The sequence below is a fragment of the Dermacentor andersoni genome, chromosome 11 (assembly GCF_023375885.2).
Source record: "Dermacentor andersoni chromosome 11, qqDerAnde1_hic_scaffold, whole genome shotgun sequence".
NCBI classification, from domain to species: domain Eukaryota; kingdom Metazoa; phylum Arthropoda; class Arachnida; order Ixodida; family Ixodidae; genus Dermacentor; species Dermacentor andersoni.
This window is the reverse complement of record NC_092824.1, coordinates 6,660,658-6,949,015: the sequence shown is the minus strand read 5'-3', so window position 1 is coordinate 6,949,015 and position 288,358 is coordinate 6,660,658. Positions and strand designations below refer to the sequence as shown.

The 288,358-nt window shown below is 47.1% G+C and overlaps 2 protein-coding genes, 1 long non-coding RNA gene and 2 pseudogenes across 6 annotated transcripts; 3 read left to right on the top strand and 2 right to left on the bottom strand.

The window, feature by feature from the left end:
* Positions 1-49,190: 49,190 nt before the first annotated feature.
* LOC129381734 (uncharacterized) lies at positions 49,191-179,202 on the bottom strand. Of its 3 annotated transcripts, none has more exons than XR_008609856.2 (3): positions 178,883-179,202; positions 178,688-178,776; positions 49,191-49,273 (listed from the first exon to the last, which is right to left on the bottom strand). It is a non-coding gene; the product is annotated as an uncharacterized lncRNA (long non-coding RNA). The 3 variants fall into 3 exon arrangements; XR_008609855.2 differs by lacking the exon at positions 49,191-49,273 and adding an exon at positions 163,555-164,241; XR_008609854.2 differs by lacking the exon at positions 49,191-49,273 and adding an exon at positions 165,725-165,875.
* Positions 70,894-114,981, top strand: LOC140214095 (neprilysin-11-like). Its single transcript, XM_072285386.1, has 3 exons — positions 70,894-71,186; positions 89,075-89,187; positions 113,690-114,981. Exons 1-3 carry the CDS (start codon positions 71,019-71,021, stop codon positions 114,006-114,008), a joined length of 600 nt encoding a protein of 199 aa, XP_072141487.1. The 5' UTR covers positions 70,894-71,018; the 3' UTR covers positions 114,009-114,981.
* Positions 165,288-165,498, top strand: LOC126518444 (U2 spliceosomal RNA; annotated as a pseudogene).
* Positions 179,203-203,925: 24,723 nt separating the features above from the next.
* LOC126517427 (uncharacterized) lies at positions 203,926-215,363 on the top strand (annotated as a pseudogene).
* On the bottom strand, positions 208,558-212,166 carry LOC140214223 (putative nuclease HARBI1). 2 transcript variants are annotated; one of them, XM_072285577.1, is made up of 4 exons: positions 211,323-212,166; positions 210,350-210,488; positions 209,768-209,839; positions 208,558-209,346 (listed from the first exon to the last, which is right to left on the bottom strand). In XM_072285577.1, exons 1-4 carry the CDS (start codon positions 211,668-211,670, stop codon positions 208,829-208,831), a joined length of 1,077 nt encoding a protein of 358 aa, XP_072141678.1. In that variant the 5' UTR covers positions 211,671-212,166; the 3' UTR covers positions 208,558-208,828. The 2 variants fall into 2 exon arrangements, with proteins under 2 accessions (XP_072141678.1, XP_072141679.1); XM_072285578.1 differs by lacking the exon at positions 209,768-209,839.
* Positions 215,364-288,358: the final 72,995 nt, after the last annotated feature.

The window sequence follows — 288,358 nt, the reverse complement described above, 5'->3', positions numbered from 1 at the left end:
GCATTTGTTAATGAAACATTATTGTCCAAGTGGATTCAGTAGCACCCCATGCACATACCACATTTGTCTTGTATCAGCATGAGAATAATAAGAGCTGGTCTCTTCAGTCGTGCATATGGTAGCAGGTCGCTTCACACGAGTTCATTTTGAAAGTTTGGCCTGATACAAACATCACAGCCATCCCAGCCAAGGCGGCCACATTTCATTGAAGGGAAAATGCAAAAATGCTTATGCACCATACATTGGGTGAACGTTTAACAAGCCCAGGTGGTCAAAATTAATCTGCCCCTGCCACCGCAGGCCCCATAATCATACTGTTTCAGCATGTGAAATTTCTTAGGTTAATTGAATTAAGCATCACTGCTGAATTTGTAAGGCAAGCATTCTCCTTTCAGCAAGCTGCTGGAAGAAACATAATTATGCACATCCTTCTGTGCATCACCGCCACTACCCACCACCCCTCCCGGCCAAGGAGAAAGTGTATTCTCCATGCAGCATTACAATTTTTTTTCTATATTCTTTTTGTGTGAAGTGGTTGTGTTGTCAAAAGTACAAGTTAAAGGCCAATTACAATAAAAAATTATACTTTGCCCAAACAGGCTGCAATAGTACTATACAGGGTTTTTCTCTTTGGTACACGCAAACTTTATAAATATGCAAATGCCACTTAGCTGGACAGAACCAAGGTAATGTTTGCCGTCGCCTGGAAATATTCAGAATATTTCTTGCATTCTGCCTAATTAGATGACTAGTCTTAATGTAATTCTTAATTAATATAAGTAGATGAAAAGTGTCAGTGAGAAAATTGTAGAGCAACATAAAAAAACAGATACAGCTTTCTGTTGCTCAGCACATTCTACATAAGTGTTTTTCCAAGAGTGAAAAAAGCGAGCGAATGCATGCGCAATTGCAGCGAGGCTGGCCGCTTGAGGCACTCTGCGTATACTGCTCAGCACTGTTCTCCGAGGTCATGTCGAGGAGCAACACGGGCTGTGTCCCATGTCGCTTTCAACAAGTGGTAATAGTGGCATTTTTTTCCTATAGAGGTCTTTAGCATTCGAAATGTCAGAATTTGCTTGCATGCAGGCTCTATATGTACGCTATATAAAACTAGGTTTCTTACTCGGTCCCAAATTTGTTGCGGTTGGCCTTTAATGCCCTATATGGGTGTGTCTGGCGAGGTACATTTCGCGAATGGTTTTGCACATGAGGGCATGCACCCAGATATGGAAATTTCTATGAAGAGCGCCTCCTGTGTTTGGTTAGTACTATACAAAATGCGCGTATTGCTCGACAGGCGCCTTGTATTTTGCAGAAGAAAAATCTTTCCATATTTATACCTACACGTTGACAGATTTCAAGTGCACATGCTGCATGTAAGCATAATGGAGAGTTTTAGATTAGGGGACGCAAGCGGCTTGCGTACGCAAGAGCTAGGGGTGACGGCAGTGCGCATGTGCAGACCTAGACGTAGGGGTCTGTGCATGCGCAGTACCGTCGCTCTTAGTTCTTGCTTACGCAAGCCACTTGCGTCCCCTAAACTAAAACTCTCTAATGTTGCAATGGGAGTGTGAAGTAATGAAATTATGAAATTCTGAGAAAATTCAGTACCAACTTTGTTTTCAGTTAACATCTTTCATGACTAGATTATAAATAAATAAATATTTCAGCAGCAAAACAGTTATTAAAATCATGGACTGCTTTACCTCAACTTTCCATAATACTGATGCCACGCACGTCCTTGAGTACTGTATTACTTTATCTTGACTTCATATTTGCCGTTAGGATCCCTTTAAGCATACTGGCTGCATATTCAAAGAACTGAGACTCCCCTTCCCCGCACATTTACTCTGTAAATAACTAACGAATAAAAAATAAAAGCCTATATTTGGCTGCAGTACAACGAAGCTGGTTTAGTGACGGCTATTTGTTACTCCTCCTTTTTCTTCACATTGTTTTTTCCCCTAATTTAACAATTCACTTTGTAATGCATTTGCCCTTTTCTTCTACATTGAAATAAACAAACGCATCAATGAAAAATTAAGTTAATCGTCTGCAAATTCTTTCACTAGTTCTAGCATCTTTATTTTAAGTTCTAACTGCCTCTCTTCAGGCACACGCTCCATGTACTTGGCCAGACACAGCCCAAAATGTTCATGCTCATTGTGTGGCTCTGTTTTCTTCAGAGCTTCGCAAAGGTCGCCGAAAGGTGCGTCTGTTTCGCTAGTGTTGTGCTTTCTTTGGCTGCCTTTGCGCTGGGGGGTAAAAGCATTTTTTTTTTTGAAAATCCCTAAGCGCAGTAGTTGGCACTGCATGCGTTTGCAGCTGGCAAAGTGGTGGCCGGGAGGGTGGTTGCAAGACTATGTCCGAGTGCACAGAGCCTTCTAGGAGAACATCTATATCTATGTCTTCAAATTGCACGATGTTGTTAAGAAGCTCCTGTGCACTCGACTGACAGCTAGCAGTTGGGCTTGCTGGCCTCACTGGCTGGCTTGCAGGGCTCGGCAGATGGCTTGCAGGCCTTGGCGCCTAGCTTGCTGGGCTCACTGCCTGGCTTCCAGTGCTCGCCGACTGGCTTCCAGGACTTACGCACTGGCTTGTCTGATATGACGTGTAATTGCCCGACGTCCTACACAAACAAAAAGGCCAAACGTATCTATCAATATGTACAAATATTTGTCTTGCAAACTCTTTCCACACAATGACATGAAATAAAGATTTTAACGGGTATTCCAGATTTATCTTGTATACTATTACTGCTGTTAGCATATTGTTATGCTGTGATAGATAATGCCACCACCAACTTGTTTGCAGCACTGCTGTAATCATGAAACAGAAACCTCGAAGTCATAACCAAGTTTACAGATATGCGATTGGCCGAGGCAGTTTTAGAGCAAGTCTATAGAGCAGTCGAAAGTGCGTATCGGAGCATCTAAAGGCTTATATCAGCAGAAAGATTTGATTTTAGGGAAACAAGACAGCTTACAAAAAGAGAAAGCCCTACTTGAGGCAAAACATAGGTGTGCACCAAAATGCATCTTATGGTACCAGCCCCTAGAACTTTAGCGCGAAAATGCAGTAGCCAGACCAGGCCTTTTCAACATGTGTAATACGACCATAATTTCCATCCACTGCCACAACTCTTCTGTGGCTGCTCATAGGTCATATTCTCTGCATTAGCACTATTGCAATGGCGTATTTCTTCAAGCAGACAAAGATGTATATCATTTTCATAACATGTTTACCGGAGCGTCTTGCATTATTCTTTTCACTGGGCACGAGCTGTGCCCTTTCTCATTTTCTTCCTCTTGATGTGGTTATGTAAGCAAGGGACTATACAAAAGTACACATGTTGCCTTTCAGCATGTTGACATTGTCAATGCATCACACGGGTCCCAAAGCATGAAACTTTACAGTGGCAATTGTGTAGCCACAAGAGATTGCCTCACATAACAAACTTAAAAACTTTTGCACTTTGTCATTTGGCACGTCACTGAGGGTAAAGAAGCACTGCGCTCTAGCTTCGAAAATCCTATATGGTACCACTTCTGTATTGCAGAATAATGAAGTAAGTGCGGAACTTAATTTCGAAATGACTGGATATGCAAATAATGAAAAAGACTGTAAAACCAGAAACACTAGTTACAATTTGCAGTGTAAACATGCATGTAAAAATGTTACACATGAAATGAGGAGACAAATTAATGGCTTGGTGGCGCGTCATGAATCAGACAAATTTGCCCTCTGCCCTTTCTGTGTGCGGCAGTGCTCGTGCTTTTTTTTTTCAATTATGAATACTGACTTGTTCAAGCTAATCACATTTTATCTAGACTAACAGATGCCTTGTCTTTGTTTCAGCAAGCCTAGCCTGCCCACTTTGCACCGATATGTTTGGTCTTTTCACATCATTCACCTAAATCGCAATCACAGTTTATACTTCCTGCTGGAGGAAGTACATGATGGACTGTGTTATCGCTTGTGGTAGTTAAGGCACCTCGACCTGAAGAGATTAGTTTCGTTTTCAAAAGTAGCATACAGCTACTTCCATACAGCAAGTGAGTGCATAGAGTTCATTGTAGTAAGTGGGGTGTGTCAAAGCACCATAAAGTTACCTGCAGCTTTGCATGACCGGACTGCTGATTAGAAGCAAAGTGGTCATGTTACTGCAACTGAAATACTATTGCACTCAAGGTAAGCTACGTGAGAATGCATGGCAAAGCGCTCGCACATTGCAGGTTGCACTAAATGTGAGAGTACATCACAAGATATGCCCACAACTAACTTCTCGTTGTGTGCCGTTCTGTTTTCACCGCCAGATAACCACTTCAGAAGTCCGAATTTGCAGAAGTAGGACACTTGTATTCGATAATGACGTACTCAAGGAAGGTAACTGTGACGCAAAAGTAGCTGTCCAATGGGACAGAGAAAAATCGTCCATGCATATTACACTAAAAGCGAGCAAAGGAACAGTACATTAACATGTATCTGCAAAGGATAGCATTGCTCAAATCTTTGCACACCTGTGTGCATATTCAACAACATCAGCTATGTCAGTTATCAATGCTTGTACTTCGAAAAATGCACACGCTGCACTATACGTGGTAGTTAAAAAGAAACCACACTTTGTAAATAAATAGCCCGCCAACATGCACAGAGAATGTGCTGCAGCTACTGAGCACACATAGTGGCAGGCTTAGACAACAAACTGCCATTTACCGCGTTTCACTCTGCCTGTTACTTGACGCGCTGTAGCTGGTGAACTGAGCACGTGCCTAAGCTGTTTGTCGGATTAGTGCCCGAGTGACAATGAAAGAGCTTGAAGAACAGTGTGTATGTGACTGAAATTTTACTACAAACTTGGCAAAACGTTCACACAGACATTACATTGCATAGTCAAGCAAAAGGGGGGAACTGGATGAGTAGCATTCAGTGCTACGAGTTGTTTAAGCGCCTTGAACACAGCAGAATGTCAGTCGGCGATCTTTCCAAGTCTGGACAACCTTCCGCATCAACAAACGATGACCATGTCGAGAGAGTTAGTGCTGTGATTTGTGCAAATCGTCGCTTAACTGCTGTAGAAGTAGCTGACAAGTGGGCATCAGTGCTGGGTCATGCCCTCAAATTTTGAGTGACAAACTTGAGAAGCGTCGTGTCATTGCAAAATTCGTGCCGCATTTGTTGACTGATTACCAGAAACAGACTTGTGTTGAAATTGGCCAGGAACTGCTTGCCACTCCCTATGAAAGCTTCCTTAAGAATGTAATAAAAGGTGTACATTAAAACGAAGGTGCAGTCGCAGTGAGTGAGCAAAGGTTCTCCTTATCAAAAAAAAAAACGCATGAGTCAGCCAAACAGCAAGGTGATGTTGGTTGTGTTTTTAACTGCAGAGGAATCATACATCAGGAAATTGTACCATGGGGTCACATGGTAAACAAGGAAGCCTGGCACATTTGAGGGTTGCTGTGCACAGTCTTGAATTGTGGGAAAACCAGACTTGCATGTAGCATCGTGATAATGAACTGGCTCACATGTCGCTCCTTGTCCGCAGCTATCCAGCAAAACGTCACACTCCTGCTGTGCCCCATGCACCGTATTCTACAGACCTAGCCCCAGCTGACTTTTTCCTGTCTCCCAAACTGCAAACTATGTTTAAAAGGCATTGTTTCCAAACCACATAGGACATTCTACACAATGTGACAACAGACCTGCACTCCATCCTAGAAGTCGTTCCAGGAGGCTTTCCAAAAAAAATGGAAGAAGCGATGGAAACAGTGTATTGCCAGTAGAGGGGCTACTTTGAGGGGGACAGTGCTTAATATGTTGTGAAATAAGCAGTAAAGCCGCTATAGCAAAGTTTCGGTTTTAGAACACATCTCATACAATAAAGGTATCCAAACACAGAGCTACAGCTGTGTGTGCAAAAGACTTCAGAAAATTTTGGCAAAATTAACACTTGCACCCTTGTCTGCATTGTGTCCTTCAAGAACAGCAGCGCGTCAAAAAAGGGCCATGAACTCTCCGACGATTCGGCATCCTCTTGGCTGGCGCCACTCCTGAGCTGATCCTTGTGGGTAAAGAAGAGGCGCCGAAACTCGTCCCGTAGTGACTTCCATCGTTTCTGGACAAGTTCAACGCCTTCTGCGCAAATGACAATCAGAAGAATGTATAGTAATAGTTCTGACATAAGCAAAGCATCAAAATCCGCCAGTCAACTCACCTTCAATGCCCACACCAACGGGCATGACGCTGGCCGCTACTTCACGCCACAGAGCCGCTTTCACAAACTTGTTCTTGTGCTCTCGGTGCCGGGTCATCCATAAAGCTGGCCGCTGCTCAACAGCAGCGATCAGCAATTCAGTGTCGGCGATCATTGCGGCCATGCTTCTCGGACACGCACGACGAACTACACGCGAACAGCAAGCACGGAAACAGCACGGCAACAGCAGACAGCATGACCCGTAGCAGTCGATCAGGTAGTGTCGTCCTGTACGATGGAGGCTTGCGGTGAGGTTGCGCCTTCCGTGCAGTTTCGCAAGGCCGAAACCGTCGATTTGTTTGCCGGCCACTGTTTGCCGGTTATCGCCGGCCGCTGGTTTCTATACGTGCTACCCCGCCGTTAGCGGATTTATTCTTCGTGTACTGTTTTTCACGGATATCTCTGGTTCAGTTCTCTCGCACATGCAACTGATGCCTGTAAGCTGAGCAAAGTTCACACGCCGCTGTATCGAAGGGCAACTTGTCGAGCGCGTGGCATCACACGCGAATCATTTTTCCTCAAATTTAACGACGGTTTACCGTCGTAAAATGCACAAATCGGAAAAAAATACACAACGCATGTGGTTATATATTCCCGAGATGAGCCGGAGAGGGCGACGGCTGCCTTCGTCAACGGTGACGATGGATTCCGGTCTTGACAGCAAGCACGCCAAGGTTCACCGCGCAAACTACATTTCAAATGGCTGTAATGCAACCTTGCTACTAAACTCACTTCCTTCAACAGAGTTTCTTAGCTGGCCTCGTTCACTCGCCAGTTACGAACTCGATTGACCCGCTAGGCATACGCGTAACGTAAACAACATCGGCGATAGGCGAGTGCTGATTATCCAGACTTCGGAAATCGTAAACATGTTTCTATTCGTTTTGAGCGCAACAAAATACACATACGACAAGCACAGACGTTGCGGTAATCGTGATTCGGTTGGCTGTTTTAGCAGGCGATCGCACTGAGCCCGGCGGAACCCAGTGGGCAGGTTGGATTAGTCGGCGTCGTTCGAAGTCGCTTCGGATCCACGTCGCACTGCCACAACCCACGGTCGTCAGTCGTGTCGTCGTCGGCATACTATTACAACACTGTCTTTCAGGAACACTGTCGCGATCGTCGTACGCCCAAGGAACTCGGACGATCGTTGGTGCCGGCGCCGTCGTACGGGCACCCATCGTAGGCCTAGCAGCCGGAGGCTCCGCAGCCTCCGATTGGTTGACGCCTGCAACGCGTCGCGACCTCTCATTTGTGCACGCCAGCGCAGCTTCGCCGCGCGTCGGCAAACTTCTAGCATCGGCAGTAGAAATAATCGCTGCGCGACGTTCCGCTTCGCCGTGTTCCCGACCAACGCTTTTGACGCATTTGACTCTTCGGCGCGCGCCGAAGCTTTCCGGCGCGCGCCAGTGGTTGGGGCATTAGGGCTTCTTCCTTTCTCTCTTCATCCCTCTTTAAAGGAACACAATTTAGCTTCAGCTGTATTTTTGTTGAACTTTCCAGAGCAGCCGAAAGTGACCGCTTTAAAGAATGGGAGGGCAAATGACCTACTTTGCCCCCCCCCCCCCTTGCCGCCCCCGGTAGATACACGTCTGACGATGCTATTTCTGACCTTAAAAGATCATCCGACGTATGGCGCACTGGAGTGTGACGTCGTGCAAGACGGAATTTCGCAATCACAGCAGCGCCGCGCACGACCTGAAGTCCTCCACGTGGTGCGCCTTAAGCCTTTCTACGCCCGCTGACGAACTTAAGAGACCTGGTTCCTTTGTTGCTTTGTTGTAGCTGTTTCTTTAATATGCGTGGTTTTCTTTTCACTTCCATATCTATTTGTAGCATCGGCACAATGCTTTTATGATGGGGACATTGGCACGTGTGTTTATGATCCATTTCTCGGGGATTGCATTTCACCCACTAAAAAGTTATCGCTCAGCGCAACACGCGCCCGCATGTTTAGAACTTACTGGAACCTTTTCGATGGTTCTATGCGTTGTCTGTTGCCACCTAAGCTTGTGTAATCGGACTATATGTGCGACGTGAATGGTGTAGTGCTTTCTGGAAGACACGCGGCCACGAGCGTATAGTCTGGAACTTTCGATGACTCATGCATAAAAGCCGACGCACATGACCGGCCGACGAGATTCCGAAGATCGCCGACTGGGTTCGCCGCTATCGCTGTGCATTGAGTGTTTTTGCGGTGACAGGTTGGCCATTCAAAGTTCTGCTGCTGGTGTTCTTCCCGCTCATTACTAGGTGACATTATTATGCAAAGTTCTATTTTGTTTATTGTGACCCATATAAATATTGATTTTCAAACTGAACATATGTCCCGAGCTCTCGAGACTTCACATACCGCGCACAGATTTCCTGGACTGCACTAAGATGTTCTTGAGAGCGCTCAGTGGACCGTATAATGATTAGAGCCTTTTGCAAATCTCGCTGTAAAACGCTAATAAAGCGAAGCTTTTATTTTCTGAATTCCCAGGAGTTTTCTGTGGCTGCTAGGCAATCGGCTTCTCTGCGACTAAATTGTGTCAGAGGCAGTGTAATAGAAAAGTGAATTGTTTCCGCTATTTTTGTAGCTGGTGCGTGGGAGCATCGTAAAAAAATATTTATACATGTACATCGCTGCCATCCAAGTAAAGTTGTTCAGAGGGCCGGTGACGTGTGACTGTGTGCCTCCTTTTGTGGTCGCACTCTTGTCATTACCACTGAATAAGAAGGCACAATGCGCATTCTTGCAGGACTGGACAGAAGGATGAAAGAGTCGCATATGCAAACAACTTGCCATATTGCATTTTATGCAAGCAAATACCCTGGTTTTATCTTACCGCGAAATGTCGCGCTGTTTTAGCGTGCATAGTCGGCGAACGTGCTTGATTAGAAATGACCCCAGTGCCGCATTCAACTCTGGCAGGGATTGAGCGTGTTCGACGAGATCGCCTTCCATCTGCGCGAGTCCATCGGTCACGATGCGCTGGCTGCCGCCGCGAACCGTTTGAAGGCTGCGGCGACCCAAGCGGCGCCCGCTGCGAGGGCGGCCGCCAGCGACAAGGCGGCGCTGTTCTACCACAGCTGCGTGCTGGCTCCGGCGAACCCCGCGAGCGAGCTGGCACGGCTGAAAGATGTGCGCAGAGAGATGGGCATCTCGTGGCCCTACCTGTACCCGCTGCGCCGCCAGACCGACGACGCGGCCGCCGCCGACGGCGCCCGGCTCGTCCTCGAGGCGCTCGTCAACGCGTCCGTGCGCTGGGGCTTTCCCGTGTGGTTTGACGTAGCCGTGAACCACTCCAGGCCAAGGTGCGTGTGTTATGTTTCCTGCTCGTGAGCAGGAGAGCTTACTTACGTACTCGTATTCAAATCTCATATTGCTATAATTGATGGCATACTTTCTTGTGTATATTTTCATTTGACAATTTGACAACATGATGGCATTGTTTACTGCGCGCTGATACTATGCATTTATATGGTACTTCAAAGCAGCCCTTTTTTTTAATTCAAAGATCCATTCATCGGAAATCGGATTTACATTCCGGGCAATCCACTTCCTTATCAGTGGCTCTTCCAACAGAAGAAAGCGCGTGCGTCACATTGTTACGTGCAGTAAATGATGCGACAACGTCGATAGAAAACTGCCTACTAAATAAATACGGAGGCTGTAGGATTACGTGGGAGTATAGTGCTATCTCGCATTTCACAACTGCAGAAAACAGCTCCTGCCGCTGTGGAAGGAATCTTATAAATGCACAAAATATGGCCGGACAGGATCACAGACTTCCTTTTGTGGGCTCTTGCTCTTCAGTGAACCGAATGTGTGTAGAATGCACATTCCAGAAACGTATTAATCATAGTCTCACATTTTGTTCTTCGTTGTGCAGGACGGTGGTGATAGAGACACTTACCGGCTTCCCACTTCAGCCCGACATTGAAGTGTGGTCAACGATTCGCGTTTACCGCTCCCAGTTTGAGCGGCTAGTGCTGGCCATGTACAAGCTCTTCACCAAAAGCGACGTCGTGTACGACAACATTGAACCATTCTTGAGTTCGCACTGGTAAGGCACGTACGACTACGAAAAGTGAAAAAGAAAAATAGATCTTCCTTTCTGGGGCCACAGCAACGTCAGATTTCTGAATGGCTGTCAGTAGAGTTATTACAAATCTCGGTGCCGATAATATGAACGGCAACGGCATGGGCGCGCGTGTATTGACCCTTTTCGCGAAGCAGTTTGCTCTACAGAAACAAGATGGCGCTTTCGGCGGCGCGCGGAACGAATACGAAACCATGCCCTGCTCCTGTGTGATCAGCTGTGGAAAACGCAACTGCGTCTTTATTAACAGACTGTGCTCCATTCATGGTGCAAGATATGTGCGTGTGCAGTAGTTGACTGCAGAATTGTGATTGGCAAATTAAGGAATGGAATGAATTTGTTTGTCCATGTTCATGGACCACTGCTACATTAGGCCTGCCTGTGCTGCCAGCTGTTTGCGATCCACGGATTATCTCGAGGATAAAACATTCTCTACAACTCCCTTTCTAGCACTGACCTCCAAGGAAAGGACTTCTGATAAGTTCTCATCCCATAATTCGTTGAAACGAAAATTAAGTAACTGCGGAGAAAGGCGTTCCTACAGGAGTCTAATAACGGGTTTAAGGCCTATGAAAATTACATGAATAACGGTTTTGAAATAATACCGAAATGCCCATTTTTATGTAAAAGGTGAATTTCAAAAGTAAAGTATGGGAAGGGTTACTCCTAGTGTACCAAAGTGCGGTCAGCGAGGGTAGAAGGTCCACGTGTAGATCGTTTGATGAATATGATTTCCAAATGTGTGCGATGTGAGCAATAATACGCCAGGTTCTAGATGCCCGCGTTCAGAAGAATGATAATGATAGAAACCATGATCCTGAGACAGTTCACCGGCACATGATGTTGTAGCCACAGATGGATAGCTGAAATAATCTGCACATACATGGTTAGGAGGGACCGGATAATGACTTGTCCCTCCTAACTCGAAAATGAAAACTAAGAAAAAAAGAGATCATGGGATGGGATTGGAAACGGGGACCTTCAACCCTGGAACGTCCCCACGAGTGACCGCGCGTTATACGGTGAGAAAGGGAGTAGCGCCGCATCTTGGCATATAGTAACCTTCTCGCGCGTTATCTACAAACATCAACCCCAACTCACAGGCAACTTACGGGCACACTGTCGCCAATGCATCAAGAATAAGTGAATGGGCACATACTTGAATCAATGCGCCGACACATGGGTGACGGCGACCACACCGGCAGCACACTAACGTTCGAAGCTGAACGTTTCGTAACGGTCCACACACTAAGCGATTGACTAGCGAAAATAAGTATTTGCTACAAGCTATTAGAACTTACAGAACATCTATGTCACAAGCCTTGTGCCCAACCTATCTATCAAGTCTATCGCAACAAGTCTGTCACAACAAGTATATCGCAACAAGTCTAACAAGTCTATCGCAACTGAGCACACCCACGAGCGATCAGGATGAAAGTACACAATCAGATAGTGACCGCCGTGGTAACTTTACTGAAGCAGAAACGTGAGAAGTCGCTGCTTCAAATGATTTGCTGAATAAAGAAGGAAGAGCTAATCCCACCTATCCTGATTAAATTCATAGTGGAAAGTTACGATAGCTTGTAATAAATTTTTAGCCCCGCTTTTATTTCAAGCACCGTAAATTCTGTTCGCACAGTTTGAACAAAGCGTAATGAGCTCCGAAAGTGCATGCATGTCCTTTGAAGCTGTGGCCAAAGCTTCGGGTGTCGTCCACCCAGTCGCTGTCTACGATATCCGCCGAAACTGAAGTTCGGAGAGCCGCACCGCCGTCATGTACATCCACTGTAAACACAGAGGCAATGGAGCCATCTGTGCCAGCAATGGACGCGTCACTACGTGATCAAGCATGGCAACGACGACCTCGGCATCACCGTGAAAAGAGTCAAAAATTTATATACACGCACTTTCTCCTGTGTCAGTGGCCGCTTTCTATTAATGCGCTTCGCCACAAAACATGCTCTACAAATGCTCTAAATTTTAATTGCTGCGTAGCTAATATATGAAAAAGAGGTCATCATGCAACGCATATTAAACCTTTGCCTCATGCGCTCCTCGTGCGTGCGTGTGTGGCGTGCGCACGTGCGAAATTCGGCAATCTCCTGGACAAATCAGGACAGTTCACAGGTATGCGGCCAATGAGGGACAATTTTTTCTGCGTGTGTCACAGCTCAGAGACCATGTGCGTACTTCTCGGTGACGTCGCTACATGGTGCATCGTATATCAATAGGTAAGCGCGAGAGAGGAACATGAGTGTAGTACGCGGCTGATAGGCACGGGTGCGCCACTGGCTGGTGCAATCCTCGGCGGCGCCACTAGATTGGGCAGCGTGACCATGGGAAAGTGCGACCGAGCAGTCCCAATGTACAAGCGTGCCCAGAGAGAAACGCGAGTGCGGAATTCCGCGGCGGCACCCGCCTCGTGCACGACACGTTTCGCCGGTGGCACGGCGCTGTGTTGCTTCCAAGCTAATCGCACTACCATCGATGGTCATCGTGAAACATTCTGCCGGTATTTCTTTTTTTCTACCGGTTATCTGACTGCACTCGTGGGACAATCCGGAGAGCAATGCACTTAGGCATATCACACAGCGACCTAGCGCTGAATTTGAAACGCATAGCTTTTATCATACACTTAGATAGCGCTAAATGTGACCTTCAGATCCAATAGAGAGCAGAGGAAATAGTATGCACTCACTTATCGCTTGACACATTCGTTCTCAAACTCTAGGCATAGTGCACTTAGGTTCTTCCACGAGTGCGTACTGACGTCGGCAATGGCGGGCATTGGGCTTGCTCTGCCCCTACCGGCGAATCCACGAGTGATGTCACCAGCAGAGACACGATCGAAATCACATTTAGTCAACCAATGTAGGTTGAGTAATTATGTTAAGTGATGCACATATGTATCCATGGATATAGGTGCATATTTGCACTACTATGTTGCTGCGGGGTAAGTGCCAGTGGGGATGAGGTTGAAGATTTTTAGGTTAAGCGTGGAGCCGAAGAAGGCGTTGCTGGCTTTCTCTGACAACTGATAACGTGTATTTGTTAGTACTGCTCCGCGGCCTCGTCGATCCCACGTCGTTACACTGGTAGAGGCCGATAAGGGATGTTCTTCATGCTTGGTGCTCCTTTGCGGAGCCGACGATGGAGCGCGGAATCGCCATTGCCCATCGGAACACCGGTCCACCAGTTCAGCCCTCGCCTGCTAGGCTGGGCCCGACTCCATTCCCCTGCAAGAAACCTCGACAAATTGTTTGCCTCCTACAACTACCATGGCCACCGCAGCTTCATCGCAAGTAACACTGCAGACTCCTATGGTTCCGTGGAGCTTGCATAGTGATGCCTTTGAAGACGTCCAAGATTGGCTAGACCAGTTCGAACGCGTCGCCAAGTACAACCATAAGACCAGCTGGGAGGACAAACTCTCGAGTATCTATTTCTATCTGAATGACAATGCACGCACATGGTACGTCAACCCGGAGAGGAGTTCTGCCACGTGAAGCGACTTTCCTACATAGCTGCTGGATACCTTTAAAAAAATCGACAGGAGGGAAAATGCGCAGCGTTTCCTTCAAATTCTCATTCAAAAGCCCTATGACAGCGTTACAATGTTCTCAAAAGAATTAACACCGCTAGCTGGGCGAGTTATTGATTGAACATGTTCCTAGGGGTGGGCAGCGCAACCCGGACGAGAGATAAAAAGAAGTGTACAATCGTGTACTTCCTTCTTTCTTTCCGGGTTGCGCTGCCCACCTGTAGGAACATGTTCTCAAAAGACATCGCCCGTCTTTTCCGTAGGGCAGACCCCGACATGCCAGAGCAAAGAAAGCTGTGGTATCTCTTGCGGGGAGTGAAAGAGCAACTGTTTCCCGGCCTTGTGAGCAATCCACCGACAACTGTGGCGGAGTTAACAAAAAAGGCTACAGCCATTGAACGAGCCCTAAAGCAACGATACAACCAGCATGACATGACTAACTCGGCGTCGAACACTTCCGTACTGAGTGCAAGTAAAGACAGGCCTCTGCGTGAAGTTATCCGAGAGGTTGTCCGAGAAGAGCTTCGCCAGCTCGGATTTGTTAGTGCGCCTACGGAACCGGCGCCAGCGTTATCTTATGTAGCTGATGTGGTCCGGGAAGAAGTACCGCAAGCATTGTGATCGCCAGACTGTGGTAACGTTCCGAGTCGCCTTACTTATGCGGATGCTGTTCGCCGTCAAATCAATGTAACTTCGACGCTGTTAACACCCACAACGAGCAAATTCCCTACGCTACAAACAGAGTCGCTGTCATGACCCTCGTCGACTCTACCGACTACGCCGATCATGCCAGCACAACCAATGCCGTATCTTCGATATGCTCACTCTATTCCTTAGCTCCATGGAGAGTTGCCGCCGAACTATCAGCGTCGGGAAACCGATTTGTGGCGCAGCGTCTAACGCCCACCAGTGTGTTGGTCCATCGAGTTTGCCACAAATGGAACAACTATCCTGTCGCTGAATACCCACGCTTTCCTGCCAACCACGCCTGTTCTCCGCATGACGGTTGACGCGCCTACAACGACGCTCTTGTGAACAGTCAGCCGCAAAACACGAAGACATCCCGATCACGTTCTTCTTCTCCATCTGCTGCACGCTAGAATTCACCGACTCGTCGCACTTTTTCCAAGGTTACTAGAGGCAGGTCCACTAGCCAGCGACGGGGAAACTAGCCAAACCGACATCCGGGCGTGAGGTGGCCAGTTGCCAACTTCTCCACATCCTCCATTATCGACGAATGACGACGTGAAGACTCCGATTATCATTAAGACGCCGAATTCGACGACGGATACGACTGATAAAACTACGAAAGACGTAACTGACGTCGTCAACGCCCGTATCATCGTTCAACAAGGCTCTTGCTGACACTGACTCCCATTTTTCAAACATAAGCTTACAGCACGCCGACAAACTAAGGAAGGTGAAGGCGCCATGGCATGGGTCCAACATAAGAACTGTCGGAGGTCAGTTGCTAGCACCTGTCGGGAAATGCACGGCCGACGACTCTTAATCACCGGTTCAACCTTCGTCGCCATCCTTGTCGTTCTCGCTGAATGTTGTAACGGACTTATACTTCGGATGGATTTCCTACGTGAGCATGGCGCCGTGATTAACATCCTTGGCAGAAGCGTCGCTATGCCACGAACTGGGACAATGTCCCCCATGAGGAGCAACACCAACTTCCCTTGCGTATTGCTGCGAACGACGTGATGCTATTGCCATGCTCTCTGGTTGCTGTACACTGTGACAGCCTGCAGAATGGGACTGGAGTCGCTGAACGCATCAATGCGCTAGCACAGAATTGTAGCGTGTCCATTGACAAAGCACTTATCAATGTAATCGACGGAAAGCGCCGAACTCTCGCTGACAAAGTTCAGTAAGGAGCGTCGACCCATCGTTAGAGGCACGGCTGTCTCTTATTTCGACGAAGTAACACAAATACAAGACTGCCACTTAGCGCAGGAGGCGGCCTCTACAATCCACGCAGCTGCGCCTATTTTAAACGTTAGTCCGGCGTTAACGGCCATTGAGCGAAACCATCTTCTTGAAATCATCTATCATTGCCAGGTCTGTTTCGCATCTGCATCACGAGTTGGTCAAACGCCACTTACCAAACACGACATCATAACTGATGTCGACGCGAGACCCATTCGACAAAACCCTTATCGTGTAGCCCCAAAGGAACGCGAGGCAATACAAAAACAAGTGAAGACGATGCTGAAAGATGGCGTTATTCGACCATCTGACAGTCCTTGGGCATCACCTGTACTTTCGTGAAAAAGGCGGACGGTAGCCTACGCTTCTGGATCGACTATCAGAAGCTCAATCAGGTCACAAAGACGTACGTTTATCCACTGCCACGTATTGGTGATTCTTTGGATAGGTTGCGAAACGCGTGCTGCTTTTCGTCAATGGACTTGAAAAGCGGTTATTGGCAGATTGAAGTGGATGAGAAAAACCATGAAGAAACCGCCTCTGTGACGCCTGACGCACTTTATGAATTTCGAGTACTTCCCTTTTGTTTTTGTTCGGCGCCAGCAACATTTCAGCGTATAATGGACACTGTCCTCTCTAGATTTAAATGGCAAACGTGCCTCGTATACCTAGATGACGGGATTGTCTTTTGCACAGCGTCTGGGGAACACTTACGCAGGCTGAAAACCGTTTTTGAAGCAGTACGCTCTGCCCGCCTCACATTGAAGCCTGAGAAGTGCCATTTTGCCTTTCAAGAGCTCCAGTTCCTCGGTCATGCAGCCAGTAGTCAAGCAGTCCGACCTGATCGGTATAAAATTGCTGCCGTCGCCAGTTTCCCGACCCCATCAGACAAAAAGGCGGCGCGACGTTTTCTGAGACTCTGTGCATAATCCCGGCGATATATTACGAATTTCTCGCGCATCGCATGGCCCTTAACACAACACACCAGAGAAGATATTCCTTTTACTTGGGGCGAGGACCAGCAGCGGTCATTTCACGAGCTCCGGAAACGCATGCAAATGCCTCCCGTGCTAGCACACTTCGATCGAGACGCCTCGACGATATTGCATAAAGACGCTAGTAATGTCAGTCTAGGCGTGGTTCTCGTAGAATGGCCGGACGACAGTTAAAAGGTGATCGCTTACACCAGTAGGACACCATCCCGAGCAGAAGCTAACTACTCGACCACTGAAAAAGAATGTCTCGCAATGGTATGGGCAGTTCTCAAATTTCGTCCGTATTTGTGTGGTCGGTCTTTCACCGTCGTTAGCGACCACCATTTGCTGTGCTGGCTCAATTTGAAAGATCCTTCCGGCCGGCTCGCACGCTGGAGTTTTCGACTCTCAAGTGTTCGACACTATTGTCGCATACAAGTAGGGAAAACAGCACGCCAGCGGCGACTGCCTTTCTCGGTCTGTTGTTAAGCTGGCAGCACAAGACGATGACGACACGGTCTTTCCCGGACTCGGGGACACTGCCAATCTTTCACGCCAGCAACGGGACGACATTAAATTGCTGCTGCTTATTGACTACCCTGAAGGACGAACCAACAGCGTGCTGAAGCTATTAGCAACAGGGCTGACGTAGTTCTGCTTGCGCCATAGCGTCCTCTACAAGAAGAACTTCTCACATAGCGGCAGCAACTACCTGATTCGTTGTTCCCTCATCACTTAGACGTGAAATATTACACGCCTGCCACAACAAGCCGACCCCTCGGCACTTGGGCTACACTCGCACATTGGCATGGATTCGGCAGAATTACTATTTTCCGAGACTTACTGCGGTCGTTAAACCTTACATTCATATATGTCTTGATTGCCCACCTCGCGAGCCGCCATCCGTCAAGCGAGCTGGCCGTTGTTCAAGTACCCGCCAAACCATTTGCAGAAGTAGGCGTGGATTTTCTGGCCGTTTTCCAACGTCTGCTACCGGCAATAGGTGGATGATCGTCAACGCGGAACATCTCACTTGATAGGCCGAGACAGGCGCCCTGCAACGGGCAACAGCAGATGAAGTGGCACGGTTTTTTTCTCGAATACATCGTTTTATGGCATGGCGCTTCCACAGTAATCGTTACGGACAGAGGTCCTGCATTCTTCGCCAAGCTTTCGTACGTCTAAGGGCGACCGCCCACCGGAAGACAGCGGCCTATCACCGCCAAACAAACGTACTGACAGAACTACTCAATAGGAGACTGGCTGATATGATAAACATGTACGTAAATGTAGAGCAGAAGAACTCGGACGAGGTTCAACTTATGTCACTTCTGCGTGCCATGCGGCTGGTCAAGATACCACTCGTAAGACACCCTTCAGTCTCGCGTACGACCGCAAGGTTACGACAACATTATACACAATGCTGCCTCACGAATTCAATGACAACGAGACGGGTGCTGAAGAGATCACACAAAGAGCAGAAGCAGCTAGGCAGCTTGTGCATCTGCGAATCCACGTACTACAACAGGACTGCGACGCCAGATGCTACAATCTTCGACACAGACCCGTCACATAAAAGATCGGCGACTAAGTGTGGGTCTGGACACTTATTCGTCAGAGTCGGCTCTCTGAACAGCTCCTGCGCAGATACTTCGGGCCCTACGTATTTCTCCGACGCATCAGTGACGTCAACTACTAAATCGACCCAGATGGCTCTCACTGTTCAGACCGCCGACGACATTTACCCGAGCTTGTTCACGTGCTTCGTATAAAGCCTTATTTTGAAGACTGACAAGAGGGCGCAGTTGTTTATCGCTGTTTTGCAAGGCTCTATCATCGGGACGATGTTTTCTAAAGGGGGCGCAAATGGCACAACTATATTGCCACGGGTATGTGCCAGTGGGGACTAGGTTCAGGTAGCGCGGGTTTTGAGGTTACGCGTGGAGACGAAGAATATTTTTTTTTTGACGACTGATAAGGTGTCTTTGCTAGTACTGCTCCACGTCCTCGTCGATCCTACGTCGTTACAATATCTACCTTTACATAATCTAGCAGTCTAAAATTGTAAATTTGTACATGATAATCATCTCTAGCAATGTTATCTCATGTAAACGTTAAATCTTCACAAGCTGCAGTGAAGTTTGACAAAATTACAATGCTTTGTGAGTGCTGTTCTGCAGACAAGAAAATATAATAATGCTTCGCATTACGTAACATTAAGCTGGAGTTGTGGCTGCCAAAGCTAAGCTTTCTCAAACGCTGCAGGCTCATTGAAATAAAATCGAGGATAGTTGCGAAGATGAACAAGTCATGCGCCATGACTAAGCACATTGCGCTAAGAGCTAAGGTTGTCGCTCTGCATGACGTACCAATGCACTATTACTCCGCGAAGAAGGTAGGTAAGAGAAAATAAGGGTTGTGCGCACTGCTGGAATGACGAAACTTTCTCTTGTTATGTCTCGATAGCGCCACACGTTATTTTCACCAATTCAATAGGGAGGTTGCTCCGTTCACGGCTTCGGGATTGCAGCTCATACTGAAAGCGATAGTATACATGGGCACAAATGCACAGGCTCACAGGAGTGGTTAGTGAGGTAGCATAAAACTGATGAAGGAAATTTGGGCAACGAAAGACACGGGCAGTAGAGAGGGAGGCTTAGACAAGCAAAGGCCTCGTGGTCCAGTGTTTGCCGCTGCTGCAGGAGGTCCTGGTTTCCAAACCGTGCTGGTGCCCGTTACGTGCCAGTTATCGAAATGAGTACCAGCCTCCTACCCCCCGGCCCGACACTTGACTTCCTTTAGATTTTAATTGCCTGTGAAAGGACGCCACGCCACACAAATTCCATCAAACACTGTGGGCGCAGCAATACCTTGAAAAAGCCAATCTTGCCCTCTCCCATGGTGGCTATTTCACATGTGGCATCTCAATCAACTATTAGGTTGGGATGCCCTCGTAGTGAGGAGGAACAGGCTTCTCAAGCACTCAGGTCCAATAATGGCCGAGCACCGGGCGTTTCCGCGCTTCTACTTATTTTACCGATATGTACCCTGCGGAAACCCTCGTCTGTCACCCGCACAACCATGGGAGATAGTCTACAACAAGGCCGTCTGTGCACGGCCAATTCCCCTCACCAGCTAACCAATGCCAACTAACCCGACAGTTAGTCGTTACTAGAACGCACTCATCCTGGCTTAGCCACCCCTCTCACCTCAAAATAAAGGTCCCAAAACACAACCATGATCCGCTCCCAGCCGAGTATAAATAATCGGCAAAATGGTTTCCCTGGCCGTGCGTCCAGATTACGACGGGAAGGATGTATGAACGGAAGACCAATTACTCGAGTTGAATCGCAGAGCCGCTAGGAAGCCACCCTTCTCACTTATGGATGGAGATGTTCCACCATCCCTTATAAAATTTTACATTGGGTGGGTGTCCTCTTCTTGGAGTTACCGCATTCATCGAGCACCGGGCCAGGAGCGCGTTAGTACTGACCTTACCGGTAGTTACCCGGTGGCAGTGCATATCTGTCACACTTAGCAGCTAGAATGCTCGACTATTTCACCATTGTGGAAAGTGTACAAGGGACGCCCACAGAGCGTTCGAGCCTTTATAGGACTCCTTTCTGAGAAATCCTATAAACAACCGGGGGACATCTCTACCCATCAGAAAAAGAAACGGTAGTTTCCAGGGGATTTTGCTCCACATTCCAAGCTTTAACTGGCCAAATTTTGTCTATTCGGCAAGAAAGCAGGACTCAGCACCTCCAAAGATAAGGAAACTGACACACGCATTCCAGCTATGAAATTTATTGCGCCATCGTTGTCACCTGTAGTCTTACTCTCGTCATCGCTTCGGAAACGCCATGCCATTGTCGCCATGCTGCCGTCATGCTGCCGTCGTCATTACACCGGCGCCATTTCTTCACCATTCTATCGTAATAAAGCTACCTTTTAATCGTGATTATGCTGCCGTTATTATATCGTTGTGACTAAAGCCTCGCCAGACAGTCGTCATCACGCGGTCGTAGTCATTCCACCGTAATCATTCCAGCTTCATCATCTACCTGTCATGAGCCGTCATCATCACATCATCGTCGTCATGCAGTTTCCGCAGTGCAATCTAAGCCACGCCATCATCGTCATATATTTTAATAACAGCAAATAGAGCGCAGAAGAAGCAACAGTAAAAACCCAGGCACAAACGAACAGAATTGGGCAGCGGGCGAATGCAACCATATCGTTCTGCGCCCGAAGAAATTTGCGAAATTATGCTAGACATGAAAGGCTGACAACAAGAAAGTGCTAGGATGGATGGTCAAACATCAGAAACCATACGTCACTTGCGATGAAGCTGTCCAGTACCAGATTCGCTTGTCATGAGGCAACGCAACCACTATATCGGACAGACCGGTAGCTGTTTAAACGAGCGCCTTATGGAACATGCCCGCAATATCAGACACGGGCGAGGAGGAACACTTGCTGATCACGTCCTTTCCTGCGAGTCAAAAACGTCCAAGCCGTTCCTTGATAAATCTGTTCTCGTAGGAAGCAAAGACAGGGTAACTGTCGAAGATCATCGAAGCTGTAAAGATAAGCAGAGCAGGGCGCACATGTTTGAGCCCACCTATTTTCCTCTGCGATAAGAGCTAGCGTTTGTTCTTCATGATATGTTCTTCGGACGCATAAAAGTGTTGTATGTGAAAAACAAATTTTGTTGCATATGAGGCGCTCGTGCTGTTCGTGTGTGTCTTGTTTTTGATGTCTCGTCCTCTGCGCGCTATTTGTTATTTAAATCATGCACCAACAAGCCCAAGAAGGCACGCTGCTCGATCGTCATACACTCGTCATCAGTCCATTCTCTTCATGCCGCCGTCCATCACGCATTCGTCCTTAACCATTTTCATCCTTTCAAAAAGGTCATCTCATTGCCGTCATGCCATCGTCATCATATCACTTTAGTAATCCGATCGACATGATTCCTTCTGCGTCATTCCATTGTCACTGCGTCATCGTAATACACTCGTGGTCATGCTGACATGGTCATTTCGAACATTCGTTTGCAGACCATCGTTGTGGTGCCATCAATACTTCGTCATCTGATGCTCATCATGCCGTTGTCGCCATGCCATAGTCGTTGTACAGTCATCGTCATCCCAATGTCCTCATGCCGTCGCCATGACACTGGTGTCGTTTGATGATGATCATTTGATGTTGATCATCATCATTTGATGTTGATATTTGATGATGATCATTTCAATCTCATCATGCCACTGTCGTCATACCGCATTCATTTCCTGACCTCATTGCTTCGTCACTGCGTCGTTACCGTCATGCAGTCGCTGTCACGCCGTCATGCTCATGACCAACCTTAGCATGCGGGTGTCACAGCGATTCGGGCTGATACCGGAAAGAATATATGTCGCATATATCCATAGTAATGCAAGCCTCAAAATAGCCATCACCAAGAGATTCTAAATAAGGGTGTCTAGCAAAATGGTGTGGTGCTAAATTCTCATCCCGCGATGACTTTCGACAGTGGTGTGATTAGCATTAGAATAATGTAGCGACACACTATCCATGGTCGCATGCATACCTGCATCGCAGTTTGGAATAAATGGTGACAGCCACTTCGTATAAAATTCCTTCCACATCCTCGACAGTTTCAGACACATCGCTTTACGCAAGCTGCAACTAACTTCCCTACCCATCATGTGGATCACCTCACGTAGATCATTGTCACAGAGTTGAAATTATAGAATGCAAAACTAACGCTTCCTTTCAATAATTCCTACGAAGCACATCTAAACAGGGGATTCATCTTACAGCGCACATTGCCAACATGTTTCACAAAAAAACCTTGAAAAATTTTGTATGTGTCACTGTACAAAGAAGCCATTTTACTGTAGGCTATTCTTTCTTTGCTTATGTCTTTCATTGCATTTATTTATTTAATATATTTATTCAGTTACCTCCAAAGCCTTTCGGGCATTACACAGGAAACTAATGGGTACAGTTTTAATGAATGCAATACAACAGCAGCAATAACTGAAATAATAAATTCTTATTTACAACCACAACTGTAATAATGTATGTAGTTTTTTTTACAAACCACTGTCGCATCAATATTTCTAAATGTATTATAATCCCTAAACGCGCCAACAGAGTGTGGAAAGCCATTGGAAAGCAAACTTACACTGTGTGGTGGTGGTGGTAAACTTGAAAGGGGGAAGGGTAAAGGGGGACGGTGCTGTGGGATCGAGCTCAAGTAAGGCCCTGGGCCTGCTTGGCCTTCCCCGCCCAGTCCACCAGTTCAAGCTGTCGGTCGACGTCTCCGGAACTGAGCCAGGCTGAGCAGTCAGTCTCGCTGCTGACCGGGGGATGAGAAAACCAGAGTGAGGTGCATTCCCACGTTATGTGTGCGGGTGTCCCTGTTTGCGAACAGAGCCTACATTGGTCGCTTTCCTTGCCTTCTGTAATTTTGTTAGTGTACTTTGGGTGTGGGTATGGGTCTGTCTGGGGTCGCCTCCCGGCAGGGGCGTCTGCGTCAGGAGGCGTTTGGTGCGTTGCGACACCACGTATTCGAGCACACGAGGGTTGGACCCTCCGGCGTCTAACCGTGCGTGGCTTAGCCGTGTCCGGGGGAAGGGGGATCCTGGGGGTTGAGCCGATGCTGGGTGTTCGGGCCTTTAAAGCCCCCCGGCGGAGGCAACACACCTCTTTTGCCTCTGCTTCACGTAGACGGCACCCCCGGACTGACACACCCAGGGGAAATCGGTAGTTGCCTTTTCCTGTCTCTTTCTCCCTGCAACCTTCGTCTTTTTCTCACTTTCCATCTTTCCTGTCTCCTTCTAATTTCTTCATTACTTCCGAGCTTCCTGGCAGCAAGGGTTAACCTTGTGTTAGTAGCCAACCTTGGTTATGTCATATTTGGTTATAGTGGCAACGTACAGCCGGCGTTTGCAGGCCCTGCAGCGTCCCCTTGTTGGACTTCATGGTGGGTGGCTAGCGTTGCTGCCGAAAACTACGCGACTACACATGGCTACTTCCTTCCCTTCACTACCTGATCGCCCTTAGAAAACAGGGCGCACCGAAGATGTTTTCCAAATTTTCGGACGCCAAGTCCACACTTTTCCCCGTTTTCATGTAGTACACTATGAAAAACCAGGCAAACTAGTGCGAACCGTCTCATCATTTCTTGTTTCAACGTCGTTAACTGAAATTTTTGGCCCAGGATATAAGGCCTTAAGGATGGCAAGCGGTGATCTCCTCTTGGAGCTCCGCGATCAGAATCAGTATGAGAAACTGCCAAAACTAGTGTCATTTGCGGAAACCCAAGTAATCGTAAGCCCGCACCGTACTATGAATACCACCCGTGGCGTAGTTTCAGATGATGATCTTTTGGAGTTAACTTAAGCGGAATATTGGAGGGCTTCAGTAAACAGAATGTGATCAATGTTAAAAGAAATAAGATGACGCGAGATGGCGAAGAACTCCAAACCAAGCACTCTATAATTACCTTCGGTTCAAGTATCCTGCCCGAGTCAATCGAGGCAGTTTATATTAAGCTCCGTGTTAGGCCATACGTGCCAAACCCCCTGAGATGTTTCAAATGCCACCGTTTCGGCCACAGCTCGCAGAGCTGCCGAGGCCGCCAATATTGTGCGAAGTGCAGTGCCCAAGAACACACCTCTGAAGCTTGTGAGACCACTCTCCACGGCGTGAACTGTGATGGGGAACACGCCGCGTACTCGCGGTTCTGTCTATCATGCAAAAAAAGAAAAAGGAATAGTCACAATCAAAATTAAGGAAAACATATCGTTCAAAGAGGCAAGCAGGCGGGTAGCATACCTGCCAAAGACCAGCTTTGCCGAAGTGGCGCGTCAGGGAGCAGCGTCATAACGGCCTCCGGCGGCTGTCCGACCCACAAGCAGTGAGTCGGCAGTTACGCCGTCTGCCCCCACGGTGGTTCCAGCTAGCGCTGCTCCTCCAACCGAGCAGAAGGGACCATCGACCCCGAAGGTGGGCGCAGCCGAGGCTGCCCCAACCTCCCCGGCCCCTTACAGCGCTGGCAACAGCCGGCACAACCAAATCTCTCAGGGAGCCCCATCGACTTCCGGGCTGGTGGGCGCAGGGGTCTTGCCCTCCAAGGCGGGACTCTCTCTGGTAACTTCTCGCTGGCAAGAGCACGTGTCCGGAGCCTCACTAGAGGCAATGGACACTACACCTATCCTCAAGGCGCACCAAACGCTTAAGGAGCGGCGAGGCTCCCTCGAACGCTTCAGAAAGGGCAAAACCCCGGTTACAGGGCCTCGAAAGAGGTCTGTAATCTAAGCCATCACTTCCGTTTCCGTACACACAGCACCTATTTACTTCCAATATTCATACACAAATTATTCAACGGAACGTCAGAGGTCTCCTTAAAAACCTTGATGATGTGCAAGAACTCATCCACAAACACAATCCAAAAGTGCTGTGTTTACAGAAAACACTTAAAACCAAAATACACAAACTTTCTTCGACAGTGTGTTACTTGTCGCAAATATCGCGATGATGCAACCACATCGTCGGGCGGTGTTGCAATTGTAATTCAAAAAAGCATAGCGTGTCAACGTTTACAGCTACGAACGGCCCTTGAAGCAGTGGCGGTTCGAGTTGTTCTGCTAAACAAACTTATCACTATTTGCTCGCTTTATATACCCCCCCCCCCCCGTTACAATCTAAGCAAACATGAATTTCAGTCCTTTATAGATGAATTGCCAGAACCCTATGTTGTACTTGGCGATTTCAATGCACACAACTACGTGTGGGGCGACCCTCGTATAGATGCGCGAGGACTTCTTGTTGAACAGTTCCTTTTTTCTTCTGGTGCGTGCCTATTGAATAAGAAGAAACCCACATATTACTCTCTTGCAAACAGAACCTGCTCTTCAATAGATCTTAGCATAGTTTCCCCCTCTATACTGCCTGAACTTGAATGGGAAGTTACCAACAACGCTTACGGCAGCGACCACTTCCCTATACTGCTAAAAACATGTAAAGAAAACGAATATCCTCCACAGGCTCCTAGGTGGAAGATCGATACAGCCGAGTGGGAGAAATTCCGAACTCTTACTAGTATCTCATGGGCTGACATGTCTTTGTTAGGAATTGAGGCTGATGTGGAGTATTTTAGTCTTCATAATAGATGCCGCATCTAAATGCATAACTGAAGTGCCTTGGCATGCAAACGGCGCGTCCCGTGGTGGAACGATGAATGTAGGATCGCTCGTAAGAAACAAAACAAAGCGGGGGGGAGGGGGGGGTTGCTACGCGCCTCCCCCACATTGGAGAATCTTATTAACTTTAAAAAAGTAAAATCCGAAGGCAGGAGAACGCGCCGACAGGCCAGAAGAGAGAGTTGGCAGAAGTTTTTATCGGGTATCAACTTGTATACAGATGAGGCCAAAGTCTGGAACAGGTTTAATAGGATAAGAGGACGACAAACATACTCCCTCCCTTTGGTAAACACACAAGGTGTTTGCAAGACCAGGCAGATTCACTTGGGGAGCATTTTGAGAGCTTGTCAAGGTCAACGAATTATTCACAATCTTTTCTCAAACATAAACAAATAGAAGAACGTAAGCCATTCGCAAGAAAAAGTCGGGAGAATGAGCCTTACAACTGTCCTTTTAGTATTGCCGAGTTGAGAGCTGCCTTGAGCGCATGCAAGACCTCTGCACCGGGATCTGACAGAATCATGTATGAAATGATCAAAAACTTACACAATGACACCCAAGTCACACTACTCGCACTTTTCAACGCCATTTGGGCCTTAGGATACCTTCCAAGTGCATGCCCTTATGACAATGACTGTTGAAATGTTGTTGGCATATTGTTGACGAATTGTTGACTCAATATCCTTTGAACAATACGTAAACAATTATTGAAACCACAGAGCCATAATTCAACAGTAAAGTTGTTGGGCAGTTCACAACAAAAAAGCCGTTGACTAAATTCTGTTGATATATTGTTGAATAGTATTGAGTATTACTGAGCCATTGTTGAGTAGTTTCCAACAATAAAGTCATTGACTAAATGCTGTTAACTTATTGTTGAATAACATTGAGTCACGAGCAATATTCAGTTTCGAAGTACATGTGAAAAACACACGCACATATGTATGTGTGCGTCTTTTGTACATATATGTTGCTTTACTGGTCACTTGATCACCATTGCATATATACAGGGTGTTGTTTCACGTCACTTGAACCATAGACGTATATACACATGTTTCAGCTAACTTTACTCAGAGTTTAAAAATATGCCGATGCACCATAAGACAATGGGACCAAATGCATGTTTCTCACTCTTGTACGTGTCACGCTATTCTTGTATTTTTCCTAAGTAGTTAATTAGTCAAGAAAATTAGCCATCCTGAAGGAACAAAGTTAGGCGAAAAATTCCAATTAGAAAGTTCTAGAGCACTTTGCAAAACGTCCGATTAGGCAATTTCTAACTTTCTATCTATTAAGTGTTAGTGTTTTTCAGCTTACTGCGGATGCCGGCGAAATACAAAAAATATCACCTGACATACCCCCTTGCGCACCGTGCTTGCAGCGCTCCCAAACGAGCATACCATCGCGCAGTGTGTGTTGCCGCTTAAAAGGCGACAGGGCAGTGACGAAGGCGTTGGCTGTGGTATTGACGCCAGCGACGTGCTTCCCTCGCTGCAGTTCATCATGGCGATAAGCAGACGGGTGTTGACACCGGTTAAATGGTATGTTTTCGTTTGTGCGCAGAAGACTTAGGAGCAGTGCAATCATGACTCGCAGGCGGGCATGTCACGTGGTGCTTTTTGTATTTCTCGAACATCCGCAGTAAGCAGAAAAACACTAATAATTAACAGACAGAAAGACAAACTGTTTATTCGGACGTGTTGCCAACTGCTCTGCAACTTTCTAATTGGAATTTCTTTCCTAACTTCCTTGCTTCAGAAGTTGGTTAATTATCCTTGACTAATTAGCTAATTAAGCAAAATAGAGAAATAGCGCGACACGCTGCATACCAAAGGGAGCAACATGCATTTAGTCGCTTCGTCATAGAGGGCGTAGAGTTTACACTCGGCCTAAGGTTAGCAGAAATACCCTGCATATATATATATATATATATATATATTCAGTTTGAGAAGACAAACGTCCCTACAAGCAGTGATAAACAACCGATGATTGGACGCATCCTGCATTTCCATCGGCGTCCATTATAAGGGGCCAGTGCCCTGGCTGTGTGTTGGGAAACGGCATTGCATGCCTCCATGTTAAATATGGTCAAGGTGGCGGAGAACGTTAACAAAATTCAAGTCTGGGGTTTGACGTGCCAAAACCACGCTTTGATTATGAGCCGCGCCGTAGTAAGAAACTCCATATTTAGTTTGACCATCTGGGGTCCTTTAACCTGCACAAAGCGCACAGTACACGGGCGTTTTGCATTTCAGCCCCATCGAAATGCAGCCACCGCGGCCGGCATTAGATCACAAGCACTCGGGTTAGTAGCGCAACAGCTCAGCCACTATGCCACCACGGCGGGCGCGGCGGAGAAAGGAGTGAACATCGTTTTTACAGAGTGCGTTTCGCTTAGATGTTGCCCGTTAGCGCGCTACAGAACGAAACTAAAAGCTTGGCGGATATGTACGACATGGTGCTCATATTTCACATGGAGGCCAAATTCTTTTCTGTGATCTAGACGGGGTGCTGGCGAATGTGTTGGGAATCTTCTCGGCCACCAAGCACAATCTCCGCTGCTATACGCTCTCGGTGACAACTCGCACAGCGCAGAAGCACACGCACAAATGTTTAAAGAATGGAACTACAGACCGCCTGCAGCTTGCCATGACGTCGAAATAAGAAGTACAAACAGAAACGTTTCTGTACTTTTCTGGTCAATAGTTCAGTTCGCATGGTTGCGGCACGCATTACTTTTTTTTTTTTAAATCCAAACGAAGAAAACTGTGCGCGCACAAATTAGCACGACGTTTGCGATGTTTGAATTTGGCGCCTTCTCCCGCGCATCCCATTAGCTCCGGCCGGCGCACTGCGTTACTGCCCTAAAGAAAGTAGTTCATCAAAGAAGCGAAGCAAAAAATTTTATACACTTGCAAATCGCAACAATTGTTCAGTAATAACATGAAATTACAAAATTTGTTATCAAATCGTACAACTTATGATAATATAAGCGTGTATTTGTATGAGTGTACATGTATAATTCCGCGTTTGCGCTGTTGATGCTTGGCACATTCCGGCGAGTTCGTGCACGCCGTTTGCTTGAGAGTTTCCTGCGTTTTCTGCGTTCTTTGTGTGCTTCGCTGTGACATCTTTGGAATATTCCTGCGTGTTGCTCGCTTCTTATGGGCTTGTTGCCTCGAAGATCGCCATGATCGCCTCTGACTCAGCGACATTAAGGGTGAGTGAGTGTTTCGAATTCCCCTTGTTCGTCCATTGCGACGCGGTGAACGGAAGTGCTGAAATGATTTCCGCGCGCCTCTTTTCTAGTTTTCATTCCTAGTACTATCCTTCCGCTGGTTGTACAGCACTAGATTTGTGGTATATAACATGGAGCTTTGTCCTGGTTTAACTTTACACTCCGCTTGTGGTGACGTAAGGCAGCTATGTGGTGCCAGCTAAAACAGGGCATGTTGTACGCCATGATTTCTGATACGGTGTTCGAGCACCGATTGAGTTAGCCTTATTAATGAGCGCAAAACAATGCGACGTGAAACCATCCGATGTGTGCTGTAATCGGAAGATATTTCGTTTGCGCCACGCTAGTACAAGGCGTGGGAGCGAGCTTGTAGCAACGGAGAGGGGGGGGGGGGGCGGTGGGATCAGCGAAAGTATATTATGTTGCGCTGTTTCCTTCAGGAGCGAGTGACTCCGCGGAGCATCAAGCCCGCTATCCGACACGCCGTGCGGCCGATGTTCGCGCGATCGGAAAACACAGAGGAGGCTGTCGCACAATAATAATAAAGAATTTCAAGGGTGTACATGTGATTCTGTGCGATACGTGAGATACAATAGGGGGGATGCCACAGAGTGCTGCGAAATCGAGTTATACGACTTGCCAACCGCGTGTGTTTGTTTTCCACCAGTTCGCGCGCATTCAACTTTCTTTTTTCATCTTCTTCGTTCGACGCCATCGAGTGCTTCGCCCAAACGGCTTTGCGTAGGCGCTCATAGCATTCACGGAAAGGCAGATTTCATGGCACTCCAGGTCCTACAACATTCAAAATAATGTAATTTCGTGAAATTGCAGCTTTTCGCACTTCAGGAACTGATTGATTTAACAAAGTTTTAGAATCAGTGAAGGAATGCCTGTCATATCTGCCTTGCCGTCCCACTGTGTTTCGAGGCGGCATGTATACGTTATCGGCAACATAAACATCAATAATGAGCATTGTTTCTTGTGACCATAGAAGTAGCTAGTTATGTCGAAAAGCAATTTTTGCTTTGAATCCGAGCACTATAGAGTGAACAGATTGAAAGGGGAGTGCATCGTTGTGAACTAAATGACAACGCTTTGCCACAAGCTTGGAATAATGCATTGTCGAAAGAGCAGTTCTGTGAAATTCTTTCTTTGAGAGTAAGCAAAACTTCAGTAGCATCAGGTAGACCGGGAGTAAAAGAATGTGGTTTTATATGAAGGAGCTGCCTTTAATATGTGGCCATAACAGTTCAGTAGATGCGTGGAAATAATTTTTAAAATAAGTAGAGGAATGCGAAATAAATTATTTGACAAGCTCACACTGCCATTGGCAAGAGCGGCCACACTTTAGTGTATTCAATGACTAGTCATTTGTATCCGTCCATTTATGTCAGCCTAATGGTCCATGTACCCGCCGTGGTTGCTCAGTGGCTATGGTGTTGGGCTGCTGAGCACGAGGTCGCGGGATCGAATCCCGGCCACGGCGGCCGCATTTCGATGGGGGCGAAATGCGAAAACACCCGTGTACTTAGATTTAGGTGCACGTTAAAGAACCCCAGGTGGTCGAAATTTCCGGAGTCCTCCACTACGGCGTGCCTCATAATCAGAAAGTGGTTTTGGCACGTAAAACCCCATAATTTAATTTTTTTTAATGGTCCATGTAGCTCTCTTCATTGTCGCTTTTGCTGCATCGTGGTTTCACGTTTTAATGCTGGCATTTTTTTTTCAGATTCAAAAGGAGCTGAGAGACACCCAAGCTGGAATGCTAAAGGTGAATTCTTTGGCCATCCATTCTGTAGCGTCACCATGATCAAATACAGTGATGCCGTGAAAATGTATTGCAGGAAGCAGAAAAAAAAAACATTGCTGATGCAACTGCAAGGCATTTGCTCCAGTGATCAATTGGTGCAGAGTGCCTTCATTAGGAGACTGGTGCCTTTCAGCACTCAGATGAAAGACTGCAACTGCACTGGGACTGGGAGTGAATTTCAGTGTCACTTGGGAACATATTAAATATAGAATGTGCCTTGTTCAGGGTATATGCCTGATATGAGAGGGGCGTTCAGAAACTTAGTGTGGACATTAGTGGTCTACATAAGTGCACATCTTTCTAGTTTTACCAGAGCGAAGGTATTATGACCTATGTCATGCAGCAGTGCACTGCTAGAGGTATCAAACCAGAACAGCTGCACCCTTTGAGAAAGTTGGCTGAAGAACGAACAGTGATCAGGGCTTTCTGCATTTCAAGGGCCAAATTCCAAAAAGATTGATGCCGAGCTGGACGGTGTGAAGTGCCGGTCACCACATACTGTAGCCAGCATGGCATGAATCACCTTGGCATTATGCCTCGTTAGGATACAGAAATTGCATCACTGCTCATAAAGAAATTGGAAATTGGGAGGTTGAGGGGAAGTGGCAGGGCTCCCCTCTGGAGCAGCCAGTGCATGCCCATTGCTACACTGATAATCTTACCTTAATGAGAACCAGTGATGCATGTTAACCTATTACGCAGCCAAGTGCATTCCTTGTTTTGTATTTGTAGGCAAGCCGGTGATCCGGTAACGAAAGGCGTTTATTCATGGGAGGGAGCGATATAAGTACACTTGGAAAGGGGTGACGTAGGCGTCACATGTTAACAGTCTGGGCGCTATCAGAATGACAGTGTGATATGGCCACATCTCCCCTTTAATGATGATAAGGTCTAGAAGTTTCATCTGGCAACGGGTATCGACAGGGTTCCCGACGTAATCTTGTGCTCCTGCGTAACTGCTGTTGTCCAGGCTGGAGGTCGTCTTCTGAAGGCCCCTGCGAGGTTGATTCTGGCTCCGGTTGAGGTGCTGCCTCCCGCAGGTGTTCTCTTGTGCGACGGATTTCATGGCCGTCTTCGGTCTTCACAATCGTAGATCTTGGCGTTGCGGCTGGCCTTAGAACAATAGCTGGAGCCCAGGTTCTCTGGAGAGTGTCGTACGTCGTTACGCGTTGTCCCGGCGTCAGCGGGGAAAGGTTCCTGGCGCTGCGGTCGTAGTGGATCTTTTGCCGGCGCCGGATCGTCTGGAGACGGTCGTGGACCTCCTTGCTGGGTATGGCCTCTGGCTCCAGGTGAATTGTTGGTACCGGCAGGAGGGTCCGGGTCTGCCGCCCCATGAGCCTCTGCACAGGAGACTTCAGAACTGGGTCCCTGGGGGTATTACGCCACTCAAGCAGAGCAATTTCAAAATCTGGTGTGCGAAAAGAGCACTTTTTGAGCAGCTTTTTGGCCTCCTGAACAGCTCTTTCCGCCATGCCATTAGAACGCGGGTGATATGGACTTGACGTGACATGCACAACGTCTAGTTTTCTCAAAAAATCTTTGAAATCTGAGCTACTGAAGGGGGGCCCATTGTCACTATACAGCTTCTGTGGCAGCCCATGCACCGAAAAAACTTGTGCACACCAAGTCTTGAGCGCATTAGACGTGGTGTGGCGAAGTTCTCGGACTTCGAAGAAAAAGGAATAGAAGTCAACCATGACGGCGAACTCCCGACCGCCATAGTGAAACAGATCCACGCCTACGGACTCCCATGGCAGGGTCGGAACATCATGGCTCAAAAGGGGCATTTTCTGGTTTCGTGGCTGGTGCATTTGGCATACCTTGCAGGTCTTGCAAAACTGTTTAATATCTGCGGACATATTTGGCCAAAACATTACACTGCTGGCCCTCGCTTTCATCTTATCTGCTCCAGCATGCGCTGCGTGGAGGAGCTGCATGATCTCTGCCCGTTTCGATTTCGGTATAATGACCTTGTTGCTTCGGAAGACTAGCCCATCTTGGGCGTGAACTTCTTCCCTGTAGGTCCAGTATGGCCTTCCCGGCTCTGGGACACCATGCTTGTGCTCCGGCCACGCCGTCTCTGCGTATTCACGGATGATGATCAGTGCCGGATCCTCGTTTGTCGCATCCCGCAAGGTTTTCAAGCGGTGTTCCGACGCTGAAACATAGTCAAGCACATTCACTTGAAACTGCTCGGTTTCTTCGTGCAGTGCCATCTTATTAGGAAACCGCGATAACGCGTCCGCTAGGAATAGCTCTTTACCCGGTTTGTATTGCAAAGTTATTGCGTAACGCTGCAAGCTGAGGCGCATTCGCTGCAAACGAAGCGGGCACTGATGCAGGGGCTTGGTGAAGATCGGTATCAAAGGCCGGTGATCCGTTTCGACGATGACGTCTGCTTGGCCGAAAATATAATCATGGAACTTCGTGCACCCATGTACTATCGCAAGCGTTTCTTTTTCAATCTGCGCATAACGCTGTTGTGCCTCTGTTAGAGATCTGGACGAGAAGGCTACGGGATGGCCGTCTTGCATCAAAACAGCCCCTACGCCCGACTGGCTAGCATCGACAGAAAGCGTGACTGCCTTCTTCGGGTCGAAGTAGGAAAGAATCGGCGCTGTTATCAGTGCCTGGCGCAGTGCTTCAAAACTGGCCTGTTGTTTTTCTGTCCAGACCCATGCGTTATCTTTTCTCAGTAGTTCTCTTAGCGGTTCCGTCAAGACAGACATGTTGGGAATGAAACGCTGTACATAGTTCATTGTGCCGAGAAAAATTTGCAGTTGCTTACTGGTCTTAGGCTCGGGTATTTCCAGAATGTCCTGAACACGCTCCGGGTCGATGCGCAGGCCTTGCGTAGTGAGGATGTGTCCCAAGTAGCGAACCTCTGCCTGCAGGAAGGTGCATTTTTTGAGGTTGAGTCGCAGATTGTGCTCACGGCAGCGCGTCAGTACGAGTGTCAGGTTGCAGTCATGCTCATCCTTTGTCTTGCCCCAGACTAGTATATCATCCATTACAACTGCGACACCGGGTAGACCGTCTAACAAGCGATGCATTGCAGCTTGAAAAATTTCTGGGGCTGACGATATTCCAAAGGGCATTCGCAGGAAGCGATAGCGCCCGTATGGCGTACTCATAGTGCAGATTTTTGAACTTTCTTCCGTTAGCTTAATCTGCCAAAATCCCGATGCTGCATCAAGCGTAGAAAAAAATCTTGCCCCGGACAGCCGCGGAACTATGTCTTCTAAAGTGGGCATGGGGTAATTTTCTCGAAGCAACTGTTTGTTCAGGGCGGTTGGATCGAGGCAAATACGCACTTTTTCTTTTTTCACCACGGTCACCATGTGGCTAGACCATTCGGTTGGTTCATTTACCTTTGTAATGACGCCCTGCTGCTCCATGCGCTGCAGTTCTGCCAGAACTTTGTCTTGCAGGGCGATGGGGACCCTCCTAGCAGGCACGACGGTTCCCGCGCTGCCGGGTTTCAGCTTCATCGAGTACTCCACGCCTTTCAGTTGTCCTAGCCCGCTAAAGACATCTGCGAAAGGTTGGGCTGGGCGATATAGTTCTTCACTGGAGACTTTCTGTATGCGGTATATGAACCCCAGGCGTTCTGCGACTGCCCCGCTGAGCGTGACTGGAACATCGTGTTCGACGACGAAAAATTGTTCTTCGCATTTTTTGTTGTTAGCGTAAAGCAGAAGCTTGATTTTTGCTTGTGCCGTAGTCCTGTGACCAAAGAACGCTGTTAGAGTCACCTTGCAGGCTTCCTTTGGCTTAGCAGGTAACCTTTCCAGCTTGTTTTTGGAGATAACGCAACAGTTCGCTCCTGTGTCCAGTTTGCACGTGACAGGTTGGCCTTCGATGTAAACTGTTGCTGTCCATTTATCAACTTCAAGCGAGTTTATCGCTAGCCCCGCAAGAAAAAAATCGTCTGTCTCGGCCCGTACCTCCCGTAGCTCTTTTCCTGGACGGCTGGCGTTATGCGTGGCGCCGACTGATTTGCAAACCTGGGCAAAATGGTTCTGTGCACCGCACTTCCTGCAATTCTTTCCTCTCGCTGGACAATTTCGACCAAGATGCATCTGGTAGCCACACCTACTGCACAGCTTCTTTTCCGTCGCAACCGAGTTCACTATCGTAGTTTGCGCTCCGCCTGTTGCTGCGCTTATCTCTTGGAAGTGCTGCTTCCCTTGCTCTTCAATGCGGCAAATGTCTACCGTTTTTTGGTAAGAAGGGTTTTCCGCTAATAGCTTATGCTGCAAACGCTTGTCTCGGACGCCTAGAACGATACGGCTGCGTAGCATACGGTCTTCTAGAAGTCCGAATTCACAGTTCTTGGCTAAAATTTTCAGTTCGATCAACCAGTCATTAAATGGTTCGCCTTCTTTCTGGTCCCTTGAACCAAAGCGGAATTCGTGGAGGGTTAAGTTGTTTGCTGGCTTGTAGTAGTCCTCGAATTTCTTGATCAAAACTTTGACGTCATTTCTGTCCTCGTCCGCGTCGAACTTGAAAGTGCTGAATGCTTTCCTGCCTTCTTCGCCTATGCTCACGAGAAATGTTGCTGCCTGCACATCGGTTGGCTGCTTAGTCAATTGAGTAGCAGTGGCAAACAGTTCGAACTCACTCTTCCATGTTCTCCAACCAAGCCAGGCGTCGTCTGACGTATCCAAGGGTTTCGGCGCCGGTAGTAGAGTCGATGGAACTGGCAGCGTCGTAGGCGGGGGTGGTGTCGTCGCCATCTCAACTGGGCTCCGCTGCCACCATGTAGGCAAGCCGGTGATCCGGTAACGAAAGGCGTTTATTCATGGGAGGGAGCGATATAAGTACACTTGGAAAGGGGTGATGTAGGCGTCACATGTTAACAGTCTGGGCGCTATCAGAATGAAAGTGTGATATGGCCACAGTATTAAGGGGACACTAATGACACCCTAAATGAATTTAAAATAAAGCATCGTTTTAAATATCTACTTTTGTAAATTTCTTGGTAGTTGCTTGATTAATAGAGAAAATAAAGCTCAAAGTTCAATTTTCTGAGTATCGCCCCAAAATGTTCGGGCTGACATCTCATTTTACATCGTGGATTTCAAGTATTTTTACAAACTTGGGTTGTATTGGTTCAGTAAAAGTTCCTGACGGTTTTTATTTTGAGTTCTTTGAATACGATGAAGAACATCTTTATCTGCAAAAAAATTGCTGCACCTGAACAGAGATCATCAAAATCCATGACGTCACAGCAAGCGGGTGTGGTAACTTCAAGGTAGCACTGCCACCAATCTTTCCTCTTGCTGCTTTTACAGTTTACTCAGCCTCATGTCATGGTACGAGTGAATGTCTTGAATTGTAGGAATGTCATTTACAGATACATCTAAAATAATTTTTCTCTGTAGTGCTTTCATGCCATAGTTGCTTAGGGGTGTTGGCACAGCGCCGCTAAGCACGAGGTCACAAGATCAAACAACCGCATTTTGATGGAGGTGAAATACAAAACTGCCCATGTACCTTGCCACCTGATTTGGTAAAAATTAATCCAGAGTTCCCCACTATGGCGTGTCTAAAGCCTGTTTCACATGCAAGCGAAAATGCTTGCGAATCCTGCCGCCGCGCCGCAGAAACCAGTTTCGAGCGGCGGCGGCGGCACTAGCGGCGGGAGCGGCAAGGTTCGGGCAAGTTGGAATTTCATCGCAGCGGCAGAGCGGCAGCACCGCTTCCGAACGGCCCACCTCGACACGTGACCAGCGGAGGATTAGTGCTGGAAAGCCTGCGCATAGGACGATGTTTATTTACTTGCTACGTGTTGTACAGGCAACATGCCAAGAGAGCTTTTCAACGAATTGTTCATTGCTAAGCGCAGGATATGTATTTATAAAATAAAAACTTGAGAGGCAGGGACAAAGCAATGCTGATGTTGATAGTCGCAAACTACCGAAACTGGCTGAAAGTCCTGTGTTTTTTGCCAGCAACATTGCTATTCGCAGCGGCGGAAAACGCGCGGCGACAATGCATGTGAAACGAAACCTCGCGAAAAGCTTCGCAGCGCCGCGCCGCTGTTCGCTCCATTCGCTCAATCGCTTGCATGTGAAACAGGCTTAAACATCAGATTGTCGTTTTGGCACTTAAAACGCCAGAATTTAATTTATTTAATTTTACTGTAGTGCCCCTTTAAGCTGTAGAATTCATGATCTCTGCAAAAACTCAAGCTCAAAGTATTCTCCATAAAGACTAAATAAACAGTAGATATAAGTGCCTATTTATATATTGAATTGTGTGATACATGATGACTATTAGAATGGTAGTACAACGAGACAGACAGAATCGTAATACAATGTGTGACGGCACGATTATGCACATCGAGGAAATGACCGAGTCTCGCTAGAGGTCCCTGACATGGACATCAACTGACTGTCCAAAACTTCTGAGTTCACTCCGTGATCTTGTGCAGTCTGTGCTCTGTGAGTCGATTAATTGAAGTGGTGGTTGGCACATACTGTCCTTGCGGCTTATGTACATTTCATACAGTGGAGTGGAATCTCATATTACTTCCGGAGCACAGCAAGCGAACGTGATGTGTAGTGGTAATCTTAGTAATGATCGACAATCATGTCCCTCTTCGAGCTCCTAATGCTACTTGCCAACACAAGCAGCAACAGTAGCCCAAGATAGCGTGAAAGAGATTCATTGAAAAGTGGCATATGCCCAGGGTCGCATGCCCAGTCACCCAAGCTGTTCCGACGGTTGATTTTGAACTCTTCCCTCAACATAGCAGCCCAATCTCCCCATTAGACCATAGGCTACCTATTGACACAAATGGATGGGACAATCGAGACAAATACCTGAAAATATGAAGTATCCTCAGAATGGTAATCACAATAAATAGTACTAGATGTGCATTAGCGCAAGCTCTTGGGCCAGTTGGTGCATGATGAACTTGAAAAGGGGGGGGGGGGTACCAGCAAAACAAAGGACGCGCACACACGGAAAAAGCGTTAGACAGGGACGGACGCTGGTCCGTCCCAACGTCCGTCCGTGTCTAATGCCGTTTCCTTGTGTGCGTTTCATTTGTGCTTCGCTGGTACTCCCCTTTTTCAAGTACTATGTGTTTGGATACTTTGGTTTATTATTCTTGCTTGTGCTGGATTGTTTTTCTGAAACATGTGGCATCCAGACAGCATAAGAAGCTTGTAAGAAGTCAAGATTAGCATTCTAGATTTGCAGCAGGTACTTTTGTAATTTATTTGCAGTAGGGCTGTTGTGTGAACGTGCTTGACAGGCTTAAAACTGTTTCGCTAACATTTACGTTTAAACATGCAGGTTCACATTGGTTGTAAGAGTGCACATTGAGAAGGTTATCCTGGCACAGCTTACCATGGCCTGCCATGGTGGACCAGGAAAGTTTGCAAGGGCCTTGGTTCACCATGTGTTCACAGAGGAGGAGCTCATGGACCATTTGGGCTTTGAAAATAACACCAAGGGGCAAAAGAGGCTCTTGACCCCACCAGGGTCAGTGCTGTTATAGGCAAGTACCATATATATCCTTCACGGTTGCATTTTTACATTCACATTTTTTTCTAAAGTTATAAACTTGCCATTGGCATAACATACGGCTTTCAAATAGCCCGTGTGTGCAGTTGTGTGCTACAATATCCTACCACTTGGAATGACTGTTCATATAATCTTAAGTGCCTAATGCCGCCATACTCAAATGCTTCTAAAATTTAAAAGCTGCCTTCACTGCCGAAAGTCTTTAGCGGCTCCACCACATAAAATGAGCTGCATTTGCGCATTAGCAGTGCTACTTGGCTGTCATTGCAAGCAATAGTTGTCTGTGAAGCACGCTCTAAATCTATTGGCATGGAGGACATGTTTAAGTAGCCTGAAAGTGTTATGCTAATACACGAATTGCGGAGAAGCTATGCTCAAGTGTGGTTACTGCTCAGCTCGAGCAGGAGCACGTTCACCAAATTGCAGAAATCAAAACAGCTCTCCAGGTTCTGAGATGTGAAACAGTAGTTTCACCAATTTTAACAGACCACATCAAATCAAAGTTGCTCCTATCTTGAAGGCGGTCCATGTTATCCGAGACAGCAGCCTTTCAGCAGAGGGAACCTGAGTGGTGTGGCAATTTTCTTTTGGCTCTTTCAATCAAAGAAACAACAGGGACAGAGTTGCCAGCTTCACTGTCAACAGTACTATGTTTAGTGGATGCTTACTCATTCTAAGCACCTATGACTCGTATTTATTAACATGCACTTGATCACTTTGTGTTCTAAGATATGAAAAAAATATATATGTGGCTTTTCCCCATATACTTCAAGAAATGGAGAATAGGCTCTTGGGGCCTAATGTATAAAGCTTCTTACAGACCATCGGACATGTCCACTACTCCCATTCTGAAATTGTTAGAATTGTTTCCTGCTTCCTTACTTCATCTACCTGTTAACAGGGTTATGAACCCTGTAGTAGATTATGGGCTTAAATTTATCAAAAAGATGAATGGGCTTTTCTGTCGCTCTTGTTTAGCCCGTTGAGGATCACATTTTGGGGAAAAATATGCCTCTCTAATTTAGGAGTTATATATCTTTTGTGGTGTGCAAATACTCAAAACTTTCGAATTGAATAGTGTCCTATTCAATTTAGTCTTTGAATGGTCACTATTTGTAAATGCGAGTATTATTCTAATATTTCGAAACACCAATAAAACATGAAATTTGAGCCAAAGTACGGTAAATTTTCACCTCCAATAACATAGTATAGACATAAAACGTAAGAACTTGTAAGAATAGCAGACCAGGCTACGTTACTTAAGTAGCTGTACTTTAGAGGCTGTACAGCAATCATTTATGCTTACTGAAGAGTCCTGTGCATGTGAAGAAACTTTTTGCTGCTCCATTTGTGCTTTTAATAAACAGCTCTTCATAACATAACAATGACAGAAACTGGCTAACTTTAAGAATACTAGTATGTGAACCTCATCTTACATTAATTGTGATATCAGCTGTTCATTATTCAGAAGCAAATAAACTGGTAAATAGATTTTTTTTTTAATAATAAAGTGGCAATACCATTTCAGTATTTGAAGTTTTACATGTTTTATTTTTTTTATGCAGGATAAAGCAGCATAATTTTTTGTGTAATGAAACTTACAGAAACTTGTGGCAACACTCCCAAATTACTGCAATGACAGACACCAAGGAGCTAAGTGAAAAATCAGTTTTGGTAAAACCCAAGAAGCGACAGCACTATAACAATATTTTCTAGAAGTCTCAGAAGGTTGCAGCACCTCCAGTGGGATGCTTGGCAACACTTTGTTCTGAAAAGGCAAATTTTTTCAGAACGTTCTGTCACAGCCACATATGTACGGCAGTGAACACTAAAAGGGTTAAAGAAGTCAGTCCTATGGCATGTGGCTCTTAAAAGACAGCATTTCTTCGTATCTGTCACATTCTGAATGTGTCATGCTAAGCAGCTTGGTGCACAACTACACGGAATCCTCATTATAACAGTAATTCAGACGTTGAGGCAGAAAACATACTTCGCTGTAAGCAGTGTCTTCTTTAATGTAGAAAGTCCTAAGTCATTGTGAGGCGAGAAGTACATTCTGATTGCATGTGAACTCAGGAAACCTAACATCAAATGAAGCTACACTCAATTGTAGTGACATGACAGTATTGTATTTGGAGCATGGACAATCACAGTGAAGTGCAGCGCATTTTAATTATGAAAGTTACAAGAAATTATTTTAGTTGTCAGTTCAGGTTTATTTATGAACGACATGAATTTTTTTCACCATTTTGTTTCTCAGCAAGCAAAGTTCACATCTTTGACATTGAGGATATTCATAAAGTTATTTTGCTACAATGTTTTCTTCCTCTTTGCCCTTTCCTGCATTTGACACTTTGTGGAGTCCTGTGCCACACTAAATAAATTTAAATGGTCATGCTGTAAAGCTGTACCCATGGAAAGTTGGAATAAAGCAACACAAATACATAAATCAATTTCATTATAACGAGGGCATATTGCATGCCATTCTTTTGCATGTGGAAGTTGCTTTTTAAAACTTGTTCTGGCTTGTTTTTGCAGGCTTCACGTGTCGCAAATTTCCTGGTACCAACATGCTCTATGTAACGAACTCTGGCCTCGCTTCTCGCATGGGACCAATAGCCTTTGAAGAGCCCAAGTTGGACAGCTCAAACCAAAACACAAGTGTTGTGCTTTTGTAACTCTCGACATTTTTATGTTTTATGTTAGTCTCCTGAAGGGCCCAATTTGGATTTCTCAAATGAGCATGCAAATGTTGTGCCTTTCTATGCCTTGACATTTTTATGTTAATTTTATTTATGTTAATTATGCTAGTTTCCTGAGAAGCCCACATTGGATTGCTCAATCCAGAATACAAGTGCTGTGCTTTGGTATAGTTCACTACATCTTTATGTTAGTTTTTGATATGGTTCCAGTAAGGATAGTGTTTCCTTGTTAATATATTTTTTAAGTATCTTAAGTCATTTCATGCCAAACCACCCAATTTTGTCAAGAACTGTTCCATTATGGCAAACCATTTCAAGTTTGCTTGATTTTGAGTAGGTACAATGAGAAAATTTTTGAGAAAATTTGCTTTCATACATACACTTGAGTCATTCCAGGGCAACCAACCAGCGTTTTTTTGACCATCACAGATATTTGAAGCTCCGAACTCTTGCTCCTCATTTATTTCCCTTCGCAAAAATTTTTTTGAATTTTGGCAAGAATTTATTGTTCTTGCCCAGCTAAGCTAGAAGGCACTGATACACGCTTCTTCTGAAAGGGAAATTGTATGATCCAGATATTCAGATGGTGTTCATGTCAAGAGACCGAAGTGGTGTGACTGCCAAAATTTGCAAAGTTTGAATTTTCTTCTAACGTAGGCAAATACAGAAGGCACAAAATAAATATAAAATCAGACTGGTTGACCTGGGACAGCTGCAAAATATTTCAAGCCTTGGAGGTTCAGTTGATCAGCTAAAAAAACTGTAAAGTTGAAATTTTTTGCAAGAAGCTTCGTGTTTAAGGTAAAAAATTAGCTTTGGTGGTTGGCACAAAACTATATGTCACCCATCATTACACAGCCCTACATGTCTGCTATGCATGTGACAAGTAACAAAAAGGTATTATTCTTTAGGTGCGATAAATTATTTTTGATAATGTTTATTTGTGGATTGCACATACAGCATAAATATAGCATAAATATCTGAATCCATGTCATCTAGCAAGGAAAGATTGTTAATATAATTAGCCACAAGAACTACTCAACAAACTGTCTTTTTTATCATTACGAAGGCAGGTGACGTCAAGCGCTGCAGCTGCAGTCTCAACTCGTATTTTTTTAACATGAACGCAAAAAAGTGGTCGCCAATGCTGTCTGACCACATCAGGCTGAACATGGCACATATGACTTTTATAGATGAGCATGTTCCGGCTCTAAAACAGTGGTTGCAAACACCACAAGAATTTGTTCATACTCATGTAGGTTTTCAGTCTTAATTATGAAGATTTTTTCTACTTGCATTATCATTGGGCTTCAGGGAGCAGGCCACAAAGTGTCCTGCTCCCTCTATGTTGCATTGCAATGCGACATGCCCTTTAAAATGCTTTGTATGAACAATATCAGCACTCTTTCTGGATTTACTGTCTACATAATAGCTGATATTTCTTTTTGTAAACTGCATGAAACATATCTTTTAGCACTGCAGGATTCCCTCACGTATTTATATGTACGAGTTCTGTTAGAAAAGTATTTGACCTTTTTTTGCGAACACCTGATGAATATGAAACAAGCGCGTTTTCATCAGCCGCCTTTGAACCTTTGTTCACATGCACGAATTTTCCCGCCTGCCAATAGCGTGAATTGCTGGTACGCAGCGTTTGAATGAGGTAGTACAGTGCTCTCGTCGGTCTTTTATTTCAAGGAAAATGGCGGAGCGACTGGAGCAGCGCTACTGCATCAAATTATGCCAGAAACTGGGCGACAGCCAAGTGGAAATCATTCGGAAGATTCAGACTGCTTTTGGTGACTATGCTATGAGCAGCACACAGATTAAGGAGTGGTACAACCAGCTTAAAGACGGCCACACATCGGTGGAGAGCGAGCCACGCTCCAGTCGGCCATCAACATGCCGAAATGACCAGGTCATTGCCAAAGTGAACCCCGTGGTGATGCGGGACCGTTGTGTGACTATCCAAGAAATTGCGGAAGAGGTGGGCATCAGCACATTTTATCCACATTCCATTATCACCGAAGATTTGGCCATGAAGAGATGCGCCGAAATTTGTTCCCAAGCTGCTCATGGTGGAGCAAAAGCAACTTCGTGTTGAAGCCTCACAGACATGCTGGATTCCACAAACAGTGACCCCAACTTCATGAACACCATAATCACTGGTGACAAGTCTTGGGTGTATGTTTATGACCCGGAAAGCAAATCCCAGTCGTTGCAGTGGAAGCATTCCACGTCACCAACCAAAGACCGCTAAGTGTGCAGCAACGTCAAAGTGTTGCTGACTGCTTTCTTTGACTCCTGCAGTGTGGTACACCACGGATACGCGCCACAGGGTCAAACAATCACTAAAGACTACTACAGGGATGTCCTTCATAGCCTATGTGATGCTGTATGGCGCAAGATACCGAAGTTGTCAACAGGAAATTGGTGCATCCATCACGACAATGCTTTTCTCGCACTTGATTCAGACTTCTTTGGCGAAAAACCAGACTCCTGTAGTTCGACAGGTTCCTTGCTCCTGATATGGCCGCCTGCGACTTCTGGCTGTTTCCCAAAATCAAGAGGCCACTGATACAAGCGTGATTCCAGACAAGAGAAGACTATGGCTACAACTACAGCTGAGCTAAACTCCATTCGGAAAGAGGCCTTCTCGGAATGCTTCTAACAATGGCAGCACCGCTGGGAGAAGTGGCTGGATTCCCAAGGAGACTACTTTGAGGGTGATTAGGTTTCCAACGCTCCAGTTATACTAGTTTTTTTTTCTTCAGCCAAAGGTCGGATACTTTTCTAACAGACCTCGTATTGATATTTTATGTGCAATGGCTGTATGGTTTGCCTGGCCCACACCAAACACAAGCCTCGTTGATTTAGAGCATGTGTCCCTTGGCAATTATATGCAGACCCTAGCACCGCTTCACTGTCACCTGTGTTGCATACGCAGCCAGCTTTGTCGTCTGCATTGTCGGCCGGCAAGCTGTGCGCACATCCGAGAAAAGTCGGTGCTGACAAAATTTCAAAAAAGAATTTCTCGCATTTAAAAATAATGCCTTTTTTAACGTCACACATGCATAGCAGACATGTAGAGCTATCCAATAATGTATGACATATTTTTTGGCCAACTACGAAAGCTGTTTTTTACTTGAACATGAAGCTTCTTGCAAAAGATTAGAATTAGTTTCTTTTTACAGGCGATCAGCTGAACCTTCAGAGCTTCATATATTTTTCTGCTATACTATGTCACCTGGGCTACCACTCTGTATTTAATTTTTGTCCTGTGAATTTTTTCTTACGAAAGAAAACTAACGGATTGCAATATGACTCATTTTTGCCGGTGCCAAAAGCAATTGAAGTATTCAAATATTTGAAAAATTGGCTATTTTAGCAGTTGCATCACTTCACCGTATTTCCACGCACACCATTTGAAGGCCTCGATCAATACAATGTGCAATTGAAAAAGAATGTTGATTGATGTCCTCTAGCTCAGCTGAGCAGGAAAACTAAACTGTCACCAAAATGCTACAAAATATCTGGCAAAAATAAATAAAAGTGGGTAACGAGCTTTGAACTCTAGTAAACATATGGCAATGTTTCAGCTATATATATGTGTGGTGTCAAAAAAAACGCTTGTCGATTCGGCATAGAATCGCATACCTGCAAGTGCATCTGTGCCATTTTCAGAGTTCAGTAAAAATGGCATTTTATAAAACATAACTTCGTAAAAATGGTTTATTGCTATCTAAAATACATGAGTAAAAATTAATAGGTATAAGTCGGCTTAAATTTAAAATGCAACAAAAAATCTCCAGTAATGGCAATGTGCCTTTCATGTTTGCATAAAACCATATCTTCTGAGTTCTTTCGTTATTTTTTGTGGCAGTGAATAAAATTGAAATGGAACTCACACAAGGAGTAACTTTGCTGTATTTCAGCACATCACTAATAGCTGTCTTTTATTTATATAAAAATCTGAAGCACTTAATATGAATAAGTCGCTTGATATGGAATGACCTGCGCAGGAACGTTATATGGCAGAAAACACAACTGTATCATGCAACAGCAATGCAGCATAATAAACTGTTCCCATAAGCATCACTTATTATCATTGCCATGTTTCAAAAGCATGTATGGTTTACTGAAATTCTCACACACCATTCAACCAACAAAAAAGGATTGTACAGTGATCCTTTTTCAGTTTTACAGATTTTTTTTAAGTTGTCTGCCAGGTAGCATAATTCTTGTTCTTGAGCTGGATTATTCAGAGGTGGACATTACTAGCACAAGAAATGGAAACATTAAACTGATTGGCATAAATTTATTAATTCACTTATAACATCACGGCACATATATGAGTTTGCAAATTGTAGCCAGTGAGTTTGAAAGACATTCACTTGAAATTAATTTCCAGGATGACACCAGTTTCGAGATATTTACATAAATGTGAGAAATACATGGGCATTCCGGTTACTTTTGTGCTTCAATGCATAACAGTGCGTTTTGTTAAAAAAAAGTAAGTGCTACAGCAGTGCATTTCTACAGCCAGTTTAATGGCATGTGTCTCGTTACTAGTGTCATTCTGGAAATTCATTCTAAGTGCATACACCTTTGTAAACTTACCGGCTACAATTCGTAAAAACTTTATTAGGAACTGAGTTTTTGTTAATCAGCTGACTATGGTGTCTTGATTTCTTATGCAAGTAATGTTTGGCATTCTGTATCTAGAATTATGTTAGCTGCAACAATCAGTCTTCAATAAGTTCCATGAAACTTAAAGATAACCAGCCTGCATATCAGGTCTCAGTTGTGCTGTGGGCTCAAGCAAATCGTGCCATGGTTATAGTACCACTGGCTACCTAATAGAGAAAGCAAGTACCTTTATTGAGTGTTCTTATTTACAGTCATGTCAGTCTGCTTGTACATTTATTTATTTAGGTATTTATTTTTTAAAATTTATTTCTTTTTGGGAAATGTGTTTTACTTGAGGGCCACACAGACTACATCTTCAGTATTCAATTTTGTTATGGTGTCAAGCTGCAGGAAGTTTGTACTGTGCGATAGTTTTTAAGAAGTTTCTGATCTCAAACTACAAATGGTTGTACATTTACACAGATGTTTGGTTACAATTAAACAGTTCACCTAGAAAAATAGTTTTTGTCTGCATCAGTTCAGCACTCTTGATTTTTTGGAGGACCATTCACTCTGACAATTGAAAAAAGTGGCATAACAGTACTGCTAGCAGTTTTACGATATGGATTATTACAGGCAATCTAGGAGCATGCTTTTGAGCCCAGGGTGACAGAGGCCTGCGATACAAAACGCCTGTATTTAAATTTTATCCCTATCCTCTCACAGCAAACATACCACCGTGACATCAAAGGCAATTATATGCAACATAGCTCAGCAGTATTTTAAGGAAAGTGCAGGCTTAAACTGCTAAATACCCAGTGGCGCATAAAGGGCTTTCAGCATAATTTGTGTTGATGTTCAACAGATCTGCAACAATTCTTCCATGGGCTTCCAACAACACATTTCAACAATACATCAATGGGCTTTAAATTTTGAGACTCACCAATGCTTCAATGGGCTTTCAACATTTACAAACAACATATTTCAACAATACCTCAATGGGCTTTCAATATTGACAAACAATACATCTTCAACAATGCTTCAATGGGCTTTCAACAGTGAAATACACCATAGTTTCAACGATATGCCAATGATCTTTCAAATTCAGAGGCCACAATGATGTTTCGACAAAATGTCGCGGGCCAATTATTAACACTTGTCAACAATTTCCTCAATGATGTTTCAGCAATTCCCCAATGATCTTTCAAGGTTATTTGTTGACGTTGAACAATGATATTTCAATAACCTTTCAAAAATTTTTTTGTAAGGGTGGAAAGAAGACATTGTGGTCCCTGTTTTGAAACAAGGCAAATGTCCTTCCTCAGTGGCAAGCTACCGCCCGATAGCCCTCACAAGTTGCCTTTGTAAGGTATTTGAAGAAATGATTAATCGGTGACTCATTCACTTCCTTGAACTGAGCAAAATGCTTGATCTCTATCAGTGTAGCTTCAGAGAAGGACGCTCCACTACTGATCATCTTGTACGTATTGAAGGAAATATCCGGGACGCATTTGTACACAAACAGTTTTTCTTATCCATATTCCTCGATATGGAGAAAGCGTATGACACAACGTGGCGTTACGGAATCTTAAGAGACTTGTCAGAAATGGGCATCCATGGTAATATGCTAAACCTATTAGAAAGCTATCTGTCCAATCGTACCTTCCGGCTAAAAGTCGGCAATATACTTTCACGTCTTTTTACGCAAGAAACGGGTGTACCCCAAGGAGGCGTGCTCAGCTGCACGTTCTTTATCGTGAAGATGAACACGCTTCGTGCTTCATTATCACCGGCCATCTTTTATTGTGTCTACGTGGACGACATTCAAATAGCTTTCAAATCCTTTAACCTTGTAGTGCGTGAGAGACAGGTACAGCATGGCCTGAACAAAGTGTCAAAGTGGGCAGACAACAATGGATTTAAGATCAATCCTAACAAAAGTTCTTGTGTCCTTTTTACAAGAAAGAGAGGCCTGATCCCAGATCCTTGCTTAGAACTGTGTGGACAGCAGATACTTGCAAACAAAGAGCACAAATTTCTACGTGTTATACTTGACTACAGACTCACTTTCGTCCCACACATTAAACTTCTTAAAGAAGAATGTCTAAAAACAATGAACATAATGAAACTTCTATCCCAGACTAATGGGGTAGTGAGAGGAAGTGTTTAATGAATTTCTACGACAGCCTCATTCAATCACGATTGGACTATGGTGCCGTGATTTATCACTCTGCCGCCCCAAGCGCGCTAAAGATGCTAGACCCAGTCCACCATCTAGGAATCCGACAGGCCACCTGCGCTTTCAGAACAATTCCCGTACAAGGTTTATATGTAGAATCAAATGAGTGGTCACTTCATCTGCAGAGAACATACATCAGCCAAACATATCTTCTGGAAGTCCACTCTAATCCTCAACATCCGTGTTTTAATACTGTTAACGATATGACATATGCTACACTCTTTCGTAATCGTCCCTCCGTAAGACAGCCTTTCTCGCTACGTGTGAGGAAGCTTAGTCATGAAATGCATGTCCCACTCCTCGAGCTTCGCCCAATGCATCCAGCCAAGTGCTACTTCCTTGGGAGTGGCAGCTGATAAAATGCGATATATCTTTCATGCAAGTTACAAAAGACGCTCCAGAGATTGAAATCCAAATGCATTTCCGGGAACTCCAGTACGAACACTCCTGCATGGAGTTCTACAATGACGCATCGAAGTCACACGACGGGGTGTCCTATGCAGCCGTCGGTCCATTATTCTCGGAATCTGATGTACTGCATCCGGAAACTAGTATCGTTACGGCTGAGCCTTACGCACTATTGCCGGCTGTAAAGCATATAAAGAAATAAGTTATACGGACTCCCTTAGTGTTGTGAAGGCCTTGATGTCATTCTGTAACCACAACAATCCGGCAATTATTGAACTCTACTCCGTCCTATGTGTCATGTGATTATATGCTGGGTGCCTGGACATAGGGGCATCGAGGGTAACGCTCTAGCGGACCAGATGGCCACATCAATTTCATTGCATGCTGCTGCTTATCCTACTGCTTCGGTACCTGCCACAGACCTGAAGCCTTTCTTAAGAAGGAAACTGCGAAACCACTGGCAACGTATTTGGGACGCAGAAGCAAATAACAAACTGCACGTGATAAAGCCACAGTTAGGTTCTTGGGCCTCCGTAACAAAATCACGGCGAACAGATGTCCTATTCTGCCGCCTCAGAATAGGACACACATTTGGCACGCATAACGATTTACTCACTGAAAATGATCCTCCAACCTGCGGTAGATGCGGGGAGAGGTTGACCGTCCTCCACGTCCTGCTGGAGTGTCGGGCAGCCGAATCTGAGAAAGAAACAAACATTTTCCCCTAGCACACCGGCAGCACATCCCCCTTCATCCACAAATGTTACTCGGCCCAGAACCACTCTTTGACACCAACGCAGTCCTACGTTTTCTGAAAGATGTGTTGCATGCTGTTAGCCCCACATGTTAGTAACGTCTCCTCTCTTCAGAGGATGCCGCTGTGATAGCTCTTTCTTATAGCACATGCCTCTAGGCCCTTTTGTTTCATGGGCTCTGGCGAGGCAGCAGTGCTCCACGTAATTTTACCATCTCATATAATTTCTATTTTGCATCATTCTTTTACGATGGATTTTAATGCTCATAGAACACGTCTTTTGTCATCGACATAATTTTATTACAGATAGATTTTACGCACTCTAGAGCAACTATTTTTAAGGCCCCTTTACAGCCACGCCACACCAACTTCATAGAACTCATACCTACATTGCAAACTCATCACCGCGGACCTGGCGCTCTTTGGCCATATCTGGCCCTTGCGCCAATAAAAACCATACATTCATTCATTCTTTGGAGTCGCCTAAACGCGACCGCTCGCGTTTTATCGAGTTCACGGGGAATAAATCAGTCATCTACATCTTGTTGTGCTTCAAGTGATTAGAAAACTGTAAACTTTAACCTTTTTTTCTTTTTTCTTACGCGAATTGTGTACTCAAGTGTTGGAAAATGTGTACTACTTTAATTTCATCTGTGACCTCCTTAAAGCCTGCGACGGCCATTTTGCTGCCAATGTACGGGTGGCACGGCCTAGTAAGCAAATGTTTGCCTTTAGCCGTGTCCCCTAAGACAATCTGTTCATTGTCTTAAATAAATCAATAAAGAAAGAAAGAAAGAAATGTTTTGAAACAAAATACCTTATTCATGGTGGCAATCAATTCTAATGACTCTGCTCTGCTCTGCTGTTTGGGTTATAAGGTATTATAAATAAATAAGTACATAAAAAAGACGCAGTTTCTTCTTAAAGGCGAAGCATCGATTGCGATAGCACAATATTAGATATTTAGAAGTAACTATAGTAGTTTTATCGGCCGTGAAAAGTCGTAAACATTCACTTATGAACTTCAGCGCAGGACCACCTGTTTCCTTTTGTCAAATTTTGCTCGTCACGCAAGCGTGTCATTAATGAAACTGACGCTCGGTGTGCAATGTCTTGCAATACGTCGTATGTCTATGCGCTTATGCCTGCTTCATAAGATTTACTACATTATTCTCGTTCTTAAAGATGATGTGTTCCTCCACCCATCCTACATTTCACCTCGCATCGATCACCAAATGAAGGTGGGGTAGCACCATGCAAGTCGACCTCTTATGTTCAACCATTTATACCACGCACTGCCGATGACTCGAACCACCTTCCCGCCTCCATCGGAACCATCTGTGACACCATTAATTTCAAGAAGATTCCATACCAGTTCGTATGTACTCACCACTCCTGCGCAATACCCACTGGCCTTGAGAGTATGTAAATAAATAAACAGATTGTATCAACAAGCATGGTGTCACGCTCGCACAGGCTAACGTAAAATCACCTCACTCGATGACCGCAGACACTCACTGTTCGATCAAGGTCGAGCCACCATCATCGGCTTTTCCTTACGCGCTTTTACTGGCACACAGCGTACCGTGAGCTGCAGTGACGGACTAAAGTTGGACGGAACATCACGGCGACGCCGGCGACGGCAGCGGCAGAAATGCGCCTGGAGTGTTGATATAATTGAACTAATAAATAATAAGTAAACTGCACCTACTACTACTCTCCCACTTCTTTTTACCAACAACGAGGGCAGTGATTAGCGTAACTGCGTGCCCGGCCTAACGCAGTTAAAACGTGTACACGCGCTGTGGTGCAGGCATGTCCAGAGCTTTGTCAACAATGCAAACAAAGCCCGCGACATCGTTCGCTTCGACAATCTGGCCACGTTTGCGGCGAACCTTACCGCCAACATATCGGCGCAAGCTTGGGCCGACGTGCTGTCAGCGGCTCTGGATGTTCGCCTGACCGTGGACGACACGCCAGTAATTGTCATCGGGGCGCCCTTTCTGGCCACCTTTAACCGTATGCTTCTGGAGCTGAACGCTGACTCCTTGCTGCTTTACTTGGGATGGGCTTTTCAGCTGTCCATGGCCCGTGTATTGTCCCGCGAAGGTAAGTCATCGCTGTTCCTGTTTTTATGTGTTTTTTTTTTGTGGCGTGGTCTTGTTTGAGGTGAAGGGTGAAGGGTGTTTGAGGTGAGGCGATGAATCAACCAGCCGCTATGAAGACTCTTCTGAACGCCTTCCCTATTCGCCCTCGTTGATCGAAATAAGAATTGAAGTCGTGTGCAAGATAACTGCGCTTTTAAAGCAGATGAGTGCTCACAAGAAAGCAGTTGTGGCATGTTGAACTTAGAGCAGAGAGTTGTGTAGTACGCTAAATGAAACCTACGCTTCAACTTCAGACAATGATGTATGCAAGTTAAGGCATTTAAAGCGAAGTTGCCTCTATTACTATCTGTCATGTGTATTGTTAACGCTTCTACAGCATATACTTCTTCAGCATGTTTGTCTGCACAAATAAGAAATATAGAAGGATTGAAGAGCGGGCGAGCTTTAACCTGTCCATTATTGGCCAGCGCACATAAACACGAAACACGCGAAAGAATACAGGACAAGCGCTTTTCTAGCAACTGAAAGTTTTTTTTTATTGGAAGAAAAAGGTAATCTAGAGAGTGGTGATGAAATTCATTTGGATGACGTGTAGAAGTCATCTCATATACACGAGCAATCAATGAATGCAGTCTCTTCGCGTGATAGGGAAAGTGAAATCTGGTTTATACAGACGTTCTTGTTCTTGACTATGCTATGTGCATCAGCGATATCACGTGTGTGCTGATCATGGTGTTCAATGGTGATTGAAGCATCCTGAAAAGAAGGCGCGCAGCCGTAATAAGGGCAATTGCTGGCAAGATGCAAAGATGCCCCTCCCTTTAAAGAATTGGCATGTTCGCATAGCCTGATGCTAACACACCGGCCAGTCTGCGCAATGTACACGTCACCACACGCGCAAGGAATCCTATACACCATTCCAGAGCAACAATCAGTGTACTCAATAACATACTTAACAAAGCAGGCGTTATCACTCACTCCTCCGCCAATCTTTACACGCCGATCAATTGCAGAGCAAAGACCACCAAATTTCTTGCCAACGTAGAAAGCAATGTAATGCCATAACGGCCGGCCACTTTCTCTTACTCGTGCGAAATCTAGTGCACATAATGAATTACAACAACTCTTCCGCTCTATGTGACGCAACAGGCTGATTATCTGACGTCGCTATACTTTTAAGCTTCCTTAACAAACTCAAAAGCAGCTACAAGAAAGGAAGCGGGAAAACCGTCTTCCTTAGGTGACCAATCTACTTGCAAAAACTTCCTTCTTCGGCATGAAAACAGGATTTCTAAATCGCCGAGTGCAAACATGATGTTGCAATGCCATTTTTTACTAGTTTCGAACGCGCACATTTGCAGTTTAACAGGGGCTTGCCCAATATTAGGGCGTGCATCCAACTGGCGTGTGCAGACTGAAATCGCAAAGTCGTAGAACTGAAATTATTTTCGGTTAGGAACCTGACACCCATACTGAAGTCCATGGCCCCTTTGCATAAATGATTTGAGAACATATACAATGCTGTGAGTATTGTTATCGCTGTATAGAAAAAGTATGTAATCCTCAGCAAAACACAAAATTCGAGTCGCCAAACCCTCGACATCGCATTCAAGGTCACTGCTTACCTTGCTTACACAGGTACCGCTTAAAAGAGGCGCAAATCTTCCCGTGTTTCGCTTTCGTGTGCGCCGCCCAAGAATGGAAGAAATATAGCAGACCTCTCTCGATGCTGATTTGTTGTTTTAGCCAACGCACATAGCGGCGCCGCTATTTCCTCCGTAGCCATTAAAGCGCTGCTAATAATTATGGTAACGACAATTGGTACGCCCTTTAAAATGAGATGGAGACAAATAGTTCCCTAGCCTGCTTAAAGTAATTAGGATTTCCTACATTTATCGCTATATGGACGTTTACCTATCTGATATCGATCTTTCGCATTTAGAACCGACACTCTATCACTATACCACTATATCACTCTACGTATGTCAATATATATATATATATATATATATATATATATATATATATATATATATATATATATATATATATATATATATATATATATATATATATATGTATGTATCACTATATTGTATGATTGGTGCACATAGGAAGCGCCAACGCGTGGTAAGGTGTGTCTAGACGCCTCTGTAGCTATGGTGCCCTCCCCCTTCCTGCTTTGAATGAACCCGACGATCGTCCGGGCACTGATGACGCCATCAAGGCCGTCAAGAACAATATAGAGGCGAAGTTTGACTAAGGCAGCGGTGGTTAAAAGCTTTCACATTAATCAAGAATTTTGACGAGGCAGGCAATAGCGGCATTTCATGCTCGGCCCCGAGAGCTTGCGGCACTTCCATTCCAGATTTCGCTGCTGAGCTTACGGCGAATCTAGCTGCGATAGCTTCAGCTTCAGTCGCACATTCCATGAGTCAAAGCGTGAAGAAGGATAATAGCAACGTAATTCATGCAAGATAAAAATACTTCAACTAGGCTGTCTTTATTGCTTTATTTCTTCTTCAAATTGCTCAAATACTTATCAAACAAAATATTAAAGGGTTTATCTAAAAACTAAACGTCATACAATAGGTAAAAAATATTGTTGACCAGCTGGTGAAAGTTAACTCCATGGTCGAAAACTGGTGTTCGTTACTTGCCTTGACAACGTAAATGTGTATTCTTGAGATGAACCTCTATGCAGGTAGAAAGCAAAGCCCTGACATAGCATTTAGCGGAGTGCGTTGACGCTGCGTCTGCTTGTCGCTATCATTAAAACCGCCGGGATGGAAGCACACCACTAGCATAAATCGCACATCCATCGCTTGCGTCGCTGCCGTGTCGCCTTTTAAGCTGCGGCACACCCAGCTAGATGCTATGCTCCTTTGTACGCGGAACTTTTGAGAGCGCTGCAATCACGGCACGGGAACGGGCATGTCACGTGGTATTTTTTTTTATTTCGCGAGCATCTGCAGTAAGTGGGAGAATGCTAATACCTTATAGATAGAGAGTTAGAAACTGTTTAATTCGACGTTTTGAAGACCGTTTTATAACTTCTTATTTCGAATTTCGGCCTAACTTCGTTGCTTAAGAAGCATAGTTAATTCATCTTGTCCAATTATGCAATTAGGCAGAACAAAATACATATTGTGACTTACTCCATACAATAATGAAGCGGTATGATCCTTCGAATAGAAGATGAAGAAGTGCAGGAACCTGGGTTCAGCAGAAGAGAAGGACGTTAGAATAAAAGATAGACAAGATGGACGCCAGTTCCACAGCAATAATTTCCGTCTATTGTGTCCTTTAACTAAGAACGCTACGTTATTTTGGCGCAGCTGACAACTGACTCCAACATGTGGTTGACATTTTTCCTTGAGGAGACCTCCGCACAGAAGATCATCTTTTCGAGATACCAAGCTCAAGATGAACCAGCGGTGGAACTACCTCGCGAACTCAATTCGCCAGAACTCGTGAACCTGGTTTTAGAGAAGGCTTCATGGACACTGCTGAACTACGTCGGACGGGTGCTGTGAAAGTGAACTTGCGTCTGGCGATCTTCGACGAATTAGTTCAACCGATGCGTCCAAAGCACTCTGGATCACAGTCGTCGACGGAAGAGTTGAGCCTCGTTTTGAAAGCTCTTCGGCTACAAGAACAGATTTCGCAACAAAACCAACTGGTGGCATCGGTTATAAGCACTCTAAACGCTGAGAAGCCGGTGACTAAATTTGTAGAACCCGATGCGTTCGACGGCATGTCTTCAAGTCCATAAAGTTGGCTTGAATTATATCAATATGCCGCTGGAAAAACAAGTGGCACTCTAATGAGGACAAGATTACTAATATGCGTAGTTACTTAAGAGGTATTGCACGGATGTGGTACGATTTGCACATTATTGAAGAGGCTGGCAACTCTTAGAACCAGTGGAAGGAAAAATTCTTGACGACATTCCGAAGCAACCGAGTGCAAAGATAGGACGCCGCGTTTAATTTCAAATTCAAGCAGCGCTCCTTCGTCGAGTATTTCTTTCAAAAACGCCGCCTTTTAAATCTGACCGAGCCTATGCTTCCTCCTTCTGCCGTAGTAGCAGTAATAATGCACGGACTGCACGCGGAAGTCCTGAAGCAAGTGCAAATACGATCACCTAAAACTATGGATTGGCTCCTGGATTGGCCTTCACGACATACCATCTACTTCAGAAGAAAATATAAGCGATAGCTCAAGCAGTCACTTCAGACGGTCCGGCGCGTATTGGTCAAGCCGTAATCAGTGAGAACCGAGCCGCCTTGCAGGCGGCACAGAGAACTTGGGTTGGCGCGCTCCCAGAGGTCGGGTGAATAACGTCGACAGCGACCCTGTCCCCCTACTTTCGGACGCCCAAGAGTCTCCGACGACAAAAAACTAATAAACAAGGGTGATCAGTCCTTCCCGATGACCAGAACTGAGATTGTTTATTTAACTTGCTCCAGCCTACTTCACATTCCTGTCAAAGTGGCAAACAGACATATGATGGCTTTGGTTGACAGCGGTGCTTCTGTGTCTATAATGAATACCAAGCTGGTAGATGCAAGTCACCTGCATAGTGGAAGAGTACTACAGGTGCAAGGTTACGATGGAAAAGTGACAATGCATAATCAGTGGGCCTCAGTAAACATCGAGTTCCAAGGTAATGAAATAGAGAGTGAAGTAGTGGTGATAGAGGGGGTGACGTACGACTTTCTGCCATCCAGACCAGATATGAAGAAACTAAATATCAACGTATACTGGGACGATGCGGTTTTAGTAGAAGGACTCTCAAAGGAAGAGACACAGCAGGATAGAAAAGATAAACTGCGAGCTGTCAAGTGCGCGGAGGATATTGCAACGACCTATCCTAAACTGGTATGCATAGGAAGCTATCCACAGGCGATGACGTCACACAAGGTGCCTTTCGAACTAACTGACAAGGCCGTCATCCGAAACTCACCTTATACCATGTCAAGAGAGCGCAAGATATGGTTGAAGAAATAATTGCAGGAGATGCTAGACGCCGATATAATCCGGCCTTCGGTGTCCCTCTTCGCCTCTCCCATAACTATTGCCCCGAAGGAAGATGGAACTTTCAGACTGTGCACAGATTACAGGGTTCTCAATCGCCAGACATAACTTATACCATTTCCCATGCCGATGATAGACACAATTATAGATGAGACAGGTGGTTGCCGAAGTTTTTTATGTATTGACTTGTGCAAAGGTTTCTGGCAGATCCTGCTAACCGAAGAAACAAAAATGTACACTGCGTTTATCACGCTCTTCGACCTGTGCGAGTACAACCGGCTTCCTTTCGGCTGGAAAAACTCGCCAGCATGGTTCTAGAAGATTATGAACGAAGTCCTGAAGCCTTTCCTAGGTGTCTTTTGTAACGTGTACATAGACGATATTATCGTCTTCTCCAAAACAGAGGCTGAGCATCAGGAACACCTGACCAAGGCATTTTATGCCTTGAGCTTGGCACACCGCAAGGTTAATTTTAAAAGTCCGTTTTTCAAACAAAAGTTGTGTTTCTTGGAAGAGTCTTTGATGGGACTACCAAAAGCACGACAAAGAGTCCGTCGAGAGGATATCCCAACTGGTATACGACGTCCACTGACGTCCATATGACAATGAGTGGACGTCCATATGACGTCCACTCATTGCGTGTGTTTTTGGGATTAGCAGGACATTTCAGACCCTTCATAAAAGACTTTGCCATAAAAACAAGATGCCTCACGCGCTTAACGCAGAAAGATGTTTCATTTGAGTGGGATGAGGAACGTGAGAGAGTCTACCGTGATCTGGTGCACAGAGTCTCTGCTGACGCTATTGTACGCATACCAGATTTCACTTTACACTTTGAACTGAATACCGACGCCTCACACTATAGGACAGGTGCAGTCTTGTACCACAAATGCCCAGAAGCATTCGGCCGAGAAAAGCGACACAGCTACACCCTCGAGTGACCTGAAGTCAACTACACCACTACTGAAAAGGAAGCTCTTGCAGTACTTAAAGCAATTCATTACTTCCATACGTACCTAAAAGGTGCGAAGTTTACTTTGTTCACCGATCACCAGGCCTTCACTCATCTCTTGAATGTGACCCAACCTAAGGGACGTCTCGCCTGATGGGTGAACTACTTGCAGCACTTCGATTTCCCTATCTCCCACAGACCTGGACCCTTTTTGACGGATGTGGATGCATTGTCTAGACTGATGACACAGGCTGTGACGACTTTGAGGTGGTCCTGTAGCGCTCGTCACCCGTTTTGTGACAGAGCGTTGGTAGCGAAGACTCCGAGTCAGGCGTCGGTGAGAATAACGAAAGGGATTTTATACACTATATACAGGTCATTATACAGGACAAGATCGGATCGGCACGGGGGCCGAGAGCTAACAGCAAACGCGACTGTTCCCGCTCGGTGACGTCCGGTGAGACTCCAACGCGTGACACATCTCACTCCACTCGAGAGCGGCACTCGGCTCCCGGCGGGTCGGTGGATCCGGTTCTCCCTGTGGCGGCGTCGGGACTTATAAAGCCCCGAGAAACGATTGTCACTCAAACGGCCCAATACAAAGCGAGCACTCGACGGTCGTCCGAGAGGTCCAACCAGCGACAGCGCTGGCCACCCGCTTTAAATTTGCCGCGCGCGGTGACTTCCAGGGGGAAGGAAATACGGCGGCGGGCTGTCTAGCACTTTGTTGCACGTTTGAACATGTCGCTCGCCGATGCATCTCCTCAGGACGCCGCTGTCTGACGGCTCAGCATCTTGACTTGTCAAGGGAGAGTTAGGGCGCTGTGCCTTTCGGCGCAGCCCCGGGTTTGTCCAAAGGGCGTTCGCAGGATAAATTCTGCATCTTGTAGATTCGGATTCCGGGCTGGTGTTAATGGCACAACAAGGCCAACAAAGAACAATCGGAAGAAATCAATGTAGGTAAATTGTGGGAAGGCACTGAACAATTTATATTTATGGAAGGTCGCTATCAACTCCCGCCAACGCTGGTTTCCAGGGTGCTTTATTTGTACCACGATAGTCCAGAATCTGGAGGACACGACGGATTTTGGCGCACCTACCTCGTCAAGAGATTTACGTGGCCTCACATGAAAGAAGACGTCAATCAATACGTGCGTTCATGCCACATTTGTCAAGTCAACAAAGTGAAATATAAACAGCCTGGGAACGCCATGATAATACCTTCCCACTCGAACGTGCCTTTTGAAGCTATACACCTGGATTTCGCCGAGCTAAATAAGGAACGAGAAGGAGTCCGAAAAACGCAAGCTTTTCTTCTGGCCATAGATGAATGCACCAGGATGGTCGCGGCACGGGCAGGAAAAGAATATGCGAATATTGTCATCGCCCTTCTCGAACGGGATATCTTTAGGACAACCAGGACGATTGTATGTGACAAAGGTCCAGCGTTCAAGAGTGAAAAACTAGCAAGATGGGCTCCAAACCACAATATATCAATCAAATTCTGTGCGCCATACCATCCTGCGGCGAATAGGCTCGCAGGGCGTGCTATACGAGATGTGAAACAATACATCGGATGTACGATAGTTTCCCTGGTGGATGGAAATTCTCTTTAGAAGCAGCTGTAAGACATCACAATCGCTCCTACACCAGTCGCTTGGAATGCAGCGCGCAGTTCACTTCTGCAGGAGAGACCCCTATTCTTCAGATGCACCGTGAACTGGGGCTGTTAGAAAATCTCAAGATCGTCGAGGAGAGGAAATAGAAATCGCAGGAGGCGAGGTACCGTAAACGAATGAATAAAAAATTTGACAAGAGATATTGCTCAGATATCCCAGACATTCAAGTCACCGACCTCATTCTAGTTAGGAAAGAAGTGAAAGAATCCAGTGCCAAATTTTATGGTCCTAACTCTGTGACAAAGACAGCCACTCAGAAAAAAATATTGAAGACTGTGTGGTACATTGGTGAACGTGGCTCAGTTGAATGTGCTTACATTGGAAACGTTTACACGTATTACCCCAGGAGGGGTTAGCAAAAGAAACCTGGAAGGGTGAGGTGGTATGAGCCTTCGAATAGAAGATGAACAAGCGCAGGAACCTGGGCTCAGGAGAAGAGAAGAAGGAAGTTAGAATAAAAGGTAGACAAGATGGACGCCGGTTCCACAGCAATACTTTCCTTCTATTGTGTCCTTTAACTAGGAACGGTACAAATAATACTCAGCAAGATGCATTTTGTCGCGTCGTCTTCGAGTGCATCAGCACATTCCTAAACTCTGGCTAAAGATAGCTGGAGTATAAACCACCCAAACAGTTGCGACTTCCCGGTAACTGGAGCTCATGCAACCGTAATGTTTACCCGAAAACGCTTGCGACGAACGCTGTGCGCGAAGGCGAGCTTTCTGGTTCTTTGTTTTCTTTCCCCCGGGCGGCCAGCCCCGCCGCTGCCGCGGATATGTAAGGTCCCTGAATAAAACTAAAAGGTAGCGACATTCCTCCTCCACCAGCCTCTCCTTCTCCTGGCCTTCTCGCAGCTCGCTCTGTCTCTCGTAGCTCCCCCTCGCAGTTTGGTCACTCGCTCGGAAGCCGCCCGTACAGTCACAAGAGGGGAGACATCACAAATTGTTGTTGGGTGTTTGCAAAAAAAATTTCACCGTATTTAAGGCTTGATTATTGTGTGCTTTGATAATACCGATGATGGAACGCTATGAAACTCGCAGAAGTAGATGGTTCTTGTGCTTTTCCAGAGCGTAACTGCGCGCTTGTTTTGTGGCTTCGGGTTGGCTGCCTGCTTTCACTTAGAAGGTTTTTAGGCTTGTTTGGTAGACAAATTCCTTTTGGTGTCGAGTACTAGGACAAAAAGCAGAAATCGTTGTCTCGCCAATAATGTATCCATAATCTACACAATGTTTATATACATGCCAGAGCTTTGTTCGAGTGTTAAGTTGTCTACGGTCATGCATTGTACTCGTAGGCAAAAACACTGTCGCGGCTTGCACAGATCAACCCGCTTCATGAGTTGGTTCTATTGCATTGATCAGATTCTTTATTTGGCTTTATTTGGCTTTCGATGCGTGTGTGCAGCACTATGTAGCTGCCGATTAAAAAACTCGGATGCGTTTGCGCTGCTCGAAGTGCGTACTTGCGTGTACCCAATCGACTGCCGTGTGTCCAGCTTATGCAGCTTCATAATTTAATCAGTTTATTACCATGGTGATCAAACGCAAGGGGCGTGACATGTTCGCCTGAATAACACGAGCCTCATGTAGAAACGTGCGCGATCGACGCGGAGCATCTCAGCTATTCTCGTCGTTTCGTCATGACGCTGGCATCTCTTTATGCAGTGAAACTGGTCCTGCGCTTTTATGACAAACTGGTGCCGTTTGCTCTCAAGCGCACACATCCCAGTGGAACCTGTACTTCATTTGTCAGCAAAGAGTATGCAAGGTCGAAAGTTACACACAGAAATGGTTTCCATCAATGAGCACTTTCCCACTTTGCAGAGTTCCAAGTTCCAAAGTGGTGCGCGAGTTCCAACAAACTCGCGCACCACTTTATGCTGCCCCGACGGTGAAGCGGAGACAGCCAACTCACAGTCACTAACAAAAGCAAGGACTGACAAAGCTACGCACTCTCAGTACTATAAAAATTACTCGTGTTACCTTTCTAGCACGATATATGACAGAACACAGCCTACGCACTGCATAGCTTCATGCAGGTGATGAGGATAGCGCCATCAGGAAAACAAATTTGAACGAGCACCGCGAATAGCACCCATGCATAAGCTGACCCATGCCTGAGCTCTGTACTCTGTCAACAAAGAAAAAAAGCTCCGTTGCTACACGTTTGCACCTGCACTACTCTTAAAATCAATCCGTAACATAAAACAAAACAATAACTGACTTCTTTAATGGCGCGGTTCGCCATGAAACTAAGCCAAAACATCCGAAATCCCTTGCGAAAGCCTCGCCGCGAGAAGTCGACGTCCAACTGTCATGGTGGTGAGCACACCGAGATTCGGAAAAGGAGAAAAAATAGACAAAAGGATGAATTTTTCTTCAACTGCGAGGCTTATCTTTCGAGGAACCCGTATGGGTTTGCGTTGTAGCAATTGCTATGAACGGGTGGATGTCTGATTTTCCCTTTATTAATTACTTCTTTCCACTTTGCTGGTTTCCGCAGAACTATTACATCAAACTTTTGCCTTTGTTTCGAGTTGACAAATTCGACATCGCCTTGCCTTCTGCTAGCCGCCTGGTGAGCTCCGATGGTAGAGCGGCTGCCTCCGGTGGTCCCGGATTCGAGTCCCGGACCAGGACGACTTTTTCTTCAACTGCGAGGCTTATCTTTCCAGGAACGCGTATGGGTTTTCTTTGTAGCAATTGCTACGAACGGGTGGATGTCTGATTTTCCCATTATTAATTACTTATCTCCACCTTTCGTGTTTCCGCAGAACTATTACGTCAAATTCCTGGCCCTGTATTGCCACTGTCTGTTCACCATTTTCACTGAATACCATAACACTACATTTCCTAACGTAAAATTTCAAACCTAAATTCTCGCCTCCTTCTCAACATATATTAGCCAGACGTTTCAAATCATTTTGGCTGTTACCTAGCAACACCATGTCGTCCACAAAAAATAAACCTGGAAGCTACTGCTCTGCTGCTGTGCCTGCCTGCTTGTATGAGAGATTAAACCCGATATCACTTCCTTCTAGCACCCTCTCCGTCCTCACCATGTGCATCATAAGGAGATGTGGGGATAACGGGCACTCCTGCCTCAGTTCCTCGTTGATATCAACTTTCTCCTCTCTCCTCAGCCCTTCCCATTCAACGCAAACGGTATTTTCTAGATAAATGTCTCTCAAAAGCTGTAGACAATCGTCACCTAAGCCTTCCCCTTCCAGAATACCCCCAAAAATGTTGCGGTTACGTTCTGATACGCTCTTGTAATGTATCAAAGGACCAGATATAACGGTCTGCTTTTTCCTCTTGATATTTCAATACACTGAGTATGAACAAATAACTTATTATCCAAACGCTTACCTATTCGTAAGCCATTCTGAAATTCTTCCAGAATGAAATTATTCGCTGCCCATGCTTGCAGCTTTAAGTTGATTGCCTGCATTGGTAACCTGTACATTACCGATGTAATGATCAATGGTCGGTACGAGTGAATTCTATCTTTCCCCCTTACCTTTATATATTAAATTATTTCTACTTAATCGCCAACTGCCTGGTATTCGTCTATCTTTAGAACTTGTGCATGTGCGCTTAAGAATTTTCGCTTCGGCTTTCTGCCAGTTGAAGTTTCTCAGCACCTGCTCCTTTTCCATATGGTTCTCTTTCATTTTCTTTTTTACTGCAATACAGCCTCGTCATTGCCTTGGAAAGATTCGGCTGGTATTTTCCGTATGTAATTTAATGCCGCTTCCCCTTTGAGGTAATTCCATCTTCGCCTGAGATATGTTGTTGTACTGTTGCTGACCTCCTGCCTAACTTTATGTGGTTCCAAAATATTCTAGGTGCGGCCTTCTTAATTCTCTCGTATTTCTGACAACCAACGTTCGATTCCACCTTTTATCTTTCCTTGCACCAGTATATGAACCATAGATTTTTCCCCCTGTATATTTCCAATTTCCCGGGCACTTCATGCTGCGGCAATTGCACCTTCTCTACCTGCTTGTGCTCTCAGGATGTTTTCTGTCATTCAGCGATCAATTCTCGTATCTTTCTGTTCCACAAGCTTTTCGGTTTCTTTTCCTTTCCAGCGAACACATTGTTTCTCTTTCCGTATTTCAGTCGTTATTACACTCAGAAGCTCACGATATTTCCAATCTTTACTTGACCATTTGCAAAGTTCTTCGTCGACTCTTGTGACTATATTTATTATTTGTTCAACTTCCCATTTAAACTGGACATTTTGCACTCCTTGCTCTTTTTCCCAACTATATATCCCATTTTCAAAATGATGCGTTGTTACTGCTTATGCTGATATACCCTTCCTCGTCAATGACCATTTCACCCAACTTATCATGAATTCCTCCTCTTGTCAGACGGTAATCAATGGTCCATTCCCGGTTTCCCACTTTCCATGTGATCTGCCCTTCACATTTAGGCCCTGCATTCACGATAACGAGTTTATGCTGCTCACAAAGATCTAGCATTGACTTCCCGTTGTTGGTATAGCCATCTAGATCCTGAATGAGGGCACTCATGTCACCTAATAGGATAATTTTGGCATCATTCCCGAAACCCTTAATATCCGCACTTATGCATTTCACTAACTCTTTTTTCGTCTCTGTGCAAACATTTCCGGTCCAAGAATACGTTACGCCCAACCAAGTTTTTTTCAACTAATTGTACCTGATAATCCAAGATCGTCTTGACACTTTGAATTTGCTATTTTCCATTGGGCTCCCTGATGCATCAGCATTCCGGCTCCCCCTCTGTTTCTTTCCGACTTAGTTCTGTTGCACCCTTCCCAAACAAATTCTTAACCCCTAGCGGCTCTTCCGAGCCTCTAAGGTGTGTTTTTGTAACCGCATACACCCCTATTTGTTCTCTACTTAACTACTCCTCAATCTCTGTCCACTTTTCCTTTGTTCTGCTGCCTTGCATGTTGGTGTACCGTATGGCATAGCGAGCTTTCTTTCTTGTTCTCCTCCTTTTCTGTTATCGACGGCGATGCTCTTCTGGGGTTCCCCTAGAGGAACTTGTTCATTGCTACCTACTCTGACCTCCTGAGCGCCCGTGGGCCTCCTAAAAAAGCATGGGAATTTTCCGTGAGCTTTGCTTTTGCTCGCTCCATGACAGAACCCAGTGTCTTCACTAGAAATGTCCCAACTGCCACTCTTTCATCGCCTTTCACCCTCTAAGAATTGCTTCTAACCATCTAGCCAGGTTTGAGTCGCCGGTGGAAATCACCATTTCACTCTTTACTTCCTCTCCCTGCTTCCCTTTGTCCTTTTCCGCATGATTCGAACTTGACAAGGGGCATTGACCCCTGCGCTCCTGCTTTCTTTTGCGTTGTGGCCTCAAGGTAGGTGCAGCTCTTTCCAGCTAACCCCTCACCACGCTGCACGCATTCCAAGCACTTTGCTGACACTCCCTCTCCTGTAACGTCGGGGGATTGCGTTTCATTCTCACGACCATTCTCGTTCACTATGGCGGCGGTGTTCAGCTTTACCTCGGCTGCTTGAAGTCTTTTTTCCACAACCTTCTGTGCATCTCACTCCATATTGAGCTCATTTTCGAGCTCTTCGACATGTTTGACAAGCTAATCCTGGAAAGCGTCCATTTTCTTCAGCCTAGCATCAACATCACAGTGTGTGCCGATGGACTCGATTCCTTCTCCATTCTCATCCGTCTCCTCGTCTGCCTTGATGGACACCCCGCACACTGTAGGCTTTCACGGTCTTGCCATGTATTGCGCGGTTTTTTCTAATGCAAATACAATAATACTATAATAATGCAGAGCACGTGCTTTCTAGCGAAAACCAATACGCACGGTGTCTAATTCCTTAAAATGCCGCAAAGTAATTGTCACCAATGTTTCGAAAGCAATCAATGCCGCACAAACTTAAGGTATGCCACGTTTTCGCACGTGTTCAGCCACGCGGCCACGCTCTGCCTGTCCTACCCAAGCAATATTCCAGATACCAGTGCACACACACTCCAATGACTAATAGCTAATCCTTGACTGAGCGGTACGAGCACGCTCAGTCAAGGAACCAGCAGGTTGAAAGACGCAGGTTTGCAGTGCTACCGTATGTACATGATGTCTCCCATAGGCTAAAAAAGATTGGGCAACGTGCACGAATCACAGTTATTTTCTAAGCCCCGGAATAGCTGGCCAGGCTCAGTAAACGTAAACGCGCCTAAATCACGTCAGAGTTGCTGCTCAGTCTGGCACAGAAAGCGTTTTGTGACATGCGCAACTAATGTGGTTTACCAGATTCCCCTGTTTTGCGGCAGTAAGTATGTTTCACAAACAGGCAGGTGCTCAAACGATCGTTTAAGAGAGCACTATAACAACGTCCATAACACTGTTCAAGGCCACTTGCGCATCCATTGCCGGGACTAACCTAACCTAACCAAGCTAACCTAAGGATATATCTCGTTTTCTTTAGATATAAGCTCGAGACTTAAGAAAGATCTAACGTTACATTAGAAATAAAATCATAGCAAATTTCCAAATAAGTCCATTTACGACCGTTTTAATTGTTTTGCTTTTGTAAGAATACATTCTAACCACAAAGCAAGCATATATTACGTCAAAACCTTGATTGGCACTTCTGGCGCAGTTCATCGGACTCTGAAATAGACATTACCCTGAAATACTTGCGTATTTGTTTCATAATTACACGACTGTTTAGCATATCAATGTGTTTATCTTCATATTCCAATGCCAACAGAAATGTGAAGGCTAAGACGTCACAATTCAAGGCAAATAACTGAATGATGCAGCAAAGTCTTGCTGCACGTAATATACAACATACCGACTCCACTCCACTGCACTTCAATTTTCTTTGTGTAACCTAATCTGAATAACGGTACGCGAAATCCATTCCTGTAAGGCTAAGTGACTCTTCACGCCGTTTCCCCTCGCGTGCGTTTGCAGTTGCAGCGTCGATCAACGGCAGAGGCCTCCCTAACGCAGACATGGCCGACTACTGCTTCCTGTTGACTGAGCACCTCCTCGGGTTCGCGCTCACGGCGCCTGCGCTGCACTCGAATGTGGACACCGACCGAAAACAAGCTGCGGAAGCCGTGTACAATTTCAGCACAAGCCACTTCCGTAAAGCCCTGCAAGCGTCTCCCTGGATGGACGACGATGCCACCAAATTGCGAACCATTGCTAGTCTCACGGCCTTGCAAGTGAGTTCCGCAGTATGGGCTTTCTCAAACCGCGTAGTGCCTACCGGTGTGGTTCAGTCTGTAGAGGATTTTGCCATCACGCATGAGTGAACGGTTGAGAATTTCACAGGCTACGGTGGCTGAGTTCCGATACGGTGCAATGCAAGCCGCTGTAGTACTTTCGTGGACAAGTGAGACACAGTGTGGATCAGTTCTTACAATTAAGGCCTAATTCACACAACCGTCATCGTCCTGATGCTGGTAAGTCAGGAGAGAGCAATTTCTTGCCGGTTTTTCGCAAAAAACATGGAGGACGTTAAGCTTCGCCTTTAAGAGTGGAACGCAATTCAAAGTTCGCTGAGTGCTTCTCACGCTTCCCGGCAACTGCACCATATGTAACCGTAATGTTTACCGAGAAACACTGCCGGCAAACGCTATGCACGAAGGCGAGCTTTTGGTAGGAACGCGGCCTCTTGGTCGGCCGAGTCCCGAACTTTTAGACATCTGCGCCAAACATCACATTTCATTCAACATCATTTTGAGGTTTCTGTTATCGTTTCGAATTTTTAATCTTTAAAGCGCAGAAGATTACACGTACAAGACATGCGCTGCCGAGGTTTCGTTTCTTGAAATTACTTTGTAGGCTGTTACTCTCAAAATTTAGAGGAATAAATTTCTCCAGAATGTAGGACAAAGTATGAGCAACTTTAGGGATAGAATGATGTGACAATATAACCCGCATATACCTCATGTCATATCGCAAGGCGCGGCGCATACATATACCATAATACATACGGAAATTTTCGCTCATGGACAACCCAGCTAACAAAGGCACAGGATTAAGAACCCCGATACAGGGGGCCCTTAACACTTCTGCGTTTAGAGCGATACGCCGGTGACGATGAGACCATCGGGCAACGCCTCGGCGTCCCGTTTTTGAGGACAGATCAGTGACGAAACTCTCTCTCATAATGGTCTCTTGTGGCTTGACGGGGTCGGATGCCGTGTTTCAGGTGATGTAAGGAACGGTTTAAATACGTATACAAAGAAAACTTAAAGGGCCTGCTCTTTCGCTCCACATAGAAGTCGCTCATACATTGCTTCACCCATTTGTGAGGTCTACTGATCGTGGCAGTAAGAATAAGGGCTTAATGTGAGCATATTACGCACCTTGTAATGTAACCAGGTTGATATGTAATAAACGAGAAGAAAGGCGGTTAACCTAGGCGCCCGATTTTCATTAGTCATATCATAAGAAGCCAACAAACACTGACCGCAAGGACAACATAGGGGAAAACACTTGTGCTTAATAAATGAAATAAACAAACGCTAAATTAATGGAATGAAAGTGGATGGAAAAAACAACTTGCCGCAGGCGGGGAACGATCCCACAGCCTTCGCATTTCGCGAGCGAAGCTCTACAAATTGAGCTACCGCGGCGCCGTTTCCCCCTTCCACTTTCTTCTGTATTTATGTTTATTTCTAATAATTTATTGTTTTTTTTTTTATTTTCTTCGCCTCGTTCAGGAACGATGAAGTCATTTTTTCCCAAAATAAAATTAATATTCATTACAAGGAAGAAAGCAAGATAATGTCAAAGAACACACAGAGATAGCACCGAAAAAGAGAAGTGCAGCTAACCCTGTTAGTTCATGCGAGAAGTTCAAACCACTGTCGGTAGAAAACTTCAGCAATAAAATGGCTCTCCCGTAATCGAGAGTAGATGTGCGCATGAAATGGCTGCCGGTTTGGAGTAATTACGACAACTGCTCACACCACCTCACAACCATCCCCCGCACACTGGACGCTACCGTCCTGGTCACGCAGCGCGGCGACATCTCTGGAAGAAGGCTGCGCAGAAACCGCGCCGCGGAACTCGCGAACCGCTGGCGTAGAAAAGAGCAACCCTGCCGCAGCGTCAAAAGACGACAATCAAGTGTATGGCGCACTGTATCTGCCTTTTAGTTCAGCGTACTAGAAGTTACAGTTTGAGTGTTATTGTGAAAGAAAAAAAGTTAGGTTGAACTCGCAAGCAATATTTTTGTAACTTGTTTGTGCCGTAACTAGCATATGTACTGCGGTCTTGTACAAAGGGTTGGGGGCGAGAGACCGCATTTTCTTAAGTTTTGAACACTTGCCCGGATGATCTCGTTTTGTTCTCGAAACGCTCTCGTTTTGAGTGACCGGATAACGGCTCTCGCTTTTGATCATGGTCACTTGAAGGTTGCCAACAACGAGAGGCAAAGCATATCACGTTGAAAGTTCGCCTATGTTTGCCTTACTCTCTAATGCGAAATTTGAGTGCAGCTCTATGCTTTAGTTCATTTCGAGGTATATTGAAGCATCGCACCGATCACAGCACCGACTGACAGAGCCGCGACGCGCGGTGCCCTATATCGTACGGCCAGACAGCTGCCGCTTCCCGGCAACTGTAGCTTATCCAACCAGCATCTTTACCGGGAAACGCTTGCGGTAAACGCTGAGCGCGAAGGCAAGCTTTCTGATTCTTCTTTTTTTCCTCTCTGCCGCATTGCCGAGTGGCCACCGCCACGAATACACTGACGTGAGTGCCATATGATGGTGCTTCAAGGTGACTTCTTCCGTTTTCCTCCTCGGGCACTCTTCACTATCGCAGTCTTCTGCTTTTCTCCTCTACTTTTCGCCATACTCTTCTACTCCGCTTTCCGCCTCATGCTTTCACTGTAGTCTCCTCGTCCTCTTTCCTCCTCGCGCTCTCTTCGCTATCACTTTGTTTCATTCCTAGCTGCATTCTGAATTCACTCGCTTACGCCGATTAGGCACGCCAACGCTCAGCGCCGGAACGGTAGCCTAAAAGCGGCGCTCTAAAAACTCAGCCATCACAAGTCTTAGGTACTCGGGTGATGGTGCGTTGACAGCGACGGTGCCTCCGTTGACGGTGGTTGCGGGGATAGCAGGCAGTGGCAGATGAGGGATGCGTTCTCACGGTAGGGACAACCACGGACGTCGGCGTCCAAGACCGATGTCTAAACACAAGGTCATCGGGGTCCAATAACGTCGGAGTCCAAAGGTGTACAACTGCACGAAGACTTAGGAGGAGGATGAGGAGCACAAACTCCTACAACAGCAGGTTAAGCTGGAATAGCCGAGTCCTACGCTCGGCTGATCTATCCAAGGACAGCCGGGACCGTCCTGGTTCTGTCGATGCTTTAGAGTTCGGGTTTCGAACACCGACCACACCGACCTCTTCACCAGCAATCTTCGAGGCCCTCTTCTCCGAGTGATGCCTCCTCTCGCCGTTCCTCGTAACCATCGTTTTGTGCGAAATCGACCTTCTTTCTCTTACTTCTTATTTATATGCCCCCGGCCCTTCCCCATGGAGCGGAGTCATGCATCCTAAAGGGTTGCAGAAAAGAGCGCTCCTCCTCTGCTTATTCACTCTCTCTCAGCCCCTCATTGGGTAACGTTCTTTCTCCCTCTTTCTTCAACTCGTGCCTATCATTGTCTTTATCGGCCCCTCGAGGCTGTTTGGGGCTGCCGCTGTTCCCCATTTGTTTTGTCGTCGCATTTTTCAACGCACCCGACATTACGCGCCCGCCAAGTCGCCCTCCACTTTCTCAATACAGCGACATGAACCACAACCATGTGAAGAGGGAAATTAGGCAGACAAAGTAGCGGAGGGGGGAGGGAGCGTATTCTGTAACTGTACACATAGGCGACTGCCCATTTCGGCTGACGCTGATTCGCTGGAGCTCAACCAACGAGAAGTAAACTGGCTAGATGTGCCTGTTTCTTTCTTTCTGGTGTCCCAGTCCAGAGAATCAGCACTTCAGCAGCAGCCTCAGGGGACATATCCACTAGGTGGACACTTAAAAATACCTACTCTGGAGGTACACGTATTGCTGGTAAACCTTGCGACTACGGGACACGACACAGCAGCGAAATAACCACGCCAAATGCAACAGTTGAGGCAGAGTAACACGGAGTGTCGCCATCTGTACAATTGGCGAAGCTGCCCCTCGCCGCATCAAGGGAACCCTGTTATCAGATTAGTCGCCCCTCCCGCATATTTTACTGCGTCGATGAGATTTCTGCGTGTGGATTTTTACCGGAGGCACTGGCTACTCGTGACACGTCTGAAGATTGGGGTTACTGCCCCCCCTGCACGACTAAGTAGTAATATAAATGATGTGTTGCCGGGGCTTTGCGACGCTGAAGAGAGGAAACGTCTTTCCAACGAGAGTATGCGCTTACAGTGGTGAGTAAGGGAGCAATATTTTCCTAGTGCATTCAGGAATCATGATGTTTACGTTGCATATTCAACAAGTAGCTTGAATTAGCTTCGAAAAAGGTTGCAGCGTTTCTTTAGGCTGCGGAGAAACTGCTCTGCAACGACACGTATATGCGCTATTTTTATAAGTAGATTAAACGCTCGAACGTAAAACATTGACACCAAAGAAGAGACCAATATCAGGCTGTGTTGGTCCCTTCTCTTCTCTAGCGTCCAAGTGTCACGCTTGCCCCGTTGGTCTCGTGCAGAAAAGTCGCGCGAACATGCGCCCTTATTTTATTGGGTTTTTGTCAATCGTTTATCAACGCGCTCATGTGCCTTTAATATTTAGCTCGATTGGACGGTCGACGAGCATCTGCCTTGGGAAAAGCTCTATGCGTCGGTCCCACCGGTGACACACGATTCGTTCGTGCCCAATTGGAGGCTCCTGGTTCAAGCCAGGAGCGCCGTTCGCTCAAGTATGCTGGCCATGAACGCTCGTTACCACTCGATCGACGAGGATGGCCGGTTGGACGAGATGACCCATCGTTTGACCGTTCCTGTAGCCCGGCTTCAGCCACCCTTGTTCTACGGCGTGCAAGAACCCAGCGTCGCTGTGGCTCTGCTGGGATCTTGGTTCACGAGAAAGGTTGGTACCGCCTCATGATTCTACACGGGGAGCAATGCCACTGCTAACAGCAATGAGTGATACAAAAATGCTTCTGTTGTTTATGGGAACTGACCCTGTCAACCTCTTATTTATTTATTTATTTAGGATACTTTCAAGGCCCGAAGGCATTACAGAAAGGAGTGGGTGAACATAAAAAACATTGTGCAAGATAGAAAGACATGAACTTCAGTGTTTGACGGAAGCCCGTCTGGTTGGGATGAAACGTGGCTAAAAGGTAAACAAGAACCCGGGGCACTTCGCCGACCAAATAAAGATTTAAAAGAAAAGAAGACGTTTCGGCTGCCACACGGGAGCCTTGTCCACAGGTAAAACCAGTAAACCACATTTAAAACGTCTTCTTTTCTTTTAAATCTTTGTTTGGTCGGCGAAGTGCCCCGGGTTGTTGTTTACCGTTCAACCATACAAAGACATATTCAATGTGGCGTTTCATGAATGCTGCTTTTGAAGGTGTCGGTATACAGGATGGCTGCAACGGTGGCGGGAAGGTGCTTCCAATCTTTGCTTGTACTAGCGATGAATGCATTGCTACAAAGTTTAGTACGTGAAGACGGCACACCAACTTTTAAACTGGGGTCAGAGCGAGATGATATGTATGACGTTTGGGTGATAAGCTGTTCTTTCAACAAAGGGTTGTGGTGGTAGATTTTATGGAAGAGCGAAAGGCGAAAGCATCTACGAAGAAAGTTCTGGCAAGTTAGGTGTTGTTTTCATTGAGGTAACGCTAGCATATCGGGAGTAGTTTGATCAGATGAAACGCGCTGCACGATTTTGAATGTCTTCTATGCTGTTTATGAGTGTAATGTTAGCCGGGTCCCAAATGGCGCATGCGTATTCTAGTTTGGAGCGAACTAATGTTTTTTACAGAGTTAGTTTCAGTGACGATGGTGCAAATGAGAAGTTTCGGCGCAAATAACCCAACATGCGATTGGCATTGCTACATATAGGGTTGACATGCATGTGCCAGGAAAGGTTGCTGGTGATGTTTAGTCCAAGGTATTTGTACGATGAGACAACTGAGAGAGGACTATTATTGAGGAAATATGTATGCAGATTAGTAGTATTTGTACGCTGTGATACGCGCATGCATTTACATTTGCTTAAGTTAAGCTTCATAGACCACTTGTTACACTATAACAGAACGTTATTAATGTCGTCTTGAAGGTTACGAGAATCATTGAGGTCAGTAATTTTATGATTTAGAACGCAGTCATCAGCAAAAACCCTAATAGTTGAAAATTTCACACAGGAAGCAAGATCATTAATATGGATTACAAAATTTAGAGCACCCAGCACCTACGCTTGCGGCACGCCTGACGTTACCGCGAGGGGCGCAGACGACGAATTGTTCGTGATAACGTATTGTGTTCTATTAACAAGAAAGTTTTTAATCCAGTCCAGTACTAGCGGGTCAAAGTTAAGAATACTAAGTTTATGGATTAGTAGGTTATGGGATACGGTATCGAAGGCTTTAGCAAAATCGATAAATATGCAATCGGTGTCAAGTCTAAAGTCGGTGTTAGAAAAGAGGTCGTTAGTAAAGCAAGCTAGTTGCGTTTCGCAGAAGAACGATTTCCTAAAGCCATACTGACTGTTGTTAAAAAAAGAGTTCGTCTCAAGAAAATCAACTATGAGGGAATATAGTATATGCTCCAGAATCTTACAGGGAATGCTGCTTGTAAATAACCGCGCTGCTTTTGCTGCATGTAAATAACTTATTATTTATAGATGTGAATTTCAAGGCTGTATTATTTGTATCATTTTATGCTATTCGCTTTCTGTAATGTAATTTCTAGCAGTATTCTATTGTTGATTTTTTTTACCCGTATGTATTTTTGTTATACAATGTTCAATATAGTTCACTTTTTTTCTCGTTTATCCATTACTGTATGTTTGTGTTCTCTTTATTGTGCACAGTGCCATTTCCGTAGAGGGCACAGACCCCGTCAAGCCGAATTCATTTGGCATTTTGTCTGTACTCCTGTCATCTGTACATGTATAGATGCAAATAAACTTGAATTGAATGCTTGTTAGTGATATGGGACGGTAGTTTTCAGGACAATGTGTGTTACTTGATTTGGAACAGGAACCACCCAACCTTCCAGTCGCTTGGCAGTGATGAGCAGTGTAATGTTTGTTGGAATATCCTAGAAAGAATAATTGTTGAATACAGTTCCGTACACATGAGTATTTTTGAATTAATTTCATCTGAACCCGCAGACGAAGATATGTTCAAATTACCGATTAGTTTTCTAGTGCCCACCCAGTCTATAAGAATTGGGTCCGTTGGGGTATCATAAACTTTAGTTGAAGGCGGAAAAAGCATCGGTGCAGCATCATGAAAAAAGGAAGCAAATACATTATTAAAAATTGTGCAACACTGATCACTTTGAACAGGGGTGTTCGATTGGGACATTTGTATTGTGGCTGGTGTATTACCACGAACAACGTTCCAGAATTTACGTGGGTTGACATGTAAGTATTATGGTAATGTAATGTTGAAAAAAGTTTGCTTAGCTTGGGAAATGGGGCTACAATATTCATCGTTGATGCGCTGGTATTCGGACCAACGAAACGGGTTGTCTAATTTTTTTTTTTTCTTGTTCTGAAGACGGCGAAAGGTGGCCGTAAACCAAGGCGACTGGGGATTACACTGTACTTTTCGTTGGGGAACGTATTTTTGAATAAGGAATAACAGTTTGCACTTATAAACGGACCAGTTTGGTTCAAGTACTCATTGATCGAAATCGGGCTTCATTGCATCCATAAAATGATCCATCTTGCGCGATTGCGGGAATATCAGCCTTGGAATAATCGCGAATTGTCTTAACCTTTTTTGTGTAAGAAAAGCGTGTTCTTAGATCAAACTGCAGCAATGAATGGTCACTTATCTCAGGAAGATAAGTTAAGGAGAAAACTAGGTCGCAGGTAGTAGACAGCACTAGGTCAAGGGTGTTAGAAGACGTTGGAGTGACTCGGGCTGGTTTGTGGACCAGCTGTGTTAAGTTGAAGTCAATGCAGAAATTTTATAATTCAATAGGTTCGGCTGAAGTACGTTTAAAATTAACACAGTCAGTCCCCCATATTATATCTGGAAAATTAAAGTCCCCCAGAACAAATACCGGAGAGTTAGGAAACCTAATAATCAATTTGTTAAGGGCACCATGGAAATTTGCACAAAATGTAGAGGACGAATTTGCTGGCCTATAACATGCACAGAATATAAAGGGACGGTCTGAAATGCTCACGACCAGGCAAACTAATTCTGTATATGATGCAATGTCAATAACAGATGAATTTAGGTTATCTGTGAAGGCAATCAAAACGCCCCCTTCTGACCGGATATCGCGGTCGCACCTGTAGATGTTATAAGCACTTTCACAGTCGAATATTTCACTGTTCTTTATTTTCGCGGAAAGCCAAGTTTCTGTAAGGACAATGACGTCAGCGGAGCAAGAATCGATAGTTCAAGATAAAGGTGTTCGCTTGCTGGAAACGCTGCGTACATTAGTGAAAAGAACAGACCCACTATTGTGACAAGGTTGATTTGAAGATATGTATGCAGAATGAGAGAAAATATTATTAAGACCTGTGGCATCATTATGTTCTTCAGCGGCGAAATCGGAAGAATGAAGTTCGCACATAGTATTGGTGACTCAAGATTACATATAGGTTTTGTTGTTCCTGACTAGTTTATTTGCCCGCAAAGAAAATGATTGCCTGACGGCTTTTCCGAATTCAATTAGTTTCTTTCTAGATTGGCGTGTAGCCCTGCAAAAGTTTTCTCCCAGCGATACTTTTGTGGCCTTTAGCAGGCCTTTCTGTGACAGTATCTTTTATTTTGTTTTGAGTGATGAAAACTTTATAATAATGGGGCGAGTCTTGCCGACCACAAAAGAGCCAAGAAGATGTGCCCTAGCAATCGCTTCATCAAATATTTCTAATTTTAGATGGTTTTTAATAAAATCGCGCACAAGGATTTCAGTTTGTGCCCATGTTTCCGAAGCGTTATCAACAACCCCGTAGAGCGAAAGGCTGTCCCTCCATGATCGATCTTCCAAGTCGTCAAGCGCTGATTTTAATTCAGAGTTTTTGGCACTAACCACAGTAGTAACTATTTTGGATATGTCTGTGGGAGGCGGGGTAGATTGAAGTGTTTCTACAACTATTTCAAGGATTAGCGATCTGGTTGACAGGTCCGACACTTTGTGAGTGAGGGCTTCTTGGGTTGCTTTAAGTTCCGAGAAGGAACGCATTACGCTTTCATGACGGCACTCAGCTAAGGCGGATAAAGCAGCAATGGCAGCAAGGACTGGGCTAGTTACATCATCAGGCCCAGGATTCATCTCTACATCCCCGCAGAGAAGGAGCAGTTTGGAAACGTGCGCAAAATCACAAAACATGGTATATAACACACTCGGGCACGGCAGGAGCAGCAAAAAGACTTTATTTGAACGCTTTCAAAGCAGTGACGGACTGCCACTAACCTGCACATAGAAGGAGACATTCAGCGGCGAGCTCATTTTGGCTGCTCCTCCGTGCCCATTGAAGGCGGCCAGGCCGTGTCAGTCCTTTAAGTAGTGGCGCCGTTGTGACGTTGCGTGTGACGTGTTGAAGTGGGAGGTGTCGCCGGTTTCATGGCGGTGACGGCAGCAGAAACCACACTGCTCGGGTGATGTCCAAGATGAAAGCACTCGTGCTGACAATATCTGGTAATCAGCTTGTGGTACCGAACCTAACGATCCACCAAGGAAGAATATCTGCACATAGATGAAGGAGACTTGAGCGGCGAGCGCATTTTGGCTGCTCTTCCGTGCGCTCCGTGCCTTTCATTACCGAACTCTGTCGAGTGAGGCTAGCTTAGCAGTACTCTTTGAGGAACTATCAGACATTGTTTGGGATATCATCGGCTTTTGTGAGGTTAGAAGAACTGCCATGGTGACGCCTATATGTTGCTGAATAATAGCCACGTCCTCTCCTATAGAGGTCTCCCTGATAAAAATCAATACGGAGTAGGATTCTTAATCTATAATGACATAGCGGGCAACATTGACGAATTCTACAGCATTAATGAAAGGGTAGCAGTAGTCGTAATCAAACCTAATGAGAGGTATAGATTAAAGGTAGTATCAGCCTACGCTCCAACATCCAGTCACTATGATGAGGAAGTAGATAAGTTTTATGAAGATGTTGAATTAGCGATGAGAAAAGTGCAAACTCGGTATACAGAAGTAACGGGTGACTTCAATGAAAAAGTGGGGGAAAAGCAGGCGGGTGAACAGGCAATTGGCCACTACGGCGTCGATTCTAGAAACGTAGAGGAGAGGTTCTGGTAGAGTTCGCAGAAAGGAATAAGCTGAGCATGATGAATACCTTTTTCAGGAAGCTTAGCAACAAAAAGTGGACATGTGAAAGCCCTAATGGTGAAACATGGAAAGAAATTGATTTCATTTCTGCCGATTCCAGTATAGTGCAGGGTATAGAACTGTTAGGTAGAGTGAAGTGCAGTTATGGGTTTGCGAGGGCTAGGATTCGCCTAAATTTGAAGAGAGAAAAAGTGAAATTGGTCAAGAAGAAACAGGTCAACTTAGAATCAAAAAGTGTAAACGCAGAAAAATTTAGGCTGGCACTTGCAAACAAATTTGCAGCCTTAGAGCATAGAGATTATGATGATGACATGGGGGTAAGGAATGAAACAATAATGAGGCTGGCTTCAGAGGCAGCAATTGAAGTGGGAGGCAAGGCACCAAGGCAACCAGTAGGCAAGCTCTCCCAAATAACAAAGGACCTAATAAAGAAATGGCAAATAATGAAACTGTCCAACTCAAGAAATAAGATAGGATTCGCGAAACTGTCAAAACTGATCCACAAGGCGAAAATAGGTGATATTCAAAATTGTAACGTGAGAAAGACTGAGGAAGACATAAAAAATGAATGCAGCCTGAAATAACTTAGAAGGAAGCTTCGCATAAGACAACCCAAGATGTATGCACTGAAAGATAAGCCGCGTAACATCATCAGCAATCTCGAAGGTATAATAAATGCAGCGGTCAAATTCCATACTGACCTGTACAGCACCGAGAGGATTCAGTAGAACTCCATTTGTAACTAGCAAGGACGACAGAACAGCATGATGTCCAGAAAAAGAAGAACGATTGGGCGTGTTAAGTTAAGGCGGTCGAGCGCGTTCTAGCCATCAGAGTGCGCTCTTTTAAACTTAACGGCTAAAAGGCGACTTCCTGTGCGTGATTACGGAGTGCGCTCTACGCGCCCCACCCTGAATATGGTGAGCGAGAGCGCGCGCCTGCTGCGGCTTCAAGAAAAATGACGTGTTTCCTACTCTTTTCACTGGTGCAAGTCCGTTCTCCTTGCCTACTCGTTGCTCTCGCCGTCGCGCAGCCGGGCGTCTGAAGCTGCTCTCAGGCGAGATCGGGAACGTGTTGGCGCGCTTTGAGCTTGCGTCGCATCGTAAGCCGCTGCTGCTGCCTCCGTTGCCGCGCGTCAAGTTCTTCTACCTCTTCATCGTCTAACAAGAACTGCAGGAGTACGGTCGGCGGGGCCATTTTCGAAAAGCGCTCGAAGTGCAATAGTGGATGCGGAAGCAACATAACATTCGCCTGACGGCGCACCCGTGCACCCGAAAACAGTCGGCGAAAATGGCCGTTAAGCTCCGAAGGCGTCGCACTCTAGCGCACTCGAGGGTGCTCTTTTGGAGTTCGGAGCGCGCTAACTTAACGCGCCCATTGCTTTATCCAAGGATTTGATTATATAGGCACGGGACCGTGCGCCGAGAGTATCTGCGCATTTAGGGTGCGTAGTCATGCTACAGTTGCCTTATCGGATACATCCCTTTCCGGTAACAAATGAATTGCACTCCTTCCTAAAACGTTGTTCAAATTTTATCTCACCATAAGTAAGGATTATACAGACAATTTATTAAAACGTTCGTCATAATGAAGACGTTGCGGTGGTTTCATGGTTGGGGTCGACCTTCGCAAAGCTGGCGGTGGTACAACCAGGCTAGAAGGTTTGCCTTTTGCCGGTGCTGGACGCGTTACTGGTTGAGAGGTTGGAACTGTCGCTGTTGAATGGTAACCAACGTCGTTGTCCGCTGGGGTGGTATCGATGAAATCATCGCTTGCCTCCAAGAGCCGTTCGCCAGTTTGCAGTAGGGGACGCCGGTTGCGCCTAAGGAGCTTCTTGTCCTCCGTTTTTACCAGGTAAGTTCTTGGGTAGGGAATGCCCATCACTTGAACTTTTCTGGAACATGCAATATCTCCGAGCCTCACGATGGTACCCTGTTGGAGAGGAGGCAAAGGCCTTCCAGCTTGTTTTTCAGTGTGCTTATTGACGTCGGTCGCAGTTTAAGTACTGAAGTCCGGGAGGTTGGCGCGAAGGCGCCTCCCTTGCAGGAGTTCACTAGGGGATCACCCGTCCTCTAGCGGGGTAGTGCGGTAAGCCAGCAGGCCCAACCAGAAATCATCCCCCTGAATCCGCAGTTTTCTTCGAGATGCGCTTCACAATCTGCGCACTTTTTTCCGCAAGCCCGTTAGACTGCTGATAATGAGGGCTGGATGTGACGTGTGTGAAGTCAAATTTCTTTGAAAATACAGCAAATTCATAGCTAGAAAATTGCGGACCATTATCAGTACATACTTCAACTGGCACGTCAAATCTTGCAAAAATAGCACTGAGGGCTGCAATGGTTGATCGTGCCGATGTGCCTGGCAGTTTCTGGACTTCTGTAAAGTTTGAGAAGGCATCAATAACAACTGTGTACAAGTCACCTGCAAACGAAAAAATGTCAGCCCCAATTCTATACCATGCACAACCTGGCACGGGTGGCATTCGAAGCGGTTCCCGCGGCTGTTTGTAAGCGTACTTGCGGCATGTAGGACACATTTGCGCCATAGAAGTGATCGCAGCATTGAGCCCTTGCCAAAATACGAGACGTCTGGCTCTTTCCTTGCATTTTTGCATGCGGCGAATGCCTGCATGAATTCTTTGCAGCATTGTTTGACGCATGCTTTTCGGAATAACCACTTTCGATGCCTTTAAAAGATTCTGTTGACAAATGATAGTTCTTGCTCAAAAGGCTTGAGGTCACCTTGTACCGGTAGCCCCAACGACAAACTAGTGATTATAGAGTACAGGTAGCAGTCACGAGCAGTCGCCTCCTGCAGTTCTTTCTGCGTTGCCGCCGTGACTCTGTTGCCTAGAAGCTGGACTGCGTAAACTTCGACGTCGTCCGTGGCTGGTGTCACGGACGACGTCGCAGTCAACAGTCGACTGAGACAGCATGTCAGCAAGCACAAGGTGTTTCCCAGGAATATACTGCAAGGCATAATCATACTTGAACAATCTAAAAAAAATCCTTGAAGACGAGGCGGTATGTCACCGACTGCCTTTTGAGCAACTGACAAAAGTGGCTTCTGGTCCGTTCCAATCGTCACTTTCCGCCTATAGACGAAGTGATGAAATTTTTAGCACCCAAAGCAAATTGCTGGGGCCTCCTTTTCTATCTCTGCATAACGATTTTCTGCTTCAGTCAGAACTCGCGATGCGTAAGCTACGGGTCGCTACTCATTATTGTGGCACTGCAAAAGGGCGGCGCAGACGCCACCATGGAATACCAACTAGCCTGTACCCAAACCTTGGTTCTGCGATTCGTCGCAAGATAACTTTGTTTCCCGTCGCGGGTCAAGTATTGCTAACACGGGCGCGGTGGTCAAAATTTTCGTGACGCTTTTCGACTCTTTGGTGTCGTTTTCCGTCCACTCAAACACCGTGCCAGCTTTGATAAGAGTTCGTAATAGCACTTGCCTAAGCAGTTCAACACACCAAGCATGCGGTGAACATCGGCCTTGCAAGTTGGCGCTGGCATTGGAACCAAACTTTCAATGAGCCCTGGGTTTGGAGGTATGCCTTTCTGGCCTTTCTCGCCTGAGCGTAGCTCTGTTACGCCGAACTTGCACTTCTGAGGATTAAACGTTAACCCAGCTGTTTGAGCGGCTTCAAGACAGTTACCAGGCGCTTATCGTGCTCTTCCTTCGTTGAGACTCAGACCAGGATATCGTTGTCACCATCCACCCGGGTTCGTGAACAAGGGAGGGCTCGAGGCACCCTCCGTTAGACGGACGCTCCGCATTGTGGTAGCGCTGAACAATGACTGACCGCCGAGCAGCTGTGCTCGTCGGTGTTTATTGCGATGCGGTGACCAATGATGTCTGCTGAGCTTAGCAGGCCATCGAGCCTGCCGGGCGAACCAAGATTATGCTCGAGGGGGCGTCACATGCTTGCTACACCCCCTTACCCCCAGGTTGTTTGTTAAATAAACGAAACAAACGTCCATGTTCAAAATACGAGGCTCTGCATCCACCCTAGCTGGGTCGACGGTGCCTGCTATCCAGGCGAGTAACGGTCCGGTGGCCTCCGTCGTCGAGTACTCCGCCTGGGCACCTGTGTTGATGAGTCGGGTAGGGCAACTCCGGGTGCTGCTTGGGCCAGCCTCGCTCCATCCGGAGGGTCCGTAGTGGTCGGCCTTGCGAGTGGTGCCGGGCTCGACACCGGTCCAACGGGTGCCGCACCGCTGGCTATGGTTGTCGCATCCGAGGTGGGCGGTGCTCTGCTGGGAGCGACTGGTGCTGCCGCTAGTCCTCCTGCGGGCTGGAACTCAGAAGTGGCAGTCGAGGGTGCTGGCAACGTCCCGAGGCGAGGCCTGACATGGTCGGCGTGTCTGTGCCACATGGCCCCGTCTGGCATGCGGACGAGCAGCGATGAGGCGCTAACAGGAGACACTACCTGTCCGGCAGACCAGTGTGGGCCAGGACGGAAATTCCTGGCGATATCTTGAGCTCCCGATTCTGGCAAAGGACCGGGACGGCACCCATGGTCAGCAGCCAGCTTCTGCTTCAGCTGCTTCAAGAACACCGTGGATCGAAGGTCCGGGTGCAAGACGTCCAAGGGTGCCTTCACCATCCGACCCAGCAGGAGCTCACAGGGGGCACGGCCAGTGACAGCGTGGGGCGTGGTCCGGTACTGAAACAGTATCCGGGCAATCTGCGTCCGGAAATCCCCAGCTTGGCTCTTCTTGAGCTTGTCTTTGATGGTTTGCACCACCCGCTCGGCTGCACAATTTGAAGCAGGGTGGTACGGCAGAACCATCATCCGGCGGATTCCGTTCTTCGTCAGCCAGGCCAGGTACTCTGTGCTGGCGAAAGCATGACCATTGTCGGACACAATGACATCCGGCAACCCCTGGGCGGCGAAGACCTGTCGTAGCGCTGCAATGGTCGCGCCTGCTGATGGAGCGGTGACAGGTATAACCTCCACCCACTTCGAGAAGGCGTCCACCACCACCAGGAAGTAATGGCCGTTGCAGGGTCCCCCAAAATCCACATGTAGGTGGGACCAGGGTCTCTGTGGGAACGGCTAGGGGGTGATCTCCACTTGACGCGAGGCTCGCTGATGCTCCTGGCAGATTTGGCAGCTCTGCACCAAGTGAGCGATGTTGTGGTCCAGGCCAGGCCACCAAACATGGTACCGGGCCACCATCTTGGTCTTTTCTATGCCAGGATGACCCGCGTGCATCAACTGTAGGACCCTCGACCGTAGACTTTGTGGGATCACCACCCTAGAACCCCACAGTAGGCATCCCTGCTGCAAGCTCAGCTCAGCCGCCTTGTGGCTATGTGCCTGCTGCACCAATTCCTCTCCGCGGGACACCGCCTTGACCACCTGAGACAGGACTGGGTACCGGTTGGTCGCTTGAGATACCGCATGTCTGGAGAGCGCCTCCGGGTATGCGTGTTCCAGCATGAACACTTCAGGAGGTTCTGGAACAGCATCAGACACCTCTGGCAGGGGCAGGCGGCTCAGGGCATCAGCAGGTACCAGGTCCTTTTCCGGATGGTAAACCAGCTGGTAACTGTAAGCTGCCAGCCTCAAGGCCCAGCGTACCACTCGAGGTGATGCCTGCACAGGAACTGCCTTGTCAGGCCCCAGCAGCCCCAACAGCAGCTTGTGGTCCGTGACTGCCTCGAACTTCCGGCCCCACAGATACTGGCGGAAGCGTTCGACGCCGAACATGAGGGCCAAACCTTCCTTGTCCAGCTGGCTGTAACGTTGCACTGCAGCATGAAGCCGTCGAGAAGCACACGACACAGGGCGTTCCTGGCCATCTTTGTCCCGGTGTGCCAGGACGGCTCCCACACAGTACGGCGACGCATCTACGGTAAGGACGACAGGCTTAGCAGGATCGAAGTGCACCAGCACTGGAGCCTTGGTGATTAGCTCCTTGCTGCGCTTGAAGGCCCGGTACTGCTCCTTTTTTCAGACCCATTGCTGGTTAATTTCGAAGCAGATGATGGATGGCTGTAGATGCACCGACAGGTTCGGCAGCAAACTCCTGTAGAAGCTGATGAGGCCGAGATAGCTATGAAGCTCCGTCTTGTTCTGGGGCTTAGGTGCCCTGAGCACAGCATCAACTTTGCGGGGAGCCGGGGCTAGACCTGCCTGGGAAATGCCATGTCCCAAGTACTCAGCCCTGGGAGCTAGGAAACCGCACTTTTCCAGCTTGAGCTTGAGGCCGGCGTCCTGCAGTCGTGCCAGCACGTTGTGCAGGTTCGCAGGTGGTCCCCGTCGTCGCTGCCAGTAGCCAGGATGTCGTCCAAGTACACCGCCACGTGCCTCATGCTCCTGAAGAGGTTGTCCATCTCCCTCTGGAATATGGCTGGGGCCGAGGCCACGCCAAACGTTAAGCGCGTTTACTGAAAGAGCCACAAAGTTGTCGATATTGTGACATACTTCTGGGAGGCAGTCGCACGGGAAATCTCGCCGGCGTGCTTGGCGACAGCTTCCATTGCCAGTGCTGTCTTCACGGCGTCGTCCAGCTAGGGGTGGGGAAGCTCCAGAAGTCGCGTCTGCATGGCGGGGTTGTTGATGCCGCAGACGAAACGGTCCCGGAGGAGCAAGTCCAGCTGCTCCCCGAAAACCCAGGCACTCGCCAACCCTCGCAGCGCAGCAATGAACTGCCCGAGGGTCTCTCTTTCCCGGCGGCTCCGGTTGTTGAAGCGGAAACGCTCCATTAGTGTAGACGGTGCTGGGTAGAAATGCGAGCGCAGTATGGCGAGCAGCTCACCCAGCGTCTTAACGTGCGCCGTGGCTGGCTTAAGAAGGTCGAGCAGGAGGCTGAAGACGCGGTTCCCGCAGCTGGCCAGGAAAATGTCCCGCTGTTTGGCCTCGGGTGTGTTGTTTTCCCGGAAGAACACGTGGACTTGCTCCTCGTAAATCTGCCAGGCAGACCCATCTCCCTCGAACGGCTCGAGCCTTCCGTCCAGCGGCATGGCGGCAGCAACGGGGAGCGGTGTTTCGCCGCTCGCGGCGGCGTGGGACGATCCGTGGGTACTCGTCGCCAGTGTCACGATCCACCCGGGTTCGTGAACAAGGGAGGGCTCGAGGCACCCTCCGTTAGACGGACGCTCCGCAGCGTGGCGGTGCTGAACTACGACTGACCGCCGAGCAGCTGTGCTCGTCGGTGTTTATTGCGATGCGGTGGCCAATGTTGCCTGCTGAGCTTAGCAGGCCACCGAGCCTGGCGGGCGAACCAAGATTATCCCCGAGGGGGCGCCACATGCTTGCTACAATCGTCTATATAGATAAGCACGCCAGATAGAGCGTCAAATATCTGGCAAAGCGCCTGCTAAAACACCTCAGGTGTGGACGAGGTACCAAAGGGTAGCCTTAAGAAGCGGTATCTGCTGCAAAATGACGCGCACGTACAAAACGGGGACGGTTTCTCGTCCAGGGGCACCTCATGGAATCCGGCGTTTGCATCCAGACAGCTAAAATAGGTAGCTCCTGTTAGTCGTGCTTCCAAGTCCTCGCGCCTCGGTAACGGAAAGTGTTGCCTCTTGACGTACATGTTTACTCTTCTGGGGTCCATGCAAACCCTTAGAGCACCGTCTTTTTTCTTTACTAAGACCAGAGGGCTTACCCAGTCTGTGGGCTCCCTCTCTCTGACGATGATTCCCGCACGTGTCATTCGCTGGAGTTCTTTCTCCAGTTCCTGTAGTGCAAGTGGAACCCTACAGGCCGGCTGAACGGCTGGAACCGCACCTGGTTCCAGGACCGTGCTTAACGGAATCTTCAAGCAGCCCAACCCTTGGAAGACGTGCCTAAAATCTTTCAAAAGTTCATACTCAGGGGAGGCATTCACACTGTCCGCCGAGCGTTGAACCAACCAGAGCGCCTCACTGGCATCGAGTCCTAGGATGGCTTGACGCCCATTGTTTACGACGAAAAATTTGGTGCTAATCTGGGTGGCTCCAACGGACACTGTCTGTAACGTTGTTCCGAAGCATGAACTTACATTCCCGTTATATGCTCGCAGCACTGAGCAGGTAGGTTGCAATTATTCATTGATCAAAGCTTACGGTATATTGAAAACGGTAGCAAGCTTGCCTGTGAACCTGTGTCCACTTTGTACGTGACTTCACGGTCACTTACACGTGCTTTAACTGTCCAGCCCTTCCTGTGACTAATTCCAGAGCTTATCTTAAGAATCTCAGTCATTCTCGTCAACTTTACCGACTTCCCCGACGGCGGTCGACTTCTGGCAACAACTTGCAAAGTGGTTGAACTTGTGGCAAGAATGAAATATCTTACCGAACGCTGGACACTGTTTAGGCCTATGTTTACGGTTGCATTTCCTGCAGCAGTACTCTTGATTATCGCCACACTGCTTTTTATCGCGTTGCTGCCGTTTTTTCGTTGACACTTGCGACTTAAAATACTGTCAACGCAGTATTCCGACTTAGACCAAATTTGGTTCCTTAGTGCCGCCGATTCTGCAGCCTTGCACAATTCTTCAGCTTTTAGTAGTGTTAGGTCTTTCTCGTCGATCATTCTTTCATGAAGCATTGGGTTGTCCGTACCAAACACAATTTGGTCTCTAATCAGTGAATCGTGCTGATCCCCAAAATTGCACTGGGTTGCCTGTTTCTTTAAGTTGCGCACAAATTTGTCAAAAGGTTCGTTCTCCATCTGGCTCCTTGTACGAAATACATATCTTTCATGAATTTCGTTGCTAACATCGGAGAAATAAGCGCCGAACTTCTGTACCACAGTTCCGTAGCTTTCCTTGCTTTTACCGGGGCCATGCTGGAAATTGTTGAATATGTCGAGCGCTTCTTCTGCGAAGTTCAGCAAGAGTGCAGCTTTTGAAGCACCATATTCCGGGGTCTTCTCTACTGCCGTTGCTTGCAGATACAGCTCGAACCTTTGCTTGAAGCGCTGCCAATTTGCTGATAGGTTGCGCGATAGACGCAAGGGCTCCGGCATCTTCAGCAGGTCCATTCCGCGCCGTTACTACTACGCTTCGGTCCGCGGCGGCCACTTCTGACACCATGTAACTACCGAGGACGACGCAACAGCATGGTGGCCAGAGCAACAAGAACGATTGCTTTATTCAAGCATTTGATTATATAGGCGTGGGACCGTGCGCCGAGAGTATCTGCGCATTTAGGGTGCGCAGTCATGCTACAGTTGACTTATCGGATACACGATTCGAGACGATAATGAACAGGATATAGAAACTCCTCCTTTAACTAGAGATGAGGTCAGTAGGGCCTTACAAGACATGAAACGGGGTGAAGCGGCAGTAGAAGATGGAATAACAGTCGATTTAATCAAAGAGGGAGGAGACATATTGCTTAAAAAGCTGGCGGCTCTCTATACGAAATGTCTATCGACTGCAAGAGTCCCAGAAAACTAGAAGAATGAAAACATTATACTAATCCACAGAAAGGGAGACGTTAAAGAACTGAAAAATTACAGGCCTCTTGGCTTACTCCCAGTATTATATAAAATATTTACCAAAATAATATCCGATAGGATAAAGGTAATACTGGACTTAGTAAACCACGGAAACAGGCGGGCTTCAGGAAGGGATTCTCTCCAATGGATCACATTCATGTCATTAATCAGGTTATCGAGAAATCCGCAGAGTACAGTAAGCCTCTCTGTATGGCTTTCATAGATTACCAAAAAGGATTTAATTCAGTAGAGATACCAGCAATCATAGAGGCATTATGTAATCAAGGACTACAGACCGCTTACGTAAATACCTTGGAAAATATCTACAGAGATTCCACAGCCACCTTAATTCTACACAAGAAAAGTAGGAAGATACCAATAAAGAAAGGAGTCAGACCAGGAGACACAAAATGAGCAGTATATGCAAGCGCTTTTAGAGCTCATTGCGCATCGCCCAAAGGATGCGAGTAGTGTATATGGTGCTTGCACTAGATGTGGCAGAGAAATTTATTCCAAGCTCTAAAAGCTTCCCATTCTGATGAAATCAGGATCAGCGCTTCGTTCTTTCTTTGCCAATGAATTTGAATAAGCGGCTTGTCATGTATCTAAAGAAACGTTTTTCGGTGCGGTCACTGCCTGATTGATTATTTATGCAAAAGCATGAACGGGCTATATATGGTTGGGGTGCGTTTGGCAGGCATTCTCAAATCATGAACAGTAGGTTGCCACTATCCCTCAAAAGGAAAGTGTACAACAGCTGTGTGTTACCAGTACTCACATATGGGGCAGAAACCTGGAGGCTTACGAAAAGGGTTCTGCTGAAATTGAGAACGACGCAACGAGCTATGGAAAGAAGAATGATGGGTGTAACGTTAAGGGATAAGAAAAGAGCAGATTGGGTGAGGCAACAAACGCGGGTAAACGACATCTTAGTTGAAATCAAGAAAAAGAAATGGGCATGGGCCGGACATGTAATGAGGAGGGAAGATAACCGATGGTCACTAAGAGCTACGGACTGGATTCCAAGAGAAGGGAAGCGTAGCAGGGGGCGGCAGAAAGTTAGGTGGGCAGATGACATTAAGACGTTTGCAGGGACAACATGGCCACAATTAGTACATGACCGGGGTAGTTGGAGAAGTATGGGAGAGGCCTTTGCCCTGCAGTGGGCGTAACTAGGCTGATGATGATGATGATGAACGGGCTCATCGAGTGAAAAAGGCAAGGTCCATAGAAGTGAAACGGCACCTCATTTCCCATTGCTTGCGACGGCACGTCACGTGCGCGCCTCGACGGAGCAGAGCGAGCGAACAGGAACGAGACAGACGGACGGACGGACGGAGAGACGGACAGACAGACAGACAGACACAGACAGACAGACGGACGGACGGACGGACGGACAGACGGACGGACGGACGGAGAGACAGACAGACAGACAGAAGGACGGACAGACGGACGGACAGACAGACAGACAGACAGACAGACAGACAGACAGACAGACAGACAGACGGACGGACGGACGGAGAGACAGACAGACGGACGGACGGACGGACGGACGGAGAGACAGACAGACGGACGGACGGACGGACGGACGGAGAGACAGACAGACAGACAGACAGACAGACAGACAGACAGACGGACGGACGGACGGACGGACGGACGGGCAGACAGACAGACAGACAGACAGACAGACAGACAGACAGACAGACAGACAGACAGACAGACAGACAGACAGACAGACAGACAGACAGACAGACAGACGGACGGACGGACGGACGGACGGACGGACGGACGGACGGACGGACGGACGGACGGACGGACGGACGGACGGACGGACGGACGGACGGACGGACGGACGGACGGACGGACGGACGGACGGACGGACGGACGGACGGACGGACGGACGGACGGACGGACGGACGGACGGACGGACGGACGGACGGACGGACGGACGGACGGACGGACGGACGGACGGACGGACGGACGGACGGACGGACGGACGGACGGACAGACAGACAGACAGACAGACAGACAGACAGACAGACAGACAGACAGACAGACAGACAGACAGACAGACAGACAGACAGACAGACAGACAGACAGACAGACAGACAGACAGACAGACAGACAGACAGACAGACAGACAGACAGACAGACAGACAGACAGACAGACAGACAGACAGACAGACAGACAGACAGACAGACAGACAGACAGACAGACAGACAGACAGACAGACAGACAGACAGACAGACAGACAGACAGACAGACAGACAGACAGACAGACAGACAGACAGACAGACAGACAGACAGACAGACAGACAGACAGACAGACAGACAGACAGACAGACAGACAGACAGACAGACAGACAGACAGACAGACTTTCATTGCCCGAAGTTGACAAAGAGTCCTTCGCATTGAACAGGTTTGCCAAATGTGAATGCTCAAGAAGGCAAGGTCAACGTACTTTCACGTGAATTACGACACGACTAAGATACCGAATGAGTGAATAATTAACATGAAAAAGAGACAGAAAGATACAGAGTAGAGGAATATAATCGACATTTAATCATCGACTCATTTTAACTACCATGTACGTCGCCTTTGTCTGCTTTAGCGTCGATACTTGGTAGACCCTTGCATTTTTGTTTGGTAGCGCTGCATCTGCCTGGGGTATCTGCGCCGATCAACAAGGGTAGGCTCCAGGCCACTGGAACCACGCTGCTTGTTGGGAGTCGTGAACCATGTAAAAAATTGTATTGTCGATGTGTGCTAGCGTGTCTGGTTTTCGTGACGGCTGCTTTTATTGTATGGCTGTAGCGCCCGTGGTATACGGGTGATGGTATAATAGCGGGGCTGTCACCCGCGCAATAGGGTCTGCCTGTTGATTATTTAGAGCTCTTCATCCAAGTGGGCTGTTTTCACAAATGAGAAAGTGATGCGCATTTGTTCACCATGATACCTGATTACTATATATGATTTACAAATCAGCACCCTATATTGCGGGTTCAGACGTTTGCGATTACGTTTGTTGTACAGGTGGCCCAGCACGTATTCCACGCTGATTGGCTTATTTCCGACAAAGCCAAGGAGAGGTACGACAGCGCCACGGCTTGCTTCGAGCCAGACTTCGGGGGAAACTCGTTGTCACGGTGAGTGATAGAACAGTGACGTCGTTTCGCTGCCTGTTACGGCACTAACAAATTCGATAGAACGTTCGTCAATCACCGAGTTCCGTGCCATTTCCTGAGTGGCTACACTGTAAACGGAAATAACTCCCAGTTGGGAGTATAATGCTTCTCCTCTAGAGACCCCCCGGTTCGGAGTTTATTATACTCCGTATGACCGGAGCATAATTTTTACTCCGTGTGAGCGAAATTTTTGCGTGCAATTATGGGAGTTTTTTTTCTGTCTTTTCTTTATTTTTTGCTTTGCAATGGACTGAGTTTTTTCGAGGTGCAACGGGAGTATAAAAAGAGCGATCGCGTGAGTTTGCACGAACATCTTTGCATGCAGAGGCTGCTGGTCAAATTTCGAAATATGCACACGAGACCGCGTCAAATTCGACAAAACAACAAGCAGATATATCATGACATACATAAACATTTCAGAAACGCCCAATGCAGAAATTTGAAAGACATCCCACGTACGCGCGATAATCAAGAAGCAACGCTGCCGGTACATATAACCACGATACTGTGTGCCTGGAAACCGCCTACGGAGCAGCTGTGCTGTTTTCAGAATTACAACTCAGATGCTCGTTCGTACGAGATCTGCCTCTCTGAAATTAACAGAATACCTTAATCAAAACAAAACTTTTAATTCAGAATAGTGAGAGAAAAAAGTTAATGGCGTAATTTCTCAAATTGGCATACCATTCTGTGAGTTCTGAAGCGACTTCGCACACTGCCGGCGTTCGCGGCCAAAAACTAGTGCTTTAGTTACAGTAAGCAAGAAAAATGGAAGTGCGTGTGCTTCATAGCAAAATTAAATTTTTGCGATATAGGGGTACCGTAGCAAGAAATTATTACGTGTGAGCATGAGCCGCAGCAGCCGACGTATCACCGAAAAATGCGCAGTCATACATTTTATACACCGCACTACTTGCTCTGCGCCCAAGCGATCTCTCTCGGTTGTGAAAAGGGGCTACATCGCTGATCTGTCTAGTGAATTGGATTCACAATTGGATTCACATCGCTCAATAAGAAGCTTTATTTACAGTGCGCATACTTATGTCCTACCGTTTTTCTTCGGGCGAGGATATCCGTTCACAGATACATAAAAACAGTTGCTTGCACTCCAGTCTTTCTCACTGGCAACACAGCACCGCAACGAACTTGGGGTACGCCATTCATGTGCGAGTAGCACGGACGTCGTCGCTCGAACAGTGGCTGCTGTTGCCATTGCCACGCGGTCCTTTCAGACATTACACCGGGCGTTGTCAGCATGTACCCAAAAGAACATAAAAGTCGCATTTCACGTACTGAAGAGCACAAGCCAGGGTCACGCAGCACGAAAACAGTCAGAACCTGAGCCGAAATCACGAACCAGTGAGCAGCTTCGAGGTATAGCTAAGCCTTTTTCCGCACTTGAAAACGTTGCTCTTGCATTCAGCGTTGTCAGCAAAGTGATCAGAGCTAACGCACTTGAAGCTGAGATACAGTGAGCTTCGGCATACCTATAACGCTTTCTGGAAGGAAATACGGAAAACAAATTCACGAAACGCTGTCACGGAACGACTCTACACAGATGTAAACAAACCGTAAGCCATGATCACTGCCGGCCCCGCCGCCAAATGGCGAGGCGCACAGCCTCATGGGAAGCGCCACGTGACCAACCTCTTTCCGCGGAGGGGAGTTTTTTAAAACTCCCTGTCGGAGTTTCACAGGAGAACAAGAATTTCAAGCGGAGTAAAATCGCGTCATGTCGCTTTAATATTCCCGCAGCTCGCCAGCGGAGTGAAACGAGGGAATGGCGCTGTTTTGCTCCTATGCATCGGAGTAAATATTTGAGGAGGGGAGGTTTTAGGGCACATCACCTGGTAAAAATTCCCAGGTGGGTTTATTTTTGTTTACAGTGCATAGTATTTGTTGTAGGGGCATAGCTAGCAGGCTCATTTCCTATATACTACATTCATCGCTGTGTTCTTGTGGTCGAGTGCCGCGTACGAAATAACCCATGGTGCATGCAATGAAAACTTTGTATCGATGACAAGTTTTGATGCTGTGGTCGGTGGTTCCATTTGGAGAGGAATATTGGGGGAACTTAGTTATCCCTACGTCGATGAATGCGAAAGCACTGCGACCTCCGCGCGATGCCTGTGCTCTTTCACTCAATTTACCTTGGCCTCAATTAACCCCAAAGTTTGTGGCCTCGACTCTCAACAAAGGTAGAACGTTCGATCCCCAACAAAGGTACATTGGTTTGCCTGATCTTCGTACGTGTAGCTTGAGACTTTCTCGTAGCTTCGTTTATTACGCCCTGCCTGTGCCGATATTTCAGCGGAATCCATAATTTTGTAAATGCATAAGGTATCAAAACTATAAAACATGCATAACGGCTGCAAGTTGCAGTGGTTCCGCTTCTGAATGCGTTCATGGCGTAATAGTTTCAATATCGGGCTTCAATGCTAGAGGTCCCGTGCTTGAATCCTGGAGTTGGAGGACATTAATAATGTCCGTTTAATTATTTATGACGAAGCGCTTTCTTAAAAATGATCAATCTGAAAAATCATGATTACGTTTTAAGGCAGAAGGATGAAGTTTAAATAGATCCACGTACTGCCCATCATTCCCAGGCTTGTTAAACCGCCATGCTTGCTGCTCGTCTAGACACTAGCGCCGCAGTTCCCTCTAGTATTTGTATGAAACTCTATAGGAGAAAGCGTGCGCATCTTGCGAGTGTGTGCACGCGAGTTTTAATGCGCGTGCCTCCCGATATAAATTTGCGTTCGCGCGAGAGCGTGTGTGTGTGAGCTTGCGCGCGTGTGTTTGCGTGTGTGTGTGTGCATGTGAGTGGGCACATTCTTGTGCATGCGCCAGCTGTGTGGGCGTTTCAGTGCGTGCATGTATCGATGCATGTGAATGTGCGTGTTTGAGATTGCATGCGTGTGAACATGTGTCTGTGCGCGTATGTGTATCTATGCGTGCGGTGTGTGTGCGTGTATGTAGGTCTGTGAGCGTTTCTTCGTTTACGCCTACTCTCGGACATATACGGGGGGGGGGGGGTACAGTTTAGTTACACCCGTATGTAAATCCACGAGACACGAACGAATGACACTGCCTTCATAGCTCTATCTTTCTGAAAGCGAAAGCTACGCGAAAAAAAGGAGTGCCTGTAACCCTGCATTTTGTGACGATGACACCACCTGTGAGGACCACCCTATAGCGTTTCACCTTGGTGGTCTTCCTTCGGTTGCGGCGCAGGTAACAGGTAGGATGCAGGTAACACGATAAACATGCATCATTGAGTCGTGCATCAGTTTTGCTGTGCAGTAGGCTTTCGATGGCACGCGTTCGCTGCTATATCGGCACTGAAACGTTCAGCTGCTTGTCTTCGAAATAACAATGGGATTGGAACCTGCTCTTGGGGCCATGTCTTCAGTGATAGTGGCAACATCACAAAAAGGTAGGAGTAATAAGCTCGACGTTATAGACGTTCTTTTTCCGCGTCAGTTAGCGCTTTCAGAGAGCCTTTACATGCCCAACATTTGTTCGCGCAAGTCTTGCAGTAGCTTGTTGAACAAAACTTTCTTCGCTGGGCTAGATTATGTTTAGGACGGGCTCCACACTAATTTGCTTTAGCCACCTAAGTGCAATTACTATGCAGTTAATAAAGCGGGCTTTGTACCCCAGCAGCACAGTTAGAGGGGGGCGAAATGCAAAACACCCGCGTACCGCGCATTAGGTGTGTGGCAAAGAGCCCCTGGTTTTCGAAATTAAGATGCAGTCTCCTACTACAGCGTTCATCATAATCATATCGTGGTTTTACCGCGTAAAACCCCAGACTTAAAAAAAGAAGCTAGCCTGGAAATTACGCACAAGGCTGCTCAACTGAACTCCTGCCGAGAGCTGACCAATCGGAAACTGGAATAATAACAATAATGTCACCAAGATTTACATTATTCCTTTTTGGTGGAGTTTTAAAAAAATACCGCAGTATAATTGGCTCAGTACGCTTCTGATAAAGCAGGTGCGAGGGCATGGGCATGTTTTCGTGACGCAAATCAAGTTTGTGCACTGAAACGCATGTGCCCAACCGTACACTGCTGACTTTACAATAGGGAGTTGTAGATTATACAAAAGCACCTCAGCGCTACGGTACGGTAAGTGCAACAGAGGAACGCAAATGAACCACGTTGAAGTGCATTGGTTTTTAAATATCCTAAGCGTATCCTTGCCAAATTTTTTTTTCTGCCATTATGTGAAATCTGATTATTAAGCATTTGACTTTTAGACCTTTTGTTGTGTCCAAGTTGCTATCTTTTACAATCTCTTTGAGAAATAATGTTAGTTGTGAACTGGTGAATAATAACTTATTTCGTTAAAAGGGTAAATGCAAACACAGCAAATGTCCTAGACCATTCCATATTATTCAATCAATGAAAATTTCACCCGCGGTTCTATCAAGTTGTAGTGATTGTGCATCGCCGACAACAGCCTGCAAATTATAGATACATGTAGGTGCGTCTTGTGCCAAGCGATAGTTTCGTAACAGTGTCTAGACGCTCAAGAAGGGTTAGCGGGAAAAGATTAAAGAAAATGTAATACAGTCACCATAAACATTAGCCAAAACGTGGTGTGCGCGGCAAATCAGAGACAAATTAGAGAGCTAAACAATGTTCTGATTACTGGTATATAGTAAACCAGCATTTTCTTTCCCAGTGTAGCCGTGCTGCCTCAGGGCCGCTCATACGACGGTAACCGTACCAGCGCTCATATTTAACGTGACTGTACGTGCGTCGGTATTGCCACATTTCGCTGTATATTCTTTAGAACTCAGATGGCAAACTATATGCCGCAACGCCCTCTTCCTAAAATATCAGTATTTTTCATTCTAACGCGCATGTTTGTGCTGTCCCGTCTGTTAGAAATTGCAGAAAAAGGTATCCAATACATTTCACAAGAAATAATTTCCAAGGAGCGGTTATTCCCGATGACGCCAGGCAACCGAGCTAGAAGATAACAATGCTCGCAATTGTAATCGGGCACACACATTGTTCTCTTGCACCTTATTGTATGCGCTGCACCGCTGAGGTGCTTCTTGTGCAATTAGGACCCTCCATTTGTTGCGGAGGAGTGACGTGACTGGCACACCGGCTGCGTGTTGAATACATGTCAACTTTAATGGACATTTCACCAATATATACAAGCACAGGGACCCGGTGTTGCCCACCTAAACACTGAAACCGAAACCAGGTAAACAATGGACAGGATAGTACATATTTTCCCTCCTTTTTTAGTGAATGTGTTATTATGTTTGTAGGTTAATCACGCTTCGTTCATAGATGATAAAAAAACATCAAGAAATACAGACCTAAATTCATATACACAAAGAAATACAATATTAGAGAGCGCAAAAAGTATACGGCATCAGTATACATCAGTATATGCATCAGTATACAGCGTCAGAGTACGCGAAAAAAAAAGATCCGTACACATTCCCTGCTCGTCTCTATATCTGACCGGTGGCCTTCTGGCTCGGTGCAGCTGAATACGATAGCTAGGGGGCCACAACACCAGTGGTTCTCCTTCTGTAGTGCTCACGGGATAGCATGGCACAGTTTCTGATGCCGGAAGCCGTTCTGCGGTTGGCTTCGTTGGGTAAGCGGGACCGCATCCTCACCTATGCACAGGTTACACTTTCGGAATACTTCCCTCTGTGGGTGCTGGCTGCCACGTCGAAGCGAGACGTGTTGCATTGAAAGGATCATCATGATTTGGTGGATCACGCCATGGGGCACCTTGCCGAAGGCCCTTCTGTCCCGTGCGGTTAGCAGGCATCTTTTATAGCTTTTCCGCGTTCCGTGTTTTGCCGTCATCGAGGACGAAGCACGCTGGACCACGTTGCCAGATGACTTGCCTTGACCTCAAGAAGGAAATGTTACCCTTGAGTGACATCGTTGGTTGTTTCACCTGCAACGCATCTCCTACTGCCATCGTTGTGGGCTTTGCAGCTCGCATGCTCTCGGTGTAGGCTCTGCTTTTCTGTTGTCTGCGCTTGACATGCTGCCATAACCTGGCCAGTTCCTGGTTGGGTGTCTGCGAATGACTCAGGCGATAAGCCGAGGATTTAAAGTTTAGTTCTCGGCAGCTTGCCGTGAATCAATACCGCCGGGGCTACCTCTGTGTGGCGTGGGCTTGTGGTATGCACCGGTAGGCGGCAATATAGTGCCGTACAGCAGTCCACAGGGAACGCTGTTCCAGATGTACCAGCTGGATGTACGTCTTGAACGTGCTCTATAACAGTTCAATCGGCCCATGCGCCTGCGGGTAATAAACAAATGAATGCGACAGATAGATGGCTCGTTCTTGTAGGAAATTGACAAATTCTTTTAAATTGAACTGGGCTCCACTATCGCAGACTATCTCCTCCGGATATCGTTCCCTTAGAAATATATTGATCAAGAACTCGTTCACAGTTCTTGTAGAAACTTGCATACAGAACTGCGCTTCTGGCCATATTGAGAAGTAGCCCAGGAGTGTCAGAACAAACCTGCAATGATTTTATGTGCTGCTGATGGTGATACCATCGTGGTCGTTGCATAGTCGTCGTTCCAGATACGGCAATCGCCTTTCGTGCTGCCGTCGTCGCCCATCTTCTTCAGGTCATCGTGATCATACAGGCTTCATGATACAATGTTGTTGCGCAACTGTCGTCATACACACGCTCTCATCCGGTTGTCCTCATACCTTTATCAAGCCGTCGTCGTCATTGTGCCGACTTCATAAAGTGGCCGTCATGCCTTCCTTATCATACCCTGCTCATGATGCTGTCGCGGTCGTTCCATCGTCACTATCTGGCCTTGACGTCCGAATCTCGTCGTGTGATCGTCTTCCAGCCATCGTTGTCGTACACTCGTCGTCGTCCGATTGTCCTGATGTCGTCGTCACGCTATCGTCATAGTGCCACGTAGCCGCTTCAGTGAGAAGCACAGTGGTAAACCAGTAATTTGTGAAACTACCTGTTTATTTGGGCAACGTGTGCCCACAAAAACAGGTGGCACTCAAAGTGCAACGTTAGCTGCGAGCAGTGTCGGCGATCATCGAAACCTCAACCGAGGGTCAAGCGCGTCCCCTTTGATTCATGAGCCACTGAAGGTTCCAGAAAATTCCCTGGTGTCCGCGTGTCTTCCAGAAAGTTCTGCACAGTTCGCGTCGTGCACGCAATGTTATTACACAAGGTTTAGTGACAACATACACAACACCTAAAATCAAAGCGATCATTCGGGCAAGTTCCAACCACGAAGGCGCGCCCTGCACCAGGCGACGGCTTTACGTTGCTGGAGGGTGAAATTTAGTCCAGATAAGGATCAATAGGTGCAGGTGTAAAAGCACTGACTGATGCTGCAAACACGCGAGCAAGAAACTAAAGCACACGCACCAAAAAATAAACAAAGAAATCAACAAAGACCCAGAGTTAGCGTGGTACAAGAGCTTAGGGTGCACGACGTGGACCATTTCTGGCCGTGAGTGCCACCGCGGTGATTATGAAATGTCGGCTGTTACGCCCTCATAGTCTAGTGCGCGAATACATGGGACGATCGTGTAAGCCCGACATAACGTCGCAAAATATTTCGCTAAGTCTCGTCCGCCTATTGGGGTCCAAACCCAAAAACGGTGGCTGCAATAGTACTCGACGTAGCGTCCTTGAAAATATTGGTACTGGCTGCTAGCCCTCTGCTGGTTCTTGATGCGCAGTAGGGCGAGCTGTCAGACTTCTTCGGCGCGCTGGAGATAAGCGGCGACGTCAAGATTCTCTTCGTCAATGACATGCGGCAGCATGGCATTGAGAGTCGTCGTCAGGTTCGTTCCGTAGACCAGCTCGAACGACGTGATCGGCGTTGTTTCTTGCGTCACCGTGTCTTAAGCGAAGGTTATTTGTGCAAGCATGGCATCTCATCTCTTGTGCTCGACGTCGACGTACATTGCGAACATATCGGCGAGCATCTTGTTAAGCCTCTCCGTCAGATCATTCGTCCGTCAGATCATTCGTCTGCGGGTGGTAGGCAATTGCCCTCATATAGGTTGTTCTGCTGTAGTGCAGAATGGCTTGGGTATGATCCGCTGTAAAAGCCTTTCCTCGGTCGGTGATGAGCACTTCTGGGGCACCATGTCCTACAACATCATTCTCAACAAAGAATTTCGCCACTTAGGCCGCACTACCTGTAGGCAGGGATATTGTTTCGCCGTAGTGAGTATGGTAGTCGGTAGCCACGACGATCCACTTATTCGCGGATGTTGACGTTAGAAATGAGCCCATCAATCCATTCCGATCAGCTGGAATGGTCGGCAAGGTGGATCGATTAGTTGCTGCAATCCCGCTGGCCTTGTATGCGGTGACTTGCATCGCTGGCAGCCTCGTCATGTCCTGACGTAGTGGGCAGTCGGCGGTCAGCAGTGGCCAGTAATTCTTCTCTTGTATCCTTGCCAGCGTACAGGAGAATCCGAGGTACCCAGTGGTCGGATCATCATGTAGGCCATGCAGAACCTGGCACTGACTGGTGAGAAGTTCTTTGCGAGATCATCGTTTTGCAGTGAAAACGAAGGCAATCCTCGCTTGAATGCCCTAGGGACAACGTTGGTGTCGTCATGGAAGTACTCGTCGAGGTTTCTTAGCTATGGGTCGGCTCGTTGCTGTTCGGCGAAGTCTTCAACGTTTATTGTTCCCAGGAAGGCGTCGTCATCCTCGTCGTCTTGCGGTGGGGGGGGTCAAAGGGGTCGCTCCACGGGCTGTCAGAATCAGAATGCTTCCGTCTGGACTTATAGACCACAATGACGTCGGATTCCTGGAATCTGAGACTCCATCGTGCTAGGCAACCTGAAGGATCATTTAGGTATGCCAGCCAACCCAAAGCTTGGTGGTCGCTTACGATTTTGAAGAGCCTGCCGTGAGCAGGTAAGGTCAAAATTTCATTGGGGCCCAAATGATGGCAAGGCTTTGTTTCCGTCATAGAATAATTGGCTTCTGCTTTCGATGGCGACCGGCTAGCGTAAGCAGTGACCCTTTCAAATCCACCTTCTCCTTTGACTAGGATGGCGCGGAGGCCTACGCTACTTGCGTTGGCGTGAATTTAGTTGTCGGCATCGTTATTGAATTGGGCGAGCGCTGATTGTGACTGCAGGCGCTGTTTAAGTTCTTCAAATGCATCGATTTGGGGCGTTTGCCACTTGAACTAGACGTCAAATTTGTGAGATATGTCAATACCTCGGCAATGCGTTAAAAATTTGTGACAAAGCCCCTATAACAAACAAACAGGTCAAGAAATCTGCGCTCCCCCTTCTTGTCGGCGTGGAAAGTCAGCGATAACAGATGTCTTCAGCGGATGAGGGCGGATTCCAGATTGGTTAATGGCTAAGCCCCGGAACAGAAGATTATCGTAGGCAAAGTGACACTTCTCCGACTTCAGAGTCAGCCCTGATGACTTTATCGCCTCCAGTGCTGTCACAAGCAGCCTAACATTGTCGAAATTCGACGTCATCCTAGTACATGAGACAGGTCTGCAACTCCGCCTCCCCCACCCCGCCGTGGTTGCTTAGGGGCTATGCTGTTGGGCTGCTAAGCACGAAGTCGCGGCATCGAATCTCGGCAACGGCGACTTCATTTCGATGGGGGCGAAATGCGAACACAACCTTGTACTTAGATTTAGGTGCACTTTAAAGAACCCCAGGTGGTCTAAATTTCCTGAGTCCCTCACTGCGGCATGCCTCATAATCTTATCGTGGTTTTGGCACGTAAAACCCAGTAGTTTAATTAATTATCTAAATAATCCTACCCCCGCTAATACCGTGTCCTTCACGCGCTGGCACGTTGCAGGTGCCGAGCGCACTCCAAATGGCATGACATTAAACTCATAGATGCCGTACGGCGTTATGAATGCGGTCTTCTCGCGCTCGGTCTCGTCCACTTTTATTTGCTAGTAGCCTGTTTGAGATACATCGTTGAGAAATACTTCGCAATGCTGAGCTCGTCCAATGTGTCGTCTATCCATGGGAGCGAATATACGTCCTTCTTCATCTTGTTGGGCCGACGATAATCCAGGCATAAACGCAAGGTTGCGCACCTTTTCTTCGCCAAGAATACAGGAGGTGCCCCACGGGCTCTTCGAAAGCTGGATGATGTCGTCGCGTAGCATTTCGCCGACTTGTTATTTTATGGCTTCTCGTTCCCACGTGGTAATCTGATGGAGTGGCCAACCGCATTATGTGGTTATTAGGCGAAGCTTAGGAACTGGTGTTTGTCTGCCCTCGATTACATCGAAAAGCAGTCTTTGCATCCTCGGAGACTTTTGAGCTGTTGCTGCTTACTCATGGGGAGACTCGCATTGATGTCGAAGGCTCGTTCGAGAACTATGGCCATCGAGGCAGATGCGGGAGGATCCGAGGAGACAAGATCCTCCCTGGTTTCCACAATTTACTCGATGGGTGCGATCCTGGTGCCCTTCCTGAGGTGTTTCTACTTCTGGCTCAAGTTTTCCAGCATTAATTTCGCTTTTCTTCCATGCAGTAAAGGGATTCCTCTTGCGACGCAAGTTTGGTGGTCCAGCAGTAGCTGTTGGTCGCCCTCGCTCACACCTACGTCTGATGGTGTTTTAGTGCAGACTCAAATGATGATACTAGAGTGAGGTGGGATGCTGACTTGATCGTCAAGCACCCTCAAGGCATGGCGCCTCCGAGAGCTCTCAGATAGTGTTATCGACTTGGACTTCAGGTCGATGATCACGCTGATGGTTCAGGAAGTACATGCCGAGAATTACGTGTCGCGTGCACTGTGGAAACATAACGATCGTCGCAGGGTAGGTCTGGTCAAAACTGTAATTCCTGTCGTGCAGATTCCAGTCGACGCTATGAGTTATTTACCAACTATCCGAATATAAGGGCCATTCCATGCAGTCTTGACTTTCTTCAATTGAGCGGCGAACGATCCCCTTATGACAGATTAGTCGCCGCCTGTGTCCATTAGAGCGGTGACTTCCTGGCCGTCGAGAAGGACGTCCAGGTCGATGGTTCAATGAATTATGTTGCGGTTAGGCCGTGCCGTTGGATGATGGTTATGTCGTGCTGTCCCTGCGCTGCGACGTTGCCTCGCCCGGCTTTCTTGAGGCGGCGTCTGCTTGGCTTCTAGGCGTCGTCTGAATGGCGGCGTTTCGTCGCGTCATTGGCGAGGTGTTTCTTGCAACGTCGTCGGCGGCGGCGCACCATCTTCGGCATTTCGGTGAACAGCAACCGAAGCTCCGTCGGTTGCTGCCTTTAGTTTTCCGTATATGGGCTAACAGACCGGCCCCGTGTTGGGTAGTGTACTATCGACGCTGGGGCGAGAGGCAGCGGCCAGGCTGCGGCGAACGGGAAGGCCGTCGGGGAGTTCACTGCGCTGCGGCGAGGTATTTGGTGATATCACTAAGCCGTTCATCTTGCTGGGAGTGCGGCGCGTTGACGGCGAACCCCCGTAGTTCCGTGTCGCGGTGCGGGCATCGGCCATAGACGGGGCCCGCTCCTCCTCAGTGATAGCAGAGCGAGCAGTGGTCAGTAGCGCGCGAAACGTCTGTTTTCTTGGGGCGTTGTGCGGGCTGACAGTCGGATGGACTGACGGTGGCGGGGATGCCTAGCGACGGAACGGCGGCATTACCGGGCCCTGGCCCAAGTGCGGAGGGGAGACTTGACGGCGAGTGACGGCTGCCTAGCTCATTGCTTTAGGCTGACGCTGCGGCGAGTTTTGGGCTCCTTGCAATTGCGTCATTTTTTTTCCCGGACGACATCAGCTTTAGATGCAACTTGGGGCTGCGACACTGGAAACAGTCTTCGTAGTGCTTCACTCACAAGTGCTAATATTTAAAAAAATAAAACTATGGGGTTTTACGTGCCAAAACCACTTTCTGATTATGAGGCACGCCGTAGTGGAGGACTCCGGAAATTTCGACCACCTGGGGTGCTTTAACGTGCACCTAAATCTAAGTACACGGGTGTTTTCGCATTTCGCCCCCATCCAAGTGCTATTATAGGCGCCCGCAGGTACTTGAAGTAGAGTGCGTGAACTGACATTTCCTGTGTCTTCTCAGCGGTTGTGGCCGCTGCAAGAAATGTTATGTTGTTCGGCCGGTTGCGCATCAGTCCGGCAAAGAGCTCTTGTTTTTCAACACGCATAAGGAAGCAAACTTTCTTCTCTTCGGGCATCTCGGGGTCGGCGTTCCCCAACGCGCGAGTCATCTCCTCGGTATAGATCGCTATATTCTCATTGCGTAGCTGCATGGGGGTGTTGTAGCAGAGATCGGGCTCGCTCTTTGCGCTAAACGGCTGTCAACGGCGTTCGAATTAAAATGTCAGGCCTTTCCGCGGTGGGTACTGATCTGATTCTTTGCAAACACGATCGTCGGCGCCCATTGTATTGTCACGTGTTAGTGACAGTTAAGAAGGCAACAAAACTGTGATTAACGGAACGAGCGTTTTATTGGGCTAACTTATGCCCTCAAGAACAGACTACACTCAAGCAACAACGGTAGCGGCGAACACGATCGGCGGTCGTCCAAATCTGATCAGCACGGCTTTTAAAGATCAGTCGTCGAACGTTCCAGAGTAATCTCTGGGGCCAGCATGCCTTCCACAAAGTTCTACGCCATTCGCGTCGCGCATACATGCAATCAGATTACACAGTGCGGCGACAGCAGACAGTGGATGGAACCATCGCGAACATTCCAGAAACTTCTGACGTCCTGCGTTGTGCGATAACATTTGTTAGGCGGTGAAACGTGTCGCCCGATAAAGACAAGTACACGTGTCAATACCCCCCTCTTAAAAAGCATCGACCCGATGCTGCAAACTAACGAAAGTAATAAAGAAAAGCACTTGTAGTCAAAAAACAACAAAATAAGGAAGTTCGTTTAAGCTTTAAAGTTCGTTTAAGTTTTAAGTTTTAAGTTCGTTTAAGTTTTAAAGGGTTTAAGCCGCACCAAGTGGACCACTTCAGATCGTGCGCGGCGCCGCTGTGAATGCGAAATGCCGTCTGGCACGACCACGTATTCCAGCGCGCCAATAGGTCGGATGACCTTGTAGGGTGTTGCGCCATTACCACCAGCCCGGATTCTGAATCTGCAAGATGCAGAATTTATCCTGCGAGCGCCCTTTGGACAAACCCGGGGCTGCGCCGAAAGGCACAGCGCCCTAATTCTCCCTTGACAAGTCAAGATGCTGAGCCGTCAGGCAGTGGTGTCCTGCGGAGAAGCATCGGCGGGCAACATGTTCAAACGTGTCGTCAAGTGCCAGACAGCCCGGCGCCGTACCTCCCCTTGCCTGGAGGTCACCGCGCCCGCCAACTTTGAACGGGGTGGCCAGCGCGGTCGCTGGTTGGACCTCTCGGACGACCGTCGAGTGCTCACTTTGTAGTGGGCCGTTTGAGTGACAATGGTTTCTGGGGGCTTATAAGCCGCGGCGCGCCGCCTGGAAAACCGGATCCGCCGACCCACCGGGAGCGAGTGCCGCTCTCGACTGGAGTGAGATGTGTCACGCGTTTTCGCCGGAGGTCGCCGTGCGGGAACAGTCGCGTTTGCTGTGAGCTCTCGGCCCCAGTGCCGATCCCTTCATGTCCTGTATAATGACCTGTACATAGTGTATAAAGTCCCTTTTGTTATTCTCACCGACGCCTGACTCGGAGTCTTCGCTACCAACGCTCTGTCACGAAACGGGTGACGAGCGCTACGGGACCACCTCAAAGTCGTAACAGTGGTGGCACCGGTGCAAAATCGTAACAGTGGATGGCAGCTACGGGATTGACCGGCATCGGCTACCTCGGCGCGGTGAGTGCCTGAAGTTTACGTCAAACACCAGACTTTCTCTGACACAGGTTATAGTAGCTCAGGGAAGGATTTGGTGTTGCATTGTGTTAACCTTGTGTGTTTCAAGCCTAGTTAGAGTGTTTTGAAAACCAGGGGATGCTGAGGGGGTAAACAGGGCAGTGTGTGAAATACTTGCGGATGTCTTACTAGTAGCGTTATAGTAGCGTACGGCAGGTATATTCAAAAAGGGTAAACAGCAGGAGGACAGTGTGAACGATGGAGAAGTACAAGGTCAAGGAACTTCTCCAAATTTGTGAGGAGTTGGGCATTGAGTTGGGCTCAACCAAAAGAAAGAATGCGATCCTTGAGGTCATTAGGACTGGGGACGTAACGGCTGAGGAAGCCGAAGAGGCCTGGGCGGATATCAATGAACTTCGGGAAAGGGAGGAAAGGAAAGAAAAGGAACGTCGGGAGTGGCAGGCAGAAAAGGAACGTCGCGAGGAGGAAAAGGAGGAAAAGAGAGAGAGGGAACGTCGCGAGCACGAGCTTAAAATGAAAGAGTTGGAGACCCGAAATAGCTCGCCGGTGCCTAGTCTCACTTCTAACGGTCCAAGAATACGCGATCAACTTCCACCCTTTGTCGTCGGAGAGGATATGGCCAAATACCTCGTGAAATTTGAGCACGTGTGCGAACGGAATAGCATTGAGCGATCCCTCTGGGCACAGAATCTGTTAGCCTTGCTTCCTGGGGAGGCATCAGACGTAATAACTTACTTATCGAAAGAGGCGTTTGAGAGCTACAGTGATGTGAAGGAAGCGCTACTGCGGAAGTACAAATTGTCGCCCGAAGCTTTCCGGCAGAGGTTCCGGTATGCAAAAAAGGGCAAGGAGTAGAATGTTGACTTCGCGTTTCGTCTAAAAGCCGACCTGGTGGAATGGCTGAAGGGCGAAGAGGTTTACGACGACCGCGGCAACATCGTCGAATGCATCGCGTTGGAGCAGTTCTACCGTTGCATTGATGAGGATGTCCGGCTCTGGCTGCAAGATAGGCTAAAGGCGGTTAAGCTAAACAAGGCAGCAGAGTTAGCGGAAGAGTATTACACCCGCCGCAGCTTGCACAACAAGGCAGTGCGCGTAGAAAAAGCAGATAGGAGAGATGGGTTTTCCGGGAATCCCGACGAACGGAAGCAAATCACGCGTCGCGAGTTTCGGAAAGACGAGTCCCTTACCAAAGAAACTGTAAGGGAAGGACAGAATACATCTCAGAATGCTAACGATGGTCCCAAGCAGCGAAACGATACGACGCGTTCTTTTGAAAAACGGAAGCCGTTAACTTGCTACAATTGCAAAAAGCAAGGGCACATCGCTGCGAGCTGCCCAGAGAAAATTGCTTTTGCAACAATACGGGAAACTAACAAAAACATACGACTATTGGAGCCATATATGCGGGAAATTAAGGTAAATGGCAAGAAGTGCCGAGCACTTCGGGACTCTGCAGCAACTATGGACGTTGTCCACTCGTCTTTCGTCTGCTCGAGTGATTTTACGGGAGAGTGCGCTAGGATACGGCAAGTGGCCGAGGAGGAGAGTGTCTGTTTACCGATCGCAACGGTTATCATTGAAGGAGAGTTTGGGAAACTTAACACAGAAGCCGCTGTGTCTGCCGCCCTCCCGGAGCACTTTCCCTACCTCTTCTCAAATAGCTCGGAGCAGCTGCTGAAGGATCAGGGCAAATCGTTCGTTGCCGACGTGGCGTATATGGCCCTCACGCGATCCAAAGCGCACCCGCTGTCGAGGGAACTTGACTTTGCGTCGGTGAGCGAACACCGGTGCGGCACGCGGACCGATCAAGGTAACTTAAGTGGCGAGCAGGCACGAGAGAGGCAGAGCTCGGAGGCTGGCCTGCGTGAGCGTGTTCTGGAAGTGAGTGGGAGTGACGCGTGCAGTGCTAGCCGCGATATGGACGCGACGCCGCAGTTAGGCGACGCGGGCTCCACACTCGCTCCGGTTTGCGCCAGCTGGCAGGAGCAGGCTGCAGTTGAAAGGGAAACTCTGATTCCCGAGCAACAGGAAGACTGTTCACTAGCCGATCTGAGGAAGAGCGTCAAACGGGGAGTGAAAAAAAAAGAGGGTTTCAGTTTACGAGGAATCTGGCTTATTGTGCCGCCGCTACACGGATAAGCAGGGTCGCAAATATAAGCAGCTTCCGATTCCGCGAAAATATCCCCGGGAAAAACGAATGACCTCATTTCCTTCCTCAATACTATGTTTTCGGTCCAAGTGATTCAAGGGGACCATTCTATTTGTCATTATTATTGCTGATTAATAATTGTTCCTGATATTTTGGTGTGTTGTTCATTTGAAAAATGGTTGTTTGAGCCTTGTGTACTAGATCGTACACCTGCCTCTTGTTGCAGCGGGAGCAAAAAGGGGGATAGCAATTCAGTTAGGTTGATTTGGATTATGGCCTTGTCTGGTGTTTGATGGGGGACAGAGGGCACTTGTTCGTGTTGGGTGTTGCCTTTTGCCGGTCGGTTTTGCAAGCTGCAGAACGACCAACCGGGATCAGTGGCGAGAAGCAAGGGCTTAGGAACGACCCGAGCGGAGCTCGTTGAGGTGCCTTGGCGACAACACGGTGAGCAGAGCTCCTGTCCTGGCGAGTCGGACCTGGGCACGTGAAGTTACCTGGCGTCCAGACACTGGACGTGAACTTGGACGAGCCTGACGAACGTGCGCGCCTGGCATCCGAGCCACGTGGAGGCAGCTCGTCTTCCCGGCGCCTTATCTGAGGGCGAGGATGCTGTTGTGCCATTACCACCAGCCCGGATTCCGAATCTGCAAGATGCAGAATTTATCCTGTGAGCGCCCTTTGGACAAACCCGGGGCTGCGCCGAAAGGCACAGCGCCCTAATTCTCCCTTGACAAGTCAAGATGCTGAGCCGTCAGGCAGTGGTGTCCTGCGGAGAAGCATCGGCGGGCAACATGTTCAAACGTGTCGCCAAGTGCCAGACAGCCCGGCGCCGTACCTCCCCTTGCCTGGAGGTCACCGCGCCCGCCAACTTTGAACGGGGTGGCCAGCGCGGTCGCTGGTTGGACCTCTCGGACGACCGTCGAGTGCTCACTTTGTATTGGACCGTTTGAGTGACAATGGTTTCTGGGGGCTTATAAGCCGCGGCGCGCCGCCTGGAAAACCGGATCCGCCGACCCACCGGGAGCGAGTGCCGCTCTCGGCTAGAGTGAGATGTGTCACGCGTTTTCGCCGGACGTCGCCGTGCGGGAACAGTCGCGTTTGCTGTGAGCTCTCGGCCCCAGTGCCGATCCCTTCATGTCCTGTATAATGACCTGTATATAGTGTATAAAGTTCCTTTTGTTATTCTCACCGACGCCTGACTCGGAGTCTTCGCTACCAACGCTCTGTCACGAAACGGGTGACGAACGCTACGGGACCACCTCAAAGTCGTAACAGTGGTGGCACCGGTGCAAAGTCGTAACAAGGGTCTGAAATAGCGTCGCAATAGTTTCTTACTCAGTCCAAGTCGGCGTATCGGGGTCTATACCCAAACACGGTCGCCGGGCTGGTACTCGACGAAACGACATCGGAGGTTGCAGCGTCGGCTGTCCGTACGCTGCTGGTTCTTGATCAGTAGGCGGGTGAGCTGTCGAGCTTCTTCGGCGTGCTGGAGATAGGTAGCGACGTCAAGATTCTCCTCGTCAATGACGTGCGGCAGCATGGCGTCGAGCGTCGTCGTCGGGTTCCTGCCGTAAACCAGCTTGCGTTGTTTCTTGCACCGCCGTGTTCTAAGCGAATGTTAGTACGGCTGGACGGCATCCCAAATCTTATGTTCGACATCGAGGTACATTGCTAGCATGTCGGCGAGGGTCTTATTCAGGCGCTCCGTAAGACCATTCGTCTGTGGTTGGCAGGCCGTGGTTCTCCTATGCCTTGCCTGACTGTATTGCAGACTGGCTTGGGTGAGCTCCGCTGTAAAGGCCGTTCCTCTGTCGGGGATGAGGACTTCTGGGGCGCCATATCGCAGCAGGATGTTTTCGACAAAGAACTTCGCCACTTCGGTTGCGCTACCTTCCGGCAGTGCTTTAGTTTCAGCGAAGCAGGTGAGGTAATCCGTCACCACGACGACCCATTTATTTCCGGTTGTTGACGTCGGAAAGGATCCAAACAAGTCCATCCCGATCTGCTGCAATGGTCGGCAAGGAGGCTCGATTGGCTGTAGTAATCCCGCTGACCTTGTTCGTGGTGTCTTGCGTCGCTGACAGTCTCGGCATGTTCTGACATAACGGGCGACGTCGGCGGTCAGGCGCGGCCAATAATACCTTTCCTGTATCCTCGACAGTGTTCCGGATCGCCATGTAGGGCGTGCAGTACTTCTGGACGCATTCCTGACGGGACAATAAGAAAGTAGTTCGTGCGCACTGGTGAGAAGTTCTTCTTTACAAGTAGGTTGTTTTGAAGCGAGAACGAAGACAATCCTCGCTTAAATGCCCTAGGGTCAACGTCGGTGTGCCCTTCCAAATACTCGACGAGGTTTTTCAACTGCGGGTCTGCTCGCTGCTGTTCAGCGAAGTCTTCCACGCTTAAAATGCCAAGGAAGGCGTCGTCATCTTCCGGCGGCGAGTCAACGGGGGCGCGTGATAGGCAATCGGCATCAGAGTGTTTTCGTCCGCACTTATAGGTTACAGTGATATCATATTCTTGCAGTCTTAAGCTCCAACGCGCCAGCCGTCCTGAAGAATCCTTTAAGTTCGCTAGCCAACACAAGGCGGGATGGTCGCTGATGACTTTGAATTCCATGTAGGTAAGGGCGAAATTTCGCTGTAGCCCAAACGATGGCGAGGCATTCCTTTTCGGTTGTAGAATAATTGCCTTCCGCTTTTGACAACGACCGGCTAGCGTAAGCTATCACGTGTTAGTAATGTTTCGTTCGTTCTCTGTCCTCACTTCACCGTTGGAACTTGAAGCTTCTCGGACGATCATCGGCAGTTGTTGATCAAACGCAGGCAGGAAGCGATGAGATCAGATGTACAAGAAATATTTATAGGCAAACTTTTCTATATACATGGCAGGTAAAACAAATACATTACAAACTTGAACAATTGAGAAACAAAGTCTCACTCTTCGACTGTCTCAATGACTGTTAGAGCCCAGACTCGTTTTAACGTACATAGTACGGAGGCTCACTGATCTATCAGCAATCCTGATTGCAGCCAAGTCTGAGGGACAGCATGTCGTCCCGATTTTTATAGCTCAAATATACAAAGAAAAAAAGGCGGTAGGGCCGTTGGCCCGTCCCACAGGTTCAGTTGCCAATCAGAGTCAACCGTTTGTTAAGCCACAACCCACAGGGATGGGCTTACTCTTAAAAATAAACATATTGAAAAACAAAGCTCTTTTCCTTCTTCCCCAAAACTCCCTTGCCCTCTCGTTTCTACGTAGTTAGTGACGGGCTCAGCAAAACACGCCAGGCCCGAACAAGTTATCGCTAGACCGCCTCAAATCCCAACGGCGTCTAGGCCGCAAATGTCTCGGAAGCAGGGGCATCGACACCACGTAGTGCCGCTGTACTCAAAGTTTGGCCGTGTGGGAGACGGATGGCCCTCCTTGTCCTTCAAACTTATTGTCTACAAGACAAAGTTCTCCGAGTGCACGTTTACAAGACGCCGCCGTCCGAATGCACTCTTCACGTGTGCACCGCATCCCTACAGCGTGCACTGTAAGCTGGCCTTCGACACCACACAGGCAGTCTCACCCAACAACAAGGCTGGCGATTGCGTTCTGGACGCGTAGAAGAATAGATTCCTTCTCCGTATATGCGGCACGGGGTCAAGTTTGCTAAGCCCTTCTTAACCTCGGCGGCGCCTCCAGTTAGTCAGGCACTCGGGCGCCAGGCCCACGATACCGTGTAAAGCGGTCCCTTTCAAGGCCGGTCAGTGTGGACTTGTGTGACCGTCGGCGGACTGCCAACACCCTGCGCACAACACCGACCTCCCGGAATCGGCACTCGCCCTCCAAGCGCCCGCCGCGACGCGTCACCCAACACCGCGCGGTCCGTGACCCCACATAATACAGAAACGGTTGCCCCGCCGACATGGGGGGGGAGTGAACCCCCTCTCTATACACACAGCACGTGGCCGATTCGTGACACTTAAGAACACGAACAATCAGAGCGACCTTACAGTGTTCATGTCCATTTTTCTGTGGACTAGGACGGCACCGAGGCCTAGGTTACCGGCGTCAGTGTGGATTTCGGTATCGGCGTCCTCGTCGAAGTTCGCAAGTACGGGCGGCGACTACATGCGTCGTTTGAGTTTTTGAAATGCGTCGGCCTGCGCTGTTTCCCACTTCAACTAGACGTCACATTTAGCTAGCTATGTCAGCGGCTCAGCGATGCGTGAAAAGTCCTTGACAAAGCGCCTGTAGTAGGCACACATGCCAAGGAATATAGGCACTGCCTTCTTGTCGGTAGGCAGCGGGAACTTTGCGATGGCAGCTGTCTTCTGCAGGTCGGGGCAAACTACAGACTTGCTGATGACGTTGCCTACGAACAGAAGCTCATCGTAAGCGAAGCGGCACTTTTCTGGCTTCAGAGTGAGCCCTGATGACTTGATGGCCTCTAGTACTGTAGCAAGCCGCATAAGGTGGTCGTCGAAAATTCCGGTGATGACGACGACGTCATTTAAGTAAACAAGACAGGTCTGCCACTTCAATCCCGCTAACACCGTGTCCATGACGCGCTCGAACGTTGCAGGCGCCGAGCGCAGTCCAAATGACATGACCGTGAACTCGTAGAGGCCGTGTGGCGTCATGAAGGCGGTCTTTTCGTGATTTCTCTCGTCAATTTCTATTTGCCAGTGGTCAGACTTGAGATCAATTGACGAGAAGTATATTACGTTGCAGAGCCGATCTGATGCGTCGTCTATCCGTGGTAAGGGCTATACATCCTTCTTTGTGATCTTGTTCAGTCGACGATAATCGACGCCGAAGCGTAAGCTTCCGTCCTTTTTCTTCACCCAGACAACAGGGGATGGCCACGGGCTTTTTGACGGCTGGATGATCTCGTCGCGCAGCATTTCATCGACTTGTTCTCTTATAGCTTCACGTTCTCGCGGCGAAACTCGGTAAGGGCTCTGGCGGAGTGGTCGAGCGCACTCCTCGGTGATTATGCGATGCTTTGCGACTGGTGTTTGTCGAATCCTTGATGACGTCGAAAAGCAGCCTTTGTATCGTCGGAGCAGACGTCTGAGCTGTTGTTGCCTAATCACGGGGAGACTTGGATTAATGTCGTAGTCTGGTTGGGTAACCATCGTCGTCGGGGTAGATGCGGCGGAATCCGAGAGGACAAACGCATTACTGGTTTCCAGAATTTCCTCGATGTACGCGATCATCGTGCCCTTGTTGATGTGCTTGAACTCCTGGCTGAAGTTTGTCAGCAACACTTCAGTTTTCCCTCCATACAGTCGAGCAATCCCTCTTGCGGCGCAAATTTACGGTCTAGCAGTAGACGTTGGTCGCCTTCGATGACGCCTTCTACGTCAGCGGGTGTTTCGGTGCCGACCGAAATAACAATGCTGTAGCGAGGGGGGATGCTCACTTGATCTTCGAACACACTCAAGGCGTGGTGACTACGAGGGCTCTCCGGAAGTATCGCTTTATCTTCCGACAGCGTTATTGACTTCGATTTCAGGTCGATGATTGCGCCGTTTTGGTTCAGGAAGTCCATGCCGAGAATGACGTCTCGTGAACACTGTTAGAGGGTAACGAAGGTTGCAGGGTAAGTCCGGTCATGAACGGTAATTGTTGCTGTGCAGATTCCAGTCGGCGTGATGAGGTGTCCTCCAGCGGTCAGAATGTGAGGACCTTCCCATGCAGTCTTAACTTTCTTCAACTGGGCAGTGATGGGTCCACTCATGACGGAATAATCGGCTCCTGTGTCTACTAAGGCAGTGACTTCGTGGCCGTCGAGAAGCACGTCGAGGTCGGTGGTTCTTTGTCTTGCGTAACAGTTCGTCGGATCACGGCTGCGTCTCATTGGCCGGTGGCTGATACGTGGGGTCGTCAGGCCGCCTTTCGTCGGCGTATTCTTTGCTTCCAGACTTCGTCGCGATGACGGCGTATTTTTATGTCATAGAGGTATTTTCTTTGGCGTCTTTGTCGGTGGTGGAGGATCTTCGTCAGTTCGACAAACAGCAACCGCACTTCCATCCGTTGCTGCTTTTAGTTTTCCGGATATGGGCTCGCAGACCGGCCATGGGCTGGGCCACTGTATGGTCGGCTCTGCGGCAACAGGTTGCGGCCTGGTGACGGCGAACGGGACGGCCGTCGAGGGCTCCAGTGAGTGGTGGCGAGGTAGTCGGCGATACCGCGAGGTCATTCTCCAAGCTGTGGTCGCGGCGCGTTCACGGCGAACCCTCGCAGTCCCATCTCCCGGTATGGGCATCGGCGGTAGACCTGACCCGCTTCTCCGCAGTGGTAACAGAGTGGGCGGTGGTGTGGAGCGCGCCAAATGTCCGTCTTCCTCGCGTAGCAGCGCTGGGCGACGGGCGGGCGGACTGGCGGTGGACGACCAAAATACGGCGTTATAGGACTCTGGCGTGGGCGTGGAGGGGGGCCTTGACGGCGGGCGACGGTGGCGTAGGTCATCGCTTCCGGCTGGGGCTGCGGTGATTCTGGTTGCAGCTCAGGAACTCCAAGCGATCGCTCAAGCTCATCTTTGACAATTTCGGCGATTGAGGCTACTTGAGGCTGTGACCTGGGGTACAACCTCTGCAGCTCTTCCCGTACGACTGCTCTGATAGTCTCGCGCAGATCGTCGGTAGCCAGTGATTGAATTCCTGCGCAATTGGTAGAGGTCGTGTGGCGGTTGAATGGCCGGTTCCGCCTTTCGAGTGTCTTCTCGATGCTGGTGGCCTCGCGAAGGAACTCTTCTACGGTCTTCGGTGGGTTCGTATCATTGCGCCGAAAAGTTTTTCCTTCACACCCCGCATGAGAAGGCGGACTTTCTTCTTCTCGGGCATATCCGGGTCGGCCTGGCGGAACAGACGGTTCATTTCTTCCGTGAATATGGCAACGTTCTCGTTAAGTAGCTGCACTCGGGCGTCCAGCATGGCTTCGGCCCTTTCCTTGCGCACGATGCCCGTAAAAGTGCGCAGGAAGCCGCTCCGGAACAGGTCCCATGTTGTCAAGTCGACTCCGGGTTCTCAAACCACGTTCTGGCGGCGTCTTCTAAGGCAAAGTAGACATACATGCCGCAGCTTGTCGTTGGAGTCCCAGTTGTTGAAAGTCGCGATTTGTTCATAGATGTCCAGCCAGGATTCCGGGTCTTCAGTCGCTGCTCCATGGAAGATTGGTGGGTCCCGAGGTTGTTATAGGATAACGTAGGACGCTGTGGTAGCCATTGGGGTTTTGACCACGATCTTCTTTGTCATGTCAGGTTGAAGTCCGTGCTCTGGGGGCAGTCCTTGCAGTTTGCGGCTAGCACGCTGGTCTTGGGCGATGTTGGTTCTGTCCTCGGGCTTCGGGCTTGGATCGCTGCTTTGCCGGGGTGTGCATATGAACGCACTAGCACCTCCACCAGATATCACGTGGTCGTGATGGTTAAGAAGGCAGCAAAACTTTGATTAACGAAACGAGCATTTTATTGGGCCGAACTTGTGCCCTCGAAAACAGGACACACTCAAACAAGAACGGTAGCGGCGAACATGATCGGCGGTCATCGAAATCTGATCAGCGGGTCAAGCGCGTCGGCTTTTATAGATCAGTCGTCGAATGTTCCAGAGTAATCGCTGGGACCAGCATGCCTTCCACAAAGTTCTACGCCATTCGCGTCGCGCATACGTGCAATCAAATTACACAATTCGGCGACAACAGACAGCGGATGGAACCATCGATAACGTTCCAGAAACTTCCGACACATGCAAGCGCGTCCTGCGCTGTGCGATATCAGTTCTTAGGCGTTGAAACGTGTCGCCCGATAAAATTAAGTACACGTGCCAGTATGCTCTACGCTTGTCAGCATAAAACGGCCAGACCTGGTAAGGGGCCCTTTAAGCAATCAAGCCGAACACTTGTTAGACGGAAAGGATTTGCCCCAGCGTGACACATGCCCTGTTCGACCACTGTTCATAATGACAGCAATGAATGTTGGAGTAACTAGGCCCCCCCGCGCATCCCCCCACAATCAATCCTCTTTGAACACCGAACTCCATGAAGAGATTAACCTAACTTTGACAATTACCTTGAACAGAAATAATTTAAGTCGAAACAAAACACGTGTCTGCGAATTCTCGGTCTTTTTGCAAATTCTTCAGCATCTTCGAAATAAGTGATATCGAAAAGATGCCACCATATTTGAAGAAACAGCACCGAGAATACGGACAGGAATTTCAAGACTACGAATACAATGCTTGTTTGTCAGTTTTTATTCCTTTTCTGCGTTTTCGACACTGTATCTTGATATATTGGAATCCCGCTAACTAGCCTAGCTCTGTCATTACGTCAGCCATAACGCGTCTCGGGCTCCGCGTTCCATTCTGGCTCATGCAACCCGCAAAAGCCTTCGAGGTTTTTCTGTCACTCAGCGGAAATCGGCGCTGAGACGTAGATTTGGACACCGCCTATTGTGACGTCTTTCTCCCCTACTGCGCCACGTTTTCAGTGAGGAGATGGCCGCGATCTGGCACCTGGAGCCGACGCGACGCGCCTTCCTCGCGTCCAACACTTCGATGCCAGGGGTGACGAGCGCCGAGCTGCGTCTTCCCGGTCTCGAGATGCTCCAGGGCGAGCAGATATTCTTCGCCTTGCTGTGCTTCACTCTGTGTGGTGGCATGGTGGCCAAAGCGGATGCAACCGGATGGGCGGTCAGCGGAGAGAAGCTCTGCAACGTCCCGCTGATGCACAGCACGCACTTTGCAGACGCCTTCCAATGCCCTCCGGGATCTCCCATGAATCCCGAGTTCAAATGCACTTTCTGGTAATATAACTAGGCCGCAATGTAATAGTAATACCAGTAATAATCATAGTCACTCAATCAATCGAGCCTTTATTATGGTGTCCAAGAGCAGCTAAGCCTTTGTGCTGGCGCACACGTGGAGTAATGCACAAGACACAATGTGCGGTAAAGACAAATGTGGTATACAAAGCGAGGAGCCGTGCCTGAAAAGGGGCTAATCATAAAACGCGATCATTTTAACTTGTACCAAACACAGGGAAGGAACTCTTAAATATATTAACAGAAACAAAATGTAGAGTGCCATAGGACAGTCCATATTGCAACCACTTCACGCTGACAACACGGAATGCTGCCTGGTGAACTTTTTGTGGGATGGGAAATCGTACGAGATCCGAAGTACCTTGATCAATGTTCCCCGCCATGTTGTGAAGGTACAATAAAGGTCTGATTTAATATGTTTTGATTTTATACGTGCGAGGTGAGGTACATAAATAAATAAATAAATAAAACAACTGTTTAACACAGTGCCCACGAACAGCTGCGGAGTCTTTGTACCGGTGCAGTTAAAAAGTAATATGCGAGGCAAAATGCACAAAGAAGACAAATGGGACAGACAAAACAATGTGAAATAAAGAAGCAGAAACAAATAGGGAAACCGAAGACAAGGAGGTGGGCGTAAAAACAAATATAATCATAGAACCCGATTATGTACATGTATACAGAACCTACGAAAATAGCTATGAAATAAGTCCATACAGGCACAATGCTTGAATAATGCTTGAAGACAGAAAGTAGTGCTTGCATATTGCTAATAGTGGCGCTTGAAGTAATGCTTGGATTTCAATTTATTCAGGACGCATTCAATGAGGTCAAAATTAGATTTACGCGTTCTGCTCCAAACTAGAGGCATACTCTGGTAGTGTAAGGCACATAGTCACATATAATTTCAGAAAGGCAGCAGGGGAGTGGACGTCATGGGATGTACGACAAGCAATACTAACAGCGCGAACGGCACGTCGTTCTGCATATGTAGCAATTGAAGGCGCTTACGTTTTGTCAAAGTACGCTCCAAGCAGTAATAATAATAATAATAACAATAATAATAATTTATTTACACACATCCAAAAGCAAAACAAAGAAACGGGCCGGTCTAAGTCCACGAGGACTTGTGCGACTAGGCCCGGCAGAGTCGGTACAGCGATGTGCTACATACTCAAATAATAGGTGAAAAGGTAGACATTTACATAATAATGGTACTAATATAAAATAATAACAAAAATAATAATATTTATTACCACCAAAAATCCAAAACAACACGATCAGGCCGGTCTAAACCAAAGGTAATTTGTAGAACCGTGCCTATGAACATAACATACATGGCGGCAAAAATACAATTATTGATGAGACACGTAGGACAAAGAAAAAAAAACAAATTACAAGAAATAAAAAACAAGCTAGCATTTTGTTATTCTACTTAAAACAATGGAAATCGAAGAAGCAAATATTACAATACCAAAATGTGCTCGAAATTAATTTCACCATACCTTCTTCAATAATTGTTTCCGCGTGCGTTTCGAAGTCGCATTAAAGGCTTCATCCGGTTGTCGTGTTTCGGCGACGAACGACACCGTCTTGAACACGAACGTAAATAAAACCCCCACCTTTATTTCTCCGTAGTATATATACGTATGTGTGCTTGTCACGCATGCGCAGGGCAGCACATCAAGGGCCGTGGCATGACAAGACTAAACACGATAAAACAAAACCGATTAGGCCACATCTCCCCTTTTCCAACAAGATAACAACCAACTAAATAAGGATAAACACAGTCAAAAGAAACGTACTGCATTACATTAAGAAATTCCGTAACGGTTTGGTTTTCTTACAGTTCTGCCGAATTGTGTAACGTATTCGCCTGGTATCACGGCGAAACATTACCCTGATCCTGTATGGGGTCACTTTGGAGGGCTGGGATGTTAGCCTGATCGCTAACCTCTGCATTCTCCAGGCTAGGGGAAACTCGTATGTCTCGTTGTACGAGTCTGGAATTCTGCTTGGCGCTTGCTTGACTAGGAATTTCCTGTTGCGTTCGATCTGGATGCCGCTCTCCAACGCGACGACATACGACTGCGGCCGTTTTACCCGCTGACAGATGATGCCTTCCCGCCTGCAGTCCTTGACCCAGACAGAATCACCGGGTGCCAATTGGACAAGGTGGCGGGCCGCATCACGGCGGTCATAATTTTGCCGCTGCTATTCCCGGACAACTGCATCCTTCTTCCGTACCTCTTTCAGGTTGGGTGCCTTTGGTACTAGCCCGTTCGGGTGGAGAGGCAGGGTTGTACGAAGCCGCCGCCCCATGAGCAGCTCCGCTGGCGTCTTGCCTAGTGGTCCCACGGTGTCCCTGTAGGCTAACAGAGCCAAATATGGATCATGAGACTTTAGCAGTAGCCCTTTTACCGTTTTCACCATTCGTTCTACCTCTCAGTTTCACTTCGGGCACCTAGGGCAACACATCACACCTTTGAATCCATAGGCCTTCGCGAACTGCTTAAATTCTTCACTGACAAATCCAGTACCGTTATTTGTGACAAGCACTTCGGTTATACCATGCCTAGCGAAGACGTCTTTGACGTGATCAACAACACCAGTGCTGGTGAGCGATTCCAGTAAACACAGTTCTAGAAATCAAGATAGACAGTCCACTAAGAGCAAATAGTTACGGTCATTGAGACGGAAGATATCTACTGCGACCCTTTGCCAAGGTCGAATAGGTGTCTCGGTTGGGATCATTGGTTCACTCGGCTGTTCTCGGAACTGTGAACCCACGCGGCAATTGACAACCAAAGAGGCAAGTTGAGAACTCAAGCCCGGCCACCAAACAGACTCCCGTGCTCTCGCCCTGCATCTCACAATACGTTGATGACCTTCGTGAAGCAGACTTAACATTCTATTCTGGAGCCAGAGTGGCACAACGAGGCGAGTGCCATGCATGAGAACCCCTTTACACACGCTCAATGTTGCGCGATACTGCCAATATGGCCTCATAACGCTTGATAGCGGCCAGCCTTCACGAAGGTAACGCCACAACGTACGGCAGGTCTCGTCCTTTGCCTGCTCTTCGGCGACCAGTCTAAAGTGATCCGATTCACCCAACTCGGATAGCACACCAGTAACAAACGAGTTCACTTCATCAACAGAAAGGAAGTTCTTGGTTCTTCAGGCGCTCTAGAAAGTGCATCAGCAATTTCCAAATTTTTCCGGGGAACATATTCAACATCAAAACTGAATCGCATCAGACGCATTCGGAATTTCTGAATGCGCGGTGGTACCAAATCTAGGGGAGTATTTCCTAGTAAAGTCGCTAGCGGTTTGTGATCTGTCGCCAGCGTTATGTGTAGTCCACGCACATAACTTTCGAGACGCTCAGTCGCCCATGTTAGAGCTAGGGTCTCCTTTTCAATTTGCGCATAGCGCATTCCTGTTGGATTCAGTGATCTTGAAACAAATATAACTGGCCGTCTCTCATTGTTTGGTTGTACTTGAAGTAAAACTGCATCTAAACCGTACGACGACGCGTCTGCAGAAAAAAAATGGTTTGATTCCGTGGATCAAACTTTGCCATACACCCATAGAGTAACATAGTAAACGTTAAGAGCGGACACTCCCGTGGACGCCTGCGGCCGACTTTGGCTCTCAGTGAACCTAGCGGAATCGGCGAAACGCACCAGCCTCCAAGATGGTCGCGCACACTGCCAAATCTCGGAGGCTCCAATTTCAGTTTAGTTTCTTGTAGTTTTTTTTACTCATCCCTGTGCTTAAATCGCGTGATTTCATGCAGGCGCTTGTGCCGTCGTTTATATGTTGTGACAACGAGCGCGCAAAGGTGTTTCCCATCATGTTTCATTTAAATTCATATTTGCTGTTTCAAGCTTTAACTTAGCGCAATAATCATGCGTACTATTGAGGAAGTGGAACTTTATCGCTTACGATATTGTACGTCTAGTAACTCACGCCAAAAGCTGTACTGTAAATAAATGCGCTGTGTTCCTTAAATTTAAATGAACTTGCTCCACAGTCAAGAACATGAAAATAGCAGACAACAATTTATTGCAGCAAAATTATAAGAGGCAGATACATGAAAACGGGAAGAAACGGCGAAATGCAAGTAACGTGGGTGACACGCGGCGCACTTTTAAACGCGATCAAGCCCAATCTGATTTTGATTTCTCAGTCACGATTGGCTCTTTTGCGCAAGCTGCGCGATGGCGCCAATATCAGTCGCGAATTTCAATCCGGATCGGACTTGTTCGCGATCGAATGTGGTCGTGTGACAACGGTTTAATGGAGAGTAGTCGGAAACGAATGGCGTGATGGCAATAACTTTGCACAAGAAAAGCACATAGAAGACGTGTGGCAACTATATCCACATAGTGAAAAAGAAAACTGCAAATACACGACTGCAAATAATTTGCTTCAAATGGGATTGTTCTAGAAGGAAAAAAATAGGACGTTTTCTCTTATACTTCTGCAAAGCAGGGTGAATTAGGGCAGCAAAATTATGTGAATGGTAGCGTGACAAAATGGCTGCAAAAATAAGTGAGCACGCACCAACATCTTCATTTCGAATGTGTAAGCCAGTGTGTCCGTCATTAAAGAGCTGCAATTAAGCACTTTAAAAAACTTATGGGGTTTCACGTGCCAAAACCACTTTCTGATTATGAGGCACGCCGTAGTGGAGGACTCCGGAAATTTCGACCACCTGGGGTTCTTTAACGTGCACCTAAATCTAAGTACACGGGTGTTTTCGCATTTCGCCCCCATCGAAATGCGGCCGCCATGGCCGGGATTCGATCCCGCGACCTCGTGCTCAGCAGCCTAACACCATAGCCACTGAGCAACCACGGCAGGTATTAAGCACTTTGTGTTGCGGGTTTTCACCTGCTGTTTTCGAAGCCTTGCATTCCTCTTCTGATACTTGAAATTTTGCCCTTGAGTATGGGTGATGTCCTTTGGCTGTGCTGTGTATTTTGAGGAAATAGTGGAGATTCCTGCAATACGTAAAATGACAGACAGAAGGTAAGCAATACTGGAGGCTTCAAAGCTATGGAATGTAGACGCTACGTTCCTTCGTATAAGCAATATTGGAGCCTGCAGAGCTTTATAATGGAGATGCTGCGTTCGTTCATGCAATGCGTATTTTATTTTTTTGGTTAAGCAAGCACTGTTATAAAGGCTAAGAAACAAGGAACTTTCTACGGTAACCACTCTATACACAATTAAAACATGAAAACACGTGTGTTTAGCCAATGCAGAACAGCTAACAACGCTCGAGCGCACATAGCCTGCTACAGAGGTTGAGAGAGAGCGCATTATTGCCATACTACAAATATTGCACGTGTACCACTTTAGAAATAACTGCATTTCTTTTGCAGAAGTAGAGCACCATACTTTTTCAGCAGTCGCCACGCGTATCAAAGCTTTCTGCCCCGAACGGCACGTGTTCATAAGCCTCATTTCTTAACGAACCATTTTATTTCCTAACTTCGTCATTGTATCGAACGTGAATCGCAGCTCGGGCGCTGCCGCATCGCTGTTTTCGCTAGCTTCACCGCTCATTGGTGCGCATAAAAAAAGAATACGAAATGAAAGTCAGCGTAGCGAATGGGCAGCAACTGTTCATGGCTGCAAGGCCTCCGTCACTCGTTCATGCGGCTAACAGTGACATAACGAAATGCGAAGAAAATAAGTCGTCAACAACGCGCAAAAGAATTTGCTGTGGCCTTACCATGAAACGGTGACGAAGCAGACGCTGGCAGAAGATCCCAACAACGATGCTCAGGCGCATTTTACAGAAAGAGCCCGGCAGAGCGGTCTGACGAGGCTTCGCACATGTTGGGTCGTGCCCAGTGGTCGTGCCGCCTGTCAAGCTGCTAGCCGCAGCTGCAGCCACATTTTTCTTGATATGCTCTGCCACCTAGCGGATTAGGCGAAGCTCCATAGCTCGGCCGTGAAACGGCTCAAGTGTCCGCTTTTGTCGTTTACTATGTTACTCTACGATACACCTATCAGAACAGATAGTACGTTTTATGCTGTCAAACGCCATCTGCTGAGGCTTAGCCCAAATCCACTCACTGTGCTTGTGCAGCAACGGACGTAACGGCGCAGTCTTCTCAGATGTCTGGAATAAACCGCGAGCAAACGATTTTAGGGCCGCTATCTTGTACACGTTCGAAAGCCGACGTTCGATTTCGCCTTACGCGATTGGAATAGATTGCTCTAGGCGGCGATATCGGCTCAGCGTGGACAATCGCACGAGGCGAAATTGAACGTCGGCTTTTCGAACGTGTACAAGATAGCGGCCCAGGGAATCTCCGCATATCGGCAACATTTTCAGGCGGCTTCGTATCAGTGATCGCTACAACTTTTGCAGGATCCTGCAGTATGCCATCTTTGCTCACTCGGCATCCCAAAAACACAGCTTCTTTACACAGAACTGGCATTTCTCACGATTCAAAGTTACGCCGGCTTCTGTCAAGCGTTCTAAAGTCTGAAACAATTGCTCATCAGGCTCTTTCTGTGAAGAACCAAAGACTAACAAATCGTCCATTAAGTTTACGACCCCGGCATCTTATCAAGAATTTTACACATTTGCCTTTGAAAATATTCAGGAGCAAAGGTTGTGCCAAACGGCAGGCGTTCAAAGCAATAACGTCCAAAGGGAGTAATAAACGTGGTAAATAGCTGACAATCCTTGCTTAGCCTTACTTGACGGATTCCCGACATCGCGTCAAGTTTAGAAAACAAAGCTGCTCCGCTTAGTAACCCGAGTGTCTCAACAGTGGGGAGCACATATGGCTCACGTTTCACCCATTCATTGAATTGAGTTAGGTCAACACATATTCGCACTTGCCCAGACGGCGTCAAGACGGGCACTATGCCAGCACCCTACTCGGTTGGCCCTTCGACTTTCCGAATAACCCTGTTCTTTTCCATTTCTTCTAGCTCGTGTTTCACGCCGTCCCTCAGCGCGATTGGTATACGACGAGCGGTGTAAATGGCATAGGGCACCGTGTCTGCTTTGAGCTTAATACAGTATTCTCCTTTCATGGTACCCAAACCGCAGAACAAAGAGGGGAAGCACGTTTGCACAGCTTGGTGGATAGAAACTTCCTCTACAAATTTCACTATTCCGAAAGCTTCTATTGCTGGCAAGCCCAAAATGACATTACTCGCCGACTTAATGACGAAAACATCCTGCCTAACCAAACACCGTTTCCACAGAATGTCTGCAGTGAACTGTCCTTGCAGATCTAACACTTCATTGCCTGGCCCCTTCAAAATTACGTTAGAACACTCTGGAGTCTTGGGTACACCAGGAAATGATGCTGGAACAACGTTTACCTCTGCTCCTGTGTCAATCTTAGCAGACACTGTGACCCCGTTAATAGCGACCTGAACAAAACGAGCTCTTGGAATTGTACCAGCTAAAGCCCCAACAAAATAGATGGCACACACTGCTTGCTCACTCAGTGTAGCCGTCCAGGGAACACTGCATAAGTCTACCTCGTATGCGTTTGCTTCGGCAATCGTAAAGTTCTGCTTTTGCGGGCAGACCGCGGCGAGATGTCCCCGTCCTTCGCACCTGTAGCAGATTGCCCCTCTTGCTGGGCACGATGAGGTCAAATGATGGGCCCCGCCGCAAGCCGCACACTTTCGGACGTCTTCTTTGGCCCATTATTCCTCTGGACGTCCCCGCCTTGCTCGTCGATGAATTCCGTCGACCTCTACACTGGCTGGTTGTTGGTATGGACTGCTGCGAAGTTCCTGTTGTTGCTGTTCCGCTTCCTTCATCCTTTCCTTTGTCAGTGCCGTGTTCAGAGTCAGTGCAGCGCCCATTTGTAGGGTCTCGGACAACTTTGTGTCACGTATTCCAACCACGAAACGGTCGAGGATCATTCGCTCTTTTATCACGCCATAGTCACATTTCTCTGCGAAAGTATGTAGGGTCGTTACATACTGGCCCACCGATTCGCCTGAAACTTGGTGGCGACGATGAAAACACACCCTCTCGTAGACCAAATTGCGCGTGGCAATGAAGTAGGCGTCGAAACGTTTTTTCACCAGTTCATAGTCGTTTGACTGTGTGATGCCCAAATATGGGGACAACGGTTCGTGTACTCAAAGGTTTTAACGGTTTTAATTGAGGACAAAGCCGTTGGTTTCGAACACACACACAAACGTTTAACGGAACTAAAAAAGGCTTAAAATAAATGATAGAAAGAATAAAATAAACACTCAAATAGACATTCACGGCGGTAAGACACATTTGGGGCTAGTGTGAAGCTAACTAGTGTGCGAGTCCGGGCTTGCCACGACGGCAGGGACGCATAACAGTCTCGATGCGGAGACGCGGCGACAAGTTGGCGAAAGGAGTTGCTACGGTCTCACCAAAGGTCGTGGTGTAAGTTGACTGACCGGGCGACCGGAGCGCGCCAGCTCTGGCTTGGAGAGGTAAAGCAGGCGGCTTGGTGGCACGAGCAGACGGCGGTGGCGTTCTGGCCGGGCAGCTGGGTGTAGAGCTCGGGCCCGTAGCCCGACTGCTCTTGTCCTGCCCACGGGCACAGAAGCTCGAACGCCGGCCTCGGGTAGCAGGCGGCACGACAGACGGGGGCGGCGTTCTGGCCGGGCAGCTGGCGTAGAACTCGGGCCCGTAGCCCGACTGTTCTCGTCGTGCCCACGGGCGCAGAAGCTCACCGGCCTTGAGCAGCTGGCGGCACGCTCGGGTAGACGCGCGACGCAGAGGAACGGGCTGGCAGGAGGCCCCGGTCGGGTGAAGTCCTGGTGGCTCGGGTCCGGAACCCAACGGCCCGTCTTCAACTCCCGGTCCAGTGGTTGACCTCCTCCTGGTGTCGCTTCCTGGAACTCTCCCGGCGTCTCCCCTTTCTGCCAGCGCACCACGCTTTTTCTTCTCTCTGGCCGATTAGGCATTCTCCGATTGGCTGCCTGACGCCCCGTGGTCTTTCCTAATTGGTTTGCTTTTCTTCTTTTAGTTGTTTTTCTTGCGCCGCGCGTTCACTTACCGGACGCTCTTCGGCGTTGTCGTTTTTGTCCTTCCAGAACGGAATTCGCCTCGGCGCGCGCACTCCTTGTCATCCGCTCCCGACCGTCCCGATCATCGCATCATGTCGCGCACCACACATCACAGACTGTTCTTCCGACAGCTCAAAGGTCTTGAATACGTTGCGTGCGTGCCTGCCGCCCCATGGTATACAGAAGCGTGCGCACCTGAGCCCCTTGAGTTCGCTCATTAAGGCCGGAAGCAAATCGATAATCACCGAAGTCTTGCACCGACGCCGGCCACTCTGATGCCTTGTGAAAGTTGAAGCTCGTTGGTGGCTGTACCGGAAAGAGCTGGCACGCAATATCACTTTCCTCACGCGCCATGGCTCGAAGCTCTTGTTCCCTTATCGTGTCCGAGCCGAGGACGCCAACGACGGCGGTCGACCGTAGCTGTATCTTCTCAAGTCGCCCGTGGTTTCACCCAATTTGCGAAGACAACTTCCGACGCCATGCCGTGTTTCCGCGACGAACGACACCGTCTTGGACACGAACGGGAACGAACCCCCCACCTTTATTGCTCCGTAGTATATATACATATGTGTGCATGTCACGCATGCGCAGGGCATCGCATCAAGGGCCTTGGCATGACAAGAACTAAACACGATAACACAGCAATGATTATGCCACACCGGCAACTTGTTGAAAATGTTCGGCACATATGCATAGTGTCTGGCCGCACCATTCCTTGTGGCTGACCTAGGAACTACATGACGGGCGTATTTTCGAAGTTCCATTATGGCTTCGTTTTTTAATGCTGAATTCCAATCATATTTGACGACAACTGCTTCAATAAGCAATGATTGAAAATTCGATAGACCACGTTCACAGAAGATATTTGTAACTGTTAGTATTGCAGAATTCTAGGCAACAGTTTTTACATATTTATTTTATATTCCTGCCTACACTGCATCTCCAACAATCCGAACAGAAGCCGATGACTGTAATGCCGTATCTCAGCACATTGTAACCCAATGCATGTACAATAACTTTTTTACTGACAGGGTTCGAAACTGTTTTATATTAAAGAGCGAATAATATAATAATAATAATAGTAATTATTATTAATATTGTAAGGCAGATAACGAACGTGCGCACTGGGTCAGCAGCATCGGCAGCATCAAGCGCGCAGCAGAAGCTCGAGCTCGGGAACTGCTCGGTGCATCGTAGAACCGGCGGTCGCTACGAACCCCAATAAATCTCCTTTACAAGTGGTGGAGCCGTGCTGGGTAACGTTCCACTCTACCATCCTAGAACTCCGTTCTCGGACGCTACCCTCTGCCAAGCCGGACGCCGACCAGCAGACTCTTCCACCGCCACCCGTCCCTTGCCCTGGTACCGTACGCCAACGGGAGCCTCCCAGCTTCAGCGGAACCGACGACAACGACGTTGAAGAGTGGCTATCGTCCTACGAGCGGGTGAGCGTTCATAACAAATGGAATGACTCATAAACTGGCTTACGTATCATTCTATCTCGCGGGCGTGGCCAGTCTCTGGTTCAGAAATCAAGAGAGGGATATCCGAACGTGGTCGGTTTTCAAGACTTCGATTACCGAAGTATTTGACCGACCCGCCGTCAGGAAACTCCGAGCCGAGCAGCGTTTGCGTACAGGCGCACAGGACACGGATGAGACATTCACCAGCTATATAGAAGACGTTCCAGATTTGTGCAGGCGCGTGAACGCTGCCATGACGGAAGCGGAAAAGATCAAGCACGTCATGAAGGGAATCGATGATGACGCGTTCCAAATGCTTTTGGCCAAGGACCCACGCACTGTTGGCGACGTCATCAGCTTGTGCCAGAGCTATGATGAGTTGCGTAAACAGCGAGCTCTGACAAGGCGACATCCCACACCAAATGCGACGTCACTCTGCAGCCTGACCACCGGCCCAGAACAAGCCTCCCAGATAACGCGAATCAAGGATTTCGTCCGCGAAGAAGTTGCACGACAGCTATCTCTGGTGTCCGTGACTCAGGAGTCTGCCAGCACTTTGCCGTCTCATCTCCGTAACGTGATCCATGAAGAGGTCGAAGAAGCGCTGCCGGCTGTTCACCAGCAAGATGTCGTGACTACACCACTCACTTATGCTACGGTTGCTGCAATGGCCCCTAGCACTGGGCCCGTGCGTCGCTTCCAGCAGCCTGTGCACCGCCCTCCCCCTCCCGTCCCCTGGACCACCACTGCCGTCACTAACCCGTGGCGTACGCCGGACAATCGCCCTATATGCTTCGCCTGTAGGTATTTCGGTCATGTCGCAAGGTTCTGCCGCTGCCGATCGCAGGCGTTCGATGGCGATCGCCGCGCGCCCTATGTACCGCCTGATCCACCTGCGCCTTACGGATCCTTCGACCCATCACCAGCTCGCTCCCAGACTGATCGCCGTCCTCGCTTCGAACGCCTCCGGTCACCCTCCCCACGTCGCCGATCGCTTTCCCCTATGCGTCGACGGCCCGTCTCTAACGAAGAGGGAAACTAGACGACGCAGTTCCTGAGGCAAGAACTGCGCAAGTGTCGACATGCCGAAGTCCTCCTCCTTTACCTGCTAATGTCATTGATGTGTTTATCGAAGATGTCGCTACAGTCGCCCTCGTCGATACCGGTGCCGCTATTTTAGTTATGGATGCAAGGTTTTGCCGTTCGCTTCTTAAAGTGACGACGTCTCTGTCTGGATTGTCGCTCTGAACGGCGAGTGTTCAACCCATTCGCCCTACCGCTGCTTGTACTGCCCGTGTGACCATACAGGACGTTTTGTACACGATTGAATTCATATTTCTTTCATCGTGCTCCCACGCCGTTATTCTAGGATGGGATTTTCTCTCACGCCACAACGCCATCATCAATTGCGCTCGGGCTGAGATTGAACTTTTCCACCTTGGTGACCTGGCCTCCGTCGATGCTCATCCTGCCGCTAAAATTGTCGTGAAAGAAGACACCTGTATTCCTCCGCGCTCTTCAGCATTCGTACCAGTCTTCTGTAGTATCATATCCGACGGGACAGTCTTCTTCATGCCCTCTCATCACTTTGTTACCCGAAAAGCGCTTCCTTTGCCCTTTGCAGCTCTTGACCTTGCCGCCAGTGTCAGCACGATGCCCATTTACAATCATCTTTCACCGCCGCTATCACTGCTCCGCCGCGAATGCCTTGGTTACGTCGAGTTGGTCGATTCAACACGAATTGTCTCCGTTCTCGACGAAGCGCCTGCTACTGCCGTCCATGAACTGAGTGCCCTCTCCGTACCCGACTCAACATGCACTGGTGTGTTCAGCCCATTCATCGCCGAAGATCTGCCGCATTCGCAGCGATCTCAACTTCTCGCACTCCTTCAGCACTTCCGCCGTTCTTTCGACGTTGCGCAACCATCTCTTGGCCGCGCATGGACGGTCGAGCATTACATCGACACTGGCTCTCACTCACCGCTGCGACAAAGACCATATCGCGTGTCCGCTATGGAACGTCGCGTCATTGCAGACCAGGTCGATGACATGCTCCGTCGAGGCGTCATTCAGCCTTCCCAAAGCCCATGGGCCTCTCCCGTGGTCCTCGTTCCAAAAAAAGACGGTTCCATCCGCTTCTGTTTTGATTTTCGACGCTTGAACAAGATCACGCTGAAGGACGTCTACCCATTACCACGCATCGATGATGCTCTGGACTGTTTACAGGGGGCCGAGTTCTTTTCTTCGCTGGATTTGCGGTGAGGCTACTGGCAGGTTCCGATGGCAGAGGCCGATCGCCCGAAAACTGCCTTTGTTACACCAGACGGCTTGTATGAATTCACCGTCATGCCTTTCGGACTTTGCAACGCTCCTGCTACGTTCGAAAGGATGATGGATAATGTTCTACGTGGCCTCAAATGGAAAATCTGTCTTTGCTATCTTGACGATATTGTGGTGTTCGCCCCTGGTTTCGCAACGCATCTGCTCCGTCTCCAGCACGTACTCACTTGCTTGACCAACGCCGGGTTGCAACTTAACCTGAATAAGTGTAGATTCGCTGTTCGTCAGCTCAATTTTAGGCCATGTCGTGTCAAAGGAGGGCATTCGCCCGGATCCCGAGAAGCTACGTGCTGTTACTGCGTTCCCAAAACCTACCACTATGAAAGAGCTACGCAGTTTTATCGGCCTCTGCTCTTCCGACGATTCGTTCGAAGCTTTGCGTCAATTATATCGCCTCTCACGCAGATCCTTGGTGGCGCTAGAGATCTCTCATCATGGTCTCCAGAGTGTGACGACGCCTTCGCAACCTTGCGCCGTCTTCTCACGACGCCACCCATTCTTCGCCAGTTTGACCCTCAAGCGCCAACCGAAATCCATACCGATGCAAGCGGTGTAGGCCTTGGCGCTGTGTTGGCACAGCGTCAACCTGGCCACACAGAATACGTCGTCGCGTACGCGAGTCGCACGTTAACTAAGGCGGAAACCAATTACAGCGCTACAGAAAAGGAGTGTTTGGCCATTGTGTGGGCGCTTGGCAAGTTTCGCCCATATTTATACGGCCGATCGTTTGACGTAGTGACCGACCACCACGCACTATGTTGGCTGTCGACGCTCAAAGATCCAGCCGCCCGCCTTGCCCGCTGGGCATTGCGAATCCAAGAATATGACATCCGCGTGGTTTACCGTTCCGGGCAAAAGCACTCCGATGCTGACGCGCTATCCCGATCGCCGCTTCCCCCGAAGGCCCGTGACGACTCCGCCTGCGAGTGTTCATTATCCTCTCTCGACGTTGACACTATCGCTGCTGCACAGCGTAATGATCCCTGGACTGCATCTCTGCTCGACCTTCTCTCGGATACGTCGAAAGTTCCAGCGTCACGTACGCTTCGGTGCCAAGTTCCTCATTTTGCGATTCAAGACCAGCTACTATATCGACGCAACTATGCCCCAGAGGGACGCACCTGGTTACTCGTCATTCCGAGAACCTTGCGATCAGAGCTCTGCTCCTCGTTCCACGTCGACCCTCAGTGTGGCCACGCGGGATTCTTCAAAACCGCTATTACTGACGTGGAACACCGCTATTACTGGCGTGGAATGTACAATTTCGTTCGAACGTTCGTCCGCTCGTGTCGTGATGCCAACGCCGTAAAGCGCCACCACACAACTCCGCCGGTGAACTCCAGCCTCTGCAATGCCCATTCCGACCCTTTGATCGCGTGGGCATAGATCTCTACGGGCCACTTCCGTTGACTCCTACCGGCAACAGGTGGATAATCGTTGCGGTAGACCACTTAACCCGTTATGCGGAGACCGCTGCTCTACCAAATGCTACAGCGCAAGAGGTCGCCAATTTCATACTTCACCGTTTTCTCCTTCGTCATGGAGGTCCACGTGAACTTTTAAGCGACAGAGGCCGCGCCTTCTTATCTGAAGTCATCGAACGACTGCTTGCTGACTGCGCTATTGTTCATCGTAAATGCACTGCTTATCACCCACAGACTAACGGTACCACGGAACGCTTTAATCGAACTCTTGGTGACATGCTCGCCATGTATGTTTCACCTGATCACTCTATTGGGACCTCGTTCTTCCGTTTGTCACCTATGCCTACAACCGCGACTCAGGCCACTACCGGATTCTCACCCTTTTACCTTCTTTACGGCCTTCATCCTTCGCACACAATCGACACCATTCTGCCCTACCGGCCAGACCCATCCGAATGCCTGCCGATCTCGGAAGCCGCCATACACGCCGAGGAATGTCGCCAGCTGGCCCGCCGATTCACCTCGGACGACCAGAACCGTAAAAAGCCGTTCACGATGCCCAGAACTCGACTCCCACTTTTCTCCCGGGCGCTCTCGTCTGGTTGTTAGTGCCACACCGCACGCCTGGGCTCGCTTCAAAACTCCTTCCGAAGTACGACGGTCCATACCGCGTTCTCGACAGAACATCACCCGTGAATTACCTGAATGAGCCGCTAACGCCGCCGTCCGACATGCGACGTCGTAACCGCGAAGTCGTTCACGTTCAGCGTCTCAAGCCGTATCACGATTCTACCGTCCTTCCAGAAACCTAAGTCGCCAGGATGGCTCCTTTATTTCCGCGGGTCCATTGTAAGGAAGATAACGAACGTGCGCACTGGGTCAGCAGCATCGGCAGCATCAAGCGCGCAGCAGAAGCTGGAGCTCGGGAACTGCTCGGTGCATCGTAGAACCGGCGGTCGCTACGAACCCCAATAAATCTGCTTTTCAATATTATTATTATTATTATTATTATTATTATTATTATTATTATTGTTGTTGTTGTTGTTGTTGTTGTTGTTGTTGTTGATGTTGTTGTTGTTGTTGTTTATGCACCACAAGAACAAATACATAGTAAGCGGGCCTGTCGAAGCCTAAATGGCTTGTGTGACTAGACCCGGCAGCGCCGGCAACAGCGATGAGGTCAGTGTATGTGCAGTCGCGGACAGAATATTATGGACCATGAAATCTAAGAAAAAGCTGAATATCTCCGCAACCTCACAATGCAATCTGGTATTTCCATTTTGGACCTCGACTAGAATTTGCAAACAACGTTGTCGTGGGCAGTTTTACTGGTTACTGCTGCAGGCTGCTCGGGAATTGAACGTTTTCGGAGATTCCGTGGTCCATTTTATTCTGTCCGCGACTGTACATACAGGCGTTTTCCTTCTGCCGACAAAACATTGTGCAAACAAAAGGGAAATTAAATACTTGTTATTACAATGACGTGAACATATTTTCACGCTTATATAGACTAAAAACAATTTCATACATGTTATTCCAACCTAGGGAAACAAACTAAAAAGTTAAGGCAACGTAATGAACATTTTTGTATGCTCATATAGATATACAGGTTAAGACAACCAAATTACTTCAAATAAACCCATAACAATAACCATACATAAAAAAAAACTAAATTGGAAGATGACATTTTGTTTAAAACATATTTTGACTGAACCGAGAAAAATTGGTCAGGTAGATCGTTCAAGATTTGTGGCACATAGACACATCGTCGTGCCTTGCCATACCTTGTTAATGAACGAGGAACATTGAAACGAATGTTGTCCCTCAAAAGTCGAGGGGATACATATTTCTTTCTAATTGTTCGTTCCAAAAATGACGAAGGAGAACAATTTGCTTAAACAACGACTGAAATGAAGGAAAACCTCACGCTGAAAATGAATTGTCACCTGACACCTGGCCACAGCCATAGGCAACACTTTTCAATATATTTTTTAGTAAATTGTCAATTCTCGTTTGGCATCGTAATGCGCAGAAAGCGTAAATGGTGATTGCGTATCGCAATATGATGTATGCAAGTGCATGAACTATGGTTTTCTTTACCGATAATGGCGTAAAACCTTTTATATTAAAAAGTAACCAAGCGACACTCGTAAGTTTGCCACACAGATAGGCCAGATGATGCTGCCATGACATGCTGCTATCCATAAATAAACCGAGATATTTCGCACAGTCTAGATACTCAACAGGGGTACGTGTACATGAAACGCAGTGCTGGTCATGCAAGACTACTGGAATGTTTATTGCTGTGGTCTTCAAGCGATTTCTAAAACATACTAACCGTGTCTTCCTGATGTTTACATTAACACAATTTTTCGCAAACCAGTGCATTGCGCTGTGTATTCTATTTTGCAGGGTGCCCACAGCTTTTTAATAATTAATATGCTTTGTTAATATTACCGTATCGTTAGCATACTGATAGTGCCTTTAGAAAGTACTAGAGGAAGATCGTTTACGAATATGTTGAATAAAAGAGGTGATAAAATTCAACCCTCGGGAACACCGGCTGTAAGCCATTGCCTACTACTGACGGTTTCCTTGTTGGCCATAACTATCTGTGACCTACCACACATGAAGTTTCGCTGTACGTTGTGGAATGGTCCTCTGAATCCAATTAAAGTTAGTTTCTCTTGTAGAATGCTATGATTCACAGTATCAAAAGCTTTTGCTATGTCTACAAATAGCGCACAGGTGAATAAGTTGTTTTCAAATGCGGCATATACTTCATCTTAGAATTCTCCTAATAGAACTGTGGTACCTCGATTCGCAAGGAAACCAAACTGCCTGAGCGATAAATTAATAAATTATTATTAATATTATTATTATTATTATCACTCTAGCTCTATTTTGCCTATTAAAGCTGGAGTCCCTCAAGGGTCCATCATAGCCCCGCTACTGTTTAATATTTTCATGAATGACCTTGCGCCCACTGTTTCAAAATGCGCAATTTTTCAATATGCCGATGACACCGTTCTACTAGCAAAGCATTTATGCTACAAATCAACAATCAATATGCTACAAAAGATGTCTATAACGTAATTGATTGGTTTTCTAAAAATTTTCCTGTAATCCATAATTCAAAAACAAAGCTGATTTGCTTCAGAAATCCCTTGACGATGACGTCAATAGATGAACATATCTTTTTGCACAATAAGTCATGTTCGCAATGTAGTTGTACTCCAGTGGAATATGTGCAGTCTATAAAATACATGGGTGTCGTGGGAATCGCATTTAGCGTATTTATGTAGTAAACTCTGAAGCGTTGCCTGGGTACTCTATCACTGTAAAAGTATAGTTCCTTTTTCAGTCAAAAAAACAGTTGTGCACGCTCTTACGTACGGAATATTAAGGTATGGCATCACAATTTTCGCCTTCTGTTCTGAGTGTTGGGGGAGCCGGGTGGACGCTCTTTTAAAGAAACATGCTCTAAATTGTAGCGTATAACTCGCCTCTGCTTTCTTCTGGAAACATATTTACCGCCGTAGGCTTTCCTTCGTTCCGCTCATTGTTTGTCGAAACAGTGGTGTTACGTCATTTTTGGGACTCGGATTTTAAAGTGAGCATAAACCTGTGCGCATGCACCGCTCGGGCTTGCGTTTCACCGTGCCTCGTTCCGCAGCGAGATACGGTGAGGCCCGGTGATGTGTGTACGTTCCTAATCTGTTTAACAATCTACCAGAGGGCATTTTCACAGCAACTTCGAAAATATCACTGAAAAAGATTGTACGTGCTCTGTAGGCTAAACACGTTCCATATTCACATTGCTTTGCCTTCTTATCTGAGGTAACATTTTTGTGTAAATTCTGCAGGGCCATGTCCCACAAGCCCTTGTAGGCTTAGACAGGCCTGATTATAATGCTATTTATGTGTTATGGCAATACAGATAATATTATTATTATTATTATTATTATTATTATTATTATTATTATTATTATTATTAGTCGGTGGCGAAGCTGTCACCGAATGCTCATCGCCATCTTTGTCTTGGCAGGTGCTGCTTTGGTCGCTGTGAACTAACGTGGAACAAGCTTCTGCGGCTGCGCCATTCTTCGTCCCAGGAATGACCCGAGCATTCAGCTGGAAAGTTTGGGCGACGTTTCTGATAGCCCGCTAAGCTGCTGTCCAAAGTGGCCGCTGCCAGCTTCAACATCGCACCGAACCGTGGCGCCTGGATCTTTCATCGGACCAGAAAAGACGCTCCCGAATGAACAGTGCTCCGCAGTCGGTGGCGAAGCTGTCGCCGAATACTCATCGCCACGTTTGTCTTAGCAGGTGCTGCTTTGGTCGCTGTTAACCAACCTGGAACAAGCTTCTGCGGCTGCGCCATTCTACGTCCCAGGAATGACCCCAGCATTCAGCTGGAAAGTTTGGGCGATGTTTCTGATAGCCCGCTAAGCTGCTGTCCAAAGTGGCCGCTGCCAGCTTCCACATCGCACCGAACCGTGGCGCGTGGATCTTTCATCGGACCATAAAAGACGCTCCCGAATCAACAGTGCTCCGCAGTCGGTGGCGAAGCTGTCGCCGAATACTCATCGTAACGTTTGTCTTGGCAGGTGGGCCATTAATTTTAAGAGCATAGTTGTTTGCCAGTGCTGCCGACTGCTGTCTAGTTATGTTGAACCTTGTGCTTATGCTATAAGTATGTTGTGCTTTATTGTGTTGAACATTGTGCTGATGTGATAGGCATTTAGCGAACAGTATATTCAGCCTTGTCAATTTTTTTTTTATGTGTGTGTGCGACTATGCCTGACCAAACCAAATGTGAATCGTCCTCGGAGAAGCTGCCAGGTGATGGCAGATTCCTAACATGTTTCGATTGCAAACTAGGCTACCACCTTGGCAAAAACTGTTCGGGTGTGGCTGAAAATATGTTTGCGTCAGTGGGCGTGGCAAAAAGAGAAGCCTGGAAATGTAAGCAGTGCAGAACACCTGCAAGCGGTAAGTGCAGTGGCTGATGATCCTGGCTATTTCGCAAAGGAATTAAATGCTTTCAGAGAAGAACAAAGGGGTATTAAGGGCATGATGGTTGTTCTTTTGCCTCTTCGAGAACAGCTCGACGAGCTCCTAGCTCTCAAACCAAAAATAGATGAAGTGCTATCAGTGAAATAGACTGTAGTTGAGCTGCAAAATTCTGTACAGTTTGTCTTCAGCCTATGACACTGTTGCGATACAGACAAAAAAGTCTGATTCGGCCTTGAAAAGCCTAGAAACCAAAGTTGTGTCGCTGACGGAAACGGTGAATACCCAATCCACTGATTGTTCAGTTGCGGGCTGATATTAATGGCTGTGAGCAGTATAACAGACTATCGAACCTTGAGCTACACGGCCTTCCGTTTTCATCTGGAGAAAACTTGCGAACTGCTATCGCGGATCTCGCACAGAAGCTACAAATAATAGATTTTGAACCCCGCGACAAAGTTGCGATCCACCGTTTGCCTGCCAGAAAAGATAAAACGCCTATCGCGCTCATTAGATTTTCGGCCCCATTTTGGCGGGACACTTGGCTGGCGGCTCATGGCAAACTTCGTGCCTTGGCACAGACAAAAAAATGTACCTGCTATGTATCTCAATGAAAACCTCACCCAAGCTACTAAGGAACCTCTTTGGAAAACTCGGTCTAAAGGCAAAGAAAACAGCTATAAGTTTGTCTGGGTAAGGAATGCAAACATTTTTGCACGAAAGGAAGACGGAGGCCCTGTCATCGGGATTGCCTCGGTCACTGACATCGATAACATGCTTTAAACTCATGGCGATAAACTATGTTTCTCTCCCGGACTGCGGTTCATTGGGATATATTTTCGAAAACTGTGGCAAGCCTTCTTTTTCAGTCGTTCACATAAACGTAAGAAGCACTGGGATCAGTTTCTTGTCGATGTTGCTGACGTCATGGCCTTAGTGGATGCATTTGTACTCTCGGAGATAAATGTTCAAGATGATATGTTGTCGCAGTTTCTTCTACCGAATTACCAAGAATACGTTTTTACGAGAACGGCCAGGAGACGTAGTGGAATAGCAATATTCATCAAGTCTAAATGGGTAACTACAACTACGACGTTTACTTTTACGAGGGCGGAAAGCCTCGCCTTCCATTTGGAAAATTCTAATGTGGCTTTGTTGTTAGCTGCGATTTATCTCCCCCCTCCGAACATGTGCAAACATTTTTGAATGAACTAAAACAAAATCTCTGTTGTCTACCTGCTAATTCGAACGTTTGTCTCGTTGGAGACATTAACATACACATATTAAACTAGGAGAAAGCCATGGTTACCAATTACTTGAACATCTTAGCTGACTATGGTATTGAGTCGGTTATTAACGAGGCTACACGAGAGGAGCTTCTTTTGTCTCGTGTTGTGACTTCCTGTGTTGACCACGTGATGGTCCGTTCAATACATTTTTCAAATATCAGTTCCGTCCGAGTGACGAAAAAGCTGGCAGACCACTATATTGTAGGATGCCAGCTTTCATTCTCAAGTTCCCAGCAATCCCAAAGTAAACAATCCCAGTATATTGAAATATTCGATTGCTTTAATTTCGACCGACTAGGTTCCCACTATGACTGGAACGCAATGCTAACAAATAGCTGTCCGAACAGTGTATATAATAATTCTATAGCGGTGATTTCAGATTTAAAGAAGGCATGTAGAAAAACAGTCTTGGTTCGAAAACTAAGACCACACCTATACTGGCTGAGCAATCGGATAATAAAAGCTACTGAAGAAAAGGAAAACTTGTTGAAGCGGTGTCGACAGCACCCTGATGACGAAACACTAAAATGTCTCTATCGAGAAGCCCGGAACAAAGTTACAGCACTGATGCGCTGTTCTAAGAGGAACTACTATCGTAATATATTTTTTTCCTCGCGTTATAAACCCGCTAAAATGTGGTCCGTGGTAAATGAGCTTAGAGGCTCTTATCCAGGTACGTATTTGGACCCGATAAAAAAAAATTTCGGATCTATCAAAATCTGGCGGATGGCTTCAATGACTTCTTTTCTTCGGTTTGCGCTGATAATGATGGACCCAATGATCCTGTTTGTTTCAATTGTGGTCTTAATTCAATACTAGATTCGGCATTTCTTCCACCAATAAATAAAGAAGACTTGTATCGGTTGTTGCATCGATCTAAAAAAAAGCCATGCTGTCGCACTTGATGGCATAACACCAGAAGACATATGTCGCAACGTCAGAGTTCTGGCCGATTCGCTTCTTTTTATCTTTAATAGAATCCTTGATACTTGCATAATACAAGATGCACTAGAGAGAGCACGCGTGATACCGATATTTAAAGCGAAGGTGCTTCAAGCCAGAGAACTATCGCCCCATCTCTGTTCCTTTCTTAGCGCAACTGTTGGAAAGACACGTGCTTGAAACGATTGAGGGGTTCGTTTTAAAACATACCATCTTATCACCTTCCCAGTATGGCTTCGTGTCTGGTAGAAGCACGCATGCGCTTTTTGAAGAACTGTCGGATCTTGTATATCAAACATTTGAACTTAACCAGGTAGCTTGTGGGTTTTTTTAGATATATCAAAGGCTTTCGATTCGGTAAGCCACAGTATTCTATGTGCTAAACTACATAATTACGGTTTTCGGGGGCATTTCCATGCATTTATACAAAAATACCTGTTAAATTGGTCCCATACCGTATGTATTGGCGACCAAATGAGTTCTTTGCGGTTTCTTAACGCGGGGCTTCCAGAGGGGTTCCGTTTTGTCTCCGCTTCTTTTTAATTTGTACGTTTGCGACTTGGCACAGGTAACAACTTCATCTATGATTTTCCAGTATGCAGATGGTACGTTGCTTGTATCTAAACACTTGCAGTACGAAGCAGCTGTCGCATTACTTGAAAGCGACATAAAAAGTGTGCTGAACTGGTTTAAAAAAACCGTATAAAAGTCAGTGCTAGGAAAACTCGATTAGTATATTTTAGAAATCCGTTAAAGGCTCTTGTAACAAGTCAAGGTGTTTTCCTTCACGGTTCTGATTGCTTAGACTGTGTTTGTGCCCCAGTACAATATGCGGATAGTGTCAAGTACCTTGGAGTATACTGTGAGATTGACTTATCATGGAATATTCAAATGGCTCGAATTTGTGCGCGATTACGTAATGTTGCATGTGTCCTTTATCATATAAGGAGTTATGCACCTACCAAGAATAAAAAAAGTGATAGTGCATGCTTTAGGCTACTCGCATATAGCTGCGGCATTCCCTGTTTCTTTAATTGCAGCGGATTTTGGAAACATAAAATTGACAGCCTAATAAAAAGCATACTAAAAAGTGTTGCGGTCAACCAAACCACGGATAACTTATTTCGAGATTTAGAAATGCCCGATTTCGAGTCTTTGTTTCGTTCGACAATTGGGGTGCGTTAATTCTGGCGCAATGCTTTCCGAGACCCTGTCCATAGAAGTGTTGCTTTGGGTAGACATCCCAGATATGCAGTTCCTCGGTCAAGAACTCGTTATGGAAAAGGACAAAGGAAGTACTATTTCCCCCGTCTATTTCATAACCATCCCAGTGCTCTACTGGATCGGACAAATTTGTCGAGGATTAAGAAAGGCTCTCAAGGCAATAATAGAATAGTTTTTATATGTATAAAGTCTCTTTTGTTGTAGTGTGATCTTTACCAAAATGAATGTCAGACTGTTTCCGCTGTTATCACGATTTTTTTTTCTTTTTTTCTTTTTTCGTTCTCGATAGGTCGTAACTTTGTTTACATATTTTGCCTTGTTTACTCAATTTTAATGGTTGTTGAGTGCTACGTGTTTTCATTTGAACGGTAAGTGTTGTTTACTGGGCATGTTTGCCTGAAAAACCTGTGATACGTTTTTTTCTTTCTTTTTGTTTTTTAGTTTGACATTTAGTTTGTAATAAGGTACATAATGCATTGCCCTGACTGCCAGGTTTCTGCCATACAAGCCCACAGAAGGCTTCGGCAGACCTAGCAAAATTATATGTACAAATTGATTATTTGTAATAAAGATTATTATTATTATTATTATTATTATTATTATTATTATTATTTATTTATTAACAACACTGCCCGTGTCTACTGATACCATACCCGCCGTGGTTGCTCAGTGGCTATGGTGTTGGGCTGCTGAGCACGAGGTCACGGGATCGAATCCCGGCCACGGCGGCCGCATTTCGATGGGGGCGAAAGGCGAAAACTCCCCTGTACTTAGATTTAGGTGCACGTTAAAGAACCCCAGGTGGTCAAAATGTCCGGAGTCTTCCACTGCGGCGTGCCTCATAATCAGAAAATGGTTTTGGCACGTAAAACCCCATATTTTTTTTTACTGATACCCTAGCCGGTAGGCACTATGTATATGTACAGTCGCGGACAGAATAATATGGACCACGGAATCTCCGAAAACGTTAATTCCCGAGCAGCCTGTAGCAGTAACCAGTAAAACTGCCCACGACAACGTTGTTAGCATATTCTAGTCGAGGTCCAAAATGCAAATACCAGATTGCGTTGTGAGGTTGCGGTGATATTCAGCTTTTTCTTAGATTTCATGGTCCGTAATATTCTGTCCGCGACTGTACATATACAAAGAACGCTCACCGTATTAAAAATCAAGCAATTTAGGCATTATACGCTACATACAGAGGGTACAAGTACATGCTCGTTTGGATGATCTAATAATAGCAGTAGCAATTTCAACCTGCTAATAAAATGTGTAAATTTTTAATTCAGATACAGTGACTTGGCGTTAGTGGTGCGAGGCGGTAACATATTCCATTCACGGATGGCAACCGGAAACAAGGAACATTTAAACACATCATTATTACATTTATACTCTACTAAGGTATGTGTATGTTTGTTAATAAGAAATGCAATTTGAGGTGTCAGTTTTGAAATAATTATGCAGGAGTTGATAAAGAAATTTTAAACGTGCCTGTTTCGCTCGTGCTTCGAGCGTAAGGAGCCCACAAATAGCTAGAAGGTTCGGGGGATAGTCTTCCCGTCTAAATTTGTTATAGATAAATCGAATGGCGTTCCTTTGTGCTGTTTCGATTTCCTTTGTTAGTCTGGGTATGAGGGAACCATACAGTGTTTCCGTATCCGATGAATTTTGTAATAATAATAATCCTAATCATTTATTATTATTACTATTGTTACTACTGGAATATTCACCATAGAAAGTGAGAGCCTGCCAAAGGCAAGGGTTTGCCTTGAGTGGCAGTGCCCGGCAGCTGACTCAATCCAAAGCAGGCACGTCATAGTCGCATATTATTTTACAATCCACAATCTACAATAATTTTAACTGTTTTAACGCGTAGGCAATTTTAGTACTTCTTAGAAAATGGTGTACAAGTTAACGCATATGCAGACGATGCGAACGCGCGTGTTTTTAATTTTATTTGTTTATGATTGCTGGGATGTTCTGGCCAAAATTTGTGTAGGATGGATTTTGTAGTTGTATGTACAACATACATTTTACAGACAAACAAAAGCATACACAACTAATAATATTTAAAAAATACGCTTATGAAATAGTTGACAACGTGAAGTGTAAAAAAGGAGACATGAACAAAATTAATTAATTCATACTTTTGTGTGTATGTGCCTTCATTAGTGCTTGTATTCTGATAGCGACTTTTCATGTAGCTTTCGTGTAGATTTCAAGTAGCTCAACAAGTACTACTCCAAGTGATTCACGTACGTACACTGGTGTCTGCTTTTTCTTGTCTTGTTTTCGTTATGACTACCGTCGTGGCTATCTGACGAGCAAGTCATGATCCACGACATCTAATGCAATACAAGACCCGAAGTGTCTGCAACTGCTACAGGTCCACGTATTCGTCTTAGTGTGCAGAAAGATTTTTTTGCCCTCCCTTCGTTCAAGCTTGTCGTATGGACATGTTTTACTTCTGACTTGATCATGCTTACCATCTTTTTTAGCTGAAAGTATTCTCTGATTGTTTCATTTGCCAGCTGACTTAGCTAAAACAATTTCATACCATAAAGCCTGTGTTTATTTAGCGCAAAACGGGGAGGCGAGAAGGTGAGCGCTAAGAAAAGCACTCACGTTGTCACCTCCTCTTCTTACCTGCATTTCGCGCACGGATATTGTAGCTTTGCTTCAGTTGTCTAAGAGTGCTCAAGAACATCAGATCTGGCCTTGCTCACCCAATCTGGCCTTGAGAAATTTTTTCCCAAGGATCATACTGAGACTAACACCCTCAGATAAAGAGGGCATTCTGTTGTGCTACTAGATAGCCTCTTCAAAAGAAAAGTGAAATCAGCGATAGATAAGTACTTCGAAGAAGTACCAGAAAAGGCGACCAACGTCAAGCAAAAGGTACAATTATTGAAGAACTTGGGACTAGACAAGTGAGCGACAAGCGTCAAAAAAGCAAGTGCAATGCAGCTCAGCTTGTTCTTCGTTGCGAAGACACTCAAGATAGACGCGTTGTTTTTTGTTCTTTTTTTTTTTTTTTTTTGCTGTAGTGTCAGAGAAAAGAAGTCGGTTTGAGGTGGTGTCCAGGTTTATTCAGCGCCAGCTTTCTAGCCTAAAAAAACATAGACCTGTACCGAATACCGAACTCCAAAGCGATGGTTGAATACCTAAGGAGCGACAACACGGGTCACCTTGCTGAGATGAGCATCGATACTGAAGACCTTGGCTTTTGCTACGATACGATATTGTCGTCGACATTCTATGCTATGAATGAATGACCAATCGCTATCAGTAACTAATACACGCTCCTTTATATTCATATTCTTATCCATTCAAATTCAATAAAGCAACCAAACACTCACATAACACTTGCATTTAACTTACTAATTTTGATACACAAAGATACCAGATACCCGAACCACAGCCTTCTCATCGATACATCAAACATATACATGCATACAGCCATTTAAGTTCAGTGAAGTACCACACGCCTTTACTTCTATATAATTACCTCATTACTAATTAGCACATTCACCGTTACCATGTACGCGTCAGTACCTTTGTCTAAGACACTTTACCATGTCAGAATACAACCTGCTTATCGATACGTCACACATACACATACATTGATTTGTTTCAGTACAATAAGCCACGTACCCCAGCAGTCACATTCACTTCAGTCTAATTAGCACATTCTGATATTACCGTACTGAAAATTACCATGCACGCAGTAGCGTATTTCTTCAAGACACCTTACTAAAATACCACAAAGCGTTCACTACAATCACCGTTAATACGCTTAAACCAACGAGCCTTCGCGGCTGTTTCGCATTCTAAAAGCCCTGTGCTTGATTTCCACCTGCTCGCCGTGGTTGCGTCCATGGTAATACCAATTTTAAAGCCCGGGCGTCCTGCAAGGCACCTCAAGTCCTACCTACCAATATCCCTAACTTCAAATGTCATCAAGTTAATGGAGCGAATGTGTCTTGTTTCGCTTAGATGTCAGGCTAGAGGAGCTCAATTTTTTCCGTGATGCCATGAGTGGCTCTCGTCGCCCCCGTTCAGCTCTGGACAGCATATCAGACCTTGTCTCAGCGCTCGAATTTGCTAAACGAAACAAGCATTCCGCCTACATGCTCTTCCTAGACATACAGCAGGCTTTCGATTCAGTTCCGCATAAGGCGATTATTTTCGCTCTTGCAACCGCGGGAATTTCGGGTCATCTGCTCCAATTTGTGCATAATTTTGTATCGGAGCGCCGGGTGAAAGTGCGTGTCGGAGGTGTAATTAGTGAATACCGAAATGTGAAGTGTGGTGTTCCACAGGGCAGCGTATTATCGCCGCTTTTGTTTAACACCGTACTCTCCGCGCTTCCAAGTCGTTTGCCTCGGGACACTGACTTCCCTGTTAACATAGCTGTCTACGCAGATGACATTGCTCTGTGGATAAGCGGCCCTTCGCACCTTGGCCCGTGGCTTCGTGCAAGCTTGCAAAGAGCTCTCAACGCTACTTCGGAGTACTTGTGGGAAGTTGGCCGGCTCATATCACCTGCTAAGTCGGCTGCAATAGCATATCACCCTAAACAACGCGCTCGTCGAACAATGAGCCGACTGTATCTTGACGAAACGCCTATAATCTGGGTGCGACAACACCGTTATTTGGGGTTAATTGTGGATTACCGAATCTCTTGGCGTCCTGCCGATAAATCTGTACGACGCAAATCGCACTCCCTCCTTAAGTATGTGGCCGCCATGACTGCTCGAGGTGCTGGCTGCTACCAAACAACGGCTCTTCAGGTGTACCAGTCATCTGTACTCTCAGGCATGCTGTACGCATTACCAATTTTGAACATACCACCTAGTTTGATGGCCCAACTGGAGCGAGATCATCGCGTTGCCCTTCGACTAATGCTTGGATTACCTCGTGAGGCGCAATCTATTGCATTACTCACTGAAGCGCATCACTTACCCCTGAGGCTGCAAGCAGATCAGGGAGCTCTATATCATATTGAGCGTCTGCACCGCGCATCGAATGGTAAATCGCTCCTTGATCGTCTTATTCACCGCCCGTTATCTCGCATGGGGAAAATGGCGGCATTATTTATGGATATCACTACTATTTCTGAACACGCTGCTTCAGATACGTCTCCGCCTCCAAAAGGTATCACGAAGCACGTATTTCACATTTACCTCACAATCCCTGACATGCACAAAAAGTCTGATATGGCTGTTTCGGCAATATTCCAATCGGCTCAGTCTCACATGTTCTAAAAGTTTCCAGATTATCTTCAAGTTTTCAGAGATGCATCTGTACACAACGACGGTCAAGGCGCCTCTGCAGCTTTTTTCTGACGATCAACTCAAGTACGACGCATCTTTCAAATACCTCATCCAACTTCGCAGAACTAGCAGCAGCGATTAATGTTGCACTGAAATACATGCAAGAGTAGTTAACTACATCGAAGGTTGTCATCTTTACGGACTCCCATGCTGCCCTTAGCAGGTTACAACGCAGTGAGCTTGATTGTCCACTTGTGCGTAGCATTACTGACTCTGCGAGCAAAATTAAATCACGTGGGGTATCTCTCGTTGCTCAATGGATACCTTCACACGTAGGAATCGCCGGAAATGAAGAGGCTGATCGGCTCGCTTCAAGTTGCGCTCATAACTGTGACTGCCCAGAAATGTTGTGCAAGCTTGATGACGCTCGTCTGCTGATTCGTCGCCGCCTACTCAAGCAGCATCCAGATCAGCGCGTCGCAAATGAAACGTTCCCGCCCCGTGTTCGCGGTCTAGGCTTGCCTCGTCACGCTAGAGCACAACTGCTCAAGCTGAGGATGGGTTGCGTGAACGTGCACGAACGTTTATACATACAAGGGCGTGTGGCAAGTCCATTATGTACGTCTTGTGGCTGCTACGAGACACTTCAGCACCTTATATTTGAGTGTCCCGCTTTTAGTACGCAGCGCACATCGCTAGTGAGAAACTACTATCTCCTTGGCCTGCGGTGTGCGACACTCGAGGAATGTTTATACTCCAGTGGTTGTGCATCTAAACGTGATCAGGCCCATCGCACCCTGCTAACCTTTCTAGAGTTAACTAACTTAGGTTCACGTTTGTAGTGTGAACATTCAACATTCTGTAGTAGCGTGACCTTCAGTGACCGGCCCAACTGTGTGGGATCTGTACTGTATTCTAACGCTTCTTCCTTCGAAGATGGGAGGCGGCGGGTTCAAACACCTTGCAGTGTATATTGTGAACCGACTACCGGTGAAACCGTGATTGCGTGCAGCTGTACTTGGCGTCTCATCGTGGAGCGCACGATTAGCCGCATAGCCAACTAGCCATGGATGTGGTTCATAATTGTGGAGGCTGTTCGACGCGGTGCCACTTTAATTCCGGCTGCAGAGTCGAAACTCGGCAGAACAACGTGCGTAGTGTACTGTGTTCTACTTGAGTCTTTAGATTTGTCCTGTTGCTCTTCCTTTCCTCTCTCCTCGCTTCCTTCCTATCTTCCATTTCTTTGTTGCTGTCATTTCCCTTCAGAAGAGTAGGCAGGCGTTGTGCCCTTTCCGGTGGCAGTTGCCAGCCTGCTCGTCGCTTTCCCTTTCCTATTAACTGTGTATATGTGTTCAAAACAAATAATAATAATAATAATAATAATTGCTCAGTGGCTACGGTGTCGAGCTGCTAAGCACGGGGTCGCAGGATCGAATCCCGGCCATGGGAGCCGCATTTCGATGGGGGTGACATGCGAAAACACCTGTGTACTTAGATTTACGTGCACGTTAAAGAACACCCACTACGGCGTGCCTCATAATGAGATCGTGTCTTTTTGCCACGTAAAACCGTATGATTTTTCGATTTCCACCTAAGTCCCATTTTCTTTTCAGCTGAATTACTTTGCTTTGCTCGCAGGAAACTCCCCAAAACATTTGTCACGAATGCGAGCATTCTGTCACCTGTTAACAACTTTATTATTTCTTTACTTCCATCGGGAATTTTCACTCACGTCCAAGGCGCGGTCAACGCAAGAACAACGCTGACGACGCCCATTTTCTCCGTAGCGGGACTCCTAAAGCTATCGTTTTGATATAGCGACACAAGGTACTGCCGTTATGTACGATGCGCCTATTGCGGTGGCGACCTCTTCCACACTTCCTTCAGAACACTTGGCGTCATCGCAAAGCGCGCGCGTGTCCTCCGAAATGCATGGCACTCCGGTGTCAGACAACGCTTAGAATTGCCCCATTCGCTTGTCAGGGGCATATACTCAATGACCAAAGTTAGCGAGAAATTAATTTAAGACAGGCACATACGCAGTGCATTCAGGCGCAGCTCGCAAAAGCGTTAGCGTGAAAGACATTCATCGGAAACGGCGCTTAGCCGGTTCATTCGTGGCGCCGCCTGCTAACGCGTCGGATTGCTGTTCTTCAGGGGCCCCGTTGAGGTGGGCTGCCCTGCTCTAAGCACTGCGCCCGGTGGCACATACCTAGTTACCGAAGTTGGCGCAAACGTTTCCAACGACGAAGTGGATATTCAAAATGGTCAATGCGAAGAAAAGTGGACAGAAAAATTGAGCAGATCCCATCCAATGTGGGAAGCGATGTTATGCGAAGCATTTTGCGGGTATCTGTCTAGTATCGCTTGTGGTTCCGTGAAGGTGTACCAATGTGTTTTTGTAAGTTTATTAGTTGTGTGTGGGTCGCGAGCGTACGTGTCCGTGGTGATATCAGTATGACGACGACCACATTGAAGATGATCACACGGCGGTGACTACGTGATTTCAACGCCGACCGTTTGACGCGAACTTACGACATGGCAGTTGTTTGCATATGGGTAACTAGCGGACGAGCTTAAAAGACAGAAACGCAAATTGTGATGTCATCAGTGACGACATGTTATGCAAGCCTACGCATATTGTTACGCCTCAACACGACCAAGGGCCTTAATTAGAAGTTGCAGTAAAACCTAAGAGCGCTGAAACACAAAAGACGTAGAAGAGGAAACACGGCACATGGGCGTGTGGTGTGTGTTTCATGTTGCACATCCTTTGTGCTTATAGCGCTCTAAGTTTTTATTTTGATGCACTACCAACTAGCCCACCTATCCATTTCCTAATAAGACGTTTACCACAAGGCAAGCTCCCTCTCCCTCATTACTCAGCAGCTATCCAGAAGTCAACGCAGCGTTGACCGCAACGGTTGACGGTTCAACAGAAGGCCACTCTTCCAGCAGCTGACAACCTGAACTAATCATTAAAAGGGCCAACGTCAAATGCTACCGTGGGAACGCCTTCGATCTTGGATTCCCAGATTGCTACGCGCTTTCTAAATATGCAGTGGCACTCGGAGTTTGTCAAAGCACTCAAATATCGCACTCAGAGTCCGTCGGAAAGGTGGGATATCATGGGCGGGTTATTGTGACTGATTCGATGATTGTGATAGGCCACGATACAGACATCAGATTCTCTAGTCGCCTAAGCAATACGATCGTGTTAAAAGCGGATACGTTTTGTGCAGTGGGAAGTGCTGACGGGTCCCAATGTGAACTCCGATTTTTAATATGCTCCTGCATTGAAGCCAGTGTAACTAATGTAAGATAAACCATTTTTTCCTTGATTCCTACTACCGGACGTACTCGTCGATGGGCTTGGTGCATCCCTGGCCTAAACACCACCTCGAGCCGCAGCAATGCATGGCGGCGTAATGTGGTGTATGTAAAATCGCGCTGGCATTTGTACTCCGTTCAAGACATACTAATGCGTGACTACCTTGGGCGATCATGAAGCCGATACAATGGCGCACAGTTTCTACGTAGTGTGCTGCGAGGAGAGCACCGAGGAAAGCAGGGCGGCCCCGAAGACAGCAGTCTGACGCGACGCCTCAGAGCACGAGCTGTCAACAAGGAAAGAAGAGGAGAAAGTGGGACGGTGTGCACGCGCCAAGGGTTTCAAATTTGGAACGAAACAAGTACGCGTGCGCGTGTGGCCCGAGCACGGGGCTGCTATGCTCGACGGCAGAGGTTTGACTCTGCAGTCGTTCACGCACAATTCTCTTTTTATTAAAGCGAGGTGCCGCAGGAACCTAGCTACCTGGTTTCATATCTACATGCCGCAAAGTGCCAAGAATAAGGCAGAGAAGTGCGCCTGTCCGTGTCTTTTATTCTGTTGTCCGCGTCTTATTTTTTGCGCCTACAACAATTTCTAAAAGCTGTGGCTGTCCGTTCCCGTATTCCTCGCACCATTTACAAACAGACAAAGAATTACTATTTGTCAGCAATGTATCATTGTTGTACGGCTTCTCTTTAGCGAACCTAAGAAAATCCTATTTTGCATGTAAGGAAACTTCCGTTTGCCCCTCTTTATGACTGAATTGATTTTCTTTTGACACAACTGAATTCGAAGGGAATCGCTTTACTATTTGTTGGAAGGCTTGGCGTTCCACAGAGGTGCTGCGCGTTAAGATGGAAAATTTCCGAAGGCGTTCAGTATGGCACGGTCGCCTTTAGGCAGGCTTGCATACAAGAGCAACGTAATAAGTGAATTACCCATAACAGCGAGGATGCTTCATTTAAGTTGAATGACATTGCACGGCACTTAGGTATGCGCAGTTTCCTGCTTAACGGTCGCGCAGGTTGCACTGACGTCTCTCCATTATTGCTCTTTGCACGTCGCCATAGTCGCGTTCTCAGCCTCTAGGCTGAGCTGCGCAACCGCCTATTTTTCGCCTCGCACCTCGCAAATTTCAGGCTCCGCTGTCGCGTAATGTAACTCGCGCTTACGAGCGAAATCCCAGTTTCCGCTGTGACGCCGCGCTCACGGTGCCCTGCATTTGACGTGAAGCCTGCGCTGTAGGCGGCGAGGAGCAGAAAGATGGCCGCGCGCGCTTCGCTAAGCAGGCTTTTTAACGGGGCACCGGAATTTGCATGTCAGAAAACGTGACGCCCGTAATACCGCCAGCTAAGTTCCCGCTTTGAGCTGAACAAAGCCGCGAAAGATTAGGCAAGTTGGTCCCTTAGCTTTCGCGTCACTATTTCATTTTTCTTCTCCCTCTCCAGCGCGCGCGTGCGTTCTCGACGCCGTTCTGGCCGCAAGACGTCGACGCCATGAGGAAACGGGGACGTAATAGGCGGCCCGCTTATGAGAGATTATATAAAGTGCGTGCTGCCGTGCGCGGCGTACAATTTTTCAGCTCGTCGCCGAACCTCTGATCCGGTGATCCGAGCGCCCCGACTTTATGACGTGACGCAGCATCTGTGGGAGGCATCGCCCCACGCTACGCACGCCCGCCTCTTGGAGGTTTCCGGCCGTGGCGAGGTTTCCTCCTCCACCCTAATTTGTGTTTCTTTTGCAAACATGCATGCTTTTTGTTTTTCAGCAGCTCGGGAAACGTAATTTCTTTTTTTTAGCGTGTATAATGTAGCTGGCAAAAAGGGAAACTTAAATGAGACAATTTGCAAGTAAATGTTTAAATGTTAGTGTGCAGCAAACGAGTCTACGAATGTATGCGGCGCTCATAGCGTTAGTTGCATGTTCGAGCTTCCCTAAAACTTTGTGTTAAAACAAACTGTTATCTTTTTCTTCCTTGGCGAATTACCCCAATTCACCGTGTTGGATATGCATGCGTCTAACTTATAATTGCAGCCTATAGCATTGCCTATCATTGTTCTTTTCTTTTTTTCCTTTTTTACTACATTGACGTCTTACAGAGTGACACGCTGAGCGTTGTGCAATATCGTGGTCTGGGCGGGGACTGGCGCATTGTCAGGCATTCAGTTGCCTTTTCGCCACCCCTTCCCGCTGTACCACCGGGTACGTATGCTTGAACTGATGATGAAATAAACCATTCATTCATTCATATTTACCTGGGAGATGCCATTGAGCTGGTGGAGTGTAAAGATAAAGATGTAGCTCACGATTATGGCGACCACAAAAATGATTAGGACGATGATGACGATGATGATGCAGATGACTGATGACAGGAGAGAGAGAGAGAAATTTAATGATACGAAATGCTGAGAGGTCGGCCTGAGGTATATTCTTCTAGCCAGCTACTCGGCATTGGGGGAAGGGGAAGAGGGAAAGAAAGAGGGAAGAGGTGCATGATGGGTGACGATGACGATAGAAGGAAGATGTAGAACATATCGCAAGCAATTTGGCATGCTCAAAGTCTGCAATCCAGGCCCGTAGTTTTTAAAAAGTTCAGTAATGCCTGAATGGCCTTGAAACTCGATTGAGCATCTGGCCAAGGGCCTAAAATAACGTCCTCCGACAACGGTGCGCTGTCGAGACGCGTAAGGTCGTTGTCCAACCTTTCACGCTCTTCCACGTACTTAGGGCAGTCACAAAGCACATGACCTATAGTCTCAGTCACATTGCACACCTCACAGTGTGGAGAATCGGTGCGTCGCATGAGGTGCACGTATCCGCGCGTAAACGCTACCCCCAGCCTTAGTCTGTGCAGAAGACTGGCACAGCTTCGTTGAATTTTCGGTGGTAGCCTAAAATTCATGGCAGGGTCCAATCTCTGGAGTCGTCTGTGGCGATTATCCGGATTGTCCCAGTGCTTTGCTGTCAATTTTCGGATGACACTGGAGAGGAGACAGTTGGCGTCCGCTCTTGAAAAAGGAATTGAAAGCACTGACTCTCGTTCGTCGAGTGCTTTCTTCGCTTCGGCGTCGGCCAGTTCGTTGCCCTGTATACCACAGTGACTGGGAATCCACTGAAATGTGATGTGGTGGCCATTTTCTTGCGCTAAAGTGTAGAGCTCGGCAGTTTGAAGAGCCAACACTCTGTAAGCGCTTTCTTTCAACACCACTCTAAGTAGTTGAAGAGCCGATTTTGCGTCGCTGAAGACTGTCCATATTTGAGGAGGCTGTCGCGAAAAAGTTGCAGGGATATTTCAACCTGTATGTAGTTGACGCCGATCACAATTTCCTGCTCCGACCTGTCGCGGTGGAACATTAGCGGCTATGCTGTTGAGTTGCTAAGCATGAGGTCGCGGGATCAAATCCCGGCCGCGACGGCCGCATTTCGGCGGGGGCAAAATGCAAGAACACCCATGTCCCGTGCATAGGGTACACGTTAAAGATCCCCTGGTAGTCAAAAATAATCCGGCGTCCCCCACTACGGCGTGCCTCATGATCAAATTGTGGTTTCGGTACGTACAACCCAAGAATTCAATTCCATTCTAACATTGCCACTCCAGCGTGACCCTCACAATAATTAAATGGATCATATATCCCATTCTCTCTGCCAAGTCGCCAAGAAAGACATTGTCTTTCATCGACTTCAACTACAGGTTGAATCGCCTTCGAACTTTTTCTGCACACTTTCTTCTCTTTGTTGCTGCATGGGTTGCTGCTAAAGTGGATGCCCAGAGACGCTGTTGAAAACCTCCACTACAACTGCTGCAATGCAATGCTCTATGGCTTTAGAGTAATGTTAGGAATGTGAGTAATGGTAATTTTGCCAGCGCACCGCCGTCTATAGCGCTGCTTGCAACAATATTGAGATAAGTTGCTATGCTAGTAATTTTATATACGAAAGGCTAGGGTTGCCGCACCACATGTCGCAAGCTGGCGTCACCGCGGAAGCTTACGCAACAGGTATCTTTACCAGGAAACGTATGCGGAGAGCGCTACCTGTCGCATTGCTATTCCGAGTGCATTATCATCAATTACGTTGCTCGTATGCTTGTTTTGAGCTTGTTCTTTATTGAAATGTATGCTTTTCTGTGTGTTTCATGAGATATTTAAATGACACTTAATACAACTAAATGTAAAAGTATGCAGGTTTCTTGCCACAGCACTAATCATTGTCCGCGTACTTACCGCCTCAATAATATTCCATTACCATCTGTTGACAGCTATAAATACCTTGGTGTTCACATTTCTTCTAATCTATCGTGGAATACGCATGTAGAATATGTAACTAACAACGCCAATCGCATGCTTGGTTATCTGCGTCGAAACGTTTTTGATTCCCCATCGTCCCTGAAGTTAACACTTTACAAAACCTTGGTACGTTCTAAATTAGAGTACGCATGCGCCATATGGGATCCTACTCAGACTACACTCATTCAAACTCATGAAGCCATTCAGAATCGCGGCGCACGTTTCATCTTGTCGAATTATTCACGTCATTCCAGTGTCACATCTATGAAGAAAACCCTAAACTTGCCTGACCTTTCGTTGCGTCGAAAGTCATCTCGCCTTAGCCTTTTTCATAAAATCTATTATTATAACGAGATGAAGGACGTTTTGTTTCATCCACCTCATTACATATCTTCAAGGACCGATCATCGCTTCAAGGTGGGGCTACCTTCTTGTCGCACAAAATTGTGTAATGACTCTTTTGTTCCTAGAACAAGTGTCGCATGGAACCACCTTGCCTCCACAATCGCCAGCATTGCTGATGACCACCAGTTCAAGATCGCTTTACAAGACACCTTGTAATACTTCTGTTTGTTTGTTTGCTGCACGCCTTGCCATTTCTTCCCCACTCCTTTCTGTAGTGCCTTTGGGCCCTGAAAGTATATTAAATAAATAAATAAATAAATAAATGTATGCACTGTTCGCTTCCCTTTTCTGAGTGCTTGTAGCCTCTGCCTTAAAAGGGTATGAGCCATTGATTTTTTTTTTTTTTTTTGCAGCGATACGGTTTATGGTTAGCGTTCCGTGCATTTTTCGTGTCCGTTAACAAACCTGGGTCAGCAAAAACTATCATCATCAGCAATGGCTCTTGCCACTGCTCGCACGTTCGTCGTCGTCTTCTACCACAATGCAATATCTTCGACGGTTGGCTGGACGCGGGACCCACGGCATGAGGCCTAACGGCCTGGCACAAAGCGCCGCAAAAGAAGAGCCGGACTGCTCGAGTCTCGGGCCAGACAAAAAAAAAATGCGTTTATTCCGGTGAGGGGAAACGCAGCAGGTATACTTACAGCGTTTGGCGCTGAGTGGCACCCTGACGTAACGATTCGAAACTGAAACAGGATATTACATCACCTCTTCCTTGTGGGAAAAATGCGCCACTCGCTCTCCTCGCAACAAAAGTAAGGGTCATGATTTACTGAAGAACACAGAATTGTAAGCATTGCACAATGAAGATTTTCTAACGTAAGTTTTGGACATGTTACTATTTATCGTTACAAAATGAATAGGATTTTCTACTAGTATCAGTTATGGACATGTATCATCCACACATTTTAGTTGGCGTTGACCAAATGGAAGAATAAGCACAGTGGAAATGCTGCTCACTACATGCCATGCTATTCAATTTGACATGAGTTGACTAGAGATCACATGTGAGCATTGTAATACAAGTGCTGGTGATGACATTTTTATACAGTAGAAAATTCTGCCGCATGTGCCTATCACAGACTTGTTTTTCCTAAGCAGACTTTCTTGGCTTTCCAATTTTAAAGAAAGAAGCATACACACAAAGAGCGAAAATGAACACAAGTTCATGAACACAACTGCACTACAGTTCTGATGAGTAGGGGAGGAAGAAGAAGTGTCGAAGCGAGCGGACGCACGTCGCATGGGCTCAGCAAATTTTCGAAGTTTTCGACAGGACAATTTTATTAGGCCACCAAATTTTTTGGCAACATCAACGCAGCTGATCGTCAGGACCACTAGGATACCACCTTCGAGCCGGTAGGCCCATTTTTGGACTTTTTATCGGACTTCGAAAATCTCCGGCGTGGCCGGGGAGCTAAGTCTCGCGTTAGGCTTAGCCACACCCGACACCCGGGTGGGCACCAAGTAGGTCGCAACGACAAGGCATCGACCGAAATGGATCCCCGGGGCGCTACCAACCCTGTGACAACCAATTTTATGGCCGGGCCAGCCCAAAACCCGACAGAATTCCAAGGTATGGACGAGGCCCCCGTCACCACGCACTCGAGCATGGAGCAAGCGGGCACCGGGGCCGCAGAAGAGCACCTCATGTAGCAGGACGCCATGGGCGAGGCGAGCCGGCAGCAAGACGAAGAAAAAACTGGCAAATATACCATTCCAGGCACCGGAAAAAGAATCTCAAGCGCGCTACAGAGAGCGACGTCATTTTGAAGACGAGAGGATTCCAAGCCACGGAGAACAATAACAAGATGACACCGGCAGCCACGGCTGGCAGCGGCATCACGCAAGACGGCGCGACGGGAGCGCCGCCGCAACAACAACAACAAAAGGTGGGAGCGCCGCGGCAGCCGAGGCAGAGGCTGCCACCGCTACCGAAGGACGACGCGAAGATCATCATCCGGCCCAGACGGGGGCTGAAAATCAAGGACATGAAACCATATCAAGCAACGCAAGCCATCATAGAGGCCTGCGGGATGAAATTCAAGGAAGAAGATTTCTGGTCAGGCTCCGACCAGTGGCCAACATCGTCATCGCAAGTTCTTCCAAGGAAGAAGTTGCGGACGTCATCAGGAAGATCAAGTACCTCCCATACAGCGGCATCAATTACGAAGTAAACGCTTAGGTGGCCATTCCTGGGGACGTAAAGCGGGCGGTAATCCATGGGCTACCGATAGGACTACAATCTGAAATACTGGAATCCAAGCTGCGACTACGTACTCAATGGGTGGAGATCCTGGCGGCAAGGATGCTGGGCAAGTCGGAGACGGCGCTAATCGCCTTGGACGGCCCCATCATTCCCAAGTGGGTCATCTTCAGCGCAGTAAATTACAAGACATACCCCTACAGACCAACCAGACAGTTTTGCTACGTATGCGGCACGCAAGGACACCGCTTGGACGTCTGCCAAACGCCGGGGGCGAGAACCTGCAAGCAGTGCGGAGCAAACAACCCAGCTGAAGGACATCAGTGCCAGCCAAAGGGCCTGGTATGTGGAGGCGAACACGCCGCCGGTACCAGGGACTGCCGGATGCGCCTCAAGAACATCAACGAGCTGCGAGGATGAGCCCCGTAGAAATGCCGAGGGCGAAGCCGCAGCCGTAGGCGCCGTCCCAGGGGGCTGAGCTCAGAAGCAGAGCAGAGCTGCTCGCGGAACCGGGGCCGCAGCCGAACGCGGAGCTGAGACCGGAGCCAGTCCAGGGACAGCTCCTTCCCACCACTGGGGCCACCACCCGCAGCCACAGAGCAGTGGAAACAGCAGCCGAAACCACAACAACAACAACAAAAAAGGGCGGAGTTAAGATAAGCTGGGGTGCAGGCCCTCCCAAATCACTGTTTCCGCACTCGGATAATAAAAATAACGACAACGAACTTAAACAATTAAGGGAAGGAAACAAGGCTCTAAGGCGAGAACTAGAGCAGAGTAGGAAGAAAACAGAACAACTAGAGGAGAGAATCAAAGAACTAATCAGGGAACTGCGAGAGCAAAGGGTGGGTAGCCTGCCGCGACAGCAGACCCCACCTCCAGCTATGGAGCAACAGCCACAGCAGCCGGAAAAGGGAACCGTAGAAATACAAATGCAATCATTTATGCAAAGCAATTCATAAATTCACAGTTAAGTCCTCCTGACATAATGGCGCTGCAGGAGACAAACACCGTGCCGAAACTCAAGGGATACACGTGCCAAGAAAAAGATCGCACGGCCACCTTAATTAGTAAAAAACTAGTCGCCATAGCACACGATGAAATTCCGGACACGCGGATAGAACACATCGTGACAGAGATAATTCCAAAGAAAAAGGGAAAACAAAAAAGCACTTTTATCATAAACTTATACAGTCCACCGCGACAAAATGACGGGGATATTCAGGAACTTTTCATAGGAGCCAGCAAGCTAGCGAAATCCAACACCCTGCTTACAATGGGCGATTTAATGCCAGGGGGCAGAGCTGGGGATATGAAAAAGAGACTACGAAGGGAACGCAAGTTAGTGACGCAGCAGAAATCACAAGCTGCACCCTCTTAACGGACGCAAACCAACCAACACGCCTAGGCAACAGCGTTAGTCCCGACACATGCCCAGACCTGACATACGTCAGGGGAGCTAGGCAAGCCACGTAGGAGAACCTGCTGGAGAACCTGGGTAGCGACCATTACGTTATAAGAACGCAAGTGTCAGCAGAGAACATCAAGCGCAAGATAGGAACAGCCAAAATAACGGACTGGAACGCTTTTCGCAAAGAATGCAAGCACATGGAGGGGGCGATAACCTACATAGAGGAACGGTGCAAACAACTTAAGGAAATACAACAATACGCCCAGGAGGTCGAAAGGTCAGAGCAAACACCGGAGGTGGACTCGCGACTCCTCAGGCTATGGGAGGCAATGCGTGGACTAACAAAAAGGTGGAAGAAACAACGACTAAATAAGAAGCTAAAGAAGAAGATAGCAGAGGTTACCAAGGAGGTAACCAAGACCAAGTCAGAAAGTAACGAAGCCATCCAAAGACTAGTACACCAATTTGAAGGGACAGAAGAAGAGCTACTGGAAAAAGTCCGTGTAAAGTGCTACGGGCAAAATAAACTCGAAGCGTACACGGAGAGATACCGAGGCGAAGAAAACCCCGGCCTAGACAGACCCATCACCAGGAAGGAAGTTTTCGCAGCAGTTAAGGCATCGACCAGGAACACAGCAGCAGGTGCGGAAAAGATTAGGAACGCACTAATCCGCAACCTAAGTGATGAGGCAGTCACACTGCTGACGAACTTCCTCAACACACATTGGGGAGCGGGGACACTGCCAGAGGAATGGAAACATGCGGACGTAGTTATGATCCCCAAGCCAGGGAAAAAGCTACTAGTAGAAAACCTACGACCGATATCACTCACTTCGTGCCTTGGCAAGTTGTACGAGCGAATCGTGGCAAGGAGGCTACAACAATACATGGAAGATGAAGATCTGTATCTCCACAGTATGTTCGGCTTTCGCACCAAATTATCAACAGACGTCCTACTACAAATTAAAGAGGGGGTTCTAAGCAACATCCCCTACAACGGAGAAAACATAATAATGGCACTCGATGTCAAAGAAGCATTCGACAACGTCAGCCACGCGGCCATCCTCAAGGGCCTGGACGATCTCAAAAGCGGACGAAGAATCCACGGCTACGTGACAGCGTTCCTATCAAACAGAACAGCCACGGTGGGGTTAGGAGACCTGCGGACAGACAAGTTCCACACGCCTAACAAAGGAACACCGCAGGGATCCGTGATCTCACCGATCCTTTTCAACATTGCAATGATTGGGATAGCCCGGAAGCTGGAAGAGATCGACGGCATACATCACACTATTTATGCCAACGATATCACCGTCTGGACTAACCAAGGCTCGCTCAGCCAAAAAGAAGAACGACTACAAGCCGCAGCAACATGCGTGGAAGAATGTGTTAGGGAAAGAGGCCTCGCCTGCTCGACGGAGATGTCAGAGCTCCTGCGAGTCAGAAGAGGAAAACACTCGGAAGAATAAATCAGCGCCACCCTAGGAGGACAAAAGATACCAGAAAAAGAAGCCGTCAGGATTCGGGGAAGGTGGGTACAGAGCAATCAACGCTGCACACACATCATAAACCTACTCAAGCAAGCGACGGCACAGGTGGCACGTATGATCACCCGCGTCTCGCAATAAAGAAGCGGCACGAAGGAGGAAGATGCGGTACGGTTACGTACGCCCTCCCATATTACAACACAAACGAAGGCGAACGGGACCAGGCCGACGCCACCATAAGGAAAACATTCAAAACAGCGCTTCACCTGCTGGCCAACACCTCGACAGAGAAGCTGCTGGCCCTCGGACTCCACAACACGTTCGAGGAGCTCGAAGAAGCACAATTAGGGTCGCAGCTACTCACACTCCAGCAGACTACCACGGGCAGAAAGCTCCTAAAAAAACTGGGGCACAAAGAAATTGAAAGGGAAGAACAAATAACGGCAAACCTACCCGATGAGTATCGCAGTAGCATCAAGGTAGGGTCCCTGCCAAGAAACATGGACCCGAATTCACACACAGCCAGGCGGAACGCTAGGGCAAAATATGTAGAAGATACCTAGCAACCAAGGCGAACACGGTATACACGGACGCCGCGGTATATCCTCGAGAACGAAGGGAAACAGAACAAAGAGTCGTCGCGGCAATAATAGACTCGGACTATAGGGAAATCGCTTGCGCGTCGGCACGGGATTGTACGGCAACCGAGGGAGAGAAAATAGCTGTTGCTCTAGCAGCTGTGGAGGGCTACCGCACAAATAGATCCCTTATAATTCTAACAGACTCCAAGGAAGCATGCCAAAACTACATTAACGGCAGAATTGGTCAAAAAGCGCTCCAAATCTTCCTCCGCGCTGGCCAACAGAATAAACACATTAGACACACCATCTTTTGGGTACCGGGGCACACTGAGATTGAGGGCGCCCAAAGGGTCGATAAGATCGCTCGCGAGCATACAAACCGAGCGGACCTAAACAGAGATCCTGAGGACCTCATGACAGTGATCCCAACGTACTCTGACGTACTAAATTACCATAGAGGGACGAGGATCAGATATCCCCCGCCTCACAATACGCTCACTCAACAACAGGCAGTTTACTGGCGAAAGCCGCAGATAGGAACTTTCCCAAATTTACATATAACATGCAAAATGTTCCCAATTCAATACAGGGTCACATGCCCGTGGTGTGGCGCAATATCCACACTTTATCACATCACATGGGTGTGCAATACGAATAAGGCATTCCACAAAATAGAACATCCGAGTGCGGAGCAGTGGGGGAGCGTGCTCTCCAGCGGCGACCATAGCCTCGAACGGAGGCTGGTGGATCATGCCCGACGAGCAGCCACGCTCAGTGGTGCCCTGGAATAGGGGCGCCAACCATGCAGGCCGGAGATCGTCATCAACCAATAGAAAATGAAGACATCCGACCCTACCGCTGAATTACTCTTTCTAGAGCAATGAAATTTACTTCCTCCTCCTCCTCTGTGATAAGGAAGATGTGGGCCCAGGCCTCAAACACACAGGGATGGCACAATGAACAAAGAGAGGCTTTAATAACACGGGGACGGGACTAGGATAACGTACACGATAACACACACACAGTTTTCTTCATGAGTGTCTGTCGCTTAGGTATAGTCACGCTCAGCGTCAATGTAGGAAGGCATCCGATAGCGCGTCGGTATCACACACTCACGGCACGAAGAGGCGCAAAGATGAATCCGGAGCAGCGAGTGGCGCAGGCGCTGGAGGCCGGGGCGGATGCCCGGCACACGACGAGCCACTCGCGCGACAGCTGGGTCGGGACGTCTGCCGGCCACAGGATAGACCGTTCGGAAGGCTTAGCTGCACCGGAACATACCGGCGTCGGATGCTCGCCCAGCAGTGGAGCAGGCCGGTGGAAGCCCAAGGACAGCCCGGCCTGTTCTGCCAGCACACCCAGGAACAGCGGCCTTGGGTAGATGACTGCTCGGCTCGCTCGGAAGGCCAGCTCAGGCAGTTCGCATGGCTGCCGTCTCCGCCCAGACACCGGCTCTTCTCTTCATCTTCGTCCGTCGCCGCCGCACAGCAGTCACGCGCATTCGGCCGCGACATTCAAATAGTCCAAACTCCTATCACACCTCTGATGAGTACCCGTCGTGGAAGGACAACGATGAGATGCATACTTGCACATGCAGATCATGCATGATAAGAGTTCACTGAGTACAAGAAACAGAGAATGCACACATCCGTGTGCCCCTTGAAGAACACTGAAGGGTGGCTCATTAGCTCTGAGCTTGACTCAAGACAGCTCTGCGGCTGCAGTGGATTGATGATTGTGCGTATAAGGCACGTTTACACTGCAAGATAGTGCAGGACCTAAGTAATATGCAAGAGCCTTTTTCGCATAAAAAGACGAATTCGCATGGTGGTCAGTACCGTAATGATGATGTGCGTATTGCATGCTTACGCTAAAGGAGATATAAGTTATCCCCATACCAGTAGGAAATAGAAGAAAAGGTGAGAAACCATCATGAAGGGATGGATAGTAACTGGAATGGCTCCTTTCAACTAATTTTTCAAGAAAATCATGTCTCACAGGGCATTTCACAAATTTGGACGCATTTCGAGGTTTGCCATTTTCAAGCTTGAAAGTATTGCGACTTGTCCTACAGTAAATCTTGAATGGACCTGAGTATTCGGGACCAGACTTTTTGAATTTACGTAGTCGGACAAGGTCTGGACAAAATTGCGGGCATTTTGTTGCGCCACGACGGTCCACGTACGTTTAACATTTTGGCGTAGGGCCTAATTCCATTCAACCATTTCCTTTATAGGTTGGAAGTTGTATTAAGTATCCTGATCCCAGACAAAAGATTGTCCTTGCTTTAGATCTTTTCTAAGAGGCTCTGCCAATTCAGCGCACTGTGGGATCAGTTTAGCGTAGTATCGCGTGAGACCGGGAAATGAATGCAGCGACTTTTTGTCAGTTGGCTGTGGTGCATCAACTATTGACTTGACTTTGTTTTCCAGAGGCGAAATGCCGTTTGCACTGAACCTATGTCCAAGAAAGGTGAGCTCTGGGACACTATATACAGACTTCGCATTTAGCTCTATGCGAGCAGCTGAGGTTCTAGAAAGCACAGTTTGCACATTTTTATGATGCTCAGCTTCTGTGCGGCTCCAAATAAAAACATTACTTAGGCAGCACAACGTACCTGGACAGTCTTTTAAAACAGATATCTGCTGAAAAGCGGAAGACGCCGATGCCAATCCGAAACACACACTCTTAAAGCGAAAGTGACCGTCATGATTGATGAATGCAGTAAGCTCGCGGCTTTTCTCTGACAATAAAACCTGATGATAAGCGCACTGTAAGTCCAACTTACTGAAGCTAGTAGCATCAGCGAGTCGATGCAACCGTTTGTCAGCCCTAGGTAGAGGAAAGGCATCGATGACCACAGCCTTCTTGGGTTCTGTAAGCTCGACGCAAAGTCAAATGAAATTGTCTTTCTTCCGAACCACGACGAGCGAAGAAATCCACTCGGACGCTGAGCCTCGTTCGATGATATCAGCTCATTCCAGCCATTGCAGTTCGGTGGAGACTTGCTCACGGGGAACCGGAGGTAGAGGAGGCACTTTCGCTGAGACTGGTTGCACTGAAGCTCGAAGGCGAACGTTGTGGATGAAGCGCTTTACAAGTCCCAATTGTCCTGAGAACAGATGGGCGAACTCTGTTGGAGCGTTGCGCGAAAGAGACGAAAGCTGAACGCTTGGGTCAGCTGGAGCTCCTGACCCTTGTTGACATGTGACCGGAGACACTTGAATGCCAATGCCCAAAGCTCGAATTGCGTCTCAGCGCAGAAGAGAAGTGCCTTGGTTCGTGACGAGAAATGTCACTACTGCAGCCTTTCTGCGTTACTTGACGAGACCGGCGAAATGTCCTGGACGCAAAATTTCTGGCTGGAATGAATTCTTCAGCCGAAGACTCGAAGGAGATAAGGGAAAACCTTGAAATGTTCTTCGTACAGTGAGCTGTTCATCAGCGACACCGTAGCTCCTGTATCCCCGAGCAACTTGAGTGTAGTAGTCACAATGAGGACTTCGGCGTAAATTATTGCTGGACGGAAATTCGGTGCTTGAATTCTAAGCGCAGACGGGACTGTAGTGGCCGATTTAGTATCGGTAGTAAAAGAAACAAGCTGCGTTCGGGCAGGGGCCTCTCAATGCGTTCAGTTCCTCGCTCGGCAAACTGACGCGTAATGTCCCGATTTTCCGGGCACATGGCAGGTAGCGTGCTTGGCCGACAGCCTGGGTCGGATGCGATGTGCTGGGGTGAACCACATCAGCAGCAACGGACTGCGATGTCTCGACTGGCTTCGCGGAGTTCGGGCCGGGTGTCATGTTGGCCGGCCTCCTCAGGTCGCGAGTTTCCGCCATAGTGTTCCTGTATATGCTCCAGCAGGGAGCAGAGTTGCGCATAGGTCCGCCGCCGTGATCCAGCTCTGCAGCAAAGCCACTCCTCGCGCGCGCAGGAGCCAAATGCCGCGCGGTGTTCCGCCTTTTTCTCTAGTTGTCGCGAGCTACAAGCGCCGATTGTTCGCAGGCGCTTAGCAAAGGGCACTTCTTAATACAGGCTACGCTCGAACGAGTCATTCGTGCAGCCGGAGTGGGTGGGCTTCCAACTAACCGAAACTTTCTATGTATCTATGTAAACACGCATATACAAACACACACACGAACGTAAAAATAAGGGGTAGGACCGCCTTCGATACCCCAAAATAAAGTATTCCCGTGGCTCGAACAGCTCCAAAGTTCGCTCGCAAACGCGCAGTACGTTGCCACAAAAATCGGTGCAATGATTTTCAGCATGCATATGAAGTTGTCTTATCATGGTCAGAAAGCAAGAAATGTTTTAAAGAGTGTTTAAAACTTCACACACGTAAGGTGGACACTTAGCGCATTTTGGCTGCCGAAACCAGCCGATTAATGACCGTCGTCAAGAGAGCTATCGTGCCTGCAGTTATGTCAGTGAGCGTTAACAGAGCGCCATTTATCACTAACCATCGTTCACAACAGCTGCACGTTTTCGATACATGCGGTGCAGACACAGATTTAAGCGCATTTCAAATGTTGACATGCGCACATTTTAAGCAAAGCTTACTTTTATTTACTATTACTATTTAGTAGCAGCAAATCTGCAAGTAGAAAAAGATTCAAGATGCAAGAGCTTCTAGCTGCTCCTCCGAACGCACGATCGACGGTCCACTGATTGCAATGGCGATGGTACTGACGGAAACGACGAGTTCGCATGAGTCGGCGATGCGCCCGTAAAGTTGGCTTCGCATCAGCGCGGATCATTTGACGTCATTTTTCGCGCTCGGCCAATAGCGGTGCGAGCGGCGCCGGAAAAGTTATGCGCAACTCTGCTCCCTGCGGGAGCATATACAGGAACGCTATTCCGCCATGCCGTTGAGCGCCATCTTGAACCCGCAGGGCCAATTGAGAAGGGTGGTGGGGACCGCCATCTTGCGCACCCGCGTGAGGAAGGTGATGACTGGCGACGCCATCTTGGCGTTGCATCGAGACGCGATGGACAGACGAGTTGTTGAAAACTTCAAGTTCCTTGTGAACTTGTTCTACGCTCGATCCGATTTCGTCGGCTTTCATGAGCGTGCGCGACGATCCTTCGTAGAGTAACCTTTCTCGTATTCTTGGTGCTGCGACACCTTGCTAGATTTGGTCGCGAAGGGAGTCGTGCCATACGCCGAACGCAGATGCAGGCGCTAGCCTTTACTGTAAGGCGATGATAAAATCCAGAAAGTTTCCCCGTATTGTTGCTTTCTGTCCCTGAAGACAATAGGATGCATCAGGAGATTGGTGCTTTCTTCGTAATGCTAGTCGAAGATGCGAAGAATGTCTTAGAACGTTGTAGATGTGAGGTCCGTTTGCGACTCGAGGCCGTAGTAGAGACGCTGCCCCTCAAAGCCTAAGTTACTGATTAAAATGGCTTTCTTCCTCTCATTTTCTGGTGCCTCGCAACCGGTCACCCGGAGCAACGTGCAAAATGAACGTTTCCACATGAGCCACGGTACCGAAAGAGTACCGGGGACCGCAAGGAAAGGCGGCACGGGGGGTACGAACGCCATTCTGGGCACCGAGAACAAAGGTGAGGGAGTTGATGTTGACGGAGAAGCAGGCGTAGTTGCGGCGTCTTGCATGTCAGAAGCAAGAATAGAACGGCAGAGGCAAGTAGTAAGCCGAAGAACGGTTTAACTCTTCGCCAGTTTGTAGTATCTTCAACGGGGCGGCCGGACGCGGGGCCTACGGCGTGAGGCCTAACGGCCTGGCGCGAACCGCGGCAAAGGAAGAGCCGGACGGCTCGACTCGGGGACCAGACAAAGAATGATATTATTCTAGCGAGGCGAAACGAAACAGGTATATTTACAGCGTTTAGCGCTGAGAGCGCCCTGACGTAACGATTCAAAACCGAAACAGGCTTTTACACACAGCTGGCTCGTTCGTGCCTCTCGGCGTAACGTCGCAAACGCGCTCGTGCCACTGCTCGCGCGTTCGTGGTCAACGTCGTCATCTTCCAGAGTGGCTCCGTTAGCGCTCATCATGCCGGCTGTCCAATAATGCCCTCCCTCGACAAAGGCACTGACGGCAATGGCCAGTAGTTGCGGTGATTTCGGTCTCAAATTATTTGCGTCAATATATCGGGAACGGAAAACACGAATGTATATCCCGAATGTATAACACAAATCAACGCGGAGCCTTTGCATTGTTTGCTTGCTTACGGAGGTAAGAGTGCATAGTGCTTACGGTTGTATGAGCCATTGATGATGATAGTTTTTTGTCGATGGACGCGAAAGAATCCCGGGATTCTAGCCATATACAGCTTTTGTAAAATCTCCGTAAGGGTAAAGTGCCACTGAAAGGTTGCTGCGCTGGTAAGTACAGTGATTTTTGTAATACAGCAAAAGTGGTTATGCAATTTTAACCTCGCCAAACTAGTGGTAGCAGCGCAATGTTTCCATGGGGCGTGATTATTCTCTTTCATCCAACTGCCGCAAGCGGAGATTCTTAAAAGCCAAAATCCTTCCTAGCGTGTTACTTGTTGCGGCTCGGGTGGCGTTCAGGGCCTCGAATCCCCCAAGCCCATCGACTCTGACGTCAAGTTGTAGAAAATCTAGGAAAATGGTTTATTTGTATTACTTACACGGCTCCAATGCGGAAGCCCACTCAATTCAGGAGCAAGTTAACGTTTCGGTTCTTATCAGGACCCTCTGTCGTCACGCTCGAAAAGTCTACTTTTAATCCCCTCGTTTCGCTAGGTGATTCGAAAATCGAATACGAAGACTGTCCAGCATCAGATCACCATCGTCGACTCTGCTGCGATACCACGCCCATGCTATCCATAACCCGCAGTAACTTCGATTCGAAGAAACTGATTTGTACGATGTCTTTCTTCTTAGGTCAGCCTGCAAGGTGAGGCGCGGGCTGAGGTCCTTTCGTGGAATCCTGGAACAGCCAGTTTGTATGCACACCGTCTTTCTTCTTCGCTCAGCATGCAAAGTGAGGCGTGCGCTGAGGTCCTTTCGTGGAATCCTGGAACAGCCAGTTTGTATGCACACCGTCTTTCTTCTTCGCTCAGCATGCAAAGTGAGGCGCGCGCTGAGGTCCTTTCGTGGAATCCTGGAACAGCCAGTTTGTATGCACACCGTCTTTCTTCTTCGCTCAGCCTGCAAAGTGAGGCGCGCGCTGAGGTCCTTTCGTGGAATCCAGGAACAGCTGGTTTTCACGCTGTCTTTCTTCTTCGTTTAGCCTGCAAGATGAGGCGCGCGCTGAGGTCCTCTCGTGGAATCCTATACAGCCAATTTGCATGCACACATCTTTCTTCTTCGCTTAGCCTGCAAAATGAGGCGCGCGCTGAGGTCCTTTCGTGAAATCCTGGAACAGCCAGTTTGCATGCACACTTTCTTTCTTCTTCGCTTAGCCTGCAAGATTAGGCGCGCGCTGAGGTCCTTTCGTCCAATCCTGGAACAGCCAGTTTGCACGCTGTCTTTCTTCTTCGCTCAGCCTGCAAAGTGAGGCGCGCGCTGAGGTTCTTTCATGGAATCCTGGAACAGCCGATTGGCATGGTGTCTTTCTTCTTCGCTCAGATTTCAATGTTAGGCGCGGTCTGAGGTCCTTTCGGGGAACCCTGGAACAGCCGCTTGGCGCGCTGTATTTCTTATTCGCTCAGCCACAGCAACGTCAGGCGCGGGCTGACGTCCTTTCGTGGAGTCCTGGAACAGCCGGTTTGCACGCTGTCTTTCTTCTTCGCTTAGCCTGCAAGATGAGGCGCGCGCTGAGGTCCTTTCGTGCAATCCTGGAACAGCCGGTTCACACGCTGTCTTCGTTCTTCGCTCAGCCCGCAAAGTGAGGCGCGGACGGAGCTCCTTACGTGCAATCCTCGAAAAGCCGCTTTGCACGCTGTCTTTCTTATTCGCTCAGCCACAGCAAGGTGAGGCGCGGGCTGAGGTCCTTTCGTGGAATCCTGGAACAGCCAGTTTGCATGCACACTGTCTTTCTTCTTCGCTTAGCCTGCAAGATTAGGCGCGCGCTGAGGTCTTTTCGTGCAATCCTGGAGCAGCCGGTTTCCACGCTGTCTTTCTTCTTCGCTCAGATTTCAATATCAGGAGCGGGCTGAGGTCCTTTCGGGGAACCCTGGAACAGCCTATTGGCACGCTGTAGTACTACATTGTTGCAAAACGCGGCACGACACCTTTTACTAACGAATCTCGGCACGCAGAACCGACACGCACCTCACCGTACTGCGAGGGCACACATTCCTTAACCGTAGCCAAGGCGATCGTGCGTTGGTCCACGTCCTGCAGTGCAGTAATGGATCCGAGGTCACTCGAAAACCACAAGCGCTCACACAACACAGGGCACACACGATGTGTTCCTTACAAGCTCCCTCTGAAACCTGGCCGTTGCTCCGGTGGAACGTTCCAAGTTTGTGGGATCGGGGCCACATGAACCGTTCAGATTTTCTTCCGCTTCGCGGTCCTGGCGGGCAGCAGGCTTAAGGGACAACCTTTGCGGGAGAGCGGAAAGGAAGGAAATGAGATACGCAAGCGCTTGGAACGCCGACAAAGAGGGGGCGGTGCGAACATAGGGCGCTATCACGTAAAACAATTCCAAACTTTTCTATTCCAATTCTGCAACCAGCCCACCGCGATTGGTCAAAAACTTTTTTGGACCACCCCCACTTCCCTTGTCTGTCACGCGACGCCACGAAAATGCAATAGCTCCCCATCAGATATGACGTGTACACACTGATTATGCATAATTTGACCGAACAAAGCAATAATAGTTACTTATGATTCGACACCTTTTGTCATTAGCTCTCGGCTATTGGTCAAAAGTTTTCGGACTGTACCCACTTCACCTGCCATCACGCGACATCACAAAACCGCAAAAACTTACGCGTCAAAGTGACGCATACGCTTTAAAGATGGATTAATATGCCGAACAAAACTGAATTTTTTACTAAATAGGCGCAGGCTGCCCCGTTCCGAATAGAATAAAAGCTGGACTCCGCCGATCGCTCGGGCACTGGCTACTCGGCCCTGCCGGAGAGCATGGGTTTATTTGCGTGTAATAAAACTTTTTTTGTGTGGCCGTGCAACGTTTTCCGGAACTTTCGGTGCGTTTACGACTTCGTTCTGCCAATTCTTCTTGGCTTCATTCTTAAGCTTCCGTTGCATGCCGCCGCAATTGTCGACGAGCCACTGCAAGCTAAGTAAGAGAAAGCGGACCAATCGCAGACGCCGGCACCACCCTCTTCATCTGGTTATCGATATTCAATGCAGAGGCTCGGCCCCAACGAATCCCTGTCCACTTGAGCATGCTCCTCGCCACTTGTGAGCCAATTAGATAAGACAAGCCGCTCAGTGCCGGCAATCTTATTCGTTTTTCTAGCAAAAAAAAAAAAAAATTGTCCTCCTATGAACAAGGGGAGCATTTGATTGGTTTGTTCAGACAACCCTGCGGGTGACAGCCCGATGCTTGCCCCGACGGTTACGCAAATTTAACGCCAGGAGATTTGAATAAAAACATACTCGAATAGTTTTACGTTATATGGCTCATAGACAAGGCCGACGCAGGTCAATGTGTAGTATCTGTTCTTGTCAGCTTAACGTCTGATACGGGCTCTACTTCGGCATAAGATATTGAACTTATGCACTTAATTAAACTTAATGCAAGTTGGCGATGTGCTTAAAGCCCGCCGCTCCACATCCGCCATAGGTCGACCTAGTATTGAACTGTCTTCGGGATCGGCCCACGTATGAGGAGAAATTCTCGGTCTACACAGCTCGATAGACGCACGCAATTTTTCCCAGAACCTAACTATATCCAGCTTCACTGCAAAAAATTGCGGTAATGCTGCACGTTCGTTCTCTCTCACACAGATTTAAAAAAAGTGAGGACCAAGTACGATATCAATGTTCTGTTTTGAGCTCCTAATGAAGTGGGTAATGTAGGAGCAGCTGTCCCAAAGAACGAGAGAAGGAATTGGAAAGAAGACAGGCCGTATATAATACATGAAAATAGGTTCGTCCCCCTGTAAGATTGCTGTTGTCTACCAGATCCCGTTGTCTTGCGGCCGTACGTACATAGGCTAGACATGCCGATGCATTGATGTCAGGCCATAGGAGCACCAGAATTCTTTTGAAAAAAAAAATCTAATAATCTATTAAACGCAAGTGTTTCGTACGTCGGCAAAGAGAGGATGGTGACAACGTAGACATGACCTACGCGGACCAATGTGTAGTATATATTTTATTTACTTTATTTACAAATACGGTCAGCCCTTACACAGGGCTATTACAGGAGGCGAATAGAAATGTGTAATAGTTAGCATTCTGGAAAACAATGACATCAGATATTTTGCATTCAAATCTAACAAGTGAAGGGACAAATTAATGGCACAAATAACAAATAAGCAAATTGTTAGCAAAGAAATGCATCAAGGCACATATAGGTACAAAAACTATTAGCAGTGACAAATCAGTATAATAGCTATGTGTTTTATAAATGAATCAGCTGATAAAGACGAGACGGCTTCTTCAGACAGAGAATTCCATTCGCTGATGGCTCTTGGGAAGAAGCTACACTTAATATAGTCAGTACGAACGGCATGAGTACAAATAAACATTGAATGGCGGTACCTAGAGGTCTCGTTGCGTAGAATTTTAAAATAGTCTGCATATTTTATATGAATAGGATGATGGAATAATAAGATATAGATATTTCAACCTTTCGTATTTAGTCCTATCCTGTAATTTAAGTAGTGCTGCAAGTACGCACAGCTGAGAAGGGAAGTCGGACTGCCGGTCTGTATTGAATACAAATCTGACTGCTAGAAGCTAGATTTGCAGATTTGCATAACCTTTGCATATTCAGTTATTTGCCTAATTCGTGTTTTTGCGCTAAACATTTTGTTTCTTGTGTCCCAAATGGCAAATTACGCCCGAGACACCAGAGCGATTAGCTGACCTTAGAACACACATATGCTATGTGATCGTTCTAGCGAAGATAGTTCCAGAAAATCAAGCCTAGGCATTTAAGCTCCTGAACTCTTCTAAGTTCATAATTATCAATACAGTAAGAGCAGTTTAAAGGAGTTTTCCTTCGAGAGATTGTCATAACTGCGGTTTTTAGTGGATTTAGCTCCATTTGCCATTCATTATACCATTTCCTTATCTTCTGCAAGTTTCCATTTAACTTTTTCTGGTCAGCTACTGTTTCTACTTTATTGTATATAACGCAGTCATCTGCAAATAGCCTGATGAAACGGCTACACTATTCGGGAGGTCCTTTATAAATCAAAGAAACTAAAAGGGGCCAAGAACACTACCTTGGGGTACGCCTGATAGGACAGATAAAACCCGCGATTTCCTCTCACTAATGTCAACATATTGCTCGCGAGAATGTAAGTAAGATGAGAGCCAATTTGTAATGATAGCACTGTTAAAGATTAACTCAATTTTTGTAGCAATTTTCGGTGAGACACCTTATCGAATGCCTTTCAGAAATTCATGAAAATCATATCTGTCTGTCGGCGAAAGTTAGTGGTTTCCGAAAGATGGTGCACTAATTCGATAAGCTGAGGTGTAGTAGACAAGCCTTGCCGAAAGGTATCTTCGCGATCGGATAATTAATTGTGCCCATGATATAACTTATAGCATGTTTCAAGATAATATGTTCAAGCAGCTTTGAGCAAGTATTAGTAATCGAGACAGGGCGATAATTTGGTAATTGTCTGGATTGCCGCTTTTCAGGATAGGAATCACTTTAGCTTGCCTCCAAACCATGGCGAAAGAACGACTATGAAGCAAGATATTTTGAATTCCATTCGGCATACCGGCTCCGAAACTAATTCGGGATGCCATCGGGTCCGGGGCTTTTCTTTAGGTTCAAACTTAGCAAGAGGTTTAGCACACTTTGTTCGGAAATTTAGACGTCAGTAAGAGGTAGCCTCACAGATCGAGACTCAACGCTTGGCATAATACCATTATCTTCTGTGAACACAGAAGCAAAGTATGCGTTGAAACTCTCACCAGCAGGACTGTGCCGTTGACTTGCCGTTGAGCGAGTATTCGACGATGGGTTTATATATCTGTGAAATTTGTCAGCTGCTCCGGTTAGAAATCTCCGGATTGTGATGCCAAAGAACATTTGTTTCGATGCTTTCACTAGTTGCTTGAGTTCATTCCCGAGATGTGTAATGTTGGATCGAAGCTGAGTGTTAGGATTATCCTTACAGTTCCTATATTTCCGTTTTAGTTGCCTTTTTATGTGTATCATTTCTGTAATTGTCCAGAGACTTCTATTACTAGTTTTCTTAATGCGCTTAGGTATATATTGTTACGCGAACGAAGCAATAAGAACTGGAGAATATTTACAAAGTGTATTTACAAAGGATAATGCAACGCTAGCCAGTTCAGCCGACAGTACGAGAGTGAGAGAGCGTTCGTCGTCTTCGTCGAGGTGCCCGCGTGCATCGGCTACAAGAAACACGCAATATGCATGTATCATTATCCCCGGTGGTGGAAGCACCCTCCCGGTGCTTCTAAATATGGATGATAACAGAAGAGTAATATGGCTTGAGGCGTGCGACATGCACCTCGTCAGTGGAATTCGGGCCAGATGAGGCACTGGTGCTGACTGGGGCGATTTCGCACGTAACTGGAGTCACGACACACAGCACTCGATATGGGCCTGTGTACCGAGACAGGAGTTTTTCTGACAGGCCAACGGAATGAGTCGGGGACCACAGGAGTTCCAGGGATCCAGGCGAAAAGTGGATGTCTCTGTTGGCGATCGTACAAACGCCGCGGCTTCTCTTGCTAGGTCAGCAGGCTAGCGCGGGCAATTTCGCGTGCTTGGGCTGGCCTGGTGATGGCGTCAAGTGCATACTCGCTGGTCTCTGCTGCGGCGGAAGGGAGGGATGCGTGCAGTGGCAATGTAGATTCTCGGTCGAACAACAGAAAGAACGGTGAATAACTGGCAGTGTCGTGACTCGAAGAACTATACGCAAAAGTGACGTAGCGTAGGGCGAGGTCCCAATCAGTATGGTCGGACGACACATACTTTGCAAGCATGTCTGTTAGGGTACGATTCAGACGCTCCGTGAGACCATTAGTCCGTGGATGGTAAGACGTGGTCAGCTTGTGCTTGGTTGAGCACGACTGCAGGATGTCGGCGATGACTTTAGAAAGAAATGTCCGACCACGGTCAGTGATGGATGGATGGATGGATGGATGGATGGATGGATGGATGGATGGATGGATCGTCCCTTTTGAAAAGGGGTGATGGCAGTTGCCACCATGCTCAGCTTTTTATTTTTGTTTCGCTGTGTTGTAAGTTATTAAATTCGCCATTTTCTTTAAAAACTTCTTTCTACACTTTTAACCTGATGTCACCTCTGGTTTGAGCCACCAATCTTCCAGTCGCTTTTTGCTCATTTCCGCCGCGTATTTATTTACATCACTATTGTTATGTCTAAACCCAAGGCCTCAACAAGCGTGACTGCCCGGACCTACATCGGGATGGATACCATCACATTTTAGTATGTGGTGTTATACTGTTTCTACAGATTTACCACACACAGTACAGGTGTCTTCTCCGTTAAATTTGATCAAAAAGTGAGAAATTGGTGCGGAGCGCCATGCTACAGAATCACGCCGCGTTACACAAGATTGGCGACATCTGTGGCGCAGCTTGTCGGAAGTGCTTGGTGATGGCGTAGAGCGTGCCGTAATCTGTCGCCACAGCGACCCACTTGTTGCCAGATGTGGATAGAGGGAAATGGCCAAGTAGGTCCAAGCCAACGCGAAAGCATGGCTCCGAAGGAATGTCGAGCGCTTGAAGGCACCCGGTAGGGAGCGTCGATGGTGTTTTTCGGCGCTGGCAGTTCTCAAACGCCGCAACGTATTTGAGGATGGAGCGGGCAATGTCTGGCCAAAAGAAGCTTCGGCAAATCCGGTCGTAGGTGCGGGAGGCGCCAAGGTCACCTGCCGTTGGTAAATCATTAAGTTCTTTTGGAACAGCTGACCGGAGGTACTTAGGAATGATGGGGAGCAGGGCAGGACCGTAGGGGCGTACACTTTGGCGATATTATACATCATCCTGGTCAGCAAACAGGTGAAGGGACGAATCACAAGACGAAGATTCCAACTAATCAATGATGGTGCACAAGGCGGCATCACGGCGTTGCTCGTCGGCAACATGTAGCAGCTGAGAAACTGAGAAAACACAATCGTTGGCATCGGGGTCAGGGTCGGCGGCTGGTTCGTCCACTGTATAGCGGGATAAACTGTCTGCGTCTTGATGTTATCGGCCCGACTTGAAAACTACTGCATAGGAATATTATTTCAGCCACAGAGCCCAGCGACCAAGCCGACCGGTAGGATCCTTGAGTGAAGAAAGCCAACAGAGCGCGTGGTGGTCCGTGATTACAGAGAAGTGCGTGCCATACAAGTACAGGCGGAGTTTGAAAAACGCCCAGAGGAGAGCCAGCTATTGACGATCTGCAATCGAATAGTTGTGTTCTGCTGCTGTGAGGAGGAGGCTAGCTTAGGTGATAACACGATCTTGACCATGTTGGCGCTGGGCTCAGACGGCTCCGATATCGTGACCACTTGGCATCGGTACGTACCTCTGTAGTAGAGGACGGGTCAAAGTGGGCCAGTATAGGTAGCGTGGTGAGAATGTTGGTGAGCTGGGCAAACGTGGCAGTTTAAACGGGACCTCACGTGAACGGCACGTCCTTCTTCAGAAGACCAGTAAGCGGTCGGGCAATCGCTGCGATGTTTTTAACGAAGCGTCGGAAGTAGCAGCAGAGTCCCACAAAACTTCGGACGTCTTTGACAGACTGAGGTACAGGAAAAGACTTGACAGCACGAATTTTCCCCTGGTCTGGTTGAATACCGGAAGCGTCGATGCGGTGACCCAGAACTGTAATCTGCCGATGACCGAAGTGACACTTCGATGAATTTAGTTGCAGCCCAGCCTCGCGGAAGACTTGAAGAACAGCTGATAAGCGCTCAAGGTGTGTCTCAAAAGTAGGTGAAAATACAAGAACGTCGTCTAGGTAGTGAGGCACGTTGACCATTTGAGCCCTTGAAGTCCATCATACGTTCGAACGTTGCTGGGTTGTTGCATATACCGAATGGCATATCTTTGAATTGATATAGACCATTAGGAGTGACGAACGCGGTCTTCTCTTGGTCCTTTTCATCGACAGAAATTCGCCAATAACCAGACTGAAGGTCTATTGATGACAAGTACTTTGCACCGTGGAAAGAATCGAAGGCGTCGTCAATGCGAGACAAGGCGTAGACGTCTTTCTTGATAATGCGGTTTAGATGATGATAATCTACGCAGAAACGCCATGTGCCATCTTTCTCTTTAACAAGTACGACGGGCGACGCCCAAGCGCTCGACGAAGGTTTAATGATACCTTTGGCAAGCATCTTGTTCACTTCATTTTGAATAACCTTACACTCTGAAGCAGAAACTCGATATGGCCAACGATGAGTAGGAGGACTGGCATTACCAGTATTTATGTGATGCGTAACAATTGAAGTCTGGCCCAATTGACGATTGTTGAGGTCGAAGATGCCGTGGTAGGAAACCAAAATGTGCCACAGAGTTACTGCTTGTTCAGGCAATAGGTCCGCAGCAATCATGGGATGAAGTGGTGCGTCAGGGCAAAAAAAAAATTAAATTATGGGGTTTTACGTGCCAAAACCACTTTCTGATTATGAGGCACGCCGTAGTGGAGGACTCCGGAAATTTCGACCGCCTGGGGTTCTTTAACGTGCACCTAAATCTAAGTACACGGGTGTTTTCGCATTTCGCCCCCATCGAAATGCGGCCGCCTTGGCCGGGATTCGATCCCGCGACCTCGTACTCAGCAGCCCAACACCATAGCCACTGAGCAACCACGGCGGGTGGTGCGTCAGGGCAAAATAGCATCCTGTGAACATGGTGAAAAACCTAACCAGACGTCAACTGAAAACGTCGTGACGTGGTCATCTCCTATGTCACGCAGCGTTGCAACCGATATGCCTTGGGGTAGAACTTCCTTTGTCAGGACAAAATTGACGCCGGGGAGGCATGTCCGGTTATCGGCGACGCTGACGGCGGAATGGGGCACAATGATATTGTGCTTTAAAAGAACATCAGGAACAGGCGTGGCGACGTAATCACCATCGGACTCATGAAAAGGTGATAGAAAGTCGACGAAAGCCAAGGCTTTAGGCAGCAGGCGCACGAAGGCGGTCGTACTAAAGTTGTTCGGCAGTTCGGCATGAATATGCGCGAGTAGAGGAAGTTCGAGACAAACGATGTCGGCAGAACAGTCGATCAAAGCGGAATGCACCGTAAGAAAGTCGAGTCCGAGGATTAGGTCATGGGGCCAATTCGTCAGCGCTGTACAAAGAACAGGAACGCGGCAGCCGGCGATTCTATTACGGGAAGTACACATTCCCGTGACGTCCACAGTGACGTACACATTCCGGTGACGTCAATCGGCCATGCGTACGGATCGAGAAGTTGGAGGCGTAAGAACCTTCCTCAGTCTACGACGGAGGTTACAACTCATTATGGACACCTGGGCTCCAGTATCTATTAATGCCGTCAAAGGGACACCGTCGACGTGAACATCAAGTTCTGGTTCTTTGGGAGCGTCAATGGAGGATTTCGACACTACGAAGATAATGCAGCACTACCCCTGATAGCTGCATGGCCTAGTTTTCCGTCCGGGATGGTCCATAATTGGTCGGCGACGAATAGCGGCGTGGCTGCGGCGACGGGGACCGACGGCGCTGAGATGACGGCGAGCGAGCAGTATGACTGTTATCGTCGGATCCGCCTGAGGTAGGAATCATACGGTGAGGCGAGTAACGGCGCGGGTCCGCATATGGGCGAGGCGACTGGGAAAAGAAGTTCGAATACGGCGACTTCCGGGAGGTGCGGCCGTGGCGACGCGACGTGCCCAATGCGGAGGCAACGGAAGCAAATGGGCTTGTCGTCCAGAGTTCTCCAATCGGTAGGGTTGCGGTATCTGGGTGGGGAATAGGCAATACCGATCGCTGTGAGGCGTAGCTGTCGGCACCGGTGAGGCGTCAGGTCGGGAGACGGAGCCGGCAGCTGGAAAACCGAGGTTGGCAAATTCTTGCCTCAGAGCTGCCTGAATGAGAGAGATCACTGGGGTTGGTTGGTCAAGGATGGGGTCAAGTGGGCGTAGATGTAACGGCGCAGGACTTGTGGCCTCGAGCTCACGGCGAACAATACGGGTGACGGGCTCATTTAAGGGGGATGAAGCGGTAAGGTCGACGCAAGACGACGTCGCCGGCGTGTTAGGGAGCAGGGAGAACTGTGGAATGACGCGGCGGCTTTTTGCGAGCTCAAAGCGGCGGCATTCCTTGACAATGACGTCAATGGTGGACAGATTGTTGAAGACCAACAAGTTTAACGCTTTGTCCGCGATCCCTTTGAGTACGTGGCCTACTTTGTCAACCTCGGCCACTTTGTCGTCGACTTTTCGGCAAAGAGCGAGCACGTCTTGTATGTACGAGACATATGATTCAGCAGAAGGTTGAACTCGGCTAGCAAGCTCTTTTCTAGCAGCCAACTGCCGGATTTCCAATAAGGTCGCTGAGCTTCTCCTTGAAAGCATCCAAGCTAGAGATCTCGACCTCGCGTGTCCGGAACCAGACATGAGGAGTTCAATCCAAGTAGAATAGGCCGATCGCTAGCATAATGGTACGGTCCCAGTGGTTGTTTTGGCTAACACGCTCATACATGTTGAGCCAGTCCTGAACGTGGTCATTATCTTGGCCGTAGAATAGGCCAGGATCGTGGAGGTTGGTAACCGTAACGTACGTGGTTCGTGGGGTCGCAGGAGTAGAAGCAGACGAGGTGTCGTCACCGGGAGCCATGGCGGGAAGCAGGATGGTGCGGCCGCTGCGGAGCTCCGTGGCGAGAACGGGGAACGTCACGCTCCACCAAAATCTTACGCGAACGAAAGAATAAGCACTGGAGACTATTTACAAAGGGTATTTACAAAGGATAATGCAGCGCTAGCCAGTTCAGCCCACAGCTCGAGAGCCAGAGAGCGTTCGTCGTCTTCATCGGGGCGCCCACGTGCATCGGCCACAAGAAACACACAATATGCATGTATCAATATCGTTGTATCCAAGACATGACCAGATTAAAATAGTACTCCCAGAGATAATCTGGGTTCTGGTTAGGCGAATAAAGTTCACGGAGTCTTCGATAAAAGTAATCTAACAATTCTAGTATCCCGACATCATCAGCGCCACCATGGTTCAAAACGACCTTCTTGAGGGGAAGGCGCACGGTGCTCGGGGAAAGACGCAGACCGCACTACTAGCTTATGGCATGATATGCCATCACTCGTTTCACAGTCAAGTAGAAAAGACATCATGTGATTAGACACAAAGACAAGGTCGAGCATACACGAAGTATGTGCACTGATTCTTGTTTAGTCGCTCACCACCTGGATTAAAAGAAAGCAAAAAGCAAGTTCTAGTAGTTGTTTACAACTTGGAATTTCTCTTTCTCTGGGAGAGTAATCATTGCAGTTTATTCCAGGTAGGTTGAAGTCCCTTAAAAGTACAATATTATCACCATCTTGCATATTGCAGTTCATAAAGCGTCAGATTTAAAAGTACTTGGACTAGTGAATTTGGTAGCCTATATATACCACCAATACGGACATCGTGGTTAATTAAAATTGCTTTAACCCTCACAGCCTCAATGCGAACTGGAAGATGGAGTATAGTAAAATCGATGTTATCCCGAATCAATAACGCAGCACCACCACCTGCCTCTCTTTACCATTACAGAAGAATTATGTGTTACTTCGCCCTATAATATATTGACACGTGTACTTGTCTTTATCGGGCGACACGTTTCACCACCTAACAAATGTTATCGCACAGCGCAGGACGCGCCTACATGTATCGAAAGTTTCTGGAATGTTATCGATGGTTCCATCCGCTGTCTGTGACAGAACCTTGTGAAAAATGATTGCATTTGTGCGTGACGCGGATAATGTAGAATTTTGTGGAAGACACCCGGGTCCCAGTGATTACTCTGGAACATTCGACGAGTGAGGTATAAAAGCCGACGCGTTTGACCCACTCATCATATTTTCGACGATCGCCGACCGTGTTCGCCGCTATTGTTGTGCTATAAGTGTAGCCTGTTTTTGTGGGGAGAGGTTCGCCCAATAAAAGTTAGTTTTGTCTTTCACAGTATTGCTACTGTGTTCTTCAACGTCATCATCACGTGACAATATCCTTATGAAGCCATGCCTCAGTAATCATTATAATGTCCGGTTCATGTTCCAGAATCATTGCCTTGATATCCTCGACCTTATTTGGCATGCTTCCTGCATCCAGATTTCATATCTTAAAGCTTTCGCTTTCTAAAATTCATGTAGAGTCATTCTGTGGGAGCTCATGACACTGCTATCGCTCCTTCATGTGGTCATTCCATGCATACAAAACATCGCTGATGTTGATTTTGTCATCATCATCATCAGCCTGGTTACGCCCACTGCAGGGCAAAGGCCTCTCCCATACGTCTCCAACAACCCCGGTCATGTACTAATTGTGGCCATGTCGTCCCTGCAAACTTCTTAATCTCATCCGCCCACCTAACTTTCTGCCGCCCCCTGCTACGCTTCCCTTCCCTTGGAATCCAGTCCCTAACCCTTAATGACCATCGGTTATCTTCCCTCCTCATTGCGTGTCCTGCCCATGCCCATTTCTTTTTCTTGATTGCAAATAAGATGTCATTAACTCGTGTTTGTTCCCTCACCCAATCTGCTCTTTTCTTATCCCTTAACGTTACACCCATCATTCTTCTTTCCATAGCTCGTTGCGTCGTGCTCAATTTAAGTAGAACGCTTTTCATAAGCCTCCAGGTTTCTGCCCCGTAGGTGAGTACTGGTAAGACGCAGCTATTATACACTTTTCTTTTGAGGGATAATGGCAACCTGCTGTTCATGATCTGAGAATGCCTGCCAAACGCACCCCAACCCATTCTTATTCTTCTGTTTATTTCCGTCTCATGATCAGGATCCGCCGTCACTAACTGCCCTAATTAGATGTATTCCCTTGCCACTTCCAGTGCCTCGCTACATATCGTGAACTGATGTTCTCTTCCGAGACTGTTAAACATTACTTTATTTTTGCGCAGATTAATTTTTAGACCCACCCTTCTGCTTTGCCTCTCCAGGTCAGTGAGCATGCATTGCAGTTGGTCCCCTGAGTTGCTAAGCAAGACAATATCATCAGCGAACCGCAAGTTACTAATGTATTCTCCATTAACTCTTACCCCAATTCTTCCCAATCCAAGTCTCTGAATACCTCCCCTAAACACGCTGTGAATAGCATTGGAGAGATCATATCTCCCTGCTTGACGCCTTTGTTTAATGGCATTTTGTTGCTTTCTTTATGGAGGACTACGGTGCCTGTGGAGCCGCTACAGATATCTTTCAGTATGTTTACATACGGCTCGTCTACACCCTGATTCCGTAATGCCACCATGACTACTGAGGTTTCGACAGAATCAAACGCTTTCTCGTAATCAATGAAAACTATATATAAGGGTTGGTTATATTCCGCACATTTCTCTATCACCTGATATATAGTGTGAATATCGTCTATTGTTGAGTAGCCTTTGCGGAATCCTGCCTGGTCCTTTGGTTGACAGAAATTTAAGGTATTCCTGATTCTCTTTACGATTACCTTAGTAATTACTTTGTAGGCAACTGACAGTAAGCTGATCGGTCTATAATTTTTCAAGTCTCTGGCGTCCCCTTTCTTATGGATTAGGATTATTTTATCGTTCTTCCAAGATTCCGGTACGCTCGAGGTCATGAGGCATTGCGTATAGAGGATATCCAGTTTCTCTAGAACAGTCTGCCCACCATCTTTTAACAAATCTGCTGTTACCTGATCTTCCCCAGCTGCCTTCCCCCTTTGCATAGCTCCCAAGGCTTTCTTTACTCCTTCCGGCGTTACCTGCGGGATTTCAAAGTCCTCTAGACAATTCTCTCTTCCACTATCGTCGTGGGTGCCATTGGTACTGTATAAATCTCTATAGAACTCCTCAGCCACTTGAACTATCTCATCCATATTAGTGATGATATTGGCGGCTTTGTCTCTTAACGCATACATCTGATTCTTGCCAATTCCTAGTTTCTTCTTCACTGCTTTTAGGCTTCCTCCGTTCCTGAGAGCATGTTCAATTCTATCCATATTATACTTCCTTATGGCAGCTGTCTTACGCTTGTTGATTAACTTCGAAAGCTCTGCCAGTTCTATTCTAGCTTTAGGGTTAGAGGCTTTCATACATTGACGTTTCTTGATCAGATCTTTCGTCTCCTGCGATAGCTTACTGGTATCCTGTCTAACGGAGTTACCACCGACTTCTGTTGCACACTCCTTAATGATGCCCACAAGATTGCCGTTCATTGCTTCAACACTAAGATTTTCTTCCTGAGTTAAAGCCGAATACCTGTTCTGTAGCTTGATCTGGAATTCCTCTATTTTCCCCCTTACCGCTGACTCATTGATCGGCTTCTTATGCACAAGTTTCTTCCGTTCCCTCCTCAGGTCTAGGTTAACTCGAGTTCTTACCATCCTATGGTCACTGCAGCGCACCTTGCTGAGCACGTCCACATCTGGTATGATGCCAGGGTTAGCGCAGAGTATGAAGTCTATTTCATTTCTAGTCTCGCCGTTCGTGCTCCTCCACGTCCACTTTCGGCTATCCCGCTTGCGGAAGAAGGTATTCATTATCCGCATATTATTCTGTTCCGCAAACTCTACTAATAACTCTCCCCTGCTATTCCTAGTGCCTATGCCATATTCCCCCACTGCCTTGTCCCCAGCCGGCTTCTTGCCTACCTTGGAATTGAAGTCGCCCATCAGTATAGGGTATTTTGTTTTCACTCTACCCATCGCCGATTCCAAGTCTTCATAGAAGCTTTCGACTTCCTGGTCATCATGACTGGATGTAGTGGCGTAGACCTGTACAACCTTCATTTTGTACCTCTTATTAAGTTTCACAACAAGACCTGCCCCTTCTCGTTAATGCTGTAGAATTCCTGTATGTTACCAGCTATATTCTTATTAATCAGGAATCCGACTCCAAGTTCTCGTCTCTCCGCTAAACCCCGGTAGCACAGGACGTGCCCGCCTTTTAGCATTGTATATGCTTCTTTTGGCCTCCTAACTTCACTGAGCCCTATTATATCCCATGTACTGCCCTCTAATTCCTCCAATAGCATTGCTAGACTCGCCTCACTGGATAACGTTCTAGCGTTAAACGTTGCCAGGTTCATATTCCAATGGCGGCCTGTGATGTACAAGCTTAACCTTGGCTCCCTTTGAACTTTCCTCCTGTGAACAAGCCCATAGACATTTCCGTATTTCGACAATTCTTTTGGAATAGTCCTCACTGACGCTTGCATTCGTTGCCTTAAGCACATAACAATGACGTAAAATTTTTTATTCATCTCTAAATTCAGCCACCCTTAATAATATGGGTTGGTCTCTATATTCAGTATTTTTACCTAGGCGATGTATTCTTTCCATTGTTGTTATTTTAATTTTCGAAATGCGAATAAACACAGCATTCACCTTTTCCATCAATATATCTTCAGTTTCTGTCCCGTTTTCTTTCATTCTTCTTATTATCAAGTTATTTCGCCTTGACCGATTTCCTAGTTCATCAACCTTCCAGCTGAGGTCATTTATTTCCCTGTATCTTTCATCAAGATAGGCCTCAACATTGGCAAGCCTGCTATCAACAGCATCTAGGACCCTCAGTCTTTCTAGCATGGTAGAGAACCTGGTATTCATTTGAAATAAGGTTGCCTCAGAAGAGGCCTCCTTTTCCTAAATTTCATAAAGTTTACATAAGCTTACCTTCTGCGTTTCAAGAGGCTCCTAAATCATTTCCGCGTTAGTAGGCCCAAGACTTTCTTCTGTGTCATCCGATAGCAACAACAACCTCCCTGCCAAAGAAAAGGATTAGCCAATGCAATTCACTATAATGCGTGGACACGGCAGCACGACTAGACAAAGGTACTCACTACGAAAACCGATTTTTTTTTTACTAACCTCCATGAACAATGGTACGTGAAGCGACAGTGTCATGGCCCTGCCGCCGCGTCCACTGAAGGCCGTTGCTGGCGCTGCCTCTTTTAAGCCCAAGAGCCTGGTTCGTCGCTGTCGTCCTGGTGACGTGAAGGTGTTCTCAGGTGGTGCTCAGCAGATGCTGTCCGCGTGCGGATTCAACCACGGCTCTCCCAAAACAGAGCTTGCGCCGGGAAGACTGCTAGGTTCGATGTAGGAAGCTGAGACCAGCGGTGCATGCACGGAGCAGTGCCCGTGATCGGCCCGTCCCACGGATCTGTGACGGATGAAGCGGCTCCCAAGCAGAATCTACACAAACAATGGTACGTGAGGCGACATTGTCATGGCTGTGCCACCATGTGCACTGTATATGTTGTTGTCAGCTTAACATCTGATACGGGTTCTATTTGTGCCTAAGATTGAATTTATTGTAAAGTGCTTAAACCCCGTTTCACCACCGCCGCGGGTCAGTCTAGTATTCAACTATCTTCGGTATCGGTGAAATTGCGGAAGAAATTATCGACCTACACGTCTTGATAGCCGCACGCAATTTTTTCCAGAACCTAGCTATACACAACTTTGCTATAAGAAATAGTGGTAATGTTGGACATTCGTTCTCTGTCACACAAATATAAAAGAAGTAAGGGCCATGTACGATATCGATGCTCTGGTTTCAGCTCCTAATAAAGTGGGTAATGTGGGAACAGTTGTCCCAAAGAAAGAGAGAAGGAATAGAAAGGAAGACAGGCCGTGAAGTAAAACATGACAGTGTGTTCGTCCCCTATAAGATTGCTATTGCCTACCAGATCCCGTTATCCCCCGTGGTTGCCTAGTAGCTATGGTGTTGGGCTGCTAAGCACGAAGTCGATGGATCGAATCGCAGCCACGGTGGCCACATTTCGATGGGGACGAAATGCGAAAACACCCGTGTACGTAGAATAATGTGCATGTTAAACAACCCCATGTAGTTCAAATTTTCAGAGTCCCGCATTACGGTGTGCCTCATAAGGAGATGGTGGTTTTCACACATAAACCCCCATAATTTTATTTTCACTAGATCCCGCTGTCCTGCGGCCGTACATACATAAGCTAGACATGCCGATGCATCATTGTTAGTCCATAAGAGCACCAGAATTCTTTCGAAACAAAATTCACTAATATGGCAAAGCACTGTTTCGAATGTGAATGTGTCTTTCTCTTTTCACGCTGAAATCCTATTTGTTCTGAATGACAGCAGTGCAAGACAATTGGCAAGGGCATTTCATAAATCTGCCCAGAGAAAAGGTAGTGGCTAAGTTAGTCAGCTTTTAGTAGCCTTCTAATCAAATGGGCTTGTTAAGTATGGGTGAACAACGGAAGTAATCATATGTTCGACCACGAGGCAATGTTTTGAAATGACGAGTACTATTTATTGACAATGCGCATGAGTACATGCTTGATGAAGGTATTTAAGAGCAACCACGTTTTTTTTTTTTTCAATTAACGCAGTTGTGAGTCAGTGCCATGTTCGTCCGCGCTCTGTTTCTTTGTGCTATTTTTGTAGCGCTGTTTTTTAGGTAATATGGAAAACCACCGACTCTCCGAATCTGCCGTTCTTTGTCGTCGTTGCTGCGACTAGTAAAATAGTGCCCCACCTACGCCCCCCTCCGAGAAAGGACAAAAACTTTATGCGTAATATTTATTTATCCCCGCAGCTGTCTTAAAATTGCGTTCTAGGAAAACGCTATCTTCGGTACATATATTGTTTTTAAATGTTTGTTTAGCATACGACATTGACATCGTGTGTGTGTGTGTGTTATTTTTTCAAGAACAAGTAAAAGAGAAAAAATTACCAGAAGACAGCATGATGTTCACGAAAATTAATAAAAATAAAATGAGACATCCACTCAATCGTAACACCTGCTACAAAGGAAAGCCAAACTGGTTCCTTCGTAAAATTGTATTTCAATTTGTAATACAAAAACAACCGCTTTGACTGCTTAGTAAAACCAGACTGGTACAGGTTTTATAATTGCCATATATTTGCTGACAGCTTGGAACAACTCAGCAAAATTGAAGAAGCACGTTTTTCCGAAACAGAGAAAATGGATGGGACACTGTTGACTACGTGGGTCTCCATTGCTGCTGCACATATTCGCAGCGGCGCACCAAGAGTATAGAGGTAGACAAAGGCCACGCTCTCTGTCCCTAATCTCTTATTACATTACGCCGCAGCATGCCGTTAAATCGTGCGTTAGTTTGTTTTCCGCACGTTCCTTTGGCTTGAAGTCGCCTTGCGTTTCATCGTTTCAGGCCTGCGTATTGACACGCCGCGCTAGTGCGTGTAGCCGCGGGTTTGCAAGATTGCGCGTTATTACGCCGTTCTTGCTGCCGGAGCGTCTCTAAGCACCGAAGTCTTAACTTACAAGTGGAAGACCACTGGGACTAGTAAGCAGTCAACAGAGTGCGAGACAACACGCTCAGTGCTTTACCGTGCGCAACGTTGCAGCGTGCTGCGACAAACGGAAGAAAGCAGCGCACGGAACTATGTCCCCACTTTCAACATTGCAATCACATTTGTCGTCCGTCTTCCCAATAATATTCTTGTTCGACCTGACTCACCCAATTTCAGCTCACACATTTGACGCGAGAATACAGTACGAACAGAGCAACCGCAGTTATCATTAGTTGCGTGCAAAAAGCTTTACTAATCTGCTTCGGCGAACAGCGCATAGTGGCGGAGCTTGAATCTTTCACATGAGACGCTCTTTCTTCAGGGAGAAAAAGAACAGGGACATTCTATTGCAATACAAGGTGATTTTAGAGGCCTGACACAAAAATTCGAGAGCTAATGGGTAATTTTTCAGGGCACTTAGCTCAGCACGGAAGCGCACATCGCTGCAAAAGAGGCTCGACGCACGTTTGCTATTCAAAGTAGTAGGCTTCCTGTGAATGACGCAGTGAGTGGCGTTTGTTTATTTGGTATCGTATGCTTTTGAAGTGTGAAAATGCCGTCCAAACAGGCATGCAGGAGTGCAGAGACCTGCAAAGACCTGCATCACAGAGAGGTTCGCCTTTATTTAATCACCGGACGGCGAAGGCATTCCTTGCATTTTGAAGGGTCTCGAATAGGGGCACGGCGGCCATCGCCAAACGTCGCAGCACAGAGACGCCTAGCAACGATCCTCTAGCCAAGATGGCGGACAAGGGCAATGCTTCCAGAGCGCTATGTATTTTGAATATCGCCCACTACACGGCACAAAAGACGAAGCTCAATCCAAGCTACGCTACTTACGTGTTAGAAAGACGGGAAGGGTCTGCGAAACCGTCGCTAGCTGCGTTGTGCGCTGCTACCCGCGATTACAGTGCGCCAGAACGGAATTCTGGCGAAGACAAGCCGCACACGAAGACGAATTGTTGCGGGAAAAGGCTCCCTATCGTAACACACGTATTGGCCGTGCCATGTCTGTTTAATGCGTGGTGTCGCGCGGCAGCCTGGGCAGGGCGTACTGCAAGAAATCCCGCCGCGAACACCTTTTCCATCTTCCGGCTCGCCGACTCACTTATTTCCCTGGGGCACTGTACAAGTCAGCCGCGAGAATCGCGCTCCTCTTCGTCTTGTGCTTGCCTTTCATGGGCTCTGCAGTATCGTCCTGCGCGCCGTTGCTCCGTGCACACTGCTTCTTTGCTGTGGTGGGCGATGATGTCTTTGTAAGTGTGTGTGTGTCGAGAGGTGGTGGGGGGTTGCGAAAGGAAAGAAAACACAGTGAGCTCCGCTTCTACAGAACGCTGCTGCTCAATCCGCTGAGAACTCCTGTTCGATCGCGTCTGGCACGGAGATTTCTAAACACGTTGACGGCGAGAAAACAAAGGGCTCTCGGCCGTGCCCGAAGGCAGCCGGCTCGGGAACCTGAATCCCCTAGGCTAGAGTGCACCAAACCCCGCAGTCTCGACAAGGCATTCCGCGTTTTCCGCTGTGGTGGTCGCGTCCGCACGCGCTTGCGAAAGCTCCCAGCAATCGTCAGCCGATGCACTCCGATGCACACGTGGCGTTCTCCCATCTCTCGAAGCATAAAATTTGTATCATAATGCTCTCTTGTCAGCTACATATTTCCGATATATACCGCGGTACATTCTCATTTATATTATTTTTCGTTCAGTTGTTAGGGCCTTGCTTGTTGCGAGTACCTTTTATTTTGATCGGTAGTATCTCAGATGCTCAGCACTTTAATTCCCGATCACTTACGTGAACCCTGTGCGTTCACTTGATCGGATTATGAGGTGCGCAGTAGTCGAGGACTCCGCATTATTCTTGAACATTTAATGTGCGCCTCAATATAAGTACACGAGCGTCTTCGCATATCGCCTCCTCCCCCCAAAAGATCCTGCCGCCCTGGCCTGAATCGGAACTGTGACCTGGAGCTCAGCTACAGCGACCTAACCACTGGTCTAGCACAGTGGGTGATGCAGTACACCTGAGAGAAACATATCCAGATATTGAAACAGTTTTCAAGCAGCTACATGCCAGTCGATAAAAGGCAGAGACAGTGACATAGAATGCAGCGCCGTGTTTCCTTCTAACTTCCAGAATTTGAAGCAGTCAATGTACGATCAGGTTGGACTTTTTATTTATTTATTTATATATTTATTTATTTATTTATTCAGTTACCTCACAGGATACTGAAGCGAGTATTGCGTAAGGGGAGGATACAGGAAATTAGCAAAAAGAAAGGAGTACTAAGAAATTATACATTGTTAGCGAGTAAACGTGAAAGAACAAATATCTAACAATATAAATAACGCGATAAATGAAACAAAACGACTGTGTTAAGTAGCAAAAAAAGGAGTACCAAAAAATTATACAAATGGTAGCTGGTGAAGATGAAAGAACAGGTCCCTAACAGTGTTAACGCAATACAAAACAAACATTCGAACAAAACAAACAAAGAAAAGCTTTACAATTTCGTTTAATGTATTTACTTAGGTGCGCAGTAGGGTTTAGCTGTGGTGAATTATGGGAATAATATGCATAAGCGTGCTTTGAAGGATACAGGGTCAAGAATGTCAACTAAGTCGTTTGGTAGGTTATTCTAATGCTGAATGGCACGTGGTAACGCGGAAGAATTGAAAGCATTGGTTCGGCCAAAGATACGCTGGAAACTCAGATGATTATGCAGACGCTGAGATGTACGAGATGGACAAGTGAGCGGCAGGGTGGACGCGCGCGTGCTATGGACTATATTGTGAAACAGAAGCAATGCTATGGACCTTCGTGATTCAAAAGATGAGAGGGATAAAGATGACTAATGCTAGTCGCGCTAGAGTCGCGGTGCTAATCTCTGGCAATGAAGCGGGCACACGCGGTTTTGCACTCACTCGAGAGTCGTGATTAGGTAAGCTTGATGAGGTGACCAGATAGGGGCTGCGAATTCCAGTTGTGGCCTTACGAATGTCTGATACACGATTTCTCTGGTGAAGGCAGGAGCATCGCACAGGTTACATTTAAGATAACCGAGCGTACGTGAGGCTTTAGCAGTTACTTTTTCGATGTGCGCAAACCAGGACAGGTTAGGTGTAAGGATAAGGGTGAGATACTTGTATGAGTTGGTGCGTGCGACGGGGTTCCTATCAAGTGAGTAATCGAAAGCACAAAATATCTTTTTGCGGGTGAATCTTATTAGTTTCCATTTATTTAACTTCCCGGAGCATCATTCTTCTTATTACGAGAGACACCGAATTAGGATGCCTTGGGAAACTGCCTGACCCATTACTCAGGATTTTTTATTAATTTGTCAAAAACATGGAGAATGCTGGCGGAATCGGAACTATGCACTTTCATTCTACCCTCCGTTCTGTCTATATCGTGTCAGAATATACACGTTCCCTTGCAGATATTTCTTTTTTAAGCATACCATGTGTCAGCCATTCTTTTGGCTCTGAACTCATTTGCAGCTACAGCAGCACACACGCGCGGTGGACATCGTGGTCTTGAGTTACGTTTGCTCCGGAGCAAGAGGGCTCACGTACTAACGGCATTGGCCAACAATGAAGTCACGTCACACAGTGAAGTCACAATCTGTCAGAAAGTCCAGTGTCTTTTAAATACCGCAGCAGCGCCTTCATAGCCGATCGCGCTGATGTTCGCGTAGGCCAGTTTCCAAGGGTCTTGTTTTCTGTCATTGGGCGCTTGTCCAGTTTGTCTAGGGTGGCTGAGAGGACTGCTCTTTGCGGGTTGAAACGAGAGCACTGACAAAGAAGGTGCGCGATTGTTTCATTGCACCCGCAGGAGTCACAAAGTGGGCTGTTGGACATTCCGATAAGAAAAGAGTATGCATTTGAAAATGCTACTCCAAGCCATAGGCGAACTAGAAGGGTGCAGTCGCGTCGTGGAAGCTCGGGCGGAATACGGAGTTGTAAATTAGGGTCCAGGGTATGTCGGTGTGCACTTGTGAAACCAGATGAATTCTACTGATGTAATGTCAGGTCGTGTGCAAGTACGGCGAGTTTTTTCGCTGCATCGGCTCTCGAAAGAGGAATGGCAACGTAGTTGACGACGTGATGCCGTGACGCCGTGATCGGGCAACTGCGTCTGCTCGATCATTGCCATGTGTGCCACAGTGACTAGGCAACCACTGATATATAATATCGTGTCCTTCGTCTACTAAGCGATGGTGTACTTCGCTGATCTCTGCGACGAGCTGTTCATGTGATCCATGGCGCAGTGCTGAGAGTACACTCTGTAGGGCTGCCTTGGAATCACAGAAGACTGACCATGCATGGGGTGATCCCTCCTGAATGAAATGAAGAGCCGCATGCAAGGCTACCAGTTCAGCAGCTGTCGTTGATGATACATGTGACGTTTTTATCTGTATTCTGACGGATCTTGTTGGTCTCACCACAACAGCAGCTGAACTTGCAGATGTGACTGAGCCATCGATGTAGACGTGTACGCGGCCACTGCGCACCTCATGTAAAAGTTCTAATGTGGCCTGCTTCAGGGCAAACGACGGCATGTTAGCCTTTTTCGTGATTCCTGGGATGGTGAGGCGTATTTAAGGTCTATGCAGGCACCATAAAGATGAGGATGGTCTTGCTGCAGGCATGTAGTTCGATGACAATGAGGTACGATTGGGCAACAATTATGCAACTGATAGTTGCGTGTGGCCTTTCTGCGGGTAGAGCGGCAAGATGGTGAGAAGGTAGTCGAGCAACGTGACGAATATGCGCTGTGAGAGCGTCGGTTACCAAGTACGTAGATATTGGGTGATCTCTAGCTATGACAATCGTTGCCACTGTAGACGCATACCTCGGAAGACTGAGACACGTCCTTAGGGCTTGAGCTTGTAATCCCTGAAGTACACGCATGTTTGTTTTGCAGGTGTTACCAAGCACAGGGAGGCTGTCTCTTGCGAAACCGAGGAACAAGGCCTTATAAAGCTGCAGCATTGACCGCACCGATGTGCCCCATGACTTTCCGCCGAGAAATTTGAGATGTGTTATTCTCATCAACCTATTCTTTAGGTATGAAACGTGCGGGCCCCATGATAGGTCGCATCGATAATTACCGCTAAAAAGCGGTGTTTCCGTGCATTTGCAAACTGCTTGTCCCTTGACACTTACAGAGTAACGCTTCATTGCCTTCAGAGTGAAAGTAACAAGGCAGCATTTCTCTGAAGACAGCTCTAAGTTCTGTTTTCGCAAGTAGAGTGATGTTAAGGTAGCTGCCTTTCTTAGCCGTGCTCGTACCGGCAGTCGTGTTACAACAGATGCCCAAATGCAGATGTCGTCGGCATAGATTGATACTTGAACTGTGCTGGGCAAGCATCTGACTAGGCCAACGAGCACTAGGTTAAATAGCGTCGGGCTCAACACTCCTCCTTGCGGTACTCCACGGAACGTTTGGTGTTGAGTCGTGGTGCCATCTTTGGTCATCACGAAGACATGCCTGTCGGTCAAATAACTGCACAGCCACTGAAACATGCGGCCACCGATTCCAGCTTCAGTCAGAGCCTCTATAATGGCATAATGTGCTATATTATCATAGGCGCCTTTATGTCAAGGAATAATGCCGCAGTGAGTCGTTTCAGACGTTTGTGATGTTGAACAAACGTGACCAAATCGATGACATTATCTATGGATGAGCGCCCACGCCGGAAGCCAGCCATAGCATCTGGGTACACGTTGTAATTTTCCAGGTACCATTCCAGGCGAGTCAAAATCATTCTTTCTATTATTTTCCCTATGCAACTGGCCAGAGCGATGGGGCGGTACGATGACAAATCTAACGGTGATTTACCAGGTTTCAGAAGCGCAACCAAGCGGCTGCATTTCCATTCACGTGGAACCAAACCGTTGTGCCAAGACTCGTTGTAAAGGTTTAGCAGCATGAGTCGTGCTTTCTGCCCAAGATTTGCGAGCGCCGCACAGGTAACGCCGTCCGGCGCAAGTGACGAAGAGCGCCTGCAAGTCACCAGTGCCGCTTCAAGCTCCTCCACCGAAAACGTTACATCTATGCGGGAATACCGTGGCACAGGAGTGGCACATGGCGTACCTGCGCGTTGGAGCTGCAAGCTGGCAAGTCTTGAGAAAAATTCTTCAGCAATGTCAATTTCGCTGCGACCTTGTTGCAAAGCGAGGGATTTGAAAGGAACACGCTGTTGCGGTGATACGCGAAGTCCACGCATGGTTCTCATATCCGCTGACGTGGATCCAACGACCCACAAAAACATTTCCATCTTTGAAATTGCAGTGCATCAGTGCAGCGTTGAATCTTTTTTGCATCCGCCTTGCCTCTCTGAGATCATGGATGGATTTGGTTCTCCTGTATCTTCTTTCAGCCCGCCGGCGAATTGCTCGTAGTCGCTGCAGTTCGGCTTCAAATTCTTCGTATTTCTGGAAAGGCTGAAAAGCACGCGTAGCATCTTGCATGGCTTTTTGAATTTCGTGTTCCAGACTTGAATGGTTCCCTTGCTGACATACTTCCTCCATGCGCGACCGAAACGCCGACCAGTCAATTCTCCGGAGTGTCGTGGAGGGGCATTTAAATAGTCCCCTGATCTTCAGCAGTAGAACACGTTGTTGGGCTAGTTGGTGCATAGCTTTCAATAGGTGAAGCGCCAAAAGTGACGGCACACAAGAAGGAATACAGACCAGCACAAGGCGCTACTTGCAACTGTTTATTGAAGTCACAGGTGGCTCAATATATAGGCATGAGGAGAGGGGAATGAAAAACGAGGGGCATTGAATGTGAATGCGCACGTGCGAAAACACTGAAGATATATTTGGAGGGAATAACGCTTAATCTAAACCTAAAACTTATCTAAAAAACATGATTTCATTCGTAAATATATTCAGAGACGGAGTACTGACACAGTTGTCCCCTCTTTTCCTAATCTCGTTGGCCTCCAACAATTCACGCGCCACAGAATCTTTACTTTTAAACATGATTGTCGTATCATGAAGCCTTGCTTGACATACTTGTTCATTCTCATTCCCGCAGGCCTTGCAATGAAGCTGATGGTTTGAACCATATCCATTTTTCAATGAAAGCTTAGTTCCCGCAGGCGTTCATTAATACATCGGCCAGTTTGGCCGATATACTCTTTTCCACACTTCAGTGGTATGTGGTATACGACCCCTTCTTCGCACTTAACAAAAGGGTTCGTATGTTTAATAGAACACCCTACTTTCTTAGAGTCATCCGGACCAATCAGGCGGCACAAAGTACCAAGTTTTCGTGGCGCGGAAAAAACCACAGGAATTTGGTATTTCACGGCGAGGTGTTTAAGATTATGCGCCACTTTATTAGAATATAGTATCACCAGCGCTTTAGCTTTCTTTTCGACTGTTTGACCTTCTTCACTTCTTTTTCTTTCTTTTGTCAACTTTTTCAATAACGCCTCCGAAACTGCGCCTAAAACCAAGCAAGGAAAGCCAGCCTTCCTAAACTTCAACATCTGGTCGTCAAAGTTTGCTTCTACCTTATGACAGCACGATTTTTTCAGGGCGGATTCGAGGCATATAGTGGCAATTGCTCGTTTAACAGTGTTGGAGTCTGTAGACTCATACGGCAACAATTCTTTGCGGGAACAGGGTCGGTACATCCAGCAGGAACCTTGGTCAGTAAGGGTTATGTCAAAATCTAAAAACTGCAAGCTGTTACCCTTGGCTAGTTCAAAAGTAAAATCTAAGCATTTTCCTTGCTATTTAAAATCAGATAAAATGCCCTGCACAGTATGTGAGTAAGTCATGGGAGATCGTTCCGTCAGTAAAATTAAAAAATCGTCAACATACCTAAAAACCTTGAGCACTTTGCCTGCGTCAAACACCTTCGATGGCGATCTGTCGATGCCCGCAAAGAAAATGTTGCAAAGTACAGGAGCCACGCACGAGCCAATACAAATTCCTTTCTTTTGCACATAAAACTGGTGAAAACACACAGCTGTTGAGCACAAATAAAGCTCCAAGAGCGTTATGAAGTTATCCACTGAAATTCCTGCGGTATTCTGAAAGGATACCTGCCCGTTCATCTCAATGCAGCTCAGCACGGCAGCTAACAATTCTTTTTGTGGAATAGAATAAAAAAGATCAACATCATCTATTGAAAACAAGCATCCTATCGATTGGAACTCACGTAAAAAGGCTATGATGTCAACGCTATTCTTTACCATGAATGGGTCATCTATAACCAACGTGTTAAGCTGCTTTAGAAGGTAGCGGCTAACGTTGTTTTGTTCAGTGTTCAGTGTTGTTCAGTGTCCTTCTTTTTTCGTTACCCTCTCCTCATGGCTATATAATCAGCCACCTGTGACTTCAACAAACAGTTGCAAGTATAGCGCCTTGTCCTGTCTGTATTCCTTCTTGTGTGCCGTCACTATTGGCGCTTTGCCTATTGATCTTCAGGTACGTCGGAATGTGGTCGCTTCCATGTGATTCGATGTCTGGAAAACATTGCACGTTTCTTTGAAAACGCCGAGAAACCAGGGTCAAGTCTAGGCATCTGCTGTAAGTAAGCCCACGTAAATATGTTGGACTACCATCGTTGAGGCAGTAAAGGTCGTGCTGTGTGGCAAAGGATGCTAGTCTCCTTCCCGGGAGTCCATCTTCAAACTCCCCCAAAGTGGATGGTGAGCATTAAAATCTCCGATGAGAATCGTAGGGCCGGGTGTCGCTAAGAGCACGTCGTGCAGTCTTTTAAAGTCGAAGCCACGTGAAGGAGCAATGTAAACAGCGACGAGTGTGAGCGTAAGCTTATTCGTTTTCACAATTAAACGAACGTACTGCTCGTCGTCGTGAGGCGAAACTGGGTGCAATACGTATGTCAGATCACAACTAATATATACAATTACCTTGCTCATATTACCACAGGTAGGAAGCATGAATGCTTCATAGCCAGAAAAGTGTATAACCTTCTGCACGTTCCGTTCGCAAATTACGAGGACGCGAAATCGGTTTTCGAACACATAGTGTCTAAAATCTGAAATTCTCGATTTGAGACCACGGGTATTCCACTGCAATAGAGATGCTTTCTTGACATCCTTGTGGAAGGGCAGCGAGGGGCGGGCCATGGTGCTATGCGATGCTTTCAAGTACTGGAGTCAGCGCGTCCAGCCCTTGCAGTGCGCTATGAGCAGCCGGAGTGTCCATGTTTGTCAGTAGTAGACACATGACATTCGTGAGGGATTTAAGCATAGCAATCACTTGCGAATCCTTGTCTCGCATTTGGTCAACTGAAGCGACATTTGACGTAAGTGGTGAGTCATGCGCTGTGGCTCTGGCGCGTGGCATGTCTTCGGCAGTGCTGGCCACACCTCACTTGAAGCAGGAATAGCAGGGTCGCTTTTATCGTTGACATTCGTGCTCTTACTGGAGGCAGATGGAACAGGAGGCGGCGTTGCCGGACGAGACTTTTCCTTTGAACCGGAAAGAGACTTTGTAGACTTTCGTTTCCGGGAGCGATGTCGCCTTATCGCTGCAGAAGCATCTCTGTGTGATGATCCGTCTCTGGCCATTTTTCGCAACATTTTCTGCTCTTTCTTTAGGCGTGGACAGTCTTTTCAGGATGCGGCGTGCGAGCCTTGACAATTTGGGCATTTGAGCTCTGTAGCATGGCAAGTGTCAGTGTCGTGTTGTTCGGAACATCGTGGGCATGTCGCTGTATTTCGGTAAACAGCACTCGCATGTCCAATTCTTTGACACCTTCTGCACTGAAGTGTTTTGGGTACGAAAGGTCGTATTAAGACTCATGATGATGATGAGAATAATGATGATGGTTACCGGTCATCTCACCCGGTCAATCTATATGGACATTACTAACAATGCTAATGAAAATTTGGGTTATTTGCTCCACTACGTTTTGCAATGCACCATCTTCATTCATGTTACCTTTACAGAAAACTCGAATACGCACAAAATACAGTATACATCCCCCGTTTGAGATTGGATTAACCTTATTGCCTCATTAGAACTTCTAAAAATTACTACACTTGTTTTATATGCTCAACGTATGATCAAATCACTACTTTAGCCGCAAATAAAACTAAACTTGAATTTTCAACGTTAACTGACATCTCCAGCGAAACGTATATTGCGCCGTATATCACCTTTAACAATAGGCAAATCTAGTTGCACGAACTTTCTAACGTCCATTTCTACCTCGCACATTTCGTGACACCTTCATACAGAAATCGTAAGCAATACTAATATTCGCAAGTTTCGCAAAGCCATATCTTGCCTGCGTTGTGCAACCTGAATTTGGAAATTACTAACTGCGTCCCTTTTTATTTCTTTGCAATATCAGATACTGCTGTTTAATTGGTAAGTTCGCTTGCCGGTGCACACTCATATTATTTTAGCATCGAACATCAGCTAAACTTGTATGATTAGAAAGTAACTTTTCACTGATTGCATCATTTATTGATCTTACTCAACCCACTCCCTTTTCGTAATATTTTCCAGCCCTCGTCCCGCAAATTAAATAAATAACTACGAAAATGAATCAGCCGTAAGGAGCACTTCTCGAATGAGGGGTGGTCACATCCAACGCTCTATACATTGTAATACATCTTTTTTTCTACATACTTAAACACTACATTGTTAAAGCCAAAGTCGGCCCTTTCAAATTAAATTGCCAGTTCTCACTTTTGGTTGCTTATTTTGTCCGTGCATGGAAGCTGGAAGCACCTTACCTTCATTACTGAACTGACAACCCAGCTAATCAACCAGCTTTTGAAACTTGCATTAAATCGCGCATCACCTCTTAAAATAAATTGCTTCTCTATTTTTGGACTCGTGTGTTAAAATAAATGAGCACTACATTGTTCTATAAATGCCCTGCATGATGGGAACAGGAGAAGCTGGGCAATAGATTTGAGATTTGCATTTCATGCATACATCCAGAAAGTTTATGCGAACATACATATGTATAATATTAAATTCTCAAGCGCTTATGCCTTTTTCACTCCATGTGGAGAAGCCGGTTTAACTTAAAATTATCCACAGTTAGACTTATACTTGGGCCATATATAAGTTGAAAAAAAAAATGTACTTGACCAATATAAGAAGAATCATAAAAGACAATATACTTATGAGCGTTCGCAAATTTAAACTGTGTGTTATCATCTAAACAGCGTATTTGTCGACTCGAACAGATAAAAAAATTGAAATAATCACTTAAATCTAAGTTGGCCTTCCGAGTATTATGAAGTACAGTTTCAAGTTACTTTCTTGCAAATCATGATAGATTACAATTGATGTGACTCTGACTTCAATTCCCTAATTTCCCGTATAGGCTATTGACACCACGCAAACAATTTTTTTATCATAATAAAGAACACCAGCCTAGAGTGCGGTTCATCAGCATGTTGGTATAATATAGTGTAACTAGTATTGCTTTATTTCATTTTTTTAATGATGCTCTGTTAGCAGAGAATTTACACTGCTATATAGGCTTCTCTTAGCATTTGCTTGTTAGCTGTATCTGCCTTCCAACGGCTACCTGGGCCTTTGTAAAGTGTCTAAACAGCTCTTAGATCATGTCGCCATCCAGTTCTATCTGATGAATGAATGAATGAATGAATTTGTGGATCAATTTCGCACCATGAGTTATGTAGGAGCTCCTCTCTCGTAAATTTGTTCCTTGGTTCAGAGTGTGGCTGCGGAAAGCGGCCTGACAGTCAGCTGTTTCTTTACAGCTGCCGAAGTGGCTGAAAAAAAAATCGCGGTTTTTATGTGGTATACGTGTTTAAACCTCGAGATGCCATTCGCGAGAAATATGCACAAATAACACACATCGCCAGACGCTGAAATGCAGCGAGCATCATGTCAAGGTTGGGATTGCCCTTCTACCGGTTAGTCCCGCCCTCGAGAGAAAAGAAACCCGGGAAGTGACAAATTATTCTTTGTATGACGGTCTGCCGCTCTTTTCTTTATTAGAGATGACTGCTCGCGCCACCGTACCGCGGGCTTGTTCGGGACAATATAATCGTTCTTTCTTTAGAAACAGTATCTATTTTTTGCTTTACATAATTTAACGTCGTCGGAGAAGATTTAAAAATATGAAAGTCAAGAGTCAGGCGGTGGTACCCAGACGAAAGGAACCATGTCCGAGTAAGTTGGACTTACACAGATATATTTTTTTAAACGACAGTCTTGTATTTTAACATACAACCGAACTTCATACACAATATTTTATCCCAATAGCCTAATAGAAGGCTAGTAAGCCTTATATTACTAAACTTAAAGCTTTTTATCGGGCACACTCTCAGATGGCTTTAATATAAATAAGGGACTCCAATTTCCACCACGGCCTGACAAAGGTACTTTGGCGTTGTGGTCTTTCTTTTTTATTGTTTCTATAAAAAATAACGGAGGAGAGGGAAAAAAGGCCACAAGAGCGACTTGAAGGAGCCCTAACGCTCTACAATATAGAGTTGACAACGATGCAGCAAGTGGCACTGTCGTTACAGACAAGCTTTACAAGTAAGGTGTCACCTTAGCATATATAAGTAAAACCAAATGCGGCATTTTCAGTAACTTCATGTAATAATCCCACTCAGCCAACTCAATCGTAACGCATTACTGATCACTTCAACCGTGGTTTTCGCGACACCCCAAGCAAAAACCGCTTGCCTCTTCTAATTGCTAAAAATTCGGCGCGCCTAAGGAATGAAATATTCAGCGATATAGAACCTGTGCAGTATAAGCCTATGCAGAATCGCGCAGTAAGATTTATTTACTGTGTCTATTCATTCGTCACCAGTGTTACTAAACAAAAAGCATGCTGAGCTTCTATCGCTAGATTTGCGTCGTCAAGTCGCTTCACCTTGCATAATTTCTACCATACTGCGCTCGATTATTCCGTCATGAAGAGCGCGACGCTTGTCATCACGTCTCAGCCAAAAAGCCGTCAACCACCTTCGGAAGCGTCGTCAGCGTCAGAAGGTTACACACTGCCGACTGTGAAAAAAATTGTTCATATTTCGTCACCCTGGGCACGCAGCGTGGTATATGGATGTACAGCATGGTCTGGTATAAAATAAACAATCGTATTTCACAGTATGACTGTCTGCGGGCCTAGTTGTGTTGAAATTAAACTTGGTCGCAAAACCTCGGCTACGTAAGCTTTTGACTGTGACTGTGCCTTTGATCACCTGTAGTTTTTTTTTTTCATTGTGTATATATAATTGTAAATGAATGGCCTTCCAGCTAACGTCATGCAGCACTTCAGATTGGATAATTTTCAGGACAGCCATCGTAGATATTACTTACGAAGTATAACAACTTAACTCTCATGCAAAACATCATTATTAGCACCACTTGAGATAGCGTAAATATGTAAACAAATAAAGGACACTAAAATTGCGCACGAAATTTTACGTAAATGGCAGGACTAGTTTAGAATTTCGCTTGCTAACCTAGTGTACCTCCTAAGCTTACTGCGAAATTGAAAGCCCACAAATTGGGCGACACAGTCAAGGGTGAAATAGTCGTGTCTTGCGGCACCAGGGTAGGAGAGGGACATGTGTGGCTTTGTGCGACCATATGAAACGCTCCGCTGCCGTTGTGCTACTGACGCACAATGAACGACACCGTTCAGATTTATTTAGCGACAGTGAAGAAAAGAGAAATGGCGTTCAGGGGGCGCTAGCGTAATCGTCTCTAAACCACCGTGCCGATATGGGGGACGTAAGTCATTCTAATAAATGGAAAGTTCCAGTAAACCGTCACGTTTTTTATCCATGTTTCTTCAATTGTTCAAACGCTTGAAAAGAAGGGTGGAAGAATATTATTGAATAATTACGAAAATATAGCACAAGTATTTATAGCAGGATCCTGTTACCTGACTCTGCAACCAAGTGAGTCGGGAACTGAACCGCGGAATGCTATAGCAACTGTGGTATTTGTAGCCGAGGACGAGGTCTTCTCGCAGAAATTTGTTTGTGTAACTCAGGAAGGCATCTCTGGTTGGAATCCATTCCTCTTTTTACAGGACAGTCTGCATCACAGGCTGCATTAGCATGACCATGTATTTCTCCCCAAAATGTTCAATCTGTGTTCCTCGCGGTAGACAGATAAGACCTTAAGTATTTCTGAAAATTTCCGAATTTTTATGAGAATGATTCAAACGATATTGCTCGTGCGCTACCTACTGAGAGCTAAATGTTTAGATTTCCAGGTGTAGGTCAGGCGCGCACTAAGCGAACAAACTTGTGCAATAACTCGGGCACAAGTGACGTAATCCTGATTCGTGGTCATTGCGTCACTCAGTATGCGCCGCTCTTCAATTCAATGCGTATGTACCTGAGCAGACATTTCGGGAACAGACAACTTGGACCATTGGATGTATTCAACTAAGCACGTGACAGAACGTATGTGAAACTTGTTATACAATCCTCCAGAATGGGCATGTGCCACTGTGTAGAGTCCCGTATAGACATGCAGAAAAAGAAGCAAGAAGTCAATAAGTCGCCAACAAAAAATTAAGAAGCCAGATACAGAGAAGTCAAGAAGTCGGCCTCAGAACAAGTCAAGGGAACAAAATGAGACCATAGCGTGCATTGAACCAATAACATCGAGCTATAGAGGAGTGATGAAAGTGTCATTAACAGAAAGTTGAAGAAGTCTGCAACATCGAAGCAGCGAAGATAGTGTGTCGCTGCTTGGCGTCAATAGTAATCGCACTAGCGTCGACAATCAGCTTGAGATGGGTTCCACTGGAATACTTATGCAATGGCATTTATTCTCGTTGAATTCTCTTCGTCTATTCTGTGTGAGCGATCATCAAGCAGTTGTTAGGTCTATTAAGCTAGAATATTCGTATATATGTGACACATTTACTGAAGATGTTGTCCATATTTTTTTTTGTTTAAGGCGCCTTACAGAACGTGCTTGCTGCGTAAGGGATTCATCACTGAACAAAACGACGAGGCCGACTGCATCGCAAAGTTTCTTGTGCCTACCCTTCCAGGTCTGGCAAGACTGGTGCTTGTAGTTGTTTGGATAGATCAGTATATCGGTGGATACATTTGTGAATATATATGCTGAGACTATATTAGCATATGGAAAAGAAATGTATAATCATTGCATTCTACCGATGATAACATATGGGGCAGGAAATTGGAGCCTAGTAAGGAAGCTCGAGATCAATTGAAGGACTGCGCAAAGGGCGATGGAAGAAAAAATTTAGGCGTAGCGTTAGGACACCGCAAGAAAGCGGTATGGATCAGAGAGCAAATGAGAATATCCAATATACTAGTCGACATAAACAGAAAAAGAATGTAGATTGGCAGGCTATGTAACGCGTAGGGTAGATAACTGGTGGACCATTACAGTCACAGAATGAGGGCGAAGGGAAGAGAAGCGCTGTCAAGGACGGCAGAAAATTTGGTTAGGCGATGAAATTAGGAAATTTGCAGGCGCAAGTTTCGGTCACCTAGCGCAAGACAGGGGTAATTGGAGATCGCTGGGAGAGGCAATCGTCCGACAGTGCACATAAAAAGAGGCTTAGCGTGATAGTGAATGGAAGTATATATGTGCCCCAAATGAATGTAGCAGTGAACGGCCTGATATAATGCCTGGGTGCTGATCTTCAAAGTAATCCCCGTGAGCGCAGGTCTGTTCTCCACCACAAGAAAATAAATTTACGATCAGAACCTCAACACATAATTTCTCCTCACAGGTTTCCAAAATCACATCGACCTAGTAATAAGGTAGCACATTACGTTGAACGGATAATTTTATTAATATAGCAGAGTGTGGGTGTAGGAGTGTGGGTGTGTCCTAGTCTCGTGTGTTCTTCGTGGTAACTTCTCAAATCTTTAATTAAGTTCATTTCCCTTCATTAGCCATATGGTATGCCCCACTGTGTCGGCACTGTCGGCCAACCCTCGACAATGGGCTGTGCCACTGTGTCACAAGAACTGCAGATTTCTTGAATGCAGCTAGCTATATGTGTGTCGCACTTCTCTGCGCACACACCCGTCATCACCGTTCTTCTCTGGACAAGCATCACGTATCGTTTTCGTCCTTGTCACATCGCTACGTACACATATCGCGCTGTGCAACTACCGGATCTTGCATTTGCACTTGGACATAGCTTGTTAGCGCTGTTAGCTATTCATGGAGATTGCGAGAGAACAAATTTGTGACCTTTGTGGTCAATAAGCAAACCAATACTGCATGAAATTGCACATTGCATAGGGTGGAAGCAAGCACAATCGTACTCATTATTGTTAGTCCTAAAGCATTGAATCAACTGCTTCTCTAAGGCTTCATTTCACATAGAAAGATTCAAGCGGGGGCATTGGATCTGCCTAAAGTTTATTTATTTGTTGCTCACGGACTGTACTGAGACGCGAGTTCTCAGTACAGAAAAAAATCGTTCGCGTTTGTTCACGCACGGCACCAGCGCTCAGTAACACTTTCTTGACATAGCATAATTCTTGTCCTTTGTCACAATTGATTTAGTTCTACTTTAGTCTAGAAAATTCAAAAAGTAAAAGCACACATGCACAGTTTCAGTCCTACTATAATTATTATTCAAAAGATTTACCTTACTCAAGCTTAAGTATACGTTTTTTTTTATTCCCTTTCTTTTTTAGTATTTCTATCAACGGAAGGCTTACCATAGTATTGATGACCACTTCACAGTTTATTTTTCATCTTGGATTATATATTTTTGTTTTACTTTCTTGTGTTACTTATCTATTAACCAATTTTTTTATTTAATGAATCATATTACCAACCGATTCATGGCCTATCTCCCATAGTGGGTTTGTACTATTGATTGAGGCTTCATCATTATTATCATCATCATCATCATCATCATAATCATCAATATATCCCGCAGCTGGAGAACCGTCTCGGGGTTTTGGCTAAGTGTCGGGCGGATTTAGTCCAGTTTTGTAGATACCAAGCAGGGTTTTAGGATACATTTATATTGTTTGATACAGAGGTAGTGCCACAAATGCCGAAACATTCTCCAGGGCACGGTACGAGGCGATCTCCGCCTTTTATCGGCCTCCCTACCACCTGATCAAATACCTCTTGAAGCTTTCTTTCGTAGTGGGGTGGGCAGCATTCCTGTGGCCCTGGTGCCTTAGCATGGAGGAGCCATCCGGCTCAACAACCCGAAGGCGGTGCAGGCGGAACTTCAGGCGGCAACCCATCAATACTTGCACATCACTGATGTACGACAGTTTGGCAGAGGTGGGATTGTTTGCCGTTTGCCAGACCAGGCGTGTGTGTACGACTTAAGTGCTCATCATTTGGATCGATGGAAGTGAGTGCCTTCATCCCGCAGCCTCTTGCCTGCAATAAAGGAATAGTTCGTGAGGTAGACTCCTCTTTAAATCCGGCAGAGACCCTAGAAGAGCTCTCCGCGGCTGGGGGAATTGCTGTTTACCGGTGCGACAGAATGGTGGACAATACACGTGTCCCTACTGATCCAGTAATTGCCACATTTGCAGGTACATCTTGCCCTTCTGAGATAAAAGTCTGGCCTCTACTATTCAGAGTGGACCCGCTTGCCTCGTGTCTATTACAATTTCGCCGCAACTGTTGGCGCTCTGGTCATAGCATGGGTGGTTGCAAATCCAGCCTTCGTTATTGCGTCTGCGGCAGGAGCCATTCCGCTAGTGATCAATTGGCCGAGTCGGACTCTTGCTGCCTCGGCGGTAGAGCCCACAAGGCTGATTGCTCAAACTGCTCTGCTAGAACTCAAGAAGTCCAAATACTGGAAGTTATGGACAAAAGGCTCTGCTCACGCCAAGAGGCCATTGCAGCTGTAAAGGGCTCATGGTTATGCGAGATGACAGCACGACACCTTGCTGTCGTTGATGGAAGTCTGTCAGAGGTAATCGCACAAGCTATTGAAAAGTTTATGGCTAAAATTATGGAGCCCATTATAGAAAGCGTCACGGAATGCTTTAATGGACTGGTATCCTCAAAGTTACCACAATTATTACCGAGTGCTACTGCCCTGCCATCAAGCTCTGACATGAATGCTTGCTTAGCCCACTATCAGGAAAATGGGGCAATTGCGTCCACAACCCATATATAGCAAGTCAGGCCTGTTCCAGGTTCCTCAAACAAGGCAACTACTAGCCCAGACAACTCTGATTATCAAGATACTTCAAACATGGAAATTGATGTGAGGGCACAGAAAAGGAAGTGCTCTCCCCTTGAGGCTACCACCTCACACTCAGTTAGTAAATCCAAGAAAATCATCCCAGAAGTCAACCCGCAATGTAATATTTTGGAGGAGGCTGTGGCCTCGGTGGTGCTCATCACTGGAAGGTAGATCAGGGTGCTGCAGTGGAACTGCAGATCGATATTCGCTGCTTCTACTGATTTAAACGTTATATCTTCTCAAAGTTCTCCGTATGTAATTTTACTGCAAGGAACCTGGTTATCCCCTGAAAAAAAAATTTATCTGCGCAATTATTTTCGCCTAGGTCGCCCGTCTATAGGTGGGGGACTGTTAATTATGGTCTCAAGCAAGTTTTGCCACAGGGCAAATACATCGTTCCTGCTGATATCTCCAGGATGTGAAATTCTAGCAGTAGAAATTACTCTCCCTGGCAGCAGGCCTTTCTCGTTGGTCAATATATGCTTTCCCTCGAGTGTGCAGGCTACACACCCACTAGACTCGGTTACGGCAAAATGCGGTAAAGATATAATTTTGGCAGGTGACTTCAACTCTCATCATGTATCATGGGGATCCAGGACAGACTTGTGCGGAAAGCGTCTATGGGACTGGGCAATAAAAAATAACTTTTCGTGTCAAAATTCGGGATCAGCTACATTTCTTCGCGGACAGTTTAGATCTGTGCTGGATTTTACATTTGTGGGTCCAGGTCTTTCCACATCCACATGGGAAACGGTGAATGTCGGGACAACCAGCGATCATTTTCCAGTTGTGTTTGAAGTGGAGGTCCTCAGTCCACCGTGGAGGCTCGAATCCACTCTTTTGTGGATTACCGCACATCTAAAAAATGCTTACAGGCCACTTAGAAATCAATTCAAAATTTTTCATTGAAAGCTGAGTATATTTGCTCAATCATAGATACTTTGCGCAAAAGATCACGCAAAAACACGGCTTCTACAAATTGGTGGAATGAAGATTGCTCGCGGGACTACAAGTAACGTAAAGCTGCATAGAAACAACTCATGCATAACCAGTCTCCGAAAAACTGGAACAACTCTAAATTTATTGCTGGAACATTTAAAAGAAGGGTGTCTAAGGCAAAAGACGATTAGAATGTCTGACATTTCGAATTCCTTTCAAAAGCAACTAATAAGCATGCGTTATTTCGGTTTTAAGATCCGAAAAAATAATTCCACGCCCCATGAACTGGGAGTCGGTAGTTTTACCTACACGTGAGAAAGCTGACTCTCTAAATGTAATCGCGAACGGGTTAGAGACCCGATTGCTACCTCTCTTCCCTTCTCTCCTCACGGACAGGACATTTCAGTAGATTTCGAAGAGTTTTCTATGTCAGAATTGTCCCAAGCTGTTTCCTGTTTACGAGCAGCAGCCCCAGGTCCCGATGGACTCACTACCAAGATGATTAAACTTCTCTTTGAAGTCGCTCCTAACAGCTTGTTAAACGCCAAGATTCCACTTGTTGCAAGTGGAAAATGTCAAGTACCTTGGAATTATTTACGATGGAAATCTTAATTGGCATCATCGTATTGAACATATAACTTCAAAAGCTTCTCGTGCAATGGGGATATTAAGAAGGATAAGGAATAATCGATGGGCATACGCAGAGACACACTCATAATGGTTTACCATATGTATATCTGACCTATACTAGAGCTCGGCTGTGTGTTATTCTCCGGCGCCGCAGCTTCAAGCTACGTCCGCTAGTTTTGCTGGAACGCGAAGCGCTTCGCTTATGTCTGGGAGTACCAAAGCTTGTAGCCAACGCTGTGCTCTACAAGGAATCACGATTACCTTCCTTTGAAATGAGATTTAAAATACTCATCGTTCAAACACTCATAAGGCTCTATGAATCCCCACTAAGGAGGACCCAGTCCACGGTTGCCACGGTTTCACATGCCAGAATTCATTATATCACAATCGTTATTGAATCCATCAGATGTAAATGTAAATGATGTAACCACGGAAAACACCTCAAATTCACTAGTTATTACTTATGATGACTTATACCCAAATAATGCAAAGCACCTTCCCTCGCATATTCTTAACTCCAGGATCACTTGAATCAGCTCCACACTAACGTAATTACAACAACGGATTCTTCGCAGAGTGAGGAAAAGGCAGGAGTTGGAATTTTTCATAATCATTGGACTGGTCTTTTTCTGTTCAGCTTCCTGACTTCACTACAATATATCTAGCGGAATTCCTAGCTGCTGTCCTAACTTTACGAAAGCTAAGATCTTCCAGAACAACCCCAGTAATAATCATAGATTCTTTGTAGCTGTGCACCTGACTTACTGCTCCCGGCGAGTCACATGTATTAAAAACTTCGTACTCACTGGCTCCAAGTCATTTGCGGAGTTTACGATTAATATGGGTACCTGGGCACAAAGACACATTTATGAATGAGGTGGTACTAAGCTTGGCCAAGGCTTCCATCGGTGCTTTTCCTTCTTCCAACAACGTGTTCTATCACGATTGTCTGGTTCAGAAGATATATCCTATTACCATCAAAATCAAATCTTAAATCATCCTTGGAACTACACCACTGAGCAGGGAATTTTGCAAAAGAAGACAAAGGAAAGTCACATTAACGATACCACGTTGTCGAGTCCCATCTCTAAATTTTTACATGCACCGATCTGGTCTAGCGATATCCCCATTGTGCCATTTTCGCAGCTCATTTGAGACGATTGAGCACTACTTACTGGAATGCCGGCGTTTGTCTTCCATGAGAAAAATGCCATTAGATAGTACAGTGCGACCGCTCTGCCTGCCATTGAACACTACGGTAAAGCTGTCTTTCGGGGCGTCTGTGCGTGGGCACTCACACAGGAATGTGTGCATCGCCTTAGAAAAATTTATTATTGAATCAAGCCGGTTTCACTGGTGACCGTATTATTCTTTCATTCCTCCTTTATTGCCTCATTTATATTATACATATTTTTTCTCTTGATTGAAAGACATTCTACTGAACCGTTTTGAATTTTCCTCGCCTAAGCTTATGCAACAAAATTATAGATCTTTAAGTTCATTTCCTGAAAACATAAGCAAAGTCTGTCCTACTTTTGGCCGATCCCCGCGAATGGGTACGCGCCAAACTCACCAAGGACATCATCATCCTCAACAACTAGTCAGACATCTTACCCCATTGAGTATGCTTGTGTATACATTGTAAATAGTCTGTCTATAACCCCAACATCCCCGTAACAATGTAAACACGTCACACACGATGACTGTGGACACTCACTGTCAAAACGCTTGCATGAGAAAACGCGGCAGCAGCAGAGAGCGAAGTTACATTCGTGTTGTCTATTGCTTCCAAGCAAAGCGAGACGGAGCACACAAAGCGCGCACAGAGCTACGAGCCGCCGACGTACAGGCGTCAGCACGCTTAACACGAACGCTCCGCAGCGTGGCCGGACCGGCTTGGACTGACGCCAGCGCTCCGAAGTGTTGTGCTCTGTTATGTTTGCGGTGGCTTATGATAGCTGGAGCGCAGCTCGATTTGATCGCTCGTCTTGTCTTTCGCTTGTGGCTGACCGGCGGCGAGAGTGCACTCACTTGACATGTCCGTGTCGCTCGTGGCTGCGGTCTCACGCGCGTCCAGAAAACACGTTGCGGTTTGCGTATATCGGCAAAGCGAAATGGCGGGCGACAGCTCACGCGCCTTTCGGGTTTGGCCGCAAAGCTGGCGCTTTAAGGAAATGATAAATAGGAAAAGGAGAGCAAATGCAGGTTTGTGCCTTTTGTAAAGGTTGGACAATAAATAAATCTGTGAATCCGGTGGCATAGTTGTTCACGTTTTTCATTTCTTATATTCTCTCGCGCATCGGAATGCCCTCGGGGAGTGCTCTCGCAGGTGCCATTCGCACCAAAATTGTGACACAACCGTTCGTCGTACAACGTTCCGCGTGATGTCATAGACGCGTGTCTGTGTGTGTGTTTGTGTGTGTGTGTGTGTATGTGTGTAGTGCTTAAAATTTGAAAAAAGTAAAGGAAGACTGACAACCTTCAGGTTTTCAGTCTTTCTTACTTTTTCAAATTTTAGCTATTTTTCAAATGTTCAAATTTTAGCTTTTTTCAAATTTAGCTAGCTAGCTAGCTAGATAGATAGTGTTGTCTCTTCGTCATTCTAGTTCTGCGCATGCGCAGTATACTTCCGTTCCTTCTTTCCGCTCCCACTTCGCTTCCCACTTCAGGGGTTAAAAGCTCTCACACGCCCCTAAATAAACGTCTTCTATGTTCGAGCAGTCTGTGCCTCGTAACTGTTCGGGCCGCGTGCCGTGGAAATGCTACAGTATCGACGAGCCAGGATACCCCCCATTCGGTGAAAGAAGACCCGGAATCGGCAACCGCGAAGGCAGCCTCGCCGACGACAAGCATGGCTCATCACATGCTCCCTGCATTCAACCAAGATACAGATAAGTGGAAGCCGTATCTCATTAAGGCAGATGCCTACTTTGAAGCTAACGGAATCACCGATTCAGCCAAAAAGAAAGCCCTTCTCGTGGTAGCATTGAGCACGCAAACTGTGCAAGTATTAGCCGGCAAGGTCGCACCGCAAGCCCCAAACGTGTTGAGCTTTGAGCAAGTTGTCGAGGTGCTAAACGAGTACTATGATCCGAAGCGACATGAAATAACGGAAAGTTTCAAGTTATTTAACCGCTGCCAGATGGAAGGGGAATCTGTCGCGCAGTTTCTGGTGGAAATACGCCGCATAGCCGATAACTGCAATTTTGGCAACGCCCTGGAGCGGATGCTCAGGGATCGTATTGTATGCGGTGTGCGGTGAAAGGCCCTACGGAAGCAATTACTGGCAAAGGCCGACCTCACGTTAGTGGACGCTGAAGCGCTAGAAATTTCAGCTGAAACTGCCGAGAATGATGCTATGAAAATGTCATCCGAGCCAAAGGCCTTATTGAAATTGCAGGCGGCTCGAAAAACGCCCTCCGGGGAAAACAGAAACACTGGGGCCGTATTCTGTAGCGGTTCCTTTGGGAACCGGTTCCCTTTGGCTGTTACGTCTGGATTACGTCACTCGGAGAAAGAGTGGAACGGGGCGGCGTGAGGGGAACCAATCAACGAGCGGCGGTCTGCCGGAAGATCACGTCATCATTTTTGTTTGTACTTAGGGGACGGTATAGCAATTGAAGGATGTTGCTGGTTTGATAAAAAAACATTGGTTTGTATAGAACACTTGCAAATATATTTTCAGTAATAAATGTGAGCTTGCGGCGCAGACCGCTACTGGGAGTTGTAATTTTATTTGTGTTGTTTTCTTATTTAGTCGCTAGGTGGTGTGCCATACGTTATGCAAACAAGTTGCCTCGCTTTGTTTACGTTTTGGACTTGCTAGTTTGCGCGCCGAATCCGAAACTGGGTCCTCATGTTTGAGCGAGGCCGCGCGATATCCTCGTGTCATTTGTTGAAGAGCACCCCTACCTTGCGAAGGCGTCGTGTGTGCTGGGTCAACAGCTGACGGCGGTGCGCAAGGAGGAGCTCTGGCAGCCAATGACTGCCTTGCTGAATGCTGAGGGCCCGGCAGTGAAAACTGCAGCCCAATGGCGCGGCGTGTGGAAGAAAGATGTGTATAACGCCCGCCGTGATGCAGCCGCCTTGCACGCCGAAAGCAGGTAAGCACACTCGTTGACGGAGCTTTTGCGCACCATATTCTAACAAACGTGTTAATCACAGAGGAACCGGAGGAGGCATCCTGCCCGGACCGCGAGGGCGCGTCCTCTCCCTAGTTGGAAGGGCGAGCGCCATCGGAGTCTGCCCGCCGTTCTTCGAGCCCGACGAAGAGGTGAACATCAGCGCATGGGTTTCAATAGGTCAACGCCAAGTCGACGCGCTGTCGCGATTTATGGCAACACACACGCTTTTAATTTTTCAACTTTGCCCCGTGCGGTCCGTTTATGGAACGCACTACCAGATACCATTGCATGCCAATATAAACACACTGCATTTCGCAATCTGCTAAACGATCAATATGCTGTTTCAACCGTCTAAACACGTCATATCTTTTGTAATTTTCTTGCATTTTTTCTACAAGTTAAAGAATTTCAGTGGTCCCAATTTCTTTACAATACTTACTACTGTATAACATGCAAAAATGTTTACAATGTTATTATGCTATTATGTTGTTGTTTACCATTTATTGTTATTGCTCTACATATTGTATTTGCTAATGTAATAATTTTCCATGTTCTGTGCGTACTCCTTTCATTATGCTGCAGTTTATTTCTTTCCCGATTTCATACTAATATGTTACCGTATTTCCCCATTTACACTATACCTTCTCGAAGGCCTGTAAGGTACATGTAAATAAATAAATATTTACAATGTTTGCAGATGACTGTATAGTATATAGGGCCATCAACAGCGAATCTGACCAACAAGCACTACAACACGATTTGGATTTGATTGCCATATGGTGTGAAAAATGGAAAATGTCACTGAATGAGAAAAAGAGTGTCCACGTCACCTTTACCTGGAAGAGCTCATACGACAGCAATCGTAACACTATAAATAATGCTACTCTTGAACAAGTGTCAGAATATAAATACTTAGATGTATTTTTTTCTGCTGATCTAAGGTGGAACAGACACGTTACTCATGTTACGAACAAGGCTGTCGGAGCATTAGATTTTTTGAAACGTAACTTTAGTAGCTTGCCACAGAAACTTAGGGAGCAACTGTATTTCACACATGTGCGCAGTACACTGGAGTATGCGTGTGTTTGCTGGGATCCATATGCTACAGAACTAGAAAAAGTGCAGAACAGGGCAGTTCGGTTTGTCCTTGGCAATTATGACAGGATGCTTAGCATGACAGAAAGCAAAAAAGCATTAAATTGGCATCTTCTTGAACACCGTCACCGAAATCTCAGATTAAAATTTCTTCATAACATATACCACTCTAATACGGGGATAGCCAGGTAATTGTATTTTCAGCCGCCCACATATGTTTCTAAAAGGCGAGATCACAAATTAAAAATATGTGAGATTCCTTTTGACCCTCTATTGCATGAATTATGAAAGTCATTTTTTCAGCTTTCATTATTGATTCAATGAACAAACATGACTGTAATAATAAAGATAAAGCTTTGTGCCAAATATGGCACACCATGAAGATGGCTGAGCGCTCTTGCTGCCATGGGCGGAAAACAAAGCTTCACGGATGGTGGCCTTTTAATGTGATGTGGGGAATGAAATGAAACAGTTGTTTGCTGCGTTCAGGCACAGATGAATGTTTCACTTCTTCTATCTTACCAACGACTTGTTTGTGCAAGGTGGCCGCTTACATCTTTGTTTCTTCTCGTCAAATTCTGGCCAGTGGCTGACTTGGTCAGATCGGTCGTCTTTGGGTGGCATTGCGGCCGCTGGTCCCTGTGCTTTTTTGACTTGAACATGGAATTCGATGTCCTGACTAGAAGTCCTTCCTGGTCGCTAGTTGGGTAGGCACTTGTTATGCGAGGTAAGGCATTCTGCAATTTCTGCTTTTAATTGAGCCAGCGGTAGTACTTGTCTCCTCCTAAGCTGCTCCTGCACCCTCCTGTACAATACCCATGCTGTTAGTACCGATAAGTCTAGCATAGGCGTAAAAATTCGAAAGTGCCATTTCTTCGACATCTGATATGTATGCAGTAAAGTCCAAACACAGAGTCCAGCAGGTCGACACCACCCATGTGCCTGTTATGGACCTTTACTACGCTGGGGCAATCAATTTCGCGAAACACCTTGGCGGAGGTAAACCAGCGCTGAGTCTTTTGGACTGGATCTCTCCCATCAAAGCTCGACAGAAATGTCACGGCGCGGTTGTCGTATCAACGCACACACGATAACTCTACGTCATCTATCGTGCTTGTGAGTGCCTCTGAAGCACCACTTCCTTTACATTTCAGTTCCTTTTCACTTTTCAGGCGGCTGTTTGGTAGACAATTCGCCCTCACCGTACCGATCGTCAAAATTACATCTTGTGATAGAGTGACCTGCAGCTTCGGGCTATTGAACAGATGGCACCACGTTACCATATGTTGTATTTCAAGTTCATACTGTGCCAAATATGGCACACACCGATTTCGGTTTCTCTGCTGTAGTTGCAGGCAAAATTGAGAAAACTAGTAACTGCCTTGAATTGGCGAGGCCAAAAAATATGCCAAAATAATTTTTCTACGTTTCTGCGGTCGAACTTTTCAGAGAAAAAAAAAACCAATTGCTCGTGTTTGCCCCCTCCGAGTTTCACGTCGCATCCCAAAATCTACTTCACCTCTGTTTTGCGTATCACTCAAGAGATGGCAGCACTTGCCCATAATAAGTGCGCATAACTACGAGATTTACTCTGACGGTATCACATTCTCAACTGGGAATCTCACACATGCGAAAAAGAATGGTAACCGGTATGTGCCAAATATGGGACGCCATGCAATAGAAGGTTAAAAGTGACGCTTTCCGCTACTCTTTCTATGTTCGTACTATAAGAGACTGGAATACTCTACCACCTGACACTGTCTGTATTTGTTCAAATGATGATTTCTTCCATGCTTTATGAGTGTAATTCTGAGTGTTCATTTATATGAGTTGTACCCTCCCTGCTGTAATGCCTGAATGGCGAAGCAGGTACCCAATGAATAAAATGAATAAATAAAGAGATGTTTCATTGTCATGATTTTGTTTATATTGTTGCACCTTGTTAAGCAGCAATTACGAGCATTATGTGAAATCATGTGTGCAAGAAATGCAATGTTGAAGCAACTCTTGAGTTTAAACAAAGCAGTAGTAAGCATGAGTGTCTGCTATTTAACGAAATCCTGCTCCAATAAGTGCTTGACATGTCTCGTTTGTTGCTATACGTTTCAATATGTGCTATACAGATTGCTGACGACATTTCAGTTGCTGTGTAACTCATGCTGCTCTTGCGTGTCACACATGAACAGACATCTTCAGCTTTGGAACAATGCATACTGCACAGTAAAATAGGCATTGCAAAGCAATATTCAACAATGCAAGATTGGTTGCCATTCACCTTGGAAATAACCTTTATTTAAAGAAAATTCCCTGGTGAGACAATATTCAAAAGCACAGTGAACAAAGCAAAGGAGTAACATAATGGCACATGGTTATTTGTCACTGCATGTGTATCTGTCATGCTCAACATAGACAAATCATTTGCTTTCCACTACTGCAGTATGCAGCATACTATGATTAGCCACATGTGAGCACACGCAATGTGTTATGTTGAAGTGCACGGCCTATTTACTTTTATGATAATAAAAATAAAACATGTTACACCAGCACATGTCTCCACCTCATTTGCCAGCGAATGCGCTGGCGCACACTTTGCAGGTAGGCAATGCGCAAATTTCTGGGCAGCCGAAACACACCAACTATGGATTCACGCACCGCACGGCCTCTTTGAAACAAAGCTCGAGAAGGCTGTACAGGGTGCGCCTGCGGTGGCACCTGTACTTGAAGCGGCACTTGTGCCTGGGCTGGCTCCTGTGCGCTGTCGTCATGTGCACCGTCGTCACCTGGGTCGTCTGGCAGAGGCACGCCTGCTGCAAGGCAGAGGTTATGCAGCGCTGCACAAGCTGCAACAATAGTGGCTGCTTTCTGAGGCGAGTAGTGGAGCACCCGATACCTCTGCAGGCATCGGAAGCGGCTCTTGACGACTCCTATGCACCGCTCAACGGCATTTCGCATTGATGCGTGTGCCTCATTATAGCGCCCCTCTGCCGTGAGGCGATTTGGGTGACCAGGCACAGGAGTCATGATCCATGGCTCTAGCGGGTACCCAGAGTCCCCTGTAAAGTGTTGCACGTCAGTGAACGAACGTGGATACATTAAGGCACAATGCAAGAACACAGTCTACGCCAGGGCCCTTTTACAACAGCAGCGGGTCTTGGATTTATTGTTGCAATATCTATCGAACATTGACCTTCCCAGAAAGTTGTAAAGAAAGTTCGACTCATTTTAAAGAAAAGCCCAATTTCACCTGTTGTCTCGGCTGCAAATCTCATTCTCGGGTTAAGTTGGACATGTAATATTAATTTCATACTCGTGGTTTTCTGCTCCGCTCATCCCATTTGCTTCTCCCTAAATGTACATCCTCCACTAAAACTAATTAGCTCTTCTCTCTTCAGAAGTGTTATTTTATAAAACACTTCTAAGGTCTACTCTCGAATATGCTGCCAGTATCTGGGATCCTTACTCTACTTTTCGTACCTCTTCTCGTGAAGGTACCCGAACTCGAGCTACCCGTTTGATCCTTTATAATCACTCCAGCACCACATGTCGCTGCAACAAAAAAAATTGCATACATTGTGACACAAAGAAAAATAGCGCAACTTGCACTATTCTACAATATATACTACACCGATCACTAACGTCGATGCCGAAAGTTTCACGCACACGCTTATTCCTTCGTTCCAAGGACAGTGACCAGGAACCAGCTACCCGAGTCCATTGTCACCAACCCTTTTCCATCATACTTGAAAACTGCCATTTCGACGTGTTCTGTAGAATTACACCCCTGCCTGTAACGCTCCACGTGGCATTCAGTGTATTGAAATTAATAAGTAAATAAACAGAATAACATGTCAGCTGTTGTATACATGCTGGTAAAAATATCTGCCTTCTAAGAGAGACATGTTTCTCTCGATAGTCGCTGCAGGTTCATTAGGTACTGCTACATTCACAACACATTTCTAGCAAATCACGCTTTCTTAAAGCTTGCTAGGATGCAAAACTATTTGACTGTGTATGTTTTACATGTGGAAGAAGCACTGCTACTTTAGGTGCACTTACCAAGCAAGACTTCTCCATGAAGTAACAGGCCACGAGTGAGGCGGCGGCGAAATGCAGAATGCCTCCAAACGAAATAATCGTGGCACGATCCCGGAAACCGTGGGTCAATTGCCAGGATATTCAGCTTTGCATCACACACCTCGTAAGAGAAAGCAAAGAGAAGGTGTCAATGCCACTGCAACAAATATCTGGCACAAACTTTTGCTTACAACACTACTTGCCAATCAGTTACTGTTCAGTCAGCCAACACAATTACAGAAAAGGAGATATCAACATACGCAGTAGGCAGTTGAACTAATCATCAGCATGATAACAATGTTATCTACAAATGCAATGTTGGCATGTGTACATGTGCTCATGTATGGCGTGCGGTCACAACACAATATGCAAAATAATTCCTTTGCTTTCTTCCGTCCATATTGTACAAGATTCTGCTAGAGAGTGCCACCTGTGTTTTTTTTCTTGTTTTTCCAGACAAAGTGCCTATTACAAGCGGAAGTGGCAGCATGTGCCGTATTAACAGCTAGAGCAAATGGGTGTCCACACATTCTCATTCTCCCTCACACCATTTTCATTGATGGGATGCTCCTTTTCACGTTTACAGTCTGTTGGCCACAATGCTTTAGTTTTACGTCGAATAAGAATCACAAGGGCTCGTCTTCTGTTAGGATCGCTCGCAGACGAAGACTCCCTTCACTGCTACGGCGTCTATTCCGGTTTAAGTCGCGCGTAATGTGTTTACATTGTAGCATCGAAAAGGCTATTCAACTGTGATTAGAGAGCACTGAAAAAGTGCGGCCGGGTTCTCTTGCCAAGATCAAAGTCGTCATTACACATACAACACAAACGCTACTTTCTCGAATAGGAACGCAAGTATTACCGGCAATTGATGAAAAATAACGAAACGAAGTTTTTTACAACGTGCACTCGCGCAATCACATATCGAAAATATTTGTCAATGAACAATACTCACGACCATGCAGTTGAGGGCGTAATACCCTTTACGGCTCCAGTACGATTCCGTTTCGCCGGGGCCGAGCTTCTTAGGGCGAACGATGGCTATCAGACTCCCGTCCACACATCCTAGAACTCCTGGAATTTTTCCACGGCTAAGAAAGCCTTCCTTGACGGCGGCTTTCTGTTGCGCCGTGGATGGGAATCTAACCCATCCTTTTTCTTTGCCCACAACCGTAATGGCCTTGGCGACGGCTGTAATGATCCGGCTGATCGAAGGCTGCGACAGTGCAATCGCTTCTTCATTCCCGACGCACTGTTGAAAGCTCCCGGTGGCAAAAAACCGCAGCGCGCACAGCACTTTCATCGTAATGTCGACACCACGAAATCTTTGAGGTCCGAGATGTCCTTCCAGCTCATCGCAAAGACGTCACACTATGTCTTTGGAGAGCCTAAAATGCCTTCGAAACTCTTCTTCGGCCATGCCGAACGCGTCGCTGCCTCTCGTCGCGTCGTTGTCTTTCGGCACTCCCCAGCAACACAACCAAAGGAGCCGCCATTGCCGTCTCTGTCTCGTCTCGTCTAGGTGCCGGCTCGTCAGCTGGCGCGAGGTTAGCCGGCAGCCACGGTTGCCCTAGCAACCCTCGACATCATGCTCGCCCCCGCGCGCGACCCTCGAGAGAACCACTTCTCCGCGGTTCCTCTCCTAGCAGGGAACCGGTTCCTTTCCAGAAGATTGGCAACCTGTGTGACGTCATCAAAATTTGTCGTCCCGCCCACCAGGGATGACGACAACGAAACGCCGACCAATGGCAACAGCCCAAAGGAACCGGTTCCCAAAGGAACCGCTACAGAATACGGCCCCTGAAGAACATCTAGAATTCGGAAGGTGCGGCAGCTCAAAACACGATGATGTCAGTTGCGGATGGGCAAATGCATATTGCTATCGCTGTGGATGGCGGGGACACCTTGCTAAGAAATGTCAAAGTCACCCTAACCGCGGAAGGTTAGCTACCAGAGCGATGCACGCAAATACACTGGCTATAACGGAAACAACGCCAATGGACGAGGGCAGTGACGAAGTCCACCTTTGGAAATTGGTTTTGGAGCGTAAAAATTTTCTCGGGCCGCCAATCCGCCGCTCATTTACATGTGGCGGCGTTCAAGTAGCCATGGAAATCGGCACCGGGTCGCCAGTATGTGTCGTTTCTCGGGAACTGTACAGGAAGCATCGAAACCATTGGCCTGCCTCGAAGCCGTCACGTGTGAAGTTGTCTTGCTACGCAGGGCGGTTACCGGTGCTGGGCGACCTGACTTTACGTGTGGGCTTCAAAGACGTGCTCGTGGACTGTCCCCTCGCAGTGTTCGACTGCGATGGGCCTAGCCTATGCGGAAGGGACCTGCTGACGATGCTGGACAACGCTGGTGCACCGGTGCTACATGTGACACCAGCCTGCGGAGCCACGGAAACGAGCAAAATGGACACCTGCAAGGTCAAGGCCATTTTCAGAGACTACCAGGACATCTTTACCACGGAACTCGGTCTAATGAGGGGTCCTCCAGCAAGCCTGCACCTCAAAGATGGTGCAATTCCAAAGTTTTGTAAGGCGAGATCTCTTCCTTATGCTTTACGCGACAAGGTAGCTTTGCAGCTGGACTGACTCGTTTCCCTTGGCATCCATTCGGATTGGGCAACGCCCATGGTAACGGTGTTAAAGAAAGATGGCTCGTTGCGGACTTGTGGCGATGTTAAAGTTCCATTGAACCCGGTTTGCGCACTCGAACAGTATCATATTCCTTTAATAGAGGATATGTTCGCAGCTTTAAGTGGCGGTGAATGTTTCAGCACCCTCGACTTGCGCGACGCTTACAGTCAGGTGTCTCTAGACGAAGCCGCACGCAAACTTTGCGTAATCAATACGCACAAAGGCTTATTTTGCTGTAATCGGCTTCCGTTCGGGATACCGTCTGCTCCGTCGATCTTCCAGAGAAAAATCGACACGATTATCAGTGGCTTACCCGGAGTTCAAGCCTATCTTGATGATGTAATCGTGTTCGAGAAGAAAGGCGATAATGGAGAGGGACTGAAAGCCGTCTTAGAGCGCTTTCAGGATCATGGGGTTAAGTTACGCTATGACAAATGTAAATTTCGACAACCGGTAGTTATATACCTCGGACATCGCAATGACGGCGAAGGCCTTCATCCAATAGAAATCAACGTGGAAGCTATCATGCGCACACCTTATCCGCGGAGCGTGACCGAACTACGGGCATTTATCGGTCATGTTGACTTTCTACGCGAAATTTATGCCAAACATGTCAACGTACCTAGCACCCCTGTATCAACTATTGGAAAAGAACGCACGGTGGCAATGGAACATACCGCAAATGGCCGCCTTCGATGCAGCAAAAGAAAGTCTGACAAATGCGCCAATTCTTGTTAATTTCGACCCTGCAAAGGAACTCAAGCTAGAGTGCGATGCGCCGTCACTGGGTGTCGGAACAGTTCTGTTTCACTCTATCAACAACGTAAATAGACCGATAGGTCTTCGCTGACCGAAGAACACTGACCGAAGCAGAGCGGGACTGTTAGAACGTGAAGCGTTGGCTTTGGTTTTCGGTGGAAAATTCCGGGACTATCTTCTAGGTCGTGAATTTACGTTGGTTACGGATCATCAACCACTCGTCAGCCTGCTGAGACCCGACCGCCAGACACCGACTATGGCGGCTGCGCGAATTCAACGCTGGCCGCTGTACCTCGGAGGCTTCAAATACAAGCTTGAGCATGTTCCTGGGAAACAACTACTGAACTCGGATGCCCTCAGCAGACTACCACAGCAGACCTCCGGAGACGGAGGTGAAGGTGAGCCACCCCCGGAGTACGTGATCACACTCGAAAGCTTAGATGAAGGTGTGGTCTCAACGCGTGAACTGAAGGACCTAACGGCCGTCGACTCGACATTGCGTAAAGTTCAAGATTACGTGTTACGGGGTTGGCCACAAAGCAAGACAAACATAAAGCCCGATTTAGCACCTTATTATGAGCGTAGGCTAGAATTGTCCATGGCCCACGACCTCGTGTACTGGGGAAATCGCGTCGTCATACCAAGTGACGCCAGAGAGCGTTTCCTGCAACTTCTTCACGAAACCCACCAAGGATCATCGGCTATGAAAGCCGTGGCACGCTCCCTTTTTTGGTGGCCAGGACTTGACCGCGACATAGAGCAGCGCGCGGCCAACTGCGGGAATTGCATAGCAAATTTACGTATGCCACCTGCCGCACCTCCCCTAAACTGGCCGAAGACGGAAGAACGGTAGTCTCGGATTCATATCGACTTCGCAGGACCCGTAACTGGGAAGATGGTCCTAGTTGTAGTGGACGCGCACTCGAAATGGATCGGAGTGATTCCTATGAAGCATGCAAATGTGGAAAGCACAATAAGGGCTCTGAGGAGCATATTTGCCCGGTTTGGTGTGCCACGTACAATAGTATCGGACAACGGCACACAGGTCACGAGTAAGGAATTTGCCACATTTTAAATAACATCACGCATCTGTGCACGGCACCTTTTAGTCCACAGTCAAATGGAGCTGCTGAGAGGGCGGTGCGAACGATAAAGGAGGGTATTACGAAAATGAAGGGAGGCGATCTCGACGACAGATTGGTATGGCTACTGTTCAATTATAGACGAACACCTCTGAAGACTGGGAAATCGCCGTTAGAGATGCTCCTCGGTTATCAAATAAGATCGCGTCTAGACACCTGCTTCCATGTGACTGTTGCAGGTGCAACTGAGGGGAGCCACGACTGGACGCTGCCGCCAGACAGCAGCGTGTAAGTCCGCAATTGGAGAAGTGGATCCCTGGTCGTGTCAAATCGGCGACCGCAGAACGAATGGTAACCGTAGAGACTCCCACTGCCATTGTCAAGCGCCACGTCGATCACGTGCGCCGCCGCTCTGATTCATCACCAAGGTTTCCGGATACGACTGCTCGTGGTCCAGGGTCCAAACAGACGCCAGGTGCCAGCACGGCCACCAATGCAACCACTTAATTGGAAGCAGCCGCACCAGTTAATTCTCCAGATACAGCCCAAATGGCGGATGACAGCATTCGACCTCACACCCCTCCTCTCCCAAATACCTTGGGTCCGGCCGAAGCTTCGCAGCAAGTCCTGCGCCGGTCAACGTGGCAGCGCAAGCCAGTGGAACGGTTCCATTTTTGAGGAGGGGGCAGTGTTGTCTCTTCGTCATTCTAGTTCTGCGCATGCGCAGTATACTTCCGTTCCTTCTTTCCACTTCCCTTCACACTTCAGGGGATAAAAGCTATCACACGCCCCTAAATCTAACACGTGTCTAACATATGCGCATCCGCCTTCCGTAAGTTATGCTTCCTCGGATATAAACTTCGACAAGCCCCTCCATCCGTCAAGCTGTTGGCCTATAATTCAATCATTAGACCTGCCCTCGATTACGCATGTGTTAATTGTGGCCCACACACTAAGAAAAACATTGATGCTCTAGAAATGATTCAACGTAAATCTATTCGGTTTATCTTTTCTCGATACCGCATGACGGACTCCCCAACCTCTATGATACAACAAAATAATATCCAGGAACTTAAGCTACGTCGCAAAATTCTGACATTAAAGCTGCATAGGCAACTTAGCAAGGGAGTCGGGCTTCGCACCACTCAATTACTGCCTCTTCGCAACGGCAGGTGGCGCTACGCGTCTTGCAAACTCCAGAATCTGACGTCCATAAGCAAACCGCAACGTGTTTTCTGGACGCGCGTGAGACCGCAGCCACGAGCGACACAGACACGTCAAGTGAGCGCACTCTCGCCGCCGGTCAGGCACAAGCGAAAGACAGAACAAGCAGTCAAATCGAGCTGCGCCCCAGCTGTCGTAAGCCGCCACAAACACACCGAGATAACAGAGCACAACACTTCGCTCTTTATTCTATGACTTTGTGGCGCTGGCGTCAGTCCAAGCCGGTCCGGCCACGCTGCGGAGCGTTCGTGTTAAGCGTGCTGACGCCTGTATCTAGACGGCCCCCAACGTAGATCGCTCTCAAGATGAGGCTGTGCGACCAGGCCCAGCTGCCACATGCATAGTTGCAGCCGGAACAGAGCGCCGCACAGCGCATACGAACCTACCAGCCCTAAGCGTACTTTGTACACATCGCAGATTGCTTTCAAGATACGGGTGCCCACGCCGGCCTACGCTGCAGCCACCTGTAGTGCCAGGTTAAGTCCCAGTTTCACATTGGCTCAGCTTGGTTAGATTTGCGGAACCAGGCATCTTCTGGGCTTGTGCATGGAGTAAGGGAGCTGTCGCTTCAAAAGAGAATTGCAATTTCTTTACACCACCATAGGGAATGAGGCCCGGTCTTAGTTTGCACGTGTGTTCTCGACCTGGCACATTGGTATTGGCGTGCGCCTGTTAATAGTATTACGCTGGTCCTTGGTTTTGTGATAATAATTCAGAGTTTAATACATTTTTTTATTCTTCTTTCTTTCTTTCCTTTTTATTGCCTGGTTGTCGTTTCATGTTCCGAATGCTTACGTGATTTCATTATAGATATAAGAATTCATTTAGAGCACTGTCTTCTCCTAGGTGCTCTGAAGATAAAGTTCAGTTGCTAGTTCAGGGGCCGTGTTTGTCATCTTGGTTTCTTCGTCTGCGTCCCTAGCGCCGCCCCCAACGAAGAGAAAACTTTGTGCCCCTCAATCGCTATAACACAATAGAAATCTCGATACATCTACTGCAGCGAACCGCAGCACAGTGGCCACTGCAAGGTTCTCTGTTGCCAGCAATGGACAGAGGTATAAGATGGCAAAGCAACTGGCGTCAACCAAAAAGAAAGCGGCATACAAAACTAGGCAGGAAGCGGTGAGTGAGAACTAACCACGCCACGCTGCCACCAACCCTTTCATGCCTCTGAAGTGACCCCGGTATGATTGCTTTTCTTCTTGCTTTTTCCACCTTTGCTCCCTGCACTGATCCCGAAAGAACGATGCCGGGGTCGCATCGTCCCCGCGGTGTTTGGAGACACGCGGCGCACGGTCGGGAAGAGGGGTGGACACGCTACCGATACCCCCCCTTGGCTGCCATCCACGCCTCAGAGGCTGCCATATACACGACGGCTTTGGCTCCCTTCTGAGCCCCGGTCTTAACAGGGCGTAAGGAGGAGGGTGGGGTGCAGAACGGTGGGATTAAGGCTTAGGCGCCGGTGGTCCATTTCCCTAGGGGGCCTGGCAGCCGAGAGAGGAGAAGACAAGGTGCAAGATGGAAGGGCCGCAGTAGCGGGACGATGAGCGCAGCTGATATGTGGGCGCTGCTGAAACAGCGCTGCTCTGGCACGTAAGCGTGCACATTAGGGCACGCTTATCGTTCACTACAGCGTGCCCTAGTCATGTCGTGCTTTTGGAACATAAAGCCCCAGAATTTATATTACATTTTATTCGATATTATGAGCGCACATAGGGAGTCGCATACAACTTGCTCGGCGCCGGAGAGAATATTCAGTATTAGTGACCTTTAATTTGCTAACGTTTATGATTCTGTAAAGAATGGCATACTGATAAGCAAACTAGAGAATAACAGGTTCCTGAAATACATAGCAACGTGGGTATCAGTATTTTGGAGGGAAAAAGAATTCTATTGTTTCCAAAGCGGATGCTAAACGTCTAGATATTAACAACAAAGAGGTACCAGAAGGTTGAATTATCTCCTGCGTTATTTAATATATTTTTAAGCTCCATTCTTCCACTCCAAGACATTCATGAATACGTTTATGCCAACGACATTGTTTTCTTTTTCTCAACAGTGTTCATCTACATTCACTTTATGAATTGTTACTAAATTACTTCGTACTTTTGAAACATGAAATTAGAATATGCATATATCGCTGAACGTCGGTAGAAGCGCACTTCTGCTCTTTCCTTTAGATCATCCCATTGACATTTCCCTGTTGTACCATGAAAAGTTGATTCCCCAGGTGGATTCCCCTAAATACCTAGGAACCCCGTATGATGGGATGCTGAACTGGAGAAGTCGCATTGAAAAAGTCGCGTCTACGGCCACTCGCGCCTTGGGATGGTAACGTAAGATCAGTAACCGGGTATATGGGTTGCGAAGACACATCAATTATGATATATAAAATGAATGTCTCTCCCATTGTGGCGTTTGGGTGCGTCTTGTGTTCCGGCAACAGAGCTTATAAAATGCAGCCTCTCATTCTATCCGAAAGGGAATGCCTGCGTTGTTCCTTGGACTCCCCAAATTTTTTGCAAACGCCGTTTTGTGCATAGAAGCACGAATATCATGTTTACAAATTATTTTCAGGGTTCTTACAGTCTGAACGTACGTCACAATTTGCTATTATGTTTTCATTAATTAACCAAGTACATTTTTTAATAATTATTTGTCGCGACTGCCCATAAGAGTACGATCTGTATTCAGACAGGCGCAGTTAAAAGCCTGGAATGTGCAAATTCCACGTATTCACCCAATAAGCCAATCCAAGATAAAGCTCCAGATTGAATATGACGTTATTTTCCCCTCAACTGCTAAACAAATGCTATTCTAATTTTTAAATGAACAATGACAAAATTGCTTTTCTCACCTGGAAACAACCAATATAATAGCCGCTAATCCTTAACTATCGACGAAAAGGATAGCGTAGGCATTTTCTCTCCTTCTCATAGTTCATCCTTTGCTTTTCACGTCCAAGATTACACTCCTATTTTCATAGCGGATTTATCGGCGATTCTTTAAGGGCTATGCAAACTTCCCTTGAATAAATTGTCAGCTGTGGGAGTAACAGATTCTCCTTCGATATGTTTGTTGCTTTTCAGATCAACCATAAAGCCGTCTTAAGTGTGTCAAACAATTTTGTTCCTACAACCTCGCAAAAAAACTTACGCAGAATCTCGTCTGGGAGTATCAGACTCTTCTAAGGATGCGTAAGCATTGTCCCACTTGTTCATCTGCGCGCAGCCCGGTGCCATTATCAATGTTATGAAACGTGATCTGACCAGTACAAACCACAGCGCTGCGCCGACACGAACTGCTGCCGACGGCGGCGTAAGGTGAACTGATGATGCAAGTAAACTACTGCAGGTGGCGGGCCAGGTGCGCTAATGACGATCCGATCACTATAAGCCATTATAGCTCCTTAGCGATTTATTCATTGGCATCGAGTCATTATGAACCGTGATCAGCCGCATACCGGTAGTGGCTGCGTCTGGTGACGCCGCGTCGACGGTGTGTGGCCTATCCGGGAAGTGATCTGCGATGGCGACCAAGAGCGCCGAGTGCTGACAGCCTCGTGTCGTGGGCTCTGTGACCTGAGCGTCGCCCGAGAGAAGGTGAGAGAGGACAACAACTCTTTATTTTTTTTTACAGGATATGACGCCACACTGTCGTTTCTTTTTGCTTTTTGAACTAGCTACTCTCGATTGTCATTGCCGTCGTGTCGCAAGCCCGTACAAAAATGAGTGTTGATTAACCATTGATATATTGTTGGGGAATTGTTGAAACAACGGACTTCAACAAATTTTCAAAGGCAATTGAGTTCGCTCAACACTTGCACAATAATATTACCGTTGAGTGTTCTCAATAAACAATTTATTGGGTAATTTGTGTTGATTTTTGTAGTTGTTTTTTTGTTGTGTAGCAGTTGAGTCCAGTATCAATAACTAGGACTCGCATATCAAGACATTCCAAAAATTTATAGCGAAGCGTTCCAACCTCATTGCGGTCACTTTGCGGCAGGTAGGTTCTTCTTTCGCCTCGTTTTCATAAAAAGAAAATAATGTGTGACCGATGGGGTGGCATTGAACGTCGGCCGTTGAGCCCGGTGCTCTAACCACTAGGCCACGAACGCACGCATGCTCTTCTCGTTCGACAGCCAGTAAGTTCTAAAATGCTTGGCGCGTGTGCAGCGTGCCACTTCCTCGTGCTGTCGCTAAAGCTGGCGCTTTCAAGCGCCTATCTCCGGGACCGCCCCACTTTCGTAGCCATTTTCTGTCTCTAAAAACTGCAGCGTTAGACTAGCTTCATGACCGCCCAAGTTCATAACGATTTATTTCTTCGCCTGTGTACAAATGCCATCGTCGTTTTAAAATACACGTACGATCCAAAATGAGCACGTTTCGAGGAGCAGAGGAATGCGAAGTTCACTCGCAAACGCGGTGACTACGCGCATGTGGAGTTCCCCAAAAGTAGACACGGCGGCAGCGCGGCCGGCGATAAGACAAGCGCCGACACGCGACGACGCTACCTTCGAGCATCCGACGCGCTGTGTGAACCATGGATGCAAGCGGCGCACATGCTGCAAACATACACGTGAGAGATCTTCGAATTTCCTGCGACGCACCCTCTGTCCGGAAGTAAATATAGCTATTTATATCCAACGGCCGTGGTACTAGAGATAAAACAACGAACACGCTTTGAGATCGCAGCGCGCAGTCGCTGTAACCATTGACTTCAAAGAGCTGCTGATTCAGAAACAGCCGCAACAGTGTCGCAGCTAATCGCTGTATCTGCGGCTGCTCCCGACTCTCGCCTTGCAAGAAGCATGCCACAGAGCACCCATACAAACTTAGAGAAGGGAAACTGTACCTTCCACAGTGCTACGGAAATAAGCGTAGCGGTGGCGTCGTGAACTAAAGTATGCGACCACAGGTGGCGCTGTACAACAGGAAACGGAAACGGGGTTTTGCACAGTATGGCCGCTTTACCAGGTGTTCTGTGGCTTTACTGGGTTTCTGGCTGCTGCGCCTCGATCGTGCTCCTGCCAGTTTAGTTGCTGTGTGGCAAACGTTGCGCCTACATATATATGTAGGCGTTACGTTTGCCACACAGCAACCAAACTGGCGGGAGCGCGATCAAGGCGCAGCAGAATACATGTAGCGCTGAGTCTGAACACTCTGAACTGACTTTTAAGGGCATCTCGAGCGGTTTTTCGTTTATTACGCCGCCGTTACCACGAGTTGTGCCGCCGCGCTCCAGCTGTTGCATTTCGTGTAGGGCTACTGACAGAATGCGGTTTCCAGGTGGCACGATGGCCTCGACTGGAATAAACGCACACGACACCAAAGATTGAGTAAGCCTGAAAATATTTTATTTGCATTTTACAAGTACAACAAAAAGCACACGTCTACGCATCCACACAAACGCGGTTACACAGTCAAGAACATAGTCAAGAAATGGCTCATTAATAAAGGTAGCACAAACGCACAAGAAGACCTAAGCTACAAAACGTACGGTCGGCTGCTAAGTATAATAATTTCCCTGTCACCGCGTGTCACTTTCATACAGCATGTTTACAGCACTACCAGGCCGGGTAGTTTGGCGGAAAGAACGCAACAGCTTACGGCCGTCAGCTGCCTCTTCCTTACGGGTGTCATAATTATCCTAATCTCCGCATCAACGTCGTGCAAGTCCGCATACAGGTATTTGTATCTGAACCATATGTGCCAGCTTAATGCAGGTGTAGTGAAATTATGATAACCACTGCGTCTTATCAAACGTATTGGTTTTGCAAATGCGCATCACAGCTGACGGAACGACATACTGTAAGTGAAGCACAAGAGAACAAGGACAAAAGGAGGATACAACACTTGACGAAGAAATGAAGAATTAGTAGGCGTACAGCAAACAAGCGATGACGGAGAACACACAATGATGCATCGGGTGTTCTGTGACATCGGTTTGCGTACTTACGGTGTTATGGAGATCAACGGCATAAAAACGTACCTTCAAGCGTACTCCCTCAACCTCCGCCGCATTCATTATGATAATCAACGCCTAAACAAAATGAGGCACTATTTTTTGCCAAGAGTAGACCTCTTTACAGCAAGTCTATGTAATGACTCGCAGACGAAACCAGCATGCTTTCGAAAATGTTTTACCACCGTAGTATTCGAATGCCAACGGCCAGGAAACACATCGATATCAATAGGCTGTCGCATGTCGGTGGTTAATCAAGTACAAAAACCTTGACGCTATGACTAAAAAGCAGCTTCAACAATCAAATTAAAAAAAATCAACTGCCTATTTGCCTGAGGTAAAAAAACATCCTTAGACACCTCGATTGTTTATGTCAATGGTTTGTGTAAAGCTAAAAATTCAGCATGTTCAGCGCCCCTAGCAGAAAAAGCACAAATTAAAGTATGCGACAAAATTACAGTAGCTCCACTTGCGCGCTTACGCTGAAACACGCCTCGATTGATTTTTCGCCCTCTGTGGCCATGTGTTGAACTTGAGAGTGTGCGGGGCCTGAGCATGCGACTTATTTGAGCCTCGCCGAACTGCCGTCCTCTCCCAAGCCTGCAGGACAGGTCCCGTATGTTCAGTCAAATAGAAGAACACCAAAGGAAAATGAAAGAAATACAGATAGCGGGCTCTTACCACACCTTACTTGTCACCTCGTCATCTGCAAAGGCGCTACAAACTATTCCAGTAGCGTTACTTTTGTAGAAATAATAAAATTAGTAGTAATTTTTATTTCTAGGTGGCGCTACCAACGTCATAGGAGCGTTCGGGTGTGTGCGTGTGTGCACGCGGTTGCAACCATTGACTCTTCGTTTTGAGCACACTTTTGCAACAATACATATCGTTAGCGCTAGTTTCGTAGCCGTCTATTTTGGTCGTAGTATTTGCTGTTTACGCTACAAATTAGGTTGTTTTTGAAACTTTATGAAGTTTAGTGGATGAAAAATTATTACTAATTAATTAGTCGTTTTTCCATGCGGTTATGTTGTGTTTCAAATGTTTTTATAACTCCATACGATAGTGAAGCTGTGAACGGCTTTCGGACTCAGTTAGTTGGTTGCCTTGTGTGGTGGTTCACGTTTCGTGCTTTTCGATGAAAGTATTTTTTCTTTTCGGACATCATGACGCACATTTTAGTGAAATGCTTTAACGACGATAAGTGGGACGTTTATCCGCTGAAGTCGTTGGCTGACTCAGCTACTAGTCTTCGACTGATGTGCGAGCCTGGCTGTATTGATGAGTTGCGCGGCAGAGGTCATGATGCCTGTTGGAGAGAAGGCACCCCGAAAGAGTCGCAGCCGAGCTTCTGCAGATAGGTAAGTAATCTCGTTTTCTTGGGCACGTAGCCTTTTTTCTGTTTTGACATTGACAAGCGTGTGATGTTAAGCACACCGTTCACTTTCTTCAAGCAAACCGTATGCCCTGAAGCGAAAGCGCGCGGTACTAACGCTCGCCGCCGCCGTCACTTCGTTTGAAACAATAGTGCGCGAAGAGGCAGCGGCGCCCCACGTGGGTAAAATTGCATTGCTTCGTTTGTTCCTGCCTAATGACCTTTCCTTAATTTGTATGAGAGAAGACAATTGGAACATAAGGATCAGCTTCTCTGAGCAGTGATAATTTTGTACAGTGGCCACGCCATCTTTCATAGGGGCTCACGTGGGCCGTCTAAAGGCACGTTCACACCGAAGACGGAGCGGACAAGCGGATCCGGCCAAGCGGCCGCGGATTTTCCGCTTTGCGGAAAATACGTGGCCGCTTGGCCGGATCGCGCCCAGACCGATTTTTTCCGCGCGGATAAGTTGGCCGCTTTGGCCGCAGCCAATCAGAACCCGACACTGCGGAAGCGCTGGTGAAGGAATGTAAACGAATGTCTTTCTCTGGGCTTTTCGCTTCTGTTATTCAAAAGCGTCAAAACGGCAAGTTGGGCCAGTTGGTTGGGATTAATAGTTAGGTTTGTTACAGCGCAACACAAGACAAGGACAAAAGAAGGTATAAAACGACGACACAGCTCCGTGTCTTCGCTTTATACCTTCTTTTGTCCTTGTCTTGTGTTGCGCTGTAACAAATCTTGAAAATCGACTTGACAAGTGGCGAGTAAAATGCCAACGATCTCGTCTTCGTCGTCTGAGCTCATCATTTTGCAGAAGTAGATAGCGGACGGGAGCGCGCCGACCCACGAAGAAAAAAATATCGAAAGTGCGCGCACAAGCCCAAAGTGCCGCGACATGGCGGCACGTCCCTGAAATTGCTAAAGAAATGGCGAGATGCCCCGCCTTCCCGGCGGCGCGGATAGCCAGACAACGCGGCCGGTCTGAACAGGCGCGGGCGCTCGCCGCCTCGCCGCTTTGAACATCCGCTTGTCCGCTTAGACGCTCCGCTTTCGGTGTGAATGTGCCTTAAGCGCTTGTTATCGCGTTCCGATACGTGAGAGGCGCGCTGCCTTTCAAGGTATTTATGCAGACACTACGAGCTTAGGAGAACCGCGACAAATAATTGTGCAGCAGGTGTGCAGCTGCGCTACTTTTGTACCACACTCGTACCGGAACGCGGTGTTGCACGTCACGCTTACGCATTTCGTAACTATGGCGGCCGCCGTGGCGATTTGGGGCTCGAGGTTGTGGATACGATCCCTGCAGCGGCCGCATTCCAAAGGAGCGGAATGCAAGAACGCTCGTGCATTGTGCATTGTATGCACGTAAAAATTTCCAGGAAGTCAATATTAATACGGAGTCCCCAACTACGACCTGCCTCATAATCAGAGCGTTGGTTTCGCACGTAAGACATCATAATGATTTTTTTTTATCTGTAGTGGCTCATCGTATACCATACGGTTAGTGTGATCACCTTTTGTGCCGTAGAGGTTAAGCGCGCCTCGATTTAGGTTGCGCCTAATGGTGCGGCGCACCGCAAAATATGTTTCACCTCTTTGGGATTTGCGGAGAACGGCCAACCGATAAGTCGCAGCTTCCGCGCGGTGACTGTTCACGGATACACAGCGCAAATGAACAGAGGTGTGGTGACGACGTCGGCAAAGAACACAGCCGCCCGCTCGCCTAATCGCCTAACACTGCCAAAACTACCGCAGTAAGCATCTTTATCTAGCGCGGCGAGTTTCTGTTGAAGGCGTACTGTACAATTTTAATTGGCGATAACCGAAACATGCCACCGTTCTCTGCTGCCCCTTTGAGTTGGACTGATCCGAATGTGCGTTGCTTGCAGAAGCGAAACGAGCGCCACTCGGCACGTTGTCGCCTCGAGCATCGTTTGCGCGGTGAAGAATGACGCGTGCATGAAGCTAGCTCACTGCGCAGACGCAACCGCGCAAAACGCGCAAGGGCCTGTACGCGACGTTCTGCACACAAATCGCGTGGGATGATCGGAGACACGCCGGAGCATCATCATCATCAGCAGCAGCCTGGTTACGCCCACTGCAGGCCAAAGGCCTCTCCCATACTTCTCCAACAACCCCGGTCATGTACTAATTGCGGCCATGCCGTCCCAGCAAACTTCTTAATCTCATCCGCCCACCTAACTATCGGCCGCCCCCTGCTACGCTTCCCTTCCCTTGGGATCCAGTCCGCGTAACCCTTAATGACCATCGGTTATCTTCCCTCCTCATTACATGTCCTGCCCATGCCCATTTCTTTTTCTTGATTTCAACTAAGATGTCATTAACTCGCGTTTGTTCCCTCACCCAATCTGCTCTTTTCTTATCCCTTAACGTTACACCTATCATTCTTCTTTCCATAGCTCGTTGCGTCGTCCTCAATTTGAGTAGAACCCTTTTCGTAAGCCTCCAGGTTTCTGCCCCGTAGGTGAGTACTGGTAAGACACAGCTATCATGCACTTTTCTCTTGAGGGATAATGGCAACCTGCTGTTCATGATCTGAGAATGCCTGCCAAACGCACCCCAGCCCATTCTTATTCTTCTGATTATTTCCGTCTCATGATCCGGATCCGCCGTCACTACCTGCCCTAAGTAGATGTATTCCCTTACGATTTCCAGTGCCTCGCTGCCTATTGTAAATTGCTGTTCTCTTCCGAGACTGTTAAACATTACTTTAGTTTTCTGCAGATTAATTTTTAGACCCACTGTTCTGCTTTGCCTCTCCAGGTCAGTGAGCATGCATTGCAATTGGTCCCCTGAGTTACTAAGCAAGGCAATATCATCAGCGAATCGCAAGTTACTAAGGTATTCTCCATTAATTTTTATCCCCAATTCTTCCCAATGCAGGTCTCTGAATACCTCCTGTAAACACGCTGTGAATAGCATTGGAGAGATCGTATCTCCCTGCCTGACGCCTTTCTTTATTGGGATTTTGTTGCTTTCTTTATGGAGCACTACGGTTGCTGTGGAGCCGCTATAGATACCTTTCAGTATTTTTACATAGGGCTCGTCTACACCCTGATTCCGTAATGCCTCCATGACTGCTGAGGTTTCGACAGAATCAAACGCTTTCTCGTAATCAATGAAAACTATATATAAGGGTTGGTTATATTCCGCACATTTCTCTATCACCTGATTGATAGTGTGAATATGATCTATTGTTGAGTAGCCTTTACGGAATCCTGCCTGGTCCTTTGCTTGACAGAAGTCTAAGGTGTTCCTGATTCTATTTGCGATTACCTTAGTAAATATTTTGTAGGCAACGGACCGTAAGCTGATCGGTCTATAAATTTTCAAGTCTTTGGCGTCCCCTTTCTTATGGATTAGGATTATGTTAGCGTTCTTCCAAGATTCCGGTACGCTCGACGTCATGAGGCATTGCGTATACAGGGTGGCCAGTTTCTCTAGAACAATCTGCCCACCATCCTTCAACAAATCTGCTGTTACCTGATCCTCCCCAGCTGCCTTCCCCCTTTGCATATCTCCCAAGGCTTTCTTTACTGCTTCCGGCGTTACTTTTGGGACTTCGAATTCCTCTAGATTATTTTCTCTTCCATTATCGTCGTGGGTGCCATTGGTACTGTATAAATCTCTATAGAACTCCTCAGCCACTTGAACTATCTCATCCATATTAGTAATGATATTGCCGGCTTTGTCTCTTAACGCATACACCTGATTCTTGCCAATTCCTAGTTTCTTCTTCACTGTTTTTAGGCTTCCGCCGTTCCTGAGAGCATGTTCAATTCTATCCATATTATACTTCCTTGTGTCAGCTGTCTTACGCTTGCTGATTAACTTCGAAAGTTCTGCCAGTTCTATTCTAGCTGTAGGGTTAGAGGCTTTCATAGATTGGCGTTTCTTGATCAGATCTTTCGTCTCCTGCGATAGTTTACTGGTATCCTGCCTAACCGAGTTACCACCGACTTCCATTGCACACTTCTTAATGATGCCCACAAGATTGTCGTTCATTGCTTCAACACTAAGGTCCTCTTCCTGAGTTAAAGCCGAATACCTGTTCTGTAGCTTGATCTGGAATTCCCCTATTTTCCCTCTTACCGCTAACTCATTGATTGGCTTCTTATGTACCAGTTTCTTCTGTTCCCTCCTCAGGTCTAGGCTAATTCAAGTTCTTACCATCCTGTGGTCACTGCAGCGCACCTTGCCGAGCACGTCCACATATTGTATGATGCCAGGGTTAGCGCAGAGTAGGAAGTCTATTTCATTTCTAGTCTCGCCGTTCGGGCTCCTCCACGTCCACTTTCGGCTATCCCGCTTGCGGAAGAAAGTATTCATTATCCTCATATTATTCTGTTCCGCAAACTCTACTAATAACCCCCCCCCCTGCTATTCCTAGTGCCTATGCCATATTCCCCCACTGCCTTGTCTCCAGCCTGCTTCTTGCCTACCTTGGCATTAAATTCGCCCATTAGTATAGTGTATTTAGTTTTCACTCTACCCATCGCCGAGTCCACGTCTTCATAGAAGCTTTCGACTTCCTGGTCATCATGACTGGATGTAGTGGCGCAGACCTTTACAACCTTCATTTTGTACCTCTTATTAAGTTTCACAACAAGACCTGCCCCCTCTCGTTAATGCTGTAGAATTCCCGTATGTTACCAGCCATATTCTTATTAATCAGGAATCCGACTCCTAGTTCTCGCCTCTGCGCTAAGCCCCGGTAGCACAGGACGTGCCCGACTTTTAGCATTGTATATGCTTCTTTTGGCCTCCTAATTTCACTGAGCCCTATTATATCCCATGTACTGCCCTCTAATTCCTCCAATAGCATTGCTAGACTCTCCTCACTGGATAACGTTCTAGCGTTAAACGTTGCCAGGTTCATATTCCAATGGCAGCCTGTCCGGAGCCAGTGATTCTTAGCACCCTCTGCAGTGTCGCAGGTCTGACCGCCGCCGTGGTCAGTTGGTTCGCAGCTGCTGGGGACAGAGGGCCGGGGTTTGATTGTTGTGTTCATATAGGAGGTTGTGGCCAAGTACTGCACCAGGGTGGCCAATCCTGCTCTGGTGAGGGAGTGCGATCGGAGACACGCCGGAGCGGCTAGCTTCAAAGAAGCAGTGAATGTTCTCACTCGTACAGGCACGCTCACGCTCGCATTGCTCTCGGCGTATCTTTAGGTCATTCCTGCTGCTGGACTTCTACCCAAAGATTCGATATCTGCTTGGTGTCGGCTATGCACTGTCGCGTGGTCTTTGGTTCTGCGAGAGAGCCGGGAATATTTCTCCCCGCTGTGAAACATCGCTGTGCGTGTCTTAGATAACATTTACCGTAGTGACCCATTTCTTCCTTTTCTAAACAGCACTCGTAAAGAGTCGCAAATTTTTACTTGCCAGTATAGTGTGTACTTCCATTTTGTGCGTAGTTATGTGCAGTGTGTGGCAGATTCTGAATCCGCGCAATCTCATTTTCTGTCCGCATTCCCTTCTCGCAGGTTACACATGCAGCGAATGCCCAGATACTAAAGTGTTCTACGTCGAGAGGAGCTTGGCGTCGTGCAAGAGACACCCGTTGATATGTGGCTGATTCACTAGCAAACTCGCATCTCTGTTGCCACTCTCCATCAAGTGGGATTTTTGACTATTTTTTGTGCTGCTCTGTGGTGTACTAGCTGCCGCATGGACGCTGTGAAGGCTTACTTGCGATTTGCTCTGGCTTTTAGTAGTGAAGGACGTGCTACCTTTTGAGGGAGGTATTTCCTTTTGCTTGCGAGAATGTTTACTAGCCTAACCAAGTGATACGTGCGTACTGGAAACAGCAACGCGAACACAGGCGGACAACGGACGACAAAATAGGTAGGAGCACACACGAGCGCAAGTTCAGCTAAGTTTATTGTTGAAGACAGGGGTATGAAAGACGCTGGTCAACTTGACAAAGGTAAAGAGCCGTGCATGCGTGGTAGAAACAGCCACAAGCGACAAGAAAAAAAATATGAAAAAGCCATGTCACGTAGAATAAACGTGCGTGAAAAACGAGAACTATCGGACAAATCTTTCGAAATCGAAATATTTGTCCGATGAGTGATACTACCCAACGAGAAATACTCTTGAGAACTGCAAGTCTTTCCCACTAAGGGCAACAGATAACTTGGTTATGCATTTGTTTCGTTTGTGATCAATAAATATTGCTTCTGGAACTCCTCTGGTGTTGAGGTATAGAGCACAAAGAACGGTTGTTTGATCACAAAGACCAGAACACAAGAGGACTTATGGAAGAATTATTTATTGATCACGAAGAAAAATTCATAAGCAAGATTTCTGTGACCCTTAGTGCGAAAGAGTTGCTGCAGTATTTCACGTTAATATCACTTACAGGACAAACCTTTCAGTTTTCATGTGTCTTTTTTTTTTTGTTCTTGACGCACATGTTTGTTCTACAGGACATGTCTTTCGGTCCTTTTTAGTTCTGCCGGGCTGTTTCTGTTGCGCATCCATGGCATTTTCTTTGTGAAGTTGGCCAATGTGTTTAAAATCTTTGTCTTCACAAATAAACTTCTAGTTGAGTCAGCGTTCATGTGTGTACCTTAATTTATCCTTCTCGTTTCTGTTTGGGTGGTTGTCAAATATAAATGTACACCGAATTGGCGAAGTGTCCATAGAATTGATACACGAAATATTGGCGCTGTTTATTTCAGGAAGAACGCTATAGGGTCTTATCTTCTCTGTTTTTAACACTGATGTACATTTTTCTAGATCAACTTCAAGGAGTCCCCTGAGGAAGCCAATAAGAGTGATGGTAACTTCATTTGTGTGAGATTTATCAATTTCATCCATTCAAGGCATGACATGTCACAAGCCTGTAGGTATGCAAGTATTCGTACGTTGTAAACATACTAAGCTCTAGTTTTCGGTTCTCATGACGCTGCTTTGTACTGTGCTGCATTCTCCAGGTGCAGGAACCTTCTGTTATGCCGTCAGTGCATGGGCTCTTTTTGTAAATATTGGAGAAAAAATTGTCTTGAGCTTAAATATGCATGTATATCACTTGTAATTTCTTTTCAACACGGGTGCTGTATCTCCCTCCGTCTTTGTTACTGCTTTGTCCCAATTTTTTTGCAACATTTATGTATTTTATGCAATAAAATTCTGGTAGCATTTTAATAACATTTTACCTGCGCAATTGAGGTCATTGGTTTTTCGTATAGGCATTTATTTGCGTTTTTCACTCTCTCACCAATCTGGCTGTCCAGTCATTGAAACCTTTTCCCATCCTTTATGACGATTTCTGGGGTACTTGATATTGCAAGTGCTGGTGACCATCTATTTGGCTCTTTGGAATTGTGTTAGCCGTGTGTTACTACCAATTTTCTGTGCTAAATAATTATGTTTGCTGCGTATAGTGAAAAATAGTTGCTGCGTATAGTGAAAAAGGCCCCAAAAAGTGCTCTAATTAGCTTTGTGCAAGTCCAGAAAAATTAACAGAAAATGAGCTCACTAAATTGAGGAAATACCACCAACAAACTCTTATGTACCTCAATTTAAAATATACAAATGGTGTACTGTTCTTGCAAACCTGGCTCGTCAGAAACGATTCAGGTGTTCACTATGCCAGACAATTTTCTAAATGATGTCTCATCAATTAATAGCTAAGTTGAGTGATGTTTTATAAAATAATTGGGCAACCTGACAATATATACATCTCGAAGACAAAAAGCTCAGACAAGTCTACTTTGGTGCTTCATTAAATTTTAATCGCGGTGAAAGACGGGTGCTAAAGCTTGTATATATTTACGTGAAGTCATTTGTTTCAAGTCTGTTATTTTGCCTTTTCAAAATCAGCCGTAACTGTACCTGTGGTGGGTTAGTGTGCGAAATATTTTAATGTAACGTATTCAGATGTCTTGTGTGTGTTCACACGCAAGCAGCTTCAAGTATTCATGTGTTCAAAGTTGTTTGTTAAAAGGGTATGCTTAAGCCCTGCCTTTTGAGTTGCTTTGCCTTCTAGTCATAAACTTAAGTCGCAAGGGAAGACCATAATGATCGTTTTGATTTAATTCATATGTATAGGTTTTTTCAGATGTATTTACACTGTTAAGAGTGCTGTAGGTATTAGCCTATGTCTCCAGGTTCGATGTAGTGGCGCCTTATGTACTGTAATGTTTCATGGGCACGCATCTTTATTATAAATAAAGGTACTTCAAATTGATCAGTCTCTCAGCAGCAGCATGCCTGTGCAGATAACAGCAGCATGCCTGTGCAATTTCGGATGGCTCGGGAAGCGGCAGTTGCCATAGCCACAATTCCTTTTCAATCTTGAAACAAGGTCACCCAGCCCATAGATAACCGCTGCCGGTGCATGATTGTCGGCTGCCCGCCACTGGTAGTTAATCCCGCGATCGCACTTCCCTGTTAACCGTGCAGATTGATCGCCTTTAAACCAACGCGCCTACTTTACAGCTTGGTCTTGAGAACACGCGCAAAAGCCGCAACTGTGACGACACGCTGAAGCCACCCGGTCACCCGGCGCAGCCACCGAACGACGCCGCGTGACTGCTATCTCGGCCAACGCCTTGCGTTTCTCGCTACTTCCGGAGCGTTACTAAAGAAGGAGAGGTGCGCATGGACACAGAGGGTGCCCCTCTGTGATCCAGCGTATTTTATGTGCATGTTTAAATGAAAAACGCTGGATCACAGAGGGGCACTCTCAGCTGTAGGTATGGCTTGAGTGCCGCATGCCTTCATTTCTATCGTTTGAACTGCGTATCGGCGCCACCGAGCCGTGTGTCACCAGTTTATGCACTGTGCGGGATACTAACGTCTGGCTCTGCGAACTCCGTCAGAGCGTTCACACGCACACCAGTGACCTACATACACCGATGATCTGAGGTAAGAACTTTTACCATACAGAAAGGCATTCAACATGTGCCCTTACTTTCACAGACGGGTTTGTACGTCCCACAATATTTTGTGTGGCTGGGCTGAGAAAATGAGTGGTTGAATGACTGGACTGGCTTGCTATTCTGTTCACGTTAACGTAACGTAACGTAAACGTAATGTAACTTTTTAACGTAACGAATAAATATAAACTTGATAAAATTCCACGCCTCGCTTTAAGGCTTTATTATAATACGTTTCGGCGGCATGACTCCCCCTCAGAGCTTAAAATTGCCAATCTACCCTCTCTAGAATCTATAACTTCCCTCGAAAGACTAAAATATTCCGCAATACGTGGCTTTGGTGCGTGCCAACGTTTCAGGGCAATTTAAGCCACTATATATATTAAGAGTCGGCAATTTCACTCGTTCGCCATCAAATTGTAAATTTCCACATGTCCAGGCCCCGGTGGTGGCATTTCAATGGTGTCGAAATGTGATAATCCCTGAACAACCAAACACACAAAAAAAATTAAAATGCTACAGAAAGTCATAATTAAAGCCGACTCTTCTACGACGACATCCTTAATAGCTCAAGTACTGTTTCGGGACGTTAAATCTGAGCAGTTAAGGAGACGTTGCCGTATGCCTTTTTTTTTTTTCATAGTATTTAATCGCAATCTCAAAATCGCGCACACGAATATTCAACATTGAAGGAACCTTTTTTCTTTGGCAGGAACATTGTCATCCAGGAATATTTCTACGGTGAATTCAATGACCCTCTACAAAGTTGAACGTGTAATAGGAAAGACGGTAAGAACCCCTCCTTAATCTTAAAAGTGTTACATCGTTATTTTTTTTTGTGTGTGTGAAAAGCGTCCATTGAAGAGAAATCGTATGCTTACATCTTTGATGTAAAAAAAAAAAAAAAAAACATTCCGCAGGTACATTTAAGACTGCTTACTTGTTGGAATGCGAAAGCATAATATTCGCTTAGGAGAAACGTTTTCGATTTATGTTTTCGACATGCGTTCGTCTTTCTGCTGAATCGGTGTGCGTGTTTGCCTATACGATACCCACAGACCAGAAACAGTCGGTCCATTTTTCTGCATAACGATGATTTTTTTTTTTGCTTTCCCTTGCTTCGTTTTCTGAGGCGTCCTTCCATGGGCGGCCACGTTTCACAGCTGCCGCTGAGGTGGACGCTTCGGAGAGCATCCCAGTAGACACAGCACCAATGAAATTCGAAGGCAGCGACGTGACGTGTGCAACGACGCACGCACTAGACACATCCCGTTTTATACTCATGATTTAGCGCCGAGAGGGCATCGCGTTAGACACAGTAGACAAAGCACCGATGAAATCCGAAAAGAAGTGACACGTGGGAGGTAGTGGCGGAAGCAGTGAGTGACGTGTTCCATGGCGCGCGTACTAGGCACACCTTTACTTAATCATAACCGTGGAGCCACAGTGGCGTTGGGGAAGCGTGCTCGTCATGCTCCCTGGAGGCCCGGTCCCGTTCGATTACCACCCAGAACGAAATGTACGAAATTTTCGTTTCAATTCCATGAAGGCACCTTCTCTACAGAAACCTGCCTGAACAATTTTACGCCAATCCGAGCATTTTGACGTGTTTTTGCTCTTCGCGTCGTCAACCATTTTCGGTACCATATTTCGGTCACACCGCCGCTGACAACACCGGATTTTCGCGTAATGGGGCATATAATGTTTTCGCATTAAAACTTATTTAAACAGTTCATGGTATGCACTGCTTCACTAGTAGGGCTAGCGTTGTCAGTTCATACGCGTTCCGTTAGTGCACGGCCTGAAATCTGTCGAACTTCGCAAGACCGCAGCTTTCTTTCAACAGAAGTTCCTTTGTCCGCGACCGCTTCTAGTCTTTCTTGCAGTGATTAGGGGTGAAATACTAATTCATGTAAGGGCACCTTAGCACTTGACCTCCTGTCCTCTTGCTCAGCGCTGCGTCGTTCGGCCTTTCCCGGCGTGGCGAGACTTCAATTATAGAAGCCACTGCCTAAGTCGCAGCTGGTCCAGTAAATGGCTGGTTCTTCATTGTGTCTTGTCTTTTATGCATAGCGCAATTTGTGGTCACCAACAAGTGAAAGACTTGAGAAATAAAACAAGGTATTTGCACTTTTATGACGACATTTTGTTTTGTTCGAGGAAAAATTACACTCGTTAGTGCGATGGGCCACCTGAAAACAATATTATGCAGCCGACCACTAAGTAATAAAGGATAATAATAAACACCACTAGTCCACGAATTTTTACTTTATACTGGCTGACCACTGAATGTACAAGGCCTGATTTCCTTCCTCACTAGATAATTTTACGCGAAGAGCCTTTCTCGAGAATATCTCATTTTGTTATAATGTTCAATTGTGCATATAGCGCCTTAACTGATTGGTTGCAAAATACAAATAAAGCTCTTTGTTTAGCTACTCATAAATCAAGAAAAATGCCGGCATCTGATTAAATTTCGCGGTGGCCAGAATAGCACCCTGAGCGACATGCGAGCAACTCCCCAATTGGATTCTAACGTAGAATACCGCTGCAATGTCCCGGCTACGACACTGTGCTTGTGCATCCGGCTACTTGTTCGAACTAGTGACTGTGTGAAGGTGCCCACGCAACGATTTCTCACCAAACGAATGTCGGTAGATGCTTATCAAATAAGTATTTCAGTGTCCTAAAATGGCCGTCCTTCCCAACATATCGGGCATTTCATGAAAGTTGTTTAAAAACATGGAAGCTGCAATATTAAGTGATTTCCACCAGATTACTTTTACCGCAAAGGTGCACATTAGTACGTCAAATGAAAGATCATCACGCAGATTAGACTAACCCTTTAGTCAGAACAGACGAGCTACTGGTCTCAGTGCAAGAATTGAGCCTAATCTTAGGTGCTCATAAGCGCTTCAAGAAAGTCAAAACTTCACGACGATTTTTCCAACGTAATGAATTCAGTCCAGCACTGCGCGCACACACGCACACGCACACATGCACGCACACGCACACATGCACGCACACGCACACATGCACGCACACGCACACATGCACGCACACATGCACGCACACATGCACGCACACATGCACGCACACATGCACGCACACATGCACGCACACATGCACGCACACGCACACGCACACGCACGCACACGCACACACACACGCACGCACACGCACACACACACGCACGCACACGCACACACGCACGCACGCACACGCACACACGCACGCACACGCACGCATGCACGCACACGCACGCACGCACACGCACGCACGCACGCACGCACGCACGCACACGCACGCACGCACGCACGCATGCACGCACGCACGCACGCACGCACACACACACACACACACACACACACACACACACACACACACACACACACACACACACACACACACACACACACACACACACACACACACACACACACACACACACACACACACACACACACACACACAACGAGAAAAGCGTTATCGAACTGCCAATGAACGCGTCTGTTAACCCTTAGAAGACGCATATAAGTGACGTGCCTCAGTGACGATCTCACGTGCCTCAGCACGCGAGATCGCATCTTGATAAGGACGCTCACTTTTTGGCCCTCCAATGGTAAGGCGCCCGACGGTAACACGGTGAGGCTTGCTCTTAAAGTTCTTAAAAGGAAGCATTCGCTCGAGGCAAACACGAATGCCGAGTATTGAAGTACATGTAAAACGCAGAAAGCTTCCATGAGACGAACACTCGACCGATTTGAATGAAATATCCTTCATTTGAGAGAAATAGTTAAACTCTGATCACTGTAGTAAACAGAAACCTAATTTAAAGTATGACGTGTTTTACAAAAATTTCGAAAATTCGTAAGTTTACGTATATATAAGCACGAAGTTTATTAATCCCTGACTCCGCACTAACAGTACATATAACAGTTCTCTCAACGGCATTTCATGTTTGGTAAATCAGTGTAAAGCTTAACGTGAAATAGTTACATTATCTATTCAAGGGTTTGAGGGGAGTGCAAGTCAGAAATTGTGGATTTCAAAGTGGCGTACAATACACAGGGTGTCCCACGTAACTTGTGGCAAACCTTAAAGATATGCAAATGCCATGTAGCTGGGCAGAACCAAGTTAACACATTGTTTACCGTCGCTTAGAGAGACATTATTTTGATCCCGCCTAATTAAATAAGTAGTCTTAATTATTCAGCCTCTAAAATAATATAATTAAATGAAAATTATCAATGAGACAATTGTAGAGCTACATGGAAAACTCCCAGTGCAGCTTTATGTTGCTCAATACGAGCTACATAAAAGTTTTTCCCAGCGTGAAAGAAGCCCGCAAATACTTGCTAAATTGCCGCGCGACTGGCCGCTCGAGGCACTATACTCTTTCATGCTCGGAAAAACATTTTTATGTCGAGGCACCAGTTTTACTTTTTCATGGTCCGGCTATGGTCCGGCGGGTGAAGGGGCGTGGAGGAGGGGTTGTTGAATTCTTTTGGATATTTGAGCGTGGTAGGCCGGGCGCACTCCGTTATGGTTCTGACGGGGGAGGGGGAAAGGAGGGGATGTTGAATTCCTCTTGGCTACTTGAGGGTGGTAGGCCGGGCGCGGTCCGGCATGGTTCTGTGTTTATCGTGAATATAACCTCACGGCAGGCTTCCTTTGGAATGATTTGGACTGTCGTTTTTGTTGAAAGAATTCCGGTTCCTTCGAATGATCCGTGTCTTCCGAGTTTTCTGCTAGGGGGTTTCGCTGTGTCATCTGTCTTGTCTCTGTGTCATATCATCAGCTCTGTCATCGTTGCGTTGCTGAGGTGGGGAGGGGGAGGGTGGTCTCTTCATGGCTACGCAAAGGTGGTCGGCTGGGCGCGGTCCCAGATTAGTTTCTTTTTTTTTGGTTGTGCTTAAATCGGGAATATAAACTGACGGCAGGTATCCTTTGGAACGGTTTAAGCTGTATTAGGTGTTTTGTATATACCACGACTCCAACGACAGGGAAAACACGGGGAAGGCGGGAGATGAAAATTCAAGACGACATATATGTCGCTTTGAAGAAGACAAGTCCATTTGTCGAAACTTTGGATTTTGCTTTCCCCTTGTTCTCGTTTTGCTCATCGACTCCAACAACAGTTGTTTTTGTTTGTTGGTCTGAGAATTTCAGTTTCTTCTAAGGCAATTTAATGGTCCTCAACTCCTGAGTGTTCAAGTAAGGGAATTCTTTGGAGAACTTTCTGACATCGTTCTTGTGTTGCTTCATACTTTCGGTCAGGTTTCTACTTTGGCCAATGTATGATGCCTGACAGTCGGAGCATTTGATTTTGTAGATGACACCTTGAGCTCTCTCTCTTCTCTTGGTGAATGGTCCTTGGGTTTCGGTAGGAGATGGTTTGTTCTGTTAATTGGTATGTGCGTGACCATTATGCTTTCTTTAGATTCTGCTGATGGCTTCATTGGTATCTGGAGAAAGATACCTGGGAGGATACCTGGGGAGATATATTCGTTTTCGGGCAGTTAGAGGGGGGGTTCTGAGAGCTGTTTCGAGGTTAGTTTCTTTTTTCTTCCGGATTGCTTTTCGTATGAAATGTTTGGGGTAACCTTTCTTTCGGAGTTTGGCGAAAGCAGTTTGTCTTTCTTCTGTACGCCTCCAAAGTGCAATGCATTTTGTTCTTTTTAACCCGGCGTGGTTGCTCAGTGGCTAAGGTTGGGCTGCTGAGCACGAGGTTGCGGGATCGAATCCCGGCCACGGCGGCCGCATTTCGATGGGGGCGAAATGCGAAAACACCTGTGTACTTAGATTTAGGTGCACGTTAAAGAACCCCAGGTGGTCGAAATTTCCGGAGTCCTCCACTACGGCGTGCCTCATAATCAGAAAGTGGTTTTGGCACGTAAAACCCCATAATTTTCTTTTGTTCTTTTTATTGAAGTATTTATTACTGACGTTTTGTGGCTTGCAGGGTGATTTGAATTATAGTGTAGGTAGCGACGTGTATGTGTTGGTTTCCGGTAGAGTGAGAAATTTAAACCGTCAACTGTTTGGACCATTCGAAGAAACCAAAATTCTTACAAGCGACACGAACCAACAAACATGAAAGTCTAAACGGTTCCAGAAAACCTACCGTCAAGTTATATTCACAATAAGCAGAGAACCATCCCGAGCCTACCCGGCCTGCCACCCTTAAGCAGCCAAGGAGAATTCAACTCCCCCTCCTCTATCCCCCCTCCCTTGCCAGTACATGAAAGCTTAAAAGTTCGCGCCTCGACATCTCCGTCAGCATGCCCCCACCCCCCCCTGAAGACGGAGTGGAGTTGTTTTCGAAACGTTGGTAAAATAAACCTACTTTTTGGTTGGAGCCACTTGATAGTCATAACATTCGAAGATATTTGTTTTTCACTCTAAAGGTTATGCAGGCATTGTTAGTAGTGTCCTAATTACTGCAGGCATTTAAGTAGCCAGTCTATGTAACTTCAGATTTAAGATAGTCGTTTGGATCTTAAATTTCAGGAACCGAGAAGTAACGTTTACTGCGGGGCGAAATATTCAGCGATGATATTTGAAGTCCATAATATTACGCACTACTCAGTCGCTTATCTGCTATACTAGAGTGGACAGGCCAAACACCTCAGTGGCGTGACGACAATGACAAACTGTTAGATATCGTTCTTTTTTTCAAATAATGTTATGTAATGATTAGCGGTATCGAGTACTGACAGCATTATTCTTGTGTTAGGTGCTGCTTTTGCTCCTCATGGAAATAATTTAGAAATGACACCTTCGGTGCTGTTGCAATACCAATCATCAGTAGCTAAAAAAAGAAAAGCAAGTCTCACGCTAAGGATGAATTCGCTTAAAGCGAGGCTCATATTTGTGCAGGAAAAACATTAGTGGCCACTGCAACGTGCTTTTCATAGTTAACGGGGCATATCACCTCATTATTGTGTTCTGCTTAAACGGTTCTGCAACAGTGGTCTTTGGACGCTGAATGATGCCTTAGCCACACGTGCACTTCAGAACCACTGTTGTCTTTTTGTTTTTGAGAAAAGTTCCCTTGCTGTTTCTTCTCGATGCAACCTTTGTCAGAAAAAAAAAAGCACTGCACACATACGTGTTTTCATATTCCTTTTCTTTATGACATGCAAGCCCTCAAAACACGATCCGAAGTATCAGCGAAAGTGAAAAACTTGTGCCGTGTGCCTGTGGAGAAGGAATATCTGCATTTTCTGCCATTGTGCTTGAGCGTTAGAGTGGCGGCCGCTGAATCTTCGCCATTGTGTAACGAGTGCATGAACTCTCGTAGACAAAGTTAGCTACTAAATGGCAAACGTAAAATTGCAGATGTTACCGAGCTGCCTAGTCGTGTAAGCCTACGGTAAGGAATCCATATCAGGGTGTCTACTTGAACTGAGCAGCACAGGGAATCCGGTCATAATTTCACATGTATTATAAGGCACAACTCTAAACAACAATGTTTATATTGATTAAGTGCTCTGCATTTTACTAACCTAACTTGGTTGGTGCTAAAGAAACGCTAAGACGACCATGGGCAAGCTTTCTATTTTTTTTTGAAGGAGAATTTGGAAGAATAAACGTTTCTCAATGCTAAATATGCCTATTGTTCTTCCGCGTGTGTTGTCTATTGAATATTCTTCGCAAGCACAGATCGTGACAAAGAGCCTGTATTGTCTATTTCATAAAAAAGGTTTCCTTCTGAAGTGGAATGACTGCCCCATATGGGAAAGCACCTTTGAGCCAAGACAGAACCTAAATCAGAAGTGCTTGGCTTCTTTCAACAAGCCTCCGAGACCTGCACACCGGCGACTGGAGGCAGCGTCAGCTAACTTTCTTTGTGCGGTACAGCGGAAGCTGAGCAACGCGAAGAATAGTGGAGGAAGACTTGTAGTACACAACTTTGAGCTGGACATCTTCAGGTGGGCTTTCGCACACAGAGGAAAAAAATTGAAACGAGGTTGGCTGCAGTGTGAAAAAAAAAAGACTTTGACCGTCTGCCCCTGCCGGATGATTGGTTTCAAGCGAAAAACAAGTTGGGCGACGTTGTTTCCATCTGTTTTCCCCTTCGAGTGAGAGGCTGGCTACGGCTTCAAAAGTCGTCAGTCTTCACCAGCGGGTGTCCTGTAGAGTCTCTGCACTTATTTTTCCTTTCACAGAGTGTACGTTAAATTTAATCAGACTGCACATAATTGTGTTCATCTATTTCTTTGTACTTGAAGCACTTGTGGGGATAAACATGTGCACTTTTGCAAACGAAGAGGTGTGGCTTTCAGTGTCAGATAGCATGGTTGTGATGAACATTGTGAGGGCTACTGCAGTCGACATACTCCACGAGACCTCTTTATTAAACAAGACGTACCGCGACGCCCTTTTAGTTCGCACAAGCAAGGGCAACGAACACATAGAGCTTTGCTCCGGTATAGAAGACAGGTTAAAAGCCTTTTGCAAAGTTGTTTCCAAAAGATGTAAACAGCTAAACGGTCAAAAGAAACGGGAATACTTAGCGAAAGTCAGCAGTCTAAAGTTCCGTCTGCCTGCTGCCCAAATGGCAACATTTCAGCCTGAAGTTATCAAACAAGAAAAAGTCGATTCTCTTCAAGAAGCCAAGAAAAGAGACGAAGACATCAAACTCCTGAAAGCAAAAATAGAACACTTGGAGACCGCAATAAAGGCTCGTGAAGATGAGTGCACTGTCTTACGTTCAACGATGGAAAGCCTAGAAACTGCCCTTGACCGACGCAGCAGCTACCTCAACACTGGCAAAATAATTAAGTCAGGAAGCAGAAAAAATGACAAAAGAAAACTCACAGCCCTTGGCCCTACTACATATGAGGTCCTCGAAGAGGTCTTGCAGAGCTACGGGCTGGAGCTTAAAGAAGCGACTGTCGTAGACAGTAAAGGTTCACTCCACAGAATAACCATGGAATCGGATACAGTGGCCGTGCACTTAGGAGTAAGGCATTCTTTTCAGAGAAAAGGCTCACATAATTTTGATTCTTTGTCCCCAGAAGACAAAAAACTTGTGAGAGAGCTAGTCTGTCTCCTTGATGATCACTTTATTAGTGACACAGTGTGGCAGGAGCTGTGTAAATGCTTGCCTAATTTGCCTTCGCCTCTGCTTCTTCGCTCGTTTAGGGAAAAGCTTGACTTAAAGTCAGACATATTCCGAACACCGGGAGACTCCACTGGAGCTCTAGTTTCGTTTTGCGAAGAATTGGCGAAAGCGATCCGACAGCTGGCAGAAAGAGAGAACGCATCAGTAGCGGGCTTAGCAGGTCATCAGCTCATCGTGAAGGTAGAGGGTGACGGTTGTAAAATAAGCCGCCGCACCTCATGGACAACACTTTCATTCGTTTTAATAAGACGGGGACAGAGAATGCAGTCTCACAAAATGCACAGGCTGCTAGTGCTATCAGAGGCGCCTGAAAACTATTACGCTTTAAGGACTGCATTTGCTGATGTTCTGAAAGAAGTTAACCAAACGGCGAAGCAAGGGTATATAAAGGTGGACGACATTAACGTTGATCTTACAGTATGCCTAGGAGCCGACCTAAAATTTCCCCTTATTGTTCTTGGACTTCAATCTGCATCCTCTAAATATCCTTGCCCATTCTGTTTTGCCACCGAGAGGGAACGATCCAGCCCTTCTTTGCCTCTGTCGCACTTCAATGATCTGTGCGCCAGAACATTGGACAACTTCAAAAAGGATTGTGACTCCTTGTCACATGGAGTCCAACATGAACCACTTCTTCAAATGGAGCCAGCCCTGGTCGTACCAGATATATTGCATATGAAAATAAGGATAGTCGATCGCCTCCTGCAGTCGTTGGTTTTAGAATTTGAAGACTTTGACCTAGCCACCCAAGTGAACGACGTTGAAGCATCCAAAGACCACCATGTTCAATGCTTGGTGCGCCTTGTGCGAAGTTGTGGGGTGAAGTTTGATGTTTGGAACGATGAAAAAAAGGGACTATCAGCCTCATCACTAACTGGATGCGATTCGCAATTATTGCTGGAACGCCTACCCGAGAAACTTCAAGGAAAGCTTCACAAGGAGTCCGAGTCAGAAGTTTTGAAATTGTGGCACATCATCTGCATGACTTTCAACTATTACTCTCACGGCTGCTCAAGGAATGACATTGAAGACGAAACAAGACAATTTTTGAAAACATTTGTTAACCTTGGTTCTTCTGGCCGTAGAGGGTACGGATGTGCACGGGTCACACCCTACATACACATTTTTGCTCATCACTTGATGGCAAAGCACGAAAGATTCATAAATTTGAGTTGGTTCTCCAGTCAAGGCTTAGAAAAGAAAAATGACATTTTGAAGCATATTCACCACACAAGAACTAACAAATGTAACTCTGCTGCAGATGCTATGAAACTGGTGAAACGGCAAGAAGACCATACTGCTGCAAGGTGTGTTCGTGCATATACCAAATCAGATATCGACTACTGGTACGAGGGTGGCATAGAGTTGAACAGAAAGAAAAGAGCAAGGCAGGCAGAGGAAAAGCCGGGTACAAGCGCTGGAACACCAAACTATAGTAGTATGACGGCTGGTGAGCTTCGCACTGAACTAGGTGCGTTAGAGGTCCATACATCGGCGAAGTCTGTCACAGCTCTGAAGAAGTTGCTGAGCAGACGCCTCGGACGTCTTGTGTAGCAAATGATGTAACTTCACGTCGTGCAAGTTTGAGCCTTGAAGTCGTGGAACACTAGGTCAAAACACTTCGGCAAAAGTTAGAGCATCTTTTTGACGTACTGCTGCACGGCACCACGCTGGAAACTCTCTCTTCTCCGTAAGACTGTCTGATCTCTGCGGTGGTGCGTGGATGAGAGCTCACAGGGCACCGGAAAAACGGAAAAAACAAACACCAAACTTTTTCACTTGTGCAATAAATCTCATATAGGCAAGAACGGCTTGGCCTGTCTTCACACCGCTAAGAAACGTGCAGCAGTCCAAACGTACTTCATAAGAAAAACATCAGGGCAACACAGCAGCCTTAAAGTTATTGTTGTTTGAAACAGACTGTGATGCTGTTTACTGCCAGTCCAGTCAGGTATGAAACTGCTCACAAATTATTTCAAACGTTCTTGCAGCAGCTGCTAACTAGAACACTAACTTTAGGAGCAGGTAAATGGCTAATAAACCAATGGCAAACCAAAATGGCCTCACTGTTACCAAAGTTAAAGCCCTCGCTATGCCATGAGCAAGAACTTGTATTTACCACGAACGCTTGCTTATAGCAGAGGCCTCCCATCGTAGCACACTGTTGTTAACGCCATAAAGTGCAGAGGTTAGAAGTGTGCTCGAATCGTTTATGAACAGCACATGAACTAGCAGCTGGAGACATTGCCATATACGCAGAGGAGAAAATGTATGTTCAACCATACATCCTTGACTCGCAAGAGAACAATGCCACCAACTGTGGGGATGTCTGCACCGTACAAATGAAAAACGGAATTGTCATATCTAGTGTGTATATATATCTCCAGACACATTGGGCCCAAGTGCATTATCGAGAAGTTCATGACCGCGCACTTTGCATGGGTTAGCCTTGATCATATTACCCCTGTGATCATCATTGGAGACTTCAATGCGGACATTTCGAAACCAGACAAGAAATGATTCAGGAAGCTTGTGCCAGAGTTTGGTTTGAAGTGCCACACCAATCTAAGTCACTCAACTAATAAATAACGGTCGTCTATGGATTTAACTTTGACCAAGATTTTGTATAAGGTTTTAACCGAACCAATAAATACAGATCACAATAATAAAGCAGTCGTCACTACCATTATCAAATGATGAAAATAAATACATGTCCCCTTGTCTAACCAGTGTGATGAGTTGCAACTTAGCTGGTCATCCACCTTCACAGAGTCGAATGACCCCTATTTTTTTCTTTTTGCTTCGATTTGAGTTTCGCAAAGAAATAATGCTTAAACACCGTGTCATTAGTCCTTGTCTCTGCGGATATAAATATTGCTTCAAATCGCTATACCCCATTTGTCTGCGAGAGTAGGGCCAAGCAAGGAAATGCTCGCGCGCTCGCCCAAACATATACATACAAACACACAAACAGCACTCTCTCTTTTTCACACACGCACACACAGACGCATAGATACACACATGTTTGCCCCCATACACATTTACACGCGCATAAAAATGTGCGCACGCACGCACACGGAAATGCACGCATATACAAACGCCTATGTGCTCGTAGGCGCATAAACGCGCTCGTGCGCGCGCAGATTCAAATGCGGCGACACAAGCACGCGTGCGCACACAAACTCAAGCCGACACGCGCGGATGCTGAAGACGTGCTCAGGAATATACACGCCCGTCCCCTCCCTGCTGCCTTTCAAAACTATGCGCGTGCGAACTGACTTAATGACACTCGCTTTGCAATTGCCGTTGCAACGCCAGCTATAACAAATTGCCTTACGGTTTAAATTTAGTGCTTCTTGAAGTCAATAGGGCTACTTTTTTTACCTACACTGGCTGCACGAGTGTAGTTTGTTTAGGAAGCCGCCACTTTTTTACTTGGGGTAGAAAAATGTTGCTCTGCCTACCTACAGGAAGCCATTTCTTATAACTGTAGTGTAGCATGAAAACTGCACTTCCCGAACTACGCTCTTAAAACAGTTGCACCCTTCAGGATGTATATTTGTCCCACAACAATATTCGACATCTGCCTTGCTTGCGTTTCCTTTCTTGGAAACTCGGCGCTCGCTACTCTCCTGTCGAGAATGCTGTGTGCCACTGCTAGCGCACATGCCGTTCTTGCCTTGGAAGTACCGGGCTCACAGCGTTAAATAAAAGAAACGTAAGCAAGGCATATGCCGATCATTGTTGTGGGACAAATATACACCCCAAAGGGTGCAACTGCTTTAAGAGTGTGCACTATCAAAAAACATTGCACCCTTTGTGGCTTACGTTGTCCCACAGCGACAACCATCAGCTATCTTGTCCGTGTTTCCTTTCTTTAACGCGTCGAGTCCGCTACTTCCCAGTCACGAACGGCTTGCGCGTTATGAGTGGGACACAGCATTCTCGACAGGAGAGTAGCGATCGCCGAGTTTTCAAGAAAGGAAACGCAAGCAAGGCAGATGACCATTATTGTTGTGGGACAAATGTACACCCCAAAAGGTGCAACCGTTTTAAGAGTGTGTGGTTTCGATTAGTGTAGGCCGCGGACGTCAAACAAGCAAGCTCGCGTCGCAAACACCTGGAGCCACTTCATCTCATACTGTAGGCGCTGATATAGCAACGATATTTAATGTTCGCTGCAATGACAATAGCGAAGTGCCTGCGTGACCATGTGTCGCGCAGGAAGGTGAACTAATCATCCAAGAAGACAAAATTCTCTTACTCAGAAATAGTGCAGACTTTTTCAGACTCCGCGTGGTATTAAATACGCATTGAGAAGTCGTCTTCGTGCGCTGCGCTTTCGCAATGTATTTAGCTACACTTTGTCTAGATTTGTTAATGAATTTAAAACTGTACATTGGCGTTTAGTTTCAGGGCAGCGTGAGGTGGGTAGTACTACGCTTGCCCACGGCGTCGTCAATCCGCGGTACCAGCGTGTGTGACGGGGATCATTGCTCCTAAAAGGGGCGATGACGAGCGGTTACGAGTAAGGATCGATCTGGCGCTCCCATGGGTTTTGTCGCCCCTAACACTGAAATACGGAGCCAATAAGTGCGAAGTCCGGCGCTTTTCGTTTGCTGATGCAGAAGACGACGCACAGTCCTACACGACGCTACAGCAAAATTCCGCTCTTACCTATATGGGAGGCCATTCAACGTGGTCAGCGACTATCACGCCTTGTGTTGGCTAGCTAAATTAACGGACCCTTCAAGACGGCTGGTGCGCTGGTGCCTCAGACTACAAGAATACGACATCACTGTAACCTACAAGTCCGGACGAAAACACTCATATACCGATTGCCTATCACGCGCTCCCATTGACCCGCCGCCGCAAGATGACGAGGATGACGACGCCTTCCTTGGAATAGTAACCGCGGAAGACTTCGCTGAACAGCACCGAGCAGACCCGGAGCTAAAAGGCCTCGTCGATTATTTGGAAGGGCACACCGACGTCGTCCCTAGGGCATTTAAGCGCGGATTGTCTTCGTTCACGCTTGAAAACAACCTACTCGTGAAGAAGAAATTCTCACCAGTCTGCGCCAACTACCTTCTTGTTGTTCCGTCGGCGCTGCGTCCAGAAGTACTGCAGACCCTATACATGACGATCCGACCGCTGGGCAACTCGGTTTCTCCCGGACGCTATCGAGGATACAAGAAAGGTTTTACTGGCCGCGCCTAACCAGCGATGTCGCCCGTTACGTTAAGACATGCCGAGATGGTCAGCGACGCAAGACACCACCGACAAGGCCAGCGGGATTACTACAACCGATCAAGTCTCCTTACCGACCTTTTCAGCAGATCGGGATGGACCTGCTGGGACCGTTTCCGACATCAACTTCCGGAAATAAGTAGGTCGTCGTCGCGACGGACTGTCTCACCTGCTTCGTTTAAACTAAAGCTCTACCGAAAGGTAGCGCAGCCGAAGTGACGAAATTTTTCGTCGCGAACATTCATCTGTGACATGGTGCTCCAGAAGTCCTCATCACCGACAGAGGAACGGCTTTTACAGCAGAGCTCATCCAAGCCATTCTGCAATACAGCCAGAGAAGCCACAGGTGGACAACTGCCTACCACCCGCAGACGAATGGTCTCACGGAGGGCCTGAACAAGACCATCGCCGACATGCTAGCAATGTACGTTGCTAGCATGTCTAGTAACATGCTAGAATGTTATCGATGCTTCTATCCGCTGTCTGTTGTCGCCGAACCTTGAGTAATCTGATTGCGTGTATGCGCGACGCGAATGGCGTAGAACTTTGAGGAAGGCATGCGGGTCCCAGCGATTACTCTGGAACGTTCGACGACTGATCTACAAAAGCCGACGCGCTTTACCCGCTGATCAGATTTTCGCCGATCGCCGACTGTGTTCGCCGCTCTCGTTGTGCTTTAAGTGTAGCCTGTTTTGTGGACACAGGTTCGCCCAATAAAAGCTACTTTTGTCTTTCACAGTATTGCTACTGTGTTCGTTAACGTCACTACCACGTGACAATATATATATATATATATATATATATATATATACACATGAGTTTTACCAGTTTTGGAGTATGGTTACCATGCGTGATGTCCGTCTTGTGGTGCGAATATTAATTTATTAGAAAAATCGAATTTTCCGCGACAAGGTATGTCCTGGGGAGATACGGTCGCTTTGTAAGTGTAACAGCAATGAATATAAGATCTTGGTGTTACCCCTTTTTTTTAATCATGAAGCAGGTTACGGCTTAAGCTGTTTTATTCAACATTCCATAATCATACGGAAGTATGCTCATCAGACGGACCAGTATTGTTTACTCGCGTGAAGTCTATCCACTTAAAGTTAGCTCCTACATTTCCAGGTGTTATCACAATGAATGTCCTTTTTTGTCGAAGAACCATTGTTCCTTGGAATTCACTTCCTGCGAATGTGTTGTACCACGACATTGTTGACGTTTGCAGCACGCAATAACACCTTAATATCGCTGTGGTTCATGTATGGACGAAAAAAAAGGTTAAGTAATCCGTGACATGCGCATAAATTTATATTGGTTAGAGTCTATTTCCATGAGCCATCCGTTACGCCAATTAGTTACGGTGTCAAGGTCAGGTAGGAGTCGAGTTATACCTTTACTATTCTCTTATTTGCTATAGATAACGCAGTCATTAGCGAACAGATGAACGATGAGTAATTATTACCACCTTTCGTCTTTCCTCTTCTTATTACCATCTTCCTTTGTTTTTCAAAGAAGAAATTGTTAACAGATACGTTAATTATTGTTTAATAACTTTAAATCACACACAGATTCGATAGTGGTGCAAATGGCGGATGCTGATGACACAAGAATAGCAAAAGGAGTTATCAAGTGCCTTACCATAGCACCTTCTCTGCATTCTCTGGCTTAATTATGAGCTCTGCAGATAATTTGTGAATACGGCTTTCTCCCCTGTTTTCATGCGTATTACGACGCACGCAGTAGGCATCCCCTGTTGTTACACCTATTCATTGTTGTCGTTGTTGATGATGGTTCAGGAATGCACTGCCGTTTGATGTATATACTGTCGTTTATTCTTCAAGTACAGTTATACAAATAAGAGCACTTCCTTTAACATCTTCAAATGTCGTCAGAGTGGCCGTTACGAGGTGCTTGTGCACCAGCTCCTCCGAGACGTTCTGCCTCCGTCCCCTCTCCCAGCTTCCCACAGCCCTGCCTCCACAGCCGAAACGTCCCCCACGGCAAGCCCAACCAAAGTCGTAAATTTGAGGGGAGTCTCGGGCTACGGGGAAGCCGTCGGCGGAGGGAAGTGCCGTCCGTTCTTATGGCAGAGAATCTGGAGTATCTCAATTCACGATGCAAACAAAAGAACCAGACAAACACAACGAAAAGTCACCAGTGAGTACAAATGTCTCAATATCCCCGTTGTCCTTTGTCGGCTAAACTAGGCAGTGACATAATATTTTTAGAAATGGCTCAGGTAAAGCTACATACGGATGCTAAGTTTATCTCGTTTTGGTTATTTATTGTTTTATGTAAGCGTTAAACTTGTGTTTTACGGCGTCTTTGGAGAACGAGACGTGACACTGGCTTCCATTGTGGAGAACATGGGGTTCAACGATGAATCCCATGCGTGCAAACTTTTAAGCTGTATGTTAATATTACATGCAACTAAAATTCCTACTGGAACTGTTCGACAGAGTCACTTTCACTGGAAATCTTGTTGGATTCTGTAAGGTCGCAGAACGGCTCTGCGTTTTTGAGATTGTCAAGTTATAGCTTCATAATGTTTCAGACGTGTATTAAGAATAATAAGGGGAGAACAGGACCGCTGTAAGGCAACTTGTAGCGCAGCGCTTTGAAAATCTCTGGTGCACACGGCAGTAGCGTCTACTAAATTATTTAATCTGACCGTTATAGAATTCTCGAAATAAGCACTTAGTGATTTTTAGCCAGCCCGACGTCGTTCTGATTAACATCCCTGCCTTATCCCTTTCTTTGCTCTTCTTTCTTCCCAAGCTGTTTTACAAACATATCCTACCAACAAATATATTGTTACACTACTCCGCACAACGCTGAGGAAGATGAGCACGAGCATGGGGGTGAAGACGACGACGCTTAGGAGCCACACGCTTCACAGGTTACAACAACAACAACAACAACGACGACGACGACGACGACGACGACGCTTCAGTGACTAGCCTGCTGTAGATTTGTCTTTGTCAATTACTGTAGATTACTGTACATTCTGTAAGCACACTTCCCGTCTTGCTTCTTCCTTCCGGAACATATTTCTTGGAGGTGTGGGTTGCTGCTGTGCACGACGGAGCTCCGAAGCGGACGTACGCTGGCCATTAGCAATCGACAGCTTTAGTAATGCGTCATCACGATACGTACGCTGCACGAAAGTGCTCTGTGGAACGTAGGAGCGCGTGTCGCGTTAGGGCTTTTAGTACTGCGATATGCCTACGTACGTAAGAGGGCGAGCGTTAGACGCCGGGTGCGTCGGAGTCCATTGGCTGCGCGTCCCCCAGTACGTCGAACCATCGGTCGAACTAGACGCTGTTGATCTCGCTAACGTGATGTAACGTGTGGGCACGTTTCTGCTTCACCGAACTATATTTAGGCCTTTAGGACACTCTACTTTTAATACGGATGAAATGCACGAATCATATTGAAAAAAATAAAAACCGAGTTACTTGCTTTCTGAGGCTGGCACGGTCATTTGCGACGGACTGCGCCAAAAGCAGGTGGAGCCTTTCTTGCAAACAGCACACACTGAACACTTTCTCAAAAACAAAATTCCTATTTTTGCTATGCATTCCCACCGTGCAGGATCCGGGAACGGCTTCTGCGCGTTCACTTCACGCAGCAAAGCCAAATCGTAGGCCATTGAAAAGTACAGCCTTCCGCTGGTCGCTTTTGACGCTGCCATTTCGGGAAACTATTTGGTCTCGCGCTCTCCGGAACAAACGAGAACCACGAGAGCAGCATGCAAGGCTCCCTACGTACGCACGCAAGAATCGGATGCATGCGTACGCAGCGGCCGCGTACGCATTACGTACCGTTCGTGTTGCGTTCTGAACATGCGCACTTTGCAGAACGTAGCGATCTTACGTACGCAACACTGCTGCGTATGCTACATACGCAGTACTAAAACTGTCGAATATGACGACCGATGGAGCCAGTGCAAATACGGCCACCATGCCGATAGACGCAACCACTACCATAACGCCGACAGTCATCTTGTCCCAGTCCCGCAACTCAGGAACGTTTTCCGGGACCGACAATCTTGATGTCGATGAGTGGCTCCAGATGTACCAGCGCGTCAGTGCCCATAACAAGTGATACCAAGCTGTTATACTGGCTAACAATTTTCTACCTGAATGGAACGGCACGGGCCTGGTTTCGAAACCACAAGGAACAACTGTCGAGCTGGGAGCAATACAGCTCCACGATTTGTTCGGGAAATCTGTCGGCTGTCAGCGAGATGCGCAAAAAAACTTGAGTCCCGCGTCTAGGTACCAACCGAATCATATGTGACATACATCCAGGACGTTCTCACCCTTTGCCGCAGGGTTTACGAGAGGATGTCAGAAGAAGGCAAAGTGAACCACGCACTGAAAGGCAAAGCGCACGATGGCTTTAATCCTCTCGTGCATAAGAATTTTCCCACTATCGCCGACGTCGTTAACGAAGGCTGACGCTTCGAAGAAGCAGAAATTCGTCGCATCGCACGCCAGTTCACGCGTCTTCCAAATACGGCTGCTACGTCGTTGTGCAAGGCCCTTCGCTCTGCGCGTCAGCCGTAAGCGTCAGAAAGCTTCGTTCGTATCATTCGCCGGAAGATGGAAGCCGCGGTGCCTGTTCGCTTCCAGACCTGCTCGAACGATTCTCGACGGACGATTTCCGTTGTGCAGTCTGTCGTCGCGACCAGTTGAGTAACCTTGGAATTCAAACTGTCTGTTCCGTCAACCGATCGGACACCTATGCCTTTCCCTACGGTCCCTCATTCGTGACGGCAGTGCCCCTCTCGACCTTTTCGCAACCCAGCGGAATGGCGAACATCTATATGGTATGTATATATGGATATATATACCATAGAGAACCATAGAGCAATAGATTCCATAGATCGGCCGATTTGCTGCAACTGCCGAGGCGCTGCAGCCACATTTCCCCTCACTACCGCAATACCTGGACGTCATCCCAATATCAATCTGCGTTCCAGTCTTACCACCGGTCGCCAGGTACTCGTCTAGTACAGGAAGATTTCATAGAGCCATCCAACTCTACTGAGGCGTCCTCATCTACACGGCAGAGTCGTTCACCTTCACCACGACGACCTCTGTCTCACTCACTCCCTGTTTGCAGTTCTCCTTCGCCCATGTACCAGCGCTCTACGGGAAACTGAAGGGTGCAGCTCCTTGGAGTGACGCTGCTAGAACGATCCGGACTGCAACTGCTTTACTGACCTTACCGACGGATACGAATTTACTTGATGTGTACGTAGATGGTGTCCCTGTCACTGCTCTGCTTGATGCAGGCGCGTGCATCTCTGCGATGAGCAACTAGCTTCGTAGACGGCTCACTAAAGTTTCGCCATTTTCAGCCTTGACTGCTGATATTACGCCATCTCCCGTTGACGTCTTCTTTGCCGGATGTCTTTCCTCACCTCACAAACATGGTTGCTCCCGAACTTGCGCTTCACCACGCCGACCAGTTATGCCACCTGCTCTCCTCGTTCAGCGACATTTTTTACTTGGGTCGCCCGTTAGGACAGACCTCTCTCACGACCCACTGTATTGATACCGGTGACGCACACCCTATTCACAAGCGACCATGTCATGGTCCTGGCACAAACGACAAACAATTCAAACGGAGGTCAGGAACATGATCTCTAGAAATCGTGGAACTGTCATCCAGTCCTTGGGCGTCCAATGTCGTTCTAGTTAAAAGGAAGGACGCCAGCTGGCGCTTCTGCGTAGATTACCAGCACCTCAACAAAATCACCAAGAAAGGCGTTTATCCTCTACCACCCGTTGATGACGCCTCCAACTGCCTCCACGGTGCAAAGTACTTTTCTTCCATCCATCTTCGTTCCGGATGCTGGCAGATTGCTGTTGACGACATCGATTGAGAGAACACCGCGTTTATAACACCTGATGGCTTATATCATTTCAAAGTCATGCCTTTCAGCTTATGTAATGCTCCAGCTATTTTTTAACGCATGATGGACACACTCTTTCATGACCTCAAGTGGTCCATCTGTATTTGTTACTTAGATGCCGCCTTGATTTTTGCTCCTGCATTCGCCACGCACCTGGAGTGCCTCTCACACATTCTTTCTGCTTTTCTCAATGCTGGCCTTCAAATTCATTCTTCTAAATGCCACTTCGGACGCAGTCAAATTACTATCCTCGGTTATCTTGTTGATTCATCTGTTGCGCGCCCAGACCCGGGCAAAGTTCGTGCCGTACGGATGCTTCCCGTGCCAAATGTGCTAAATATCTCCGGAGCTTCGTGGGCCTGTGCTCGTACTTCCGCCGCCGCATGCACAATTTTGCGGAGGTCACCCGCCCTTTGCTCTTGTGAAGGCAGACGTTTCATTTTCTTGGGGGCCTGAACAAGCAACTGCCTACTCGGAGTTTATCTCTCTCCTAACATCTCCATTCCTTCTTGCGCACTTCGACCAGACTGCTCCAACAGGAGTCCGCACTGATGCCAGTGGTCATGGAATCGGTGCCTGTTTTTGCGAACGTCAACGACGCCACGATCACGTCATTGCCTGCGCCAGCCGTCTGCTTTCTCCAGATGAGTGTAATTAGTTCATCACTGAACGTGAGTGCTTTGCACTTCTCTAGGCAGTGGCGAAATCTCGCCCTTACCTATATGGTCGGCCCTTTACATTCACGAAAGACCACCATGCGCTCTGCTGGCTTTCGTCCCTCAAAGACCCTACCGGTCACCTAGGTCACTGGGCGCTACGCCTACAGAAATACTCGTACACGGTTGCTTGTACGAGTTTACACCAACATGCCAACTGCTAGTACTACCACCTAGACGATGCTCCTGATGTTCCTGTGAGCTATGCTTCTGCTTCTGCATTTTCGCTATGTGCTTCGCAGACCTCGCTACCGAACAGTGCTCAGATCCGGTATACGTGGTATCATGTACAAGCTCACATCTAGATCATGTGATCCTTCTCTTGTTGATTCTTCTGTCCAAGCTGTACGATCTACCAACTTTTCGTCACCTCGGGGAATCAGTGCGTACGACCGTGTAAGGCAACGATCCTTACGGCCTGGTCTGTACCGATCGGCCCGCCGCTACGTCGCTTCTTGTAAGTTGCGTCAACTACAGAAGAAGCCATCTGTTCTCACTGATGGTTTACTCCTACTTCTTGGCAATCCTACCGAACCCTTCTATCGCGTTGGTGTAGACCTCTTGGCCCCTTTCCCCACACCTGGCTGATGCAACAAATGGATTGCCGTCGCAACTGATTGTACAACTTGGTTCGGGTTCGCCAGAGCCCTTCCAACAGACGTAGCCTACTTCCTCTTGCACAACATCATGTTCACCACGGCGCTTCTCGTCAACTTCTTACCGACAGGGCTCGCTCCTTCCTCTCTACAGTTGTGGTCTACTTGCTCCGCTCCTGTTCTACCAAACTTAAACTTCGTACAGCCTCCCACCCTCAGACGAACGATCTTAGGGGGCGGCTTATTCGATCAATAACGGACAAGCTCTCCATGTGTGTTTCTGAAAACCATCTTGATTCAGATACTGCTCTCACTTTTGTCACATTCGCGTACAATTAATCACGCTACGACACTATAGGTTACTCGCCATTTTATTCCTTGTACAGCCGAGATCCAGTATTGCCTTTTATACAATACTGCCTACCACTCAAGAGCCGGTGTTTCAGTATACCCGCCATGTAATTGCTCGAGCCCAAGAAACATGCCAAGTTGCTCACCGTCGCCTTTGTGCTTCTTAGAAAACGCAGAAAAGCATTTGTGACATTAGTCACCGGGACGCCGATTATGTTCCCAGGGATCTTGTCCTTCTGCGATTTCCCAGCCGCCGCTTCGGCCGCTCGAAAAACTAATGTCCCGGTATTCCGGCCTTACCGGGTCCTTTGTCAGGTAAGCGACGTAACCTATGAGATCTCTCCGGCCGCACCTACTACTCGCTCCATCCAGACATCCCATGACGTCGTACTTGTCAGCTGCCTAAAACGCTACTAGTCCGTTTCAGCATAAAAATCAGCGGAATGGCGCTTCCACGCCAGGTGGAAAAACGTTACACAGCTCTGCACAACGCTGAGGAAGATGAGCACGAGCGTGGGACTGAAGAAGACAATGCATCAGAAAGTAGACTGCAGTAGAATTGTCTTTGACAATTACTGTAAAAAACTGCAGATTCTGTAACTTACAAAAAATTAAATTATGGAGCTTTACCTGCCAAAACCACGATCTGATTATGAGGCACGCCATAGTGGAGGACTCAGGAAAATTTTGACCACCTGGGATTCTTCAACGCACACCTAAATCTAAGTACAAGGGTGTTTTCGCATTTTCGCCCCCATCGAATTGCGGCCCCCATACTGTAAATACGCTACCCGTATTGCTTCTTCTTTCAGCAATAATATTCTAAATCGAACCTAACCGGAATCTTTAGCTCCTACATAGGAAATGAGCAATGGTTTCTTTTGACAATCACTGCGCCGAAATTAATTATTTATGTTGAACTCAAAAGAAACCGTTAAAATGAGATTTCAGAAACCACAAATTTTTATTTAACTTCCACTTTTTTTAAATTCTGAAAATATGCGAAATTTAAAGAAACGCTACTTGAAGTATACAACCCCGCACCTCATGAACTAAAAATGATGTCGCAATTCTCTAAGCTGCACCTAATATTTCATTTATTGCGGATGAAAATGATATAACATATGCCACCTGAAATACATCACTAACTCCTGAATGTGGCATTCGCAAAACCTTGACAAGCATTGTAACAACCTCACATACGTCATAAATTCATACGTCAAACTTGCCCGATTGAGATGCTCCAATATAGAGATGTGATATTAGTTTTTGATGCTAACAAGCGCATTTGTAAACTTCGTACTTCTATTTTTTTTCAAATTTACTGATTTCCGACGTCTTGTCAACACTTCTATGGCCTAAATCAAAATTATTTTTGCTGCAATCACTCTGATTTAACGTTCTCTCTTAAATGCTACACGTTCTCTCTTAAATGCAACAATTCTCATTCAGGTCGTTGAGCTATTTTCTCACAAAATCATGCCTTTTACATGTATTTGAGCGGCCGGCATCGAAGATAGGCCCTAGCTAAAGCTTCCTCTTATTCAATCATTCCGGTTCTATGGGAAACCCACGAAACACAAAGCTGACTATATGGAAGCCCACGGCTGCAGTGGTGAACAAATAATGAGAAAATACAACGAAGGAAACCAAAGGGAAGCTTTGCGGGAGCCGTTATCTCGGCCAGAAATCTCACACGGAATGCCGACGAGCTGTCTGGCAAGGTGTCTAGCAAAATCGTCGATTCATTGCCAGTCGGGCAAGTAGCAGATAAGGCCGATACAAGAGCGCGCTCGTTTTCAAGTACCGAGGTGAAGCAACAGTCTCAGGGTGCGCTTCCTTTTATTATGTTTTCTTTTGTTGTGCGTCATGGCATACGTCACGGCGCGAATTTCAAATCTTTAAGGTGGATACGCCACGTGGTGGTGAAAAAGGAAACCAAACGCTTGTCCAGAATTCCTGGGTATGCTTGCTGTACTGGATTGGAATTATTTGTAATTTCGTTGGAATGTGTTTTCCTTATTCCTCATAACAGTAGACGCTGTCATCTAGTATTCTATACTGTCGAAATCTGCACTTACACCTTCAAATGCGCAAGTGTGGTTCGCATTGCAACGGAAATAACAACATGAGTGCAGCAGAACTGATAATTGGGTGAGTTGGTACGAATTCATAGTAAAATATTGCTACGCAGGACGACGCCGACGAAAAGCTATATACAAGTATATTTACAAGGCAATACGCCGCACTTGGCCAAGTGGCAACAGCCCGCGCTTGCCTCTATCGTCGTCGTCATCTTCAACCTGCTCGCCTCTTTGTCATCGCAAATACTGTTGCGTAGCGCTACCCCCGACGACAAAAGCGCCATCTCTGAGCGACTAAACGCCGGACTCGGAAGCAGTGTAGTAGGCCTTGAGCCTACTGACGTGCACAACATCACTAGATGCCAGAGTAGAGGACGAGGTTGAACGCACAGGAGCAATTTCGTACGTCACAGGTGTCACCTGATGCAGCACGCGGTAGGGCCCTGTGTATCGCGAAAGGAGCTTCTCTGAAAGTCCGACGTGACGAGAGGCCGACCACAGCAGCACGAGCGCACCAGGCGAAAACTGTACGTCACGGTGGCGGGCGTTGTACTGACGCTGCTGAGTGGTTGGCGAGGACGTCAGTCCAGTACGGGCAAGCTGGCGTGCATGGTCGGCGAAGGCGATGGCGTCGCGCGCATACTCGCTTGTTCGGATCGCAGCAGGAGGAAGTGCCCTGCCTAGGGTCAAGGTCGGTTTGCGTCCGTACAATAGATAAAATGGAGAAAATCCGGCGGTGTCGTGCCGGGAAGAATTGTACGCAAATGTAACGTAAGGAAGGGCAATGTCGCAGTCATGGTGGTCCTTGGAAACGTACTTGGACAGCATACCGGTAAGAGTACGGTTTAACTGCTCTGTCAGGCCATTGGTTTGAGGATGCTATGAGGTAGTCAGCTTGTGTTGAATGCAGCAGGAACGCACAATGTCGGCGATACCTTTTGAGAGGGAATTACGACCACGGTCAGTAAGCAGCTGTCGCGGGGCGCCATGAAGTAAGATAATGTCACGCAAAAGAAAGTCCGCGACGTCAGTGGCGCAACTGGTATGGAGAGCCCGCGGGATAGCGTATCGGGTGGCGTAATCAGTTGCGACGGCTACCCATTTGTTCCCAGAGGATGACGTGGGAAAGGGACCGACGAGGTCTAATGCAATACTAAAGAATGGTTCCACAGGAACGGTGATTGCCTGGAGATGACAGGCACGTAGCACCTGAGGTGTTTTCCGACGCTGGCAGGGATCACAGGCAGCAACATATCGTCGGACGGAGCGAGCGAGACCAGGCCAATAGAAGCGGCGGCGGACGCGGTCGTACGTACGGGTTACCCCAAGATCTCCTGCACTGGGTTCGTCATGCTTCTCAAAGAGCACAGTCTGTCGTAGATGTTTTGGCACGACAAGAAGAAAATCAGAGCCGTCAGGGAGGAAGTTCCTTCGGTACAGAATGCCGCCCTGGAGGACGCCGAACGGATGCGTCGGTAGGTGTAGAGCGCAGGCGCTCGATGAGTACTCGCAGCGATAGGTGTCGGTACTGCTCATCGGCGATGTTAGCGAAGGCAGACACAGAGAAAATGCCGTTTGCGGTAATACTGTCGGCGTCGTCAGGCTCGTCGACCGGGTAGCAACACAGGAAGTCAGCAACCTTGTGTAGTCGGCCAGATTTGTAGATGACAGAATACGAATATTCTTGGAGGCGTAACGCTCAGCGACCAAGTCTTCCTGTAGAATCTTTCAGTGAGCATAACCAGCAAAGCCTGTGATGGTCTGTAACAACGGAAAAGGGTGGGCCATATAAGTATGGGCGGAACTTCGCCACCGTCCAAACTAGGACCAGACATTCATGCTCAGTGATGGAATAGTTGTGCTCCGCAAATACTGTTCCGTAGCAATATTTAGCGGCATAAACCATTAATCTATGTCATTGCGAACCGGTATTTTTCGACACTGACATTTTGTTTTCAGATAAAAACAAACTAACACGTGAAATCACAGAAGCGTTTCATATCAAAAAGTGCGCTGAAAAATGCATAAGCCAACCATCGGTTGCAATCACTGAAAATGAATTTGCTTTTTTAAATACTGGTTGAACCTTCTTAATCTGTTTTAATCTGTTTCTGTTTTACTGACGACTCTTGTTGCACATGCTCAGCGCTGATAGCTGGGGTATATATGTTCTGTATCTTTCCGAAAATAAAATAGTTGTGAGAAAGCGCTCGTGTGTCCCCCTTCACTGTGTCCTTGTCAATTGTGCGCGCTAAATATTTTAGTATGAACATGAGTGCTTCTTCAATTGTTTTCGTCCCCTTGCTGGTGCCTTCTACAATGTGCGAGAATGGCGTCTCACATTATTGTTAGGTGTTTCATGTGAGGATATGAAATAGAAAAATTTTCTCCTTTTCCACTGAAGGTATTCAGCAGAAAAAAATTTCACAGCTACCACTTTTGCATGTTGGCCTTGGAATCTTTTTGATAATGGTTGGAGCAGCCTGGTGTATGTGTGAAGGGTATGTGCATAATCATATTATTGATACTGCGAGGATGACGTCTTAAACACCTTTTTTCATACTATTAACATAAATGTTTCCATCTGTCCTCTTATGCCTCAATCATAAGCAGACCTTTCCCGTTTTTAGTTACTTTGCAGTTTATCTTTGTTACATGCCAGTATTGTGTACTATCAAGTTAGTGGGGATATGATGTCATTCAATGTTTTATTTGTAGAGAATCCTAGTTCATCCCTCGTCACAGGTATCCACCATATTTCACACGGAATAGTGATTATAGTCTCTGTTCTTGTGGTAAGAGTGTATCCCAAAGCCCATGCTGGGTATTTATAGAACAGTTGAGATTTACAGACATCAATGCAAGCTGACAAAGCACCTCATACAGTAATCAGCTAGCCACCTACGCCGATGGAGAATTCTGCAGTTTACAATTGTACTGTTTCTTGGCAGAGGTTTTGATTGTACGCTGCGGGAATAAATTGTAGGACCATAAAAATGATCTGATGACAATGGTCTTATGGTCGAAATCATAGTAGATTACGACCAGCATTAGCTCAAGCTTTGCTAAAGGTCAGTGGTATTTAAAAATTCTTAAAGTGCTAGTTTTCATACGCTATAGCTGCTATGCGCATTAAGCCCACAACTGCCTTCTAGGCGACACCAGCAGAAGTTCCCACTGTAAACACTGTCAAGAAAACTTTGACAACGTCTGCTTTGGTTTCGGTGATTGCACATGTGTAAAGATGGGACAAGTTCACTAAAGATAGATTATGCTGCATTCTCATGGAACCAAACGCTCAGCTTAGCAGCTTTTCAGTATTTTTACTCTGGCAAAATGACAAAATAAAGAATATTTGAAATCAGTGATGCCACGCTCATGAGTTTCAGGCAAGAATTTCGAGATGCTCGGTCTCCATGTCCTCTAGTAACAATAAATCTGTTGAATGCACAAAGGTCTCGAATTAAATCTTCACTAGGTTCAATGACTCTCTTGTTGCCCTAAATTGTTTCAATACAAACAGTGCACAACACAAATATTGTGGCTTCCAATTGTCTTAACATCCTACAATCGCCTTAGATGTAAAAGCGTGGCAGTTTTGGGCGAGTTGATATGTCATGACATTTTTTTTAGGCTTGTAGCGCAGCTCAGAAAGCGCAGAAAGTCAGGTGGAAGGGGTAATGAAAAGGAACGCAGCACTCTCCCTCTGTTCTCCGTTCCTTTTCATTACTCTTTCCACCTTCCTTTTTGCTCTTTCTGAGCGGCGCTACAAGCCTGAAAAAGTCATGACTTAGATGCAGAGTTATTTGGTATTCATGAATGAATATTTACATAGAATTTAGATTATGCCTTTAAAGTCAAGTGTCCCTCGTGCTTACAGGATAAGGAGCACCGACAATTTCGTTCTTAGTATATTTATATTATTCTGGTTGCACATGCCAGGTTTTAGGGCCACACCATACCACTGAAAGCTCGTTATGGTTTGAGGCATTCTTAACGTGTGCGTAGACCTGCTTCATTAAATAAATGTTTTTTTTTGAGCCTTCGCAAATATTTAAATTAAACTGAATTTAATTCTGTTGTTCGATAAGTTACAACCACGATATAATTACGAGGTGCCATGCGGACACCGGTTTAATTTTGATTGCCTGAGGTTTTTTAGTGTTGACCCAATCCACAGTACACAAGCGTACTTGCCTTTCGCCTTCATCGGAACGCGACCGCCACCATTATGATCGAACCACGACCTCAGCAGCACAATGCTTCTCAAATATTTCTTTACATTCAGCACAGAATGAGTCCGTATTACAAACTTTTCTACTGGGCTTGTCTTCTCCAAAGCGACATCTGCTTCCCTTCTCCACACTATCCATAGGTAGGGTTCTTCTAAAGGGGTGAGGGCGTAAGGCGTGTCGGTGCAGCAACGAGCGAAGGTGTGTTAGCGGCGAGGGTGTAGAATTCAGAATAAGGGAGTGGTGTGCACAAGGTACGTGACTTGGCCGTCTGTCAATCACGTGTTGATGCCGTCGATAATTCGAAGGAAGTTCGGCGCGTCTTGAACAAAAGATGTGGGACGGTGGTGGGGACGTTGGACAAGTGGTGATTTAAGAATTTAGATGGTGACTCGGTAGATGTGTTCTTATTAGGTAGGTGTGTTGTTATTGTGTTATCTCCTTAAAATACGTAAAGTTCCCGTCGAAGAAATATTTACAGCAGAAATCACAGGTCGGCTTATTGTAATTCTAATAACAAACCTACTGAATCACTATCTAAATTCTTAAATCAGATCCTGTCAAACATCCGCATCACCCTCCCATCTTTTGCTCAAGACATGCCGCATTTCCTATGAATTATCGATGGCATCAACGCCAACCAAATCCTTTCCGATCGCACTATTCTAGTCATTTTGCATGCTTTTGCCCTTTACACTAACATACCCATGAGTGAAAGAATTGAAGTAGTTTCAAAATCCCTCACAATCAATCCCCAAGCGCACGCTCCTGAAGTTTTCCTGTCGCCCCTTAGGTTAGTTCTCACACTTAGCTATTTTGAATTCGATTTTATTCACTACCTGCAAACTTTCGGCACTAGCATGGGAACACCATTCGCTCCCACGTATGCGAACATATTCATAGGACAGCTTGAAGCAGACCTGTTGAAATACTACCCTTCAAAACCCCACACCTAACTTCGTTACATTGACGACCTATTTATAGTATGGGAACACGGCACAATCGCGTTAACTGACTTAATGAGCCATTTCAATAGCTTTCACCCTAGTATTGCATTTACTGCTCACCACTCTCCTAGTCAGATAAACTTCCGCCAACACGACGGTCTACATTGAAACTGGAAAACTGAGAACGACACTTTACCGGAAGCCTGGGGATAGCCAGCAATATTGAGACTACAACAGTTACCACCCGCGACACTGCAAGCAAGGAATTTTTGTCGAACAAGCGAAACGAATAATGAGAATCTGCAGCGAAGACCACGATATAATCCACTACCTAAATGACCTTAAAACAACGCTCGCAGAAATAAACAATCAACAAGTTGTTCGCAATAGAGCTTATCACATCGCGTCAAAATTGGAGAGATAGTCAGAATTAGCTAAGGAATAGCCTACACCAGATTCTGACAGCCAGCCAGACTTTATAACAAAATATTGGAATGCACTCCCAAACAAAGCAACATCCTACGAAAATACCACCCAATATTATCAAGTAACGAGCGTCTGGGAAAAATATTCTCGGATGTACCAAAGGTTACCTATCGTGGCAGCACAAACGTTAAAGACATGTTAGTGCACCCAAAAGTCAGCCAGCATCATTTCCCCGTAAAAAAAAGCACGTTGTCGCCCCAGGTGCAAAACCTACAGGCGCCTTCAAAGTGACATTAAAGTTAAAAGCACCGCAAATAATTATACACACGAAGACAAATCTAGCTTTACTTGTACAAGTCCGGATGTGATTTATATGCTTTAATGTTCATTCTGTAAGGAACAAAATTGGAGGACGCTCAAGCTTCGCCTTCAAGAGTGGAACGCGATAGCGTTATCGCACCCCGTTCGCACCGCCCACTCATTCGCTCGGCATGCTCTTGAGTCACGCAAAGACGAAACGTGCGCCTGAGCAAGCGGAACTAACCAAAAAACTCGGTGTCTCGGAGGGAGAAACGATCTACGCGAGCCAAACGTCGTGATCGTCACGGACTGCCGGGCCGCGACGCGCAATGAAGGTGGACGCGATCATGGGGCTGACGCCTCGATGGGATCGTCCTCTAGAAGCGGGCGAGTGGCACGCTCACCCGCTTAGGCGAGCGTGCCACTCTAGATGGGCGAGTGTCGGGGCAGCGCCGTACGTTGTGAGGAGGGAGTCTTCTGTGTTTGCCGCGAGATGGCTCTGCGTGCGCGACAAGCGCAGAAGAAATGTAGTGGAAACGTACTTCACTACGCGTTTAACTACGACTTCTGTAATTTATATGCTCATAATTGCCGATATACACCGCAGTGTAACTTTGTACGGCACGTTTCTAAGGCAACACCGCACTTACTAGAGGCGCTTTTGTCCTGCTTTGAAGCATCAAACTCATGGCTGAGTGGTGGCGTCTCCGTCTCACACTCCGGAGACCCTGGTTCGATTCCCACCCTGCCCATTTGCAAGTTCTTCTTGTTTATGAATTGCCTTCCGCCATTTTTCGCTCACGGCCAACGCCGCCGACGCCGGCTTTCCGGTGACACGAGCTCCTTAACGTTATCCCGTTAATATATCGGTGGAACAGGACAGGTAATCAAAGATTAAACGGACATCGTGCGGACACAGCTCAAAAGCTTCCCAAAGCAGTCGCCGTGCATTTCAACCAACCAGGTCATAACTTTTGTGAACTTAAATCTTACAGTGAAATTTCCGTTCTGAACGAAATATAAGATACACATAATCATACCTTATACAAAAGCTCAATACATTGCAACCAATAGGCATAAACGTTCCAAAGGGAGCTTTAGAATCTATTCGCTATGCTAACTTTCAGCCTATAGGCAACCGCACTTAGTTTTGTTGCTTAGTGTTTTTTTGCGTTCTTTCAGTTTCTTTTGCTTTTATTTATTTATTTATTCCACTTAAGTACTTTTTAATTTAATTTTTTTTCTCGAGCACCGGTTTCTGCCGATCTTTCTGTTGTATCTTTCAGAGACACGATAGCCCACGACCACCAGGGAAACAGGTAATAGAGGGGTCCTGTGCACGCCGTTGACACGCCGACTGACAGACGGCCGTTGACACTTGACTGAGAGACGGCCGTGTCACTGGCCTTGTGCACAGCACTCCTTTCATCTCAATTCTACACCCTCGCCGCTAACACACCTTTGCTAGTTGCCGCACGCTCCCACCTTACGCCCTGTGCCCTTTAGAAGAACCCTACCTATATATACTGTGGGGAGGATAGCATACGTAGCTTTGAAGAAGACAAGCCCACTTGTCGAAACATTGGCTCCCACTTTCACCGTGTTCTCGTTTTGCTTATTGTCTCGAGTTTCAATCTCCTGCCTTCCCCATGTTTTCCCTAAACGTTTCTACTGCCATTTCTCAAGAAACATGGACCATCACCTTCAACTTCCAAGACGCTCCTTTCATTGCACATAAAATGTGCACCAAGCTAGAAAGCAAATGCCAATGTTGTGGTGCACAGAGGCCCCAAGATGCTTGATTTCTATACCTTAATACCGTACAGACTCTTGTAAGAGCCGCACGTTTTTCACAATTTTGATGAGATGCGGCCCTTACACGGGATCTCACCGTTTGCTCAAAATGGTGCCGGCGCAGCCAGTGACTTGTGCGCACTCCAGCTCTCGCCGTCTAGTAGCGGCACGCAGAAGTACGCAGATCACGAACATTCGCCGAGGCGCGTGCGAGGCATTGGGACACCGAACGCGATTGCTTCTCCGTTAGAAGTTCCTTCCTAATTTTGGGCGGCCAAGTTGGGGGGTGCAGCCCTTACTCGAGACTATACGGTAATGGCGTGTCTTGCATAGCTTACACAAGAGCAAATGGAGCGTGCATCATTTGCTTGTGATCTACCATGGCATAATGTCACCAGATTATGGAGCCACTGCCTTTCGCACACTTTTAGATCTCTGCGTTAAGGATAATACATTTGTTATGCGCACAGAAGAAATTTGAAGTTTCATAGTGCAATTACCTTATTGATAGGCACACACGCATAAGTTGTGCCAGGGATACTTAAACTCCGCAATATTTAGGTGAGCTTAACCCATTCTTGCAATGTTATACATTCCCGATGCCTGCAGGTCACCCCTTACAGTTATGCCCGTGTGGGTGAAGGAAAACCAGACAGACCCTGGTGCCTGGTGCCCCCAAATTACATTTTAGCCGAGCCCGCTCAGCCCAGGCGGAAGTCTAATTTCGCCGATTCCACTGCTCGCGCACCGTCAGCGTGCTGGGCGTAGCGTCTTGTGCGACCGCGCCACTGTGGCACGCAGTAGGGCGCTGCAGGGCCCCCTTTTCAACGAGGAAGTCGCGAGCTGGGCGGATGGCGAAGCACGGATGGCGGCAGTTCGAAGCGCACGCGGCGAGCAAGACTGGCCTGGTCGGGGGGAATGAGACAGCATGTGATAGCGACGTCGTGCGGTGACGCGCCAGCGAAGCAGTGAAGCTTGCGCCGTTATCGTATCGACCACCTAAAGCGCAGATAAGGGCGACCGCTTCATCTATTTAAAGAAAGCACTCTCGAAATAACGGTTCTCACTGGCTTAACTGATGTCTGGGCGTCAGTTACTGAACAGCAGAAGTGGCTAAAGCGTTCGAGTCCAAGTGGGCAGGCTTCAGACAGGTGTCTCACAGGAATCCGTAATTGGCCGCTCACATTTTCTTATTATATTAATGACCTACATAATAAAATTTCTTCGTAATTTATCGCCTAATAACGAGTGATTGCAATGTGGATGAATTTACAGAAGATTCGCATGCCATTCTTAACTGGTGTAACAAATGCAAAATGAAGTGCATCTGAAGGTAAATGCGTGCGCGTGTCTTGAACTTCGTCAACGTACCCTAAGTATACTCTCAATAATACTGCCCTTTCCACTGTCTCATTAATGAAATACCTGAGTCTTGTCATTGCCAGTAACCTAACGCGGGAAGGTCATATAGACTGAATCACTGCAAATGCTAACCGAAAATAAGGGTATGTCAAACGAACCTCCTCCTTAGCACCACTGCCGTTAAAAAAGATTACCGCACGCTACATACATTCACCCGCTTCTTCACTTCAGCTATCCGGGATCCGAGTAGTGTCACTTTAACTAAGCAACTAGAAGCAATACAAAATCACTGCACAAGTTTCATATTGTCACGTGGTGGTGATGTTGAATAGCACAGTTGCAGTACTGTGAAAGACAAAATTACCCTTTATTGGGCGAACCTGTGCCCACAAAAACAGGCTACACTTATAGCACAAGGATAGCGGCGAACACGGCCGGCGATCGTCGAAAATCTGATCAGCGGGTCAAGCGCGTCGGCTTTTATAGATCAGTCGTCGAATGTTCTAGATTAACCGATGGGACCCGCGTGTCTTCCACATAGATCTACACTATTCGCGTCGCGCATACATGCAATCAGATTACACAAGTTGCGGTGAAAGATAGTGGACGGAACCATCGATAACATTCCAGAAACTTCTTTTACATGCAGGTGCGTCCTGCGCTGCGCGATAACATTTGTTAGGCGGCCAAACGTGGTCGCCCGATAAAGATAAGTACATGTGTCATTACCCCCCTCTTTAAAAGCATCAACCCGATGCTGCAAACAAACGAAAGTAATAAACAAAAGCACTCGTAGCAAAGAAACAACAAAAATAAGGAAGTTTGTCAGCGTCCGTAAAAGGGTTTAAGGCGCACCACGTGGACCACTTCAGATCGTGCGCGGCGCCGCTGTGAATGCGAAATGCCGTCTCGCACGACCTCATAGTCCAGAGCGCCAATACGTCGGATGACCTTGTAGGGTCCGAAATAGCGTCGGAGTAGTTTCTCACTGAGTCCTCGTTGGCGTATCGGGGTCCATACCCAAACACGGTCGCCGGGCTGGTACTCGACGAAGCGTCGTCGGAGGTTGTAGTGTCGACTGTCGGTCCTCTGCTGGTTCTTGATCCGCAGGCGGGCGAGCTGGCGGGCTTCTTCGGCGCGCTGGAGATAGATAGCGACGTCAAGATTGTCCTCGTCAGTGACGTGCGGCAGCATGGCGTCGTCGTCGGGTTCCTGCCGTAGACCAGCTTAAATGGCGTGATCTGTGTTGTTTCTTGCACCGCCGTGTTGTAAGCGAATGCTACGTACGGCAGGACCGCATCCCAGGTCTTGTGTTCGACGTCGACGTACATCACTAGCATGTCGGCGAGGGTCTTATTCAGACACTCCGTAAGACCATTCGTCTGCGGATGGTAGGCCGTTGTCCTCCTGTGCCTTGTCTGACTATATTTCAGAATGGCTTCGGTGAGCTCCGCTGTAAAGGCCGTTCCTCTATCGGTAATGAGGACTTCTGGGGCGCCATGTCGCAGCCGGATGTTTTCGACAAAGAATTTCGCCACTTCGGCTGCGCTACCTTTCGGCAGTGCTTTAGTTTCAGCGAAGCGGGTGAGGTAGTCCGTCGCCACGACGATCCACTTATTTCCAGTTGTTGACGTCGGAAAGGGTCCCAGCAAGTCCATCCCGATCTGCTGGAATGGTCGGCAAGGAGGCTCGATTGGCTGTAGTAATCCGGCTGGCCTTGTCGGCGGTGTCTTTGGTCGCTGACAGTCTCGGCATGTTCTGACATAACGGGTGACGTCGGCGGTCAGGCGCGGCCAATAATACTTTTCTTGTATCCTCGATAGTGTCCGGGAAAATCCGAGGTGTCCAGCGGTCGGATCGTCATGTAGGGCGTGCAATACTTCTGGACGAAGCCCTGACGGGACCAGAAGAAGGTAGCTGGTAGTTCTTCTTCACGAGTAGATTGTTTTGAAGCGTGAAGAAAGATAATCTGCGCTTAAATGCCCTGGGGACAACGTGGGTGTGCCCTTACAAATACTCGACGAGGCCTTTTAGCTTCGGGTCAGCCCGTTGCTGTTCAGCGAAGTCTTCCGCGTATATCATTCCAAGGAAGGCGTCGTCATTCTCGTCGTCTTGCGGCGGCGGGTCAATGGGGGCGCGTGATAGGCAATCGGCATGGAGTGTTTTCATCCGGACTTGTAGGTTACAGGGATGTCGTATTCTTGTAGTCTGAGGCTCCACCGCGCCAGTCGTCCTGAAGCATCCTTTATATTCGCTAGCCAACACAACGCGTGATGGTCGATGACGACTTTGAATGGCCTGCCATAAAGATAAGGGCGAAATTTAGCTGTAGCCCAAACGATGGCGAGGCATTCCTCTTCGGCCGTAGAATAGTTGCTTTCCGCTTTTGACAGCGACCGGCTAGCGTAAGCTATCGCCTGTTCGACTCCGTTTCTCCTCTGGACTAGAACTGCACCGAGGCCTAGGCTGCAGGCGTCAGTATGGATTTCTGTATCGGCGTACTCGCCGAAGTGTGCAAGTACCGGCGGCGACTGCATGCGTCGTTTGAGTTCTTGAAATACGTCGGCCTGCGGCGTTTCCCACTTGAACTCAACATCACATTTAGTTAGACGTGTCAACGGCTCGGCGATGCGTGAAAAGTCATTGACAAAGCGCCTGTAGTAGGCACACATGCCAAGGAATCTACGCACTGCTTTCTTGTTGATGGGTTGCGGGAACTGTGCGATTGCAGTTGTCGTTTGCGGGTCTGGACGGACACCAGATTTGCTGATTACGTGGCCTAGGAACAGAAGCTCATCGTAAGCGAAGCGGCATTTTTCCGGCTTCAGAGTAAGCCCTGACGACTTGATGGCGTCTAGTACTGTCGCAAGCCGCTTGAGGTGATCGTCGAAATTTCCGGCGAAGACGACGACGTCATCCAAGTAAACGACACAGGTCTGCCACTTCAATCCTGCTAACACCGTGTCCATGACTCGCTGGAACGTTGCAGGCGCCGAGCACAGTCCGAATGGCATAACCTTGAACTCGTAGAGGCCGTCTGGGGTGATGAAGGCCGTCTTGTCGCGATCTCTTTCGTCGACTTCTATTTGCCAATAGCCACACTTGAGGTCCATCGACGAGAAGTATTTAGCGTTGCAGAGCCGATCCAATGCGTCGTCTATTCGTGGGAGGGGGTACAAGTCCTTCTTCGTGATCGTGTTCAGACGTCGATAATCGACGCAGAAACGTGGGGTTCCGTCCTTTTTCTTTACCAGGACAACAGGAGATGCCCACGGGCTTTTCGACGGCTGGATGATGTCGTTGCGCAGCATTTCGTCGACTTGTTTTCTTATAGCTGAACGTTCTCGCGGCCAAACTCGGTAAGGGCTCTGGCGGAGTGGTCGAGCGCACTCCTCGGTGATTATGCGATGCTTGGCGACTGGTGTTTGTCGAATCCTCGATGACGTCGAAAAGCAGCCTGTGTATCGTCGGAGCAGACGTCTGAGCTGTTGTTGCCTAATCACGGGGAGACTTGGATTAATGTCGTAGTCTGGTTGGGTAACCATCGTCGTCGGGGTAGATGCGGCGGAATCCGAGAGGACAAACGCATTACTGGTTTCCAGAATTTCCTCGATGTACGCGATCATCGTGCCCTTGTTGATGTGCTTGAACTCCTGGCTGAAGTTTGTCAGCAACACTTCAGTTTTTCCTCCATACAGTCGAGCAATCCCTCTTGCGGCGCAAATTTCACGGTCTAGCAGTAGACGTTGGTCGCCTTCGATGACGCCTTCTACGTCAGCGGGTGTTTCGGTGCCGACCGAAATAACAATGCTGGAGCGAGGGGGGATGCTCACTTGATCTTCGAACACACTCAAGGCGTGGTGACTACGAGGGCTCTCCGGAAGTATCGCTTTATCTTCCGACAGCGTTATTGACTTCGACTTCAGGTCGATGATTGCGCCGTGTTGGTTCAGGAAGTCCATACCGAGAATGACGTCTCGTGAACACTGTTGGAGGATAACGAAGGTGGTAGGGTAAGTCGTGTCATGAATGGTTATTCTTGCCGTGCAGATTCCAGTCCGCGTGATGAGGTGTCCTCCAGCGGTTCGAATTTGAGGGCCTACCCATGGAGTTTTAACTTTCTTCAACTGGGCGGCGATGTGTCCACTCATTACGGAGTAATCGGCCCCTGTGGCCACTAAGGCGGTAAATGCGTGGCCGTCGAGAAGCACGTCGAGGTCGGTGGTTCTTTCTCTGGCGTTGCAGTTAGGTCTCGGCGTAGGATCGCGGCTGCGTCGTGTTGAACTGAAGCTGGAACGTCGCGTCGTCATGTCGTCTTTCGTCGTCGTATTCTTTGCTTCCAGACTTCGTCGGGTCGGCGGCGTGTCGTTATGTCGTCGAGGTAGTTTCTTCGGCGTGTTCGTCGGCGGTGGAGGATCTTCGTCAGTTCGACGAGCAGCAACCGCACCTCCATCGGTTGCTGCTTTTAGTTTTCCGGATACGGGCTCGCTCACCGGCCCCGGGCTGGGCCAGTGTATGGTCGGCGCTGCGGCGACAGGTAGCGGCCTGGTGATGGCGAACGCGACGGTCGTCGAGAGCTCCACTGAGTAGCGGCGAGGTAGTCGGCGATATCGCGAGCGCGTTCACCTTGCTGCGGGCGCGGAGTGTTCACGGCGAAACCTCGCAGTCCCATCTCCCGGTATGGGCACCGTCGGTAGACGTGACCCGCTTCTCCGCAGCGGTAGCAGAGCGGGCGGTGGTCAGGAGCGCGCCAAACGTCTGTCTTCCTCGGGTAGCTGCGCTGGGCGACGGGTGGGCATGCTGGCGGCGGCGGTGGTGGTCGACGGAATTGCGGCGTTACGGGGCCCTGGCGCGGTCGTGGAGGGGGGCCCTGACGGCGGCGTAGGTCGTCGCTTGCGGATGAGGCTGCGGCGATTCAGGGGCTACTGCGAGTTGTTGTTGGAGCTGCTCACGTGCGGCGTTGGCAATCGAAGCCACTTGAGGCTGTGATGATGGGAACAGCTTCTGTAGCTCCTCCCGCACGACAGCTCGGATAGTCTCGCGTAGGTCGTCGGTGGCCAGTGACTGAACTCCGACGTAGTTTGTCGAGTTGGTGCGGCGGTCGAATTGCCGGTTTCGCATCTTGAGTCTCTTCTCGATGCTGGTGGCCTCGCGAAGAAACTCGTCGACGGTCTTCGGCGGGCTTCGTACCATTCCGGCAAAAAGTTCCTCCTTCACACCACGCATGAGTAGGCGGACTTTCTTCTCCTCGGGCATTTCAGGGTCGGCGTGGCGGAAGAGACGGCTCATTTCCTCCGTGAAGATCGCGGTTGTCTCATTAGGTAGCTGCACCCTGGTTTCTAATGGTGCTTGGGCTCGTTCTCGGCGCACGACGCTTGCAAATGTCTGCATGAAGCCGCTACGAAAAAGTTCCCAGGTCATTAAGGTGGCTTCTCTGTTCTCGAACCACGTCCTGGCAGCGTCTTCCAGTGCGAAGAAGACATGTCGCAGTTTGTCGTCGCTGTTCCAGCTGTTAAATGCAGGCCCTCTCATACGTCATCCTGGCCCTCTCATACGTCTCGAGCCAGGATTCCGGGTCCTCGAATGTTGAACCGCGGAACGTCGGGGACTCCCTGGGCTGCTGCAGCACGACGGGGGACGCTGGGGCTGCCATTGGGGTGGACTTGGTGGCAATCTTCCTGCTCGTCTCAGGTAGAAGTCCGTGCTCTGGGGGCAGTCCTTGCAGTCGGCGGCTAGCACGCTGGTCTTGGCTGATGTTGGTTTTGTCCTCAGGCGTCGGGCTTGGATCGCGGCTTTGCGGGGGCTTTCGGTACATGAACGCACAAGCACCTCCACCAGATGTCACGTGGTGGTGACGTTTAATAACACAGTTGCAATACCGTGAAAGACAAAACTAACCTTTATTGGGCGAACCTGTGCCCTCAAAAACAGGCTACACTTATAGCACAACGATAGCGGCGAACACGGTCGGCGATCGTCGAAAATCTGATCAGCGGGTCAAGCGCGTCGGCTTTTATAGATCAGTCGTCGAATGTTCCAGATTAACCGATGGGAACCGCGTGTCTTCCACAAAGTTGTACACTATTCGCGTCGCGCATACATGCAATCAGATTACACAAGTTGCGGTGAAAGACAGTGGACGCAACCATGGATAACATTCCAGAAACTTCTTTTACATGCAGGCGCGTCCTGCGCTGCGCGATAACATTTGTTAGGCGGCCAAACGTGGTCGCCCGATAAAGATAAGTACATGTGTCAATATCATCAGACTACAACCGTATGTCCAGTTCATCCTACATGAAGTCAAACTTAACATTTCTCTGTTAGCAACATGCCTGATGGAATCACACATACATATCCTCTTGTCACGCATGCGCATACCGAGCAATCAAAAACATGCACATGCACACCAAAGGCGGTTGAGCAAGAACTCAAACTCGGCATCTAGTAATGATATTGAAGGCTCACTTATACTCCTATCTCTATTCTTCTTGATAAAGAAGGCCTGAATGGCAAGTCTAGAAGAGGCGTTGCAGCACCTCCCAGAAAGGTATTCTCAGAACGTCGAGCATCACACCCACACGCGGTAACATGAGCCACCATATGTGCGCCCTTATCCTCCTTTTTTTTAGTTTTTGCGCATGTCTCTTCAACTCATGTTACGTCGTGTTGGTGGGACTCTATCTTCTGAGACTATTATTCTGGGCAGCAGCGGCAACGCCTCTTCTAGGTTTGCACTTGAGGCCTTCTTTATCAAGAAGAATAGACATAGGTGTATAAGTGAGCCTGCTATCTCATTGCTTGATGCCGAATTTGACTTCTTGTGCAACCGCCTTTGATGTGCATGTGCCTGTTCTCTTTTGCTTGGTATACGCATGCGTGACAAGAGGATATATATGTGCGATTTTTTTTTGCCGAAAATTGTATCGATTATAAACATCTCCCTCAGCTAACTACTTACTAATTGACCCATCCCACTTTCGTGCTGCACTACTTTGACTTTGGTTCTTGCCATTATACTAATTGTATTCCTCTGATCGATTCTCTAAGCATCCGCCGCTTTGCTTTCTGACTCAGTCACGTAGTCACGTCTACTATGAGGACTCCGCAGAGTTCGCCGAAATACACCATCCTTTTCTTACCTGTGCTACCCTCCGACAACATGAGGTTCCTCAACAGGCATGCAAAGAAGGATTTACCGGCACCATTGAGAACCTTATTACAAGCGTACTGGAATCGTCTAAGTACACATATATATCTGCTAAAAAACGTACGGATTTCGACATGGAATTTGAGCGACTTCGAACGATTCGCAGAAGGGCCGAGAGGCGATACAGGCGCACCAAATCAATTTATGACCTTAGAGTTGCTCGACGTATACAGAAGAAAATCCACCGTCGTATGGACAGGCTGGAGAAACAATGGTGGAAGACGTTCTGCGAATCACTTGACCCCCGCAAGCCACTGTCTATCATATGGCCTTGGCTCGTCTCCACAGCAACGACACCCATTCTCAGCCCTAGCCCTCCATCAAGGGCGCTCGCAGGTCGATTTAGCCGAAGATTTCTGTGTAAAGATTGCGGGCAGTGTGGTCACCATCAATAGCGAAATTCTCGGTGAGGATCCTGCGACACGCTTCCCAGAATTGAATGTGTCCTTCTCACTTGAGGAATTGGACGCTGCTCTGGCCACATGCAGGCGCTCATCGTCGCCAGGACCAGACGGCATCACCTACGCTGCTTTATGCCGCCTAGGTGAAGATGGCGGAAGCAGACTTCTGGAATGGTATAACCAGTCATGGAATGATGGCGTCGTTCCTGAGCGGTGGAAGTCCAGCCGTTTGATACCACACCTGAAGCCTGGAAAGTCGCCACTTGACCTAGGGAAGGTCATGGAAAGAATGATTCTCACCCGCCTATAGTGGTATCTTGAGCGCCACAACGTATACCCCGAAGCCATGGCTGGGTTTAGAAGAGGCCGTTCCTCTATTGACAACGTCATCGACCTCGTCACGTCTGTACAACAAGAAAAACACCACGAGCGTATATCTGTTGCACTATTCCTCGACGTGAAAAGCGCCTATGATAATGTAACGCATGAAGCCATCCTTGATACCCTGGAAAATAATGGAATTGGTTGACGCATGTTTCGGTGGATTCGGAGCTATCTATTCAAAAGATCCTTCTTTGTGCACAGTACAGATGGCCGAACCGCTGACCATTACACTTGCCGTGGTGTCCCTCAGGGTGGGGTTTTTAGCCCCACTTTGTTCAACGTTGCAATCCTTGGACTTGCAGACGTTCTACCACATACAGTAAACCTTTCCATATATGCTGACGACATATGCATATGGGCGTCGGCAGTTACAAGTCTCCAGGTGCGTGCACGGCTCCAAAAAGCAGTGACCCTAACATCATCGTACCTGCGTGCCAAGGCCTCAGCATTTCGACCGAGAAGTGCGCCTTAGTCGCTTTTACCCACAAGCCCATGACCTGTTATCCCATTTCTATTGACCACCAACCAATATCCTACGCAAAAACTCACCGATTTCTAGGCGTTATTATCGACAGAGACCTTTCATGGAGCCCCCACATCTCATACTTGAAGAAGAGGCTTACTTCTATCTCCCATGTACTAAGGTTTCTTGCCGGTAAAATGTGGGGCAAATCCGTGACATCTATGCTTCAACTATACAGGACGCTCTTCCTAGAATACTTGCGATATAGCACACCAGTGCTGTCCAATGCTAACAAAACTAACATCCCTGTCCTACAGAGCATTCAAGGCCAAACCCTTCGAACATGTCTGGGGCTACCTCGAAATGCTTCAACCGTGGCAACAATTGCCACCGCGAGAGACCACCCAATAAGGACCTATATAGATATCGACGCACTCCGTGCGCATGTTCGCCATATATCCAGAGTCCCTGACCACCATCTCGCTCGCTTGCCTGAGAAAATACCCAAGGCAGCGTTCTCCAGATCAATTGCGGCTAACCAGCACTCTTTGTCTTTGAGGCACTCACCCGCAGCAAGAACGCCATCCCCTGTGTGGTGCTTGAAAAAGCCTCCTGTGCACCTTGCTGTTCCAGAAATAGTGCAGAAAGCAAGCCTGACCACCGCGGCTCTCAAGCAGATCACATTGGAACTTTTGCATTGTTCATACGCAAACCGAATCCATGTGTACACGGAGGGTTCCGTCTCGCAAAATTCTACGGGCGCCGTTGTTCTACCATCTCAATCGGTCGTCAACAAGTTCAAGACTTCACACGTAACGACATCTAAAGGTTCAGAACTGGCCGCTTTCGCGCTGCTGTCGAATACATTGAAAAAGAAGCACCCAACAAATGGGCAATATTTTGTGATTCGAAAGCAGCCCTCCAGAGCTTGCGAAGTTTACAACGTGGCAATTATCAACAGCTGGTGTCACAAATCAATGAAACTTGCCATTGCGCTTCTGAACGAGGACATGATATCATATTTCAGTGGCAGCCGGGACATTGTGGCGTCGTTGGTAACCACCTCGACGATGACGCTGCCCGACGTGCCTAGGCTGGCTCACCGACACTCCTTCTACCGTAATCGAGAGTCGACGCTGCAAGAGAGCTTCGCAGTGTCGCTCGTACCATCACGTTAAGTTACTGGCATACACCACAGAACTCTAAGTGTCGTTTATACAGCCTCCAGCCATCACTAAAACTTAAATTACCATCGAACGTTCCACGACGGGACGCAACACTGCTGTGTCGGCTGTGGGTAGGAGTAGCATTCACCAACTCCTACAGCTATCGTATTGGAATGGCGGATTCACCAATGTGCGCTAAGTGAAAGTGTGAAGAGACCATCAGTCATCTTCTGTGCCACTATTCTCGCTTCGATAGTCAACGTGAGACTCTCCAGTGTGCCTTGAATAGACTGGATGACAGGCCATTTACGGAAGCGAAGATCTTGGGAGCCTGGCCTCACAGTTCATTAGCCTAGAAAGCAGTTCGAGCTCTTTTTCATTACTTGAAGGCAACAGACTTGAGTGCCCGACTATAGACATCCTACACCTAAGTTCTCTCTCTCTCTCTCTTTCACTCCCCATTCCCCTCCCCACGTGTAGGGTAGCAAACTGGGCTCAGTCTGCTTAACCTCCCTGCCTTTCCTTCTTCGCTTCTCTCTCTCTCTGATCGATTATTATTATCGTAGTGCTTTGTATATCTGCCAGTTTAATTGCAAACGTTTTTTTCTCGTTCTTTGCTTGTTGATCGGGCCTGCTTCAATGCTGTACAGTCCTCAAGGCAAAACAAGTTAACTTTTTTTTTTCAGATCCCTAGAAGATATCTGCCATCGATGTTTTCCTACACCCGACAGACAAGGAGTCCACAGATTCCTTGGCATGTATGCTTATTATAGGTGCTTCGTCAAAGACATTTCACGCATCGCCAAGCCGTTGACATATCTCACAAAATCTGACGTCGATTTCAAGTGGGAAACGACGCCAATCGAAGCATGATGACGAATATTGTTATTATGATGATTTAATGGCGTCCCCTTAGAAGTGGGGCGGTTACAAATAGTCACCTAGCCTGTTTTATTTATTCAGGTATGCTGTACATGCTTTTTTTATCCTGCATTTATTGTATACATGTCCTTAATCTTCTTTTTTTCTTCGAAATCTACCTTGTAGAGCTAGCTATGGCTGTCAGAGATCCGGTCGTATCAGTTTCTTGCCTGGTTTTTCCCACGAATGGTCTAAGCGTCTCATGCTTATCTCGATTGCTGACCGATTGACTCTTCCGCCCACATTAAACCCAAGCGATTCTATAAAGTGCACAAGTGCACATAAGTGTACAGTTCTCACTGGGTGAATCCTTCGTATTCTAGTAATATGCCCTGAGTGGGTTCCGTATTTTTTGCTGCAATATACACATGCGTCATCTAGTTCCAAATATTTGCTTCACTATGTTTTTTGTCCTTAGAGAACCAGCTCGAGTCTGTCTCAAATAGGAAGGCACTGCCCTCTGTGTTATTGTACAGATTTTCCCCTTTAATTTCTTTCTTCAAACTCTTGCAGGTCACTGTGGTTCTTTCTTCTTTCCATTCATTGAATTCAATTACCTGTCACTTTTTCTCTCACTTTATTTCCGATGATTCCTGGTTGCCTATTTCCCTTTCAATTGGCCTGTACTTGTTCGTCAACATTCTTGACGCAAAAAAGGCGGCAAAGCGTGCAGACACGCACGCAAGAGAAGTGGACAACACGAACGCCGACTACGAACTGAAGGAAACGATTAGGCGAAAAAACAAAGACACAAAATTCATCTGCGCATGCTCTAGAACGGTAGCACCACGTATCAATTGGGTACACGTGTCGATAAACGTGAGAAATAATTGTTAAGACATTAGATATCTTCCTTATGTAAGGTAATCGATGGCTGACTCACGCACGCACTTCCACCGTCATTGATATGCCATGCCTCGACCATAAGACGCGTATCTTCCAAGGTAAATATACCTGGTAGCGAAGCTTCCATAGGAGCCCATAAGTTCAAAACATGGCGGTCCATCGGCGGTTCATTGGGCTTAGCGCCATCTGTATGTGGTGGGAACACTTCCGGCGGAAGAAAAAATAATGTGACGCCATATCCGTTAAAAGCGGAAGTGACCTGATTTTGTTTTCGAAGGGGGGAAATCTGTTTTGTTGGCCTGCTTTTGGAGCTATATATTCAAATGCCCCGCCATTCGACTTGATGGGCGTTTCGAGCTTTCAGCGCGGAAAGCGATGCAGGAAAAGGCTAGCTGTACGGTTGTCGAAATCGCACTCCTGCACAGAACATACGTTCTTTCGAGGCAGACGAAAGCTTTAGGTGTAGAGTGCTGATCCTATCGTCGGACGCCAAGCACGTCGCCCGGCGCAGTCGCGCGAAAAAAACTACACAATTATCTGGAGGTCGTAACTCACTACTTTTGACTGAACAGATTAAGAAGCGATGAAGCTACCCGCGTCACCAAATTCAGACAAACTTCGACAAGCAAGAAAGCACAAACTGTGAGGGGGGCGTATTTCAACAGATGAACTTTAGGAGTGCGTCTTTCTGCCGATTTCAAGACGTGCATATCGTTGCGAGTGATAGTGGCGTCAACGCCTCCTGTAACGATGGGCGCCGAAAATAAATGCATTTATTAATAATAATAAAATTGAATAAACTTGTATTTTCTTAACTCGTCACGAATGTATAAAATTGACCAGGAATTTTATTTTCGGTGAATGAATCTGTGTCTCGCTTGAATTAAAAAACGCTTTTTATTTCCCAATGTTTGTTCCCTCCAAACATAGTCGCGCTTCAATCGCTGCTCTCATAACCCCCCTTGCTGATGTCGGTGACAATCTGTACTGAACCGCTTTTCGCCCGAATCTTCGCGACCTATTTGGATCGACCTTGTATCTTCATGCCTATGCCTCTACAATATCGCGCATTCATCTAGCTCAGACGTGCAGTTACAATCTTGGCAATGTAAGGAAAGATTAGACGCCGATCCACCGGTTAACGACCTCTTATGTTGCATTAGCCTCTAATTGATACACCGCCTCTTTTGCTCTACGTAGAAATGTCCACAGGTAAAGGGAACTTTATATACCACACCAATACGACCGTCAGCAAAATTGTTGTTGTGGATGTGCTTCAGTGAACAAATGTCCCTTCTTTTTATGCCAGTGACCTGCTCTTTTTTCACTGCACGGCAGCGCATATCTTCCCTAGTCTATTGCTAGCAGTAAAAACAACATTACCACCATATCTACTTGCAACTTTTTTAAGCCTGTGCGATAGTGAATGAATGTAAGGAATAGCCTAAAAATTTTTCTTCCTATTACTGCTTTCTGCAATCCCTTTTGTCCCCCTCGAAATCAAATTCTTTAGGTGTTCAGCCACAGTGGCCGCAGCTACCCTAGGATAACCTGCTTCTAATAGGCGCCGGACCTGTGCGTTAAAACTGACGCTCACTTTGTGTATGCAGGATCTAGTGAGAGAAGACTTAAGGCACGATATGGCAACTCCATTTTTTACTACTTTAAAATTCTTGGATTGAAAGTTTAACAATGGATTGCAAGATCTAGGGGAGAAGACAAAGCAAATGTCAAGAAACTGTATTACGCGTCTCTGAGGGAATCCCCTGCTCAACTTTCATTCTCCTTCATTAAGTTTAAATTGCTCATTTCCTGAGGTAGCAGCAAGATCAAATTCGTCCCTATTGCAGAAAATCAGGTAATTACCAGCGTAACGAAATACCTAAATTACACAATCGCCTAAGGTCTTCTCTAAGCAGTTGTCCATCTTGCTCATGTAAGTATCACTATGAACAGGGGCAACCTTTGAACCAATACAAATTCCTGATTTCTGCAGAAGCACGCCATCTCTCGACCGAACCAGCATCGACTTTAAGTACATTGACAGAATTTCTAGAAAAGCATCCTTGGAAGCACCGCATCTCCCTATCAAAGCCGGCTCTTGCACTTGTTCTTTAATGAACTCATTTACGGAGTTTAACAACTCGTCATGTGGCAAGGCGTAATACAGGTCTTCGATATCCACACTAAAAGCTGTTAAATCACCAGGATTTTCCTCTCAAAAACTGAACTAGTGCCTGAGAATTACGCAAGCAAAAGGGGTTTGAAAAAACTAGTGAAGCTAAACAGTCCTGTAGGTAACTAGCCACACAGACCTGCCATGTCCCTTGCTCTGACACTATAGCACGAGAAGGAATCTCTTGTGTATGAGTCTTCACCGTGTCTGCTTTCTTTTCTCGCCTCATTGCTTCGTTCAGTATATTGTCGGCGTTCGTGTTGTCCACTTCTCTTCTGTTTTGTCCGTGTCTACACACCTTTATGAATCATGCGTTATGAATCCTTACCAACTAGCTCAGATTTCTGCTGTTCTAAACTTTATTGACCCCTTCCTCCATTTTGCGTCCACGCCTTTCAAGTTCAAATACTGCGCTTTCATCCATTCTCCGAAGCCTTCCTTTAAAACTAATTTTGCTCTGTGCTTTCCCTCACTTCAAAAGGGGCCCAACCTATGTCAGCCTGCACTGACTTATTTGTGGTTTTACCATGGACTCCCAAAGCCAACCGGCCTACGGGTCTTCGGCTTACTTCCAACCCTGACAAGGCATCCAATTTTAAACAGAGGATGGCATTTGCAAGCGTTAGCGCAGGTACCATTACTCCAGCATTCGAAGAGCTTAAACGACACCTCGAGTCACCACCTGTACTCAGCCATTACGATGAAGACGCCGGCATCAAAATTCACACGATGGAAGTAGACTAGGCATCGGCGCTGTCCAAGTGCAAAAGAAGCGCGGATTTGAAAGGGCATTGCTTGCGCTAGCCGGACGCTGTAGAAAGCGGACGCCAATTTTTCTGTGGCGTAAAAAGAATACCCTACAATCATTTGGGCTAACAAGGAATTCCGCCTTTACCAACACAGGGGACCCTTCAAAGTCGTAAGCTACCTGCTAGCCTTGTGTCGGTTGGCCAATTTGAAAGACTTTTCAGGACGCCTCGCACGATGGAGTATCAGACTCCGAGAATTCGACATCACCGTCGTCTGCAAGTCGGGACGGAAGCACTCTGATGCCGCAAGCCCATCATGTGGCCTCCTTGACCCGCCGCCGCAAGACGACGCGAATGACGACGCCTCTTTAGCAACAATAAGCGCGGAACACTTCGGTGAATAGCAACGAGGAGACCCGGAGCTGAAGAACCTCGTCGAGTTAACACACTAAGTTGGGCGACTTGGAGACTGAACATGCCACTATGGGTGGGCAGCGCAACCCAGACGAAGAATAAAAGAATGATGATGTGTGGTGTTTTGTGGCGCAAGGGCCAGGTTTTGCCAAAGAGCGCCATGACAAGTGGTAATGTTGAAGATGTTTTATGGAAGATGTGACTTGGCTGTAAAGTAGCCTAAAAATAGTCGCTGTAAAGTGCGTAAAATCTACGTGCTATAAAATTATGGCGATGATTAATGACGAATACTATGAACATTAAAATCCATCGTAGGAGAATGATGCAAAATAGAAAATATATAAGATAGTAAAATTACTTGGAGCACTGCTGCCTCGCCAGACCCCTTGAAACACAAGGGCCTAGAGGCATGCGCTATACGAAAGAGCTATCACAGCGGCATCCTCTGAAGAGTGGACCCGCTACAAACATGTGGGGCTAACAACATGCAAGACAACGTCTTTCAGAAAACTTAGAACTGCGTTGGTGTCAAATAAAGGTTCTGGGCCGAGTAGCATTATGGGATGTAGGGGGATGTGCTGCCGGTATTCTAGAGAAAAATGTTTCCTTCTCTCAGATTCGGCTGCCCGACACTCCAGGAGGACGTGGAGGACGGTCATCCTCTCCCCGCATCTACCGCAGGTTGGAGGATCATTTTCAGTGAGTAAAAAGTTATGCTTGCCAAATCTGTGTCCTAATCTGAGGGGACAGAATAGGACATCTGTTCGTCGTGATTTTGTTACGGAGGGCCACGAACCTAACTGTGGCTTTATCAAGTGCAGTTTGTTATTTACTTCTGCGTCCCATATACGTTGCCAGTGGTTTCGCAGTTTCCTTCTTAAGAAAGGCTTCAGGTCTGGGACAGGGACCGAAGCAGTAGGATTAACTGCATGCAATGAAATTGATGCGGCCATCTGGTCCACTAGAACGTTACCCTGGATGCCCCTATGGCCAGGCACCCAGCATATAATCACATGCTGGTTAGATACATATGCTTTACATAACACGGAATAGAGTTCAATTATAACAGGATTTCTGTGCTTACAGAACGATATCAAAGACTTCACAACACTTAGGGAGTCCGTATATATAACTGATTTTTTGAGTTTTGATTTCCTTATATGCTTCACGGTCGACAATATTGCGTAGGCCTCAGCCGTAAAGATACTAGTTTCCGGATGCAGTACGTCGGATTCCGAGAAGGATGGACCGACGGCTGCATAGGACACCCCGTCGTGTGACTTCGATGCGTCTGTGTAGAATTCCGTGCAGGAGTGTTTGTGCTGGAGTTCCCGGAAATGCATGTAGATTTCAATGTCTGAAGCGTGCTTTGTAACTTGAGTGAAAGATGTGTCGCATTGTATCATCTGCCACTCCCAAGGAGGTAGCAGCTTGGCTGGATGCATTAAGCGGAGCTCGAGGAGTGGAACATGCATTTCTTCACTAAGCTCCCTCACACGCAGCGAGAAAGGCTGTCTTACGGAGGGACGATTGCGAAAGAGTGTAGCATATGTCATGTCATTAACGGTATTAAAACACAGATGTTGAGGATTTGAGTGGGCTTTCAGAAAATATGTTTGGCTGATGAATGTTCTCTGCAGATGAAGTGACCACTCATTTGATTCTACATATAGACTTTGTATGGGACTTGTTCTGAAAGTGCCAGTGGCCAGTCGGATTCCTAGATGGTGGACTGGGTCTAGCATCTTTAGTGCGCTCGGGGCGGCAGAGTGATAAATCACGGCACCATAGTCCAATCGTGATCGAATGAGGCTGTCGTAGAGATTCATTAAACACTTCCTGTCACTACCCCATTAGTCTGGGAGAAGTTTAATGTGTGGGACGAAAGTGAGTCTGTAGTCAAGTATAAGACGTAGAAATTTGTGCTCTTTGTTTACAAGTATCTGTTGTCCACACAGTTCTAAGGAAGGATCTGGGATCAGGCCTCTCTTTCTTGTAAAAAGGACACAAGAACTTTTGTTAGGATTGATCTTAAATCCATTTTTGTCTGCCCACTTTGACACTTTGTTCAAGCCATGCTGTACCTGTCTCTCGCGCACTACAAGGTTAAAGGATTTGAAAGCTATTTGAATGTCGTCCACGTAGACAGAAAAGATGGCCGGTGATAATGAAGCATGAAGCGTGTTCATCTTCACGATAAAGAACGTGCAGCTGAGCACGCCTCCTTGGGGTACACCCGTTTCTTGCGTAAAAAGACGTGAAAGTATATTGCGGACTTTTACCCGGAAGGTACGATTGGACAGATAGCTTTCTATTATGTTAAGCATATTGCCGTGGATGCCCATTTCTGACAGGTCTCTTAAGATTCCGTAACGCCACGTTGTGTCATACGCCTTTTCCATATCAAGAAATATCGATAGGAAGAACTGTTTATGTATAAATGCGTCCCGGATATTCCTTTCAACACTACGAGATGATCGGTTGTGGAGCGCCCTTCTCGGAAGCCGCACTGATAAGGATCAAGCATTTTGCTCTGTTCAAGGAAATGAATGAGTCGCCGATTTATCATTTTTTCAAACACCTTACAAATGCAACTTGTAAGGGCTATCGGGCGGTATCTTGCCGCTGAGGAAGGGTCATTGCCTTGATTCAAAACAGGGACCACGATGGCTTCCTTCCATGCGGTTGGAAGGTACCCTGCATCCCAGATGGTGTTGAAAAGTGTGAGTAGTGAAACTTGCGTGTCATTGTGTAAGTTTTTGAGCATTTCATACATGATTCTATCAGATCCTGGTGCGGAGCTCTTGCATGCGCTCAGGGCAGCTCTCAATTCGGCAATACTAAAAGGACGGTTGTAAGGCTCATTCTCTCGACATTTTCTTGTTAATGGCTTACGTTCTTCTATTTGTTTATGTTTCAGGAAGGATTGCGAATAATGATTTGAACTTGATACGCTCTCAAATTGCTCCCCAAGTGAGTCTGCCTGATCTTCCAGTGTATCGCCCTGTGTACTTACTAGAGGGAGTGAATATGTTTGTCGCCCTCTAATTCTATTTACCCTGTTCCAGACTTTGGCCTCATCTGTAAACGAGTTAATATACGATAAATACTTCTGCCACCTTTCTCTTCTGGCCTGTCGTCGGGTTCTCCTACCTTGGGACTTTACTTTTTTAAAGTTGACAAGATTTTCTGCAGTGGGCGAAACGCGTAGCAACCCCCACGCTTTGTTCTGATGCCTACGTGCGATTCTGCATTCATCGTTCCACCACGGGACATGCCGTTTGCATGCCGAGCCGCTTAATTCACGTATGCATTTAGATGCGGCATCTATTATGAAGGATGTGAAGTACTCCACAGCAGCATCGATTTCTAAAGAAGACATGTTATCCCATGATATACTAGTTAAGTTTCGGAATTTCTCCCAGTCTGCTGTGTCAATCTTCCACCTGGGAGCCTGTGGTGGATATTCGTTTTCTTTAAGTGTTCTTAATAGTATGGGGAAGTGGTCGCTTCCGTAAGTATTGTTCATAACTTTCCATTCGAGTTCAGGCAGTATGGACGAGGAAACTATGCTCAGATCAATTGAAGAAAAGGTATTGTTTGCAACGCAGTAATAAGTGGGTTTCTTCTTATTCAGAAGGCACGCACCAGAAGAAAAAAGGAACTGTTCAACAAGACGACCTCGTGCATCTATACGAGAGTCGCCCCACAGGGAGCTGTGCGCATGGAAATCGCCAAGAACAACATAAGGTTCTGGCAATTGATCTATAAAGGTTTGGAATTCACGTTTCGTTAACTTGTAATGTGGGGGTATGTAAAGAGAGATAATGGTGATTAGTTTGTTTAGGAGAACAGCTCGAACCGCCACTGCTTCAAGGGGCGTTCGTAGCTGTAAAGGTTGACACGCTATGCTTTTATGAATAAAAATGGCAACACCGCCTGATGATACGACAGCATCATCGCGATCTTTGCGAAACGTGACAAACGGTCGGAGAAAGTTTGTGTTGTGGTTTTAGGTGTTTCCTGTAGACACAGCACTTTTGGATTATGTTTTTGTATAAGCTCTTGCACATCGTCAAGGTTCGTAAGAAGACCTCTGATGTTCCACTGAATTATTTGCGAATCCATATTTGAAGTAAATCGGTGCTGTGTAAACAGAAACACAAGTGATGCGTTAGGTTACAGAGCTCTTTCGAGGCCCTGTAACCGGGGTTTTGCTTTTTCTGAAGCGTTCGAGGGAGCCTCGCCGCTCCTTAGGCGCTTGGTGCGCCTTGAGGGTAGGTGTAGTGTCCATTGCCTCTAGTGAGGCGCCGGACACATGCTCTTGCGAGCGAGAAGTTACCAGCGAAGGTCCCACCTTGGAGGGCAAGACCCCTGCGCCCACCAGCCCGGAGGTCGATGGGGCTCCCTGGGGGATTTGGCTGCTTCGGCTGGTACCAGCGCTGGAAAGGGCCGGGGAGGTTGGGGCAGCCTCGGCTGCGCCCACCTTCGGGGTCGATGGCCCCGTCTGCTGTGTTGACGGAGCAGCGCTAGCTGCAACCGCCGCGGGGGCAGATGGCGTAACTGCCGACTCACTGCCTGTGGGTCGGACAGCCGCCGAGGGCCGTTGTGGCGCTGCCTCCTTACGCGCCACATCGGCAAAGCTGCTCTTAGACAGGTATGACACCCGCCTCCGTGCCTCCTTGAAAGATATGTTTTCTTTAACTTTGATTGTCACAATCTCCTTTTCTCTTTTCCAGGACGGGCAGGACCGCGAGTATGCGGCATGCTCGCCATCGCAATTGACACAATGTGGAGTGTTCTGGCATGTTTCGGAGGAATGTTCTTTGTCACTGCACTTGGCACACGTCAGCCGGCCTCGACAGTTCTGTGAACTGTGGCCGAAACGTTGGCACTTAAAGCATCTGAGAGGATTGGGAACGTATGGCCGAACACGAAGTTTGATATAACCGGCCTCGATGGACTCGGGAAGGACACTTGAGCCGAAGGTGAGTATCAGGTGTTTCGTTTTGATCTCTTTTCCATCTCGCCTCATCTTAATTCGTTTAACATTGATAACATTCTGGTCACTGAAGCCCTCCAAGAGTTCAGCCTCAGTGAGCTCCATCAAGTCATCGTCAGAGACAACACCACGAGTGGTGTTCATCGTGCGGTGCGGGGTTATAATTATTTGGGTTTCTCCAAATGACTCTAGTTTTGACAGTTTTTCATATTGTTTTTGATCGCGGAGCTCCAAGAGAAGATCACCGCTTGCTATCCTCGATGCCGTATAACCAGGACCAAAGACTTCAGTCAATGACTTGGAAACAAGGAAGGGTGAGATAGTTCCTACTGGTTTATCTGGTTTTGCAGAATGAATAACATGGAAACGCCGGAAGGATTCTTTTTGGCGGCCAAAAAACTGGAACACTTCATCGGTGCGCCCTCTTTTCTGAGGGCGATCAGGAAGTTTGGGGAAAGAAGTTTCCATGAAAATATATAAAAATTCGGCAACAGCGCCGACCGCCCACCACGGAGCCCAACGAGGGGAAGCGGCAGAGCTTGCATGCAAGTCTGCACGACGCCAGTCGTACGCCGCCACTATAACCAAATATGGTGTACCCAAGGTTGGATAGCCACACAGGGTTAACCCTTGCCGCCAAGAAGAAGGAAGTAAATAGAAGAGACAAGGAGACAGGAAAGGTGGAAAGTAAGGGAAAGACGAAGGTTGTAGGAAGAGAGAGACAGGAAAAGGCGACTGCCGATTTCCTCCAGGTGGGTCAGTCTGGAGGTGCCGTCTATGTGAAGCCGAGGCCGAAGACGTGCGTTGCCTCCACCGGGGGGCCTTAAAGGTCCAAACACCCAGCATCGGCTCAACCTCCAGGATCCCCTTTTCCCCAGACACGGCTAAGCCGCGCACGGCTACACGCGGGAGGGTCCAACCCTCGTGTGCTCGGGTACGTGGTGTCGCCACACACCAAACGCCTGCTGACGCAGACGCCCCTGCGGGTAAGAATAAAAGAAAGTGCATGATGAGCACGATACGAGCGCAGTGCTCGTATCGTGCACTTCCTTTTGTTCTTCGTCCGGATTGTGCTGTCCACCCATAGGAATATGCTAGTTGAAGACAACACTGACGTTATCCCTAGGGTATTTAAGGGAGGACTATTTTCACTGTCTCTGCAAACCCATGATCCCGTAAAGCATAACTCGCCAGTCCGTGCCAACTGCCCTCGTGCTGTTCTCTGCACGTCCCACATCTGCACAGATTGTCATGTAGGTTCTGTACGCCCTACATGACAATCCGACGACAGGGCATCTTGGACTCTTCTGGATGCTATCGAGAATACAAGAGATGTACTACTGGTGCGCCTGACCGGCGACATTGCCCACTACGTCACGATATGCGGCGACGACCAGACACGCAACGCACCGCAAACAAAGCTAGCAGGATCGTTGCAGCCAGTCGAGCCACCTTGCATGCCCTTCCAGCGGATCGGAATGGACTTGTTGGGGCCATTTCCGACGTTAACATCTGGGAACAAGTGGATCGTCGTCGCAACCGAATACGTTGCCCGCTATGCCGAAACAAAAGCCCTATCCAAAGCTACCGTAGCAGATGTGGCGAAATCCTTCGTCAATAACATCTTGTTGCAACATGGGGCACCAGAATTCCTGCTCACCGACAGTGTAACTGCTTTTAGGGTGCAGCTTGCTCAAGTTATCCTGCAATAAAGCCAGATAAGCATGACAACTTGCCCGCCCGCGCATCCAGAACCAGCAAAGGATGGACATCCGACACTACAATATTCAACGACGCTACGTGGAATACCAGCCCGGCGACCGTGTTTGGGTTTCTACCCAAATACGCCGACAAGAATTTCGTGAGAAACTTTAGGATGCTATTTAGGACCCTACAAAACCACCTGACGTATTGGCGCACTGGACTATGTGGCTGCGGCAGACGGTATTTCGCAATAACATCGGCGCCGCGCACGACCTGAAGTCCTTTACGTGGTACGTCTTAAGGCTTTCTACGCCCGCTGGCGAAATTCGGAGCCATGTTTCCTTTTATGGTATTTTTTTCTTTATTAAAGACACTTTTGTTTTTGCTCTTGTGTTTGTTTGCAGCATCCTGAGGATGCTCTTTAAAAGGGGGGCATTAACACGTGTACTTGTTTATCTTTCTCCGGTGACCACTTTTCATCGGCGACCAAATGTTAAACGTTATTTGACGGCGCAGGACGTGCCTGTATGTATCGGAAGTTTCTCGAATTTATCGATTCTTCTAACCGTTGTCTGCACTCACCGAACCTTGTGCAAATTGATAGTATGCACTACGCTAATCGTCCAGTATTTTCTCGAAGGCACGCAGGTACCAGCGATTACGCCAGAACCTTCGTCCAGTGATGCATAAAGTCCGACGCGTTTGACCCGCTGACCAGAGATTTGAAAGATCGCCCAATGAGCTCACCTCTATCATTGTGCTTTGAGTGTCACTTGTTTTGTGAATACAGGTTCGCCTAATAAAAAGTATCCTATCCACGCTGGGAAGGAGGTTGGACAGCGAAGCTGTAAACGTCAACTAGAACAGGTACCCATTGCACTACGGTAATCTTTACTGGGAAACGTATTTTATTTCAATGAATCTTACAGGCCCCAAGGGGAGCATTGAGAAAGGGGGGCGTCATTGAACAAGTGATAAGAGAAAACAGATATATGAGCGGTAAAAAATGTGAAAGCTAAAAATATTTATAATGATCACGTGCTTTCAAAACAGTGTAACAAATAAAAACGCTGAATCAATACAAAGAGTTGTCAGGAGAGGAATCAAAAGTACAATTCACGGTAACATAAAAAGTGACGTAACACTCGCGCAAGATAACGTACATAGCGCGAGCACATAAAGCAAACAAAATTGAAACAACAACAACAACAAAAAATAAAGACATAGCCCATATGTGACACGTATTATATGACATGACATATGTACAGATGAATATATTTCTTATGATGAAGACTGCAGGTTCAGTAGTCGTCTGAAATTATCATTGCTCATTTGAGCGACACTGCTGTTAGGAAGCGAATTCCATAACTGAATCGCTCGTGGTAGGGCCGAGGTGTTAAATGCGTTAATGTTGCCATAAGTATGCAGGTAGCGCTACGTACTTCACATTCCATGTAGGCGCCTTATCATCAATTAGGTGG

Bases quoted from the DNA above. Each gene is read 5' to 3' on its own strand.
- LOC140214095 (XM_072285386.1), top strand. From the start codon at position 71,019: ATGCTGGCCATGAACGCTCGTTACCACTCGATCGACGAGGATGGCCGG. The intron at 71,187-89,074 runs GTTGGTACCGCC...TTTGTTGTACAG, and splicing joins GATCTTGGTTCACGAGAAAG to GTGGCCCAGCACGTATTCCA. The intron at 89,188-113,689 runs GTGAGTGATAGA...CCACGTTTTCAG, and splicing joins GGGGGAAACTCGTTGTCACG to TGAGGAGATGGCCGCGATCT.
- LOC140214223 (XM_072285577.1), bottom strand. From the start codon at position 211,670: ATGAAAGTGCTGTGCGCGCTGCGGTTTTTTGCCACCGGGAGCTTTCAA. The intron at 210,489-211,322 runs GTGAGTATTGTT...TTCTCTTACGAG, and splicing joins ACGCCCTCAACTGCATGGTC to GTGTGTGATGCAAAGCTGAA. The intron at 209,840-210,349 runs GTAAGTGCACCT...TTTTTGTTGCAG, and splicing joins TCATGGAGAAGTCTTGCTTG to CGACATGTGGTGCTGGAGTG.